The 281,425-nt window shown below is 45.4% G+C and overlaps 13 protein-coding genes, 1 long non-coding RNA gene and 1 other non-coding gene across 25 annotated transcripts in view; 8 read left to right on the top strand and 7 right to left on the bottom strand.

Annotated features, from left to right (window-relative positions):
- MED24 (mediator complex subunit 24) overlaps window positions 1-21,795 on the top strand; it is a 25,228-nt gene extending 3,433 nt beyond the window's left edge. For 4 of the 5 annotated variants that reach the window (XM_049635973.1, XM_049635974.1, XM_049635972.1 and 1 more), the window contains exons 4-26: window positions 7,468-7,506; window positions 7,854-7,927; window positions 8,279-8,511; window positions 10,152-10,263; window positions 10,406-10,556; window positions 10,860-10,973; window positions 11,519-11,566; window positions 11,952-12,034; window positions 12,302-12,388; window positions 12,818-12,929; window positions 13,454-13,596; window positions 14,496-14,533; window positions 14,976-15,058; window positions 15,411-15,589; window positions 15,705-15,804; window positions 16,121-16,296; window positions 18,189-18,453; window positions 18,845-19,026; window positions 19,183-19,273; window positions 19,572-19,671; window positions 20,557-20,637; window positions 20,922-21,070; window positions 21,253-21,795. In XM_049635973.1, coding sequence (XP_049491930.1) covers window positions 7,468-7,506; window positions 7,854-7,927; window positions 8,279-8,511; window positions 10,152-10,263; window positions 10,406-10,556; window positions 10,860-10,973; window positions 11,519-11,566; window positions 11,952-12,034; window positions 12,302-12,388; window positions 12,818-12,929; window positions 13,454-13,596; window positions 14,496-14,533; window positions 14,976-15,058; window positions 15,411-15,589; window positions 15,705-15,804; window positions 16,121-16,296; window positions 18,189-18,453; window positions 18,845-19,026; window positions 19,183-19,273; window positions 19,572-19,671; window positions 20,557-20,637; window positions 20,922-21,070; window positions 21,253-21,369 — 2,757 coding nt within the window. In that variant the 3' untranslated portion in view covers window positions 21,370-21,795. Of the gene's footprint in view, window positions 1-7,467; window positions 7,507-7,853; window positions 7,928-8,278; window positions 8,512-8,655; window positions 8,713-10,151; window positions 10,264-10,405; window positions 10,557-10,859; window positions 10,974-11,518; window positions 11,567-11,951; window positions 12,035-12,301; window positions 12,389-12,817; window positions 12,930-13,453; window positions 13,597-14,495; window positions 14,534-14,975; window positions 15,059-15,410; window positions 15,590-15,704; window positions 15,805-16,120; window positions 16,297-18,188; window positions 18,454-18,844; window positions 19,027-19,182; window positions 19,274-19,571; window positions 19,672-20,556; window positions 20,638-20,921; window positions 21,071-21,252 lie in introns of all 5 variants that reach the window. The other variant, XM_049635976.1, reaches the window with a different exon arrangement.
- On the top strand, window positions 14,794-14,897 carry LOC125927752 (small nucleolar RNA SNORD124). The gene has a single exon (XR_007459438.1). It is a non-coding gene; the product is annotated as a small nucleolar RNA SNORD124 (small nucleolar RNA).
- Window positions 21,796-23,282: 1,487 nt separating the features above from the next.
- CSF3 (colony stimulating factor 3) lies at window positions 23,283-26,316 on the bottom strand. Its single transcript, XM_049635977.1, has 5 exons — window positions 25,948-26,316; window positions 25,671-25,825; window positions 25,134-25,241; window positions 24,847-24,993; window positions 23,283-24,489 (listed from the first exon to the last, which is right to left on the bottom strand). The coding sequence occupies exons 1-5, from the start codon at window positions 25,958-25,960 to the stop codon at window positions 24,325-24,327; spliced, it is 588 nt and encodes a 195-aa protein (XP_049491934.1). The 5' UTR covers window positions 25,961-26,316; the 3' UTR covers window positions 23,283-24,324.
- A 6,421-nt stretch (window positions 26,317-32,737) lies between these two features.
- Window positions 32,738-48,169, bottom strand: PSMD3 (proteasome 26S subunit, non-ATPase 3). Of its 2 annotated transcripts, none has more exons than XM_049635968.1 (12): window positions 47,526-48,169; window positions 45,119-45,309; window positions 43,445-43,582; window positions 41,277-41,413; window positions 40,351-40,541; window positions 40,108-40,211; window positions 35,576-35,690; window positions 35,353-35,472; window positions 35,105-35,208; window positions 34,682-34,837; window positions 33,402-33,452; window positions 32,738-33,225 (listed from the first exon to the last, which is right to left on the bottom strand). In XM_049635968.1, exons 1-12 carry the CDS (start codon window positions 47,737-47,739, stop codon window positions 33,088-33,090), a joined length of 1,659 nt encoding a protein of 552 aa, XP_049491925.1. In that variant the 5' UTR covers window positions 47,740-48,169; the 3' UTR covers window positions 32,738-33,087. The 2 variants fall into 2 exon arrangements, with proteins under 2 accessions (XP_049491925.1, XP_049491926.1); XM_049635969.1 differs by having other exon boundaries at window positions 32,738-33,193; window positions 47,526-48,168.
- An 8-nt stretch (window positions 48,170-48,177) lies between these two features.
- LOC125926492 (uncharacterized) lies at window positions 48,178-57,793 on the top strand. 2 transcript variants are annotated; one of them, XR_007459109.1, is made up of 5 exons: window positions 48,178-48,409; window positions 49,981-50,117; window positions 54,038-54,349; window positions 56,976-57,172; window positions 57,710-57,793. It is a non-coding gene; the product is annotated as an uncharacterized LOC125926492 (long non-coding RNA). The 2 variants fall into 2 exon arrangements; XR_007459108.1 differs by having other exon boundaries at window positions 57,680-57,766.
- GSDMA (gasdermin A) lies at window positions 50,733-61,846 on the bottom strand. The gene is made up of 11 exons (XM_049635970.1): window positions 61,349-61,846; window positions 60,988-61,168; window positions 57,569-57,734; window positions 56,677-56,773; window positions 56,104-56,151; window positions 55,673-55,696; window positions 55,142-55,162; window positions 54,349-54,503; window positions 53,807-53,921; window positions 52,399-52,472; window positions 50,733-51,677 (listed from the first exon to the last, which is right to left on the bottom strand). The coding sequence occupies exons 1-11, from the start codon at window positions 61,617-61,619 to the stop codon at window positions 51,435-51,437; spliced, it is 1,395 nt and encodes a 464-aa protein (XP_049491927.1). The 5' UTR covers window positions 61,620-61,846; the 3' UTR covers window positions 50,733-51,434.
- Window positions 61,847-74,708: 12,862 nt separating this feature from the next.
- On the bottom strand, window positions 74,709-75,782 carry LRRC3C (leucine rich repeat containing 3C). The gene has a single exon (XM_049635967.1). The coding sequence runs from the start codon at window positions 75,752-75,754 to the stop codon at window positions 74,933-74,935; it is 822 nt and encodes a 273-aa protein (XP_049491924.1). The 5' UTR covers window positions 75,755-75,782; the 3' UTR covers window positions 74,709-74,932.
- A 12,443-nt stretch (window positions 75,783-88,225) lies between these two features.
- On the top strand, window positions 88,226-94,848 carry ORMDL3 (ORMDL sphingolipid biosynthesis regulator 3). 3 transcript variants are annotated; one of them, XM_049635964.1, is made up of 5 exons: window positions 88,298-88,387; window positions 88,860-88,936; window positions 91,696-91,895; window positions 92,613-92,764; window positions 93,185-94,848. In XM_049635964.1, the coding sequence occupies exons 3-5, from the start codon at window positions 91,722-91,724 to the stop codon at window positions 93,318-93,320; spliced, it is 462 nt and encodes a 153-aa protein (XP_049491921.1). In that variant the 5' UTR covers window positions 88,298-88,387; window positions 88,860-88,936; window positions 91,696-91,721; the 3' UTR covers window positions 93,321-94,848. The 3 variants fall into 3 exon arrangements, with proteins under 3 accessions (XP_049491923.1, XP_049491921.1, XP_049491922.1); XM_049635966.1 differs by lacking the exon at window positions 88,860-88,936 and having other exon boundaries at window positions 88,226-88,387; XM_049635965.1 differs by lacking the exon at window positions 88,860-88,936 and having other exon boundaries at window positions 88,306-88,387; window positions 91,701-91,895.
- Window positions 94,849-94,964: 116 nt separating this feature from the next.
- GSDMB (gasdermin B) lies at window positions 94,965-107,802 on the top strand. The gene is given in 10 exon segments (XM_049638163.1): window positions 94,965-96,351; window positions 96,582-96,679; window positions 97,927-98,175; window positions 101,023-101,160; window positions 101,163-101,193; window positions 102,825-102,867; window positions 102,869-103,069; window positions 106,305-106,584; window positions 106,971-107,045; window positions 107,484-107,802. Coding segments are annotated over 8 exon segments (1,143 nt in total). The 5' UTR covers window positions 94,965-96,351; window positions 96,582-96,679; window positions 97,927-97,940; the 3' UTR covers window positions 107,624-107,802.
- A 16,464-nt stretch (window positions 107,803-124,266) lies between these two features.
- On the bottom strand, window positions 124,267-132,201 carry ZPBP2 (zona pellucida binding protein 2). Of its 2 annotated transcripts, none has more exons than XM_049635961.1 (8): window positions 131,978-132,201; window positions 131,769-131,834; window positions 130,505-130,630; window positions 129,136-129,297; window positions 128,339-128,557; window positions 127,615-127,697; window positions 125,989-126,169; window positions 124,267-125,445 (listed from the first exon to the last, which is right to left on the bottom strand). In XM_049635961.1, the coding sequence occupies exons 1-8, from the start codon at window positions 132,024-132,026 to the stop codon at window positions 125,351-125,353; spliced, it is 981 nt and encodes a 326-aa protein (XP_049491918.1). In that variant the 5' UTR covers window positions 132,027-132,201; the 3' UTR covers window positions 124,267-125,350. The 2 variants fall into 2 exon arrangements, with proteins under 2 accessions (XP_049491918.1, XP_049491920.1); XM_049635963.1 differs by having other exon boundaries at window positions 131,992-132,200.
- A 3,147-nt stretch (window positions 132,202-135,348) lies between these two features.
- IKZF3 (IKAROS family zinc finger 3) lies at window positions 135,349-228,742 on the top strand. Of its 2 annotated transcripts, XM_049635958.1 has the most exons (8): window positions 135,349-136,232; window positions 161,392-161,445; window positions 163,831-163,932; window positions 199,324-199,584; window positions 200,498-200,665; window positions 202,647-202,763; window positions 212,261-212,377; window positions 224,004-228,742. In XM_049635958.1, the coding sequence occupies exons 1-8, from the start codon at window positions 136,226-136,228 to the stop codon at window positions 224,705-224,707; spliced, it is 1,530 nt and encodes a 509-aa protein (XP_049491915.1). In that variant the 5' UTR covers window positions 135,349-136,225; the 3' UTR covers window positions 224,708-228,742. The 2 variants fall into 2 exon arrangements, with proteins under 2 accessions (XP_049491915.1, XP_049491916.1); XM_049635959.1 differs by lacking the exons at window positions 135,349-136,232; window positions 161,392-161,445; window positions 163,831-163,932; ... (1 more) ...; window positions 200,498-200,665; window positions 202,647-202,763 and adding an exon at window positions 206,515-212,145.
- LOC125926486 (ATP synthase subunit ATP5MJ, mitochondrial-like) lies at window positions 146,018-147,404 on the top strand. Its single transcript, XM_049635960.1, has one exon. The coding sequence runs from the start codon at window positions 146,406-146,408 to the stop codon at window positions 146,586-146,588; it is 183 nt and encodes a 60-aa protein (XP_049491917.1). The 5' UTR covers window positions 146,018-146,405; the 3' UTR covers window positions 146,589-147,404.
- A 10,335-nt stretch (window positions 228,743-239,077) lies between the features above and the next one.
- Window positions 239,078-247,528, bottom strand: GRB7 (growth factor receptor bound protein 7). The gene is given in 16 exon segments (XM_049635957.1): window positions 239,078-239,639; window positions 239,822-239,915; window positions 240,021-240,108; window positions 240,236-240,290; window positions 240,476-240,592; window positions 240,672-240,752; window positions 240,997-241,095; window positions 241,287-241,397; window positions 241,739-241,876; window positions 242,145-242,222; window positions 242,314-242,435; window positions 242,563-242,719; window positions 242,915-242,947; window positions 242,949-243,069; window positions 243,182-243,338; window positions 247,325-247,528. Coding segments are annotated over 15 exon segments (1,593 nt in total). The 5' UTR covers window positions 243,334-243,338; window positions 247,325-247,528; the 3' UTR covers window positions 239,078-239,492.
- A 4,859-nt stretch (window positions 247,529-252,387) lies between these two features.
- On the top strand, window positions 252,388-253,791 carry MIEN1 (migration and invasion enhancer 1). Its single transcript, XM_049635956.1, has 4 exons — window positions 252,388-252,534; window positions 252,638-252,735; window positions 253,178-253,254; window positions 253,340-253,791. The coding sequence occupies exons 1-4, from the start codon at window positions 252,446-252,448 to the stop codon at window positions 253,421-253,423; spliced, it is 348 nt and encodes a 115-aa protein (XP_049491913.1). The 5' UTR covers window positions 252,388-252,445; the 3' UTR covers window positions 253,424-253,791.
- Window positions 253,792-253,981: 190 nt separating this feature from the next.
- ERBB2 (erb-b2 receptor tyrosine kinase 2) lies at window positions 253,982-278,083 on the bottom strand. The gene is made up of 27 exons (XM_049635955.1): window positions 277,860-278,083; window positions 271,278-271,429; window positions 270,191-270,404; window positions 269,244-269,378; window positions 268,880-268,948; window positions 268,586-268,701; window positions 268,292-268,433; window positions 267,110-267,229; window positions 266,692-266,818; window positions 264,831-264,904; window positions 264,652-264,742; window positions 264,257-264,456; window positions 263,768-263,900; window positions 263,592-263,682; window positions 262,732-262,892; window positions 260,222-260,269; window positions 258,759-258,897; window positions 258,553-258,675; window positions 258,195-258,293; window positions 257,743-257,928; window positions 257,453-257,608; window positions 257,264-257,339; window positions 256,804-256,950; window positions 256,289-256,386; window positions 255,907-256,095; window positions 255,369-255,621; window positions 253,982-255,224 (listed from the first exon to the last, which is right to left on the bottom strand). The coding sequence occupies exons 1-27, from the start codon at window positions 277,930-277,932 to the stop codon at window positions 254,854-254,856; spliced, it is 3,783 nt and encodes a 1,260-aa protein (XP_049491912.1). The 5' UTR covers window positions 277,933-278,083; the 3' UTR covers window positions 253,982-254,853.
- Window positions 278,084-281,425: the final 3,342 nt, after the last annotated feature.

Below are 281,425 nucleotides of genomic sequence, written 5' to 3'. Positions count from 1 at the left end.
AATGATTTTATAATATCATGAATTGATCATGTGGAAAATACCCATTACTGAATTACATAATTATTGACACATTTAATTGTATGATTTACATGTCATGGAGCCTCTGGAACATTCCATGTTCAGTTGTGAGAGAATGAGAGTAGAAAAAGCAAATAACATCTTAGCAATATTTAAAAATAGTTTTTTAAAAAATATTTATGTATTTATTTATTTTGAGAGAGAAAGATAGAATCCCAAGCTGGGTCCATGCTGGTCAGTGCAGAGCCCAATGCATGGCTCGATCTCACAAATGGTGAGATCATGACCTGAGCTGACATCAAGAATCAGATGCTTAACTGACTGAGCCACCCAGGTGCCCCTAAAAAATAGTTTTAACCTCACAGATTCCAGGGGTCCCTGGATCATATTTTGAGAACTGCTGGGCTAGCACTTCAAGAAGGAGATAGAGAGGGCACAAAGGACCTGTGAGTGATGCTAAAGAGTTTGGACTTTATCCTAGGATGACAAGTAATCATTTAAAGAGTTTTAAGTGGAGGAATGGTGTGATAGGATATGTATGTATGTGTTTGTATAGACACTTAACATGCAATAAAATGTACAGATCTTAAGATGAATTCAGTGAGTTTTAGCAATTGTAATATACCCATGTCACTAACATTCAAAATAAGATACAGAATGTTTCCATTCTCCCAGAAAGTTGCCTTGTGCCCCTTTCTAGCCCAACCTCTTACTACAACCACTAAATGTTTTTTGTCACTGTAGATTAATCTTGCCTATATTTGGATTCCATAGAAATGGAATCATCCAGCAATACCCTGTACTCTGTCTTCTTTTGTTTAACATAAATGTTTTTGAGATTTATCTATGTGGTTGTGTATGTCAGTAGTTCATTCTCTTTAAATTGCTGAGTAGTAGCCCTCAGTTGGCATGTATTTCTTATTTCTTTTTCCTCTTGGCTTATGTCTGCTTTCCATGTGAGCACGTGTTCATTTACCTTATTCTTTTTAACTGCTGCATAATGTTCCATGTGTACTGTAATTTAGGTTGCTTTTAATTTTTTACTGTTAAAATTGATGTTTCATTAAGCATTCATTCTTATACTTAGCCTGTCTGCACTTCTGGGAGTTTTCCCTAGGATAGATACCTAGAAATAGAATTGCTAGCTTGAAGCATTCCCACATGTTAAATTGCAGTAGATTCTGGGGCGCCTGAGTGGCTCAGTCGGGTAAGCACCTGGCCTTGGTTCAGTTTGTGAGTTCACAGTTTGTGGCCTTCACAGTTTGTGAGTTCATGCCCCGTGTTGGGCTCCATGCTGCTGGTGCAGAACCTGCTTGGGATTCCCTCTCTCTCTCTCTCTCTCTGCCCCTCTCCCACTCGTGCTTTCTTTCATTCTCAAAATAAATAAAAATTAACAAAAAATTGCAGTAGATCTTGCACATTGCCCTCCAAAAAGGATGGTATCAGTTTATACCCCCTCCGTAGTGTTTGACAGTGTTTCTCAACACCTTTCCAATGCTGGATAGAATAAGCAAAAAATTCCTTCACGTTATAATTTGTAATTCCATAATTGTGATGTTGAGCATTTTTTCCATATTTACTGGCTCCCTGTATATCTTCTGGGAATTGCTAATGCATACCATTTGCCTGTTTTCCTAATTTTTTTGTTATTGTAAAAGCTTTATTGAGATCTAAATCACATACTATACAATGTATCCATTTAAAGTATACAATTTATTGGGTTTTAGTATATTCAGAGTTGTACAGCCACTATAACAATCAATGTAGAACATTTTTATCAGCACAAGAATTCTTACTGCTTTTTAAGTGTCTTAATGTAATTGATCTTTTAATCCTGTTATGGTTTTCTATCACTTTTTTTTTTTTTTTTTTTTTATTATTTACTTTTTGGTTTTATTTTCTTAGCATGCAGAAATTTTTAATGTTTTTGTTGTCAGATTTAACCATTTTTTCCTATATGGCTTTTGTCTTGCTTAAGGGCTTCCTTCCCTGCTCCAAGGATCAAAATATATTCTTCTCTAATTTCTGCCAACACTTCACTTTTGTTTTTTGTATTTATTTTGTTGAATCCATTTAGGATTTATTGTGGTGTGAGGAAGAGATCCAAATTTATTTATTTTTTCTAATAGGTGGACAGTTGTTTCAATTGCCTTTATTGACTAGGCCATTCATTGTCATATCCTAAATTCTCTTACAAAGTTCTATTTCTTTTTCTTTTCTTTTCTTTTTTTTTTTTGACAAAGGTCTATTTCTTGGTATTCCAGTTTAATTCATTGATATATTTGTCCTTTCTTGCACTAGTACTTTACTGTTTTAATTAGTATACCTTTATGGTATGTTTGATGTCTGGTTAGACAAGTCTTCCCTTAGTTTAATTTTTCAAAAATTCTTTGGTTGTTTTCAGGCATTTTCTTTTTTTCTTTCTTTTAATGTTTATTTATTTATTTTGAGAAAGAGACAGTGCATGTGTGTGTGCACCCCTGTGTAAGTGGGGGAGGGGCAGAGAGAGAAGGAGAGAGAGAATAGCAAGCGGGCTCTGCACTGCCAGTGAGGAGCCCAACACAGGGGCTCAAACTCAAGAAATATGAGGTCATGACCTGAGCTGAAATCAAGAGTTGGATGCTCAACCGACTAAGCCACCCAGGCTCCCCTAGGCATTTTCTTTTCCAGACATTTTCTATTTTTCATATTTATTTATTTATTTATTGTTAACTTTTTTTGAGAGAGAGAGGGCACAAGTGATCTAAGGGCAGAGAGAGAGAATCTCACGAGGGGCAGAGAGAAAGAGAGGAAAAGAGAGAGAGGGAGAGAGAGAGGTGGGACTCACCCGAAGTGGGGTTCGTGTTTTACCCTAAGTGGGGTACAGTCTCACCCGAAGTGGGACTTGAGCTCACCCAATGTGAGACTCAAACTCATGAACCATGAGATCATGACCTGAGCTGAAGTCAGATGCTTAAACAACTGAGCCACCCAGGTGCTCCTTTTCCAGACATTTAAAAAACATTTTTTTTTAATGTTTATTTATTTTTGGAGGTGAGAGAGATGGAGTGTGAGGGTGGGAGGGGCAGAGAAAGAGGGAGACAGAATCTGAAATGGGCTCCAGGCTCTGAGCTGTCAGCACAGGGCCTGACTTGGGGCTTGAACTCCTGAACTATGAGATCATGACCTGAGCAGAAGTTGGACGCACAACTGACTGAGCCACCCAGGCGCCCTGTCCTTTCCCAGACATTTTAAAATCAGCTTGTTAAATTCTTGTAAAAATCCTATTATATTTTAATGGGGATTTTTTTGACTTTCTGGATTTGGGGAATTTGTGGATTAATCTTAGAAAGATCACACTTGTAAAAAAAAAAGATCACTCCGGTTATAGCTTGAAGAATGAGTTGGAATATACACGTGTGTGTGTGTGTGTGTGTGTGTGTGTGTGGAATATACACACACGTGTATATATGAGCTGAAATACATGTATGTATATATATGAGTTGGAATACATATATGTATGTATATGATTTGGAATATGTACGTGTGTGTGTGTATTTTTAAGTTTATATATGTATGTATTTCTTTAAGTAATGCGTACACCCCGCATGGGGCTTGAACTCACAGCCCTGAAATGAAGAGTTGCATGCTCTTCCACTGAGGTAGCCAGGCGCCCCAGGCTTTTTTTTTTTTTTTTTTTTTTTTTTTTTCCCAAGGACCAAATAGTAATACTTTGCAGGCCATGTGGTCTCTGTCACCATTATCCTGTCATTATAGCTTGAAAGCATATATAGATGGTATATAAGTAAATGAATATGCCTGTGCTTTGATGAAACTTTGTTTTAAAAAAAAAAAGATAATGGGTCCAATTTGGCTTGCGAGTCATAGTTTTGCGACCCCTGATTAACCCTTATTGCAGTAAATTCAGGTAAGAGATGATAGTAGCATAAACATGGGAAGTAGCAGCAGAAAAAAAGATGAATTCAAGAACTGTTCAGGAGGTGGCATTGAGAGGACTTGGTGGTTACCTGGATGAGGCACATGAGAGAGAGGAAGAAATCATGGCTAGTGTCTAGGTTTCTGGTTTGGACGACTCGATGGCTGATGGGATCTTAAGGAGACAGTGGGAAAAGAGTAGGGCTGCTGTTAAGGTTGGGGTACCGCTGAGGGGTGGAGATGACACTGATTTTGGCCTTGTTAAGTAAGGTGCCTGTGTGGGCTAACAAAGAGAAGATACTCAGTAGGTCCTTCAACATATGTGTCCAGAACTTAGAAGAAGAGGCCTAGACTGGCACTGTTGATTTTGGAGTTGTCGACTGTAGATGGTGATGGAAGCTGTGGGCATTGATAGGAGTGCCTAGAGAGGGTGGAGAGTAAGTACAAGAGAGACCCAAGCCAAATCCCTGAGGAAGCAATCACAGATAGAGAATACGGCTAGGAAACAGATGCCTCACAGGAGTCTGAAAAGAAGAGATCAGTGAAGAGGGAAGAAAAGCAAGAGAGCGTGGTATCGAGAGAAGCCAAGAGAGAAGAGGATCAAAGAGTGAAGAAGAGTTTCCTGGTGTTGGGTGCTGCTGAGAGGTCTGTGAGATTGGAACTGAGAAGTATCCATGGGGTTTAACCAGTTTGTTGATGAGCTCAATGAGGAGATTCCTACAGTGGTAAGGACATAAGTGATTGGAGTGGGTGGAATTGTGAACGGAAGGTGGGGAGGTAGAGACAGCGAGTGTGGAGAACTCCCATCTGTGGAGAGAGCAGGATAGAGAGAGTGGTGATTAATTGGAAATGGGGGAGTGGTCTGCGGGAAGTTCTCTTAAAAATGGCAGAATCTCGAGACATGTAAACACTGATGAGGAAGGCAAGAAGGAGAACAAGGCCAAAGTAACAGTGAGAGAGAAATAAATATATATGCAGGAGTTTCACTACAATCAGCATTGTAAAGTGCTGTGCAAAATTAGTAATTGATTGTTCCTTCCAAGTCCAGAGGCTCTTCAGTTCAGTGCTATGCATGGAGAGGGCACTTAGGAGTAGCTGAGGGTGTTGAATATGAAGAGGAGAGGAGAGAGCAGCCGCAGGGTCAGTCTGGGCTAGCCAGGTGTGCAGCGGACACATAGACGGTCCCCAGCCTCAGAGTGTGGTGGTAGCTTAGAGCTTCTACACTGATAGATACAGTAGACTGGAATAGGTTAAAATCCTGCTGTGAAAAACAGTTTGCCATGTGGAAAGTAGTTTTAGGTCTCAAGGGTAGCAGTGCTTTCTCGATACTGTTAGCTAAAATTTACTGGACAGAATTCTGAATTTGGAGACCATAAATACATTAGAACATACTGCATCTCTCAGAACATAGAAAATTGGGGGTTTCTCTTCCGGGAGTTTGGGGTTAGTTTCAGTGGGAACATCCAGCTCCCTCTTCAGGTTGGTATCCAACAAGGTTCATTTCTCTGCCAAGCTCTTGCTATGGGGACATCAGTTATAAATAAACAAATACTCGTCTGGAACGTTATGGTCATTCTGCCCAGGCAGGCTCCCAACTTTCTGATCACCATCAGACACCAGCTATGGCTTCACAGAACATCTTGCTGAGAGTTGTACTAAACACTAATTGTGTATTTAAGTCCTCTGTGTATTTTGCTCTTGTTTATTTAAGAATACTAGTTAAATGTGTCTGAACAGAGAGCACTCTGTTCACATGATGGAGAAATTATACACAGAAGGCATTGCCATGCATGTAAAATTCACCATATTAAGGTCATTGAGGCTGACTTGACTTTCCTCTTGAATCTCTGGAAATTTCTATTCCTCTTGGGAAGACAACCCACGAAGCAGGTGATTATCCTGACAGTTGCTATCATTGTAATCTTTTTTATTACAGTGTATTTTGCCACTGATTTTGAGTATATACTTGTAACTACTTTCTAAAGTATTATTTATATTTTATCAGCATGCAATAAATTTTTTAAATATGACAACTTAATAGACTTTCTCTAGGTTTTAATTTCATGCAGGACACATTGGTTATTTCTTTTCAACTACATCTCCAATCCTATGGATAGGTTTTACTAATAGAGATCCCACATTTTTTTTCAGAATGCTAGTTCCTAGAATTCACCAATCCAAAGTAATAAAAGCTTACTGAGGACCTACTATGTGCTAAGCCTGGGCTACATTCTAGAGAAACAGATATAAATTCACCACTGTTTCTGTTCTCAGCTCACTGTTCAGATAGGCTTTCTCTTAGTCAAATAAGCTTGGAAAGTATTATTTACTGTTTCCATTTATCTTAGAGGTTCTCATTATATACAAGCATATTATGACTCAGCAAAGCTAAGCAAAGAAAGCTATTTAGTCCGTGGTTTCTTAAATTCATATCACACAAAAGCTGTGTGTGTGTGTGTGTGTGTAAAGTTTCTTAACATCTTGGGGACTCTTTGGAAGAACATCATGCAATAAATATTTCTACAGTAACAGAAATGCTGTGTATCTGTGCTAAAATGGTAGCCACTAGCCACATGTGGCTGTTGGGCACTTGAAATGTGACTAGTCTGACTAAGGAACTGAATATTTAATTTTATTTAATTTAAATTTAAACAGCCACTTGTGGCTAGTGGCTTCCCTATTGGATAGTGCAACTTTGGAAGCTACTTTGAGAAATGCTGATCTAAAGGTGTGTTTTTACTTATTCATTCTACCAACATCATAGCAAGTTCATGGTGGTCACTGAGTAAAAGCATCCTTGTCCTCAAGGAGCTCCTAGTTTGGTGGGGGCAACAGGTACCTGCTGTGTAATGATGGGTATAAGGGGATTAATTACTTGGAGCACATGGGAAGGAGGTTGGGGTCGATCAGAGAAGGTGTCCTGGAGGAGTCCTAGAGAGTAAATCCTAGAGAATCAGAGTGTGTATCATGAAATTCACTACAATTTCAGTGTGCAGGTATTACCTGTTCATTGCAGGAAATGTTTCTTCATCTCCAGTTGTTGTAAATAAAAGTACTCTGAGGGCACCTGGGTGGCTCAGTTGGTTAAGCGTCCAACTTTGGCTCAAGTCATGATCTCACAGTTTGTGGGTTTGAACCCTGCACCAGGGTCTGTGCTGACAGAGCCTCTCCTACTCTATAGAAGTTGTAGGAGTAAAGTAACATAACCTCATTCCTATCCTTTCTTCTGCCTACTAGCAATTATTTTAACCTTGTATATAGTGGACAATGAGTGGCATGTGAGCATGAAACACGGCACTTTTGAATGCCCACCCTGATCTTAGTGGGTGTATGCTCATGGTGTCATTTATGGTGATTTTGATAGAAGCAGGGATGGGGACAATGTCTAGTTTTCCTGCCTCTCTTTTCGTGGGTTGAGGAAGGCCTGTTGAAGGGGTTGAACTTTTTGAGCTGCAGAAATTTGAAGTGTCAGTGTTTGATCCTGTCAGCTGTGACGCTAGTTGTCTGAACTTTATCTTTCTTCTTTCCATCCAGATGGTGTCCTACTCCTCTGTCCTCACAGCAATCAGTAAGGTATGACCATAGCCATTTATGAGCTAGGTGGAGGGCATGGGAGCAGAGAGATGATAGTGACAGATGGGACCCCTCTGCTCGCCTGCGCGGTCATGTACACTCTGAGACTGGAGAGGCAGCACGTGATGCCTCTGGATGGCATTGCTGTGTTCCACTGGAGGGAGGGAGATCCTGGGAAGTGGGGGGCTGGCAATTAGGAGCCAACTTCCAATGTTGAAAGAATGCTGAGTCTGAAACCTGAGGTTGGAGGGAAGATGAGTAGGAATTCTGAATATGCCGTCTGCCTCATGTGTGAGACCAGAGGTCGACTGGGATGTTTGTAGTATCATTAACTGTTCTTTCTGCAGTTTGATGACTTTTCCCGGGACTTGTGTGTCCAGGCTTTGCTGGATATCATGGACATGTTTTGTGACCGACTGAGGTAATGGCAGAGCTTGTTAACTTCCGGTATTATCCTAGCGTAAAGGAGAAGCTCCAAGCATGTAGACTGAGGCCAACTCTGTGGATTCCCACACTTCTTTCCCCTCTGCTCTTCTGCACCCACCCACCCCCATCCTTTTCTACTTAGTCCCTTGGGATAAAAGACCTCTTCTCTTTGGAGTAGCTCATATGAAATCTTGTCCAGTGGAAGTTGGGGCTGTCTTCCCTAGGACTTTGCTAGCTTCCCAGCTCTCTTCCCTCATAGGGGCGTGCCAGCCACTCTGGGGAAGATTGGTGTGGGTCATATTTCAGCCTTTGGAGCCAAGACAGATTTTGCATCCTTTCCCGGTAGCTGTCATGGCAAAGCAGAGGAGTGCATTGGGCTGTGCCGGTCCCTTCTCAGCGCCCTCCACTGGCTGCTGCGCTGCACTGCAGCCTCTGCAGAGCGGCTCCGGGAGGGGCTGGAGGCCGGCACTCCAGCGGCTGGCGAGAAGCAGCTTGCCATGTGCCTGCAGCGCCTGGAGAAGACCCTCAGCAGCACCAAGAACCGGGCCCTGCTCCACATCGCCAAACTAGAGGAGGCCTGTATGTCCCCTGGTTCCCCTGAGCCCCACCTGCCACTGTTCCCATAGCTGGTTCTTTAATTGAAAGGGGAGAGGCAGGATGCCATCCCACTTCTTTCCAGGAGGATCTGAAATCATCCCACTTCCTTTTTTTTCTCCCCATAAGCATTGCATACATCCCAGGGACTTGGGCAGGGTGGCACCCGAGCCAATCAACCAACAGGTATTTACTGAGCATTATTGTATGCCCAGCACTGTGCCAGGTGCTGGGGATGGGGGGTGGGGGGCTACCAAAGGAGCATGTGGCAGGGTCCCTGCCCTCAACAAGCATACATGCTAGTGGGGAGCAAGACTAGTATGTGATAAACATGGATGAAGTTAGAGACAAGAGAAGTACACAATCCATCCTTGTGTTTGTCTCCACGCTACTCATCTCCTGAAAGTAAATGACTCTTGTTTTTGAGTGTTGCCTAACATGTCCCTTTGAACATGGTACCTGTCTGCTATCAGGCCTGTTGTATCCTACACCGCTTGACTCAACTGCAGATGTTAACTCTTGGAACCCTCCAGAGCCTGAAGGAGATAGATCACCCGGCAGGAGGGAAGACTGGTTTTCTGGACATGTTGCCCAAAGACCACAGCCTTGTGGCTTGAGACCACCTAAGGATCTCTTGTTCTCCAGTAACAACAATGCTAGAATGGGTTACATCCAGGTCTTCAGGACATGTTTGGAGAACTTGTTATAGGATTAATATATTTGTTAACTTTTCAAAGTATGTTTTATTGCCTGTGAGAAGTCCAGAAAGATGACCTGTCTATAAAAATGGGCCTTGTTGACAGTATCTTACCTATCTTGAACACTTGACCAATGTTTAGTGGCTGAAAAGTGAATGAATATTTAACTTAATTTTAATGGATCTCAGGTCTTATTTTTTTGTTTCTTTTTCCCATGCCACATGGAGGTTAACGGGCTAGTTGGTGCCAGTATTCATCATCATTTAACCCTCTGGAGTTGTAACTAGGATAAGTGACTCATAATTAAGTGCTAAATAATGTAGTAGAGACCATGAGTTCAAGCATTTAGGCGGAGAGGTTAGCGGGTTGGACCAGTTGGGTGTGTTGTCAAAGGATCCAGACATGAACAAAAGCTTGAGAAGAGTGGTTTGAGAGGTGGCGATGAGTTGGGGCACCACAGAGGGGGAGAGCCGTGAGAACAAAGGCCTCGACAGGGTGTGGGTGAACCCAGAAGCCTGGTTAGGAATCTAGCTTGACTGGGGTAGAGAGTGATGGCCACTTGCAAGGCTGGCCAATCCTGATGCAATTTGTGGCCACCTCCCTGTTCTAGCCACTGGACTCCAACCCCCCTGTGCCTCTCTTTGCCACTGTCTGTGTTGAACTGTACCTAGGCTCTAAAGTCAGCCACGTGCATCCCCTAGAAGGCAGGCCTCTGGGAATAGTTTCTAGGGACTTCGGTGTTGGTGCTCACTCCCCTTCTAGAAACAGTGCATGCTGCCCTCAGGCCCCTGGCCTCCATGTCATCCTCAGGGGAAGCCTCTGTGCGTGGTTTTGAGGTCCCAGGGGGGCCAAAGTCGAGGAGCTCAGGGCCATTGTCTTCCTCTCTTCTTTTCCCATTGTGTGTCTGCATTTCCTTTTCTCCACCAGCCTCCTGGACTGCCATTGAGCATTCTCTCTTGAAGCTTGGTGAAATCCTGGCCAGTCTCAGCAACCCCCAGCTCCGGAGCCAGGCTGAGCAGTGTGGCACGCTCATTAGGAGGTACCAGGCTCCCAGGCTGATTGTAGTGGAAGGAGCGAGGAAAGGCCCTGGGTGTGGGTAGGGAGATGTGACCCCTGGCCCCCACCCTTCTGCTCACCTGCCCTCCAACTCTTTCTGTCTCCCATGTATCCGTTCCCTTCAGCATTCCCACAATGCTGGCTGTGCACTCTGAGCAGCTGCACAAGACTGGTTACCCCACAGTCCATGCGGTGGTCCTGCTCGAGGGCACCATGAACCTGACAGGCGAGACGCAGCCCCTGGTGGAACAGCTTATGATGGTGAAGCGCATGCAGGTTGGGGTTCCAGAGTTGTTTCTCTGCCAACATGTTGGGCTGGCCCCTTGGGGGCAGTGGGGAGGATTCTTCTGGTACTTTTTGGGAGAACTGGGTTTCCTCTGATCGTGGTGGAAAGCAGATGGCTGTCATACGTGGCAGTGCCATTTCGCCTGACATCTCTTGTTCTCACACTGGGGTGGGGGAGCACCCTTCGTACACAGTCTCTGAGCTTACCTGATCAGCTCCTGGCCTCCCCGGGGCCTTCAGAATATGAAAGGGGATGGGCACCCTTTTAGGCTTCTCTCTTGGGTCTTCTCACAGCATATCCCCACCCCACTTTTTGTCCTGGAAATCTGGAAAGCTTGCTTCGTGGGGCTTATCGAGTCTCCTGAGGGTACGGAGGAGCTCAAGTGGACAGCTTTCACCTTCCTCAAGGTACCTGGGACAGGGGAGCAACAGAGAGCCGAGTCTAGAAATGGTTCTCAGGAAAAGCAGCGACACCCAGGATCTCTGTCCAGCATTTCTCCCTGCTGGCATTGTCTGCAGCCTGCCGGGTCCCCCAGCGCAAGTTCCCATCGATTCTTTTCTCTGAAAGTCCCAGGGCTATATTTAGCCTACTTGGCAGGCGCCCTCCATCTTTTAGCACACAGGTGCTGTTTAGCTCAGTCATCAACCAGATTGGTGCAGGGCAGTTATGGGAGCCAGGGAAGTGGCCCCGGCCCTTGAATCGAGTTCCCTTTTACTTGTGGCATTTCCTTGTGGAACCAGCAGAAGTGAGGGGTCCCTGTGTCCTGTAGACGGGGGCCACCGGGCACTTGGATGCCTGTCAGCTTTCTCATTTGGCCCTAAGAGTGCTTTTATTTCCAGGGTGGGAGGGTTCCTGTCTCTCTACTCAGGGCAGGGGGATGGAGGGGATGCCTTTATTTCTGGGTGAGAGAAGAAATTCATCTTCCTGTTTTTCCTCTTGTCTCACCCTCTAGATTCCACAGGTTTTGGTTAAGTTGAAGAAATACTGTCACGGGGACAAGGTTGGTTGAAGAAATGAGATGGGGGAGGGGCACGGGAGCTGGTGAATCCTTGTTTCCACCCTGGAGACACAAGGGCAAGGGAAGGGCCAGCCATGTGTTCTGGCCCCTGGGGGAAGGCTGGAAGCGTGTGGGCACCTGAGCGTCACGCCCATCCTCCGCAAGGCGGCCAGGCCGCACCAGGGGCAAGGTTGCCCAAGGTGTCCCGGGGCCGGTGGAGGGCCATGGTGCTCTACACTCCTTCCTGTCATGTCACTGGAAGCCTGTGGTGGGTACAGCCGACTTGTCGGTGTTTATATCCAGTGGGGTGTCCTTTAAAGTCTGCATCACAGGCTGTGGGTGTAGTGGAGGACCTAGAAGCCAGATGGCACCTTCTGGGTCTTTGTAGGACTTCACCGAGGATGTCAATTGTGCTTTTGAGTTCCTGCTGAAGCTCACACCCTTGCTGGACAAAGCCGACCAGCGCTGCAAGTACGAGCTCCCCTGCTCACCCCCACTGCACCGGAACATGTTCTGGGCTCTCCCCCTTGCTCCTCTCAGGAGACTGTCTCCTGGTTTGCTCCCCTGGGCAGGAGGCGGCAGCCCTGTAGCTGCCGAGTGCCTGCGCCCCTCTAACATCCCTCAGGCAGTCAAACATCCTTCATCCTGAAGGAGGGAGGACAGCAGGCAGGGGCCCATTGTTCCCACCCCTCAGTAACCCCTGCCCTGCTCCCCCGTCATCACCTTTTCCCCTCACAGCTGTGACTGTACAAAATTCCTACTCCAAGAATGTAGCAAGCAGGGGCTTCTGTCTGAAGCCAGCGTGACCAACCTCATGGCCAAGCGGTAAGTGTGCGCTCCCTTGGGCTGGCCCATGGGCCGCTTGCCCTCCTCCTCTCATGTCCAGTCCGGACTTCCCGGTGCCTATTTGCCTACTGTCTAGAGTTCAGGTTGCAGGTGCCTGGGGCCAGGCCTAGGGATCCCAGGAACAGCAGATGCTCGTTTCTGCACCCTTAGGTGCTGCGCTTGAACTCCCACCGTCCTTTGCAAGCAAAGTTAAAATCCTAAATCTTCCTTTAATATGAAGTGAGCTTTCAACATTGAAGTAACGATCAGTGATAAGTTGAAGCAATCGTGGTCGTGAATATGCTTTCATAAAGATCACCCCGGCCACAAAGGTTCTCCTGTGCTCCCCACCTTCTCTGGGCCTTTGCTTCTGTAAGTCAGGAACTTACCTCTATTTCTTTTCCCTTCTCCAACTGCTTACGGCTGCAGGGCAGCAGACCGGGAACACGCGCCCCAGCTGAAATCCGGAGAAAATGCCAACATCCAGCCCAATCCTGGGCTGATCCTCCGGGCAGAGCCCACTGTCACAAATATCCTCAAGGTGAGTGTGCCCTTTCCTTGCCTCCAGGGTCACGACTTCCTTTTTTCCACTTTTGCTTCTACTTCCAGATAAATAAACAGAGGTCATAGACTTCTATGTCTTCTGGCTTTTATACGTAGTTACTTTGGAGGTAGAGAAAGGGGGAAGGCGGGGAAGCTGCCATCGAAAATAATCTCTGTTGAGCTTGAGCATTACCTGTAAGCCAGGCATCCTGGTAGATGCTTTCACCTGCTCCTGCAGAAGCAATGGGGAATCTCATAGCAGTGACCTCACCCACCCCACCTCCACCATCACCACCATCACACCACCACCATCATGATCCCAGTTGAGTTGAGAGGGAAGGATTAGAGAGCAAGGATGGATTTGGGGAATGGTTTTCCAGAACAGAGTCAGAAAGATGTAGATCGAATTTCAGGTTGTAGTATCCCATTTAATGGAGACATACAGAGAGGGAGACTGTGGTTAGGCTGTATCTGGGGGGTGTTCAGTATTGTTCAGGACTTGATTTCCTGTCATATCCCCAGACGATGGATGCAGACCACTCCAAGTCCCCAGAGGGGCTGCTAGGAGTTCTGGGCCACATGCTGTCTGGGAAGAGTCTGGATCTGCTGCTGGCTGCTGCTGCTGCCACTGGGAAGCTTAAATCCTTCGCCCGGAAATTCATCAAGTGAGGAAGGCTGAGCCCCTGGCTAGGGTTGGGGAGGCATGTCTGAAGGAGGATGTAGCAGAATAGTGGCAAGGCGCTGGAGTCTGGGTCTCCCTGGAGATGCCCAGGGCAAGGCAGGCCATCCCCACGGGCGACGCTGGGGGAAGGCCTAGGTCTCTGGATGTGAAGTGCTCTTTTCTCTGCAGCTGAGCATGTTGATGAGCTGAGAGGCATAAAATGGCAGACGTGGAGGGATTCAGGTGCACCCAATCATTAAGAAGGAGTTCTCAAACCCTGTTGATTGTTTTGGTTGACCTGGAATTTGATATGTAGAACTTGGCTCCGTCCAGTGAGCCATTAACTGGGTCTTGGAAATCTTTTTTCTTTTTTTTAAGATTTTTATTTTTTATTTTTTTATTTTTTTATTTTTTTATTTTTTAAAATTTTTTTAATGTTTATTTATTTTTGACAGACAGAGCATGAGCGGGTGGGGGCGGGGGGGATTGTGGCACAGAGAGAGAGGGAGACACAGAATGTGAAGCAGGCTCCAGGCTCTGAGCTGTCAGCACAGAGCCCGACACGGGGCTCGAACCCACGAACCGTGAGATCATGACCCGAGCCGAAGTCGGACGCTCAACCGACTGAGCCACCCAGGCGCCCCTAAGATTTTTATTTTTAAGTAATCTCTACACTCAATGTGGGGCTTGACTCACAACAGTTGCATGCTCTTTTGACTGAGCCAGTCAGGTGCCCCGCCTTGGAAATCTTTTAAAAACAGATAGGAAGAGTTCTTTTTTGTGTAGTGATGTTCATTTTAAGTGTAATCCCTAATTCAGACTCTAGTGACTGCCTTTCAGGATAGGTGTAGCCCCCTGACTCTTTGCCCTGCTTGGTGCAGCCTGTCTCCATTCCTCCCACAGTTTGAATGAATTCACGACACATGGCAATGAAGAACTTGGTAAGTCAGCTCTGTGCACCTCCAGACCCTGCACTGCAGGAGGGGTGGTGGAGGCAGAGAATAAGGGAGGGCAGAGGGCCTATTGCTTATCCTGGGGAGGCTGTTTTCTCCCCTGAACAATGACGGACTGAAGCTTTTGGGGAGCCTTGAAAGAGGGGAATGCTGGGAAAAGGATTCTTCCCAAACCACCTGTTTGTCTCTTGCTCTCCCCCTTTATGATTTGGTTGGGTACTGAGGAGAAGGAGGGTATCAGGAGTCTTTGATTCTAAGGAAGGGATGATGTTCCAGTCGACACTCAAGAAAAGGATTCTGAGCCTCAGAGCTTTGAAGAAGCCACTTGATCACTGACCTTCCTTGAGGCAAATCCTGATCCCCTCCCAACCCAGACAAGGGCTTTGGGCCCTGCCCTAGGCAGTGGGGTCAGCCTTCTCATTCTTCATAGCCAAAGCAGCCTCGGTGCGCGCCTTGCTCTTTGACATCTCGTTCCTCATGTTGTGTCACGTGGCCCAGACCTATGGTTCAGAGGTGAGTGAGAGGAAAGCAGCCAGGATTAGGGGCACCAAGTGGGCGGGGAGAAGGGGAAGGAAACGGCCAATAACTAGGGGCCCCTCTCTCCCACTGGTCTCCTAAGCCAGTTGGTTCTGCTGGCTGCAGAACTCTGGTGCCCCCACCCCTGGTGGGTCAACGGATGCCCCCTTGGTCACATCCATAATCCTTCAGTGCGACCTCCACACCCACCACTAGGTGGCAGCATAGCCCCCTCATCTTTCTCCCTTAGACCAATTCATCTTTAGTTCTTCAGGCTGGAAAGTAGAAGCAGTGGGGTAGGAAACGGGGGTGCGGGGCACTGGCTGCTGATGCTCCCTTCCTTTCCCAGGTAATTCTGTCTGAGTCGAGCTCAGGAGCACAGGTGCCCTTCTTTGAGACATGGATGCAGACTTGCATGCCTGAGGAGGGCAAGATCCTAAACCCTGACCACCCCTGCTTCTGGCCCGACTCCACCAAAGTGGAATCCTTGGTGGCCTTGCTCAACAACTCTTCAGAGATGAAGCTGGTGTCAGTGGCCGGGTGCCCGGTCCAAGGGTGGTGGCGGGGGTAGGCCAAGACCCTCTCCCTCAGCCTATCCCACACTCCCCCGTGGTGATTTTCCTCTCATTCCCACCCCTTGCAGGCAGATGAAGTGGCACGAAGCCTGTCTGAGCATCTCAGCAGCCATCTTGGAGATCCTCAATGCCTGGGAGAACGGGGTCCTGGCCTTCGAGTCCATCCAGGTAGCCCCACCTTTCCAGCAGCCTTCTCTCCTCCCTGAGACACAGAGCCAGCCTTTGATAGCTTGTTACATTTTATAAGGACAAGAAGACCCTTAATCCAGGAGCTCATGTTTGGATGTTGATATTCCTTGTAATTATAGGCTTAGCCACTCCCTCCCACCCAGGCAACTTTGGAAAAAGCATATTTGTGGTGAAAAGAGGTGTGGGATGTGGTCCAGGATTCCACCTGCTGCACTTAGCTGCCCACAGAGGCTGGGGAAAGTGATGGTCAGGGAGGGGAAGATAGTGGCCTCAGTCACCCTTTCCCCTCCCCCAGAAAATCACAGATAATATCAAGGGGAAGGTGTGCAGTCTGGCAGTGTGTGCTGTGGCTTGGCTTGTGGCCCACGTGCGGATGCTGGGGCTGGATGAGCGTGAGAAGTCTCTGCAGATGATCCGCCAGCTGGCAGGGCCACTGTATAGTGAGAACACCCTGCAGTTCTACAATGAGAGGTCAGTAACCCGTCCCCTCGCTTCTGGAACTCTGTAGGCCTGTCGTGAGAAGCCAGCACCTCTAATAACCAATATCCCCCTCTTCTCTTACCTTCCCAAAACATGCTGCTCACTCACCCACGTTTTTATTTACGTGTTCACCCACTGACTCAGCAAGATTTAGTGTGTGTCTCTGTGCCTGGAGTGTTTATAATCCAGTACCTGCTGTGTCCCAGAAATACAGACCCCAAATAGCTATGATTCCTGTCTTCAAAGAGCTCAAGATCTGGAGAACTAGCTTACCAGAAGAACAGAGTGGTTATCTTGGCTCTATCACTGTCTAGGAACTATGAGCCCATCTGCAAAACTATAAGCCTTCAGCCTGCCTACCCTCGTCATCCCCCTATCTGGCTATCTTTTGTGACATTGTCCTGCCTTGGCTTTTTAGAGGCTTGGAGGACCTCCCTGGTGACTTCAGACATTGAGTTCAGTGGTGTTTCCCCCTTCCGATAACCTTTTTTTAATATAATTGTGGTAAAAATGTAACCTAAAAAAATTTGTCTTAACTATTTTTAAGTATCTAGTTCAGCAGTGTTAGGTATTCACATTGTGGGGGGTGGGGGGTGGGGGAGGGGGGCGGAACAGATCTGCAGAACCTTTCATCTTGTAAATCTGAGACTTTGTACCCATTATGTAACAACTCACCCTTTTCCCTCCCCCAGTTTCTGGTAACTACCATTCTACTTTGTTTCTATGAATTTGACTACTTGAGGTACCCCATGTAAGTGGGTACAGTGTTTGTCTTCTTGTGCCTGGCTTATTTCATTTAGCACAGTGTTCCCAAGGTTCATCCATGTCGTAGCACATGTCAGAATTTCCTTCAGAATAATATTCCATCATATGTATATGCCACATTTTGTTTATCCATTGGTCGGTTGATGGACGCTTGGGTAGCTTCGCCTCTTGGCTGTTGTGAACAGCGCTGCTATGGAACGGGCATGTACAAGCAGTAAGCTAGGAGAGAGGACTCACCAGGTGGCCCTCAGGATGCTCCTAGAGGGGGGAAGGTGGAAACATTGAACCAAAACACGGTTGGAGAGGGTCTGTGAGATCACATCTCCTTTTTTCCTCACATCATTCTCTATTCCTTTGTCCCTCACATCCATCCTCCCACAAGTAATGGAGGGTGTGCTCTGACGTAATCCACGCTAAGCACCCTGACTCCTATCTGGGTGAAGAATAGTTGGAAATCTGTGGGTGCATCATGCAGGTGGGAAAAAGTGGGCCTGAAAGTCCTAGCAGCTTTCCCAGAGCTGCCCAGCATTCCAGGAATAGTTAGCGCTCAGACTCCGGACTGCATTCACGGTTGAAGACCGTGTATGAGAAAATTCCTGGACATACGCTTCTATTTGCCCAGCTACCAAAGGCCGGGAAGAGTCTTGTGGGACAGTCCTTGGGCCCTTGTCCTGGAAGTAACAGTTTACTTTGGGAGGAGGCCAAGGCTGGGCGGGGACCCCCCTCCACCCCCCCAGCACTCAGCCCAAAGGGAAGTGATATTTATTTATGTCCAGGGATTGGCAGGGCCCCAGCTCTGGGGGATGGGGGAAGTTGGAGACAATGAAAAGAGAAAACAGGAATATATCGTTGGAATAACCTGGGGGAGGAGAGCACCCCCTCCACACACAGGCTTTGGGCCCATCAGGTGAGAGGCCTCCCAGGAGCAGGACTGGTAGGGGCAGGTCTGCTAGGGCTTTGTGACTTCTTGTCTCCTCCCTCAGCATAGAATGGGGTTAGTTCCCCAGGAATATTTCCGTAACTCGAGTCCTGGGAAAAGTCTGGCCTGGATGTTTGCTCCACTCTTGAACCTGATATTGCCCGAACCTGAATCTCAGGTCCTATCCTCCCTCCCCCAGGGTGGTGATCATGAGCTCGATCCTGGAGCACATGTGTGCTGACGTGCTGCAGCAGACAGCCACCCAGATCAAGTTCCCATCCACGGGTGTGGACACGATGCCCTACTGGAACCTGCTGCCCCCCAAGCGACCCATCAAGGAGGTGCTGACAGACATATTTGGCAAGGTGCTGGAGAAAGGATGGGTGGACAGCCGCTCCATCCACATCTTTGACACCCTGCTGCACATGGGAGGCGTCTACTGGTTCTGCAACAACCTGATTAAGGTACCTGGGGTGCAGCGGGTGTGGGCCAGACACCCACCCAGACCTAGGCTGGGGGAGCAGGTATCCTCGAGACTCAGGGAGACCTCTGAGAAAATACCTGGTAGCACCAAAGTCAGTCCTGTCCCCGCATTTCCCTGCACCCAGCCTGGTCAGCCAGGCTTCTCTGGGAGGCCTCTTAAGTGCCGTGAGAAGATTCCTTGGAACACAGAGGCAGGTCCTGGCCTTGGGGCTCCTGGGCTCTGAGGGAAGCCCCCTCTTCAGGGAGCTATGGCCAGAGGCTGACTCGTAGTGAGGGATGGAGCAGTACCCGGGGCTTCCCCTTGTGTGCTCTCCCAGAGAACCCCGTGTTTGGAGCCCTCAGCTGCTAAATCTCCCTCCCCGGCCCCTCCAGGAGCTGTTGAAGGAGACACGGAAGGAGCACACACTGCGGGCGGTGGAGCTGCTCTACTCCATCTTCTGTCTGGACATGCAGCAAGTGACCCTGGTCCTGCTGGGCCACATCCTGCCTGGCCTGCTCACCGATTCCTCTAAGTGGCACAGCCTCATGGACCCTCCTGGCACTGCGCTCGCCAAGTAGGATTCTCTCAGAGCCTCGAGTCCCCACAGCACGGGGCCCAGGGGGGCTGGGCTGTGGGGAAGCCCTGTCAGCTGGGGCCTGATCAGCACCGGCACGGAAACCCTCTCTGGGGCCCTCTGACTTTACCTTCTTTCCCTGGAACCCTTTGCCAGGTTAGCTGTCTGGTGTGCCCTGAGCTCCTATTCTTCCCACAAGGGACAGGCATCCTCGCGCCAGAAGAAGAGACACCGTGAAGACATCGAGGTAGGGCGCATTCATTCATGTGCTCAGAGGACATTTACTGGGCCTTCTGTGGTAAGAGACACCTTCCCTGGGTGGCTGCGTCAGGGCTCAGTTGGCCGAGCGTCTGTAAGGGTGACTGTGTGAGGGGGTCTGTCACTAGGGCTGTGGGAGGGTAAGGGAAGCTGGTCCTACTGGAGATGCCGGCTGAGGCCTATGGGGAGCTGACTCTTCCTCACTCCTATGTGAGCTGCAGCTCTCCTCCCTGATGACAGGGAATTTGGGGACTCAAGGGTGTAAAAGTGACTCTCCCGCCCTCCAGGATTATATCAGTCTCTTCCCCTTGGATGACATGCAGCCCTCGAAGCTGATGCGACTGCTCAGCTCCAATGAGGAAGACGCCAACGTCCTTTCGAGTCCCAGTGAGTCCCAGTGAGCGTGCGGACGGGGCTGGGCGGGCTGCTCCTTTCCTGGGAACTCACCCCTGCCTGGGAAAGTTGCTTGGTGTGGTCCGTGGCTGCCGCATATCTGCGGGTCAGAGAGAGTGTGGGGGAAGTTTGTCTCATCCCGCTCCCCACTGCGCTCTGTTTTCTACCTGCCGAGAGCCCAGGGTTGTTGGGGACCTCTTCCGAAGGACTGATGCTCTTCTGCCCAGACCCCAGCCCAGCCCCGCATGCACCACTGTCCCTTCCCCGTGCCTTACTCACCACAAGTGAGTTCACTGCCTCAGGCACAGTCTGTGCCATTGACTCACCAGCTCTGGCCTTCCTTCCCCTGAAACGGCCCCTGAGGTCTGGGCTGGGACATGGGGCTGCTCCCCACTCTTCCTGCCTGAAGATCACCCCTTCCTCTCCAGGCTCCCTTTTCCAAGGGCTTCTCCTGTGGCACTTAATTTTTCCTGTTTCCAGAGATTTCTCTTGAGTCTAGACATTTCTCTAAGGCCTTTTTGGGATTAAATCACCAACTGTGCACTTGGGCAGAGGAAAGATGTTGAGGCCGCCACCTACAAACCCTGTGACCTTTGGCCACTCAGCAAACCTGAGTCTTGGTTTCTTTGTAAAATGGGATTGCGAGGATTAAGTGGCCTGATCCACGCGCAGGCCGCAGATGGGCGCCTGGCGGTGTTCACCAAATGTACTCTCTCCTCTCCCTGTGGGATGTCTGTATTCGGGGCCCCTCTGTGACTCTGGATCCAGGACCTTCCCCGGGCAGGCCCTCCATGCCTGACGAGTGAGGGCATCCCCTGGGAAGGGGGGTTTTGAACGCAGGAGGCCTTTTCCTCAGGCCCCCTCTGCCTGGCCCCACAGCCGACCGCTCCATGAGCAGCTCCCTGTCAGCCTCCCAGCTCCACACAGTTAACATGAGAGACCCGCTGAACCGAGTCCTGGGTGAGTCCTCCCACTGTGCTGCAGCCGGAGGGGTCCTCCTGGTGTCCCTTCACTCCTGCTATGTTGCCCCATCTCCCCGGTTGCTGGCTCTCCCGTCACCCCCAGACTCCCATTTAGTCCCTCTTCACTCGTTTTCCTTTCACGCTTCCTCTTTTGGACGCCCCCATTTGGGGGGCATTCTGAGCACTTCTTTCCTTTTGCTTTCTGGTGCCACCACCACCTCCCAGCCTAACTCCTCTCAGCCCCTTCTCACGGAGTGCTCCCTCTCCCCCCATCCCGCACAGCCAACCTGTTCCTGCTCATTTCCTCCATCCTGGGCTCGCGGACCGCCGGCCCGCACACCCAGTTTGTGCAGTGGTTCATGGAGGAGTGTGTGGACTGCCTGGAGCAGGGCAGCCGCGGCAGCATCCTGCAGTTCATGCCCTTTACCACCGTGAGTGCTTCGTCTCCAGGCCCGGCCGGTCCCCACCTTCGGGCTCAGATGGGGCAGCGAGTCTTAGTGGAAGCCTGGGGTTCAGTGACAGCCGTCAGAGTAGGAGGGGCCTCCTTCCTCCCAGGACACCGGGGCCACCACCAGGTAGCCCCAGTGAGCGGCCGTTTGTCTGTCTGTGGCAGGTATCAGAACTGGTGAAGGTGTCAGCCATGTCCAGCCCCAAGGTGGTTCTGGCCATCACGGACCTCAGCCTGTCTCTGGGTCGCCAGGTGGCTGCCAAGGCCATTGCTGCGCTCTGAGAGGCTTGGAGTGGCTGCAGGGGTCAGCCGGGGGGGGTCCCACGGCTCCAGGCGCCTCAGAGGGGAACAGTGAGGAAAGATGAGACATCATTGCTCATATCCACGTGATGTAAGAACCCTTTGTCATTTCCAGATCATTCCCCTACTCTTGACATCTGACCTCTAAGACGTCTCCCAGTTTCTTTCTTTCATAATTTCCTCTCCCCCTGCCAGCACCTGAAGAATGTGAGCAGCCTGGCTCTTAGCCCAGGGCCCTCCACACCCCACACCCCTGCCCTGCCCGCCACCCCCCCCCGCTTCCAACAGTAGATGTACCTCTGAGGAATTTTTACAGGTGCAGAGTGTATATATACACATATATTTTTGTAACACATGAGGGAAGTTCACCCCAGCTCATTTGTAAATAAAGATCTTTGTGGGTCCCTGTGTGACTCCAAGTGGTGTCAGTGTTTGTCCCACGGGGGCAGGGAACATCTTCTCCTTGGAATCCCATATACTGTGCCCCAGGCAGAGACTCAGCCCTGTGGCTGAGGAGGTCTGGGCTCAGGTTCCTGTGTTTGTCCACTCAGCAGGGGCAGACCTTCCCTTCCTAAGACATGCACTGGGCGATAAGGAGTCAACACACGCCTGCCGCCTGCCCCCACACCCCAAAGTCAGACTTAACTCTGAAAAGGGAGAGGTTTTGGCTAAAGGCCCCACTGTCCTGTCCTGATGCTCTCCCACTAGGCCCAACCCCACCCAGAGTCTGACTGGCCCGGAGTTTGATCTGTGCTTTCCAAAAGAGGACTGGGGGGTGAGGGCAGGATCTGTTTAACCCTTGCTTGTCTTCTCCACACATCTCAAGCCCCGATTTCTTCAGGACCAAGCAGAGAGGGAGGGCTCTGAGCCACATGGCTGGGGACTCTGGCCCTGCTCAGCCAGACCTTTCTTTTTTTTTTAATTTTTCTTTAGTGTTTATTTTGACAGAGTGGCCCCGCTCAGCCAGACCTTTCTTTTTTTTTCTTTTTCTTTAGTGTTTATTTTGACAGATTGTGTGCACATGTGCACATGAGTGGGGAAGGGGCAGAGAGAGAGCGGGGACAGAGGATCTGAAGCGGGCTCTGCTGACAGCAGAGAGCCCAATGTAGGGCTCGAACTCACAAACTGTGAGATCTTGACCTGAGCTGAAGTCGGACGCTTAACCAACCAACTGAGCCACCCAGGTGCCCCCATCCTTTCTAAGGAGCCAGATGGGGAAGGGAAGTGAAAGATGCTCGAGGAGCCAAGGGGAACCCTTGAGATGGGGGACTGGGGATCGGTTGGCCATCTGAACTTTCCTGGGTCTGGTGGAGGCACCCTGGAACCACGTGCATCTTCAGCTGAGGACACAGGATTGCTTCCAACCTGCGGTGTGAAGCAGCCCCTCCAATCTCTGCATCTCTCTCTCTCTCTCTCTCTCTCTCTCTCTCACACACACACACACACACACACACACACACACCTGCCCACTCACCCTGTGAGCTCAACAGCCCCTGAGGCTGAGACCAGCAGAGAAGTGGCAGCTGACCTGAGTTGCTCCCTGTCAGATCAGAAGCAGAACTTGAGGGAGAGAAGTACAGGGCCGGGAATTTGAGTTCTGACCCAGGTTGTCACCCTGAATTCAGATCCTAATCTGTAAAAGGCACTTACTCTATCGTCGTGGGCAGCTGTGAGTGTGGATGGGCTGGAGTTTATGGAAGATGATAAACTGACCAGCTCTGTGCAGACATTAAATCCTCCCTTGCTTTGGGCCAGTGTCTATGTCTGGACTATTAAGACTCCCCAATCCCACGTTCTCTCCCAGTATGGCTGTCCATCTGCCTTCTGTCTTCCCACTAGGCTGTGGCTCCTTGAGGCCAGGGACCATACGTGCCTTGCCCACTGCTGTGTCCCTAGCACTTAGCTCAGTGCCTGCACAGAGCAGGTACAAGAGAAATCCATGCTAAAGGCGTGAATGTTGATGAGCTAGAGGACGGCCCTCTTCCTCCCTGCACCTCCTCTTTCCCTCCCTCTGGCCTCACCCCCCACTCAGCCCTCCCCCACCCAATCCCTGGCTGGGCACCAGCTGGACTCAAGAAAGAGGAAGAACGTTTACTGGAGACAAACAAAACACTTTATTATCACAGTTTGGCTACAGTGAGAAAGTGGGGGCAGAGGTGGAGGGTTAAGAGTTGAACGTTCCTCTCCATCACACAGGCCCCGCACTCCCAGTCCCCCTCCAGCGAGGCCGGTAAGTGACTCTCTGCCCGGCCCTTGAGGAGTCAGAATCCTGACCCTGGTGAGGGTGGGGCAGGCATTAGGAGCCTGTCATTGTTGCTACGAGGCATCCAGAAAGATGAGAAATGTCAGCCATGCCTGGGCTCCCCATACTGGAAGTCAAAATATTCCCCAAAACATCTTGAAAACTAGATTCCCTAGCGAATTCGTGGGACCCCAGGGTCAAGCTTTCCGGCCCTGGCTGCCTCTGCGGGCTTTACTGTGTAGGGAAGGGGACGTGAGAAGCAAGGCCTAGCCCACCTGGCATGCGCCAGGCACTTCGGTGAGGCCAGAGCGAGGGAGGACCCGGTAGGGGAACACTGCTGTTTAAATATTAAACAGGGTTGTCTTGTCTCCCACTTGGGAGACTTCCTGATGCTTCCGAGGGCCTCAAGGTGGGTACCCTTGGGCTAAGGGGTTCACTGGGGTTCTTCCCAGTGCCCACCACAGAGCCAGGCCAGGGAGCAGTCATAGAAATCAATACGTGGTATTTACCTATCCGCCTCCCAGTCCCGGGGACAGATTTTCTCCCTGCTACAAGCAGGAGAATGAAACTCAGAGGTGGCAGGAAGGACCCAAGAGTCCAGGGCTCCTTTCTGCTCTTTCTTGTCTTTAAATATTAGGTTTAAATAAGCATAAATATTAAATAAAGATAAATACACTCGTGGGGGAGGGTTTTGCTCAGGGCTTGGTGAAGTGGCGCAGAGCACGGTATGCCACCTCCAGGAAGCTCTGCAGGTTGGAGGCAACCAGGGTGCCTCCTGCCCGGCGCTGGAAGGCCGAGGTGAAGGTTGGCATGGTGCCCTGGGTGGGCGGCACTGCAGCGGCCATCCCCACGTCTTCCATCTGTGGGGGGGAAAGATGAGATCAGCAACCAGGCAGGCCCTGCTGCAAACACATTATTAAATGAGGAAACGCAAAAGGCTGATGGGCTGTGGAAGATCACACGGTTAATGGTGGGGCCAGGCCCTGAACCCAGGTCTGTTTCAAGGTCCAGTGATCTGTCTCCTGCCCTCATCTAGAGAGTGGGGAAGGGCCAGCAGCGAGGGGAGCCTGGGATGAAGTGGTAGCTCCTTACACACATGCCTGGGAGTGCTCCCATCCCGTTCCTAAAGAAGTGGGATACCCAAGCTTTCAGCCCAGTCTTTGGGGACCGGCTCAGTCCAGGCCCCGAACACTTGCCATTCCCAGCGAGGCTCTCACCTGCTGCCAGATGTTGATAGCAAAGTCGGTGATGTCCAGCTGCAGCATGTCCAGGGTGGGGGCTAACTCGGGGGATATCCCTGCCAGGGCCTGCAGGAGGCCCTGGTAGAGGAAGAGGCCACTGTGGAGTTGACGCAGGCAGCCCGTCTGCGGGACAGAGTAGGGCGTCAGAGGTTGCTGCCCGGGATGCTCCTTTTGGGGCCCCAGATTGGAGCCTGGAGATCCAGGGAGACTTCCAGACCATCCTTCCCTCCCCTCATCGCCCTCCTCCCCGTCCAGAAACTCACCAGCTGCAGGGCCTGGCTGGAGCAGCTGCTCAGGGGAGCCTGGGGGATGCCCAGAGCGTGCCCAAGCAGCAGCAGCTCCTCAGGGTGGCACAGCTTGTGGGCGGCACACTGGGGACAGGAAGGATGCTGAGTGAGGGGGTCCTGATGGGGCTGGGCTGCTTCTGCTTCCCGAGTCCAAGTCCTCCCCGTTTCTCCAAGATCTTCCCCTCCCTCCTGGTCCTGCCAGGCTGCTCAGCCCCATTCTGCCCTCCACTGTGATCCCAGGCAGCCGCTCCGAGAGCACCGAGAGCACCGTCCCTGCAACGTTCTCTCCCCCCAGTTCCTGGGCAGACTTCCGTGGCTCCACACCTCTCCCTAATTTTCTCCCCGTTCCCCCTGGGTCTCTCCTCTCCCATGTCCCTCCCTGATGATGTCTTCCTAGTATTCCCATCCCCTCCCTCAGCTCTTGCCCCTTCCTCCCTCCATGCAGCCCTCTGGGTCTTCTTTCCTCCACCACCCCTCTCCAGCATCTTTGTCCCCTCCTGGCCTCTCACTCACCAGCCTCTCCTGCAGCGCTGCGCCATCAGCCTGGACCTTCCTCACTTGTTCTAAGCACTTGAGCAGGAAGCTCTGGGGCAGGGAGCTGGGAGGGCCCAAGGGGGTGGCTTCTTGCACCATCCAGAGTGCGCTGTGCCACAGCAGCAGCTGCAGGGCTGAGGGCAGATAGGGGCTCAGGAGACATGCTGTCCACTCCCGCTGGGGTCCCTTTCCAGGGCCCAGGTTCCCCCAGCCCCTCTACTACTCCATCCTCCCTCCCTGGGGCTGGGACACTCACCGGTCAGCTTCATGGGGCTCTGGGCAGCAGGCTTAGCAGGAGGTCTGGGTGGGTCTGCAGACTCTGGGCTCTGGCAGGGATCAGCTCCAGAGGGCCTTTATACATAAGCCCATGGCGGCCTGGAAGGAAATTACCTGGTGCTACGACTAAGGCTTAGTAATAACTTTATGCAAATTTGGCGTTCAGGACAATGCAGGGGGGCTGGGACAAAAAGCTGTTTGCGAAAGTTTTGTGAAATTGTGGAATCTCTGATCCTTCTTTGACGTCCAGTCCCCTTCAAACTCCCTTCCTCCCCTTAGCCCCACCCAGGCCCGAATTGCCCCAGGGTGTTTGATCAGGACCGCTGAACAAAGGCCGAGCCACTGATAAAAGCCCTGGAGGCTGGAGGCTGGAGGCTGGTCAGACTGACTGGGGAAGAGGCCAGCCTCTGGGCAGCCCCTCCCTCCCTCCCCTGGATCTGCTGGAGCAGTCCCCTGGCACTCTCCCTTGGGATTCTCAAGCCACCTGCTCCCTAGGCCCCAAATTCTGGGAGGGAAGAAGCTAGTTTTACCCCCCAAACTCCCAGGAGCCTGCCTTCCTGAGTCCCCTCCTGATGGGCCAGGGGCCTGAGATAGGGACATTGGGGTCTTGCCTCCCATCTCCACCCCACACTTTGATGGGCATCATCCCAGGCTCCTGTCGCAAACTGGTTAGCTGGGAACCCCCCAATCCCCCTCCATGACTCATTCCTTTAAGCCCCCAGAATCCTGGCAGAAACCAGAGGAAACCGGATGTCTGTCCCAAATGAAGCAAGACCTTTGAGGCTCTGAGCCTCTTGGTTCACCTGACCCTGCCCTTCCTCCTCCTCCCGCACTACGCCTCCCTCCAATGGTGTCCACCAGCGCTTTGGAATTGGGGGCATCTGTGACACATGGCTTCCCAGGCCAGGTTCACTGCCAGTCAGAGTGTGTGCTGCCCTGAGCTGGAGAAAGGCTGGGAGTGAGAAAGAAGAAGCTGCCCCAGCCTCAAATCCTAGAACCAGGCAAGTCTTGGAGTCTGTTCTGACCCCAGTGAACCGGCGCCAGAGAGGAAAGTGCCTTGCCCAAGGTCATGGATAGCAGAGTCAGACTCACAGTTAGTCTAGGCCTCTGCCTCAGGCTTGAGGGTTTCCCACAGGACTTGGGGCCTGACCGACCACACCCAAGGCTGTCACTTTCTGTCCCAATTTACCTCACCTCAGGCCAAGGAACAGATTTCTTTGGATGAGGAGTAGGTGTGTCTGCCTGGGTGAGGCCACCTCTGGGGCTGGGGTGCCCCCTGGTGGCCACAGCTGGCAGGGACTTCACGTTCCGATCTGTTCACATCTTGCCTCTGGTCTCCTGTCCACCTCAGGCTAGGCAGTTGGCAACCAAGCACTGACTGAGACCAGGTGTATGGCCAGCTCTGTGGGAGCAGAGGGGTGGGTTTAGAACTGTGGAGGTCAGGAGACTCATTTGCAAAACGTGCCCCTTTACCGTCCCCCAAAGAATCTCCAGAGGGCTCAGCTGGCTTCAGATGTTGTGCCGCACACTCTCCATACATTATTGGGTGTATTCCTTTCAACAAGCCCAGGAGGAAGGTACTAGAACCATTTCCCCTTTTACAGAAGATGAATATGACCTTGAAGAGGTTAAGTAACCTACCCAAGTAGCAGAACCAAGGTCTGCCCTGTGCCACAGTCTTAAACTCTTAACCATGGAATCTTTTTTTTAAAGCTTATTTATACTGAGAGAGAGTGAGAGCGAGAGCGAGAGAGCACGTGCAAGTGTAGGAGTAGAGCAGAGAGAGAGGGAGAGAGAGAGAATCCCAAGCAGTCTCCACACTGTCAGCCTGGAGCCCGATGTGGGTCTTGATCTCACAAACTGAGATCGTGAACTGAGCTGAAGTCAAACACATAACCAACTGAGCCACCCAGTGCTTCAACCATCAAATCTCTTAATCAATGTTTGGACTTCCTCACCTGTGGCCAGGAAGTTCTAGACCCAGACTCCTGTCTTTATCGACAGTCCAAGTGTGTAGGGTGCTTGGTTGGGTGGCCAGAATGGTGAGAGGGCTCAAAGATCACAATTTGAAGAAAACAGGCTGTTTTGATTGGGGAATCAAAGGAGGGGGTTGTTGCCTGGTCTCAAGGGCTGGACGTGGGACAGGGAGTGAAAGCCACAGCCGGCTAGTTTCCAGATCAACAGAAGTGACTAGCGGTCACAAGTGTTAGAAGATGGAGCGGGCGGCTTCCAGGGGAAGTGAGTGGCCCATCCCAGGAAGTGTTCTGGCATCCATTCCACAGGGAGAAAATCCAAATGTTGGCTGGCAATCATTGGGTACCTCTTATCTGTCAGGTACCTTCCATTACACTTTTGTCATTTCATCCTACAAACCAAGTGGAAGGATGTGGATTATTCTCATTATAGACAAGGGACAGCCTCAGACAAGTGAAGGGTCTTGCCCAAGATCACAGAACTGGTCAGGCGGTGGAGCCAGGCAGGAATTGCAGTCAGGCTTCCCAAGCCCCTGTTGTTCCCATTACACTACCTTCCTGTTCAGATAAGCTGTACCTCTTGGATAATGGCTCAATCCAGACTTCGGCCTTACCCATGGGAGAATAAAGACCAGGTAGAGAGCCAGGGCTAGTTACTGGCCATGACGCACAGGCTGAGCTGGACCAAAATGATCTTGGGGCAAAGGGCCTGGCTCTGGAGACCCTTAGCTGTCATTCAGCCTTCCAGCTTCCAAAGGCTTTCCCTGGTGTTTCTTAATGGCCAGAACTGGTCAGCAACTTCCCCTCATGCTTCCTGTTTTCATCTGGTGCTGGACTTGGAGCATCTTTCTAAGGGCTGTGGAGTGACTCATTTGTTGCAGACTCGGCCCGTGAGCCAATTTATGTACACCTCGTGTCAAGAAGGGGTTTTACGTTTTTAAACGGATGGGCAACAAAAGAATATTTCATAACTTGTAAACATCATATGAAATTCAAACTCCAGCGTTCTTGAATAATTTCTTTGCATATTATTTATAGCTGCTCTGAAGGGCAGAAGTGAATAGTTGTGACAGACTGTATGGCTCACGAGCCTAAAAAATGTGCTATCTGGCCCTTTGAGAAAAGGTTGCAAACCATGTGCACAGTGCCTATGTGCTAGGAGACACACAGCGATGTCCTCTGCGGCACTGTTAATACTAAACCAGTGCACACCAGTAGGGGAAGGGCTAAATAAACTGTGGTCCATCCATACCACATATGCTTCCTTCCCCCCGAGCCCCTCACAGAATGAAAACTCAGCGAGGAAAGGAATTTATTGCTCTTAATAAAGCTGAATTGCTTTATTTAGCTGTTTCCCAGTGCCTAGGACAGTGCTGTGCATGGTATCACCACTAGATCTCAAAACCAATGGTGAGTGAAAAGAGCAAGTTACATTCATGTGATACATCATTTAAAAGATTTAAAAACACACAAAAATGCTGCAGCAACTTCTTACTCAACACGTTTCTGGAGGCAAGGGAAACAAAAGCGAAAATGAACTACTGGGACCTCATCAAAATAAAAAGCTTCTTCACAGCAAAGGAAACAATCAGCAAAACTAAAAGGCAACCAACAGAATGGGAGAAGATATTTGCAAACGACATATCAGATAAAGGGTTAGTATCCAAAATCTACAAAGAACTTATCAAACTCAACACCAAAAAACAAATAATCCAGTGAAGAAATGGGCAAAAGACATGAATAGACACTTCTCCAAGGAAGACATCCAGATGGCCAACCGACACATGAAAAAATGCTCAACATCACTCATCATCAGGGACATACAAATCAAAACCACAATGAGATACCACCTCACACCTGTCAGAATGGCTAACACTAACAACTGAGGCAACAACAGGTGTTGGCGAGGATGCCGAGAAAGAGGATCTCTTTCGCATTGTTGGTGGGAATGCAAGCTGGTGCAGCCACTCTGGAAAACAGTAGGGAGGTTCCTCAGAAAACTAAAAATAGAACTACTCTATGACCCAGCAATTGAACTACTAGGTATTTATCCAAGGGATACAGATGTGCTGTTTCGAAGGGACACATGCACCCCAATGTTTATAGCAGCACTGTCAACAATAGTCAAAGTATGGAAAGAGCCCAAATGTCCATCGATGGATGGATGGATAAAGAAGATGTGGTGTGTGTGTGTATACACACACACACACACACACACACACACACACACATACACAATGGAGTATTACTCAGCAATCAAAAAGAATGAAATCTTGCCACTTGCAACTACGTGGATGGAGCTAGAGGGTATTATGCTAAGTGAAATTAGAGAAAGACAAAAAATCATGACTTCACTCATATGAGGACTTTAAGAGACAAAACAGATGAACATAAGGGAAGGGAAACAAAAATAATATAAAAACAGGGAGGGGGACAAAACAGAAGAGACTCATAAATATGGAGAACTGAGGGTTACTGGAGGGGTTGTGGGAGGGGGGATGGGCTAAATGGATAAGGGGCACTAAGGAATCTGCTCCTGAAATCATTGTTGCACTATATGCTAACTAATTTGGATGTAAGTTAAAAAAAATAAAAAATAAAACCACAAAAAATACTGTATTTTGTAGAAGATGAAGTATAAAAACATAAAGCTGGAAGGCTACTTACGGAATTCATCAGAGCGGCTGCCTCTAGGGAAGTAAGGGAAGGGCCTGGGAAAGAAACAAGATGGGCTTCTGACTGAACTGTAATGGTTTTCCTTGGTTGAAAAAATGACATGATAACCAAATGTCACCATTTATTAAACTTGGGTGGAAAACTCCATGGGTATTTGTTAGGTCATTCTTTCTGCTTCTCTGTAGTTTTGTAATTTAAAACAAAACTCAAAAATCAAAACAAAAAGAACAAAAAAAAAAAAAAAAAGAAAAAAACCCACCCAACCATAAAGTGGAGAACACAGTGAACTCTCCAAGCATAAAAAAGACACTAAGCTTCTCCAGGAAGAGAAAACCAAGCCAATGGGAACGAATTAAAAGAAACTTCCAGAAAGTGAGCAGAAAAATAGTCTATCATAGAGTCAAGGTGGGTGAGAACCAGGAAATCACGTCGAATGACCCCAACTCTCTGTAACAGGATGACATACTCTCCAATCTGTTACCAACCAGGAGAGGACCTGAGGCACTCTGGGCCAGGTGCTGACTCTAAAATTTGTTAGCATTGAGGGGCACCTGGCTGGCTCAGTCTTTGGGCATGTGACTCTTCCCCACATTGAGTATGGAGACTACCTTAAAAAAGAAAAAAGAAAAAAAAAAAAAAACAACCTTGGGGTACCTGGCTGGCTCAGTTGAAAGAGTGTGCAACTCTCGATCCTGGGGTTGTGGGTTGGAGCCCTACCTTGGGTGTAGGTTAGTCTTTTTTTTCTGAGAGAGAGTTTCATTACACTTGGGAGGTGGCAGAAGCTTCAGGGCAAGTGGACAATGCCAGATTACTGTGATCAAGGCTGGGACGGGACCAGGACCCAAAACAAGGCCAGTCGAAAACATGCCTTTAATGGAAATTAGGGATACTGCAAGATGAAAATCTTCAGTTGGTAATGAACACACAAACGAGACTTCATCAAACCCAGTGTGTCAGGTACTGGGCAAAGCCCCGGGAGGACACAAATGCCTCTTCATGCTCTCGAAGAACCTACAAGCTAGCTGGGAAGATAAGTCTTTCACACCACCTCCTGAGAGGATCTGATCTCGAGCGAGTGTTCTAGATGCCAGGGGGATAAATCACTGTGAGGCAGGAAGCCTGGGGGAGGTGTAGAAATCCTCGAGGTGGAGAGCCAGAGCGTGGCAGGAGAGGGAATGCAATTAAGCAGAGGCAGAAACCCACGAGGCCGTGTTCAGATAACAGCGCTTGGCAGGAACAGAGAACATGTACAGCAACGTCCCAGGCGCCAACAGAGAACAGCAGTAATTCAATGACCCGAGATGGGGAGCATCCCCGTCAGTGGCTGGGAGATGTCAAGACTGAGGCAGACACATTTCCCCACTATCTGCAGCTGGAGCCACAAGGAGGCCCCTCTGGGCTGACCCAACTCTCACTCTCAGGGAACAACCCGTCTCCCATTCAGTAAGGGCCAGCTGGGCAAAACCTGCTCTCAACCTGCTGCTGCAGCCTCACCAGAGACCCTTCTCTCCTCTTGCAAACCTCCCGAGGGTCAGACCCCTGCCATTTCTTTGATCCTCTAGAGGTCTAGATTTTTTTTTAATTTTTTTTTTTTTAATGTTTACTTCTGAGACAGACAGAGAGAGAGAGAGAGAGAGAGAGCATGAGCGGGAGAGGGACATAGAGAGAGGGAGACACAGAATCAGAAGCAGGCTCCAGGCTCTGAGCTGTCAGCACAGAGCCTGATGCGGGGCTTGAACTCACAGACCGCGAGATCATGACCTGAGCCAAAGTCGGTCGCTCAACCGACTGAGCCACCCAGGCGCCCCTAGAGGTCTAGATTTTTAACTTCAGAGCCAGGTCATGGAATCTAATCCTTTATTGGACAGATGTGGGAAAGGAGATGGAGAGGTTTAGTGACTTGCCCAATACTGGCCAGCCAGGTAGATGGGAGAGAGGCCCTCCTGATGCCAGATCAGCAGCTCTTTACCCTGCCCTTGGCCTCATTCTCATCCACAGTCACATCAGGTCCCCAGATTACACTGGGGCTGGCCCTCCCAAGACCAGGAAGGAAAAATCTGGGTCTGTCAATACTGTAGGTATGAAGAGTGCAGTCTAGTTATTAAATGATGCACAAAGAGCTTTGGAGAACTTTTTATTGTTTAAAAATCATAATTGAGGCTTCAAAAAACATACAACCCAACACATGTCCCGATTCCAGTCCCAGACTTCCGGGAGAGCACAGATTCCCTCCCATCTTGCTGCCCACACCACTAGCCAGGACCCTGCCCTGGGGAGGCTGCCTGCCCACCCTCCTGCCCACCATGTGATATGTCACTGGCTGGGGAGGGGTCCTGGGGTGAGGTGGGGGTGACTGGCTCCCTGCACCCCTCACCCCCTGCACATATGCTGTCTGTGAGACATGTATGGTAAAGGGGCCAGTTCCCTGGGCAGGGGGCCCCAAGGGGAAAAGATAAAGAGCCATTCCCGACTCACCCCACTCCTCCCCAGCCCCCCAGCTCAAGGGAAGCTGTCATCATCATCTTCGGCCATCTCCTTGGCAAACTCCAAGTCCTGCTGCTCTCGCTCGCGCCGTTCCTGGGGCAAGAGGTGGGGTGAGGGCTGGGCTGCTGGGGACCAGTGAGGCTCTCTCACACAGTGCTTCACCGAGCCCAACCCACCCCAAGGTCAGGGACTGCCAGAGCTTCAGAACTACTCCCAGCCCTTCCAGAAACTGCCCCCCACTCTTCCCTCTCTGTAGGGAAGTTTGAGCTTTCAGTCTTATCCAAAGCAGAAAGCACCTTACCTCTGCAGACTCCAAGTCCTTGTTGTACGATTTGGGAGGAAACCTCATGGCCTGAATGAAGCACAGTAGAGACAGGAGCAAGATAAAGACAAGGCATGCACTGAACATATGTTTATTGTGCTCCTTCTGTGTACTGGGCACCACAACATGAATTAGGCTATTCATTCTTTAGTTTAGTCTAGTGAGGAGCTAGACATGGAAGGTAATTACTACTATACCATGTGGCAAACACTGGAAATGAGAATCAAGACATTCTCACTGGCCAGGGAGGGGGACTGGCAGTGAGGAGGAAAACAGAGGAAAGGAACTGACTGCTTGTGGGAATGGAGGAAAGGCATTCTAAGCAGAGGTTTCAATGTGTGAAAAGGCCTGGCCTAAGTTCAGTGGGGCCAGCCGGGAGGTGGGGGTGGGGAGGGAGGAGAGGAAGGAAAAGTGGGTAGAGAGGAAAAGAGCACCTGGGAAGTGAGCCTAGAGACAAGGGGAACCAGGTCACAGAGGGCCTTTCATGTCTCCCCGAGAACAACATTTACCTGATTTTAAGCAAGGTAACAACATCCCTAGTTTCTTGGGGCAAGAAGAGGCCAGGAAATTTGGCAAACAGAGGGCACCTGGGTGGCTCAGTCGGTTAAGCATCTGACTCTTGATTCCGGCTCACGTCATGATTTTGGGGAGCCCTGGGTTGGGCTCTGCACTGACAGCACAGAGCCTGCTTGGGATTCTCTCCCTCTCTCTTTGTCCCTCCCCTCCCTGCTCATGTGTGCTCTCTCTCTCAAAATAAATTAAAAAAAAAAAAAAAAAAAAAAAAAAAAAATTTGGCGAACAGTACCAGCACCCAACTCAGTGCCTGCCACAGGATAAGAGCTTAACGACCTTTTGAGGAACTAGATACCCACCCTACCTTTTCCACAATTCAGACTTCACTAAGTGTCTTAAGACAGTGATTTCATTTAATGTCCTCAACCCTGCAAAACAGACAGGGCAGGTAATCTCCCCATCGGTTTCATAGACGGAGAAACAGAGGTTCAGACAAGGTGAAGGACTCAGATTTGGAAGCAAATCTGGAACCCTGTACTGTGAATCCATCTGGTTCCCTCCCGGGCAACCAGACCCTTAGAAGCAGGCAAAGGTCGTATAGGCCCACATGCCAAGTCCTTCATTCACTCTGGGACCCCCTGCCCTGCCATTCAGGGACTTTACAGAGATGGTCCGGGATCTAGGCCAACCTCCTCTGAGGAATTCGCAGGTGCTGCTAACCCCCCTCTACAGCCCCGGGTTCTCACCTTGACGGACATGTTGTGGATATCTAGACAGAAGGAGATGCGCTGGTGGAAGGCCAGCTGGGGCTCACGGGTAGAGTAGATATCAATCATCTCCTTGGACTGGACGTAGCCCTTCTCGTGGTTGATGCTGGCCTCAATGACACCATCCCGGATGGCCTGCCGGCCCCCAAATAAAGGAAAAGTCACCAGAAAGCCCATCTTCTAAATCTGAGAACATCCTGTCCTGTCCCTCTCCTCCTCACACTTGTACACTCACTCACGTACACACACTCTCTGGCAACCTCCTGGCCTCATTGTAAGGCCAGCACTCCCTGAAAAGACCATGCCACTACTGAACCCATTCCCTTCCTTGGCCAGTGTCCCATTCCCACCCCTTGAAATATGGCAGGAGGGTAGCAACTGCAGTCCCGGAACTGGCCCCACCTTGGCAACAATGAACTCTGCATCCTCTGGGCTATCCAGCTGCAGCTTCTGGGCGATGTCGGCCAGGGAGATTCGGGAATAGGAAAGGCTGATCATGCGCACACCTGGGAGAGGAAGGAGCACTGGGGTGGGCAGGGTGGCCACAGACCCTCTGCCCACCCATGGACACCCACAGGGTTGCCGCCATCCCTTGCAGAAGCTGATCTGGGTCCTGCTCTTCCAGCAGCCTCTCAGACTCAGATCCGCACCTGTCTTAATGACGTTGTGCCGTAGTCGGATGATTAGGGTATAGGTCCCATCTGCTTGAAACTTCTCTCCAAACTGGTCCAGGACCTGGTTGAACTTGGCAAGGTTTCCGGTCCTGACAGCTGGGGCGGGGAGGAGTGGATCAGATGATGCAAACAGGCAAACCCACTGAAAAGGCCACAGCGCTAAGGGTCTGGCAAGCTCTGGGAGCGGGACCACCCTTACCTTGAGTAAGAAGGAAGTAGGGCATGAGCGAGCGCTTGAGAGATGGCTGACGGAACTGTAGCCGGTCTGGGATCTCCCCAAGCAGCAGCTCCACCACAATCAGAAGCTTGTGCACCTGGCAGTGTGTGACACAGGAACACAGTGGGCAGGGAGCGCCAGCAGGAGGGAGAAGGGAGAGAAATGGGGCTTCAGTGCAGTCAGACGCATTGGGAAACAGGGAAAATGGCACTGCGATTAGGCCCATGCAGAGCTGGGCGTGGAATTGAAGATCTGCCTCCAGAGCCAGGTACTGGGAATATCTGCCTTTTTGCCCACACTGAGCCCTAAATTCCAGTTAATCTGGCTAATCCATACACACTGCTCTGCCATGGCAACGATCTGGAAGTACAGGCCAGATGGGTATGTCCTGTGGCTCCGAAATAGTGAGAAAACAGGGCTTAGTGGCCTAGGGAATGGAGTGTGGGTCAGCCAAAGATGCTGGTTAGAGAGGTGGATCGTTCCTGGAGGAGAGGAGGTGAATGTGTAGAACAAGTTATCTGGGTAGAGGCAGAAGCTCAGGAAGGGGACTGGCAGAACCTCAGTGAATGACCCGAGTATGGATGCAGAAGGCTGGCTGGAAAATCTGGCCCTTCCTTCTCCATAAAACTGTGAGTACCTCTGTGCGCCTACCATGGATTCAGTACCATGGGAGGAAAACTGTAAGAGGGGTGACGCCTAGCAATTAAGGAGCTTCCTACCAAGTGGGACGAACAGGAACACAGACAGCTAGATCGTGTGATATCAAGAGTCACAAGAGAAGTAAGGGGTTAAAATGGGTAGTGGGCTGGGGGCACCTGGGTGGCTCAGTTGGTTAAGTGTCCGGCTTTGGCTCAGGTCATGATCTTGCGGCTCGTGAGTTCGAGCCCCACCATCAGGCTCTGTGCTGACAGCACAGAGCCTGGAGCCTGCTTCAGATTCTATGTCTCCTCTCTCTTTGCCCCTCTCCTGCTTGCTCGCTCTCTCTCTCTCTCTCTCTCTCTCTCAAAAACAAACATTAAAAAAAAAAATGGGTGGTGGGTGATCATGCCCACACCCACCCATATAATACCCATGATGTTGCCCAGTTCCCTGGAGTAATCCATGAGTGAGGGGAAATGCAGGAAAAAGGCTAAAGTTAATATATGCCATAGGATTCTGATGAAGCAGAAAAAGGAAGGAGGTTGTTTCAGTCAAGGAAACAGATTAGAAAAGAGGTGGATAAGTGTGAGGACACGCCCCAAGAAAGTCTGGAAGGCGATGAAAGATGATGGGCCAGTCTAAGGACGTGCTGTTTTGAAAACCAGGCTGAGCTCAGAGTTTGGAGACAGTATGCTAGTATATACTCACTAGCTAGGAAATGCTGAGTAACGAAGTCCTTGGTATCCTAGTCCCTAAAATAGGTGGCAGTGGCACCGGACCGTAATGCCCAGCCTGCCTACCTCACAAGACTGTAATGCTCTATTGTGCAGGTAAGGCAGAGCAATGCAAGCTTCCTGGGCAAGGCAGGCACGGGCCTGGAGCTCTTTTTAGTTAGGCAGTTGTGTGGAAGCTGGGTTGGTAAAGGGGAGGATGATGACCAGAAATGCTAGTGGCCTGAACAAGGGCACCAGTGATACCAGAGAGGAGACAAATACAAAAGACATGGGGACAAATCAACAGATAACTTAGTGATGTGGAAGGAGGGGTGGTGGTGGTGGTGGTGGTGAGTCCGGGATGATCCTGAAGCTCCTATCTTGATTGGGAGAGCAGAAGGACTGGTAAGGGGTACTCAGAGGGGTTTGCTTTGGACAAGCTTTGTGTGAGGAGTATCTATACAGAGATGTGTGGTGGGAAGCTGGATTTGTAGATCTGGTGTTCATAAGAGGGGTCAGAATTAGTATCAAGCTGAAGTCTGAACCCCCAAACTCATATGTTGAAGTCTTTAACCCCTTAGGACCTCAGAATGTGACTACACAGGCACCCCTCAGCGATATCACAGGTTCAGTTCCAGATCACCACAACAAAGTGAATATCACAATAAGGCGAGTCAAAGGACTTTTTGGTTTCCCAGTGCACACAAAGTTGTTTACACTGTACCATAATCTATTAAGTATGCAATAACATTATATTAAAAAACAAAAAACACTATATGTACCTTAATCTGAAGATATTTTGTTAAAAAACGCTATCATCTGGTCTTCCAACAAGTGGTAACCACTGATCCCGGATCAGCATAACTGATATCATAATGAAAAGTTTGAGGGGTGCTTGGGTTGCTCAGTCAGTTAAGTGTCTGACTCACGGTTTGTGAGATCAAGCCCTACATGGAGCTCTGCACTGACAGCAAGGAGCCTGCTTGGGATTCTCTTTCTGCCCCTCCCCAGCTCATGCACACACTCTCTCTTAAAATAAACTTAAAACAAACAAACAAACAAACAAACAAACTTTGAAGTATTGTGAGGAAGACCAAAATGTGACACAGAGACATGAAGTGAGCAAATGCTGTTGGAAAAATGGCGCCGAGACACTTGCTCATTGCAGGGTTGCCACTAACCTGCAATTTATAAAAAAGCGTGTATGTGCGAAGTACAATAAAACAAGGTATGCCTGTATTTGGAGACAGAGCTTTTTTTTTTTTTTTTTTTAATTTTTTTTTTTCAACGTTTTTTTATTTATTTTTGGGACAGAGAGAGACAGAGCATGAACAGGGGAGGGGCAGAGAGAGAGAGGGAGACACAGAATCGGAAACAGGCTCCAGGCTCCGAGCCATCAGCCCAGAGCCTGACGCGGGGCTCGAACTCACGGACCGCGAGATCGTGACCTGGCTGAAGTCGGACGCTTAACCGACTGCGCCACCCAGGCGCCCCTGGAGACAGAGCTTTTAAAGAGATAATTAAGGGGCATGAGGTCATATGAGTGGGTCCTAATCCAATATGACTGGTATCCTTACAAGAGATTAGGATACAGTCAGGCAGAGAAGGAAGACCATTTGAAGAGATTAGAAGATGACGGCCATCTATAAGGAAGAGAGGTCCTCAGGAGAAACTAACCATGCAGACACACTGATGTTAGACTTCTGGCTTTCAGAACTATGAGGAAATAGATCTCTGTTGCTTAAGCCACCCAGTCTGTGGTAGCTTGGTGTGACGGCTCGAACAGACTAAGATAGTTAGAAATGGATTCTGGTGAAGCATCATGGAGGTCTGTGTTGAGCCATGCAAGCAAGGAAGCTCACCCAAGGAGAGAATGCGAGTTTCAATATGGGTGAATAAGCTTTCAAAGTGTTGTAGACCCCACTTTAAACCTGAGGCCTCTTTTTACACATTTTCCTTCTCCCTGCTTTACTTCAAGCTAGCTTCTCTTTTTCCATCCCTTCCTAGCTCCTCCAAGGCCTCGGCCCATCACCTGTTTGCTTAAGTCCCTCTGGGTGGAAGTTTCCCTAACTCTGCTTCTTCCTCTCTCAAGCAACCACTCCATCTCTTTCCTGGCCAAAGATCTCTCACTCTAGCCCTTTCTGCTCCTTCCTGCTGCCTGGCTCCACCACAGAAAACTCTGAAACCTTATCCATCTTTACCAGAGTAAAGTCTGGTTTGAGAATCCTACTTTACCCCACAATGTCTCTCTCCAGGACACAACAATTTATATGCTAATTACCTGTGTTTTCAGAAACTTTAGTGTATGTCCTATGTTGTAAGTAATCAACATTCTGCATATGTACTGTGTATGTCTGAAAAGCCATTCCCTTCTGGAAAATTCTACCAATTTGCAAGCACCAGATTAAATTTAACTTTTTAAAGATGTCTTTAATTATTTGACCAAAATCAAACCTGTCTTTCTTTGAACTTCTGAACAGAAACAGACCAAATCTCAACTACACTGACTTAATCATTGTACATTTTCATCCTCTCCTCTTTCAAGCGCACTAGGAGGTAGAGGTCACACTGACGTGGGAACAGAGGTTTGTAGTCGAGAAACCTGGGTCCAAATTCTGGCTACCAGGCTCTGTGACTTTACAAAAGTTCTCAAGCCTTTCTAGGTCAATGTTCTTTACCTATCTCACAGTGCCTAATACCAAGGTCACCACTCAAAAAAAAAAAATACTTGGGTGACTGAGAGCTATTAGGTGGCCAAGGTTTTTCCACCCGAACCAGTCAGCCTTATGGAGATTTTCTGGATTCCCTGGCTACAGAGAACACTGCTCCCAAATGGGCATGTGAGAAACCAGAGAAGAGCCTAGGGATTCTCAACATAATCCGGGCCCGTGCCTGGAATGACTGTAAAGAGCGCTGGGGCAATGGGAATATTCTAAACCTATCTACCAAGGAGAATACTCTCTCTGAACATAACCACCAGAGGTGCAGCTAGTATCTGCTTAATGTGCTTTGACCAATGTTATTACGCACAAATGCACTATGCACAATGATACACCTTTTGGATAATGAAGGTTAGGGACACCTTCCCTGGCCTGTGTAGGGAAAGAGAACCAAAGCCTTATCAGATGAATAAGTAGTGTAGGGATGAGAACTGCTGCTCACCGTCTGTTTGAAGCCGACAGCTGTGTGCTGAGGGGCCTTACGAAGGGCATTGGTCATTGTTCTCCGGGCCTCTGAGTACTCCAACTGAATAGCTTTGATTCGCCCTGGGGGTAGAGAAGGGAGTGGGTCAAGAGAATGGCATCATCCAAAGCCCCTTGCAAACCAGTGTCAAATGGGTGTCTCATGCACCAAGTGAGCTGAGACACCTTCTGATCTGACTCAAGGGTCGGGCCCATCGCTCACCTGTGTAGTAGAGGTACCTGGCCCACTCATTGTTGTTGGCCTGCTCGGGGAACACGGACTTGGACACCAGCTTCTCAGCCTGGTCGTACAAGCTGTAGTGTAGGTAGTTCCGCAGCAGGAGGTTCAGCAGGGTGGCCTGCCCATCCGCATCATGCCGAAGGGTGGCTGTCCGGAGCCGAGCATGCAAGAAGCTTCAAGAAGGGAAGAAAAGAGATATCAAAGGGCTCAAATAAGAACTCTTTGAATTGCTTTGACCTCTCCATTCTCTCTCAATTCCAAAAAAAGTGACACAGACTGCTTTTCTGGTTATTCACTGAATACTCAACTATTGAGTGCCTGCGGTGTGAAGCACTATTCTAGGTGCACCAAAAGGACACAACTCTGCATTCTCGTGGGGGTGACAGACAATGATCATGATAAGTAAGTGTATTACTTAGCATGATAGGAGGAGATCAGGGCTATGGAGAAATGAGGGTGAGTGTAATAGGGAACACAGGAGGTGAGGAGGATGGGGTTGCAATTTTAAATAGCTTGATCAGGGTAGGACTTGCTGAGAAAGGAACAATTAAACAAAGGCTTGAAGGAAGCAGGGAGAAGAGCATTCTCGGTAGAGAGAAGAGCATGCCTGTCATGCCCCAGGAAGAGCAGGGAGGCCAGTGTGGGGAGTCAGGGGAGCAGAGGGTGCTGGAGTCAAGAAGGCAGTAACAAGGGCTGGAGCACATCAGGCTTTATGTGCTATCACGAGGACTTCAACTCTTCCCTGAGGAAAATGGGGAGCCACCACAAGCTCTAAGCAAAGGAGTGAAATGTTTTCTAGCCTGTCCTTCCACCCTTGACCTACCAGTCAGTACTCCCTTGATGTGGAGTAAAGGGAAGAGCCTGGGGGATAGTTCTTAACTTTAGGGTCAGACCTTGGCCACCCGTACCTGCGCACCACATCCAGCTTGTCCAGGAACTCATAGACCCGGGCATGATAGTAGTAACACTTTGCGGCCACAAGGTCCAGGGCCCGGCGGTTCTGAGTGCTGATCTTCTGCATTAGGTCATCAGAGATCTTCTGTGCCTGGGGAGGCAGCCAAAAGAGAATCTAGTGGCAGTTCCTCAAAAGCTTGGACATGGAGCAATCACATGAGCCAGCACTCCCCTTCTACGCATAAATCCAGGAGAATTGGAAACATGTTCACATAAAAGCTTGTATGCAAATGTTCATAGCAGCATTATTATTACCAAAAAGTGAAATGATCCCTCCAAGTGCCCATCACTGGATATATGGATAAACTAAATGCAGCATATCCATACAATGGAATATTATTCACCCACAAAAAGGGCTGGATCACAGATCCACACTACGACATGGACAAACCTACAATACATTATGCTAAGTCAAAGAAACCATACATAAAAGGCCATGTATTATATAATTCTATTTATATGAGATGTCAGAATAGGAAAATCCACGAGCCAGAAAATGGAGATGAGTAGTTGCTGGAGGCTGGGGGGAATGGGGAATGACTATTAACAGCAATGGTGTTTCTTTTGGGGGTGATGAAATTATTCTGGAATTAGACAGTGATGATGGTTGTACAACCTTGTGAGCACACCAAAACCCACTGAACTGTACACTTTATTTTTTTATAACTGTTTTTAAAGTTTATTTATTTTGAGAGAGAAAGAGCCTGAGTGAGGGAGAGGCAGAGAGGGAGAGAGAAGAGAATCCCAAGCAGGCTCTGTATTGTCAGTGCAGAGCCTGACACAGGGCTCAAACTCACAAACTGTGAGATCATGACCTGTGCTGAAATCAAGAGTCAGACGCTTAACTGACTGAGCCACCAGGAGCCCCATAATTGATTTTATTTTAGATCTTCTTTTTTTAAAGTTTATTTATTTTTGAGAGAGAGAGAGAGAGGCAGAGAGAGAGGGAGGAAGAGAGGTGAACTAGCAGGGAAGGGGCAGAGAGAGGAGACAGAATCTGAAGCAGGCTCCAGGCTCTGAGATGTCAGAGCAGAGCCTGACACAGGGCTCAAACCCAAAGGCCGTGACATCATGACCTAAGCTGAAGGAGGATGATTAACTGACTGAGCCACCCAGGCGCCCTTCATTTTATTTTAAGTACTCTCTGTACCCAATGTTGGGCTCGAACTCATGACCTGGAGACCAAGAGTCAGACGCTCTACTGACTGAGCCAGCTAGGTACCCCTGAATTGTACACTTTAAAGGGGATGAATTATGGGGCATCTGGGTGGCTTAGTCAGTTGAGCATCCGACTTTGGCTCAGGTCATGATCTCACAGTTCATGGGTTGGAGCCCTCCCATAGGGCTCTGTGCTGACAGCTCAGAGCCTGAGCCTGCTTCAGATTCTGTGTCTCCCTCTCTCTTTGCCCCTCCTCCACTTGCACACACACTCTCTCTCTCTCTCAAAAATAAATATTAAAAAACTAAAAAAAATAAAATAAAATAAAGGGGTGAATTATATTTAGAAACAAACAAAAACCAACTCAAGGCAAGGTAAGGAAAAAACAAAACAGGAAATTGAGAGGGACCTGTCATTTCTTAAGCATGCTCTTGGGACAGTAGCTGTGATGGCAAAGAAGTTGGCCCCAGTCAGAGGGAGAAGTGGTAGAGCAGTATCCATGGAGTTGTTCAGTCCCATGAAAAGAGCTGCTACTTTGTGAAAGCTTACCATATGCAGATCATTGTGCCAGTATTTTACTTAATGCCAACAATGATCTTGTAAATTGGGCACTATTTTCCCCATTTGACATAAGGCCAGGAGAAATTAATTTGCCTAAGGTATAGCTGGGATTTGAACGTTGGTTTCTATCTCCAAATCTCTATCCTAACAGAATCCACGACACCGGCACTATGCCACAGACAAGCACAGAATGGTGGCCGCCAGCCCCTTCCCATGGTGTCTGAACGGGAGCTGAGGGGGCTTCCCGGATGTGGAGTTAGGTGTGTTCCCACATGGGGTAAGAGTCTGGGGGGCTGTTTAAGAGCCCAGTGATTCTCTCCATTTCTTCACCAGAGACAATCTCTCCCACAAAACCCATGCACTGCTTGGGACATGTTAACCTTGCCCACTGGCCCTGGATACCTCTTTGTAGCGTTTGCTGTTCATCAGGAAGATGACCACGAGGAGCTGTAGATAGGCTTCCACCTCAGGCAGGAGGGGTGCTGATGCAGCTTTTCCTGTTCGGGGACGGAACTGTAAATCAGCTTCGGTGTCCATGGGCTAGGAGAAGACATGAATTACTGTGGAAAAGCTCAGTCAGATCAGTCAACCAAGAATTTACTAAACACCCACGATGAATGCCTACTATGTGCAAGATTTTTCTAGGTATTGGGGATGCAAAAACAAAGATGGCACACAGTCACCTTCTGAAAGAAGTCAAGGAGGCTGGCAATAGAAACAAGAAAAGGGTTACGGGAATGTAACAGACACCTTTACAGAATATAATGGGGACAGAAAGGATGATGTAAGGACCCCCTCAAAAAACCTACAGTCTAAGTACAGATTAAACCACCACACCTGGAACCACTGTAAATTTGATCAGATAGGGTTTAATAAAGTAACATAATTCTAGAGATGAGATCAAGAATAATGAGATACAATTTTTTTTTTTGTAGGAACAAAGGAAATTTGGGGGAAGTGACATATACATAGTACTTATTATCAGATCTAGTCACCAAAACTGGAATAATATGCAACAGCTCAAAAAGCAAACATGTTGGGTGAATTTAGAGATATAGGGTTAAAAAACATTCCAGGTGAGGTTGGGGGGAGGGTGCTTTCTCGTTCCCAGACAATACACTCTTCTTCATCATTCCACCTCAAGGGATTGTTTGAGTTTTCACATCTATGGAACAGCCTGTGAGCGCATAGGATTTTAGGGATGAAGGTGGCTGAAGGGACAACGTGATTTGAGAAGGGTCAGGACCTGTACATAAGGGGGATTTTACAGCCAGAAAGGAAAAGGAGAGGTCTTTCGTGGCATGGAGACCACTGCCTGCACCAAATTTCATCAGCATTCACTATGTGCCAGGGAAGGTTCTAAGACATTCCTTTACTCAGCCTCATCCCCCGAATCTGTTCACTACATTTAACAATGAAAATGAGGCATAAGGAGGTTAGGTCACTTGCTCAAGTCCCACAAGTACCAAATGGTATAGCTGGGGTTCAAATCTGACTCCACCTCCAAAACCTGTATTCTTTTTTTAACATTTTATTTTGTTTTTTTTATTTATTTTTTGAGAGAGAGCACACTCACACAAGATGGGAAGGGGCAGAGAGAGAATCCTAAGCAGACTCCACCTCACAAACCGTGAGATGATGACCTGAGTTGAGATCAAGAGTCAGACGCTTAACTGAGCCACACAGGTGCTCCCAGAACCTGTGCTCTTAACCACTGTTTTATACGTCCTCCTCAGTGAGGATTCAGAGGTGGTGGTACCTTCTCCTAGGACAATGGAGACACCACCTAACTGGAGGAGAGTGCTCGTGCTGAGGAGCAGCGTTAAGTGAGTTTGGTTCAAAGGGTCCTGATTCCCAGTTTTTTTCCCTGACTCAGAAGAATGACACCATAGGGCAGAAAGATGGTTCCCCTGTTAGGGGACAAATGAGTCTTAAAATGGGCTGCTTTGCTTCACTACTCAGCTACAGCAGGTAATCAGACAGATCTTCAGGATGGGAAACATTACATCAAGGGGTGGGGTGGGGGGATGTGGTCTGAGACCAAGCCTGCATCCTTTAAGCACCTGACTCACTCACCTCTTCCAGAAAGGGTAGCAAGAAGTCTCGAGTGGCATTATTTGAGGTGAAGAAGCCATGTACAGCCTTATACAGAACGTAGTGGTTGAGGCGACGTGATGTGGAAGGGAGCATCCGCAGGGCCCTCAGCACAAATCGAGGCTCCTTGCCCGAAACTGCCTTCTCCAGCTGTTTCACATGCTCTTTAATGTCTGTGGAGGACCACAGAAGAAAACAATGTTACTTCCAATTCTTCCTATTCCCTCTCACCCTCCAGGCAAGTAGTTCTAGGGAACCTCTTATAAAAGGGCAAGATGTAGCCAACCACTTCTTTTGCCTAGTAGGGTTAAGCAATACTTACAGATGCCAAATAATGATTTTAAGACATAACCAAGAGACAAAAATTAAAGCTGGGGTAGGGGAAAGGGTAGAGGGTGACAGAAAGAGGAAGGTAAAGAGAACAACAAAAAACAAGACAAATACATGGAGATTTAGCAGATTTCTATACAGGAAAAGACTTTCTAAATGTAAACAATGGTAGAGGGGCACCTGGCTCAGAAGGCTCTTGATTTTGGCTGTCATTATCCCATGGTCTGTATAGGACTTGGCACTAACAACACGGAGCCTGCTTGGGATTTTCTCTCTCCCTCTCTCTGCCCCTCCCCCACCCTCTCTTTTTCTCAAAATAACTTAAAAAAAACACACAATGGGAGAAGTCATACACATACACACACACGTGCGCGCACACGCGTGCTGAACTCCACTCTAAAAAATCCTTCCGAATAACTGAACAAAAAAAATATTTGCAACAAATGTGACCAGAGAGTCATGTTCTTATTTTACAAAGAACTTGCATAAATAACTAGGACAAGTAAAAATGAACACAAATGGGGTGTCTGGGTGGCTCAGTCACTTAAATGTCTGACTTCGACTTGGGTCATGATCTCACAGTTTGTGGGTTGGAGCCCAGCATCGGGCTCTGTGCAGACAGCTCAGAGCCTGGAGCCTGCTCTGGATTCTGTGTCTCCCTCTCTCTGCCGCTCCCCTACTCACTGTGTGTGTGTGTGTGTGTGTGTGTGTGTGTGTGTGTGTCTCAAAAAAAAAACATTAAAAAAACCACAAATAGACAATACAAAAAGAAGAAATATAGCTAACTGACATGAAAATACACTTTACTAGCTTTTGAATAATTGCAAATGGAAATGTTTTCAACTACCAAATTGGTAATATTTAAGAAATCATAACAGAGTTACCAGTGAACAGGATATTTCTGTTGGTATAACATAAATCAGTACAATTTCCCTGGACAATACCTACCCAAAACCTTAAAAACGCCTGCCCTTTCAATTCAGGCATATTTAGAATCTATACTGAAGAAATAATTGTAAAGGTAGACTAAAAACCTGGTCACAAAGATGACTGTTGAAAAATTATTTATAACAGTACAAAACTGGAAACAACTAAAGTGTCTAGGAATAAGGGAATACATTTCATTGGTAGTTTCTTAGTTACCTTTGTACACTTAGCATAGGGTGCCTGGGTCCCATCAATGACACAGTAATGATAACTGCTAACATTACAGAGGGTTTACTATTGTGTCCATCATTAGGGAGAAAACCCAATGAACAATCTGGTTCTACTTGATCCAGAGTTGGGAAAATAGCACAAGGGTCACAGTGGGAAGCTCTCAGTCTACCCACTCCAAATGTGGACAGGATCTCTAAGAAAAATGTGAATTTGGAGGAGCAAGAGGGCTGTAAGAAACTGGAAACAAGCACTTAGGAGAAAAGAAATGGAGGAATTGGTTCATATTTTAGGTCGAAGATATTAGGAACTCAAAGATGACACCTAAAAACTTGCAAGTCTGTAAAATGTTTAAACTCTTTAGAAACAGGAGTAAGGGAGCAGAAGTACATTGGGATTGTTGGGGAACCTTCGTTACAGAAACAAGAAAGCAAGATACTGAGTAGAAAGTCTTCCCTTAGGTGAATTTACTAGACATAGCTAGCAAAAGAAAACTTTTGTAGTCTTAAAATTCAAGGGCCAGCATTCTGCGTCACCCTGACACCCTTTATACACAAATACAAACACTGGTTTCTGGTGGGATCAATCATATGCTGGGGGCGTTAGAATCAGTTCGGTGGATGTAAACAGAGTAGGTCAGAGAAGACCTAGAAGAGGGAGTCTACAGGCCCAGTGAGACCTACTTCTAGATGCAACTCAGGCAGAGGAAGGTGTGTGTGAAGGGAGGAGTCCGGAACCTGGAGAGAAGGTTCAGTTATTGGGACTGGGGTCGGGAGTGTCAGGGGACTGGAGGTGGGCACTGGGGATATTCCTAAAGAACCGGGGATGGTGGAAGCTGCGCTGCGGATCCCGAGGAGCGCTGTCATCCGTGATCACAGCACGTCCCCGGCCCGGGCTCTCGTACCCTCCAAGGTGACGGTGTCCAGCTCTCGCTGGGAGTGCTCAGCCGCCGCCGTTTTGCTGTCAGCTTCTCCCGCTGACGCGCCACCCGCCGCCGCCTCCTCTTTCATCTCCACATCCTGGGGAGTCGGGGGCGGCGGTGGTTCTTGCTCCCCTCCGCCCGGCGGCGGCTTTGCCTTGTCCGCGCCGCGGCGGCGCCCCGAGCCCTCCTGTTTCATGGTGCCCGGGGTCGCGGCCTAGTCCGGGGACAGAGACCGGGGGTTCGCGTGAATCCTCGCACCAGAAATCAGGAACCGAGCCGGGCCTGCACACGAGCGCGGGCTCGCGACGGGCCGCACGATGACTGAGCAGCTGCAAACCCTTTCCCGGCGCTGGGCCTTCTGGGAAACGCCAGGCCCGGCGGGCCGAAAGCCGAGTCCACAAAAGGGAAAGAAATCAACAGCCGAGGTGCAGGATGGAGGCGGATCTTCGAGGAAGGAACGGGGAGGAGTCTGCATGGGTTTGGCCCGCTTTCTTTGGAGTGCTTCAGTGTGTTGATTTTCTGGTGTTCCTCTCGAGTGCATTTCCACGCACGTCCACGAGATGTCCCCTCAGGCTCCAATCTGGGTTACCGCGGACTCTTAAGAGCGCCCGAACCGACGTGGAGTAGGTAGGGCCTATCGCAGAGCAGGGCGTGATGGGCGTCATGAGTTGCCGGGCGGTTTCTTGCCCCCACTCGCTCAGTCTGCCCCCAGCTTAGGATAGCGATCGAGATTCTCGAGGCTCGTACTCAACCGCCGTCCAGCGCGTGGGCAGAAGCTACGAAAGAGATATGTGAGCCCCGAACTGGAGAGTAGGAGGAACTCAATGGGATTCAGACTTCTTGTCAGATTTTAGCTAGTGCCGAAAGTAAGGCATAGAATCTCTGTAGCCTGGGAAGGCGGATGGGGGTGGGGTGGGGAGGAGAGTACCCTTGTGTACAATCACTCCAGTATAAAATATACGGGACCACTCTATGTGTGGCACAGGGCCAGCATGTTCGGGGCGCGAGGTTATAAAAACAGCCCTAGAATGTAGTCTGCTAGAAGCTCTGCTCTGCCGTGTATTGTGAGGCGGGAGGAAAGCCGGTGGAAGCCCCTATTTGGGAGAGGCTTCAGGGAGTCTGCGGGGTGACTGTTTGCCTCCAGACACTGTAGTGAAACGGGGAGCAGAATAATAGTGTACCTAAAGAGAATCTAAGAATCCCCAGGGGGATGAAGTTGAACCAGAAACCCTGTCCACTTATTTTTCAAAAGAATCCTCCAGTGATTCTGCAGGAGGAGGATACAGATTCCAACTTCTTAAGACAAAAAACAAAACAAAAAAACCCCTCCCTCCTTAACTTGGAACTTGTATCTCTTCTCTTGATGGAAGTCCTGAGGTGTTTGTTTGCTTGTTTTTTACAGAGTGGCAGAAGTATATTAATAGTTAATGTTTAACTTTGCACATAAATCTAGTTTGAAAAAGATATATTAGTAAATAAGTACCTATTTTTTCCCAAACTTTAAAAACTTACACGAAACCTGGGATAAATGTACTGAAATTAGATTTCCTAGGCAGCACTAGAAAACTGTGTGGTGGAAGAGTATTTGCAAAGAGGAAAGCAGCTACAAAATGAGAATTTCAGAACTAGAGGATAATCGACTAAGCTGTCTTTCAGATACGATTTGTGTGACGCTCTTTTCCATGTTTTGGTCCCTTCCAAATTGTGTTATTTTCTAGAAAATCAGCATATAAGACATTAAAGATAATGTCTTATATAAAGATGTCTTATATGCTGATTTTCTAGCAAATAATACAATTAAAAATTACTCCCCAGAGCAAAAATCTGCAATAAAATGTGTAATAGCTTGTGTATAGTAGCTAGTTTAATAAAACATTATCCAAATAATCAGTTACTACTGTTGAAAATTTATAGTAAGAAATATTAAAAACAACAAAAGACTATCTCTGTTCCAAATTTAGGCCTATTTAAATGATTTTCAATATAGCCTAACTCAATGTAGGGGTTACATTTAGTAAAATCTTACTGACCAGACTTCTAAGACTGTGATTATGTAGGTGGTCCACTAGGATCAGTTGGTTCCCTTGCTTAGCTGAATTATATTAGATTCCTACCATGTGTTTCTCGAATTGAGGAGAATCATTAGGAAAAGATCCATCATCCACATGCTCACATAAAGCCTCTCTCTCCACCTCGTACCCATGTCCCACTCCCCGTAATAAAAACTGTAAGTTAGTTGTGGGAAGTCCTGAGTTTTAAACCAGGTCAGACTCTACAAAACAATCTAGCTCTGTTCTAAGGTCATAGAGAGCAGAGGAATATGTTTTGATCATATTCTTTATATTCAAATGTAGAAAGGATATTGTCTCCCCCTTGTCATACTATTGCTGCAAATAGCTCCTTGAACTAAATGGAAAAACATGTTGTCTGATTTTAGGGAGCATGCCTTGACCAATTCCTCCCTAACTGTCTCTATGCTGCCTTGGGCTGTGGGATGGATAACAGAACTTTTGAATCATCACTGGAATAAACTCATTAGAGCCTCTTCTTCATAACGCCGTATCTGTCACTCAGGTGGGTGAGAAGGGTAAAGGAGAAAACAGACAAGCTTTGTTGTTCATCCTTATGAAGTTACCTTTCTGAATAGTTAGGGTGTTAGATCATCTCTTTATTAAGTATACATCACAAGAGAAAAACAACCAAGTCAGCAGATAATTACTCAGGATGTCTTTGAGCAATGTAGTGAGGCATTGAAAGATGCCCCAGAATGGGGGAGGATGGCTTAACGCAAAGCTTTTGGCAGTTGATCATGAATTCTTGTTGAGTGAGGGAACCGGTCGGGGGAGGGGGGTGGCTAAGGAGGGGAGAGTCTGACTCCTGGGGCCAAAAACCTTGGAGAAATTATTCCACCTATAAAACTACTTTAAAAGAAATTGGTGAAAGATGTTAAAACCCAGCTTCAGGCAGAGGAGGATGGTATGAACCCAGTAGTTATATAAGATTGCAGTATCTATATTTGCAGGTCCATAGTAAGCCCACATTACTTCCTCCCACAACCACCCTGAATTGAGGGCAGAAGAGAGAAAGGTGAAATAAGATAATATCACAATTTCTTTTTAAAAGTTATGGGTCAGTCTTATTCTTGGGTACTTTTTTTTTTTTTTTTTTTTTTTTTTTTTTTTTTTTTTTTTTTTTTTGAAGACTCCTCTGTATTTTCTATTTGGTACACTTGAAAGTTGTCCTACTCTTGTTTTTGGTTTGTATCATGAACAAGCCCATCCCAGTCTCTCAACCCGAGTCCAGAGGACCCTAAAGCCTCCTCTTTGAAGACAACCTGCTTTGATGATCTTCTCACTTTAGAAGCTAGATTCCACATTCTATACCCTCATAAGTTGTTTTCTGGGCATTTCCCAGAATTATGCTGCAGGCAGTATAATAGTATTCATGTATATATGATCTATATGTAGTGTGATAAGGTCTACTTTTTTTCTTTGGCAGAAGTTAAAAAAAAACACCAGAAGACATTTCACCCAAAGTAAAATAATATTTTCCATTAATGCCAGTAAAACTTGAGTTTTGGAAGCGTAAGCAGGAGAGATTGGGATAAGAAATGAATTCGTTTTGGTTTTGCTGAAATGGTTCATGGTTCATAGTTTTAAAAGTTTGAAAGTTTCTACTTTTAGAGGATTTAAGCACCAGCAGATGGGTTGCAGAACTGCAGGGGGAAGGGGAGAGATAGAGCCGGACGAGTGGAAATTGCTTATCTTAGGTGATCAGCTAGGTTTTCTGTCATCTTCAGCCTGGTGGCTCTGAAATACCCTTGGGTGATAAGGACACAGCACAATGAGGTAGGGAGGCATTCAGGAAGCAGGGAGCAAGCGAAGAGGCAAGTTAGGAGGCCTTGGTCAGGAGCTGCAGGAGGGAGAGGCCAGCATAAAGGGCACATAGGCGGGGCAGGGTGTCTGGGTCCCACATGTACTGGGGGCCCGATCTCTGCACTTCAAGTCCACTCAGCCCCACTAGGGCCTCTGTGAGGGTCAGTTCCTCCTCCCCAAGGGAGGAGAGCAGGTCAGGCTGCAGGGGGAAAACACCCTCTTTATCCTGTAGGAAATTCTGTTCCATTGTGCTCTCCACCTGCAAGGAACCAAAATAGCATGAAAAGAAAGAGAGACACATAGAGAGAGACCTTTCTCCTAACACATAACCACAAAGAGGGCTACCTTTTTCTTATTATAACTCCTTTCGTTACATTACAACTCCATGTGGGCCTTTTTTTTTTTTTTTTTACTGTTTATGTATTTTTGAAAGAGAGACAGAGTGTTAGCTGGGGAGGTGCAGAGAGAGAGGGAGACACAGAATCTGAAATGGGCTCCAGGCTCTGAGCTGTCAGCATAGAGCTCAATGCGGGGCTCTAACTCATGAACCATGAGATCATGACCTGAGCTGAAGTTGGACGCTTAACCAACTAAGCCACTCAGGCGCCCCTCCATGTGGGCCTTTTAAAAGCTCTGTACAGTGGCCAGTGCTTTTCTTTTTAGCCCTATTGTACAGATTCAGAGACATTAAGAGATTTGCCCACATCACTTGGCTGTGAATAAGCAAAACCAGAGTTTTCTGACGTCTCAAGCTGAAAAACTTAGATAATGGCACAAAATTTACTCTTCTACTTCTGGTTATAAAATAGCAAAAAAAAAAAAAAAGGGAGAACACGGAGAAAAATGAGCATGGGCATGAGCCCCTGTGATACGACAGAGGCCCTTCAGGACAGTCTGTCATTAGGCTCAGTCTGTGTCTTTCCACTGGTTCTAGCTGCCTCCCTCCCAAACTCTCTCTAGCACCTGCTGTTTTTTCTCACCAGCTTTAGCTGCACGGGTAGGATCTTTTTCTCCATCGATTTTACCAGCAGCTTCTGTTGGGCTTCACTTAGCTCTGGAGGAAAAAGAAAAGCAGAGAAACAAATGTGTGGTGTGGGTACGAAGGGGACTACAGACTCGAAATGGATGCCCTTCCAGAACGTCAGTGTTAGTTAATCCACACATTTATCCATGGTTGAATGCTTGCTGCTCTATGCTAGGCACCTTTGCTGGGTGTGTCAGCAAAGTCATACCCCTGCATTCAGGGAACTTGCAGTGCAGCGGAGAAGGCAAAGCCACGTGCAGTGACAATACAGGGTATTAAGGGAGCGATGGAACGATAGCCGAGGGGTCTATTTTGGTCTTAGCATTTGAGGGCAGACTTTTTATTTTTATTTTTTTTAATTTTTTTTTCAACGTTTTTTATTTATTTTTGGGACAGAGAGAGACAGAGCATGAACGGGCGAGGGGCAGAGAGAGAGGGAGACACAGAATCATCGGAAACAGGCTCCAGGCTCCGAGCCATCAGCCCAGAGCCTGACGCGGGGCTCGAACTCACGGACCGCGAGATCGTGACCTGGCTGAAGTCGGACGCTTAACCGACTGCGCCACCCAGGCGCCCCGAGGGCAGACTTTTTAAGAGGACAAACATCTCAGCTTACTCCTGAAGGACTAGAGCATTTTTCTAAGGGGCAATGTTTCATGCAGAGGGAAGAAGAGAATTTAGGGCAAGATCAGAAGATGTTACTCTCTGCAATTAGAGCTAACAAATTTCAGAGTGCCTGGATGGCTCAGTCGGTTAAGGGTCCGACTTCAGCTCAGGTCATGATCTCACGGTTCGTGGGTTGGAGCCCCGCGTCAGTGCAGAGCCAGCTCGGGGTTCTCTCTCTCCCTCTCTCTCTCTGCCCCTCCCCCACTCACGCTTTCTCTCTCTCAAAATAAATAATAAAATCAAATAAAGCTAACACATTTTGATACAAAAGTGATGAGCTTAGCCATATGTAGAAATTTTAAATACGTGGCTGGTAAAGCTAGGGTTACTTCCCAACCTCTATTAGCAAGACTAGGCCACCTTCCCAGACTATCCAAGGTGCCCAAGTGATGCCTTAGGAAGGCAAACAATTTTTTAAAATTTTTGTTATTTTATTTTATTAAAACAATCTCTGTGCCCAACATGGGACTTGAGCTCATGACCCCGAGATCAAGAGTCACATGCTGTACCAAATGAGTCATCCAGGCACCCCTATAACCAAATTCCTTAAATGTAGGTATATACTACTTAACTGTGGTATAATTTGCCTGGCATTCATTCATTCATTCATTCATTCATTTGTATATCTGGGGATTCATTCAGTGATTCATTCCTATCGCCGAAAATGTATATAAATGAAGACCTTATTCTCCATTTACCTGTTAGGGCTCCAAGAAAATAGAGGATGGCACCCATAGCCTCCTTTGATAGCAAGACATCTTTTGGGAGTGCCTCCAGGGTCACTTCATGTCCTTTGTCTAGAGCCCCTTCAAGCTGTGGGGAAAGGTGGGCAACTAAGTAAGATAACACAATGAAGGGGCCAAGCATAGTGCCTGGCACATAACAGTCCCTGGAGATGTGCTAACTCATGTCCTTGCTTCTTTATCAAGGTACAAAGTCATAAAAAGTACTGGACACCTTGGATTTCTTGGTCCCTGAGCCTTGGACTCTGGAAAGGAAATGTTCCAGTCCTCTTTCCAAGAAAAGGGCCTGCTGGCCTGCTGCCCACCCTCTGTCGTGCCTTGAGGGAATCTGCATTGTTTGCCCTTTTCCAGAGGAATGAGGGAGCAGTGGCCGCCTGGCAGTCTGGGGGGCACCTGGACATCCACCCACTGGAGGGAGACATCCACCTACTGTTGACTCCCCCTGCCAGTTGTGACACCCACATGTGTCTACCAGCAACCTTTCTCTGCGACCTCACCGTGAGTTCCAGGTCTTGTAGCTCCTTTTTCTTCCCGAGAAGTTTGCTGAGGGAGGTGAGCAGGGAGCTTTGCCCTACTTGGCTCAGCCTTTCCACTTCTTGGATCTCTCTTTGAACTTCTTCTTTTAGTGTCTTGAAGTCCTCATGTTCCTCCCCTATTGGGATAGTAAACATGGTAAACAAACCATCTGCCATCTGGCAGCCTGCCCATTCAGTCAGCATTCTGCCTGCGGGGCTCCTTCACTCAGTCTCCCTTAAGTCCCTGTGCTCTGCTCCCAGCCTGAGCCTCGCCTCTCTTTCTTCCTGACCAAGGAACAGGATTATGAAGTTTCTGCTAGCCTTGACTTGTGGAAGGAGTTGTGGTGATGGTCTGGGCAAGGAGGTGGACCAGGACCCACATTAATATCTAAGGGGGGAGTTGATTGTCCCTGGGCTCTCAAGCCCCATTCTGTAGCGGTAGACAATTGATTCCCCTTTCTTCAAAACTCCAGCTAAAAGTTGAGAAGGAAAGTCTATTTCCCCTTCTTATGAATTAGTTGACAAAGAATGACTTTGGTGACTGAGTGAAGGCTAGCATGGATGGGTCTATATCCATGGACGTGGGTAGATCAAGGTTAGCTTGAATCTTGGCCTGACTCTCCAGGGGCCTCGCATCCTAAGAATATGTCCTGGAGAGTGGCTTCCTGGAAGTAGCTCCAATCACCAGGACCTGGGACTCAGCACTTCCCTTTCCCTCCCTTCACCCCACTGTCTTCATGCCAAAGTCATGGGAGAAACTTACAAAATTCCTTACCAGCATCAGATGCCAGGATAACTGAGGGGGAAAACAAAAAACAAGAATGTACTCCTCCGAAACAGTAGCCATACCCAGGGGATGACACATTAATGGGGGTTAGGAAATGTATCCTGTCTCCTGGGATATCCCAGCCATCTTAAGGCTCCACCTGCTCCATTTGTGGGAGGCAGGAATGGGGCAGGAGAGAAGCTAATGCAACGTGAAAAAGGGCTCCCGGATTGACTGAGTTGGCATCATGGTGACTCAGTGGCTCCCGTCCCGGGTGCTGGGTGTGGGTGGCAGAGTTGCAGATGTGCGTGGGACAGGTTATAGCTAAGAAGGCCCTTTGAGGCATCAGACCACCTGGGTATCCTGCCCAAAGACTTCCCCCTTCCACCACTTTTTCCTAAGCTATTGGAATTTCTGCCACATTTCGGGGACAGTTGTTTGCCGAGACCTGCTCTGCCATGTTCCCCGTTGTCAGAAAAAGACTGGAGTTTTAAAAATCTGTGTCAAGAAAGTTGCAGTGAAATGAGAGGAAACACTTACGGGTGAGCTTCTCCTCTGGCTTTTCTGAAGACAGAAACAATGCACATATGTCAGCATAAAACCTATTTGTGCTTTTTTATCTAGAGCGGATGTCAAGGTGGCTTTATCAGTGATCATTATAAAAACACACAGAGATTATGTTAGCTCGCCCCCCCCCCCCCCAATTTGGGAACACACAATGCCTCCAAGTTTCATTTCTGCTTCCAGTGGTGCCTTCTGGTCTTTCTGGTTCTCTGTCTCTCTAGGGTAGTATTCATGTGCTTCTATCTGTCTTGCCTAAAGTTGGGGATAGATATTTTTGGGGACTTGGGAAACAAAACCAGGGGCTCCTTGGGGGACTATGGTATATGCTGTTAGAGGGTACAGGATTTTAGCAGATGATATCAGGGTTGGGCAGAAGATATGGGAAACCAGGTAGCAATTTCACTTACCTCCAGGAGGGAAGGTTTGCATGTTATCATTGTAGATATGTGGAATGTCTGTAAAGGTGCAAGAGAGGGGAGAACAGGAGGACCTTTAACAGCTACCCACCTTCCCTTCTCCATTCTCAAGTCCATGGGCTCTGCTAAGGGCTAGGTAGGTCCCTGTTCCTAAATGCCTCACCTAACCCCCGATCTACCTCTATTGCTAGAAGAACCCTTTTCTTTCTCTGTAAATCCTTTCCCATGACAACACTATTTTCTGCCTTGCATCCTAGTACTGGTGTCTATGGATGTTTCCTCCACTGGCCACAGACTTCTTGAGAGCAGAGGCTATGCTTGTTCATCTCTGTGTCCCCTTTCCCCAGCTAACGCAGTGCCTAGCACGGAGGAGATGCTCAGAACCCAGGGATTCCTTCACTTCCTCTCCAGAGCAACCTCTGCAGTTCTTTCCCCGGCAGCTGGGCCACATTACAGTACACTCCTGCACTATTCCCTGACTTGCCACAAGACGGGACCGGGATGCCTTAGTACTAATGCGGGTAATTCTTGTCTTGAGGGGAGAATATGCCAGCGTCTGCTCACCCCACTCATCTTTGCCTTTGACCATCAGCTGTCTCACTCGAAAGGCCAGGATGCAGCCCTTGGGGATGGTTACGGCCTCCTTGTGGTTTATGGATCCCTAGGATCAGACAATGAGGATTTATGAACCTGCAGAGATTCTGAGACATGGGGTGGGGGAGGGGGAAATGAGGAGATAAGAAGCTGAAAACCCTTTACTGGTGTCCCAGATTGTCTTTCCACCAGTCTGGACTTCATGGAATGAGCTTCAAAGCTCTTTTGCATCATCCCACTAACAATCTCTATCTCTCTTCCTGGCTCAGACACATGAAGGAAGTGGCCAGACCTGCTCTGTCACCTGCCTGTGCATCTCTGTCCCACCTGAGAGCTTCCACAGGCCCCGGTGCCTTCTTCCTCTTCGCCATCTGTCTTGTGCTCATCTCCTCCGAGAAGCCTTCCATGACTAATCCTACTCTCAGCTCCAACTCATTCCTTGAAGATTTATACAAACTAGATTTAGGTATGTAGACCATTACTTATTTATGTTGAATTTTCTAAGCCTGTGTTCTCTGGGCTTTAACCTGTGTGTCTCCTCCATGAGACTGAGAACTTTCTAAGAGCAAGGGTGTCTCTCCTGTACGTTGGGAGCACCATGAGGGAAAATCCATGACTATGAGTTTCCCCTTCCTTGATAGCTCCCTGTGGCATTTGGCACAGGGATCTGCCCACCCAGGGCACCCTTGCCAGAGAGAGGACTTGTGTCTGGCCGACAGGAGCCTGAATCTTGAAAAGCAGGAAGAACGAGGGGGTCCTTTTTAGTATCCTGGGTGGGCACCGATAAGGTAAAGTTAATGTGTTAACGCAGCCTCTAAGGAGAGGCTAAATGTAAGTGTGTGTGCGCGTGTGTGAACCAAACCTGTAGTCCCAACGGGGCGAAGAATGGGAGGGAGAAGCAACCCTCCGCCTTGCCAGCTCTCTCCAGAGTGACCTCCTGCACGGTCTCCACCACCTCCATCACCACATACAGGTTCTCCCCTCGGTTTCGCATCTCCTTCAGGAATGGGTGCTCAGCTGACAGCTTCCTGTGGCAGAGAAAGCATTAAGGAATCAGCCAGAACCTCTCCGGGCATGGGCCATGAGCTTCTCTTTTCTTCGGTCATTCCCAGGAGCTAGGCATGGTGGCGTCAGGGAAAGGGTGAGGACTCTGGAGTAAGACCGAGGCTGAAGCCCAGATCTCCCACTTACTAGCAGAGCAGTTACTTTTGAGTCTTGGGTGCCTCATCTATAAAATGAGGATAATTATCCTTCCCTGCAGAGTTGCTGAGAGGGAAACTGGGAAATCAGCTGGCACAGCTTCTGGCCCGGAACAGGCCCCTCTGGTTGTTCTTTCCCCCTTTTCCCTCTGCCTTGGGGTACCTTCCCCTCTTCCCCCCCTTCCCTGCCCCGTTCTTAGCCCTGTTCATCTCTCCTGGGGTCCTTTGTCCCCATCTCTCATCCTGTCTCTGCTATTAACCCTAGTTGCTTTGACCCCATTTGCTTGCCTACATAAAAGTGTGCTTTGATCTTTCTGCTCCCTCAAATTACCATTCCGTTTCTTTCCTTCACTTCTTTGGCAAGTATCTGGAAAGCTACGCCCATACACAGTCTTTACTTCCTGTCCACTCCTAAATTCTTTTATAATTTGGCTTCTGGTTCTCCTCCTCCACTGAAAGCCCAACGACCTCCTGCCCACCAAATTCAAAGACCTTCCCTAACTCTGCACAACACTGACCCCTGCTGGCCAAAACCTCCCTGTGACTCTGTCTCCTCGGGGCTTCCAGTCCCACTGTGCCACCCTGCTTCTGCTCCCACCCTTTGGGCTTCTGATTCCTATCCGTTCTGTCTATATCTCCTGTGTTATTTTCTTTGGTTCCCTAAAATTTTACATTCTCTAAGATTCTGTTCTCAGTTCTTTGCTGTCTGAACTCTCTCGAACATCCTCCCCTGCCCCCAACCCCCTTCCTATAGTTTTCATCTTTATATGGCTCACCACCACACAGGGATCTTCACCTGACTTCTCTCCTGAGCTCTAGGCCCTCATTTCTAACTGCCTTAAAATTTTTCTTTTAGGGGCACCTGGGTGGCTTGTCGGTTGAGCATCTGACTCTTGGTATAGGCTCAGGTCATGATCTCATGGTTTCGTGAGTCCGAGCCCTGTGTGGGGTTCCGTGCTGACAGCGTGGAGCCTGCTTGGGATTCTCCGTCTCCCTCTCTCTGCCTATCCCCCACTCACGCTGTATCTGTCTGTCTCAAAATAAATAAATAAACTTAAAAATTTTTTCTTTTAAACTTGAGATATAATTGACATATAGCATCATATTGGTTTTAGATGTCCAACATATGCAGTGCAGTGTCGTTAACTGTGGCCCCTCAGCTAATGTCTCACTGGACCCGCAAACTCAAAACGTCCAAAAGGGACTCACAATCTTTCTCTCCAAATACACTTCTAAAATCAGGCTTCTTGTTTCTGTTAATGTCATCACTTGGGTCAAATCTTAGAGTTATCTTTTTAAAATTCTCATGTATTTAATTAATTAATTTTGATAAAAGTTGTATATGCTTAAGGTATATGACATGGTTTTTTTAAGTTTATTTTTTTAGTAATCTGTACACCTAATGTAGGGCTTGAACCCACAACCCCAAGATCAAGAGCTGCACGCTCTTCCGGCTGAGCCAGCCAGGTGCCCCACAACGTGTTTCGATGGACATATACATAGAGAAATGATTACTACAGTTGAGCTAATTAACATATCCATCTCCTTACATAGTTACCATTTTTTGTGTGTGTGTGTGTGTGTGTGTGTGTGTGTGTGTGTGTGGTGAGAGCACCTGAAATCTACCCTCTTAGCAAATTTCCAGTGTACAGTATAGAGTTATGAACTGTCGTCATCCTGCTGTACATCGGATCTCCATCTTTGATGAAACCTTCTCCCTCACCCTGCAATTGGCTGTCAAGTCGTCTATTCTGTCACCCCAGAGGTCCCCCAGCCCCAATGGTTCCCCCCTCTTTATTCTGACTGCTCTTCCCTCATTTTATATCTCAGATCCTCATTTTGTATCTCAGATGGACAATGGAACAGTGTCCTGCCTAGTCTGCTTCCTTCCAACTCCTGTCCCTCCTCCTCTAGCTTCCTTTCATGTGGCCAGATTAATCATGACACATCAAGGTGTCATTAGGGTCCCCCTGAAGCCTACAGAATAGTTCCACCTCCTTGACCAGACACCTGGGCCCTCCATGGTCTAGGCCTCCCTACCACCTCCCACTTGCTCTACTCTTACCTTTTCTGCTCCTGCCAAACCAGCTCTTCATTCTCCCTAGAGGTTCTGAGGTTTCTCACCCATGTGCCTTTGTAATGTCCTTCTCCCAGACTTGCATGTTCAATTTCTACTCATCCTTCAAAGCCTAGATCATGGGCTGCCTCCTCTGAAGTCCTTCATTTCCCCAGCCAGAAGTCCCTCTGGCCTGCCACAAAACTCAGGCAAAGTCCTCCTATGGCACTTACTACTTCTCACCTTGGATTGATTATAGTCACTGTTGTACATCTCTCCTGCCCCCAACTCCTAGATTGCAAGGTTCTTGGACAAAGATGTCCTAGTGCACCCTGGCACCTAGTAGGGTATTTTGCACTCAGTGAGACTATATAAATATTTACTGGGTGACTTTCTAAGCACCCCAGCCCTTCCTTCCTGCCTCCCCAGTCCTCATCTTTAGTTCCCTGTCAAGCCAAACGTCTGAGATGTCCAGACTACCACATCGACATGGCATCTGCCACACCCCTTGTGTTGCTGGGGCAGCATTCCCGAGGGCACCTGGTGTGTGGATGGGACTGAGCAGATGGCTTGATTTATGGGAGCAGAACGCTGTGCCCAAGCTTCACTAAGGAGCAGTTAAGACCCTTTCCTTTTTTAGTGTATTTTATAGAGTCATAGTTTAGGAAGGAGCCCTAGAGATTTTCGTCGAACCCCATCATTTTTCAGGAAAGAAAACTGAGGTTCTGAGAGGACAAGTGATTTTTCCAAGGTCACACAGCAAGTTAACATGACCATACGCATCCTCATGTGTGTGTATGATAGTAGGGGGGTGGTACTGGAGGTAGCAGAAGGATGGGGGGTAATGGTTAGGGAATGGCCTGGAGGCACTCATGGGCCAGAAGGGTCATCTTCAAGAGCTCTCCTGTGGTGACCACATAGGTGAAGGTCAGTGTGAAGGCCCTGCCCTTTAGCTCAGGGCCCAAAGCACCCTTTCCAGGCACCACCCACCCCATCCTGGTAGCCCTCCAGCCCTTTCACTCTCACCTCTCCTGGTGCAAGGTCTCCAGAGCCTTGGGAGCCACACTGAGTGTCTGGACCTCCAGGGTACTGCTTCTGGACAGCCCTGCAGTCCCCGTCACCTTGACTGTCTTTGGCATGTCCACTTCTCCCTCCACTCGGGCATCCAGCATATTCTTAAAGCTAAAGTTCCCAGAGTCTGTTGGATCTGCAGGAGAGAGAAGATGAAAGGCGCCAGGATGGCCGGCGTTCCTCTTCCCTCGCCTTCTGGGAGAACTTTGGGCTACAGGACACCAAACCACATCTGGGTAGAGGGAGCTTTGGGCTCCTCCTCACAAGCCAGTGCCTGGCCCCACCCCTCTGTCCTCAACCCCGTGTCCAGACTAACCTGAAGGTGAGCGGCCAGGCTCAAGCACATCCAGGAGGGTGTAGTCAGTGCGGACATATCGGGCACCCCAGAAGAGAGTGCTCTTTCTCTTCCTCAGCACCAGGCAGAAGGGATGGAAGCGCTTGAAGTCTATGAGGCTGTCAAGGGGTGTCAGGTCCCCTCTAGGGTTTAGCTGTCTGGCCAGGGCCCGGGTGACATTTTCAAATATGGTCATTTTCCCTGTGGGGGGTGGGGGGAGACAGGAGAGTGACAAGTTGGGAGACCAGGACATGGGAAGGCCCCTGCAGAGAGAGATGGCGCTCAGGGTGTGTGTGGGGGGTGGGGCTTCAAGATGCCTGGATTCTAGGAATGTCAGAGCTGAAAGGAACTAAAGGAGTCTTCTCTTCACGACGAGGAGACACAGCCCCGAGAGCTGAGACAACTTGCCCGAAGTCACAGGGCTGCTTAGAGAAGCCAGGCCTTCCCTCTGTTTGCCAAGGGCTCTTTGCTTACCCTGTATTCATTTTCTTCATGGACTCGGAGCCTGGCTAGAGCATTTCATTAGTGCTGCAAGTAAAGTTCCTCTCATACAGCTGTGCCCACCTCGTCTTCCCCAGAGAACTGTGACAGCGGGTACCTGGGATGCCAGGGAAGGAGGCAGCCACCACTGGTGCCGAGGGCCCGAGGAGGCAGATGCTGTTTACCTGCCCCGGTTGTCCTTTCTTTGGGTGGGGCGTCACTTCCCTGTACCCTGTACTTCCCTTGTGCCCACCTCCTGGTTCTTGGGTGCGAGTAGACCCACTTCCCTCCAGGTGCTACCCAATACACCCAGGCATTTGCCTTTGCTCCCTCTGCTTATAATACGCCCCCTTCCAATCCCTATTCATTAAGATTCATTTTGGGTCACCTCTTTGGTGACTCCCTTCTCACTCCTCTCCAGGCAGCTGGTGACTCTATCCTGTGTCCCCAAAGCACTTTGTACATGCCCTTCCGAAACACCTGCAATGTCATGTTGTTGTGATCTGTGCACCTGACTCTCGCCTACTTGATTGTGGCCTCCCAGAGGGCAGGAAATGGGTCTTAGTCATCCCCGTAGCATCAGCACCAAGCACAGTGCCTGGTGCAGACCTGGAGCTTGGCAAATGTGTGTGGAAACAATGAATGAAGAAATGAATGAATGTGGCCCTGGGAGGCACACACTGGGGTGAGAGGGCCCTGGAGAATGTGGGGTTGGCAAGAGCCTGAGGTTCATAGTCTTAGGTTTCTGTCTTTGAGGTTCAAGTCCAGGTGCTTTGGCTGGGTGGCCAGCTGGCACAGCTGGATTATTCCTGTGTCTGTAAGAGGACACAGCAGCTGGCCTGGAACTGCCTCACAGCCCCCATGGGCACCTCACAGAGTCAGGGAAGCAGGAGGCACACGTACAGGTGCGTGGGACCAGCCTGCCAACCGCATGGGCTCCAATGTGCCTTTTTTACTCCTCATTCCTGGAAGGGCCAGGCCAGGCCAACCTCCTGGGGCCAGCCAGATACCTTTGGGAAGAGATCAGGTGAGTGCTGTCTCCTCCTCACCAGAGAGGAGCTCACAGGACCACTCCTCACTTCTCTCTCCAAGGCCTATGAAGACACCTACCCCCCCGGGGCTCTAGGGGACTTCTAGGCCCTTCTCTTCCCACCCATGTTCTTGTTCATCCCTAGAACACCCCCCACCTCCCCTGCTGTCATCAGGCTCTTACCAGAGAGCAGTTCTAGGTTCTGTCCAGCAGCCGGCTCTCAGTCTGTAGGTTGAGAGAGTGACTATCCCTCACCAGGACAGGCTGCCGCTTTATGCTTCTCTGGAGGCAAGGATGTAGGCTTCCAGGGACCCCGCCTGCCCCAGTGACCCCACCCCTATCCTGCTCTACTTCCAGGAGAACAGCATCAACCTGTTCCACGTGTGCCCTGCCCCGGGCCCTGGGCCCTGGCCTCCTGAGGGCTGAGGGGGTGGGGAGCTGCCAGACAGGTGCCAGCGTGGGTGGAGGGAGCCAGACCAGATAGAGGTGGCCACTGAAGGTTGGCTTCATGGGCTGAGAGGAGAGGAAAGAAGGCACGTTTGGGAGAGGGGCAACAGAGAGGCAGTGGGAGGTGTGCGCGCGCACACGCGTGTGTGTGCGTGTGCGTGCAGGTGTGATGAAGGCGACATCTCTGTTCTGTCATCATTGTGGTCATCAGGAAGTATCTAGGATACGTGGTAAGGCCTTGTGGGCATGATAAAGGGATAAGAAACCCCGTGTGTCCACAGATCCCAGCAGAAAGAGCAGCTTAGAAGCTGTCCCGTGTCTCTCTGCTGGTCTGCCTGCACATCACTCCCTCCCTCCCTTGGTTTTCGCTGCATATACATATCTGTGGCGCTGATAGCTGCCTGTGCTTGTGTAGGCAGGGATGCAGATAGACCAAGGGGTTTCCTGCTGCTCTGTGTTCAGCGTGTCTGCTCCTCATGGAGTATCGTACCCACACTTACACGCACACGCACAGGCAGAGGCAGAGCGGAATTAGTGGCAAGACTACAGAGCATGTCTGCCTCAGGAGTTGTTCTTAAGTCTGTGCCTAGAAGGAATTTCAAAAGGGACTTTACACACTTGGTTGGGTTTCTAGATGACAAATCAAGACATTTCCAAGCAAGACTCCTTTAGTGTTGGGACACGAGTCAACGTCTGCATGCGTATATAACCTGAATACAACTGAGTCTGTTTTCATGCTCTAACTTTGAGGCTCTCCTCAGTACCACTCATCCAATAGGAAATGCAGCCTTGAAAACCACGAAGGGAAGTTATATGTTTATTGAAAGTTTTCTTCTTTTTTAAAAAAACTTTTTTTTAAAAGTTAATATATTTTGAGGGAGAGAGAGAGAGTGTGAGTGTGAGCAAGAGGGGCAGAGAGACAGGGAGAGAGAGAATCTCAAGCAGGCTCCATATGCTCAGCGCAGAGCTCGACATGGGACTCGAACCCATGAACTGTGATGTCATGACCTGAGCTGAAATCAAGAGTTGGATGCTTAACCGATTGAGCCACCCAGGCACCCACCCTGTCTGGAGGTTTTCTTGAGGGGCTGGTGGTTAATGGGGGAGATCAGACCACACCACACTCAGCAAAACTCCCTAAAAACTGAATTACAGCTCTGTCTCCAAAGTCTCATTCAATATGACAAATGCTCCCAAATCTCTCTGTATCATAAAACAAAACCTTCTGGGTCTCTAGTCCCTGCCCCCTATCTTCTGGCTCACCTTCCTTCCTGTACCCCAGACCTCTCTTGTGGGGCCATCTACCACTTCCTCCTTCAACAGCTCCAACCAAGGGCTTGGCTGTGTGGGAAGGCTGTCTTTAGTCATTCAGTCCCTGTCACATGGGCGCATGTGTGCAGAAATACGTGTATGTGCTATATTCTTTCCATCTCTACCTGTTTTCCTGGTTCTTCCTGGATTTCCATCTCTTCCTTTCTGTGGCTCTTAATCACTGCATTGATGTGACTGATGCCACTGCAATCCAGCATATAGTCCTGGGCTGTGCAGTCTCTCAACCTTTATTTATTTTTATTTTTTAAAAGTTTTTTTTAAAATTTATTTTGAGAGAGAGATAGAGAGCAAGTGGGAGAGGGGCAGGGAGAGAGGGAAACAGGATCCCAAGCAGGCTCTGTGCTGTTAGCGCAGAGCCCAGTCTGGGGGCTTGAACTCACAAACCATGAGATCATGACCTAAGCCAAAGTCAAGAGTCGTAGGCTTAACTGATTGAGCCACCCAGTCACCCACCCCTCTCATCCTTTAGATGGCCCCCTCCCCATCTTCTCACTGGCCCACCATTGCCTCAGTGAGACTTGGGAGTTTCTTGTTGGTGTCTACCCTCTTTCCACTGGCTTCAGGCCAAGGTTTCCAGTCCAGGCCATCCTCCAAAGATCCGGAGGGCAGTGATTTCAAGAAGCCACATGTGTATCTGCTCTCTCTGAGGACCTCAAAAGCCCATTTGGCCAGCTTTCTCTCCTCTGACCTGGAAGTCTTGCTCCTTTCATTTCTCTTGCCCTCCTTCATTCATTCTGGACTCTACCAGACTTGCCCTTGTTCTCCTCATGCCACTTCATTCCACCTCTGTCTCATTGAACCATCCCCCAAACTGCCTAATGGCGTTCAGAAAGGGTGGCTTTGAGGGTTCAAGGCAAAGAGAAGAAATAAGGGCTTGTGGGGTCAGCCAGGTTAAAGATCTTGTGCTTTGAGAATAAAAATAACCATGTCAGGCTTGTTCCTGTGCTGCTCCTCACCCTGCCCCCCTCACCTCCACCCCCCACCCCCTCCATCTGGATGCTTTGTAATTTTTGTTATTTTCCCAGTCCCCCTGCCTCATAGTCTTAGGGATCAGGCCTCTTCCAGAGGCTCCTTTTCCTCAGAGTCCTGGTTTACAATCAGAGGAATCTGGGATATAATTTAAATTGTGCTGGAAGAGATTTAATTTAGACTAATTTGTAAGAACTCTTTAGGTGAATTTAAAATGACTTACTGAAAACAGGAGGCTGGGTGGTGCTTGGTGCTGTTTTAGGCGGCAGGCTTTGCTCTCTATCTCCCTCTGGTGGTCACTCAACAGAGGTAATGGCGATAATCACCCTTACAGTGGGCACCAAGCTTGTAATTTGCATGTAGTTGCTAGGAGATGGGGATGAGGGAAGGGAGCTGGCCTAGGGGAGGAAGCCACCTGTTCTTTGGGAACCTGAATGCCTCTCTGACCCATAGAGTGCATTGCAGACACAGACATTGGGACAGGTTGTTATTTCCTTACCCATTTTCCTTTTATTATTGTTGATTTTCTCAAGAAGAGGCCAAAGAGGACAGAGATGAGGTAGGCTGGTGGAGTTCAGAAGGGTGGAAGGTACTGATCCTGGCAAGAATGGGAAGAAGCTGGCACAGACATACTGCCAGATCTTCTCTGAGTAGAAAGAGGTGAAAGGGCTAAGGAGGAAGGCAGGCTGAAATGGAGGTGTAACCCTCTGGTAGAAGGGCAGGAAGAACATGCCTCAGAGGCATTGTATTTTATATTTCCGATGGGAGGTTGGAAGTTTTCGGGTGTAGATTGCAGACTGGGAGCTATACTTCCATAAATCCTCCTTTCTGAACAAAGTAAAAGCCCCATAATTCTTTCTTACGCCCTAAAATACTTTGAGGGTTTTTCCCAAATTCCCAAATCAGCTTTGGAGCCCAAGACACCTCCAAACTCCTGGCTGAGTAGACATTGTTCAGGGTCTTGTGACACTTCCTCAACCCAAAGTTGTACTGAAGAACTACAAAAGTGTGTCAAACTTCAAGGTGTCAGCCCTCGCCGTCCCCAGCCCTCCACTGTCAACCCCTCTATGAGGTTGGTTTGGGCAAGGAGGCCACTGCCAGCACCCAGCCCAAATCCAGGGATGCCTCCTCTGTCAGCTGACCACCCCAGCGCCCCAGCTCTTCCTGAGTCCCTCAAGATGCACCTGGAGTAGGTGTTGGAGCTCCTGTTCATGTCATGGTTGACAGAAGAGAAGCTCTCCTCCTTGGCTGTGATTGCTAGGCCCCTCCTGATAAGACAGAGCCCCCAGATCCTTGTAAAAGATACTGGGTGCCAGATGGAGCCTTTGAAGTTCTGCCTCCAAGAGAACTTGGAGCTGAAGTGCCTGTCCATTTCACCAGCTCCCCTGGGTCTGTGCAGAGCCCCACTCTGCTTTCTCTAGCCCTGGTAGGGGAAAGCGGATGTTCAGGCCTTTCAGCACTTGAAAGACAAGAGGCATACAGGGCACAGAGTGGTGACAAGGCATTGTGGTCTCTGGTATAGAGGGGTCCATCCTTGGTACATCAAGGCTGCAGAGTCCCACCAGGGCCTGGGTCACCTTCAGCTTTGGCCAGGAAATCCCTGAGCAGTTTGAAGTGAGGGCAGAAGAGCCCTACCACCCCCTAGAAGAAATTCTGGTCCAGAGTGTTCTCCATCTGCACAACAGAGAATAAACATCACGGGATGATTTGCATTTGGGGAACCACTAGCTTCAGAGGTGATCTGCAGTAAAATTTTAAGTTCTAGCCCCTGACCCCACCCTTGACCCCCTCTGCCCATTAGTGCTAGAGTTGAGCAGAAGCAGGCACAGATTAAGAGTCTGGAGACCTGAGTTCCATAGACAGCTCTGCTAGGAGCCTGTTGTGTGGCCCCAGAGAAGTACCTTCCTCTCTCTGGGCCAGAGAGGTCATCTGTGATGGAGGGGGTGGAGCTGCATGAACTTCCGGATCTCTTCTAGTGCTCAAACTCCATTTTACCCTAGTTGTCATCCCTCACACCTGTCCTGCAATCCCCAGGCCCCTCACCAGCTCTGTCTGTAGGAAAGGACTTCTTTCTGCACAGACATAGCAGCGGCTGGTGGTCCTCGCTCAACGCTGAAGAGGGAAAATGAGAGGAGGTGGTGTGAGAGACATGAGCATGTTCTCTCTCCCTCTCTTGGTGGGCAGGAGATTGTAAGGCAGCTCTGGGGGCTAACTGTGTGTGTGTGTGTGTGTGTGTGTGTGTGTGTGTGTGTGTGTTGGCTGGGGCAGCAGATTCACTCCCCTCCAGGAGAGAATGAGAAGATCCCTGTAAGAATATGTATTCTCCTTTCTTTGGGGGAAAAATGAGTGGAGGCTAGGTGGGCTTACACCTTTTGCCTTTTCCTTGGGAGAAGGGAATGACAGGGGTTGGACCCTGATTGATCTGCTTGTAGCTTGGTTGCATGGGCATGCAACCTATGAAGTCACACAGGACCCCAGCTTGGTTTAATGCTTTCCTGTTGCCATCTTGAAGAATAACTCTTTTTTTGTTTTAATTAAAGTTTATTTATTTATTTTGAGAGAGAGAGAGAGAGAGAGAGAGCACAAGTAGGGGAGGAGCAGAAAGAGAGGGAGAGAGAGAATCCCAAGCAGGCCCCATGCAGTAAGCGCAAGCCTGCTGGGGGGGCTCAAACTCACGAACCCTGAGATCATGACCTGAGCCGAAATCAAGAATTGGAGGCTTAACCAACTGAGCCACCCAAGCACCTTTTGAATAATAATTCTTAATCATTTTAAGCAAGAACTCCTCTAGGTTTTATTCTTCACTGAGATCTGTAAACTACGTTGCAGGTCTGGCTTGTTACCACTGGGTCTAAGCCAGGAGGCCTGTCAGTCACATGAGGGAGGGACCCCCAACCCCACTCCCGCCCCTCAGCAGAGCCCCTAGCAGGTAGAGGATGTACCCAGCAAGCATGGTGTTGAGTTGACTAGAAGTCTCCAGCAGTCATTCAGAGGACTGAGACCCTGCCCCTGCCCCTTGGACTCCCAGAATCTCTGGGTCACTAAGATCCAGGACCCCATCCATCAGGCAGAGAGTATGGGAAATGATCAGCTAGATACTCCTACAGCTGGAAAGACAGGGAAGTTCCTGAGGAGAGGGAGAGTTCTCCCTGCACAGAGAGCAGACTCCCTCAGGGCAGGGCCCCAGTCTCTCCCTCAACTTAAAGGAGCCTTCCTCCAAGTGCGCTGAGATCTCCCTGGAGAGGCAGGCGGGTCACCCCATCCAGCCCACAAGGGCCCCAGCTCCCTCAGCTCCGCCCAGGCTACCAAGCCACGCCCCTACAATCTTAAGCCCCGCCCCCGCCCCCCACGATGCCCGCCCGGGTCCGGTCCGCGCCCTATGCTCACAGTCTGGCCTCACCACTCCAGCCTCCTCCAGATCTTCCATGTCACCCCTCCCCGGCCTCCTACACTACGCTCGCCCCGCCCAGGCCCCTTCCCAACCCCAGCACTCCAGCCCAGCCCCCGGGTCCCCCTACTCCCGCAGCATCCACTCCTTAGCTGGGCAGCCGCTGTTCCGGGTTTCAATGCCAGCCGCTCCTCCTCCACCTCAGCCCGCAGCGCCAGATACTCCGTGCGTTCCCGGCTGAGGCCTAGGTGAGTGAGGGTGCAGGACAGTGGTGACCAGGACCCTATCCCGCTCCACCAGTCTTCACGTGACTTCACTCAGCGGGTCCCCCGCCCGCAGGCACAGAGACCACCTTCTGAGCCTTGGCGTTCCGTGCCCTCCCGCAGGTACCCCTCCCCAGGGGAAGATGATCGGGGCTGGTCTGGTGTTGGGTGCCCGGGAGCTCAGCCCCTTACGCTAGCTTCCAGTGGGCACTGAAGATCCTGCAGAGGGCAGAGGGACACACCCCGTCACCACGAGTGGCTGCGATAGAGCAGTCCCACGAAGGGTTGGGGGACAGCTGAAGATGGGAACGGGACGGAGGGTGGAGCAGGGAAGGAAAGCCCAGCTGAGACCCGGAAACCTGGGTGCACCACTGGACTTTTCCGAGGTAGTTTCCCAAACACTCCGGGGTGGGGAGTGCAGATGCAATGTGGCCCGCCTTACAGGATTCCAGTGAGACAATAGATGGAAACGTCCTCAGACCTTTAGAAAAGAGAAGAGGGGAGTTGTAAAAGATGAGGGTGCTGTTATTAGGGGAACTAGGTGAGAGGCAGGTATGGAGAAGAGGGTAGGTTGCCCTGATGGTGGGCAGGGATGCAGGGGAGAATGCAGGGCTGTGGGAGGGGAAGAGAGGGGCAAGTGTGAGCAAGGATGGGGGTGGGACAGGGAAAGCATCTTGGAGATTGCCAGCTTGGAACCCCACAGCAGTGGGAAGGGGGATGGAATGCCCCCTCCAGCCTTGCCCTCCTTCTCCAGGGTGGCTTCCTCCAGCTCCTCCCCAGCCTTGGCCACCTCGAACATACAGGTTCTGCGTCATGCTCCCAAAGATTCTTCAGCTCTTGTGGTGGGTGGAGTGGGGCCGGCTCTGAGTGGGCGGGGCCCTCTTCCTAGCCACCTCCGGCTCCCTCACTTGCACCCCTGGATCCACCTTGTTTCTCCCTATCCCTCCCTTGTCCCTTCCCCTTAGAAGGGTGTGTGTGTCAGTCCCAGAGGGATAGGGGCCCTGAGGTTCTAGTCCTGTTAATTTCTTCCCTGACTCCTTGTATGACCTTGGGCAACTCACCACCCCTCTCTGAAGATCACTGCCAGCTCTGACAGCTGGTGCTGCTCTCGTGGGGGCACGCCCCTGGGTGCCAGCCCCTCTCACCTGGCCTAGTTCCTCGACCTGCTTCCCTACGTCACTTCGCAGTGTTTTCTTGGCTCTAGAGGACATACATGCTCTTGTGCTTGTTCCCACACATCCCTTGCAAGAAATTTCCTTGATGGTCTGACTCTGCGTGATAAAATTGTCCCTGACCCCAGAAGTGAATGGGAATTGAGAGCTGACCTCAGACATTCATTTGAGTATGGGACGCAAAGGTTTTTTGTTTGTTTGTTTGTTTGTTTGTTTGTTTGTTTAGCATTCTAGAAGAGGAAGATAGTGATGGCCCGGAGTGCAGAAATGAGTATTGTGACCGGGAGCAGATAAGCTAGATTCCAGGGACTTGGAGATGTGTGGGCGTGTGGTAGCAGTAGACCTGGGATGAGGAGAAAGAGACAAAAACTGAGAAGTACCGTAATGTGCTAACTCGAAGTATTGGAGACACCAGAGCCATCTTCACCCATCCAAAGGGCTGTGGTGTCCAAGAGAGATGGGCTTGAACCTTAGTGTTTGCTTTCAATGCCCGCTGGGCTCACATGACCCCTGTGCCTGCCACTATCACCCGGGCTGCCATCACTAGCCTGTCAGACCCCCAAATGTGGATACCCTGACGTCCTCATCTTTGTATCTGCAGTGCCTGGCATGTAGTAGTAACTCAATAAACGTTTGTCAAATGCATGAATGGGCTTGTCTTGGCATCTGTTTTGGGAGCTCAAGGCCTCGCTCTGCTTTGCTTCCTGCCTTCCTGATTTGGGGGAGCCGTTGCTCATAGGCAGCAAGGTTGCTGGTGACAAAGACCCAGCAAGATGAGGTAAAACTGTTTAGTCGGAACTCCCCTGGGTCTAATGGGGGAGGCACAGCCCTCCCCTTGGAATAAGCTGTTGGGTTGCTTCTGGTTTTGATGCGGATATGCCCTCCCCTCTGTAGGAGAGCTCAGTGTTGCACTCAAAATGTCTGCATGTGAGCCGAAGACAGGAAGGGTGGGGGCTGCGCCCCACCCATTGCTCCTTAACTGCCTCCCTTGGCTCCTGGGTACTCAGGCTGCTCTCTGTTCACTTCCTTTTGTAGATAACGTGGCTTTGTAGATGCTCAAGTCTCTGTGTCTGGGGTAGGTCTTGGTCTCCCCAGCTTCAGAGCTCCCCAGAGAGAAAAGACCCTAGTTCTTCCATAAGCCTGGGAGTTCCCCGAGAGTTAGGTTCCTCTCTCTCCCCCTCAGACCAGGAGCTCCCTCAGGGCCGCCCCAGGCTTCTGCTCTGCAGGGCAGGAAGAAATTGGTTTTGGAAGAGCTGAGCGAGGGACTCCTCTTCTCCCACACCTACATACAGCCTGCTGGCTCCAGGATGCTGCATGTGGGTGCTAAGCTGGGTCCTGCCCCAGACCTCCCGGGTTCTTCTGGACCGGGCGTGTGGCTGGGCTCTCTTGGCACCTGGCAGCTTCGTTCCTGGCTCCCGCATGTCCCGGTAGGAGAGGTTGGTCTTGATGGAGTGCGTCTGTACCAGCCAGAAGTGTGAGAAGCAGACAGCAAAAATGAAACCGGCCAGCTGCCTACTTGGCATCTCAGAACATGGGTCCTATGATCTTTGGTCCCCGGTGGAGATAAGGATGGGGGAGAAACCAGTTATCTTACCCCTTGCTGCCTGCCTGGTGGACAAGCACAACTCAGAGGCCAGAGTGCAGAGGGAAGGGCTGAGGGCTTCAGTGATTGTTGCTCTGGGAGGGAGCATCTCTGAGTCTGTGGAGGCCCCACTCTGTCCAGCGTCCTGTAATGTGCTGAGCTGAAGCTATAGCTTCTGATGCCCCCCTCCCACCAATTTCCAATTCAGGGACCCCAGCTGACGGAGGTAAAGGGGTCTCTCCCTAGGGAGAGGAGCCAATGAAGCATCTCCCCTGCCACCTCCATCTTCTGCCCCACTTGCCCTCCCTCTCCCTCTCCTGCCCTAGAACGCAAGAGGGAAAGGAATTTGAGCCAGAAGGGGCCATGGGGATAACTACCAAGATGACACTATCCAGGGCTCTAGGACCCTTCCTCACCTGGGTTCCAGGCAGTTTGCCTCCCTGGATCCTTTCCCATCTGTGCTCAACTCTGAGAAATGGGGTTAGGTGTCTGGGCAGGGGAACCAACTCTGCAGATCTTAAAGGTGTCGTTTCTGCTGCTTGGGATGACAGGAAGTCAAATGAGGCTCCAGAGATGGACACAGATAATAGAGACTCGGGGCCCCACCTGTCCCCCAGGCTCCCACTCCCATAGGCCTACACAATCTGTTTCCCAGGATCCAGTGAGATGTGTCCCAGCCTGATTCCAGGAGCGGGTGGGTGAGCAGAGTGGGACAGACTGTGGCAGGGGAGAAACTGATGGAGGGTATGATAGGATTTGGGCCAAGATTCCAAGGCCCAGGCCAGGGTGTGGCTGGGGTGGAGGTCAAACTGCAGCCGGAAACTGTCCACACTCTTTCCCTGTCCCTGAGCATCCCTGGAAGTGGGGAGGCCCATATCTCCTGAGAAAAGGGGATGGGGGGTGGGTCTCAGGTTTTTCTGAAATGAGTCAAGTTGAGACTTCCTGAATGATATGAAGTACCTCAGCCTTGGAGTGGTGGAGGGAGCCTCAGAGATGGCAAGAGAAGGGGCTGGGGATGCTGGAAAGAAGACAGGGAAATCAGGGTGGGTCAGAGGGACTGGGGAGGTAGTGGATTCCTCTTTGCTTCTTTAAAAAAAAATTTTTTTTACATTTATTTATTTTTGAGGCAGAGAGAGACAGAGCATGAACAGGGGAGGGTCAGAGAGAGAGACACACAGAATCCAAAACAGGCTCCAGGCTCTGAGCTGTCAGCACAGAGCCTGACGCAGGGCTCGAACTCATGGACTGCAAGATCATGACCTGAGTCAAAGTTGGCCACTTAACCGGCTGAGCCACCCAGGCATCCCTCTTTGCTTCTTCTTGAGCAGCCTCTCCATCTGTCCCAGAATCTGCCCCAAGCTGGGTGGAACCGTGGTTCAGTGGTTCTTATCTTCAGCTTCTGTTGGAGTTTCAATGAGATTCCCCAAAGCAGCAGTTTCCTCCACGGAGGCTGCATGGGTGGATCATGCTACATGAGGGCAAGGGCGGGGGTGTGTTGACCCTTTTGGTCCCTTGAGAAGCCCATTTGGTGATAGGGATATCTCATATGGCCCCCCTTCTTCAGGCAACTTGGTCTCCTCTGCCCCACGAGTTCTTTCATTAACTTTGAGCACATCTAGTTTCTCTGTACCCCCTGCTCAGATTCCCACTGAGAGAAATGAGAGATTGCCAGGAGGGTAACAGCTCCCTTTCCCTTTGCTTTCTATGCCCCGTCTAACAGACTGGAGGCTGCCAGCTGATCACTGATGCCTGGACCTTGCCCTCCTTCCCTCCTCCCTGTTTGTCCTCCCTCTAGCCTCCTCCCATTCTCCATTCTGGTTCCATTATCATTAATTCATAGGCCCTGGCATCCCTAGCTGATAGACTCTGGTGTCAGGAACTGGGAGGTAGGAGGGGAGAGAGGAGTTGGCATCCAACCCAGCGGGAGCACACGCCGCCAAAGTGGTGGCAGAGGCCGTGGTAAAGGGCTCAACACTTTCCCACTCCTCACTGTCAGGCCACGTGCATTCAGTGAAATGAACAATAAGGAAGAGATCAGGAGCCTTAATAAAAGTGACTTTATTGAGTTGTCCAGTGATATTCTGAAGGTGGGAGACCTCCTCGTCCCTATCCCCCTCCGACTCCCGGTGACCCATCTTCAGCTCAGACATAGAGGAGACCACTCTTCCCCCAAGGGAAAGGGTTCAGAAAGCCCCTCAGTGTATAAAAGAGAGAGAAGAGAGATGGAGAGTCTCTGGAAAAGAAGCAGAGGACTCTAAGCCAGGAGGCCCCCAAGAGAAGACACAGGGAGAGGAGCCTGGGGTCAAGAGAGAGGCAGGAAGTAAGGGGGGAGCTTCTCGTAGATGGAGAGAAGAGAGCAAGAGCCCACACAGTCCTTCTCCATCTGTCTACACCCCAGTTTCTGACTTCCCCTCCAGCTTGGCCCACCATCCCCTTGCCCCTCTTTGCATCCTCTATTCCAGCCGCCAGGTAGGTCTTTTTGGTGCCCATGCCTTCTAAGTTGTTTGCATCTTCTTTGACTTTGTTTACTGCTTTTTCGCTAGGGTCCTCCCTCTTCTGCCCAAAGCCCTTTTCATTCTTGAAATGTCAGTTCAGACATCCACACAGCCAGGCAGAGGCTTCCTCCTCCATGTTCTCCCCGCACCCACCTCTGTTCTGTTGCCCCCCCACCCACTGTGGACTCGGGAGCTTTGGGTCTCTGAGTCTAGCACAACCAGGCACAGTAGGCGCCAAAGATGGTGTTGGTTGAGAGAGAGAGAGATCAGGTGTTTAGGGGAGACAGAGGAGGAAGTGGGGAGGAATTTGGGGGATGGGGGGCTGTAGAGGAGGCAGAGGGTTAGAGGAAAAGAGAGGGCACGGCGGTAGGAGTGTGGGGCATGGGGCTGGAGGAGTGGCCCCGGTCCTCAGACCACTGTGCTGAGGGTAGAGGAGTCCTCAGAGCGCACGGGCAGCACGGGGGCCGGCTTGAGGGGACGTCGAGTCTCATCCCGGTTCTGCCACACGTAGTGCGCCAGATAAGCCACCACGAGCACCAGCCAGCCCCCCATGGTGACCAGCAGGGCTACATCAGTGCTCCGCTGGGCCCCACCCCGCCCTGTCCCACACAGCTCTTTCTCCCCTGCCAGCGGCAGGAACTCTTGCCCCACGAGGTCTGGTCGGGCTCCGGGGCCACACACGATGCCTGTTCCAGTGTCCGGTGCCAGCCTCACCTGCCTGAGCACCTCCTGGAGGGCACAGTCACAGCGCCATGGGTTGGCGGATAGATTCACTTGGATCTTCAGGCCCACGAAGGCCTCCACAGGCACCGAGGCCAGCTGGTTGGCAGAGAGGTCAAGGTGGCGCAGACTGCCTGCCAGGCCCTGGAAAGCAGCCCCTGAGAGGTGGACAAGGGCATTATGGGACAGATCCAGCTCCTCCAGGACAGGCAGGTGCTGGAAGGCTCCAGCTGGCACTGATGCCAGCCGGTTGGCATCCAGGTAGAGCTTGCGGGTGTCGTTGGGGATGCCGGTGGGCACAGCACTCAGGCCTGCCTGGCTGCAGCGGAATGTCCTCTCACCAGCTTCTTCTGCCACGTAGCAGCCCTGAGGAGGCACCCAGGGGCTGGGCACCGTGCCACCTGTGCCTAGCACCAGCAGGAGAGAGAGGAGGTGACTGGCTGGTGGGAGCATGGCCAAATATTGGCATAGTCCTGGAGTGCAGTAGGACCTGGGGAAGAAAAGCCCCATAAAGGAAGAATGAGTCAAAAGAATTCCATTCCCCACTGCCAGCTCTCTCTTCTGGAGGTCCCCTGTGGGGTCTCTGTGGGCGGGGGCCTTCCTTTGGGGGTTCTGTCAGGCCTGGGTGACTTTAGCTTCTTCTTTGGGGTTTAGGGCTCCTTTTTCAGGCCCTTTGGGTAAAAGATTCCCCTGGGCCTGAGATTTTTCTAGCGTCTCCTTGATTCTGGAGGGCTAATCTATGAAGTCCCATGGTCCAAGGCCCTGTTGGTCACTCTGGGTCTGGGAGCTCCTAAGGCTTTGCTTCTGCCCGTGTACTAATCTCCCTTATTGGAATAAAGTCTTTTTCTACCAACCTACCTGGGTGGCTGCCAGGTGAGCTCCGTAGGCAGCTGAGGGCCAGATTGGCACTAGGGTGAAGGAGACAAGGAAGACAGATCAGCGAGCGGATGTCAGGGCATTCAGCTAGGCTAGGTGACTACGCCTGCTTTCTGTGCCCATCTCCCCCTTTTCCTGGAGCACCTGCCCCCTGCCTGCCCCAGCTTTGTCCTCTCCACTCTACTCTTCCTCCCCCCCACCCTCCTCCTCTCAACCTCTCACCCCTGATGGTGGGAGAGTCTTCTCCTGTGTTCCCTCTCCCCGGAAGCAGTCTCCCTGCTTGCCCGGCTCTAGAGAACCGCTTCCTTCTCTAGAAGCCCTGTTTGCTCGTAGCTGCTGGAAGTTGGGGGCTGGGCCCCAAGAGTGTTGAGTTTCCTGGCATGTGACTCCGGGCCCCAGGTGTCAGATACCTGAGCCATGGCCTGGCCAGGCGATGCCAAGACAGGGCAGATCCTGGACCCTGATGAACTCTGTCATGGGGAGACCAGGCCCCAATTCCTTTCTCTGCTTCAGGCTCCCCTCCCAAGGCCTTGACATTGTCGTCTTCTGTCCCTCCTCTCCCAGCTGAGACTTCCTCCAGGCTGAGACTCCGCCTCTCAGAACCTCTGCTGCTTGCCCACAGCCTGGCCCAGCAGAAGGATCCCTGCTTGGCAGGCCTGGGGGGCAGAATTGGGGTGGGCCCCATCTCACACCCATTGCCTCCAACAGCCATCTCCCCCAATTCGGTCCCTCCCTCACTCTCCTTTTCTGTCATACTGTGTCCTATGCCACCTTCTTCCACAGTGAACAAACTTCCCTCAGTCTTTTCCTTGGAAATCTTGTCTGTCTGTCTCCAGAGGACCTCATCTCCTGGCTCCTCTCAGAGTGTCCAACGCTCTTGCCTGATTGGCAGGCCTCCCTGTTTTAGTTTGTTCTCTGCACGGTTGGTAGATGGCCCCTCTAGAGTTAGAAGGGGTTCTTCAAGGCATCTGAAGTCATATGGTCACTACAAGTTTTCCTGATGATTTTCTGTGTTGGGTTGGAGCTGACTCCAGTTGTCTCTGTTTGCTAGAGCCCTGGGCCCCCAAGTTAAGTCTCCCTCATGTCTGGGAGGGCTCATTCTCCAGGGTCTCTTGATCCTAACCACCATTTGCAGCCTATGCCATCCCATTACAGCACCTTCTCGCAATGCAGTAAAAGAGGACAGGAGAGCAGCGTGTCACAGAGACTTGCACAAAGGAGACTAAGGTCATATGCTGTGGAGACCCTTCAGAGAAGGAAAACCTCGCTGGATTTTGTAAGAGGCTATATGAATGACCAGAGCTGGACACACAATTTCAGGGCCCAGTGCAAAATGAAAACATAGGGCCCCTTGTTCAAAAACTGAGAACTTCAAGATGGCAACAGCAGATTGTAAAACCAACTGCAGGGCCCTTCTGAGTGTGGGGCATGGGGCCCCGTGGGATTGTACAGGCCACATGTCCGTGAAGCTGGCCCTGGAGGTGACCTTTGAAGAAGCAGTTTCAGAAGTGTGATGGGGGCCAGAATCCGATATTGGATGATATCATCTCTGGAGATAATTCACCACTGACTCATTCTTGTGATGTCAACAGGAGCATTTCTCAGACTCACACTTGTCCAGAAATCAGATAAGACACATTTTCTACACTTGGGCAGGAGAAGCAAGAATTTTGTCTGTGGATTGCTTGTTAGTTGCTTGTTAGGCACTCTGCCACTGAACGCTTGGGTGTCCGTTTTGGGATTGTGGCTGAATGTGGAACAGCAGACATGTGGAATCCTACCTCACACTGTTCTTCTCTCACACTGGCCAGGAGTTTAGCTAAATAAGGCACAAGAGTTGAGCATGGCTGTTGATAGAGCAATCTTCTCAGACTAGGGAAGCTTCCAAGGAAGAGCAGGCCTGGCGTGCCCAGCACAGCAGCTGCGGGAGAAGCGGGCAGTGTGTGTAGATAGGAGAGCCCAACTGGAGCATTCATGTGGTTAGTCGAGGGTGGCTAAGCACAGTGCTCAGCGGAGAAGGAACTGAGAGGGAGGCGGAGGCACACAAGACAGTGCACATTGCAGGCCGGGGGTTGACAAAGTTGGGGCAGAAATTCTTCTCTGCCACTCATTCATCCGTTCGGTGAGGATTTCCTGTGTGCCTCATGTTCCAAGAACTGTGCTCATGGAAGGGGACACAGACCCTGCTCTTAAGGTGCTGGGACTTCAGCGGTGGTTAACCCAGCCTGCACATCAGAACCACTTGGAGGTCTCTTACAAATTAGTTGTGCTTGGGCTTCGCCAGGACCAATTAAATTCAGATTTCTGTGGCTAGGGTCTAGGCACTCAAAAACTCCCGAGGCATTTCTGGGGTGCCTAGGTGGTTCCGTTGGTTAAGCATCTAACTCTTTTTAAAAATTTTTTAATGTTTATTTATTTTTGAAAGAGAGAGAGAGAGAGAGGTAGAGAGAGAGGGAGACATGGAATCTGAAGCAGGCTCCAGGCTTTGAGCTGTCAGCACAGGGCCTGACGCAGGGCTCGCACTGACAGACCAGGAGATCATGACCTGAGCTGAAGTCAGACGTTTAACTGACTGAGCCACCCAGGTGCCCCAAAGCGTCTCACTCTTGATTTCAGCTCAGGTCATCATCTCACCGTTCCTGGGATCAAGCCCCATGTTGGGCGCTGCGCTGACAGCACAGAGCTCGCTCTCTCTCTCTCTCTGCCCCTATCGCCCTCTCGAAACAAGTAAATAAACTTAAAAAAAAAAAAAAAAAAAGCAGCTCCCCAGGCATTTCTAATGTGCAGCCTGAGCTGAGAACTGCCAGTCTGGAAGTAAACATGGGCTTGTTGATACATGCCTCCAAATGTATTAATGTGATGTGTGTCATAACTGACGTGTGTACGAGGAGCTTTAAAGCCCAGAGAGAGAATAAATAACACTGAAAGAATCTGCTGTCTGTCAACTCGGTACTGTAGGGGAGGTGACATTTCCCCTCTTCCCTCTTAGAGCTTTTCAGCTGGGCCTGAGAGTTGAACTCCAACACAGATCAAGAGGAGAAAAACATACACATTTATGTAAGCATTATGAGACACAGGAGCCCTTGACAGGAAATGAAGACCCAAAGAGGTGGCAAATTGCAAATACTTCTCTACTAGGTTGAATAAAGAGAGGGAATTGTGGAAAAGTAACTAAAATATATGGGGAGACTAGAGACAGATAAAAATTATTTTTTAACAAGTTCTGTTTGTACAGAATTGTCTCAGCTTTGACTCCCTATTGAATGTTCCTTTTCTCCCTATACAGGAGGGCATCTTTCACTTGGGAGTTTTGTCTCCTGTTTTCAGGGGAAAAGGGGGGGGAGATTAGAATGTCCTTCTTGCCATCTGTTGTTTTTTTATGTGAATTGAGCTCAAAATAATCCTAATGTCAAGTGGCATATTTGGGGGTGGCATCATTCTGCCACCCTTCAATATCCATGCCTTATTTCCTTCCTTGATAACGCCTGCTGATTTGGGAGTAGTTCCTCCTGATAGAGCCTGACTGGTCCTCTCGGTCTATCAGAAATCCCTTTGCCCATTTTCCCAGCCTCCTTTGTGGCCAGGGGTGGTGGGGGTGGTGCAGTTTTGATCAATGGCATCTAGGGGGAAGTCTGCTGAAGGGGTTTCTGGGACAGTCTTTGATTTGTTTATAAAAGAGGGTGGACTAAACCCTCCCTTTCTCTCTGCGGGTTTCTCCCTGCTTTGAACAGGGAGGATCAACCACAGCTATCCTGTGACCCTGAGGCAACAAAGCAGAAAGGAAAGGTCAAGAGCATCACTGAGAAATAGGCCTGAATATCACTGAGCCACTCAACCAACACTAGCAACCGCCAGCTACTTTCACTCTGTGAGAAAAATAAACCCCCGCTTCAGTGCTTTTCAACTTCGCTTCACATTAGACTATGGGAGGTTTTGAAACCTACTGGTGCCTGTGCCCACCACAGAGATTCTGATTTAATTGGTCTGGCATGTGTCCAGTGGACAGGGACTTTTAAAAGCTCCTTAGATGACTGTACTGGCAACTGAGGGTTAGAATCATTCCTTTGCTTGGGTTTTCCATGCTTTCAGCTGGGAGCATTTTTACCTGATACACTAACTTTTCCAGGCTATCAGGGAAGACTTTACCAAGAAGTGACATCTGTGCTGGGTCTTCAAGGCTGAGTTCATCAGGTGGAGAAGCGGAGTATGTACAAGAGCAAGGGAGCATGAGAAGCTTTGGCTTCTCCTAGGCGATAGAATGGAGGAGTAGTCGCAAAGGCCATGCTTAAAGTGGAAAGTGGAAAGGGACCAGATCCTTTTCGTCTTGGATACCATGTAAGAATTGAGACTTGATTTAGTGACTGGTAGATTAAGGGTTTTAAAATTAGCTTTGAGGGGCTCCTGGGTGGCTCAGTTGGTTAAGCGTCCAACTCTTGATTTCAACTCAGGTCATGAAATCAAAACTTTAAAAATAAATAAATAAATAAACTTTAAAAATAAATAAATAAATACAATTAACTTTGGTAATTGGATCGCTTTCTGGTTGTGTGGAGGATGTATTGGTGGAAGAAAGACTAATTACTGCGACAGTCCACGTGGGACATGGTAAAGGCCTGAATGGAAGCCATGACACAGGACTAAAGAATGTTCCATTCTTTGCCATGTCTTCTGGGGTGTGTGGGAAAACTCTCAGGCCAGGCCCAAGACCATTTGCTCCATTGGGTGCATCCCTCCCCAATCCCCTTGTGCCTTTGGTGCTCTGGATCTCATGTTCTCTGAGATCTCTTCCAGCCTGAAGTTCGGTGTATCTATGATGGTGGGGCAGGGAAGAGGTTGAGGCATGGCAGTGCCTGGCTCCCAAGTTCAGGGCCAAGGAGAGTAGGCCTCCAGGGCCCCATCTTCGGTGGGCTGTGTCAGGGCTCCTCTTTCCAAGGGCAGTAATTCCATTCCCCTAAGATGTGACCTGGGAGGAAAGAAAGTAGGCCTCCTGGTCCCTGTCTCCCTGATATGGGAAGTGCCCACATACAGCCTGGATAGAGGAAGATAATTGAAAGGAAAGGAGGGCTATATAGCTACTTTACCTATCATGTCAGCAAGGGACCCCTCTAATGCCAGTTTACTGGGTAGTTTGGCAGGAGGGGCAACAAACTTTCCTTTGCTGGAAAGTTCCTTGTGGAAAATGGCAAAGGGGGGTGTACAGTTTATGCTCCCATCCATCTGTCATTTGTTCAGTGCACACCTGCTGGGCCTCTTAGTCATCAGGGGATGCAGAGAGAAGTAAAATGCCCCCTAGACAATGGGGGAAGACAGACATGTGCACAAAAACAGCCCCCTGATAGCCTAGGGGTGAGCTGTAGCTGAGGTGTTTACAGAGGTCAGAGGCATCTGGAAGTCAAAGCAGGATACTCTGCCTGGATAGTTGGGGAAGGCTTCACAGAGAAGGTGACAGGTGAGGGAGGCCTTGAGGTGACAGGTGAGGAAAGGAGTCTACCAAATAGAAAAAGATAGGAGTAAAAAGCATTATAGACTGAGATAAGAGCAAGAAAGAGCAAGGTATTTCTGACAATGGTCAGGAGCTCAGAGTGGCTGTATCTGGGATGTGTGGATCGTTATATCCTTCAGCTAACATTCACTGAGAACCCACTGTGTGGAGGAAACGCATATGAGTAAAACACAGAACAAGCAGTCCACCAGGGGAAGCGGGTGTATAGCAGATAACTTAAATATAGCGCCCTCGGTGCCAATAGAAGGCTTTACAAGGCACCTATGGGAACATGAGGGACATGCTGGACAGGGGGTGTGGCCAGGAGTGGATTAGGGGAGAAATATCCCTTCCTTAGCTGTGTGACCTCTGGTAGAATATTTATTTATTTATTTATAACATTTATTTATTTTTGAGAGAGAGAGCCAGACAGAGCACAAGTGAGGGAGGGGCAGAGAGAGAGGGAGACCCAGAATCCGAAGCAGGCTCCAGGCTCTGAGCTGTCAGCCCAGCTTAACCGACTAAGCCACCCAGGCGCCCCTGGAATATTTAAACTCTCTGTACTACAATTTTCCCATTTGTAAAGTGAGGAAAATAAAAAATATCTATTTCACAGGGCCGTTTTAAAGATTAAGAGACAGTTAAGCGTCTGAGTCTTGATTTCGGCTCGGGTGGTGATCCCGGGGATATGGGATCAGGCTCTGCACTCAGTGAACGGCCTGTTTGAGATTCTCTCTCTCCCTCTGCCCCTCTCCTCCACTCATACTCTCTCTTTCTCTTTTTCTTTAAAGTTAAAAAATATATATATATTAACACGTGTTTATGTATTTATAGATGTGAAGCCCTTTGCCCAAAACCTGGAACACAGCCAACACTGAATAACGTTAGCTGTTACTGATGGAGGAGTGGGCATTAGGGGAGGAAGGTGATCTGGGGCAGCTGTCACAGTGGATTTCTAGAGAGGTGGGGCCTGATCCCTCTGGATGGGCACTAGGGGACTTCTTATAGTCACTGTTGATCTGTAATATTTGCAGTTTTCTAGCCTACTTTTTTTTCCCCCCCCAGGGGAGAAAATGTCAATTGTCCATACCAAAGTATGCAGATTAAGGGGTGCCTAAAGAACAGCCCTGCTCTTGGTTCCCAGACAGAGGTTCCGGATCCCAGGCCTTGGTTCTGGGCCCTGGCCTGCTTGGCCCTCTCCCTCAGCAGCCCCAAATTGCCAACCACAGGGCTGGGTGAGGGGTGGAGAGTGAGGGCCTGGCAATGCTCTCTGTTTCTCACCAGCTCAGAGCTCTCACTCAGTGTTTCTTTGTCTGCTTAGCATCACCGCCCCCCACTCCAGCTCTGCTACCCCATGCCTGGGGTGCCCCCCACCGAAACCCAAACTCAACTGCCAATGAAATAAACAGCTTTTTTTTCCCCTTTGTATTTGGTCTGGGTGTGACCTCTACACCTCCCCTTTAGGAAGGAGGGAGGTGAGGTAGGGAGAGCAGTGGGGGAAAGGAATGAATTGGAGGGGAGTGAGAGGTGGTTAAGAGTGGAGGGGTGCCATGATTTCCCCCCAGGGGTCAGGGAAAGGGGCTCTGTTTCTTGACGCCCCACCTCCTCACTTCTCACCACGGCCAGGCCATCGTCTTGGGAATGTGCTCCCAGTTTATTTCTCCGCCCACGTTTGCTATCTCGGCCCACACGGTTGTATCTGTGGCAAGCAGAGGCCACGCCACCCTGCCAGATGGAAACACCAAGGCTGGGGAATATGTCTATCTCAGCAGACTAGGGAGCTCCCAGAGGGCAGGAGAGCCTGTGAAAGTGACTCATTGGGTTTTAAAAACACAAACACATTTCATAAAAAATTTAAAACTAATAATTTCACATTACACAAAGATTGACACTGGAGAGTAAAAAAGATCACTCCCAACCCCTTCATCCTAACACAAGATCTGTTTTTATTTTGTCGAAGTTGCACAGCCTAGGAAAGCAGATGTTCAGATTCCATGGACATGCAGAATGGATTAATAAGAGGTAATGATGCAGAAAAGTTGGGGTTTGGAGCTGATGGCCAAGAAAGAATTCTTGAGACATCTTCGATTTAAAAAGGTGTTTTTATTAAAGCACGGGGACAGGACCCATGGGCAGAGAGAGCTGTACTTGGGGCATGAGGAGTGACTGATTATATAAGATTTTCTATCTTATGGAGGGGAAGGTGATGACAGAGTTCCATGAAATTGAATCTATAGGTTTCTGTAAGTTGGCTATTGATAAAATTGCTTTTTTTCCTTGTAAATCATTAAGATAGTTATAAATTGATGGAGACTCATGTCCTGCCTTACTGTGATTTCTATCGGTTAACCACTTGTTTTTCTCTTTCCTCTGTTCTTGGGCAGCAGGAGAGCCTTGGGAAGGTCACATGCATATTCCACCTCCGGGGGATTGGGTTGGGTGTTAGCCTGTGCTTTGCCCTCAGCTTGCCTTTTGCTCCCTCATCAGTAATACAGAGCACTTACTACGTATCAGCAATTGTGAAGTGCTACACATCTATTGAGCCATTTATTCTTCCCAACGATATGAGGTAGGCATTATCATGATCATCACTATCTCTGTTTAGAAAGAAGGTAACTGACAGGGTACCTGGATGGCTCAGTCGGTTGAGCGTCCGACTTCGGCTCAGGTCATGATCTCGTGGTACATAAGTTCGAGTCGCGCGTCGGGCTCTGTGCTGACAGCTCAGAGCCTGGAGCCTGCTTCAGATTCTGTGTCTCCCTCTCTCTGCCCCTTACCCACTTGCACTCTGTCTCTCTCTCTCAAAAATAATTACACATTTTTAAAAAGAAAAAAGAAATGAGGTAACTAAAACACAGAGAGGTTCAGTGACTTGCCCAAGGCCACACAGCTGGTAAGTACAGGAGCTGGTGTTTAACCCTGGCATTCTGGTGCCAGGATCTTACTGGTGTTGCTCTACTTTTTCTTATCATCATCACTGGGGCATATGCAGGTTTATAGAAGCTTTTATTATGGACAATTTCAAACATAAAAAAGTAGAAAAAATAATATAAGGAGTCCCATGTCCCCATTTCCCAGTTTCAACAATTATCACTTCATAGCTCATCTTGTTTCTTTTTATTCCTCCAAGTCCCTAGCCCAGATTATTATTTTTTTTTTTTACAATTTTATTTATTTATTTTAATATATGAAATTTATTGTCAAATTGGTTTCCATACAACACCCAGTGCTCATCCCAAAAGGTGCCCTCCTCAATACCCATCACCCACCCTCCCCTCCCTCCCACCCCCATCAACCCTCAGTTTGTTCTCAGTTTTTAACAGTCTCTTATGCTTTTAGCCCAGATTATTTTGAAGCAAATCCAGTCATCGTATCATTTCATCCACCTATATTTTAGTATATATTTCTAAAAGATTAGGAGGACTTTTATTTTTAAAAAATTACAATGCCTTAAAAATTATTATTCCTTAGGAGTGCCTGGGTGGCTCCATCTGTTAAGTGTCTGACTCTTGATCTCGGCTCAGGTCATGATCTCACAGGTCGTGGGATTAGCCCTGAGTTGGGCCTTGCGCTGATGGTGTGGAGCCTGTTTGGGATTCTCTCTCTCCCTCTCTCTTTCTGCCCCTCCCTTGCTTGTGCTCTCTCTCTCTCAAGACAAATAAACTTAAAAAAATGAAAAATAAAATAAAATCTTAAGGGCGCCTGGGTAGCACAGTCGGTTAAATGTCTGACTCTTGATTTTGGCTTAGGTTGTGATCTCACTGTTCCTGAGATCAAGCCCCAGTCTCCAAGTTGGGCTCTGTGCTGACAGCAAGGAGCCTGCTTGGGATTCTCTCTCTCCCCCCTCTCTCCCCTCTCCCATGTGTGTGCTTGCTCTCTCTCTCAAAATAAATAAATAAACATTAAAAAAATTATTCCTTAATATCATCAATTTGAAGAGTCAGTACTCAAATTTCCCTGATAATAAACCTTTTTTTTTTTTTTTTTTTGAAGTTGGTTTGCTTCAGTCAGGATCCAGATATGGCTTTTGGATGAAATATTGCTTGATATAAAAATTTTTTTTAATTTTATTTATTTTTAGAGAAAGAAAGAGAACACAAGCGGGAGAGAGGGGCAGAGGGAGAGAGAGAATCTCAAGCAGACTCTGCTCTGCACAGAGCCTGATGGTGGGGGGGGGGGCTCTATCCCAAGATGACACTGGGATCATAACCTGAGCCGAAATCAAGAGTTGGACGCTTAACTGACTGAGCCACCCAGGCACCCCAAATTTGTTTTAATCTGTAAGTCTTTTCCTCTTTTTTTCCCTTTCCAATTTATTTGTTAAGGGAATTGGATGTTTGTTCTAGTTTCCCTTTTCCTAGATTTTGCTGACTGCATCTGGGGGAATACTCATGCTATTTTCTCCCCCTGATCTTTTCATATAACCTAGCAAACATTTTCCTATACTGCCCCATGGTTTTCACAACCGTTAACTCTACAGCCTCATAGTATGCCATCCAGTGGATATACAATAATATTTTTCTCGGGCATTTAGGTTGCTTTCCATTTTCCACTGTTATAAAAAATGCTGGAATGAACATCCTCCCACATAGTACACGGGATGTACTTCCTTAGAATATACTACCAGAAATGTAATCATAGCTCCAAGGCCTGAATGATTTTTCAGCCTCTTGGCACATATTACCAATGGTTTGTCCAAGGGGTTGTGCCTTCCCCAGCACCGCATAAAAGTGCTGTCACTCATTCAGTACTTAGGCCTATTCAGGGCTGAAGGATGTTTGGTAAAGACAGGGTAATTATGAGGGCAGAGAGCTAGAGAAGGAGAAAGATGATGACAGGGACTCAGGCTAAATTAAGCAGAGAGTGATCTACAATTTACCGCAGACCTAGAGTGAGTCAGAACTCTGTTCATTCCCATTGTGAAAAAAGCTTGATAACAGGAGTTATTAATAGGGCATGGCATGTCGGGTAATCTTTCCGTTAGACTACGCATTAGTCAGGCCCTTATTTGAGACGTAGGTCCAGTCTGGGTCACTGAACTTTGCAGAGGTGTGAGGAAACTGGCAAAGATCCGGAGGGTTCGAGCAACTTGAAGGATGATGGAAGAATTCCAGAGGAAAGTCAAAGGAGTCAAGTCGGCTCACTTTGGAAAAAAGTAAAGACATCTTTTTTTTTTGCCTCAGTGCTGGGAGGTTTCTGTAGAAAGGCCAACACTCAGTTGTTGGCTCATGTCTTCAGAAGGCTGATTACACAAAATGGGTGAGGCAGGAGAAACTTCTGTATAAGGTAGAACTTTTTCAGACTCTGGGGTGATTATTTAGGTCTTGGGATGAGTGCTCTTTGGTCATTGGCCCTGGAAATATTTGAGAAGATTCCTGTTCTTCTGCTCCAAGTGGTTCAGATATCCACCTGCTTCCTGCCCACTAGGTGCCTCTGGGGGCCCCCTCCAACTTGTGAAGGCTGTTTCCTGGCAGTCTCCTGGGGAAGGGTAGGTGAGGTCTGAGAGAATTGCTCCCCAGCCTCCCTGTCCTTTCTGTCCCCTCACATTTATTTCAGGTGTGTTTACAGCCCACCAGGCTGGCATGTCATGGTGTCATCTGATCCTGCTATTCCAGCCCTGCCATACGGAGTGGACTTAGAAGCTGGGTGGGGGCAATGAAAACCACTTAAACCAGCCCCTTTTGGTGGCATGAAGAGTGGGACTGACCCAGGAGACCTGGGAAGCCATTTAGTTCAACTTCCTACAGAGTAGCTTCCTACCATGCAACAGGTGCTTTACATACATTCTTTTGAATTTCACAGGTGTAGAATTGGAGATGAAGACAAGTTATTTGCTCGGGGTCACACTGCTGGTAAAGGTGTGCCTATGTTATGCTGGCCTGGAAATAAAATCTGTGCCCTTGCCTTTGGGGCATGCAGCTGTGATACCTGCTGCCCAGAGGTGGAGCCTCCCACCCAAAGCCACACAAGCTGACCTGGGACTGGAATTAAGGCTCCTAACTATTCATCAAGGAGTCTTCCCAAGAGGTCCTCTTCTGAGGCCTCACATGGGGAGGCCAAGGATGTGGCCTGGCCCATGCAGCCTGGCTCAAGTTAAATGAAGAGTAACCAGTCTCTGGACAAATGCTGCCCATTGGCTACATTATCTGCCCTCTGGACTCTGATCTTAACCAACATAGTGAGAAGCCAGCTTCCAGGAAGGCCTGGCAGGGCAACGGGCCTGCTAGTCTGTTTCCCCTGAAGCTAATCTGCGGCCAGGGCTGAGCCAGTTAGGTGTTAAGTGGAAAAACACTGACGTCGGGTCAGAATCTCTGGGCTCTGGTCTATGCTGGGACCCAGCAGGGACCTATGGCAACTTAAAACTCTGAATTTCCTGATCTCAAAACCAAGCAAGAGTAAACCGCACTTGGAGTGCGCTGACGCAAAAGCGGTAATTGTTACACCCCAAAGCAATACCACCATCTGATGTTAGTTTCCTGGGCTACTGAAACGTCTGGCCCAGCAGCCCCAGCGAGGCCAAGAATGCAGCAGAGGCAGAAAACTACAACTCCCAGGAGGCACCGGTCTCCCACCCCGCACGCAGGCAGGCTGAGAAACTACAACTCCCAGGAAGCACTGGGTGGGACGGCGCTGGGCGGTGACGTCGCGGGGGCCGGCGCGGGGCGCTGATTCGGCCCGAGCTGCCAGCGGGGTGTCTGCCGCCGCGGGTTGTTACAGCTGCTGGAGCAGCAGCGGCCCCCGCCCCTGGGCACCCCTCCTGGGCCCTCGACCGCCGGCCCTGTGCGGTGAGTCCCGGCGAGTGGCTTCGCGGTGGCCGAACCAGAAGCCTCCTCTTGGGGCTAGAGGCAGGGTGGGAAAGAAAGTGGGGGCTGCTGGGGAGGCGCCCGGGGCTGAAGGGGACCCGGGCAGGGTGAGCGGAGGTGGAGGGGGTGCATCAGCCGAGGGGGTGCATTAATCGAAGGGATGCCCACAGGGGAAAGTGGGGGCAGGAGACCGGGTCTGGGCCGTCGTGGGGGAGTGCTTCGGCTGGAGGAGGGGGGCGGGGAGAGGCTGGGCTTCGGGGATAAATTGGCCGCCTCCAGGGCTGGGTGAACGCGTGGAGGTGGGGGTGGGGCTCCGGACCGGGCTGGGCTTGAAGTGCGAGGTCCTAGGCTAGGGAGCGGAGCGGGAGGCCCCTCTTCGGCTTGAGTCCCGCTCGGATAATCCCAACAATAGCGAAGACTCCACCTCCTCTTTTTCACCCTCTTCCCCTGCTAGTGGGGGTTCGCCCCGGTACTTGCCGTCTTTCCATTTCCACCGTCCTCCCCAGTCCGGGAGGCTGGGCCAGAGCTGAGGTGAGCGACTGTGGCCCCGCGGGTTGGGAGGTGGGGAGAATGAAAATGGCATTGTGGAGTGATGCCAGGGACCCCATTGTTGGGGTCCGGGTTGTGGGCTTGGATGTTTTGTGCTCTTCATCTAGAAGGCAAAAGATTTGCTGCTTAAGGGGCTGCCCTTACTTGGGGGAAAGAGTGGGAAGCGCGCACCTGGCAGCTGTGCTGGGGCGCACTGTGGCCTGGGCTTAGGTGCCAGACTGGGACAGGGATATTTGTGTGTGGAGCCAAGGGGGGAAGGGAGGGAAGGAGTAGAAAACAGCTACCAGCAAGAGAGTAGTTAACAGAACAGAGTTGCTGCAGGCTTTGGTTTGAGACGGGTTATGAAACCACATCAGGCACTGCCACGGCAGCCACCTGCCAGCTACCGCGGCCAGAACTTTTCAGCCTCAGCTGCTGTAGACTTACTTTACTGGGTTCTTCTCCCTATTTTTCCCCTTCTGGGTGAGGGGCAATTGTTTTTTGTTTTTTGTTTTTGTTTTTTTACTCATGGAAGTGATATGTACCCTTAGTCACACAAACCTCTTAAGAGTGTTTCCTGGCTGCCAACCTTTTTCTTAGTTTCTTGATTTCTCCTGTCTTTTTGAGGGTCTTCTGGGATTTCTGCTGTCAGGGGAGCTAGTGTTCAGTCTTCAGGAAGACACTTCCAAGGGTATCAGTTTAGGTCCTAGGTCTCGGCCCCTCCTGGACTCATCAGGCTTCATTGGATGCCCTAGTTCAGCCAGAAAGGAGTGTAGGATGATCTGGAATTCAGCAAGGCCTGTGGTATTGCTGGATAAAATACGGGGGGACAGCTACAGGTCTCTGTACTACCACACCTTTATAGGCCTAGGTTAGGGAGAAGGGGGAGGGGCAAGCAGTTTCTGGTCTGACTTGGGGGACTCTGCCTCTCTCCTTACTAGTAAGTCCTTCAGAGGCCTCACTTCCTAGCCAGCTCCCCACCGTCCCAGGCTTTTGCGTAGTAGTAGGTGTAGTAGGTGTCCCAAGAGCCATGTTAGGGTAACTGAAGCTCCAAGTCCCTGGGAACGTAAACAACTGATTTAGTCTTGGTTTTCTAGTTCCTTGGGTTTCTGTTAGGCCCAATTATCCAGCCTAATGGGCTGAGCTGATGGGCCTCAGGAGCATTACTTCCAGGATGCACCCTGGGACATCTCACGCATGTTTGCATGTTGGGAGAGAGTGTTGTGGGTCACATTTCCCTTGAGGTCTCTTAGCTTGGGGCTCTCTGAGAAGAGGAAACTTGTTCTCATTATTCTGGAAGTAAGGAACTGATCCTTGAGAATCCTGGCTCCCACACGGCTTGGCTGTGATCCTTGCCAGAGATAGATAGCAACCGACTCTGAGGGGATTTGTTGCAGCAGGGTGAAGGAGGCGGCCTTCTGGGCACTTCCAGGATACCTCCATCTGGGAGCCCTTTCTGCATCCCCAGGGAAGATGGGGTTGTTACCATGGTGATGACCTTAGGGTCTTTACCAGGCAGGACCTCCCCTCACCTAGGGAGGTGAGCCAGTAGAAAGGCACAGTCTGTTCCCACCTCTTGCTGGTTACAGGGCCCTTAAGGATTTGGAACAGCTGAGCTCTAGACAAGGGGGCTGCTCATTCCCCTCTTTATGTGCATCCAGGAATGCAGCTGGCTTGCATTGTTTCTTGGGCATCAAGGGCAGCCCTCCTGGTTCCTCCTGCTGCAGGGCTGTGCCATTGGAACTGGGCAAAGGGGAGCATGGTGGTAACTTACACCTGGAAACAGGGGCTTGGAAAAGAGGCTGAGGTGAGGATGGGTGGGGCGGAGAGGAAAGGGGCAGGAGAGAGGCCCCAGGTGTAGTTTTGTGTCCTTGGGCAGGGTGTGTTGATGTGGGTTTCAGCTGCCCGTTGGAACTGTAGATGTTGGCCACGTTCTCTATCTTCACCTCTCCTGTGTTGGGGAAAAGGGCCCTGGTGGTTTGGCAGCAGAGTGGGCGGCATCACAAGGGTTAGCTTGAGTGGCTGCCAAATGGACAAAACATCTTGCATGGGTTGTTTTGTGTCACCAAGAAGGAGGCCTCCAAGTCTGGGCAGAGGTTGTCCCTAGTCTGTTGTTTTCTCTTTCCTTCCTCCCACCCCCGCAACTTACCTGTCTTCCTGGATCAGGGTTGGGAGAGACCCAGGATTGGATAATTAGGGGAGATGGGTAGAAGCAGTGACCCCCAAATATTTCATTCACTGCTGCCTGTTCTCACCCCACCGCTTTTTGTTAATTTTAATGGTGGTGGGAACACGGGTAGAAGATGCCCCTTATCAGGCCCTCAGCAAGACGGTCCAGCAGGGGTTATATTGAGTGATTCTGAGGGGACAGTCCTCTTCTCCCCTCCCCTGAGCTTGGTGGGAAGAGGGTCCTCATCAGAATGCTCTGGAGGATGAGATTGGGGAACAGGCAATGGTTTCTTTGCTCTGGGCTGGATGGCTCTTGATGACCTATCCACTGAGGCAGTCCTGGTGCCTTGAGGGGCTCTGTCCCGATTGGACAATGTGTAGGGCAGCCTGGTGTTTATCCCAGCCCGGCAGTGGGAAACCAATGGAGCTAAGTCCACACGGACTTTCTTTGTCCTCTTTGCTTGAGAATCAAAGCAGCAGAACTGCGTTGGAGTTCTTGGGGAAAGCAGTGCCTCCCTCCCTGTGGGATTTGGATGGGGCGAGGGGGCAGGGAAAGTGGTGTGACCTGTCTCACCTGTGCTGCTTGTTTGCAGAGCAGCGGCAGGAGAGGGGCAGCAGGATGAATGTGGGCACGGCACACAGTGAGGTGAACCCCAACACGCGGGTGATGAACAGCCGCGGCATCTGGCTGTCCTACGTGCTGGCCATCGGGCTTCTCCATGTCGTGCTGCTCAGCATCCCCTTTGTGAGCGTCCCTGTTGTCTGGACCCTCACCAACCTCATCCATAATATGGTGAGGGCCTGCCTGCTGCCCGTCCCGACCATGTGGGCTGCTCTTTGGTGGGGCGGAGGAGTAGAAGGAGCCCCCCAAACATGGGCCAGATGTCGGTGACACGCTGACAACATTTGTCACCCAAGCCCGGACCCAGCTCTCATCTCTGCTTTGTCCCCACTTCTGGGTGCCAGCCACGTGCACTCTGATAAGAGGACTAAAATTTGCAGATTTGTCCACACCTTCAGGATGTGGACCTGGAGGGAGGCCCGCTGGGAACTGAGCTAAGGCCTCCAGAGAGTCCCCAGGACCCAGGCGCCCATCCTGGCACAGAAATGCCCCTCTCCCAAGTCTGGATCCCCAGCCATCTTCCAGTCTGGTCCCTCTGCTCCCTCAGCTCCTGCCTGCTAGCTTGTACTCTTTGGTAGGCAAGCAGGGGCCGTCATCTCATCCCCGCCCAGCTGGCACAGGGAAGCTACCACTGGGCCAGACGGGCACTTCTGCAGCTGAGTTCTCTCCATGCCTTATCCTCATGCCAGGCTGTCCTCTCACCCGGTGGGCTCCCTTCTTCTCCTGCCAGGCTCCCAGCTGCCCCATCCTGACCTCCAGCCCACATCCCTCTGCCCCTCAGAGGGAGGCTCCACATAACCCAGAACACAGTTCTTTGACTGGGGTGGTGGAGCTGAGCTGGAGGGCCTTTTGCCTTTTGTGTCCTCTAATGAAGTCCCCTTTCTCCAGGGCATGTACATCTTCCTGCACACGGTGAAGGGGACACCCTTCGAGACTCCGGACCAGGGCAAGGCGAGGTTGCTAACCCACTGGGAGCAGATGGACTATGGGGTCCAGTTCACAGCGTCTCGGAAATTCTTAACCATCACGCCCATCGTGCTGTGAGTGCCTTGGGTGGAGGAGGACGCCAGCAGGCAGGCCAAGGCCTGGGGAACCCTGGGCCCTGCCAGGCTTAAACCCGTTCCCAGCTCTGGCTTTTGGCATGGGCATGAGCAGAGGCAGGGAAGTTGGAGCATCCCCGGCTCTTCTGCTGGGCTTAGGCCTTGTGCCTCTCTGGCCCTGTGTTTCACCAAATGGGCCTTCCTTCCTGCCAGTGACGTAAGCCCACAGACCTGGGATAAAGCAAGGGGACTGGGTCGGGAGGGACCTCTAGCTGGGGAGATCTTGCCACCCTACTTCTGTTCTGGGGGTCTTTCCCATAACTCCACACCTGTTGGGGATCTGCCACTCCCCACCCAGGAGTGAGGGAGGAAGGGTCCTCCAAACAGAGTCTTATGCTTCTTCCCAACCTTCCCACCCAGGTACTTCCTCACCAGCTTCTACACCAAGTACGACCAGATCCATTTCATCCTCAACACTGTGTCCTTGATGAGTGTGCTCATCCCCAAGCTGCCCCAGCTCCATGGAGTCCGGATTTTTGGAATCAATAAGTACTGAGGGTGCCGCCCCTTCCCCTGCCTGGGATGGTAGGGGAGGGGTAGAGGCCTACGCTGTGAAGCTGAAGACAGAAGGAGCCTCTGGATCCTGTTAGAGATGGGGGTCGAGCCTCTGGGCCCTAGTTTCCCCTTCCAATTTCCCTGGTAGCCGACTTGACGTAGCTTGTAGTGGGGTTCAGGTGGGCCCCCCAGGTCTCTGACCCTTTCTGATTTTTTTTGATCTTTTCCTTTTGCCTTTTGGATAGAGACTCCGTGGGGGCAGTCATGGGACGGGCTGGGCTCCCAACCTGTGAGGCTGGGACAGGAGAAACCCCCTGCTCACTTGCTCATCCTCAGACTGCTAAAGCACTTTAACCCCTGCAAGAGGAGCAGGGGGGACGGTACAGCTTCTAGATTGGTTCACTTTTATTCTTAAGTTTTTAGGATGACACTCAGTGTGTGCTCGTATGTGTAAAAGCAAGTGCACGACGATGCCTCATCCCTCTGGGTAGAGAACTGCCTATTGCAAGTCTCATGCTTTTGGCAGCTCCCCTACAGCCCACCCGGGGCACTGGATGGGAGCGGGGAGGGTAAGGAGAGGGATGGTGGGGCTGGGTGTGGATGGCCTGGTCTCAGAGGCGAGGGGGCCATGGCCACTCTCATCTTGGGCCTGGTGGAGGTGGGGAGGATGGTTTGGGGGGCGGGGATGGGGACAGTGAATTGAGACTTGGAGGAAGGGGCCGTGTAGCCACAGAGATTGGTATAAGGGAGGAGTGTGGGGATAGAAGCCAGACTCAGCCTCCTCCTTTGGGAAGTGGTCAGGCTTGGAGAGTTAATTTCCCCAGGCATGGTGGTGATAATCGGAAGGGAGGCTGCGGGGTCGGAGGTGGGGGTTACAGCTCCGGGGTTAGTGTGAGGAGTGGAGAGGGGTGGAAGAGGCCCATGAGTCATCGTTAGCACGTTAGCACATGTCCGCTTTGACACTGCCCTGTGCAGGGGTGTGAGGGGTGTGGGGAAACCGGGACAAATGATGAATGGTGGGGCCCTTCTGCAACCTTCACCTCGTAGCCTCCTCATGCATACTGGAGCTGGACGGGGCCTCTTGTGTGTACATGTGGGGCTATGGGGCCACCCCCAAATGGGGTGGGTGGGCCAATGGGGTGGGTGGGCCACAGAATGGTCCCTGCTCGAGCAGGGTAGTAGAAGGAGCCAGGAGTGACCTTCGGGCACTGTCTCCTCAGCCTGAGGGTGGGAGATGGGCAGGAGCCTGAGTGTGGGCTGGAGAGGAGCCGCCTTTTTCCCCTCCCCAATCTGACCAGGGTCTGGGTTACTTTTGAAAAGGTGTGGGTGCCTGTGCCCCCTTCCAGGGCCCTGAGGGAGGAGGGGAGGACATTGGTCCTGTTTCCTGCCTCCTGGCCCCCCTACCCCCCACCCCATGTATCATAGGGAACTTTCACCTCGAAATCTTTCTAAGCAACGTGTGAATAGGATTTTTACTCCCTTTGTACAGTATTCTGAGAAACGCAAATAAAGGACAATGTGTTCCTGTTTCCCCTGAGTCTGGCCTCTGCTTCCTGGAGGGCCCTGGGGGAGGGGACAGGGGTTTGGGCAGCAGTTCCTGCTGAGGGCAGTGTGAGGGGCTCTGGGGCTGCTGGTCTTCCTGCTGCTCCCAGGGGAGAGAGCGGGAGAGAGCCTGAGGGGCTGATGGGAACTGGCAGAGGCAGCAGCAGAATCCTGCTCTGTGACCTGGCCTGGCGGTTCATCTGTCAGAACTTCTACCTCTGGTCTCCGTGGGCTGGCTGAGTGATGGCTTGTGCGTGGCCTGGAAGGGGGTCAGTTGGGCAATGACTTCATAAATGAAGGCGGAGTCCCGAGGGGTGCCCAGCCCTTTCCTCAGAATGCCTTTCCCAGCTCTCACTTCTCTCCCCCTAGTGCTCTTTCCCTGGGAGGGCTGCATTTCCTCCTGGCCTCTCTGTCTTTGGAGGAATCTTCATGCTTCCTCCCTTCTGCCGTGAGCATGAGTGGGAGAGGAAGAGGTAGCCCCCCAGGGCTTATTTAGGCTCCTGGGGCCAGGAAAGGGGAGGAGTCCTTTAGTGGAGGAACTCTGATCTTTGAGGTTCTGACCGCTCAGTGTGAGCTGTGGCAGTGTTATGTGCTATTCCTAGGACAGGTGCAAAGTCCCAGGTAGATGGGAGGAGCTGCCTCAGGCAGGCTGGGCTTCTCTCTGGCTCTGGGCCAGCGTCACAGTGTGTTTGGAGTGGGTGTTGGGAAGAGTGCAGGGTCTTTGCCCACGTCTGCTGAGTGAGGCCCACACAGTGCTGGGAGGAGCAGTACACCTCCCTGGGCCCAGTCCTGGGGGTGGGGGTGCCCTGGGAGCTTCCATGGACCTGCAGGAGTATAGTCAGGGTGAGGGGCTGGGGCACATCAACAACAACCAGCGTTCAAATCCTGCTCTGCCACTTACTAGACTTGTGGCCTTGCCAAGTTACTTCTCTGAGCTTCAGTTTCTTCCTCTGTTGCAGAAGGATAATAGGCATTAGGGCTGTTGTCGGATTAGCACAACACCTGGTATAGTAAATACTGAACACGTGATAGCCACATTAGTATCATTACTGTCGTTAACTACCACCATAATTTCTTTAATGTTGTTTTGGAACTGAGGGATAAGGGGGCCAGGAGACGGGCAGGCTCGCTCCGGTGGTTTATCTCTGAGGACTGAGGGGTGGGGGCCAGAGGCCTCTCTCTGGAGAAGGAGGTGGGTGGAGAGGACAGGTGGAGGTGTCTCCCTGAGAGGGCTATGTGGGAGCATGTGTGGGGAGGAAGGCTGAGTCCTCCTTGCTGGCCAGCCTGTTCCCCACGGATGTTGGCTGCTGTAGCTCTGTCTTCAGCCTTGCCCACCGCAGCATGGCAGCATGGTAGCTGTTTCCAGCTCTATCTCTCTCTTCATACCCCTGACACGACCATAGCCGTTGCCTGCTGGCACTTGGATTGCATGGTCCAGTATGCCTCCTGCACCATTCTCTGGCCCCAAACTCACCTAGAATACATACCAGGTAAAGATTATCTATCTATCTTTCTATATCTATCTATCTATCTATCTATCTATCTATCTATCTATCTATCTATCTTATCTATCTTACCTATCCTACCTATCTTACCTATCCTACCTATCTTACCTATCTTACCTCTGGCCTTATCTGCCTCCAGCCCAGCCATAATGTGGCTTATCTAAAGGCCTGAGAGATGGGGCACCTAGCCCTACCCAGCTTTCCAGTTCTTTCAGTTCCCTTCTTAGGGCTTCCTGAGACACGGTGGCCAGGACCTGTGCAGAGCTCTTACAGAGGGGATTCTCACAACCTCCATTCCTTGTGAGCAGCTGAGGTGAGTGGCCCCCAAGATAGGCCTGTGGGCCCTGGGCACTGCCTTTCCAGGCAGCCAGAAGAATTCCCAGGCTGAGACTGAGCTGAGAGCTGGCCACCATGATGGGGGCAGGGAAGGAGAAGGGAGCATGGGTGAGCAGATGCCTGGGCCAGCCAGAAGGGACTTAGGGGAAGGTAGCCAGATGCAGGATAGGGAAGTGGAGACCAGAAGGCTTGTGAGGGGAGTCCTGGCCCCAGGAGGAAAACAGAGGAGCCTGAAGAAAGGGAAACATCTCAAGAGGAAGGAGTTGCAGAGTGATTGATGGAAGGGGAGAGGGAGAAGGATTTGGAGGTAAGAGTGCGGGAAGGGTCTGGTGTGGTGGGGACAAAGAGCTGCTGCTCAGTAGGAAAAGGGAAGGACCGGCTGTATCAGGTTGGATTTGGTAATGAGCCTATGGAGGGTCCTGCAGGGGAGCTGCGGGGGGGGGGTGGTACAGGGGCCAACTGTAGACCTGGAGAGGGTGAAGGGGAAAGTGGGTGGAGGAGAGGCCCCAGGTAGAGTTTTGGGATTCATTTTATTTTTCCAAGAGTAAGGGGACCTTTCAGATGGTGACCAGTAACTGAGGAGACAGGACCTGGGGGTGGAGGGCTATCCAGGACACCTACCCCCAAGCCACTCTTGCATTCCATCCTTTCTCTTTCGTTTTCTTCTGAGGCAGAGTTATCACTATCTCACTGGGAAATGGTTGGTAGGAGTACCCATCCCACTACCTTGCAGAACACAGCAAGGGAGGGAGGCCCAGGAGTCAGAGCCAAGGGAAGAAGTAATCATGGGGGTTGGTAATGTGAGGTCTGGCAGCCATGCCTCTTATCTTTTCCTGGGTCCTCTGTTCATCAACACTGTGGGGGTCTGGCTGGAAGATGGTGGGCCTGCCTTCCTACCCCTCAGGCCCTTCTGAGCAAAGGGGCAACTCTGCTGTGGGAGAAAACAGACCTCACTCTTACTTTCCTTTTGGGATAAACACTGTTCCATCTTTCCTCCAGAAGGGTTCTATGAAGGGCAGAGGAGAATCTAGCATTCGTGATGGTTACCCTCCTTGGTGTATAGTGACCACCTCACATTCTAGAAACAGGGAAGTCAAATAATTCCAAGTCCTGATTGTTCTAGAACCTTTGGATCTTCATTGACCCCAGGCTGCCAAAGGGAGATTTAAAAACCTGAACCAATATCTCCCTTCCCCAAACTGAAACTGGCTTCTTTGTCTCCAGTTGGTCCAGGCTCAATGTCCAGCCTATTTGAGGAAATCACGAGTTGTGGTCCAAGAGACGGAGCTGGAGGGGATATGATTGCTGTCAGAAGCATCCTTGACTCTGACAGATTTCACTGCTTCTCTCCGGTGAGTGGGAGGAGAAATTTCCGGAGATGCCAGTACCACAGGACAGACCTCACCCTAGAGGACATAGTGGAGAGAGAGGAGGGTGAAGTGCTGTTTGATAAGCTGGATTCTGGGCTCCAAGGTCAGTACGAGGGGGTAAGAGATGGCCAGCCAGGAGACTTCACCCACTCCTGCTCTACCACTGTCAACTCCCCATTGCCATCAACCACGTCAGCCAGTCAACAAAGAACTTGTATGTACTAGAATTTGTTTGCATATGTCCACACACCTCAGTTTAAGAAATGCACAAAAGATGTTAACTGGAATTTAAATGAAAACTTGAAAAAAAAATGCACAGAAGAGCTGCATGGGGAGAAAGAACAGGGTAAGTGAAAATTTATTTTTATTGAAAATTATTCCTAAATTGTCTTCCTTTCCCATGTTTTCTTTTTGTAAATAATTCACTTTTAAGTTAGCTAAGGTCTTTTGATGTGTTTGTATGTTTATCATTTAGATGGATAAATAAACGGAGGCAGTTTGCTTAGTGGTTAGGAAAGGACACAGGCCTAAGAGCTGAGGGCACCTCGTTTCTAAGCCTGGCTCTGCCACTCACCAGCTGGGCGGCCTCTGGACAAGTTGCCTTCTCTCTCTCTAAGTCTGTTTCCTCAGCTGTCAACTTGACAAGAATGTTACAAGACTCAAATGATATAAATTAGGTCATTTATGACGGTGGTTGTGCAGAAGGAGCATTCAGTCAAAGTTCAGCCCCATCATTCTGCTGGCGGCTGTTATCCCTCGTGTCCCTTGGAGATCAGACTGGATGGGTGAGCAGAACTCCCTAAAGGCTTGAGGGATTTCTAGAGGAGTCTATTCCATTCCCCTGCCTCCAAACTCAGACTTTTGGGTTGCAGAAGCACTAGGGTAAATGTTGCTGAACCCTCACCTGGAGACTTATTTCAGTGTCTCAGACCTCAGGGTAAGGGCTTTTACAGCTCAGACATCTTTGCTACAGCCCATCTGGATCTCATTAAGAAAAGAATGCAAACAGTACCACTGTATAGTTTTAGAGCACCTGCTATGTGCCAGGCATAGCCGTTATGTGACCAAGAGCAGCGTCCAGATTACTTGGGCCTTTCCACAAGTGGTTTCATTAAGTGAGCAAGGGGCTTCAGGAAAATTTCAGATGATCATTTTTCAAAGACTGAGTCAATTCTCTGAAAAGTAAATTGCTAAGAGCCAATTTACTAAAAGCTAGTCTCCAAAAACCAGTTTGCCAGATGACCAGTTCACTGAAAACAGAAAAAAACTTTAGACTAGGACTAGGGTGTTTTGCCATGATATTACTCCCCAGGGACAGGGGGAAAAGCGTTAAGTACAGAAAAAAAATTGACAAGTTAACTTCCTTTAAGGGAAAGTCTGTCTGTTTGCATAAACAAATCAGGGACAGAGGTGAAACCAAACTTTGAAAAAAATCCTTAAGAATGAAGTGGATGGGTGATTTGAATTGATTTTTAGCAACTTGGCCTGCTTCCTTCTCAAATAGATTATTTTTTAATTATATGGTGCTGATGGTGTGGTTAAGGTGGCATAGGTTTTTGTTTTGTTTTGTTTTGTTTTCCATTAACTAAAGTCCATATACTTTATTCTGATTATCTTGGTTCTTACCTAATATCCTTTCTCTGTTCCAAGATCTCATTCAGGATACCACATTACCTTTAGTTGTTGTATCTCCTGAGGCTTCTCTTGGCTCTGACAGTTTCTCAGACTTTCCTTATTTTTGATGATCTTGACAGTTTTGACGAGTACTGGTCAGGCATATTATAGGATGCTTGTCTATTGGCATTTGCTTGACTTTTTTTCCTCATGGTTAGACTGAAGTAATGGGTTTTGGAGAGGAAGACCATCGAGGTAAAGTACTATTCTCACTGCATCATATCAAGGGTATGTGCTATCAACATGACTTATCACTGTTAATGTTGACCTTGGTCACCTGGCTGAGGTGGTGTTTGTCAAGTTTCTCTACTGTAAAGTTAGCACGCCCCCCCCCCCCCCATATATTACATTGTTTTTGTGCTTAAGGCTTGATTTTTCTTTTGTCCTGGATAAAGTACATGTACACTTTTACATTGCTCAAGAAACAAATGGATCCTAGAATGTTAGTGTAACCCATACAGGACTGATTTGAGGCACCATTTCCGGTTCTGTCACGTTTCCGTCAGTTACAAAATGTGTTTGTCTCTGGAGATCCAGCCCTGCCCGACCCCCTAAACCTGGCTGTATGAGTTCCTCCTCGTCTGTAGGTTCACATTTGGGAGGTCTGAGAGAAAGGCAGTCAGCTGGCAGCATCTCCACACATGCTCCGCCAACCCCAGCACAGCAGCTGACTCGGAATCAAGGCCCTTATGAAAGTGGCTGATCAGTCTGGGCAGAGTCCACACGGATAGGCGGTGTTCCAGGATTGCTTCACTTTATACCTGCGTGGTTCATACAAACACTGGAGACTGAAGTCTGCTTAATTTTTATTTCTCAATTGGCAAGAGCTCCTAATTCTTTAGCTTTACTTTTCCTTGGCTCATTTCAGCCTCTCAGATAGTTAAATAGGACTAGCTCACATTTATTGAGCATTTAGTATGTGTGCAAGGCATTTTGCTAAGTGCCTAACTGCATTTTTTACTTAATTTCTCCAAGCACAGGAAGTAGGTACTATTAATATTCTCCTTCCATGAATAAAGAAACAGATTCAAAGAGGTCAAGTGACTTATCTAAGGTCATTTGGTAAGAAGGTGGCAGAATAGGTGCAAACCTGGGATTATGTGACCCTTGTGGTGACTCCTGATGAGCACAGCATTTCCTGGGAGCCACAGCTGGAGGATCTCTGCAGAAGGGAAGGGGATTGTAGAGGGGGAGCCCAGGATGGGGCTGCTCCGGGGAGAATTTTCTGCAGAGAGATCTTTTGGGTCAGCCTCAGTATGACCTTTACCCTTTCCAGGCCAAAAGGCTGAGTTCCAAGTTCTGGATGTGGTAGACTCAAAAGGAATGTTGACAGTGAAATTATCGAAAGAAATAATAATTGCAGCGACCTTCCACAGATCCCACAAGCAGAGAATCAAGACATTGGAGACCTGGATACCCAGCAGTATCTGGATTCCCTTGAGAACAGGTAAGGCTGGAGATGGGCAGCAGTGGGGAGTGAGAGGGGGAGATGCCCCTTTTGAGCACCAAGAGCATCTGAGATGGAGGTGCCCCGGCCAGTGCAGTCCCTCACGCCCAATTCCCGGCACTTCCCAAGCCCGTTCCTTACTCAAGCGTGGCCTCCTCTTCCCCCTTCGGAAAGCCTTCTCATTCTTCATGCATCAGCCTCCAGGAAACCCTCCAACACCCCCAGCTCACTTGCTTCCCTGCTACCCTCCAGGGTGATTGATTCTTCTGGCTTGGACCCAAACCTGCTGGTTTCAAGAGGCCACTTTCTGCTCTCCTATGAGTTGCCGAGATCTGTGTTTTGTGCTGTTTTGCTCTGCCTTGTGGCAAGCCATGCCCCTGTTCCTCAATGGACTGGGAATAGCTTGTGACCGCAACAGCTTTTACTAACCTCTCTGTGTTTATCCACAGCACACAGTAGGCACTCACTAAGAGAGTCAAAGTGAAGCACAATGAAATCACAGCACCCCTGTAGAACATTTCCTGCACAGAAAGTGCCACAACTCCACCCCATCAGGGGGGCACTAACCAACTACCACAGAGTTTCTGATGGTTGAGGGCATGGTGCTTCCAAGGGACTTACAGGGACATCACCAGCCTTCTCCCTCAGCGGGCATTTTATTGTTGGTGTGGGTGTTTTCTCCCCTAGCTGAAATTGTTGGAGAGTGTGGAGCAGCTTAGTGGAGGGGACTCAAACTTTCTCCTGGCCTAGCCCTCCTTGAGTGAAATGCCTTTTGTTTTTCCTTTTTAGTTAAAAAGTGAAAGGCTTCCACTGAAATTTTACTGGTCCTTTGAACTACCCCTCCCTACCATAGTGTTGCTGGGGAGGGGTCTTTGGAGTTTTTCAAAGGGAGCTCAATTTTTTCTAGAATGCCTGTTGTTTCTAGTATGAGGCCCTGTGGTGTGTGCATATAGAGTGGGGTTGGGGAGGGTATTAGATAGGTAGAGGGAGGTCAGCAGAGGCAAGGATGTAGGTCTTCCTTGAGGGTTGTTTGCAAATACCAGAAGTTCCATCAGGCTATTTTTAGTCACAAAATACATTTCCTCATGGAATCAGAGATGCCTTCTGGAGCCCAAGGCTGTGGACAATGTGGCCAGGTCCCAGGGACCAGTATGAGGAACTGGAACCCCAACTCCTGAGAACTGGGTGTGATGATCTGGGAAGATGCCTGTCTCAGTGCCATGGGAAGGGCTCATGCTTTGGACTCCTACCGACTAGGATTTGAATTTCAACTCTACACTCATTAGCTGTGTGACCTTGGACCATTCACAACCTGTCTCTAGGCCTTAGTTTCCTCATGAAAATGGGTGCAATTCTGCCTACACCATAAGTTTGTGGTGAGGGGTGAAATGAAATGCCATGTGAAGTATCTCATGGTGCTGGCACATTGTAGCCTTCCACAGATGCTAGTGAGTTCTCTTCCCACTTCCCACTTCCTTGCTCCCACAGTGGGTAAAGTGACTACGATGGGGTGCCATGTTCTTTGGTTTTCCAGCCCCAGAGACCCATCATCTCAAATAGGAACTAGCTGATGGAGAGGGAGAAATGTCACTCCTGGGAGCCTGAGCTCTATTCCCCTCTATTCCCTCCAGTGAGTTGAAGAGAAAACTACCTACTTTGTTGCAATCAATCTGGAGAAATGAGAGCAGACCTCTATCTGGTGACAGAGACTCTGGAGACAGCAAGGAAGGAAACCCTGAAAACTGAATGGCAGTGTATGTTGTGGAGTTGGATGGGAGGCAGGGTCTGTGAGAGAACCAGCCTTGGCCCACCCATGGTAAGTCAGGTGGATACCAGCCCAGATGTCAGGCTCTTCAGCTCTCCTTCCAGACCTCCCTGAGCAGTCTCAACTGCTTCCTGGCCTTCTTATGACTTCTCATGTTGCCCCAAGAAAGTGCCTGTGGCATTGCTAAGTCCTTCCCGTCACTCTCTAGTAATGCCCTGTTTTTATTTGCTTCTTAGCATTTCTCGTGGTTCATAATTACATGGGGATTTTTTGCTTATTCACTGTCTGCCTCCCTTTCCAAGATACAGGAGGGCAGGAGCCACAGTGCTTGGAATAAAAAGGTCCTCAATAAACATTTATTGACTCAACAGTGAAAGCAACATGAGTTTGGGGGTCAGATGTGGGTTCTTATTTCAGCTCTGCTACTGGTTTAGCTGTGAAACTGGCTTACCTACTGATCCTCTTTGAGCCTCAGTTCTCTCATCTGTAAAATGGGGATTGTTTGGGAGATCAAGCAAGGTAACTATGTAAAGCACCTAGGGATTAACCAACGTGAACTCCTTTTCCTAGCACCAAAGGTCAGTAACCAACCCCCTAAAGCAGGTCCTGAGCTATTGAGTAAAGCAGCTCATCTTTCCCAACATGGAGAGAATGAGTAAGCAAGGCCTGATGGGGGCAGACTGAGTGCAGGTAGGTTCAGCTAGACTCTGTGTCAGCCTGGAGGGGCCCTGGTGAGCTCGAAGGTGGGGGGAAATTCCAAGGAAGGGGTGGAGGGTTCAGGGCTGGGAAGAAGGACTGAAGCTCCTTGTGCAGACACCCAGGTTTTGCCCCATCATAACGCTAATCCTTCCCTAGCTAGAGGTGTTAAGTCCTATCTCTTTCTGAGCTTGTTTTTTTTTTTTTTTGTTTTGTTTTGTTTTGGTGAGGGGCAGGGTATGAGAATGAGGAGAGATATGAAAGAGGAACTTATAGAGAAAGAACTTGTCTTTCTGATAACTGGTTTTCTCACTCTCTCTGGCACTAGCTATTTGTTTCTTGGGTAACACAAAATCCTTTCCAGAAAGAGAATGGCTTTTAGGCCTTCTGTTCATCATTCCAAAAAGGGCAAGGATAGTATTTTTTAAAAGAAGGTAACAAATGGCCCAGAATTATAGGGTTATCAGGGTTCAGAATGGAATAGGATGCACCCAGGGGTAGGGACCATGGTGTGAGCAGGAAAAAAATCCTGCCTATTGGAGAAGCAGATTGGATTGCATATTGGCCTAGGGTTTCCAGACTCTGACAACTTTGGCCTGCTTTGTGCAGGTTGGTGTGCTGGATCCTGGGGTCCCAGCCCTTACTGAAACCTGGGAGGCATAATTGCATTGCATGTCCAGTTCTCACATGGTAGCACTGGCTGTGAAAGGAGCACTGGAACTAGGAGTAGGAGGGTCTCAGGGTCTAGTGGCTCTGCCACTCACTGGCTCTGTAGCCTCTGGAGCCATGGTTATCCTGATGTTAGCATGACTAGAAGATCCCTGTGATTCTGAACATTGCTTCCTCTGGAATTTCATAGTCTTCCTCTGGGTCCCAGAAAGGTTGTACCGCCTAAGAAGACTTGGGAAGGGATAGAAAGAGGTCTAGATGTGGTAGAAAATCCAGAAACTCCCAGAAGTTGTAGAAGTGAGTTTTTCAACCCTGGCAAGGTCTTGCTAGCTCAAGGGTGAATCTCTGTCATGTAAAGTGCTACACCTGGGTGGCTCAGTTGGCTAAGCGTCCAACTTTGGCTCAGGTCACAATCTCACAGCCATGGGTTTGAGCCCTGCATTGGGTTCTGTGCTGAGAGCTCAGAGCCTGGAGCCTGCTTCGAATTCTGTGTCTCCCTCTCTCTCTCTGCCCCTCCCCTGCTTGCGCTCTGTCTCTTTCTCTCAAAAATAAGCATTAAAAAAACAATAAAGTGCCATAACAGGGCCATCTGGGTGGCTCAGTTGGTTAAACATCTGACTCTTAATTTTGGTTCAGGTCATGATTTCATGGTTTGTGAGACTGAGCTCTGTGTTGGGCTCTGTGCTGAGTGTGTGGCATGCTTGGGATTCTCTTTCTCCCTCTCTCCGCCTCTCCCCCTGCTCACACGTGCTCTCTCTCTTAAATAATTAATTAATTAATTAAACAAACAAATAAACTGCCATAACAGAGGAGGCAGAAGGTAGATTCCAGTCTCTGCTCTGACCCACATTTGCTGAGTGACTGAGGACCTGTTGTACCCTCTCTGGGGTTCCGTTTCTTCTTCACTTATCTAGGCGTAATCCTATGGTTGTCTGTATCTGAGGATGTAGGAAGGTGTTTGCGTATATAGTGCTTTGTCATTTACATGAAATGATAAGGATACAGTCTCCCTGGCATGAGCAGTGAGGGCTCAGAGTCCAGGAATGAAAACTCCCACCATTGGGAAGAGAATGTCCAGAGAGGGCTGGAGGTGACCTGAAGACTTTCTGAAATTATTCTTCCCTTCTTTCCAGAGGAAGATGGTTCATCTTGCTTAAGTAAGGATTGGAGCTAGCTGTGTTCAGTGTAGCTGCACACTCACCCTTGAGCCTCCTGGCTTCAAGGACTTCAGCTCAGGTGGGAGAGCCTAGTATATGTGTATGGTGGAGGAGTTGGGGAGAGAAGGGTAGGGCAGTGCCCAAAGCAGTCTTCAACTTTAGTCTGGAGGTTGCATCTGTCTCCTTAAACACAGTGGTTCTCATTGATTATATGTAGACATCACCTGGCGGAACTTTAAAACTAGTGATGCCTGAGTCCCACCTCCAGAAATTCTGATTTAAGTTATCTGGGGATATGGCCTGGGCATCAGGATTTTTAATCATTCCCCAGGTAATTCTCATGCACGAAGTTGAGAACCACTGCTCTAACTTTGTCTAAATCCTCACTACTACTAGCGTGGTCCAGAGACTGCACTTTGAATGGCAAGGACTAAGTAAGTTTTGATTTATTGGAGGTGGAAAAGAATTTGGGATTGGTACTCAACTGGGGTTGAGCTGGGAAGGTGAAGGTGAGGTTGGCAGGAGGCAATGATGATGGGTGTCTGGGAAGAAGGGTGCTTTACTTTAACTGGAAAAGATTAGAAGGGAACCAATAGAGAAGTGGTCTCATGAAGAATGGGGTCGACAGAGGCCTTGGTAATAATGGAGCTTGTTGGCTGGGTAGGTCGGGTTCTTAACTGCTGCCTCTACAGGGAAATCCTTGAGTTTGGAGGACTTCAGAAACATGAAGGAGAAGGTGCAGGACATGCTGAGAGGCCTCTAGGATCTGACTGACTGTGCTAAGCTGCCTCACTAAGCACCTCAACAAGGAGGGGCAGCAATAGAATCTAGAACAAAGAGTAAGGGACCCAGGAAAGAATTGGAGCAGAGAGAGGGAGGAACCAGCAGGAGGGGCAGTTACCGTACTGAAGACAGTCTGCTATAGTGGGACTGGCACTCATCTCCCCCATCTCCTGGCCTCGGTGTCTGAGGCCCTGATCTCTGGTGACCTGGAGGGTCCAGCAGATCCTCTTGTAAGTAGCCTTTTTAATGCTTTTTAATGCTGCTTGGATCTTGGTAAAAACACATACAGAATCATTCTGAATGTCCTGGATGCCTTGATTGGTGAGGAGGGATTTGGAAGTATGCTGGTGTGGAGGAAATGTGGAGCAAAGGGGTCTGTGGGGGTTCAAATCCTGGGAGGAAGGTGACATACATTGCCTTTTACATTTCATGAAGGATAGACTTTCACACTTTAGGAACTAGTCATTTTCCCCAGGCCAGGGGTTGGGGGATGCCTCCTCTACCCGCCTGGCAAGTCTGACCTCCTGCAAGCTAAGAGGGAAGAAAGATTCACCACAAGAGCCCATTTGGAATAACTCTCATCTATCACCAGGGGCTCTGTGGAACCTCCTTCTGATGTTTGTCCCAGGTCTGATGAAATACTGAAGCCCTGTCCCACTCTGTGCTTCTCTGCCAGCAACCCTCTTGACCCTCTTTTTTGCCCCCAGAGATATCTTAGGAGCAGCATCTTGTGGCTGAGGCCCTGGAAAAGGGGATTCTGTCCCTGTTGAAAGACCAGATAAGACACCCTGGACTGAGGGCTAGGGTCATAGTAGAAGTGAATGCCTGTGTTCTCAAGGGACTCAGAAGTCCCAGGGTACAGTCCTTCCTACTTCGTAGTTCTCTGTCAGTTCACATCCATTCAGCTGGTTTGTGGCAATTCCCTGGAACACATGGTTTCCAGGACAACTCAGGCTTAATAGGCTCTGTTGCTAGCCTATGGGTAAGAGAGGGGGGTGGAAAACTGTTAGTCTCAGGATGGCAGTGCCAACACTGATTAGCAGTGCCTGTCACTGTGTTGAGAAAGAATGAGGCTCTCCAGGCCCTGCAGGAAAAAGTGCCATTATGGATTATTACATCTGCCATGGCCCAGGATTAAGAAGTGTGGTGAAATATTTGCCATTTCTGGTATGTTTCCTTGTTCCTAGCTTTTATAGTCTGGTGTGTTTCCTTCTAGGTGGAGTCTGTCCTGGAGCAGAACTGGGGTGAGCAGCCCCACGATGTGGGCTGTGACCCTGATGCAAGATTTCTCTGTGCCCTCCGTGTTGCTGTCTCCGTCCTGCTGCAGCTGGGTGAGAAGCCTATCTTAGTGTCTTCCTAACTATGTTAGCTCTTGAACCATCTGGATGCTCCCCTCCCAGACCATCCTCTCCCCCTGCACCCCCAATCACTAGAACAATGTCTTTATAACAAACAGCTGACTTTTCTTTGATAGATCCCATTCCCTTCATGATAATGCCCCCAAATCAGCCTACATTATATGCATGGACTTTTCTAAGAGTGGCAGATTGATCATATTAATTTTCTCTCCTTGAAATCTCACTAAATAAAGTACTAGAAAAGATGTAAACCCACAATGATAAAGAGAACAAGGCAGCAGATAAGAGATTCTGACACATCTTTGGAAACTAGCAGGTTACTAAAGGAGTTTAAGCCGGGAGGTGTGGGCCTGAGATGTGCTGGAAGTGTAGGAGGAGACTGCTCTTCTCTCATCTTGAGGCTTTTCTCTTTAATATTTTTAAGACAAGGTAATAAAAAGTAAAAGAAGTATATGCTTGTAAAGCATTTCAAATATTTCTCAAAGTTGAAGGCGATCTCCCCTACTTTCTCTAATATAACCACTGTTAACATTTTGGGGTATGTTAACAGTCTTCCTATGAAACAGTGTTTAAAATGGTAATTTAGGAGCTTATGGGTGGCTTATTCAGTTAAGTGTCCAACTCTTGATTTTGGTTCAGGTTGTGATCTCATGGTTTGTGGGTTCGAGCCCTACATCGGGCTCTGCACTGACAGTGTGGAGCCTGCTTGGGATTCTCTCTCTCCCTCTCTCTCTGCCCCTACCCCACTCATGGGCATGCTCCCTCTCTTAAAATAAATAAATAAACCTCAAAATATGGTAATTTAAACATGAAACTAGGATGATATAACAAATTTGTTTTCTATTTTTTGCACTAGAGTTGTTTTTTCTTTTAAATTTGTAAAAATATCATATGCAACAAGAATTCTTGTAGATGCTGTTGGGAGCGTAGATTGGTCAACCACTTTAGAAAACTGACATATCTACTAAACACAAGCCTATGAGCTGGCGACTCCACTTTCTAGGCACGTACCCAAGAGAAATGAGTGCATGTCTTCACCAAAAGACATACATTTACAAAAACATTAGCATAAGAGCCCCAAGCTGAAAACTACTCAAATGTCCAATAACTTTAGGATGGATATGTATACTGTGCCATATTTATGCAATAAGAGAGAACAAATTACTGCTATACATAACAGTATGCATGACTTTCACAGACAATGCTGAGCAAATGAAGTCAGACACAAAAGAACATATTTATATTTGGGTCCTCTGAGAAACAGGTGCCAAACTAGAATTAGACATGCCAAAGTCTTTTTAAGGGAAGAGCCTGTGAAGAATAAAGGGAGAGGAATGACAAGTCTTCAGTGCAGGTTTAAAACCTGTGAAGGGAGAGAAGGAGGGAAGAATCGAGTAGGAAGAGTCTCAGAATGCAGGGCAGGTTTGAGAGTCTCAGTCAAGTTGACTTCATCAAAGGTTGTCTACTGGAGGAGCCCCCATCAGGCAGAAATGGCCAGGCTCTAGTATCCCTACCATGCTCAGCCTTTGGCTGGAAGCAGCCCAGGGGAACTTGATCTCAGGAGGTAGATCTATAGGGCAGCAGCTAGAGGTTGTTAGTCAACTCTGCTTCTTGAAGCAGGTTCTCCTAAAGAAAAATCTGAGTGGCATCCTCCATGGCCACCACAATACTGTATGATTCCATTTATATGAGGCTCAAGAGCAGGGAATGCTTAATCAATGGTTGTTGAACTCAAAATAGTGGTTATCTTAGTGGGAATAGTCTTAACTGGAAAGAGGCATGAGGGAATCTCCTGGGGTGCTGGAAATATATAAAGATTCATTGAGCTAACATTTAAGATCAGTATATTTCACTGTATTATACATCAAAAAAAAAAAAGTTGGGGCATCTGGGTGGCTCAGTCGGTTAAGCGGCCAACTTCGGCTCAGATCCTGATTTCACGGTCCTTGAGTTCGAGCCCCACATCGGGCTCTGTGCTGACAGCTCAGAGCCTGGAGCCTGTTTCAGATTCTGTGTCTCCCTCTCTCTGACCCTCCCCTGTTCATGCTCTGCCTCTCTCTGTCTCAAAAATAAATAAACATTAAAAAAAAAATTAAAAGAAAAAAGTTTTTTTTTTTTTTTTTAAGTACATAGTGTATAATTCCATGTAAATGAAGTGAAAACTGGATGATGGTGGTAGAAGTCCAAATAGTGGGAGCAGTATTGGATAGGAAGGGGCATGAAGGAATCTTCTGAGGCATTGGAAATATTTTATATCTTGATTGGGATAGTGTTTATGTGGATGTTTACCTGTGTAGACATTATTAAGCTATACATTTAAGATCTGGGCACTTTAAGTTTGTTTGTTTGTTTTTTTTTAACTCCACTTTAGGTATTTTTTTTAACTACAATAAAAATTTTTATTTTAAAAACATAATATATACACATGAACATACTTGAACAAACAGAAGAATACAAAAAAGTTAAATAAAAATTTCTTCTCAAATTCTTTTACCTTATAAACCTAGTCCCACTTTCTTGAGACAGCCACTGTTTTAGTTTTTGTTTGTTACTATTACAACTAAAAATGATATTCTTATACTTGTTCTTGATTTATTAACTTTAGATAGTATTTATTGACTTCCCAGTACTACGGATGAATATTGAACAAGAAATACAAAGTAGGAAGAATATTATAAAAAAATTAAAGATACCTATTAAAGTGTTTAATAAAAGGTGACAGGGTGGTCCCCTCTTACCTCCAACATTTTCCCCTTTCCTCTTCCTTAAATTCTGATTCCAGCCACACTAAACTATTGGCCTTTTATTTAAATGTGCCATCTACTTGTACAATCACATGCTATTTTTTAATTTTTTAAAGATTTTTTAGGGGTGCCTGGGTGGCTTGGTCAGTTAAGCATCCGACTTCAGCTCAGGTCATGATCTCACGGTCTGTGAGTTCGAGCCCCGTGTCGGGCTCTGTGCTGACAGCTCAGAGCCTGGAGCCTGTTTCGGATTCTGTGTCTCCCTCTCTCTCTGCCCCTCCGCTGTTCATGCTCTGTCTCTCTCTGTCTCAAAAATAAAACGTTAAAAAAAAATTTAAAGATTTTTTAAAAAGTTTTTATTTGAGTAGTTTCTATGCCCAATGTGGGGCTTAACTCATGACCCCTAGATCAAGAGTCACATGCTCTTCTGACTGCACCAGCCAAGCGCCCCTACGATGATAAGTTTTTTAAAATACAGGTTTCCTGGGGCGCGTGGGTGGCTCAGTCAGTTAAGCATCCAACTCTTGATTTCGGCTCAGGTCTTGATCTCACCCTCATGAGATCAAGCCCCAAATCAGGCTCTGCACAGAGTGTGGAGCCTGCTTGGGATTCTCTTTCTTTCTCTGCCCCTCTGCCCCCTTTTTTTCTCTCTCAAAATAAATAAACATTTTAAAATACAGGTTTCACTCTCCCTCTGTGTAGATTACCTTTCTGCACCTTATCTACCCTTTACACTACAGTTCAAATATTCCTTCCTTAGTAGTCATCCTACTTACCCAAAGAATTTGGATAGTTCTGTATGACCCATAACACATTGAATGTATTTCTATTATGGCATTCATCATTTTATACTGAAATTATTAGTACACTCTTTCACTAATGTAAAAGTTTCTGGAAAACAGAGTTTAAATCTAACTTTAAGTCTTTAAATTTTTGCTAGGGCTCAGTAAACAATTGTTTTTTTCAGAAGTGCCTTTGAGTTGGAAGAAGTTTGGGAGACATACCCAAATTTTATAAGGCTGGCTCAACCTCAGAATTACCAGTTGTCAGTAATAATTTTTTTTGTTTTTTAAAATGTATATTTATTTTTGAGAGAGAGAGGGGAGAACATGAGTTGGGGAGGAGCAGAGAGAGAGGGAGACATAGAATCCAAAGCAGACTCCAGGCTCTGACCTGTCAGCACAGAGCCTGATGTGGGGCTCGAACTCACGAACCATGAGATCACAACTTGAGCCAAAGTTGGACTCAACTCACTGAGCCACCCAGGTGCCCCAAGAATTTTTTTCTGTCCTCTCACAGTCTCAGCAAGGGGGTACGTGTCTACTGGGTCAGATTGAACTAACCCAGAAGCTTGAGGTTCATATTTCATCTGCTGATTTCCTTCAACTCACATTTCTGATTCCCATATGAAGTTCAATACATCAACTGCATATGTCTGCAAAAGGAATTTCCTATTCTAGCAGTTAAAACTGGTGATAGAGATGACTTTGAAATGGGGGCAGTTGCAATAGTCGTTATTTGAGCTTGGAGAGATGTGGGAGACTCCACTAACTCTTACTTATTCTTCGTAACTCTTCGCTTCAGTACTACTCCCTTCTGATACTTCCTGTATCTCTCCAGGCTGAGTTAGAGACTTCCAAACATAGTGCACCTACCCTTGTAGGGAAGGAAACCCTTTTGGAGAAATGTTAGTTAAGCCACCTGGGTACAAATACGATCCTATGGAGTTGGATGTCTTGGGTAAAGGGGAAAACTACTTTGTAGGAAACAAAATGAGGAATTTATTGATTTTGCTCCTGAGATGTTAGAGAGGGACATTGAAAGGAGAGAGAATGGAGAGACAGGGAAGCACAGGCAAGACAGAGAGAGGCTGAAATTGGGCAAGGTAGTAAAAACTTGTAGATATTACATATGAAAAACATTTAAGAATGGTGATACCAAACGTGTTTCTGGTAAATAGTAAGCTAGATTGTTTGCTCCAGCTCTCCCACAGAAAACAATTTAAAATGTTGGATAAGACAATTTAAAAACATTCATAAAAAGCATCTAATTGTTGACAAGAAACTGATAAGAAACTCAAGCCAAAATAATTAAAAAGGAGACCCAGGGAGATAAGTGAAGTATTAGAACACTAATGTAATTTTTCCTCATATGAAGGGGATTTACAAATCCAGGCAAGCTAGGGCTTTGCTTTGGCCAGCCTTGTAGACTGATGAGTCTAGAAATCAAGGCCAAGGACCCACCCAAGGTAGGGAATCTAATTAAAGGAGATCTTTCCCATATTAACTGGAATCTCAAAGGGCTACATCATTGAGGTAAGACTGAATCATCAGGAAACCCATAATTCTTGCCTCACCTGCAGGGAAGACTCTTGGTATTGGGTTAAGGGGTTAAAGAAAAAAAGAAAGGAAAAAAGTTCTGAAATGTGGCATAGGTTTGTGTTTTCAGATAACTTAGCCTAGATTTACATCATCTGGGTGTTTCAGAGAATCTCAAATTGCAAAGTTAGTTTGTGAGTGTCCAGGATTGGTTGTGTGTCTAGATGCTAGTCAGAATTAAACACACATCTTTCAGGAAGACATCATCTTCATTTCTACAAATAATTTTTTAAGGACAATGAGTTATTCACAACAAACAATATCAAAGCACACAAGGAAATGACACAAGAATAAGCAGAAACAAAAGCAAAAAGAGGCACAGAAATATATCCTTATTGGAATTACTAGGCTAGTTTATAAACATACTTATTACATTTAAAGAAATTTTAAAATGAGCTTGAAAAATCAATAGCAAGAAGAAACTATAAAAATTCACCTGTCATATTTGTAAAAGGACCAAATATAACTTTTAGAAATGAAAAATTTGATCCTTTGGTAAAGATTTAATGAACAGGTAAAAGAATATATTGGACATACCTGAGGAGACAGTGAAATTGAAACCAGAGAAAAATGCTCAAAATATAGAGAGACAAAAGATGGAAAATATGGAGTGAGGTCAATAGCCATGGAGGATAGCATGAAAGGTATTAAATATGTTCAATCAGAGTTCCAAAAGAAGGGGAAAATGAGATTAAGAAGACGACAATATTTGAAGAGATGATGGTTGAGAATTTTGCAGAGCTAATGAAAGATACTAAGCCACAGATTCAAGAAGCTCAATGCATAACAGCAAGATCCATAAAAAGAACTCCACATCTAGACAAGTCATAGTAAAATTGCAGAACAACAGCAAAATGTTAAGAGCAACCAGAGAAAAAGATAGCTTACCTTCAAAGGAGTTACAGTTTAACTAAAACTTACTTTAAGGGAAGTCATTTGATGATGAAATTATATCCTCTGCATGTTGAAATAATTGGCAACCTAAAATTTTATACTTAGCAAAACTATCATTTAAGAACAAAGGTAAATAAAGTTATTTTTTTGACAAAAATTGGGAGAGTTTTCCACCAGTAAGTTCTCATTAAAGTAAATTCTTGCCAAAGAGAAGAGGATCCCAGAAGAAAAGTCTGAGATAAAAGAAGTAATGAAGCACAATAATAACAAAAACTAGTAAATATATTGTTAAATCTAAATGAGCAATAATTGTATATAAAAATAATAAAACAATATTAATAGTGTCTTTTGGGGTTAAGTAACAATAAATTAATATAATAATATATTGAATTTAAAGTGTTCTAAGGGTTATATTTTATCTGGGAAGAAAGAAAAGGTATTGCCTCATTTGGACTTTGATCATTCAGTATACATGCTATAATTTTTAAGGTAATCATTAACAAAATAGAAACAAACCAGTTTGGGAAAAAAATACAAAAAATGAGTGAAAGAGAAACCTAGAACAGATGAAACAAATAAAAAACCCAAAGGAAAATATGGAATGAAATCCAAATGTATTAGAAACTACATTGAATATACATGGGCTAAGTGAACCAGTAAAAATGCAAATATTGTCAGAATGGATAAGTTTATCTATTCACTGCTTATGAGACATATCTAAGACATAAGGACATAAAATATTGAAAATAAAAGGATAGAAATATATTGGATATGTAAATACTAACCAAAAGGAAACTGGTGTGGCTATATTAACATTAGACAACATAAATTTAAGGCATAAAGAATTATTGGTGGCAAAGAATGTCACTTAAGAATGATAAAAGTTTCAATTTACCAGGAAGATATAACAATTTTGAATTGTTATGTAATAATAATATAGCCTCAAAATACAGACGACAAGTATTGACAGATCAGAAGACAAAATAGTCAAATATACAACCATAGTGAAAATAACACAGTCCCCTTAGTAATTAACAGAATAAGCAGCTAAAAGTATCAGTCAGAATATAGACGTTTTGAACCCAATCAGCAAACTTAACGTAATGGACATATTTAGAAAGCTGTACTTAACAGCTGTAGAATATATGCCTGAAATATTTATCAACATTGTCCATATGTCGAGCCATAAAATAAGTTTCAACATATTTCAAAAGATTGACATCATACATAGCATCTTCCCTGCCCCCTATACAATCAACCTGGAAATCTAAGAAAACATTACCAAATATCACCAAATTTTAGGGAAGTAAAGCACATATGTGTAAATAACCCATGAGTCAAGCAAAGGAGATATCCTAGTGAAAACTAGAATTTTTTTTTTTTTGTTTAACAATAAGAAAAATATACATATCAAACTTGTGTGATTAAGCTAAAGCCAGTTTTTAGAGGAACAATAATGTATCATCTTAATTATTCATGTTAGAAAAGAAGAAAGACCAAAAGAAAAAAATTCAGAGTTAAGTATCTATATCAAGAAGCTAGGGAAAAAAGCTGGCAAAATAAGTCCAAACAAATAAAAGGAAAGAAAATAAAGACAGGGCACAAGTTGATAAAATAGGAAACAAATAATAAAAAGGTTCAATAAAGACAGACATCAGATCTTTGAAATGACTAATAAAGTAGACATTCCCCTGACAAGAATGAAAAAAGAAAAAAAGTGAGCACATAAAGTGGACAGTCCTACAGATGTTATTATAGGCATTAAAAAGAGAATATAAGGAACAATGTTATACCAATAAATTTGAGATTTTAGATGAAATGGGCACTATCCTAGAAAAATATAATTCGCTAATACTAAACCAAGAAGAAACAGAAAATATGAAAAATCCTATAATCACAAAGCATATTATAGTAGTAAAATATCTTCCCACAAAGAAAATTCCAAGCCTAATGGTTTCTCCAGTAAATTCAATTAAGCATTCTAGAATAAATATTTCCAATCTTATACAAACTCTTCCAGGAAACAGAAAAAGAGGAAGCACTTTCTAACTCATTTATAATGCTAGTAAAATCTAACAAGAACAGGAGAAAGAAAAATGCCAGTTTTACCCATGAACTTACATGAAAAAATAAGAAAATATATTAGCAAACCAAATCCAGCAATGAAGAAAAGATAATACATTAGGACAAAGTTAGATTTATCTAGGATTTCAAGGTTGGTTTAACATTGAAAAATTAATTTATGTAATTCATGACATTAACAGTTTAAGAAAAAAAATAACATGATCATCATAATAGATACAGAAAATGTACTTGATAAAATTCAATTTCCATTCATGATAAAAATTCCTAGAAAACTAGGAATAGAAGGGAATTTCTTTAATCTGATAACCATATTATAAAACATCAGCAGTAAATATCATACTTAACGGTGAAATGTTATAAGCTTTCTTTCTGAGATGAGAAACAAAATAAGGATGCCTACTATCATTGTGTCTGACACTGTATAGAAGGTGTAGGTAAAAAAACAAAAACAAAAACAAACAAATATATATAAGGATTAAAAAAAGAAAATAACATTACTTGCAGGTGATCTAATGTGTTTATAGAAAATCCAAAAGAGTCTACAGATAAATTGTTAAAGTGAATAAGATAATTTAGCAATTTGCTAAAATCAATATACATTTAAACCAATCATATTCTTATATACATCAACAGAAAATGAAATTTGGAAAATACTCATTGTAATAGCACCCAAAATATGAAATACCTAAGAATCTATCTAACAAAAGGTCTGGAAACGTTCTAACACATTAAGTTATACAATCTTATTGAGAGACCTGAGAAGACTTAATTAAAAGAAGAGATACTATGTTGAAGAATGATTACAAGAAACAGTACTGTGAAAATGTCAATTCTTCCCAAATTAATTTCTGGATACAATAAAATTCTAACAAAATTTCAACAGTTTTGTGTGTGTGTATAACTTAAGCTGATTCTGAAATTTATACAGAAGTGCAAAAGGGCAAAAATAGCTATGATACTCTTGAAGAATGAGGTGAAAAAATCTGCTCTACCAGATTGTCAAGATGGATTATAAAAACTATAATATTTTAGTGCAGCATTAGAGCAGGGATAGACAAATAGAAAAACAAAAGAGACTGCTCAGATATAGATTCTCATGTGTAAATGGACACTTCATATATGAGAGAAGTATCACTGCAGATTAGTGGGGAAAGGCTAGACTTTTCAATAAATTGTGCCAGGACAATTGAGTAACCACATGGATAAAAAATGAAATTTGATCCCTACCACACAGCATATGTAAGAATTAATTCCAGGTGGATTTTAGATCTAAATGTGAAAGGTAAAATTATACTTATATTAACATTAAAAACTTGCATTCATCAAAAGGTATCATAAAGAGGCGAAAACACAAACAGTAGAGTGGGAGAAGATATTTAAAACATATGTAACTTACAAAGCAAAGTATCCAGTATAGGGAGCTTGTATAAATCAATTAAAAAAGATGACCCAACAGAAAAATAGATAAAAGTCTTCTATAGAACTTTTTAAAAGAGAAAATCCTAATGGATATGTTTGGTACTATCTACAATGTATCCCTCACAGGAATGTATCCTTCACAGATAAGCGGGGGAGGGATTACTGTATACCTATGTAATGGAATACTATACAGCAATGGATATAAATGAACTAATGATACATGAAATTAACCTTTAGAAAGAATCAAGGCATAAAAGAATATATTTAATATGATTCTCTCTACATAATGTTCAAAAATTGGGAAACTATATTGTTTAGGAGTCTACACTTTGGTGGTAAAACTCCAAGAAAAGGAAGAGAATTATTATTACAGAGCATCCTCTTTATTTATTTATTTTTTTAAAAGTAAGCTCCACACCCAGCATGGAGCCCAGTGTGGGGTCTGAACTCATGATCCTGAGATAGAGACCTCAGCCAAGATCCAGAGTCAGACACTTAACCAACTGAGCCACGCAGGCACCCTTTGGGAGACATATTTTGGGAGATGCTTTAAAGACCATTGAATTTTGGGCTGAGCACTGGGTGTTGTATGGAAACCCATTTGACAATTACTTTCATATATTAAAAAAAAAATAAAGACCATTGAATATTAGACTCTAAGAGAGCTGGGTCAGAAGGAAACAAGAGAGAGGCACACGCACGCATCTTTATCCTCAATTTAGTCGTCTTCTGCATTTTAAAATTTGGCTGACTTCCTTCTATGTGAGCCGCATTCTAGAAAACTTCCACAGAAATGATGGAGGGCCCAGGAGCCTGTTCAGTCAAAAGCTGTGTGATCTATGTCTGCAAGAAATGGACTTCAAGCTAAAATTTGGACTGAAGTGTACTTCCTCTACCCTCTGAGTTGTTGTGCAACCTTTTCTAATCAGTGGTTGGTGGTTTAAACCACTTCTTTCTCTTTTTTGCTTCCTGTTTCCTTATCTTTTTTGTTTTCCAAACACCTTCATTGCTCTCTATTTGTTTCTGGATTCAGATACCAGATGATCAATGTGTTACCCTGGGATGATCCAAAGTGATAGCATAGTATCTGTTTATCCAAACACTGCCTCAAATTTCTAGCAGTCTTCATAATAAACGCTGACACTCTGGAACGATACTTTGGCACCAATCATGTTTCTGCAACCTCAGGAGCTTCAGACCTACATAAATCATTATTGTGCCATAGCTGTCTGAATTTATATTACTTCCTAACAGCTACAATTTGTTCTTTCTTGGCTACTTAATTTTCAATTCTGAGAAATGGGTTACTGGTGAAATGATAAGCCTGCTATGGTAAGAAAATAATTTCTACTCTAGGTCACTGACACCTGCACAAACCTGGCAATCTTGTGTTTTTACCCATTATTGTAACTTAAAAATTATTTTTCTTGAGATCAAGTTTTGTTTTTGACTAAAACTATTCTATTCATAGAGCTAAAGGTAATCATACTAATCTGTCAATTTATCTACTGACATTCTTCCTTCCGAGGGACTGACAAGCTTATGAAACTGAACGTGGAAGGCAAGAAGGGCCCTGAGAAACATTTATCACATGCACGGGCTGTGGGGTAAGGAAAGCTTGCCAAAGGTGAACACAGTTAAGATGCAATATGTCAACAATCTAAAGTGTAAAAGGACACTGGAGGATGAAAAACAATATGTAAAAGGAGAAAATAGTTTCTGGGCTTAGGAAAAAAATTCACAAATTTAAGAGCAGGGCCTACATTCTGTGAGATTATCTAAAGAGCAGGGGAAGGAAAGTGAAGTCACGACTCACATCATCAGAAAGCAGCAGGTGGCAATCTTATGTACTCAGCACCATTGCTAGTTATCCCTTTAACCTGTACTGTTAGTTTTCCCTCACTGGGGTTGGTTAAAATTTGTATTTTGTTTATATCTTATTTACGTAATGGGCACTTTTATTAAACTTTTATATGAAGAGCTCATATAAAATGTTAGGAATAGTTATTACCTGTTAAGCTAAAACTTCCTATGAAAAATGGAACAGCTAATTATTAAGAGCCTAGATGCTGGAGACTTCCAATGCCAACTCTACCACTTACTAGCTGTGTGACTTTGGGCAAATTACTTAACAATTATGTCCCTCTGTTTGCTCTCTATAAAATGTGAATAATGAGTATGTACCTACTATTATGAGCATGAGGACTACTGAATAAATACATCAAAAACATTTAGAATAGTACCTGGTACACAGTGCTATACATGTGTCAGCTATCATTTGGGAGCAGATGGAGCTTTTCCCTTTGAATTCCCTAGGCATCTATCTCTCTAGGATGGTCCCGGTGATAGTTCTGTTTTCAAGGAGACATTTAATTCTTGAGGGGGCAGAAGTTTCCCCTTAGAATTCAATCATTAAAATGTTCATATTCTGTTTCTCACTTTTATAAAATTCTGTTTAAAAATGGGACAATGCTATTGTAAATAAAAAAGAATAATGCAGTAGTCTATCTCAGGGCAACATTATATTCATTAATATGTGTTCATGCTGACAGAGTAAAGCTGTCCAAACGGCAGAGATTTGACCTTACTGGAATAGACACAAATTCTGGGTGTGGATTTGCCTTCTGTGCTCATAATGCTTCTGCCAGCACCAGTGGACTCATAGGATGCCTTATCTACCATCATGACATTCCACACAGCATTGTGTCTGATCTCTCAGTTACAGTGTCCTTTGGGAGACAATACCCTGAAATGAAGGGGTTCTGTTTCACAGGATGCAGTATATGCTTTGAATCAGAGACCAATATATAGTGCTGTCTCCCTCATAGCCAGAATAGTTCAGAAATCAGAGGTGCAAATAGGAGTGGGAAATTATACATAATAACCCACTTGCAGAATTTTTGCTTCCTATACTGGCAACTTTGAGCTCTACTGGTTTGGAGATCTTTGCCCTCAAATGTGGGATGCTTCCACCAGGAAACAATGGCTCTTGCCTGAATTGGAAGATTAGACTGCCACCTGGACATTTAAGCTCCATATGCTATGGCCAGAAAAAAGGGAGGTGGGGTATTAACCTACTGGATGGAGTGACGATCCTGATTACTAAGGGATAACTGTGTTGCTACAAAATGTTGGCAAGAAGGAGTGTTTCTGGAACTCAGGAGATTTTCTGGGGTGTCTCTTAGTTCATCCTTGCCTAATAATAAAAGTTAATGGAAAACTACATAGCAACAACAACAATAAAAAAGGGCAGAATATGAGGACCCATACCCCTTGGGAATGAAGGTTTTGGTTATTCTACCAGATAAAGAACCAGAGCAACTGTCTGGCTGAGGGCAAAAAAAATAAGGAATGAGTAGTTGAAGAAGGAATACATGGGTATCAATTACAACCTCAGGACCAATTATAGAAACCAAGTAGCTTTGCATATTTTCTATTTGCTTGCTATATTCATATGTTTATTTTGTTTTATTTTATTTTATTTTATTTTATTTATTTATTTATTTATTTATTTATTGCATGCACAAGTGGGGGAGGGGCAGAAGGAAAGAGAGAATCTAAAGCAGGCTTCATGCCCAGCTCCATGAACTTGGGATCATGACCTGCTAAAATCAAGAATCTGATGCTCAACTGACTGAGCCACCCAGTGCCCCCATATGTTTATTTATTCATTTAAAAAATTTTAAGTTTATTTTGAGAGAGAGAGAGAGAAAGAGAGAGAGAATGAGTGGGTGATGGGCAGAGAGAGAGAATCCTAAGCAGCTCCCACACCCAGCATGAAGCCTGAAGCCTGATGTGGGGCTTGATCCGATGACCCTGAGATCATGACCTAAGCTGAAATCAAGAGTTGGATGCCTAACTGACTGAGCCACCCAGGTGCCCCCCCCCCAATATATTTATTTTAATTTGCTATCCATTTTCTCACTTTTTATGATTTTTAGTTTATATTCAAGTTGTTGGAAGTTAATTTTACAATTTAGTTCTTAGGAAACTGAATGGTTCTGTGAATGAATTTGAGGAATAATTAATATAGCTAGGAATAAAAACAATGACTACTGGGACTATGTGTCTCTGTTTTTAGGAAATGGTGGATACTTGTAGGATGGATAGCTGTATCTCCTCAGGTAGAAATATAAATTGTCAATGCACAAGAGTTCAAACATGTGTACAAAGGTGCATATGGAGGGGTGCCTGGGTGGCTCAGTCGGTTGAGCGTCTGACTTCGGCTCAGGTCGTGATCTCACGGCTCATGAGTTCGAGCCCTGTGTTAGGCTCTGTGCTGACAGCTCAGAGCCTGATGCCTGCTTCATATTCTGGGTCTCCCTCTCTCTCTCTGCCCTCTCCCACTCATGCTGTCTCTCTCTGTCTCTCAAAAATAAATAAACATTAAAAAAATTAATCAAAGGTACATATGGAAGCTGACTAGCTAAAGGGTTGCATCATGCCAGTTATTATTTATTGCCTCTCAGCTCCAAATATATCCTTTTTGTCTGCTTTGTGAAAATGGATCTGGGCCTTGTAAATGTTTTCCTTCACCAGCTGGCACAGTGTTAAATTTTGTCAGAAGATGATGTTGGAGTGACACTGCAGGAGGAAAGGGACTTTCTTTCTGGTTCTGGATTATTGCCTTGTCAGGCTCCTGTAGTATGTGTAATATTTCCAGTGTCCATATGCCACAGTGCATGGTGGCCAGCAGCTTTGCCAACAACCTCTCCTCCTTGTGTGATTTTGTAGACTGAGAAATTTCCCCATGAACAGTTTTTCCTTGGCACCCTAGAGGGTGGATCTCTGGAAAGTTACAGAGAGTGAATTTCCAGCATCGGTGACATCTGCTATTCGGTGACCCATGGTTGTGCCCTCTTCAATAAGGTCTGGATGTCTGCTCTGGGAGATGGTAGCTCTTTCTTGGAGACTCCATCTCAGTCCTAGTGGCAGTAGCTGCTCTTTATATCTGCTATTCCTATATTCTTAGTGTTATTTTTATATCTTACTAGCCAATTCCTTGCTATTCTAATCTTCTGTTATAGTAGTACTTCTTTATATTAAACTTTTCCTGTTCAAATTACTTTGTGTTTTTTGACTCCTAAGAGGATCCTGACTGGCTCACATGTCTACAATGTTAATACTGATACTAAACAATACTATTATTAAAATCATATAATGATATTACAAGAAAGGAAAACTACAGACCAACATCTCATAAAAATAAAAGAATCCTCAACAGGATATTAGCAAATCAAACCCAACAACGTATAAAAATGGTTATACACCATGGCCCAAAGGGATTTATTCTAAATATACTAGGATGGTTCAACATTTGAAAATCAATTAATGTAATCCATCTCATTAACAAGCTAAAGAAGAAAAAATCATATTATCACATCAGTAAATACAGAAAAAGCATTTGGTAAAATCTAATACCCATTCATGATAAAAAAAAAAACTCTCAGGAAACTAGGAATGGAGTAGAAATTCCTCAACTTCATAAAGAACATCTACTAAAAAAAACTATAGCTAACATCATACTTACTGGTGAGAAACTGGATGCTTTCTCTCTAAGATCTGGAACAAGGCAAGGATGTCCCCTCTTAACACTCCTATTCAATATCATACTGGAAGTTCTAGTTAATGCAATAAGACAAGAAATGAAAGATATACTGATTGGTAATGAAGAAACCAAACTGTCTTTGTTCACAGATAACATGAATGTTTATGTAGAAAATCCCAAAGAATCAACAAAAAACGTCTTGGAATTTATAAGTAATTACAGTAAGATCACAGGATATAAAGTTAATATACAAAAGCCAATTGCCTTCCTAAATACCAGCAATGAACATCTGGAATTTGAAATAAAAAAGTTTTGCACCAAAAACTTTAAATATTTAGACATAGAAATCTAAGAAAGTATGTACAGGATCTATGTGAGGAGAACTACAAAACTCTGATTAAATAAATCAAAGAAGACCTAACTAAATAGAGAGCTATCACATGATCCTGGATAGGAAGACTCAGTATTTTTAAGATGTCAATTTCCCCCTAGTCAGCCTATGGATTTAATGCAATTCCAACCAAACGCCCAGCAAGTCATCTGGGGGTTTTCAACAAACTCATTCTAAAGTTTATATGGAAAGCCAAAGATCCAGAATAACACAATACTAAAGAAGAACAAAGTCAGAGGACTGATACTAACCAAATTTAAGATGTACTATACAGCAATCAAGAAACATGGTATTGATGAAAGGATAGGCAAATCGAAAAATGGAGCAGAATAGAGAACCCAGACACAGACCCACACAAATGTAGTCAAGCGATCATGGGCAAAGGAGCAAAGGTAATTCAATGGAGGAAGGATAGTGTTTTCAACCAATGATGCTGGAACTGGACATCCATATGCAAATAAATAAAAATAATAAATAAATCTGGACACAAAACTTATCCTCTTCACAAAATTAATTAATTTTAGACCTAAATGCAAAACATGAAACTATATACTTTCTAGAATATAACAGAAAAAATCTAGATGACTTTGGGTTTGGTGAAGAGTTTTGGGGTATGATGCTAAAAGCATGATCCATGAAAGAAAACTGCTAAAGTTGGACTTTACTAAAATTAAAAACTTCTGCTTAATGAAAGACACTGTTAAAAGAATGAAGGGAAAGAATGGGAGAAAATATGTTCAAAACATGTAAGGAACTTGTAGCTAAAATATACAAAGAACTCTTAGAACTCAGCAATAAGAGAATAAAACGATCCAACAAAAAAAATGAACAAAGATCTGGACAAAGAAGATCTAATCAAAGAAGATACACAAATAATTATATGAAAAGATGCTCAGCATCAGATGTCATTAGAAAATTTCAAATTAAAACAACAATGAAATACCACTATATACTTCAGAATGTCCAAAATCCAAAAAACTGAAAATACCAAAAGCTGGTGAGGATGAGAAGCAAGAAGAACACATTAATTGCTGGTGAGAACACAAAAATGGTAAACCAATTTGGGAGATTATTTGTCAGTTTCTTACAAAACTAAACATATTCTTACCATACAACACAGCAATCACACTTCTAGGTATTTATGCAATTGAGTTGAAAACTTATGTCCACACAAAACATGCACACAAATGTTTACAGCAGCTTTATTCATAATCACCCAAAACTAGAAGCAACCAAGATGTCCTTTATAAATCCATACAATGGGATATTACTCAGCAATAAAAAATGATCTATCAAGTCACAAAGAGACATGGAGGAATCTTAAATGCATATTACTAAGTGAAAGAAGCAAGCCTGAAAAGTCTGAACACTATATAATTCCAAGTACATGACATTTGGGCAAAGGCAAAATTATAGAGATAATAAAAAAATCAGTGGTGTCAAGGGTTGTGGAGCAAGAGGGAGAGATGAATAGGTAAAGCACACAGGATTTTTAGGGTGGTGAAAACTATTCTGTATGAAACTGTAATGGTAAACACAAGGCATTATGCATTCATCAAACCCCACAGAACTGTATAATACAAAGAATGAACCTTAATGTAAACTATGAACTATAGTTAATAATAATGTATCAACATTAGTTCATTAATGTAACAAATGTATCACACTAACGCAGGAGGTTAATAATAGAGGAAACCGGAAAGGGGTGATGGCATGAGCTGGAGTGGGTATGTGGAACTCTAATATCTCAGTTATTCTATAAATCTAAAACTGTATTTTTAAAAAGTCTTAATTATTTTAAAAACTAAAAGCAAAGGGACCAAAATAAATAACTTTTTTGGTTCTAATTACAACGGTAAAATATAGGCCTTTATATCATATCAGAGTGATTTCAAACAAATTAATATATGGGAGGTATAAAGTTTTTTATTATATTATACTTTGCTACTCTTTTTGATCTTAATATAGCCTTAAGTACAGAGCAACAAATTCAGTTTGTAAACAGCAAAACATATTTCATTGAAAATCATCCACTAAAACACTTTCCTTTGTACACTGGAGATATTAAATTCCTTCTTGCAAATGCCATGTCAACTATCTTTTTAAAGTTCCTAAAATGTATGTTTTCCAATGCTCTGGTCTTACTGATCTTACTTAATGGATCTATGATGCTCTGGGATGTGAACAAATTATCTTATGTTCCCCACCTCCACAAGCAAGTAACAATACTTTCACCTCTAGTCTTCATATTACGATTTTTTGTTTGAAGTTTATGTGCAAGATTTAGCTCCATAAATACGGACAGAAACGCAGTTTTGACAAGTAACATCAACATCAGGACTAAAAGTCCCAGGACTACAAGCCACTGTAGAGGAAAAAAAACATGGAGTAGATTATTATAATTTCAGTTAGAGGTATTTTATACTAGTAATATAAATCTGCCCTCAATATCACACTGTTTCTATACCCATGTTATACTGAGTAATGTTCAGCCAATTAAGTTGTGAAAGATTATGAGTTTGAAACATTGTAATTTGAGGAAAGGTAGGAGAAAGTCAGAATCCTATTTTTTCCTTTAAAATCAGCATTTTATAGTATCTTTTGCAGTGCCCCATTTACAAGCTCCTATTTCTAATGCTGTTTTCTAGGTAGGACCATTCTGTCATTTTCCTTCATAGCCTAGGAGCTTAACTCAGAATACTATAGAGATGTATCATAATACAAAAGAATGAATTAGGAAAAATTAATATACATGAAGATAATTAGAAATCTGGGCTTTGAATTTTACTTCCCTTTAAATATAACTTTTTGTGAAAGAATCACTATATTCAATTATCCTAAGGGAATTATTCATCTATTCTTCTGACTATATAATCTAAATATTTAGATATTTATATTTTATAATTACCGCAACAGCTAGCACAATTACTGTGTAGACCTTCATTTTTTCCAAAGCCTGGACGACAGCTATCCATACGTACTACTTGAAAACTGTGGTCCACAAAATGCATAGCTGGTATAGTTTTATTAAAGTCGTGGTAGTAAATATATGCTTGGCTCCGGAAAAATTCTTCTATCCGATCTCTTGCCTAAGATTTTAAAATACCAGAGAGAAGTACAATTACTAAACTGTGAACCAAATTTATCCTCCTGTATCAGAGGCAATGAAACATAGTACAAACATGTCATGCTTTATGCAACAGATGAATTCCTAAAAAGTTGTGTGTAAATACGAAAATTAGTCTAGCCTTGACCTTATCAATTATTGTCAATTCATATGTGCAATGGTTAAGAAAAATTAAATTGAGGTTTAAATTATTTGCAGCATGTCTATTCCATGTGTAGACAACTGAGAGTTCATTATTTCTTATTCCAAAGAGCCAAGCAAAATGGAAACCAAAACTGTTCTCTAATCAGCATTAAAACTAATAATGTACATTTTATTTTTTGAGCACAGAATTTAATAATAATTAATATTAACTGAGTGCTTTCCATAAGCCATGCACAATATTAAGGGCTCAAGGAACTAAATCAGGAGAGTAAAGGGATTTTTTTAGACTATGTCCTTAGCTTCTGAGAATGGCAGAGGGAAAGCAACTATAATGACCAGCATAGATACAATTTTGGAAGAACTACTGGTTTAACCTAGGATTACATGATTGTGGGGTTGTTCTTCAAGATGCTACTTAGTTGCCATTTGGGAAACAAAAACCAGGGGTCCATTCTTCTATCATAGAAGAAATACATAATATTAACCTGGAGAGCTACATATTATTCTAGATGTATTATTCCAAAACAAAACATCTTGAGATGGCCCAGACTCTCACAATCTCTGCTTTAAAAACTGAAACCAGTGGTTGGTGGTGGCGGGGTGGGGGGAGAAGCGCCTTGGTGGCTCAGCCAGTCAAGTGTCCGACTTCCGCTCAGGTCATGATCTCACCCTTTGTGAGTTCAAGCCCTGCTTTGGGCTCTGTGCTGACAGCTTAGAGCCTGAAGCCTGCTTCCTATTCTGTGTCTCCCTCTCTCGGCCCCTCCCCTGCTCACACTCTGTCTTTCTCTCTCAAAAATAAACAAACAAACAAATAAATAAATAGTAAGTAAAAACTGAAACTAGGGGCACTTGGGTGGCTCAGCGGGTTAGGCATCTGACTTACGCTCAGGTCATGATCTCTCAGTTTGTGAGTTTGAGCCCCGCATTGGGCTCTGTGCTGACAGCTCAGAGCCTAGAGCCTGCTTCAGATTCTGTGTCTCCCTCTCTCTCTGTCCCTGCCCTTGTGTTCTCTTTCTCTCTCTCAAAAATAATAAATAAACATTAAAAAAATTTTAAAAAACTAAAGCCAAAAATCAATATACTTTATATTTTTAAAAAGAATAATTTAAATCTACCTGCTTAGAATGTCTATTATTGATAAATATTCACAACATGGAGGAATAGATTTTTGAAGAAACTTTTAAATTAATAAAATATTCACAACAATTTTTACACAGCTTTGTTAACTATTCAAATACTTTCCCCCTACATTGAAATTCTTACCTGGAGGATATTATGATTAGTGATATCTTCACAGTCAGCAGAATCATTGCATGCACCTTTCCACCCTGGTGCAAAAGGATTAACTGGAGAGAAATAAAACACCTTCACAAAAGAATTCTAAAAAGTTCCAAACATTCCAACAAAGCCTCCAGTGCTGAATTTAGTATGCATGTGTACATGTGTTTACCTAATCTTAGTGATAAAGTAAAATACACAAGTTGAATAATTTATACATTATTATTTCACTCCATCTGGGGGCTAATCAAAGTAACTACAAGGGTTTAAAATGAATGGAAATAAATTTGGTTTGGTTCTTCTCTTTTATTAAGTTCTTCTCAAAAATACAATTTAAAATTTTATAAGAATTTATAAATTAAATATTAGCTGCATAGTTAAAGGCCATATTTATAAAGTGATATTGACTTCTAAAAGATAAGCAGCCTGGCTGCTCAGGGGTGCCTGGCTGGCTCAGTCAGTAGAGCATGCAACTCTTGATCTTGGGGTTGTGAGTTCAAGCCCCATGTTGGGCATGGAGCCTATTTAAAAAAATTTAAAAAGAGGTAAGCAAAAATATATTGTCGTTTAAGGTAAATAATTAAAACATTGATTTTTAAAACCATAACCAGGCTAGGACCAACAATATGCTTTAGTGCATAACAAACATTTAGGGCCTACTATTTGTAAGATATCTCACATTAAAGAAATGTTAAAAAATTTTTTTTACCTTGAAAGGCTATAAATAGCTCATGTATGAGGCCGTGTTTTGGAATTTTAACAAAATGGCATTTATATGATGGTTCTATGACATGGCACGACAAATCAGAGATTAAATTATCCAAGATTTTCTTCAGCACTCTAAAAAGCAGGTCATTATATCTTCCTTCACAAGACTTTGTGGTAAAACGTACAGCCATCTGATATGAGTAATCAGGTTCCCGATAGGCTTTAAAAAATTATGAGAATAAAAACAATTGTGCTTACCATTAATTTCTTCTACCAAAGAACTTGCAAATAACATGTAATATGAAATCCCATTAATCTTGCAAATCAGCATAGAAATTTATCTAATAAAAACGTTTTATCAGTTTGTTCTAAAAAATATATAAAACTAATAACTTTAATGAAAAAAGGTTGTTTTCATCTGATGTGTTATCTAATCAGTACAAGAGAAGAAATGGCTGGATAGATAGATATGTTAACAGTATAAAAAAATAAAATGGTGGAATAGCTTAAAATGCAGAAAGTGTCACTGCTCTCAGCACAGTCCAGTGAAAAGGATCATCAATTTACTTTTATAGAATTAACATCAGTTTTTAAATTACTTGGCAAAATTGTGATATGGTAGATTATACTTGCATACCTAGAGGGTGGGAAGTGGGAGGCTGAAAGAGGATTGTTAAGGACATACTATCTAGATGTCAATTTAAGAGTTTGTGTGGTCATTCTCACTAAATGAAGAGACCATACACTTAATTCTTATCCAAACTAAATGTATAAGTTAAAATGTGCCCATAGTCTTACCAAAGATCATAAAGTCATATCTCTGCTTTACTATTGTTTCTTCTTGGGTTTCTGCTTTGACAGTCTTATAAGAAAGAGTACATGTGTAAAGTCCAGACAAAGCCTCCAGAAAATCTTTCACCATCAGCTTTCCTGTTTTAGTTATATTTATTTGATTATTTCCTAAACAGAAATAGTAAATTATTTGGTTGTTTAACATATAACAATTCAGACACTATTTAGTAAACTTGGGGTTACAAATAAATACAAAAATTTAAAAATTAATGGACTATTTAAACATTTAACTTCAAGAATTAAAAGAAATCTTAATTCTGTTATACTCTTGTGGAAAGCCACATGAGGTAAGCACACTTTTGAAATATATTATGGTTTTCTTTAACTTGGTTCTTGGCCTCTAATTTCAATTGGTTTATGCTGGTAACTTAGTAAATGAAATTATTCTGCTCTGTAGTACTACACAATTTCCTCATGTAAAACAGAAATTAATGCTAATATTCTCCAAAACTCTTCTAACATCATGAAAAAGTATATATTGGATATTCATCTCCAATACAGATACTACAAAGATAACTTTTAGGTTTTATAAAAACTTTTGAACTAATACCGCTCTGAGAAGTAAGGTACAAAAGGTTTGCATGCTGGTTTTTACATACAGAGAAAATAAGGCACAGAGCAAGATACATAACATGATTTGTCTAAGTATGGAGCAAGTGAAACCCCAGTTAAAATTAAATTTCAGGAGTGCCTGCATGGCCCAGGCATCCAGCTTTCGGTTTTGGCTCAGGTTGGCCTCACGGTTTTGTGAGTTCGAGCCTTGCGTCAGGCTCTGTACTAACAGTGCAGAGGCTGCTTGGGATTCTCTTTCTCTTCCTCTCTCTCTCCTCCTCCCCTGCTCACGCTGTCTCTGTCTTCTTGAAATAAATAAATAAAACTTAAAAAAAATAATTTAAAAAATAAATAAATTTCAGGGCACCTAGGTGGCTCAGTCGGTTGGGCCACTGACTTGATTTTGGCTCTCAAAAATAAATAAACACTAGGGGTGCCTGGGTGGCTCAGTCGGTTGAGTGACCGACTTCAGCTCAGGTCATTATCTCACGGTTTGTGAGTTTGAGTCACGAGTTGGGCTCTGTGCTGACAGCTCAGAGCCTGGAGACTGCTTCGGATTCTGTGTCTCCCTCTCTCTTTGCCCCTCCCCCACTCATGCTCTGTCTCTGTCTCAGAAATAAATAAACATTAAAAATAATAATAAAAATAAATAAACACTAAAAAAATTAAATTTCAATTTGTTCATTCCAATAAGTGACAGTGCTTTTCTTTTTAAAAAAGTCCATATCATTTTAAAAGAAGATACTGATATCAAACAAATTACCTGTTAATGGCTTTTCATTAGGCCCAATCCATATGTAGGTGGGGTCCACTGTTTCTTTTTTAGCACGTCTAAAATCCATACAGACAAGGACTGGGCTATGATGATGTAATTTTACATATAATTTCACTGTGACAAAATAAAATAACATATAGCCATATTATTAGCAAAATTAAGAAATACACGTCCTACCATTTTGTCTCAAGGACACACTAATTCTTTTTGGATTTCCCTATTTGAAAAAATAGCCTATCATTATAACATTTAGAATACAAATATAAATTCCTTCTTGCTTCTTACAAGTTTTTAAAACTCTAGATTGATAGTAAATATTTTTTTTCTGTGATATAGTTTTGTTTATAAAAATGTACATGATGCATTTAGTTCATTTTAATGTACAGATTCAGAACTCACTTGAATCAATTTTTTGAAGGGTTAGTGGAATCAATTTAAAGATCAGAAAAGGGGGGCCCTTGGGTGGCTCAGTGGGCTGAGCCTCAGATGCTTACTTGGTTTCTGCCTAGGTCATGATCCCAGAGTCCTGGGATCCAGCTCTGTCTGGGTCTGGCTCCCCGCAGGTAGAGCCTGCTTGGGATTCTCTCCCTCCCATGTTTGCACTCCCCTCCCCTGCTGGCACTCACTCTCTCTCAAAATAAATAAATTAAAAAAAAAAAAAAACACCTTTAAAATTAAAAAAAAAAAAAAAAAGTCTACTGAATGCCAGCCCCTGAACATACAAAGAAGGTACCGTCCCACGGTTTGGCAGGTGGTGAAAAGGGGAGGGACTCCAAACATGGAGAGCTTCCAAACATGACAAATGCCCAAAGTTATCCCAAAGTTATCTCAAGTTAGCCTGTGCGACCAATTTTTCCTTGGGGAGTGTGGGGAAGTGTTATCATAGTGATAAACAACATTTGAGCTGAGCCTTAAAGGATGTGTAGGAACTCCAAACAGAGGACTTGCAGCCCCGGAAATCACTCTGAGTGGGCCTTGCATGTTGCAAAGCAGTAGAGATGCCTGGAAGAAAGGTGGCATCAGAGAAAGATCTGGATTGAATCCTAGCTCCTGACGAGCTGTGCGACTTTAGGCCAGGTGATACACTAAGGTGTAGCAGGGTCTCTGTAAGGATGAAAGGACGAGAGTGCCAAGCACCAGGTGGATGGTCAATGAACTTTCTCTCCCTTTCCCTCTGCTGGAAGAACCTTAAGCAGGTCCACTGCTCCCCCCGCTCTTCTGACAGACTCTGCGGGTGAAGAGTCCTTAGTACCTGGGTGTCCGGGCTTGCCATAAATGAAACCTTTGCTTGTGCGTTCCGAAGAACGCCGACCTCCAGCTGCGGAAGAAAGAAACCACTGACTTTTTCGGTAGAAGAGGAGCCGGGGCTCACAGTGGGGTTAGGGCGGGGAGAAGCGGAGGGGACAGGACTGGGAAGAGGGACAAGGCTGTGGGGGGAGGACCGAGCGGGAGGAGCCCCACCTCCAGTGAGGTACCAGAGCACCGCAGAGAGTAGGACCCACGCTCGCATCACGGCTCAGGGGCTAGCGTCGAGGGAGGCGTCGAGGGGCGGGCTCCTTCCTACCTCAGCCCCAGCCCAACGCCTCCCCATCTCTCCTCCACAGAGCGGAGCAAACCGCCGGGATCACCTCCCCTACCCGTCCGTAGCTACCGCGGAGCGGACGCCTAGGAGAGCGCGCGTGCGCGCTCCGGGAGCTCGCGCGCGGGGGCGGGGCCGGCGCGCGCTGGGCCTGAGCGCCGGAGGCGAGCGCCCCGCCCTCTCGCGCACACTCGGCCGCCCTCGTGCGAGTGCCTCGCGCCACACGCCTGGCGACTGGTGGTGTCATTTTCCCGCGCTCTCCGCGACTTAATTCTGTGAACGGCTCCTGGGAGAAGGAAGGAGTAAAGTTAAAGAAGTCAAGGCTGCACGTTTCGGTTACTTAACCTTTCTGGAGGCTGAAGAGATCTACGTACGAGAGGAACACTGCGGGCTCCCAGTGGGACGATGGGGTAAGGCAAGTGAGAGATGCAATTACATTAGGACCGGAGAGAGGGAGAAGCGTCGGAGAAATTTCACCCCACAGGACACAAAGAGCTTGTGGAAATTTCCTGTGCCTTGGTTCTCATGAATTCTGCCTGAAGTTGTGTGCACAATCTTTTCCAAACTCTTCCACCCGATTTTTACCTAACTGCATTTCCTACCCCCCAAACGAAGAACCTGAGGAACCACTAGTGCGCCAACAAGGCATCTCCAGCCCTTCCCACTCGAGAGGAACATTTAACCTTTATTTTCCACATCCCAGTATCAGAGGGTGTGGGGAGACCCCCATGCAAATTTATCTAGGGTTGTGAAGTAATCTTTTGAAAACGGACCCATTTGAAAGGGCAAGATCCCCAGCTCTGCTTTCCCTGTGGGGATCGATGACAAATGAGTCGAGATCACAGAGCTCTCTCTGAAAGAGACCGTGCCCCGTCATTCACGGTTCCTTCTTGGCCACCAGTTTGGTGGCCTGTTTGTTGTCTATTTCTTAGCGGTGGGACACCCTGGGTGGTGGTTTTGAGTAAGCTGGTGGGTAAAGAGACCAAGGTTCAGACAGGGTGCAGAATGATTATTTGGGGTGAGATCAAGAGTTTTCAGTTTTATTTCCTTTGAGCCAAGTCAGTACTTGGACTATCTCAGATGGTCCAGGAGCAACCTTTGTCAGTGATTTCATTTTGAGTCACTGTTAATTATACCTACATAGCTGAAGCCATGAAATGTGACTCAGTGAGTCAGATCCACCCATGTCAGTTACTGTGTCTAGATTCATGGTTTAGTCTCAACTGTTCCTTTCTTAAGGTGGTGATAGTGGAGACAGATTTAGGCATTATCTTTAATTCCCTAGTAGTTTGACTTTCCAGTGTTAGTCAAAGTACCTTTGGTAGCTTCCCAGTTATTATAAGTAAATCGATCCTTATAAATCCTGTGTGATAAACTTTGACTACTGTGAGGAGAGACTAAACTAAACGAGTCATGGTTGTTTGCTGCAAGTACGTGTCCATTCTTCTAAAATAAACTTTTAATTTTAAAACAGTTTTAGATTTATGGGAAAATGGGGAGTATAGTACAGAGTTCTCACATGCTCCCACCTAGTTTTCCCTCCTATTGCCATCTTACATTAGTACAGTACATTTCATACAGTTAATGAACCAGTGCTGATGCATTACTATTAAATAAAGCATGTACTTTATTTAGTTTCCTTCGTTTTTACCTCATGCCCTTTTTTTCTGCTCCAGAATCCCATAGTACATTAAGTCATCGTGTCTCCTTAGGTTCTTCTTGGCTGTGACAGTTTTTCAGACATTTCTTATTTTTGATAACTTTGACAGTTAATGACAATTTTGATGACATTGACCTGACCTTCACTGGTTAGGTACTTTGCAGAATGCCTCTCTATTGGAATTTGTCTGATGTTTCTCATTATTATACTAAGGTTATAGATACTGGGGTGGAAGACAATAGAGGTAAAGTGCCATTCCCATCACATCATATTAAGGATACATACTGCCAACATGCTTTATCACTCTTTTTTTTTAATTTTTTTTTTCAACGTTTTTTATTTATTTTTGGGACAGAGAGAGACAGAGCATGAACGGGGGAGGGGCAGAGAGAGAGGGAGACACAGAATCGGAAACAGGCTCCAGGCTCCGAGCCATCAGCCCAGAGCCTGACGCGGGGCTCAAACTCACGGACCGCGAGATCGTGACCTGGCTGAAGTCGGACGCTTAACCGACTGCGCCACCCAGGCGCCCCAATCACTCTTGATGTTATCTTGCTCATCTGGCTAAGGTAGTGTTTGTCAGGTTTCTCTACTCGAAAGTTACTCTTTTTCCTCTCTTTCATACTGTGCACTTTGGAAGGAAGTCACTATGTGCAGCCCACACTTAAAGATTGGGGATTTATGATCCACCTCCTTGAGGATGGAGTAGCTAGGTAAATTATTTCATGCATCTACTTTTTATCTATTCCCTTAAGTACCATTCTCTGAGTCTGAAATACTCCATTTTGAACTAATAATTTACAGAGTAGTAACATGTTCCACTGCTAAGTGTAATAAAAGTTTTTACATCCTTTTAATAACCAAACAACTATTCATCCTTAAACCATCCCTGTGAAAATTTACAGTTCCTCTTCTGCTACTTTTGATGTGCTATTTTTGCTTTTAGAAACTAACAAACAACAAATTTCCCCTTTCAATACTATAATTAGACTTGTGTTTAGAGTATTTCTCCAAAATTGACACTATCCTGTAGAACTCCAACCCCTACAAGCTACAGAGATACCACACTGGTGTCATGATATTAAAGCCAATGCAACTTATTTACTCATTAAAGAAAAATTGCCCACCACACATGTATGTGTATGTATATAGATACACATGCCTATATGTATGTGTGTGTATGCCTCCTATACCAAGGCATATTTAAAATAAACTAAAATTCATAAAATTACAACATGTATATTTTAACTTGTAAGTGTGGGTTTCTTTTGATATGGTCTGCTGATGCGCAAACTCCCAACCTTAAGTCTGAAATATACACTAACAATGTAATTTTCTAGCAAGGGTGGAAGTGGCCTTTTTGAGAATCATTCACATGTCCAATTCAAAACAATGGATATCTTTATAAGGATTCACCAAAACAATGTCCCTTAGACTTCAATGTGAAGAAAAGTTCTGCTTTTGAAATATTGTTATGTGGTCACTTCCCCTTTCCTTTTCCTATAGTCAAATTTGTGCTTTACCTCTATAAAGAGGGAGGGATGTTGGGGAAAGATGTTGATTGGTACATTTTTGTGCAGTAACATCTTTGAGTTAATTTTACTATCTTATCACCCCCCCCTCCTTAGCTCTATTTACTTTACTTACTTTTCTGATACAGCGTGTGTGTGTGTGTGTGTGTGTGTGTGTGTGTGTGCATTTTTTGGTAAGCTGTCTTAGATCCTCCTTTGAAGAAGTCAGAGTAATAGAAAATAAACACACGTAAATAGAGTGCATAGTATTTTGTGAGTGGTGGCAACAGTTTTCAGACAGGAAAATAAAAGTGAGAGAATTTTTGCTTCGCGAAATGAAAAAGTTGAGTTGATAAAAGTGCCTAAATCCTTTTGAACTTAGAGTTTTCTGAAAACTTGGACGAAGAATTATCACGTGAAAAGCAAAACTGAAGAAGAAAAACATAATACTTCAAATGAAGTGTGTTCTCTTTGGTAGTATTCATGGCTATCATCCCCCAATCTAGACCAAAAGTTCCAGATCTTGTTACACTTAAGACAAACCTCTTTGAACTTAAACTTGTAAGAAACAATCCAGAGCCCCTCTTCCCCCATATATTACGCTCCCATCCGTTATCCTTCTTAGACACTTTGGGACAATTTACTGATGGGCCATTTCCATCCCATCTGGGTTCTCGGGTTTGACATTCAAAAAGGGGCTGGAGGTGAGGAACCTCGGGCGCTCCGCGGTGAACGTGCTTTAAAGCCGCCGCCAGCCAGCGCCGCTGTAACCCTGTGCACCGGCGGGTCGCCCGCTCCTGCCCCTTTCAATCTGCGCCGACGCGGCGGCGTGATCCCGGGGACTCCCCGCGCCGGGAATCTCCCGCCAGCTGCGCGCTGCGTCCCGGCGACGGCAGGAGCACGTGGAGCGGCCGGGTAGCCAGAGCGGCAGCTCCAGCCCAACCCAGCCCGGCAGCGAGATGGAAGGTGAGCCTCCAGCCCGCTTCTTTTCTAAGGGTCTTTGAAAAGCTCGACCGGTGCACGCAGCAGAGAGAGTACCTTCTGAATCTCGGTTTTGCTTCTATTTATTTCTTTTGTCAAAAGTATGAGGCATTTCAGAGGGCAAAGCGTGTAGTTCTTATACATCTCTCATTTTGCCCCCCCCCCCAACCCCCACCTAACTTTGGGAAGTGATAATTTCTCCGCAATTTTATGTCTTAAGGGTTGTCAGACATGAGGGCTCAACTCGAAGTCTGCAGAGGAATAGTACTTATGGGGCGTCCCTGAAATGGCAGCAAACCTGGGTTGGAATAATTGATTCTTTTGGATGTTTTTTTTCTTCCATGGCCTCAGTGTCCATTGGATTCAGGCTAACCTTAGTGACTTATTTAGAATTAAACTTAACAGTTTTTCTTCTTCTAAGAGTAAATGCTGTCATATGGGGAAGGTAAATTTTAAACTGGTTGGCACTTGTGGTTCCCTTGGAACTCGATCTTCTAATGGTCCTTTATCCAAAGCAAAAACCAGGCTCAATTAAAAAGTTTCATTTGAATTAATTTTGAGAGTCGTGAAACTATCCTCACTTCTCAAAAATTTTCAGTATATACTTACTTGGGATAACTAAAATTTCACACCATTGTTGTAAACTTTTCAACAAGGGTTTGTTACACTCTGAAAATGGAAGATTTTCAAGTTGGGGAATGCATTTCAAGTTGGGGAAGGTGCTGATATTTGGAAAACTAGAATTTGTGAGAAATGGATTCATTCTCTTAATAAATGAGATACTGACACCTAATTAAAATGTTAATTTGATAAATATTATGAATAACATGTTTTTTTCATATTAATGAATTGATCTTTGGCAACTCTAGATCTAGAGTATATAAAGTTATTTAAATTTAATTAACTACTTTGAGACACCAGATACATGTGGCAGAACTTTTTTTTTTTCCTTCAAAATATAATTAAGTGCAATATTGTGGTCCTGAATCTTCAGTTTGTACCTGGGTATGCTTACAATTTTTCTAACTGCTGTGGCCCATATAAAAATTTTTTTTTCTTTAAGTAGAATGTCAAACAATAAGTCAATAAACAGTATGTGTTTAGTATGGATATGACAACTTTTAAATAGCCATTATGAATAATGCTTCAAGTGTTTTATGAAAAACTATGCTTTTAAAATTTTAAATTATTAGGGTTTAAAAAAATAACTCTTAAAATTGACACTGTGAATATTTTAAAAATGGTCTATGAAGTATAATTGTTAACATGTAAAGGCTTTGTTGACCAAGAACAGGAAAAAAAATTAGGTCACTGTACACTATGAAAAAATAATTTTAAAAATTCTCATGCTTTAATTATTATAAATGAATTGCTGAATTTATTTTGTGAAGTCATAAATCAATATTCAACACTATTTTTTCTTATTCCTAATCATTTCACTTCTCCAGACTAACATGCAGAATAGTGTAAATCCATGGAAACTAGAGTGTTTCCCTGTAAATGTTAATACTCTTGGATTCATTTATTTAATGTGAAATAAAGAAATTATTAAATAAATAGCATAATTTGGGATAGTAATGCCCTTAACAAAGACTTTTAGATAAGCCTGAATAAAGGCTCTCTGAAAAAGAAAGGAATGAAAACTTGTATAGAATTTGGTTTAGAATGCACAAACTATAAATGGAAAGAGATGGAATCTGGAATATAGGCAGTGATCAACTGTGAGTTTATATGTCTAGATTAAATTCATAGGTCCGTAGAGATGGATGGTATATAGTATGCTTAATGCAAAAACTTGAAAGAAAAGAAAAGGTTAATGATATGAATTTGGCTGTGCTCACATCAGGTCCCTGAGGACAGAGTATTTGATGCAGTAAAATATCTAGTTCTTTACTGCCACCCGAGATTGACTAATCTGGTCCATGTGTTTGATATTTAAAATATTTTTATATTATCTTGACATTTTGTTCTCAATAAAAAGAAATTTGACCTGGAATGTATACCTCTCATTTCTTGGTAGTATAAGAAAGTAGAATACTTTATGGAATACCTTTATTTTCTGCCTAATTTGGTGGTAAAATTTACATGCTATAGTTTATTGCAAAATGTGAAGCTGTTTAGTCATTCCTTCAACATATAAAATCTTTTTCAAATTCATTCATCAATAGATGTTTATTGAGACTTTCTATTATGATTTCAGATGAAATAAGCTTTGAAATTGAAATTTTGTCATGTAAAAATGAAAAGTTAATGCATATAATAAATCAAAAGCTGTAACTTTTTTCTTTTCTCACAATCTTTGATCCTAAGTATTTTCTATCCAAAGACTCTTGATGTTGCTAAGTTTTGTAATTTGTGTTATAATAACAGTATCTTCTTTTTGTTATGGTTGAGAAATGAGGTGGTTCACAAAAATGGATTTCATAGGTATTGGCATGTTTCTCATTTAATATAAAACCTTTCTATTTAAATGATATTGGGTAGAGATCTTTCTAAGTGCATTTATTACACAGCCTCCTCCCTGTCTTATAAACAAAGTACATGAGAGATCACTTTATCTTGGTAACCTTGAGTCACTATTCTGACCATCAGGTAATGTTCTATAGTATATTCTTATGGGGGATTTGAACTGTGCAGAGCTGAATGCCCCTACACTAAATATTCCAGGGTTATTGAACAAATTTTGTTTCCTTGATGTCAGCTTCTGCTTCTTATCACATGGCTTTTGTGGAAGCCATTTTTCACTTCTAGGTCCCTTTCTATGCTTTGGATGGTTGAGTTTTACAGAGATATAGCCTCCAAATGGTGGAGTTTACTAGCCCTCCATTATGAGCATATGAAGGATGAAATGGTAAAGTTCAAAGGAACAAAAATGACAGAAAGGTCACAGGATCCTGACAGAATATAATTTTAGAAAACTCCTGTGTGTACTTCCTATGATCCAATATGCTATTTCACACTTCCATGTCTTCACTAAGATTTTCAGCCCATTTTCTACCTGGTTATGCTTACTCATCCTTCGCTCTGCAGGTGCCCTCCTTCTGATGACCTTCTCTGATGCCTTCTGGTGGTCTCCCTACTGGTCCCTCACCTCCCTTCACCTAGGCCAAGGTCCTTTCCTTTCTGTACACACTTCTGCCAGTTGTATTTATTGCTTTAAATGTTTCTAACCCCACTGGTCTTTAAGCTCTTAGAGGGCAGAGAGTATGTTTTATTTTTGTGTGCTCGGTGTCAGAAATAGTTTCTGTTCATAAAAGACCCTCACAGTTTGTTGCATTCAATTAAGAAAATAGTGCTGAAAAGTAATTTTCATTATGTTTATATGACACCTTTTATTTAATTAATTTCTATGAGTAGGAGATTGGTGCTAGCAATTCTTTGATAGAACTCAGAAAAATTTTAAAGTATTTAATTAAATGGTATAATAGAAAAAACAGAGAAAACAAAAATGTTATTATTTTTTTTTTTTGGCTAAACTAGCCTTAAGGCAAAATCTTATCTATTAGCTATACATCAGCAGATTTCAGGATTACATGTAAGTCTATTAAAATATGGATCAAATATGAACAGAAATTTGCTTTCTCAGTCAGTAAGATAGAAATGACACTGTAAAATTAGCATACAACTTTCCAGTAATACCTTTTTAATACATTATTATAAACTTGTCAATATATTAACTGTATATACTCACTTATTTAGTACTAAAATGTTAGTCATAGATCTTTTATCAGTCATTCAATGTAGACCATGTATGAGAAGAACTGAGTGATTAATACAGAAACTTGCCTGTAGTAGGTGCTTAATAAATGATGTTTTCATGCTAAGGGTTCATTAATTATTGTGAAAAGAGATTCTAAACATCACAAGGACATAGAGTGCATTCTGCTATCTAGCTTTTTAAAAATATAACTCTTCATTAGCTGGTAAATTTATAATAATTAAAAAGCATAAGGATGACTCTAAGGCCTTTTGAATCACTAAAAAAAGATGAAATAATGAAACAATTATATTTCTATTATATGTAGATTATTTGAAATGTAATCTATGTATAACAGTTATTATTACTATATAGCCTATCAAAATACTTTAATCCCCAGTGATTATGAATAATTTTTTCAGTCTTAATTGAAATCTGCTTTCTGCATCCAAAATTAAAGTTCTTAGAGTCCAAAGTGTTGTAGAGTAAATCAAAATAATGTGGAGTTGATACCATATTATATTAGATATGTGTTTCCTCTAAGAGACATAAAAAGTAAGTGTTTAATAAAAGATATGAAACAGAATAAAATGTATTAATGGAACACTTACCTCCTGACTTTTTGTATCAATAGAATTGGCAGCATATTACAAATTGTATTTGTTAATGTATGTTCTTAGAGATGAAATTTTTGGTACCTCAGATTATTTGTGGGTTTATAAAGGAAACTTTTTAAAATAAGAGAAATTGAAAACATTTCAGTAGCATCACTGATGAAACAATACAAAGCTACATTTTTTAGTTATAACTCCTAATTATCTAAAAGATTACTTAACTAGATTTCTTGCTTATTTTGGTTGTTAACATACCTGTAGCCCTTCCTAGACTGTCAGGTTCCAAAGCATAGGCATATTTTTTATCATCAGCCCATTCCTCAGCACATAGTACAACAACAGTCATATTTATTGAACAAATTAATGAATGAGTTGCCTGTGTGTTTCGTCATTTGATTATTTATTTGTTCAGCTTTTAGGGCAAAGAGAGTAAAGAAAATAATGACATTGAAACTAGATAATTATGCTGGTTAATTTGTCAGAGGTACTGTAAAAGGTTTGGTAGAAGAGTCTGGAATGTTGACTAAATCTAACAATATGAATAGTACCATCTTTTTCTAATCCAATATTGACTCTACTCTGGGAAAAATAATATAGTGCCCTCTAACTTATGGATTTGTTTAAAATTTTTGCAGCATTCTTTATGTCGATGAAGCACTGCACTTTCCACAATAAACCATTTTTCACAACAAATGTTTTGATTCTTAAAGTTGACAATAATATACTTAATTTGAGTTCTCTAACACAGCATATCAGTTCACTTGCAAAGTGATATCTATTTGAGAGACTATTAACTTATCAGAATATTTGGCACATCAGAAGAGTTTCCTGTAATAGTAGTCATGTAGGCTGTGGGTATGAAAAAAGATCATGCTCACAAACCTACAAAAATTTTTTATAGATGTGGAATTACATCATAGTTAATATATAATAATAGCTCCAGTCTGAAAACTAAGTAACTAATTTTTATAATATTTAACAACTAATCATTTTTGCTATCATCTATCTTTATCTCTGTAATTAGGAAAGGACTTGCTAATACTCATTAATAGTTGATTTTATGCTTGCATGCAGTATAGACAGTACCATGTATGTGCATCAGAGGCTAACTTGATTTAAATTTCATTTGACTTTCATGAGTTATCATTTACCAAATTTTAATGTGTTGAAGATTATCAATGTATAAATTTATACTCTGACCTCAAAGTGAAACTTTTTTAAATCAACTCTTTGAAACTCTTTGAAATATTAGCATTTTATAAATGTGATGAGTAAGATTACGGTTCTGCCCTCTTGGTTTTTTTCCTGTGCATATTTGCTCATGTAAAATTATTGAATTAAGAACATCATTAACTCTTCTATTCCCTGTGTTTAATTAAGTACCTATAAAGGCTCAGGCTAAGGTGGTTGGGACATGCTTTTGTTACAGTGTAGTAACCAACTGCTCAATAACAAAAAAACACATCATGATTATATATTATAAATTTTTAAAATACTTATTGTAAGTGTTGGGGGTACTTCTTGTCTTATTTTTATGTTCAGAGTTAAAGAATGTGAAGAATTGTTAAATATTTTGAGTGATTCAACTTTGAAACAAAGATAGTTTAAAAACTATTCTGAAATACAGGTGCCTGGGTGGCTCAGTCACTTAATCATCTGACTCTTGATCTCAGCTCTAGTCTTGATCTCAGGGTCATAAATTCAAGCCCTGTGCTGGGCTCTGTGCTGCGTGTGAAGCCTACTAGGCAAACAAACAAACAAACTCTCCTGAAATAATAAGGTGAAACTCTTGCAAGTGGTAACAGTTTTTATATATATGCATCTTCATTTTTTTCATATTGACAAGACAAAATATAGAATAATGTATGTGTTGATGCTGATATAAAGCTGTAAGTTTCATCCATATCTATAGATTTTTAGTTTTTATTAAAAGGCATATTGTTCTCATTGTTTGACCTTTTGGTAATTATTACATATTTGAACTTACTATACTGTATACTAAGATACTCCTCTATGTATTTTATGTATGGCAATCTCTGTAAGATTTCATTTGAAAAATGAAGTCTCTCTTCAAAAACAATTTTAAAAACTCCTGGGATAGAAATAGATGCTTTTTAACTAAGTAGTCTCTGGAAGCCAGTATTGTCTAAGATTCAGCAAGTTCTGTAAGTTGTGATTGTTAGAAATTAAACTCCTTTTCCCTTGGTTCTACAACTTCCTTTGTTAAGGCTAAGCTTCCTAACTTCATTTTGGTACTGTGGATGTTATGTTGTACCATTCAAACCTTGAGAAATAGTTGGCCCATTGGGCTGCATGAGATATTTGTCTAAAGTAGTTGTGTGCCAGTGGATTCAAGGGGACCAAATGAGAGAAGTTATTCGTAACTGGTGTAAACCACCGATTTGCTACCTGTCTTGGTTTGAGAATTATTTCAGCAGGACAAAAGACTTTATGGACCATCCTAACCAACACACTTCTGCTTACTACCATAAAAACAAAATTCAGTGGGTGAACGATTTAGGATGAGTCATTATTTTAACATTTTTCATGCATGGTAGAAATAAGATTGTGAGCTTGTTTGATAAACAATAATTCAGTATAAGATAGACGCTTGGCATTTGTGAATATAACCTGTTGTTTTGACTCTTTGTGAGTGATCCTGAAGGAATACAATAATATGTGGAAATTTGTAAATGTTAGGGCTTTTGTAAAGGTTTAAATAGGATAATGTATATAAAAGTCCTATCTCACCTTTTTTTGCACATTTTTTAATTGGGTTTTCTTTTTTCTTACTGATTTGAAGAAGTTATTTATATATCCTACTTGGTTTTTTAAAATTTAATTTATTTTTTTAATTTACATCCAAGTTAGTTAGCATATAGTGCAACAATGATTTCAGGAGTAGATTCCTTAATGCCCCTTACCCATTTAGCCCATCCCCCCTCCCACAACCCCTCCAGTAACACTCTGTGTGTTCTCCATATTTAAGAGTCTCTTATGTTTTGTCCCCTCCCTGTTTTTATATTATTTTTGCTTCCCTTATGTTCATCTGTTTTGCATCTTAAAGTCCTCATATGAGTGAAGTCATAGGATATTTGTCTTTCTCTGACTAATTTCACTTAGCATAATACCCTCCAGTTCCATCCACATAGTTGCAAATGGCAAGATTTCATTCTTTTTCATCCTGAGTAATACCCCATTGTATATATAAACCAAATCTTCTTTAACCATTCACCAGTTGATGGACATTTGGGCTCTTTCCATACTTCAGCTATTGTTGATAGTGATGCTGTAAACATTGGGGTGCACGTGCCCCTTCGAAACAGCACATCTGTATCCCTTGGATAAATACCTAGTAGTGCAATTGCTGGGTCGTAGGGTAGTTCTATTTTTAATTTTTTGAGGAAACTCCATACTGTTTTCCAGAGTGGCTGCACCAGTTTGCATTCCCACCAGCAGTGCGAAAGAGATCCTCTTTCTCCGCATCCTCACCAACATCTGTTGTTGCCTGAGTTGTTAGTGTTAGCCATTCTGACAGGTGTGCGGTGGTATCTCATGGTGGTTTCAATTTGTATTTCCCTGATGATGAGTGATGTTGAGCATTTTTCATGTGTCGGTTGGCCATCTGGATGTCTTCCTTGGAGAAGTGTCTATTCATGTCTTTTGCCCATTTCTTCACTGGATTATTTATTTTTTGGGTGTTGAGTTTGATAAGTTCTTTATAGATTTTGGATACTAACCCTTTATCTGATATGTCGTTTGCAAATATCTTCTCCCATTCTGTAGGTTGCCTTTTAGCTTTGCTGATTATTTCCTTTGCTGTGCAGAAGCTTTTTATTTTGATGAGGTCCCAGTAGTTCATTTTTGCTTTTGTTTCCCTTGCCTCCCTTCTTACTCTTGCTTCCAGAGTAAGAAGTTGCTGCAGCCAAGGTCAAAGAGGTTTATGCCTGCTTTTTCCAAGAGGATTTTGATGGCTTCCTGTCTTACATTTAGGTCTTTCATCCATTTTGAGTTTATTTTTGTGTATGGTGTAAGAAAGTGGTCCAGGTTCATTTTTCTGCATGTCACTGTCCAGTTTTTCCAGCACCAGTTGCTGAAGAGACTGTCTTTATTCCATTGGGTATTCTTTCCTGCTTTGTCAAAGATTGGTTGGCCATACATTTGTGGGTCCATTTCTGGGTTCTCTATTCTGTTCCATTGATCTGAGTGTCTGTTCTTGTGCCATCTACCTCAAATTTAAATTAGTAGGACTGAGAGACCAGAGTACACAAGTATAGAGTTTATGTGTTATCCTAGCCAACAGCCTCAATGCACATCTCAATAAAAGAAATTTGGAGATTCTCAAAGGACTCCACAGTTTTCCATTGCAGACATCAATGACCTAATATAGTCCTGTTTGCCCCAAACCTAAGAAAACCTGGAGAATTTTTACAGGTAATCTAATTTAGGGATGGAGACATACTCTGTATAATGGGACACATAATGATTTTAAAAAGTTGATATTAAGAATTAATGTAATGGCTCTTAGATCTTGTAGCTAGTACTCTATACAATGACACTGATGATTATATGATGGCTCCTTGGGATATTCCATGGTCATGCTCACAGTTAAATAAGAATTTGGATAAGACACAAAAACAGGAAAAAAAATTGTTTTTATCAACAGAATGCCCTTGTGTCCAAAAATCTTATGTGGGACAGATGCAAGTGTGATGTTCCAGTTAAGAGGAGGGAGAAGGCAAGAGACTACTGCTAGGCCTACCTAGCTGCTGGCCCTTTCCTTCTCCTGACACAGATGAGCACCTGTGGCAGCCCTCTGGAACCCTGGAGTTCCATAGAACACATTTTGAAAACTATCCATTCAGACTGTTAACATGTTTTTTTTCTGCTGGTAATCCTGTATATAGACTTGCCTCCTTCAATCCATCCATTTTGAGGATTGCTGCCAGAATGATCTTCCTAAAATATCAAGTCACTCCCCTACTGAAAAAACCATTTTAAGGATTTCTTAGTAAGACATTTAAGATAATCCACAATGTAGCTTCAATATGCCTTGTCAGAGATAACGTCTGTCCTCTAATGTTATGCTGGACTGCTTAGTATTCCCTGAACATGCATTACTTTTCCTAACTCCCCATTTTTCTAATGTTGTTCAAACCCAACAAGTCCAAAAATTAACTCATTGTCTGTCTCTCCAATCCAAACCAACTTCTCCTGATTTCTCAACACTGTTAATAGCACCACAATCCCATTGAAATCCTCATTCATCCATTATGTTCCATCACAAATGCCATTCCTTTTAGGAAGCCATTCTTCATTCCAGGTTGGAATTTATCCCTTTTTCTGAAACTTAGTAACATTTTATGTCTAATGACTGCCAGAACCTAACTCCATTTTATGTATAAACATGAAGTATTTTTGGATGGTTTTAATACAGCCTAAGTTGTCTAGCAATGCAACTACTATATAAATGAAGAGGAGATGATTCTTTGTTATGTTGAGAGCCAAGACTCTTTTGCCATTATTGATGCAACCTGTATCCTTCTGCATTTTTAGCCCTTACATTCATGGTGACTCTACAAATATATCTGACTACAATAATATTATGTTTTCTAGAATGATTGTGCTGGGATATTTACATATTGAAAGACAAATTATTTTGTTATTTTTTTATCTTTATATGACAGTTGGGGCTTTATTAAAAAACTCACATGTGTGGATAGGTTATATTTAATTCATGATGATAAAAGAGGTATTACAAAATATTTTTTCTAAAAGGGGGACACTTCTTTCTGAGTCATCGACTGTGTGCATCAGAGTGGTCTGAGCTGGGGGTCTTTCACCAAGATGCTTCAAAGCCTTTTTAAAAATGTTTGGGTCCCCATGAAGCCCTACTATACTCAAGTGTACCAGGAGATTTGGGTAGGAATGGAGTTGATGGGCTTCATTGTTTATAAAATCGGGAATGATTATAAAAGAAATAAAGCTTTGAAAACTTTGAGTCCTGCACTTGCTTGTGGTCATCATTAACCAGGTTTACTTGGAATACACATCAGCTGGAACGTCAGTCTGTCTATAAATCTCAGTAAGTTAGTTCTGTGCTCTGTTGGATAGAAACGTGAAACATCGCTGTACACTTGTAGACATGTTGTTTCCTTTGTGGCATGAATAGATGTAACTGTGAGATGCAAAAAATAAATAAATAAAAAATAAAAATAAAAGGAAGACACTTGGCCTTGATAGATTAGGTTGAGAATCTTTCTAAGTTTACTGTACTACAAGAGAACAGCCACAGCCTAAATAAGATAATGTTTATGAAAATCATCTTGTATAGTACTAGACACAAAGTTGAGGTCTAGCAAATGTTTATTTTAGTTCATAAATCATTTACAGGTATCCTTTAGACCCTTGCCAATCTAAATATAATCTGTGGACCAGCATCAGCAACATCTGGCAGTTGTTACAAATGCAGAATCTTAGGCCAGACTTGCTGAATTAAAATCTGCATTTTAACAAGGTTCCTAGGGAATTCTTGTGCATATTGAAATCTTATCAGCCTTGGGGCGCCTGGGTGGCTCAGTCGGTTAAGCGGCCAACTTCGGCTCGGGTCATGATCACACGGTCCGTGGGTTCGAGCCCCGCGTCGGGCTCTGTGCTGACAGCTCAGAGCCTGGAGCCTGTTTCGGATTCTGTGTCTCCCTCTCTCTGACCCTCCCCCATTCATGCTCTGTCTCTCTCCGTCTCAAAAATAAATAAACGTTAAAAAAAAAAAATTTGAAATCTTATCAGCCTTGCCCACAGTTTGAAAAGTGTCAGTGTAGCTTATCATCACTCTCATAGCACATGTTTGATTAGTAGTGGATCATCTTTATATATGTATTTGGAATATATATTTTATTTAATTGCTGATTTTATTTTTTTAAAACATTTTTTACTGTTTATTTTTGAGAGAGAGAGAGAGAGAGAGAGCAAGTGGAGGAGGGGCAGAGAGAGGAAGAGAGAGAATCTGAAGCAGGCTGTGTGCTGACAGCAGTGAGCCTGATGTGGGGCTCAAACTCACAGACCGCGAGATCATGACCTGGGCCGAAGTCAGATGCTCAACTGACTGAGCCACCCAGGCACCCCTAAATGCTGATTTTAAAAGATAGTTGAACAATGAAAGCTTTAGAGCATTTATTTTTTTACTTATATTGTCATACATTTGTGACACAACCTAATCCAAAAATCAGAAATCTTCATTCATTCTTCATTTAAAAAATATTTATTGAATGCCTATTATGTGCCACATATGCAAAATATTGGCATTACAGTAGTAAACAAGACAGGCAATGCTTTTGCTGACACTGAATTTAGAGTCAGGTAAGGAAGACAGGCCCCCAACAAGTAAATAACAAATGAAATAATTAAAATACTAAGTGCTGTGAAGGAAATAAAAAGAGTGCTAATATGGAGATTAATGGTGAGGGACAGAGTTGGTAAACTCTTTTTTGGTTAGAGATAGAGATTTGGTCATCTTCAGCACATAGATGATATTTAATGCCATTAGAATGGATGGGATCACCTAAAGAGAGAATGTATTGTATGAAGGGGGCCCAGGATTGAGCCTTGAGAAACATCTAACTTAAGTGGTCAGATAGAGGAGGAAGAGCCAGCAAAAGAGAAAGAGCAGCTAGCAAGACAGGAGGAAAACCAGCAGAGCATGGTGTAATGGAATTCAAGAGTTGGGAGTGTTTCATGAAGGAGTAGGTGGTCAGCTATGTTCAATGTTGCAGAAAAATCAAGTAAAGTGAGGACAAAAAGTGTGAGTTGGTTTTGGCAACATAAAACTTGCTAAGTGACCTTAACAAAAGTGGTTTTTGTGGAGTGGTGGGGATGGAGGGAACAGAGGAAGTAGAAACATTAATACAGACTATTTTCCCCAGAAATTAGCTAGGAGGTGAGGCAGAGAAATAAGTGGGCATGTTGCTGGAGAGAAATGTGGATCAAGAGATTTTGTTTGTTTTGTTTTCCAAAGACTAATAACACTTAAACCATCTGTAATATATATATATATATATATATATATCAAGCACCAAAATTAAAACAAATCTTGAAATCTCAATTCTCAGGGAAGTTTGGTTGGAGTATTAGCTATCACTGAAAATATCTTTATATATACTTGACACATAACATTTATTTTTTTTTTTTTTAATTTTTTTTTTTTCAACATTTTTTTAATTTATTTTTGGGACAGAGAGAGACAGAGCATGAATGGGGGAGGGGCAGAGAGAGAGGGAAACACAGAATCGGAAACAGGCTCCAGGCTCCGAGCCATCAGCCCAGAGCCTGACGCGGGGCTCGAACTCACGGACCGCAAGATCGTGACCTGGCTGAAGTCGGACGCTTAACCGACTGCGCCACCCAGGCGCCCCGACACATAACATTTAAATACATTTCCTCACCATGAGAATTTTTAAGATATATGCTGCCCTTTTTAGTGGATGGTTGGTATAGATATAATCTGTATTCTGTAGAAGAATCATGAGAAACCCTTGAAAGTCACTTTTTTCAAAAGCGGGAAGATAGTATTATAATTGCATTGCTAAGGTTTGTGATTTTAGATATTTGAAAATGTTTGAGTGTTCAATAGATTTTTTTAAATTAAGGAATAAAAAGAAGAATAAAAAATAAGGAATAACTTATGCAGTGAAGTGCACATCTTATGTTATATAGCTTGATTAATTTTTACCTATATACACACCTTCCTGATCGAGATATGGAACATTTGCATCACCCTGAAGGTTCCCTTGCTCTCATTTAAAATTGGTATCAGCACTTTTCCCCATTTAAACATTATTCATACTTCTATCATCATAGTTCAGTTTTCCTATTCTTGATTTCCATATAAGTGGAATCATATAGTACATGATTTTTTGGTATCTGGCTTCTTTTGCTCAACATACTTTTTGAGATCCACTCATATTGTTACATTTATTAGTAGTTTATTTTATTTTATTATTAAAAGGTGTAAATATACCACAATTTGCTCATTCTACTCTTAATGGACATTTGATTGTTTCCAGTATTTGTCTATATTATGAACATTCATATGCATGTCTTTTTGGTGGACATAAACATTTATTTCTCTTGGATATAGATCTAGGGCTAGCATTTCTGGGTCATAGGTTAGGTGTATACTTAGCTTTGATACATACTGACAAATAGTTTCCAAAGTGGTTGGACCAGTTTACCATCTCTCTAGCAATATTGGAGAGTTCTAGTTGTTTCACATTTTACCAACGCTTGTTATTATCAGTTGTTTTTTTTAATTTTAGCCATTCTTGTGGGTGTGTAATGGTATTAAATTGTGTTTTAATTTGCATTTTTCTGATGAATAATGATGTTGAATACCTTTTCATATGTTTATTGGCCATTTAGATATCCTCATTCCTGAAGTTTTGTAAGCCTTCTGTATATTTTTTTAAGTTGGGTTGTTTATATTTTTTCTTATTGATTTTGTAGGCATTTAAAACATATTTTAGGGGCACCTGGGTGGCTCAGTCAGTTAGGCGGCCAGCTCTTGATTTCGGCTCAGGTCATCATCTCACAGTTCGTGAAATCCATCCCTGCATCAAGCTCTGTGCTGATAGTACAGAGCCTGCTTGGGATTTTCTGTCTCCCTCTCTGTATCCCTCTCTCTCTCAAAAATAAATAAATAAACATTAAAAAAATATTTTAGATGGGGTGCCTGGGTGGCTCAGTTGGTTAAGCATCTGATTTTGGCTCAGGTCATGATCTCACTGCTTGTGAGTTTGAGCCCCGCATCAGGCTCTGTGCTAACAGCTCAGAGCCTGGAGCCTGCTTCAGATTCTGTGTCTCCCTCTCTCTCTGTCCCTCCCCTGCTTGTGCTCTGTCTCTCTCTCTTTCTCTTTCTCAAAAATAAACATTAAAAAATTTAATAAAAAATAAAATAAAATAATATTTTAGAAACATGTATTTTGTCAGATGTGTATTGCAAATTTTTTCTTCCAGTTTGTAACTTGCTTATTTTCTTAATCTATTTGATAAATAGATTTTTTTTAACTTTAAGACTAATATATTAAATTTTTGGGGGGAGGATTGAGTGCCTCTCACATCCTGTTTAGAAATACTTGCCTACTCTAAGACCATAAAAATATTCTCCTGAGTTTTCCTCTAGAAATTTGATTGCTTTAGCTTTCACATTTAGGTTTATTACCCACTTTAATGATTCTGGTTTTTCAAATTTTTATTTGAATTCCAGTTAGTTAGTGTATAGTGTAATATTGGTTTCAGGAGTAGAATTTAGTGATTCATCACTTACATATAACACCCAGTGCTCATCATAACAAGTGCTGTCCTTAATACCCATCACCCATCTAGCCCATCCCCACCTCCCTCCATCAACCCTTAGTTTGTTCTCTATCATTAGGAGTCTCTTATGGTTTGCTTCCCTCTCTCTGTCTTTTTCCTCCTTTCCCATATGTTCATCTGTTTTGTTGATTCTGTTTTTGACCCCAATTATTTTATAACAGAAACTAGACATTTTGCAATTAAAATGAAAATCTTACTTGGAGAATGTTGGATTCAATCATTTTAACACAAACATGTAAAAAAAATTTTAATGTTTATTTTTGAGAGAGAGACAGAGACAGAACTTGAGCAGGAAGGGGCAGAAAGAGATGGAGACACAGAATCCAAAGCAGGCTCCAGGTTCTGAGCTGTCAGCACAGAGCCTGATGAGGGGCTTGAACCCACAAGCTGTGAGATCATGAACTGAGCCGAAGTCGGACACTTAACTGACTGAGCCACCCAGGTACCCCTAACATATTTTTTTAAGTAGCAATGACATGAAATACCATTCTTCCTTTTCTCTCTATATATTCATTTGGTGGCATGTGATATCTGTGGCAAAATGAATATGTATTTATTTTTCTACAACTTTAGAGTAATTGACCTTCCAAGGAAAATAACACTAGATATTGAATTTGCTGTTTTAGACCTGTAACCAACAGTCTATAATTTCCTCATTAGACATTTAATCTAGTTGGGAAATAGGATATTTTATTAAAAAAGAATAAGGTAGGAAAAACTGGAATGGTGATGTGGGCTGTATTTGATCTGGTGTCCTTAGAGAAGTAATCTTGATATTTATTTATTTTTTATTTTTTTTTAATGTTTATTTATTTGGGGGAGACAGAGAGACAGAGTGCAAGCAGGGGAGGGGCAGAAAGAGAGGGAAACACAGAATCCGAAGCAGGCTCCAGGCTCTGAGCTGTTTGCATAGAGCCCCATGCGGGGGTCGAACCTACAAAGCGCAGGATCATGAACCTGGGCTGAAGTCAGATGCTTAACCAACTGAGCCACCCAGGCACCCAGTAATCTTGATATTTCTTAACCTTTACCTTAGTCCAAGGTAGAAGAAGGAAAGGAAGTATTTCATGACATGAAAGGAAGTATTCCTCATGAGAGTAGAGGAATTACTCTCATTTTATATCTTCCTTTCCCCTCAATCATAGTCAACTGAAGTGTTTGAAATTATTAGGTCTGAAATCTTTTCTAGTTTTGGCCTTCTTCTAAAATCTGTAATCTATATAGGAAATCACTTTAAACATTATTTAAATTTTTTGAAACAAAAGGGAAATTCAAGACATGAATCCTGCTTCTTAATGTGTCACTGACATTGTACCCTTAGACAATTACGTGACTTTATATTTTTTGTCTTTCTTTGTGTCTTGAATTTTGTCTGTATAATGGGGAGATAATAAATGCCATTGCACCTGTTTATCTTCCAGAGATGCTATGAGATAATATGAAATCTTCATTTGTACTACTGGGCTAAGTGGTTGATGTCACATTTTTGGAGAACCACAAGCAAACAAAACCAGGTTCAGAAGAAAGCTCTAACCATGAGTGAGAGTGTTAGCATCTGAGTGATAACTCATCCTGTATGTTTCCAGAGAGCTGAACTTGGACCTGAAATGTACATTTCAGGAAATTTGAGTTTTAAGGAGGAACTTTTTTTTAACCATTAGAGCTTTTCTGAAATGGCAAGGAATAACATTCTATATTATTGGAAGTGTGTAAGCAGAGGCTGTGCAACCCAAATAGGGGGGTATTGGAGGAAATTCAGGTAGCAGAGGAAGAAGAGGTAAGATAGCTAAGATATCCACTCCAATTCTTATATTTTAATTTCCTTAGGTTATAAGGATCATTTTTCATTAAACAGAACTATTCTTGGGGAGCCTGGGTCAGTTAGGCATCCAACTCTGATTTCAGCTCAGGTCATGAACTCACATGGTTTGTGAGATCAATCCCCCTATTGGGCTTCATGCTGACAGCACATGGGCCTTCTTGGGATTCTCTCTCCCTCTTTCTTTGCCTCTCCCCCGCTCACCCACGTGCTTGTGCTGCCTCTCTCTTTCTCTCAAAAATAAATAAATAAACTAAAAAGCATAACTAATCCTGTGTGGTAAGATTCCAGGAATGATTATACCTGGTAGTATTAAGAGAATTAGAGAAAGACCTTTCAGAAATAGTAGCTCACCCTTCTGTTGCCGCATTTATAGTACTAAGTGTTAATTTTGTTATTGTCGAACACATTTTTGTAGTCAATGACTCAGTTTCCTAAGCTTTTAGTTAAAAAAATTAAAAGTGGACCTTTTAGAGAAGAGAAAGCTTTTTTGTTTTTTTTTTAAGAGGCATGAGGATAGGGGAGTCAGTTTACCGTTATGAAGATAAAAAGGAGTGTCCACACTCAGAGACAGTTTTCTGGCAGCTGTCAGGGACCAATGCTACAGGCAGCTGTCGCACTTGGTACAGGATTCTTTCTAAAATTTGACATTTTGCTCTCCTTTAGCACCTACACTTCCTACCAGGAAAACAGAATAGTGAATAAAATCTGATCTCTGAAACTAAGAATAGAATTTTGTTAGCTGATATTCTTCATTGAATGTCAGTTACTTAATAGTATCAAAATAAAGGCAAGTTTACAACCACTTGAGTTAAAAATATGGTTACAAATTCTGTTGCTAATGAAAATATTTGGTTTTGTTCATAGATAATTTATTTTAGAGTTAAGAAGTAAAAACCTTCACACGTGAACTTTGATGAAATCTCTATTAACCAGACTGCTGCCATTTCCAAGTTTAAATTTTATTTGTTATCTACCCCCTTTCATTTAGCAGTGCGTAAAATGCTAGAATCTCTGAGAAAAATCTTAGTATCTTTTTTTATTTTTGAATGTTTATTTATTTTTGAAGGAGAGAGAGAGAGACAGAGCATGAGCAGGGAAGGAGAAGAGAGAAAGGGAAACAAGAACCCAAAGTGGGCTCCAGGCTCTGCGCTGTCAGCACAGAGCCCAATGCGTGTCTCAAACTCACAAATCATGAGATCATGACCTGAGCCAAAGTCAGACACTTAACCAACTGAGCCACCCAGGTGCCCCCAAAAATCTTAGTATCTTAACAAAAATTCTAACTAGTGAAATTGTTTTAAATGGCATCTTCGCCAATGAAAAGAGAATCTGAAGGAATAAAAACAAATTGGAAACTGTCATTTCTCAGCAAACATATGATGAAGGCTTGTTTTCAATACTGGTAGAAAACAATTTGAGATTGCTAGTAAAGCTTTGAGACTCTGGAGTACTTGGAAAGCTACAGAAGAAATAACCTTTAATTTTCCAGTCAAATTAGTTTGTCAGCCATCTCAGTAATAGAATAGATATAATTTTTATAACGTTTGTTATTTAAAGGTCAATGGAAAACACTAACGATTTAATTAAAACATATGAGGAGATTGGTTATTTAGTTGTAGGAAGGGCAGGAGGACAAATGATATGAAAAGAGTGTTTGCTAGGGTTTTCTGCTAGATTATAATTTTGGCTTTTAAATGAGATAAGAAAATTGGTTTTATCAAACGATACCAAAAAAAATCCTAATGGAAATATGATGCTAAGTATATTTGTGCACATACATGTGAGTATGCTTTAAAATATTTTATCTGGATGTTTGGCATCATGTGGTGTTTTATTTTATTTTATTTTATTTTACCCTCCAAAAAAGTCACATTAATGTTTCAGTCAGTATGGAAGGTGTTGTCTAGATGCTTTATATCGTTGATTACTACATTAATGAAAACTACAACTTTTACCTGAAATTCCAACTATAGGAATTTTGGAAATATTGATAGAAGATTGCCATTGTTAAATTGTTTCCTGGTATAATATCTTTGATTTTTTCTTGGTATTTAATTTTTATATGTGGTTTGATTTATTTTTTCCTGATCCAGAGTTTTAATGTTTGTTTTAAAGAAATAGCTTTGCAGTGATATCCCAAGCAACAGCAGGATATTCTAAAATCTAGAGCAGTGCCATTCAGTAGAACTTTCTGTGATGATGGAAAGGTTCCTTGTCTATGCTGTCCAGTATAGTAACGACTAGCCGCATGTTCTGTTGAGTACTTGAAATGTGGGTGGTGGAACTGAGAAACTAAATTTTTAATTTTAATTAATTTACGTTTAAAGTTAAATCGCCACATGTGGCTGGTGGCTACTGTATTGGATGATACAGTATTAGTGTTAGTAATAGATCTAGAGCATGGCTTGGTAAACTTTTCTGTAAATGACAAGATAGTGACTTTTATAGGCTTTGTGAGTCATATAGTCCCTGTTGCAACTTTTCAGCTATGTACTCCATTGGAGTACAGAAGCAGCCATAGACAACACGTAAATGAATGAGTTTGGCTGTGTGCCAATAAAACTTTATTTTTGGATACTGAAATTTGAATTTCATATAATTTTCCAGGGGCATGAAACAGTATTCTGATTGTTTTATCCATTTAAAAATGTAAAAACCACTCTTATTTCCCATGCTATACAAAAACAGGTGGTAAGCTGTAGTTTGCAGAACTTTGATCTAGAGTGTCTATAAGGATCAATAATAGAGGTATAAAAATTCATGTGTTCATTCAATAAATATTTATTGAGTGCCCATCATGGTTGGGCACTATTTTGGGACCTGAAGATACAGCAAAATAGTAATAAAAAATACAGACAACATTCCTGTTGTCATGAACTTACATTCTGTTAGAGGGAGATAGGTTAAAAAAATAACAAATATATGTGTATATATGTCAGGTGGTGACAATGAAGAAATTTTATGAAGAAAAATAAGGCAGGGTAAGAGAAAAGAAAGTGACAATGGAGGATGACATTTTATTTTTTTTAATTTTTAATTAAGTTAAAATTTTTAATTTTAGTAGAGTTAACACAGTGTTATATTACTTTCAGATGTACAATATGGTGACTCAACAATTCTATACATTACTTAATGTTCATCATGATAAGTGTACTCTTAATCCCCATCACCTGTTTCACCCTCCCCCCTCCCCCAACAGAGGATGATGTTTTTGTATAGGATAGTTAGGTAAAGCTTGTTTGGTAAGGTGGTTTTTGAGCACACATCTGAATGAAGAGAGGAAACTGGCCACATGGTGATCTGGGGGAAGAGCATTCTGGTCAGAAGGAAAGGTAAATGAAAAGGTCTTGAGGCAGGAGTATGATTTACCTATTCAAGTAACAAGAGAGGTGTAGAAAATGAGGAGACTTATATTTAAACAAAATTAACACACTCTGGGATTCTTCTATCATCTGCACCAGTTATGATAAACATTGGTACAGGAAACTATATTTCAAAAGCAATACAGGGACCCTTCATTCTTAACTTTCTAGAGCATTCTTTTGGAAAATATTGTAAAGCTATGTTGACTGCCAACATATTAAAAAGATGGCAGTAATTTAACATTAAAAATATTTATATTTCAAATAGAAAAATTTTGAAGCGTTTTTTTTTGTACTGAAGTGTAAAGAAATTACAAAATGACCCATTAAAAACTGGAAAGTTTTACTGTACTTAGAAATATTTAACAGGTTTCTGGTCTTCAGTTGGAATTCCTTTCACTGTCTGTCTACTACTGGGCTCCATCATTTTATAAGGACCTTTGATTTCAGGTGCAAAAAATGTACTTCAATTTCTTTTGTCCTGTGTTTTAAATATTTTTTACTACCCAAGAAGAATATCCATGTAGCCTGATAATAGATGGTTTTAATGTTTCCTTCAAGTTCTGAATGCTAAGGTAGTCAGAATCTCCTTTTTCTCTTAGAAACTGTACTCATTTGTTTCTGGTGTTATTTGTAGCACACAAAGGCCACTTGAAAAAATATTGAGAGCTATTTAAATGTCATTGTCAGGGGGTTTAAAAGGTTCAGGGGCTGGGATCTTTTTCCTTTAGGTCACCAAATTAAAAGCCATCTTGCTCTGTAGTAAGTAAAGAATATTTTCACATGAAGGTTGTTTATGTGAAACCTTTGAGCTAGTTTTTTTTTCTTTTCTTTTTTTTTTTCCTGTTAAGAATCCCTTTAGTGTGCAGGTTAAAAGTTTCACATTTAGCTTTTTTTTAAACTTAAAAAAATACTATCAAACTTACAGAGAAGTTGCGATATAGTACAAAATTTTTTTTTCAGAAGCTTTGAGAATAGGTTGCTGACACAGTGCCCTATAATCCTTGAATACTTTAACGTACTAAAGTATACTTCTTCTATATAACCACAAAACAACGTCCAAATCGGGAAATTAACACTGATACATTACTACCATTTAATCCTCAGACCCATTCAGATTTGTCCATTTGTTTCTGCAGTGTTATTTATTGCAGGAGGATTCAGCTCACAATCACACATTGTATTTAGTTGTCAAGTCTCTTCACTCTCCTCAGTCTGGAACAGTTTCTTAGTTCCTCAGTCTTTCATGACTTGACACTTTTGAGGATTACAAGCCAGTTATTTTGTAAACTATTCCTCAGTTAGAGTTCATTTTCTCATGGTTAGATTCATGTTATGTGTTTTGGCAGCAATATCATAGAAGTGATGCTGTGTTCGGATGGCACATAATTTTCATTTGTCGTGTTACTGATGATGATCACTTTGTTCAATTACCATGGTGTCTACCAAGTTGTTTACTATGTGGTTGCTCTTTTCATCTTTGTAATAATAGGTATTTTGGAAGAAACACTTTGAAACTGTATAAATACTCCATTCATCATCTGACTTTCATTTTATTTACTTATTAATGTCAATTTGGACTCATGAATTTGTTTTTTTTTTTTCAATGAGTTATAATCCAATACCATCATTTTTATTTTGATACTTCCCTGTCTCAGATTTGGCCAGTGGAAACCCCTTCAAGATAATGTCTATATCCTCTAATATATCCTCTTCATTCTGTAGGCACTTCCATGCTTTGTGACACAACAAAATGTTCCAGACCCATTATGTACTTTTCCCTGCCCAAACCCTAGAATAAGCCATTTCTCCAAGAAGCCTGGATCCTTTAAATGGAGAATGATATTTAGAAATTAATATCTGGGGGCACCTGGGTGGCTCAGTCAGTGGAGTGTCCAACTCTCGGTTTTGGCTCAAGTCATGATCTCGCAGTTCATGAAATTGAGCCCCGCATCAGGTTCTGCACACTGACAGTGTGGAGCTTGCTTGGGATTCTCTCTCCCTCTCTCTGTCCCTCCCCACACATGCTTGCATGCTCTCTCTTTCTCAAAAAAAAAAAAAAAATTAAAAAAATTTAGAAGTTAATATCTGGATGCTAGAAGTTGGTGTAGTGTTACCACTCCCAGGTGCTCTCAGTGGACAGGGCTAGGGATTATATGTATGTATATCCATACATACACATAGACATCTATATTTTATATTTATTTATGTAGAGTAGAAGCCATGCATTCACACCAGTACCTTCATTTCCAGTACAGTACCACAGGCTTCCATATTTGTAACTCCCTTCTCTGACAGAGAAAAACCCGGCTCTTATTACCTTATTGTAGTCACTTATTTGATCAATCCTCCTTTATATAACCAATCATCCATTGCCACTACCATCCCTTCATCAGCACAGATGCTTTCCTTGCCTCGTTTGGGTTCTTACATCCTGTACCATAGCCACTATGCTATTGGACACCCTTTTCAACTGCTCAGGCTCTGACACCTCCATGTAAAACTATACCTAGTAAGTGGATCCCTTCTTCACCCCTCTCAAGTTCTGAACTTTGCGCTGGAGTGCTCCTGTGCATAGAAGCTCTCCCCACTGTCCCCACGTGGGTACCTTGCTCACACCCATTTAGGCTCTGAAAACCCACACCAGACCACCTCTATGTACAAATGTCCTATTCACTATGCTCAGGCTCTGATTCATACTAGGCTATCCCTTATCTTGGATACCCTTTTTATCCCTCTTGGACTCCAGCACTGCACATGAGGCAGTTCTCCAGCCTGAATGCCCTCTTTAGCCTACTCATGCTCTGATTTACATGCTGTCTGCCATGTAGAATCCCTCCTTACTTCATTCAGACTTCCCACTCCATATAGTCATACTCTCACACAGCCTGCCTTGGGCTGCTTCCATTCCTTACATGGACATTCTTCTTCCACATCTTGGGTTTTGACACCCCATACTAGGGTGCCCCTTTGCTTATTTAAAAAATATGTGTATTGGGGCACCTGGGGGGCTCGGTCGGTTAAGCGTCCGACTTCGGCTCAGGTCATGATCTCACGGTCCGTGAGTTCAAGCCCCACGTCGGGCTCTGTGCTGACAGCTCAGAGCCTGGAGCCTGTTTCAGATTCTGTGTCTCCCTCTCTCTCTGCCCCTCCCCTGTTCATGCTCTGTCTCTCTGTCTCAAAAATAAATAAACGTTAAAAAAAAAATTTTAAAAATGTGTATTTTCCCTGCCTTTATGCTTTGGCACTATCATCTAATGGATAATATGTCAAAAATTTAAAATTAGAATGTAAGCAGAGTAACTATATTTTTCAAGACAAAAATTGAAATAAGACTAGATAATAGTATAGAATATTTGAAATTAATACTATCCTGAACAGTTTTGGGTATATGATCATTATTAAAATAAGGAACAAAGAAGATTTTCTAGCAATGGAGTGATAGATTCTGAACAAAATATGAAAAAATCTATTACCTGAAGGCATAGGAAAATGACAAAAACAACCTGCTTTTATGGTTCTTTGTTTTAACTCAAGGGTTGGCATCAATTTTAGTCTTGGGGTGACCAAAACTTGAGTAGATAATCCATAGTTATACTGACTTAAAAAGTCATAGCAGCCACAGCAGCTGGGAAGGAAGGAGGGAAATCCTGGTGTGAAAAAGGCAGAGAGGGATTTTTTATCTATAAATTTTCTGGCTAATCCAGATCTCTAGCTGATTCTTGAACCACACATATATGGGTCATGCTCTGAGCAGCCCATCTGAGGCTAAAATATTGAACAGAGATTTATGCCTCTCCAAGACCAACCAATTTCCCTGAGACTGTGAAAGTTCTCTGTTCTGGAAAAACCCTCAATCCCAGGCATTCTGGGACATTTGGTTACCTTCAGTGCTGCTCACTATAATGAAACAAAATTCAAGTTTGAACCTATGTAAGTTAACTGCATGCTTTAAAAAGCAAAGTGAACAAAGAAAAAAAACTTCCTATACTATTCAGAGGAACATAACAGAACCCACAAATTCTGTAACATATCATTTATAATGTCCAGGGTACAATCCAAAATTATTAAGTCATATGAAGAAGCAGGAAAATGTAACCCATACTCAAGATAAAAGGAAGTCAATGGTAACTGACTCCAAGATGACATAGGTATTGGAATTGGAAGGCAAGAATCTTAAATAGTTATGCTAATTATGCTCAAAGATGTAAAGGAAAATATGCTTGTAATGAATTAACAAATAGGAAATCTTGGCAGAGAAACTATGACAAAAGAACAAAATGGAAATCTGAGAACTAAAAATTATAATATCTGAAATAGAAAACTCATTGGACAGACTTAACAACAAATCAAGATGACAGAAGAAAGAGTAAGTGCATTTGAAGGTATATCAATGAAAGTATTCAATCTGAACAACAGAGAAAATAAAACATTGGGGTTGGGGAAGAACAGAGCCTCAGGGGAAGTGGGGAAATATTAAAAAGTCTAACATATATGCAGTTGAAGTCCTAGAAGGAAAGGAGCAAGAGGATGGAGAAGAAAAACTATTTGAAGAAATAATAACTGAAAATTTCTCAAGTTTAGTGAAAAACATAATTTTACAGAAGCTCAGTGAGAGAGAGGGCCAAGTGGGATAAATTCAAATAAAATCATATGTAGGCATATCATAGTCAAACTGCAGAAAACCAAAGGTAAAGGGAAAATCTGGAAAGCATTCAGAGAAAAAGAATACATTGTATATAGGAAAGCAATAATACAACTATCACTGACTTCTCATCAGAAACAATAAAGCCTAGAAGGTAGTAGAATGTCACCTTTAAAGTGCTGGAAGAAAACTGTCAACCCAGAATTCTGTATCAAGTAAAAATATCCTTTAAAATTGAAGGCAAAATAAAGATATTTCCAAATAAATGTAAACTAAGAAAAGTTGTCACTCACATAGTTGCATTACTAGAAATGCTAAGGGAAGCTCTTTTGACTGAAGAGAGATAATACCAGATGGGAACTCAAGTCTTCAGGAAAAAAAAGAAAAGTACTAGAAATGTTAAGTATAAAGTTCTAATTTTTTTCCTCTTAATCTCTTTACAATACAATTGCTGTGTAAATAATTCCTTTTATTCTCCTTGAGGTACTTTTTAGGGAGGGTAGAGGAAAAGAACAGTCCTGCTCTGAAGGGGAAATCTGCTAAAGCTTCCAAAATAATATCCTTATTAAATTTAGAATCCTCAAATCTGAAAAAAAATTAAGTAGCTAATATTTATAATCCTTTTCTTTTCAGATATAAAACCAAATGTGGAACTGAAAAGCACTCAGGAACAGCCTGTGCCCACAGGTAACATCAGGTCTTTCCTTTCTAGAAATATACCTTTACTGAAATTACCAAAGAAAGATAAATATTCTGATTATAGTAAAAATGCTATAGAAATGTGTTGGGAAAAAACATAGTTGTCTCTTTCTGATACAAAAATAACTCATCCATTTACATTATATAAATTATTTGGCATCATAGGGCCAAACCTAATGTTGATCACTGTTTTTTTTTTTTCTTTTAATTATTTTTAACTGACTAGTTTAAATAAAAGCAGTTTTTGTTGACCAATGTAGTGGCTTATGTTTCATCAGCTTGTGCTTTTCACTCTAGATAGTGGTCAGCAAAATTTTTGTGAATGGCAAGATAGTAAATATTTTAGACTTTGTGGGCAATATAGGATCTCTGTCACATATTCCTCTTTATGTTTTTTGCAACCTTTTAAAAATGTACAAACCATTCCTACTTCCTGGGCCCATATAAAAACAAGCCATTGCTTGTGGCTCTCAGGCCATAGTTTGCTGACTCCTGCTCCAGAATAAACTAGAGACATTTAAAATAATCTATTTCCTAAAAATAACTTCCATGTTTCCTAGATTGATTAACCCACATTGTTTGGATCATAATTTGTGCTACATTACAAAATTAACCACTGGAGTACCTTTTTGTTATTATCAATTATAACCTTATATTTTAATTGAACCAGGACCTCATGTTAGTTGTTCAGGTGTGCACTTTATGTTAATCATTTTAAGCTTGAGAAAAGTGAACTACTATTTAGAACAGTGTCTTATTGTTCATAGAGTACATGTTACAATATGCAGAAGTTAGGAGCTTAATGTGTTTATAAATCAAAACATGAGTCCATGATAACCATATTTTCAGCATCTGTTAGTCATGGATTTTATGAAATATGTTTCTATTTTACTCCTGTATTCCAGCACAAGTCCTGCTCCATCTGTTCGGTCACTGGTGAGCTGGAAGGAATACCACTGCAGAGTTTCTAGTCACTTCCCCTATTTCACCTAGCGTAAATGCCACAGGATTCAGTTTCTTTGACTATTTGTTGTATGTAGTAGGTACTCAATAAATATTTTATAAACATTAGAAAGGAGTTTGATAGAGGGACACCTGGGTCTCTCAGTCAGTTAAGCATCCAATTTTGGCTCAGGTCATGATCTCACGGTTCGTAGGTTCAAGCCCCATGTTGGGCTCTGTGCTGATGGCTCGTAGCCTGGAGCCTGCTTTGGATTCCAAGTCTCCCTCTCTCTCTGCCCCTCCACTGCTCATGCTCTGTCTCTCTTTCTCTCAAAATAATAAATTAACGTTAAAAAAAAGAAAAGAGGGGCGCCTGGGTGGCTCAGTCGGTTAAGCGTCCGACTTCGGCTCAGGTCATGATCTTGCGGTCCGTGGGTTCGAGCCCCGCGTCGGGCTCTGTGCTGACAGCTCAGAGCTTGGAGCCTGTTTCAGCTTCTGTGTCTCCGTCTTTCTCTGACCCTCCCCTGTTCATGCTCTCTCTCTATCTCAAAAATAAATAAATGTTAAAAAAAAATTTAAAAAAGAAAAGAGTTTGAAAATGAATAAGTTTTTAGTTTATTTCTTTTGTTAATATCTTTTTAAGCTACTATGCTTGTACATGAAATAATACACCACATTGTTCCTTTTTTCTAATGTCTAATAATATCAATATTTATTGTACAAAAGTATATTTCTGTTAAACTTGATTTTTAACAAGTTTGCTATTTATTTAAGCATGCTTTTATTATGTCTGCTCCCTTTCACTTGTGAACTCACATAATACTTTGTATTTCCCTTACTCTCTTGTCTGAGTCTGCATTATACTTATGATCTTGTCTTAATCTATATCTGCCAATTATAAGCTCCTTGAGGATAGGAATTATTACTTATTCATATCTATAGCCTTGTCAGCATTTAGTAAATGTTCAAAGAAATAAAGGAACTTGAGGGCCAATATGTTTTCCACAGAATCACATTTATAATGTGAACAGAAAAGGAAAATAGGATTTGATATACAGTTGCATATGGGTTTCCTTTTAGGAAAGCATCTTCCCAAATCAGATTATGCCAGTATTTTTGAGCTCAGTATTTCCCATCACTACACAAATACTTCTTGGTCATAAATAACAACAGCATCCTACTGAATATTGTGAGACATATCAAAAGAGAGAGAATTTCTGTCAGGAAGGACTATGAATACATTTTAACTCAGGTGCACCCTGGGCATATTTCTAAACCTCAAGAGTTATCACATATATTCCACTTGGTGTATATATGAAAGAATTCTGTCTATCATTGAGATATTGTGCTGAAATGGGAGTCTACTTAATACATGTTTATAAAAACTCTTTAAAATTTGACTGAATAGTTAAAATTCTTTTTATCTCCTAGAAGGTCCAGTGATTTTGAATGACTACGATTTAACCAAACCTCATGAAACAGAAAATGCAGACAGTGTGGAAGGCCCAACCAATGAAGATGAAGATATAGGAGGTGAGCCATTGAGTACAGACTAAAAATGGTTATAGATATGGTTGAGGCTAAATATGTGGAAGAAATCAGAAACTTGCATTTGTGGGTTGAGTTGAAAGTAATTTTTGTTCATTTTACGAATATTAATATTTAATAATTTGCTAAAGGGTATCAGCAAACTTTGAGAATTTAAGGTGCTTATTCAGTATTCAAGTTATACTAACTTCATTTCTAAAACGTTTATTTGACTCTTTTCTGTTGTAAAAATAATACATGTTCATTATAGAAATTGTGGGGTATTTCCCAACACCAACAACCAATTCTCCAATTCTTCAGAGAATAACTGGGTGTCCCACAATTCCATTAAATTCTCATACTAACTCCTGGAATTAGCAAAGAACCCACATGTTAAAGGCTCAGTCCCACAAGACTGTCCTCACTTTAGACACCAGTTGAAACTACCAGGTCTCCATGTTACCTACATTTCTGTCCAGGTTGGCTACAAATGCAGGATTTTCCACACCCACCCTCCTCAGGTTTGATAAGTTGCTAGAATGACTCAGAGAATTTAGGAAAGTGCTTTACCATTACTAGTTTATCATAACGGATACAATTCAAGAACAGCCAAATGGAAGAAATGCATAAGGCAAAGTATGTTTAAGACTTTTTATAGAGCTCAATCTTCAGAACCTACCCAGTGCCCCCCTATCACTTTGTCTTTCTGGTGATGAACCCATCCTGACTAGGGCCCTTACCCTAAGTCGCCTCATTAGCAGAAACTTAGGTGTGATTGAAAAGAGATTATTATAAATAACAAAAGATACTCCTATCGCTCAGGAAGATTCCAAGGTTTGGGAGGACTCTTGTGCCAGGAACCTGGGACAAAGACCAAATATATTTTTGTATTTTACCATAGGCCACCCACTGGTCTTTGAGCACGAATCTCTTGTAACAAAGGATCATAGGGGCGCCTGGGTGGCTTAGTCCATTAAACATCCAACTTCGGCTCAGGTCATGATCTCGTGGTTTGTGAGTTCAAGCCCCACACCGGGCTCTGTGCTGACAGCTCAGAGCCTGGTGCTTGCTTCAGATTCTGTGTCTCCCTCTCCCTCTGCCCCTCGCCTGCTCACTTTCAAAAATAAATAAAACACTAAAAATTTTTTTACAAAATGATCGTAAAAGTCAAGATCCTGGCACATTACTACAGTCACATTCAGTCATTAATAATTATTCTGGTTGAAAATGTCTCCCAGGGTGAGGTCACTCAGGTTTACAGCCTTCCATTTGATTTTGTCAGGTTCCAAAAACAGGAATGGTCTCAGCAATGTATGGCTTCACCTTTTCAGCATCTGGTATAATTGAACTGAGAGACAATATTTACAAGTTTCTTGTTCTGAGCCTCTCTTGGCATTTTAATATAATACTGCATTTCCTTCATTATATAATCCATTGATTGATTCCTTTACCCTCAGCTACTATTCCTTCTTCTCTTCATCTACCTGAACTTTTCCACTTTTGGAAGGAACATGAGGTTTAGCTGCTGTGCTGGTCTAGATTGCAGGCAGCAATACTAGTGTAGCAAGTGCCTCCCCCTCAATCCACTCCTGTTCATATAGGGTAGAGTTACTTAGGTACAGAACTAGCAGGCTATTTTTGCCACTAGCAGTATAGCTGCAGTCACTGTTAACCTCAGTTTTGCCAAATGGAGTGAAGGCACAACCTACCCTATCAGGCCTTTAGGAATTCTGACATAAAGGTTTAACACTGTAGCTACTTGGGACGTGTGGGTGGCCCAGTCGGTTAAGTGTCCAACTTCGGCTCAGGTCATGATCTCACGGTTCATGAGTTTGAGCCCCGCATCAGGCGATGTGCTGATAGCTCAGAGCCTGGAGCCTGCTTCGGATTCTGTATCTCCGTCTCTGTCTCTCTGCCCCTCCCCTGCTCACTCTCTCTCAAAAATAAATAAACGTTAAAAATTAAATAAACAACAAACCTGTAGCTACAGTTTCTTGCTTAGGAATCATCTCTGTTTCTGTCATTTGTTGCAGCGCTGGTCCTATGACTACTGCATCAGGTAGGAAAGAGAAAGCTGAGGTGATGTGAGGAAGAAAAAAAAGTATGGTCATGAAACCAGTGTCCTCTCCTCTTAGGAAGAATTATAGTCATACCAATATTTCTCCCCCCCGCCCATGGAAAAAATTGCATAGTCACACTAGCATCCTCTTCCATCTCTCTTCCCCAGATTCACCAGAAAAACAGGAATATATCAACAGGGACATTCCCTTAATCCTGCTCATGTTAAGTGTGAGCACATATTCTTGAAGACACTAAACCAGCCAGCCCTTCATGTCTACACGTTCCCGTTTCAAACAACCAGTGTTTCAGTTGCCTGTTCCAATTCTCTATGAAACTATTCTTCTGAGGACAGTATCTCTCTGCCCATCATTTGACATTATGGACTGTAAAGTGTGTTCTTGTCCCAAAGAAATGTGATTTGGTGGCCCAAATTGATGCAGTATCTTCTGATCCGGGTTGTGGGGTTTTTTTATTTGTTTGTTTTTGGGGTTTTTTTGGTTTTGTTTTGTTTTTTAGTACCCTGACCATTTGCATCTACAACCAGGTAAGCAATACACAGTCCAGAGTCAGTGTCTATTCTGTCAAAAACCATTTGTAAGCCCCCTCGGGCTACTGGCATTGGTTCAGTGTAATCCACTTGCCAGCTATGTATAGCGCCTTGCCTCTGAGGAATCTTCCCCATAGCCATCGGAAGCCTCTGTCTCTCTTGTTGGCAGATAGAACAGTTATTGTTGGCATTTTGAGCCTCAGAGAGTGCAAAAGGAATATGTCCAGATTCAGCCCTCTGTATTTCTGTGGTCCCCAAATGTCTATGCCTTTCATAGACACCATTTGGCCACTTCAAGTAAGTACACTGTGATATCCACTTGGTTCCAATCCCCTTCCAAACCTGGAAGGGGATTCTTCTGATGGGCATTGACATGTCCTACTTTAATGCACTCCTCAGATTCCTGTAGTGATTTCCATACGGTCATGCCCTATATGGGCATCGCTTTAAAAGACCAGTTTTCAAGGCACCTGGCTGGCTCAGTCAGTAGAGCGTGTGACTCTTGATCTCAGGGTTGTGAGTTAGAGCCCCACACTGGGTGTAGAGATTACCTAAATAAATAATCCTTATAAATAAATAAATAAATAAATAAATAGCCAGTTTTCCTTCTACCTATCCATATGGCCTGGCCACTGGCCATCACTCATGAATCAGGTAAAAACCAAAATGTGGAGGCTTTTGTCATTGTTAAAATTCTTCCATCACTGCTAGGAAAACAGCATGTAATTCATCCCACTGAACTGATGTTTTTACATCTTCAATCAGAGTGGTGGTCTTCCAAACAGGATATTGTTCATTTACCTTGGAACAGCTATCCAGCAGCTCTTTGCTGGTCAGTCAGTAGCTGTTTATCGGGCACTTCTAAGCAATGATAGAATCTGGCAGCCTCATACAGTTCCAAAGTCAGTCCTAGGAGAGAAGAGGCTCACTGCTTGTCAGTACCTCCTGCTTGCATTCCTCAGGTAGCATAATCCTGTATAAGCCATTTCCATTTTATTGTGGAACTGTCTTGGGTATTGCCCTCCCAGAAGCATTAGAGCATTTCTGTGACATCACCTAAGATATCATGGGTATGCCAGATGTTAAGATTGTTTTTTCTGCAGTCATAGGGCAGTTTCAATTGCCTCTACTAATTGCCTCTAAAATGGAATTCTTGATTCCACCATCCCAACAGTCATCACTGGGAAACACTTGCAGACTTTTGCCATAAAGCCCAGTCTATGCTCCATATGGACCCATCATCTGTCCCCACCAGCGCTGCAGCTTCTCTTCTACACTGTGGGCTTGGGCAAGCTTATCCATCCCCATTTAGAATGTCCGATTAATAGGACAGATTTACATGACTTCTGTCTTATGGAAACAATCCCCCAGTCAGATACAATGTCCATGCCCATAATACATTCAGGTGAAAGAGATGCAGCCGCTTCAAACATACCAGCTTTCCTCCAGACTTTCACATTAGTCTTTCAACCCTTCCATTCTTAACTGTAGCCTCCATCAGGACTTTATGAACAGGTTTTAGTTTTATAAAATGAAGTAAGGGAGATGTTTCCCAGTCAGACATAATATCCATTCCCATAACACTTTCAGGTAAAAGAGGCACAATTTCTTTAAATACAGCCTATTTCTGGGGTGCCTCGGTGGCTCAGTCAGTTAAGCATCTGATTCTTGATTTTGGCTCAGGTCATGATCTCACAGTTCATGAGATAGAGCCCTACATGGGTCCGCACTGAGGTCTGTGCTAATAGCCAGAGCCTGCTTGGGACTCTCTCTCCCTTCTCTCTCTGCCGTTGCCCCCCTTGCATGCTCTTGCTGTCTCTCAAAATAAATAAATAAATTTTTGGGGTGCCTGGGTGGCTCAGTCGGTTAAGTGTACGACTTTGGCTCAGGTCATGATCTCACAGTTTGTGAGTTCGATCCCCACGTTGTGCTCTGTGCTGACAGCTTGGAGCCTGGAGCCTGCTTCAGATTGTGTCTCCCTCTCTGCCCCTAAACTGCTTGCTCACTCTCTCTCTCTCTCTCTCTCTCTCTCTCAAAAGTAAATAAAATATTTTTAAAAATTAAAAATAAATAAATAAATAAACTTAAAAATAATAAACAGTCCAATTTCCACCAAGCCTCCCCTTTAATCCTATCAACCCTTACATTTTTATATTCTCTCAAATTGAAGACCCCTATAAGGCTTCACATAACAAGCCACAGTGAATGAGGTTTCCATGTCAGGGAGTCCCAGAAACTTTTCTTCTCCACCCTCCTAACCATTTTACCCCTTCACATGCTGAAGACTTTAGGTCCCTAGTTAGAAGTTGAGCCCATCCCTTTTGTCATGACAAAGATTAATCTGTCCGACTATTGCCCTAGCTGATTTCAGATCAGATTTCTGTTTGTAATCTTTGCTTTCTGGCTTTGTAAGTTCCTGTACACTGAAGAGAAGAGTGGACTTGTTTGGGGCCCTTTAAGGAAGGCGGTCCCTTTGGTCTACCCAACCTTGCACACTGCTGTCTTAAGACCTTAAGACATTTGTTTCAACCCCATCAATATGTTTCCTTTATCCTGTTTCTTAATAACAATCTGAAGATTTTCACCCTGCTGAGATAAGTCCTTTGACTATCCCCTTTATTTTTCTTCTTTGCTTTGGACTTACCAATGTTTGCTTTATTCTTCTTATTTCTTAATAACCATTTACAATTTTCCACCTTGCTGGGACAGGTCCCTTGACTTTCCCTTCTGCCTTTTCTCATTTTCTTGTTAATTAACCTAATGTTTTTATTAGCATCTGTAAAACCCAAGAGGGGAAGCTAAGGCAGCAGATTCACTCAGGTTTCTTGGACTGTTACTTGATTTTGCAGCAGGAAGGTTACACGGGGTGCCTGTGCAAAAAGGCAGAAAACTGTGTTTTCTTAGATTCTGTATTTGTCTCTTTGGCATCCATTCACCTCAGGACCAGTTTTATTAACTGTATTGTCTTATATTCGTATTTTGGATGCTTTGACATTTGGGGTCCTTACAGACCTGAGGAAAGGCTGCTTTTCCCAGGGATAGCCAATTCTTACAGATAGCAGAGGCGTTAGCCAGGATCATGCTTTTCATATACAAATCAACCAATCTGGAGTCTGTATGTCTCGCCCATCTTCTTACCTAACTCTCATACACCAAGTTAATGTTTCCTCTGCCCAAAATCATCTTACAATGAAGTATATCAGATAACTGGAGACCATTCTATGTCCCAAAGTCTTCCAGAATTATTCAAACCAGCCAATCCTAAACTATTTACTCTGCCTACCTTGCCTTTTCTCATAAACTCCAATAAAAACGCTAGCCTAGGATTTCCTTCACTGCTCTTTTCTGCCTCCTGACTGGCACTGGTGCTTTCCCCTGTGACCCTGTGTGGCATGTGGCAGTACCCCTCTATGAGTCCTGTGAGTATAATAAACTTCTTCCTTCAAATCTTTGTTCTCATCTCCTCTTATAGCTCTACCAGCGTCACCATACCATATCCAATATGCATGCTCTTAGAATACCCCTTTAAACCACAGCATTTACCATGACCAGGGTAACAGGCACATTCCATGAATGAATATGTCTGTTATCATAAAGCCAATCTTATATGGCTTACATACAAAGTATATCAGCTGTTACACTTCGGTGTTCCACTCAGCATTTATAAATGGAGGCAGACAGTCCTCTTCTCAGGGTAAACAGACCCTAGAGTGGTTTTATCTAGTCCACCAGACTGCTGTGTGTCTGGATCATGTATAGCCATCTGTGATTATTCCATAGTGAGTTGTGGGTTGGGTATCAACTCAAACATGTTCTTCTTCTCTGTAGAATTCAAAACCAAATATACTTGCTCTAAATTAGTCACTCTTACTGTCCATTTTAGTAATGGTTCTTCAAGAAGCTGATGATACTGATTCACAAAATGAGATGCCTTCACACTATACCCCCTGATTTCAATAGTTTCTCGGTTTTTCCCTCCCTCAATGTGAACTCTCTTTTTGGTGACCAGAGGTCTTAGAGGTCCTCTCTGTTGTTACCTCAAAATTTTACCTTTTGGGGAAGCTTTTAGCCTAATATCTGAAGCTTAAACCAGCCAAAGTCTGAGCTTGGTCTAACATCAAGGTTTGAGCCAAAACTCTCTTTTCATTTCATTTTCATAGTAACCAATTTCACCTTTTCCCGATTAGTTTGCATTTCTTTATGAATCCAGTGAACCACTCCCCAGGAATTGGATCCATTTCTGAAAACCCTTGGTAATTTTACCTTTAGTAACTGATCATAACATAGCTCCTTAACCATAACATGAGTCACCACATGGCCAGGACTCAGAAGTCCCTAATTTCTTGCTCTTTCTTCCTTTCTCTTCCCAAACCACATGTTTCCACGAGCCAGACTGCTCTAGCAAATCCCACTCCTGACACCAATTCTGGGATTTTTTTTTTTTTTTTCTTTTCCAACACCAACAACCAATTCTTCAGACTCCAATTGGGCAACTAAAAATTCAATTCAGTTATCATACTAACTCCTGGAGCATAGAACCCACAGGTTAAAGGCTCAGTCCCACAGAACCCACAGGTTAAGGGCTCAGTCCCACAAGACTGCCCTCACTTTAGATACCAGTTGGAACTACCAGGTCTCCATGTTACCTGCACTTCTCTCCAGCTTGGCTACAAATGAAGGATTTTCCGTACCCACCCCCCTCAGGTTTGATAAGTTGCTAGAATGACTCAAAGAATTTAGGAGAAATTTTTACTTAATGTTTCTAGTTTAGTATAAAGGACCAACTCAGGAACAGCCAAATGGAAGAGATGCATAGAGAAAGGTATGGAGTGGTGGGGCATAGACCATCCATGCCCTCTCTGGGCACACCACCCGCCCATCATCTTGATGTGTTTACCAACCCAGAAACTCTCTGAATCTCATTATTCAAGAGTACTTATAGAGCTCAATCTCCAGTCCCTACTCCCCTTCCCAGAGCTTGGTGGTTGTGACTGAAACCCTTAACCCTTAACCACTTGGTCTTCCTGGTGACTATCCCATCCTGAGGTTAACTAAGGACCCCATCCTAAGTTCATTAGTATAAACTCAGGTATGATTGAAAGGAGGTTGTTATGAATAACAAAAGACACTCCTGTCACATAGGAAATTCCAAGGGTTTTAGGAACTCTGTCAGGAACTGGGGACAAAGACTAAATATATTTTTATATTTTACCACAGTTTGGAAAGTTCATAGAAAGAAAAAAGAAAAATTCACCTCTATCCTTGCCACCCAAATATAGTCTGTATTAGCAGTATGGAAAACTTCTAGGCTTTTTGTGAATTTGGAACACTATATTTATATTAACATTGCACACATTTTATGCTAATATTTATGTTGATAAATCCGATCACTATTCCTTTATGAATGTCACTCAGATCTCATCTTAGATGTCATTTCTTCAGAGAGATTTTCCCTAACAACCCAGTGACTGTTCTTTTTTTATCCAGTCGTTATTTTAACACACTACCCTATTTTAATTCTCTGCATGGCACTTACCATGGATAATTTTGGAGTTTTATTTATTTCTTTATCCTTCTACCTTTTATGAGCCAGGATCTTGGGCTGTCTTTTTCACTGCTAGATATTTGTAGCACCTAGAATAGTACTTGGCTCATAGTAGGGTGTACAATAAATATTTGTCAAATAAGTAACTAAATGAGTACGTTAGGTTAATTATACATGTGTATCTATGTGTTTCATAAAGGAAGAAAAGAAAAAAAAAAAGAATGTTTGAGATCTTTTCCTTTTGTCTTAGATTCTTAAGGGACCAAGAAATACAATTCTGTGTCTAAAACTTCTGAGATTCAAATCACAGCTTCAACTAACATTCCAGCTCTGCCTAGCTGTACATTAATTTGTACCAGTTCTTAACCACAGAGACTGAAAAAATGCTGCCTGGCACAGGATGTGGTCATTTGTGCTGAGGAAAGGCATACAATGTTCTATCAGTTTTATGCAACCTCTTGAAGATGCCATCCATGGAGTCACACTCAGAATAAGGCAAACAATAACTGTGCCTTTGGCTTGCATTTTTCTGAATTAGTGTTTCCGAGTTCTGGTAGGTGATGCCATTTAAGTTTAAGTTTGAACTTTTGATCAGGAAATTTATAATTTATGTTAGAATTTGCTCTGGATTCAGAAGTAGCCTGTGAGTTTTATGTTTTTCAGGTGATCAGAAAAAAAAAAAAACAACCCAACAGGTTAAATACTCAAACATAAACAAAACACCAAAGAATTTCATTCAACAATAGGAATTTAAAACAAATATTGTAAAAACTCATGTGATACAGCACTTCTCTGGGAATCCATACAATAGATTCCAGTCCTCTACATTTTGACCCTGCTCCAGAAGTGCTTCCAAGGAGAAAAGAGAGAGATTCAGTCTCTGTGGTCCACTCAATCAATTTGGGTCATCTTCAACTGCTGTAGCTTCTGGTGCCATTTCTATTGCCTTACCTTCAATTCGATGTCAGTGATGATTGGGATATTGGTGTATTTTTCTCAGTTGTTAGGGGTCTGGGAGTGTCATAATGGTTCTTGGTAGAGACTAGAAGATATAATCAATCATTCTAAATGATTTGGGAAAGAGAGAAGAAATGGCTGTTTCCTTTAAGCCTGATTTAAAAAGAAAAGAACAGGGGTGCCTGGGTGGCTCAGTTGGTTAGGCGTCTGACTTGGGCTCAAGTCATGACCTCAGGGTTTGTGAGCCTGAGCCCCGCGTCAGGCTCTGTGTTGACATCTCAGAGCCTGGAGCCTGCTTTGGATTCTGTGTCTCCTTCTCTCTCTGCCCCTCCCCAACTTGTGCTCTGTCTCTCTATGTCTCTCAAAGAATAAGTAAATGTAAAGAAAAAAAAAAGAAATGAACAGGCTAACTTTAGCATTATTTTATTATTTCATTATTAAACTCCAAACTGATTATTGTACTGTTAATGCTAGCACTTAATCTGAATCATATACCTTTGGAAAAAGGATGTTACAAGGTCTCTGCTTTTTAAAAAGATAAAATATGATCAGTACATACAAATTATACATGCTAAATTGAAAAATAATAGAACTGAAAAGTAGCATTGCCTGATAGAAGATATGCCTATTGCATAATAAGGTACTTCTGTCATATGTAGCATAGAGATGCATTAAGACTAGTTAGGATTATACTTTTAAAGGTAGTTAGAATTAATTTTTTAAAGAAAATTTAGCTATAATGTAATAATGATAAACAAATTTAAAAGCATACTTTAGAGGATCCGATTTTATTTAAGTTTAATGGAAGCATTTTTTCTAATGTTCTTTAAAAAGTTTTAGAACCAAGATCTGTCTTGGAATATTTTAAATTCAGAATAAATGTAATCATGTCTGATTTATATGTTAAAGAAAGTGAAATGTCATGTGCATCTAAGTTTCCAGCTCTTAGAAAATTGTTTTATACCAAAGAGACTCATAAATATGGAGAACAAACTGAGGGTTGCTGGAGGGGTTGTGGGAGGGGGGATGGGCTAAATGGGTAAGGGGCATTAAGGAATCTACTGAAATCATTGCTTCACTATATGCTAACTAATTTGGATGTAAATTTTAAAAAATAAAAAATAAAGTTAAATCAAAAAAGAAAAAGAAAATTGTTTTATAGAAGATTAGAATGCTAACTTTATTTTTCTCTTATGGAATGATAGACTAAATTTTTTAGGGGGAAAGAGTGTTTACCAATTGGAATTATTGTGTGAGAAACAAAATAAAATATTTGGAAAAAAACTTTTAAAAGATAGTAACATTTAACATAAATTCACTTATTTCCTACCCTCCAGATATTTTGATAATTTTTAGTTTTTGTTTTGTTTTTTAAGTAATCTCTATGCCCAGCGTGGGGCTTGAACTCACAACCCAGAGATGATCTTTTTTTTTTTTTTTTTTTTTTTTACTATATATTCCTAGGAGCCTAGTGCAGGAGTTAACAATTTTTTTCTGTAAAGGACCAGATAGTAAATATCTTGGGCTTTGTGGCCAAATGATCTCTGTTGCCAACTTCTCAACTCTGCTGTTGTAGTGTAAAGCAGCTATAGAACATACATAAATGATGTGCATGGCTGCATACTAGTAACTTTATTTACAAACACAGGCTGTGAGACAGATTTGGCCTGCAGACCATAGCTTACTGACTCCTGGTCTAATGTATACATTTATCGTATGATGAGTTAAGAAAGCTTTTGCTCCTTGAAGGGAACAATGTTCATGTAAATATTTCAAAAAGACATTAATGGGGAGTCTAACACTATTATTTTCTAAATTAGAAAAATATAGGAGCATCTGGATGGCTCAGTCAGTTAAGCGTCCCACTCTCAATCTCAGCTCAGGTCATTGTCTCATGGTTGGTGAGTTCCAACCCTGTGTTGGGCTCTTTGTGTGCAAGTGGTGCGCTCTCTCCTTCTCAAAATAAATAAATAAACTTTTTTTTAAAAAAAGAAAAGAGGGGGGCGCCTGGGTGGCTCAGTCGGTTGAGCGTCCGACTTCGGCTCAGGTCATGATCTCGCGGTCCGTGAGTTCGAGCCCCACATCAGGCTCTGGGCTGATGGCTCAGAGCCTGGAGCCTGCTTCCAATTCTGTGTCTCCCTCTCTCTCTGCCCCTCCCCCGTTCATGCTCTGTCTCTCTCTGTCTCAAAAATAAATAAATGTTAAAAAAAAATTTTTTTTTTTAAATAAAATAAAAAAAGAAAAGAGGGGAGGCACTGGGGTGGCTCAGTTGGTTAAGTGTCTGACTTTGGCTCAGGTCATGATCTCAGGGTTCATGAGTTCATCATCGGGCTCTGTGCTGACAGCTTAGAGTCTAGAGTCCGCTTCAGATTCTGTGTCTCCCTCTCTCTTTGCCCCTCCCCCACTCACACTCTGTTGCTCTTTGTCTCAAAAATAAACATTAAAAAATTAAAATTAAAATTAACAACTACATGGATGGAACTACAGGGTATTATGCTCAGTGAAATTAGCCAGTCAAAGAAAGACAAATACCATATGACTTCACTCATAGAAGAATTTAAGATACCAAACAGATGAACATAAGGGAAGGAAAGCAAAAATACTATTAAAACAAGGAGGGGGACAAAACATAAGAGACTCTTAAATAAAGAGAACAAACTGAGGGTTGCTGGAAGGGTTGTGGGGGAGGGGATGGGCTAAATGGGTAAGGGACATTAGGGAGGATACTTGTTTGGATGAGCACTGGGTATTATACATAGGGGATGAATCACTGGAATCTACTGAAATCATTATAGCACTATATGCTAACTAACTTGGATGTAAATTTAAATAAGTAAATAAATCAATTTAAATTTTAAAAAAATAAGAAAAAAAGAAAAGAGGGGCACCAGGGTGGCTCAGTTGGTTAAGCGTCTGACTTCAGCTCAGGTCATGATCTCACGGTTTGTGAGTTCAAGCCCTGCGTTGGACTCTGTGCTGACAGCTTGGAGCCCGGAGCCTGCTTTGGATTCTGTGTCTCCCTCTCTCTCTGCCTCTCCCCTGCTCACAAGCTCTCTCTCTCAAAAATAAATAAACATTAAAATATTTTTTTTTAATTTTTAAAAAATTTGAGAAGAGGAAAGAAAAATATATATCATTACTAGCTTTGTCTATCTCACACATATATAGTGATTATGGCTCTGTACATAAACTAATTGGTCACAAATAAAATATGTGGATTAAACGTTGTGTTACCACTTAGTTGGCTCCTCCTTTCTTCTTGAAAATTTAAATCTAATAGACTAATGCTCTGGAAATATTTACATCAATTCAAGTTAATTTCCTCCATGAGGCCTCCTTGTACTATCCTACCTCCCTCAAGTGTAGTCTTAGGGCTGAGTTTTTGGAGTGTGTTTAATTAATACTTGTTTAAGCACCTAATTATACTGTATCTGGAATTGTTTGTGCATGACAAACTTTCATCCAATTCCATTATAAACTTTTTTTAAAAAGAGCCCTAATAGCTTACATTTATATCTTTGTAAAAATACCTACCTATGAGGTGATATAATCCAAGTTAATTGAAAAAAAAAGACCTGAAGATGTTCAGACTTCTTTTTCAAGCCTGGTCATTGACTCCTATGAATAATTATTATTTCTATTCTTCTCAGTGGTGACCAGACTGATCTTGAGCAGTAGGAAATAACCAAAGATCCCTAAGTCTTTATTTTTGTTTAGCATTTGATGAGTGCAGGGGTATTGTAAACACTTCACTGAATATGAAGGACATTGGGACCTTCCTGTCAGACCTAAGGTGTCATTGAGAAACCATAATGTCAAAAGCAGAAGTTAAAGAAATATTTACAACATTTCAAAAAAAAAAAAAAAAGAATATCCCTATTTCTTGTGTTCACTGAGGAACACAATAAAATAAAAGCCTCTGGACATCAGGGCCAGAGATCAGGTGTGGTTCATAGTAGTGTACCCAGGGATATACTAGGTAGAAATGAGACAGTTGGTGGAATGTCATCCCAGCAAGGCCCTGTAAAAAAAAGTAATGCAGTCGAGTGCAAAATGACTGAGGTAGAACCTTACAGCTTTTTGTTTCAGTCCTCCTTTTGAAATTGGATCCCCATCTTTGTCATTTCCCACTTTGAATATGGAAGGAAAGATTCTGTCATGAGCAAGTAAGTTTTGAGATTGTGATTTGACATGCATGTGCTGTTGGCTTTACTTTTCCTCTTTGAATAATTAGGAAAAATTATTGTGGCCCCCAATTCTCTACATTTAACACACTACTAGCCCCCAATTTTCAGCAGCCCCTCACAACCACCATCTCTTTCTGCCTACACAAGCAGTTTGTTCTGGAGCTGCAATGGGGCCCAAAATTACACAACACACCTCAGTATCCATCAACACCACTGTTTGTCCTGCCTAAATTGCACATTTACCCTTTGAATCAGCTACCTAGGGCTTCTGTAACAAACTACCACAAACTGGAGGGCTTAAAGCAACAGTAATTTATTCTCTCACACTTCTGGAGGCCTGAAGTCTCGCTCAAATCAGGGTGTCAGCACGGCCATGCTCCCTCTGAAGGAACTTCCTTTGCTTCTGTCTAGTTTCTGCCGGCTCTAAGCAACCCTCAGCATTCCTTGGCTCATGGTAGTGTGACTCCAACCTCTGCCTCCTTCACATGGCCTTCCCCCTGTATATGTCTCTGTATGTCTTCTATTCTTATATAGACACCAGTCATTGGATTAAGGGCCCATCCTAATCCAGTGTGACCTCATCTTAACTAATAACATCTACAAAAGTCATTCTTAGATTTCTGGCAAACATGAATTTTGGGGAGATACTTCAGTGCACTACATTATTTCTGTCTCTAATCTTCACAACTATCAAATACCCCTTAAATAAAATAGATGAAATCGATTGCTTTTTAATTATTTGTATAGTGGTGATCAATTAGTATTTATTTAATTATTTCTGTAAGATATAAGATTGTACCTGCTTCCATGAGAAAAGTTGAATTTGATAATTTTTGATAGACCTTAAATTTTCTCTATTGTGATATCTTGTGTGATGCTTAGATGAAATATAAAAAATTTAATTAAAAAGTCTGTTGAGAGGCGCCTGGGTGGATCAGTCAGTTGAGGATCCGACTTCGGCTCAGGTCATGATCTCATGGTCTGAGTTTGAGCCCCGCGTTGGGCTCTGTGCTGACAGCTCAGAGCCTGGAGCTTGTTTGGGATTCTGTGTCTCCCTCTCTCTGCCCCTCCTCCACTCATGGTCTCTCTCTCTCTGTCAAAAATAAATAAACATTAAAAAAAATTAAAAAAAAAAAAAAAGAAAGTCTGTTGAAAGGGGCACCTCGGTGGCTCAGTTGGTTGAGTGTCCAACTTCAGCTCAGGTCATGATCCCATGGTTCGGGGGTTCTAGCCCTGCATCAGGCTCTGCACTGACAATGTGGAGCCTGCTTGGGATTCTCTCTCTCTCCCTCCCTCTCTCTCTGCCCCCCTCCTCCAACACTCACTCTCTCTCAGAATAAATAAACTTAAAAAATATATTAAAAAAAAAAAAGAAAGTCTGCTGAAAAAAAAATTCTTCCCACCTTAGGACCTAAGAAGATACAATGTCTGTCTTCAGTAGCTTTCCATATCAGAGTCTCAGTCTCTTTTGAGGTGTACAACATTTTTGCGCTCATGAGAAATACAAACTACTTTGATGCTTCTGAAAGGGGGGGAAAAAACCCAAGCCACATTTGTGGTTTATGGATGCTAATTACTGCTACATTTAGATGTGTGAAGGAGGGGTCTATGGCTGGAGCGAGCTGGGAGAGACCAAGTCAGCCTCGCCTAGGTGCTCACTGAGGTTCCAGTGGTACTGCTCAGCACACGCAAATATATGCTTCAAAAGGAAGTGCCGTTTTTATCAAAATATTACATCTCTCAAGCCCAGATCAAGACCTGTGGCTCATGGGATGCAGGGGTTATCTTACAAAATCAGCAGTGCTTTGCTGCAGAAGTTCACTCACAGGGGATTTCTGTAAGCGCTCACAATGGGCAGAGGCTTTACCGCTTCTACTGTGTCAAACGGGTAAGTTCTGTTGGTGACAGAACACCTCTCCTTGAATCTTTTTAACAGAAAACATCTCTGGACTTTTTTTTTTTCCAACCAAGCTGTGTAGCACAGTGAACTAAAAGGAACTTAATAGGAAAATATTTGGCATCTGCAAAAGAGGAATGGACAGTTGTGATGGTTGACAAAAATGGATCTGCTCACTGTCCTTGGTGGGTCCTCAAAGACTCTTCCCCCCTTCCTTTTGTGTTTCTTTAACTGTGGAGCAGGTGTACATGTGCCTCCTTGGAGTGGAAACAAGATGCATGTGAAATAAATTGTAGATTCCAATCCAGTTGGTTATCTGTATTCGTGAAACACCCATGTGTGCCTGATAACTAACTCTCATAGGATCTGATCTTGCCAAGCGAGTTCAGCTGCTCAAACTAAATTTGGCACCAGGCATAGTGACCTGGGCCATTGTGTACCCTGGTGCAGTTTGGTAACCACATGAAGGCACCCTGCTGAGGAATAAGTGAGGAATCCCAGTGGTGTGCCAGAGTCAGCTTATAATCTCTTATTAAACTTTCAGGAATTTTGTCAGCCGGTTGACTTCACACTGGTAGCTTGAATTGGGCCATGGTATTTATACCACTGACATCAGCAAGTGCTACAAATAAGCTCTTCCCCCGCTCTGCATTGGTTTTTAAGCACTTACCAGCATACCACTAGACTGAGGACTGAATGAAATCCTGTTCTGGCTCGCCAGGTCATCATTTTTCATAATCTGTCAGAGGGGCCTTTTTTTCTTTTTCTTTTTCCTTGTAATTTGCATGGGGGAAAATAGTGTTGGAGATGAGAAGAGTATGAGACATTTCCACAACATGGTAGGTAGGATCCACAAATTTTATCTTTACAGTATGGGGATCACATGATTGTAAAGTTAATGAAATAATAGGAGGTACTGTTACAAAAAGCACAAAGCAATGACAGTGAGGTTTAGACTAGACACAACTGACCATACCTTAAACTTAAAATGTCCCAAAAATTCATGAGTCGGTTACTTCCTTCTGAATCCCATAACAATTTTAGCTTGCTTCTGTCAGTGAATGGAGGATGAGTGGACAGCTGGAGGCAATTACCAATCTTGTTATATCCAATTTTATACATACTGCATTGTGGCAGGTCTTACTGTACTTTACTGTCTTCCAAAGAGTTGACAACATGGCAAGGGCAGAGTCTCTTTTTTAGTATTATTCTTCTTTTAGGCCAGAGGTGGGGTATGTAGTAAATACTCAGTATTTACCCATTTTTCTTTCTGCCTTTCCATCCAACCATCCATTTATCCATTCATCCCTGCATTGTTCCAAGTGCTCACTAAATAACTGTCATTCGGTTAAGTAAAGTGAAGAAGAGCATGTGAATACAGTTTGGCAATGGGGCTTTTTTGGCTGTGTTCTTCAAACTGGGATATGGGAAGACTTTTCAAAGATGACATAGGGGTGGGTAATTTTCAGAGGATCTACTTCAGTATGTTCTCTTTTCTAAATCTGATCTGCTCTACAAGGCTGTTGTAGTTGAGGTTCTTCTTCTGTGTCTCCCCTTTCACAGTGATCCTTTCCACTTTATAAAAGAAAGACACATCTCTTGCCCATCCCAAATCTTACTCTTTGCCCTAAGGTGTAAATACTTCCAGGATGCCAAATAAGGGGTCATTTAGATAATTTATTTTTTAAGATGATTTTTTAAAAATGTTTATTTATTTTCGAGAGAGAGAGAGAGAGTGGCTGGGGGACAGAGAGAGAGAGGGGGACAAAGGATCTGAAGCAGGCTCTACTGTTATAGCAGTGAGCCCAATGTGGAGCTTGAACTCACAAACAGTGAGATCATGTCCTGAGCCAAAGTCAGACACTCAACCAACTAAGCCACCCAGGCACTCTGATAATTTCTTTAATCAAACTTTTATAAAATGCATACCCCTCCACCCATATCATTAAAAGATACATTTCCAACAAATTTTAGTTTTTATATTTAACAATTATTGATCAAGGTTTGCATTATACCTATTTTGTTTTAATCAATTGTGTGCTGATAATTGTAATAACTCAATCCAGAAGAAATTTTTTAACACTTAGCACTGCATGGTAACAAAAACATTTTTATTTATACATATATTGTTGTTGTAGAGACATATGATAGGATGAGCAATAGAGATTCAAGCATAAGAGAATAGTACATAAGGATGAAGTTCTATAGGAAAAGTGAAATGGAAATAGAAGTTCAGGGAGAAATTTTCTGATTTTTTTAAAAAGCTTATTTATGAATTTTTAAATTTATGATGGAGTAAATCAAATCACTAATATATACATTCCATTGGATATATCTGGAAGAGTGTAATAACAGTTTAAACCATTATAATTTAGTATAAACAAAATGTGTGCTTGTAAAATGTTTAAATTATGAGGGGTGCCTGGGTGGCTCAGTAGGTTAAGCGTCTGACTCTTGATTTCAGCTCAGGTCATGGTCTCGAGGTCATGAGATTAAGCCCCACATCAGACTGAGTGTGGAACCTGCCTGAGATTCTCTCTCCCTCTCTCTCTGTCTCTCCCACTCTCTCTTGGGCATGCTCCCTTTCTCTCTCTCTCAAAATAAATAAACATCAAATAAATAAGTAAATAAATAGATAGAGATGAAAAATTGTAGATGTCAACTTAATTTCCACTTAATGCCCACTGGGTACAGGGGAGAAATATATAACTTTCAAAATTCTTTTGAGAATACTTGAGCAAGTAATTTGAAGGCCAGCCACTATCATATAAATTATATACAGTACACTGTATATAAAGGAGCCTTCAATTTAATCCTGACCCTATTTAAAAGCCTGATACAAAGATTCTCAATCCAAAATCTTAAGGTTTGGGAAACCTCTCATGTGAAATTTTGAGTTTATAGGCACGTATGCCTTTTATCTGGGTCAAGAGTACAGTTCTCATAGAAGTCCACAACCCAAAAGATTAAAAAGCTCTGACCAAAGTGTATGAGGTCTTAAGCCTTCTTAACTTTGCTGTTTTTGTAATAGTTTCATATGTAATGGTCTATAGAATGGCTCCCAACATAAATAATTTTGAGTCAGCTGTGTATGTATATAAAATAACATATACTAATAAAAAAAATCATGAAATAGGCATAATCCCCCTTGGGGCACCTGGGTGGCTCAGTCAGTTGAGCGTCTGACGTCCACTCAGGTCCTGATCTCACAGTTCGTGAGTTCAAGCCCCACGTCAGTCTCTGCTGTCAGCACGGAGCCCACTTAAGATCCTCTGCCCTCCTGAAAACATGAATAGACACTTCTCTAAAGAAGACATCCGGATGGCCAACAGGCACATGAAAAGATGCTCAACGTCGCTCCTTATCAGGGAAATACAAATCAAAACCACACTCAGATACCACCTCACGCCAGTCAGAGTGGCCAAAATGAAGAAATCAGGAGACTATAGATGCTGGAGAGGATGTGGAGAAACGGGAACCCTCTTGCACTGTTGGTGGGAATGCAAATTGGTGCAGCTGCTCTGGAAAACAGTGTGGAGGTTCCTCAAAAAAACTAAAAATAGATCTACCCTATGACCCAGCAGTAACACTGCTAGGAATTTACCCAAGGGATACAGGAGTACTGATGCATAGGGGCACTTGTACCCCAATGTTTATAGCAGCACTCTCAACAATAGCCAAATTATGGAAAGAGCCTAAATGTCCATCAACTGATGAATGGATAAAGAAATTGTGGTTTATATACACAATGGAATACTACGTGGCAATGAGAAAAAATGAAATATGGCCTTTTGTAGCAACATGGATGGAACTGGAGAGTGTGATGCTAAGTGAAATAAGCCATACAGAGAAAGACAGATACCATATGGTTTCACTCTTATGTGGATCCTGAGAAACATAACAGAAACCCATGGGGGAGGGGAAGGAAAGAAAAGGAAAAAAAAAAAGAGGTTAGAGTGGGAGAGAGCCAAAGCATAAGAAACTGTTAAAAACTGAGAACAAACTGAGGGTTGATGGGGGGTGGGAGGGAGGGCAGGGTGGGTGATGGGTATTGAGGAGGGCACCTTTTGGGATGAGCACTGGGTGTTGTATGGAAACCAATTTGACAGTAAATTTCATATATTAAAAAATAAATAAATAAATAAATAAATAAATAAATAAATAAAAAGATCCTCTGCCCTCCTTTGTTTCTGCCCCTCCCCAATTTGCACTATCTCTCTCTCTCTCTCTCTCAAAAATAAACATTAAAATTTTTTTTAAAGAAATAGGCATAATCCTCCTTTTTGTCACAGACCTGAAACCTATTGTAGGGCAATCTTTTAATTTTATTCCTTGCCAATTCAAAGATCTTTCCTTTTTCTTAATTTTAATAAAGAAAGTTACAGATGTTTCATCCACAGAAAAATGCCAGATGGAAATTTTTTAAACAGTTTTTTAAAAAGAATAGATAGATATCATTTGCCCCTGACAATTCTGTTGTGTGGTATCTAATTTAGCATCTAATACTCAGTGGTCTAGTAATAGGTTGATATAGTTTTCAGGCTTAGAATTAGGAAGATTACATTTGGAAGTGACTGATAGCACAGCAGTTTGAAAGCTTTGGATTTTAAAGTGTCACACACACAGCAGAAGAGTGAAGATGTCAGAGCCAAGCCTAAAGGAGGACCCTCGTAATCCAGCCCTTGGTGTATAACCTTCAAACACCAATAAACAAGATTATCTGGATTTAACATGTGACCTTTTTCATTCTGACTGGTAGGTCCAGATGTTTTCTCATTCAGTTGCCTGGTTGAAATCTGCTTTTTAACCGACTGCAATTGGATCTAGATTGGAGGTTGTAGAATGACAGTCTTGAAAACTCTATTCTGCAGGGGGTGATGCTGTCTAAACAGTAACATATGGAGACTGATGGTTTAATAATTAAAAATAATTTGTGACCTTACCCTTAATAGATTTGTTAATTATGTCAGCTGAATAAGTAAAAATGGGATTGTGGTAGATATTTCACTATATTAGTCAGTCTGGTGGCATTAAAAACATTGACAAGATTTGTTAGAACGAGGCTTTCTTGCACCTGTGTCTACAGAAGCAGAAATCCCAGTCATGCCTTTGTTACCCTTTGTTACCCCTCAAGGAAGTTCATGGCAGCCCTAGAGACAATAGGAAAGCCTCTTTATTAGGTTCTTTTAAGGCAGTCTAAGCTTATGGCTATACTTCTCATCCACCCAAACTTGGACACAACTTACTGTACGCTTATTACCTCTTTTCATTGTTTGGAGCCCAGGACTATTTCTGGAATTTTGTTATGAACTGTTCATTACAATCATCTTGGTTTTCTGGTTCTAGCCCTTTAGGTTGTACTGGTTCTGTCTCTGAGACTATATGGAAAAAATATTTATTTTCTTCTTTTCTTATGGGAGAATTAAACTCTCACATCACTGGGTAAACCCTCAGAGAGCTTCCCCATGGGCTTTTATACCACTGCTGACTTGTAGGTCAGGGATAGTCCTCATTAATTAATTAATAATCATAGCCTAGTAAGGCACACTAAATTACTAACAGAATAGAAAGTAAGACATGAAAGCAAAAAAAGACATAAAAGCACAAAATGTGACAAGGAAGTAATATAATTAGAAAATCTGGATATTTATGGATTTTAGCACAACTTAGCAAAAATCGGTGTTACTTAGGTATTCTCTGAAGTTAATAATAAAATATTATCAACCTGGTTGGTTATAAAATAATTAAGTATGGGAAATGTCTTATGAAACCAACTCTTACAGTTACTTTAGTTTTCTTTCCTACTGCCAAGTAATAGATGCACCTGGTGTTTTTTTAACACAATACTTATTAATTTCTTTGAGAAGGTCATGACATTAGTTACACAGGAACAAAAGGAGTTAAAGTTAGTTTCATAAGGATTTGTCATATGGGATTAATCGTAGGTCAAAAGCTACACTTGTCACAATGCTTCCTGTAATAGTTGGTAAATAAGTAGCTAAACTCTACCTTCTTGAGACAGAATCAGTATCCGTGTAGCTAGATATTAGTTGTCAGGTTAGTTTTTTTTTTTAATTCTTATAGAGTTTTTTTAAATAGCTTTTTTAAAAATGTTTATTTACGTTTGAGAGAGAGAGAGAGAAAGTGCAAGAGGAGGGAGGGACAAAGAGAGAGGGAGACAGAAAATCCAAAGAAAGCTCTAACCTGTCAGCACAGAGCCTGACATGGGGCTTGAACTCACGAACCATGAGATCATAACCTGAGCTGAAGTCAGACTCTCAGCAGAATGAGCCACCCAGGTGCCCCTAACAGCTTTTAATTTACATGCATTTAAGTGTTCAAGTCAATGATTTTTAGTAAATTTATAGAGTTGTGCAACTAGCACCATGTTTTGGAATATTTCTATCATCCTAAAAAAATCCCTGGTACCTGTTTGCAGTGAATCCCCATTCCCAGCCCAAGACAAGTAATAATCTGATTTCTGTCTCTATATAGATTTACCATTTCTGGACATCTCATATAAAAGGAATAATACAATATGTAGTCTTTTGCTTCTGGCTTCTTTCACTTAGCATAATGTGTTTTTTTTTAATGTTTATTTATTTTGAGAGAGAGAAAGAGAAAGGCAGAAAGAGAGAGAGAGAGAGAGAGAGAGAGAGAATCCCAAGCAGACTTCGCGCTGTCAGGGCAGAGCCTGATGCGGGGCTCAACTCACAAAGAGTGAGACATTGACCTGAGCCAAATGTGTTTCTTTTTTTTTTTTTTAACTTTATCTGTATTATTGCATGTTTTAGTACTTTGTTTCTTTTTATTTCTGAATAATATTCTATTTTATTGATGAAATACATTTTGTTTATTAATTCACCAATTGGTAGACCTTCTGACTGTTTCCATTTTTTGGCTCATGAATAATCCTGCTATGAATGTTTGTGTACAAGTCTTTGTGCAGACTTATGTTTTCATTTCTTTTGGGTAGATACCTAGGAGTCAAATTGCTGGGTTGTATGATAAATTTATGTTTAATTTTATAAGAAATGTCTGTATTAGTTATCTATTGCTATGTAACAAATTACCCCAAACCTTAGCAGCCTAAAGCAATACAAATTTATTATCTCAGAAATACAGGCACAGTTTATTTGGATTCTCTGTTTCTTTCAAAGCTGCAATCAAGGTATTGACCTAGACTGTGGTTTCATCTGCAGGCTTGACTAGGGAAGGATCAAATTCCAAACTCATTCGTGTAATTGTCAGGATTCAGTTCCTTGAGGGTTCTTGGACTGGGCCTTGTTTCCTCACTGTAGGTTGGCTAGAAATAGCCTTCAGTTCTTCACCACATAGGCTCTCTAGCTTACTTCATCAGAGAAGCACATGAGAAGCACCTGAGAGAGAGTGAGAACAGGATGGAAATCATAGGTTTTTATAATCTAACAACAGAAGTGATTTCCCATCGCTTTTGCCATGTTCTTTTAACTAGAAGCAAATCACCTAGGTCCAATCCACATTCAAGGGGAGGAGATTATAAAAGGATATGAATACTAGGAGTCAGAGATTATTTGGAACCATTTCAGAAGGCTATCTATTACACAGCCAAATTTTTCCCAAATGGCTGTGCCATTTTACATTCCCACCAGCAGCATATTATGAGTGCATATTCTCCATATCCTTACCAACACTCATAGCTGTCTTTTTGATCACAGCCATTGTAGTGGGTATGAAGTGGCATTTCATTGTGCTTTTAATTTGCATGCCTCTAATTACTAATGATGCTGAACATCATTTCATTTGCTGATTGTTCATTTGTATAATTTCTTTGGTGAAATGTTAATTCAAATATTTTTCACATTTTTAATTGGATTATTTGGCTTACTATTGAATTATAAGATGTTTTCATTTATGAATCATGCTTTTAGGAGGGCGCCTGGGTGGCTCAGTGGGTTATGCATCTGACTTCAGCTCAGGTCATGATCTCACAGTTCATGGGTTTGAGCCTCACGTCAGGCTTAATGCTGACAGGTCAGAGCCTGGAGCCTGCTTTGGATTCTGTCTCCCTCTCTCTGCCTCTTTTCCCACTCACACTCTGTCTCTGTCTCTCAAAAATAAATAAATGTTAAAAAATTTTTTTTTAATGAATCATGCTTTTGGTATCATATCTAAGAAATCTTTGCCTAACTCAAGGTCACAAAGATATTATGTGTCAGCTACTATGCTAGGCCTTTATATACATTATTTTGCCTAATGTAATTACAGTAACAGCCCTGTTAGGTGTAGATAATATCATCATTGTACAAGTGAGAAAATTTACAGAAATCAAGCGACTTGCTGAGATCACACAAGTAGAGTACAGCTTGAACCTAGATTTTGTCTACTCCAAAGCCTTTTCTCTTTCATCAGAACTTTAAAAAAAAATACATTCAAATCATTTTTAGTGGGCAACATAAGAGGGAAATACCCTATTGTCTTTTCCTTATAATTATCCGTACCCACTCCGGTGCTATTTGAATACTGTTAATAAAAACCTCTCTATTCATTATCATTGGAGGTTGTCTTTTGAAGTAGAAAAAGACTTGTACTCCAGTTTACAGCTAGATTCCATCCTGGTTTTATTCTGCCAGACATTATACCCTCCACTGTTTCTGGTAGAGCAACAATAGATCTTTGCTTGCAGTCTTGAAGTGTGTTACTGGGCAGCTGTTAAGCAGTTGTTATACTTTACCCCCAGGGACAAGCATGTTCCAGTGACAAGATAGCTTATTCCCTTATGTGCTTTTAGCATTGTACATTCACCTAGGACAAGTCAGTGCTGAGTTTTTCCTTGTATCTTAGTGCTCTAATTCCATTATTTGAAAACCAGAGAGAATGGAGGAAGCAGAGAGGAAGAAAAGTCCAAATAATATGTAGCAGATAGTAAATTTTATTTTATATGTATTTTGTTTTAATCAATATAATGTTAAAAAGAGCAAGAATCCTCTAATTCTTAATCCATATATTCATTTTCTTCTCTTTCAAGAATGCTTTAAATCCTTTGGGTCTGGTTGGTATACCATAAGTTAGAAATACAATTTGTTGTTTTCCTCTGCTGTGGCCTAACATGCTAACCTTAGGCAAAATTACAATCTGCGCAATTTTTAAAAAACATCTCCAACCTTAGTTTTGTACTTGAAGCAAAGAACAGAATAATTGTTCACCCCTTCCTTCCTTCTTGCCTTCTTTCCTTCCTTTCTTCTGTTCATTTGGTAAGCAGTAACTAAGCTAAACTGTGTTCCTGGCACAGTGCTACATGTTAAGTTTGTTAGTGGAATAATATACAGACATTGACAATAAGCAGCCACTAGGTAAAGGGGAAAACAGGGACTAGTATAGCGGGAGCAGATTTGGAAGGAAAGTCAAAAAGAGAGAAATAATGAGCTAGGTTGCAACTTGTTGAGTGTGGAACAAGTAGAAGAAATCTAAGAAGTAATTGGAAGTACCTGTTGGGCTGAGCAGGGAAAACTGGGCTAGAAATAGAGATGTGGGGGTCATCCGCAACAGAAGGTTGGATTAGGAGAATATGTAAAGTGAAAAAACAAAAGGTTAAAGAAACAGGCCCCAGGAGACCACTGACACCTAGGAGACCAAGAAAAAGGAGTAGACTGAAGAAACAAATAAGTGAGGTAGAATAGAATCAGGCAGGAATAGAGCTCAGGGAAGAGGTTTAAGAAGCAGGGACTGGGCGGGGGGCAGTGCCTGGGTGACTCAGTGAGTTAAGTATTTCTTGATTTCAGCTCAGGTCATGATCTCTCAGTTCATGAGTTTGAACCCCGCATAGCGTTCCATGCTGACAGTACAGAGCCTGCTTGGGATTCAATCTCTCTCCCTCTCTCTCTGCCCCTCCCCTACTGCCACATTCACTTTCTCTCTCCCTCTCAAAATAAATAAATAAACTTAAAAAAAAAAAAAAAAAGCAGGGACTGGTCATACTATTCCAAAGGATGACATCCTGTTCCAAAGTGAGGGAATAGGGGAGACAAAAGGCTGACCACCGTGAGCAAAGAAGTCAACTGGAGAACTGGTTATCTATCACTGTGGGGCTTGGGTGTTTTTCTAATGTATCATGAGGAGAAATTCTGCTTACCACGTCTCAGCTTCAGAGTGTTGTAGACAAATTAGGGAGTGGTACAGCAAAGTGGCTTATTCCTTCTTCCCTTCCTGGCCGCCTTCTTCTTCGTCATCTTGTTTAAGTTTATTTATTTTGAGAGAGACAGAGAGAGTACAAACAGGGGAGGGGCAGAGAGAGAGGGAGAATCCCAAGCAGGCCTGTGTGGTCCTTGCACAGAACCTGATGGGGAGCTCAAACTCATGAACCTGGAGATCATGACCTGAGGCAAAATCAAGAGATGGACGCTTAACCGACTGAGCCACCCAGGTGCCCCCCTTCCTCTTAAATTGGTTCAGGCTGCCCAAAGAGTTCATTCATCCATTCATTTATTCATTCAATACCTAGAGTAAGTGAGCCCTCTGACAGCTTCTGGGGACACAAATATTATTAAATATTAAAACCTGACCCCTGCCTTGAAGATACTCCTAATCTACATGGGAAATAAACATGTTAACTGTCATGTAACACAACACATACTATGCATACCAGGAACTTCTGTAGTGAATGTGGAGGCATTTTCATTCCTTTCTTTACCTGTGATCCTCAGTTTAGTGTTGTGTCAGTCAGGATATTTTTAGCCAATTTAACTGTATTTGGACGATAATTTTTTAATTTTTCTAAGTATTCTATTTTAATATGCTTTAAATGTTTTAATTGCACTCAAAAAAGAGAGTGAATATTCTATACAAAGGAATTATAAATGAAAAGAAAGATTTTTCTTCTGTATTTATTAATGAAATGTCTACTAGGTAAACAATCTCTGATTGGGCAACATCTTAAACCTCAACCTCTTTATTTTTTAAATATATTTTTTAAACTTATTTATTTATTTTGAGAGAGAGAGTGAGAGAGAGAAAGCAAGCACATGAGACGGGGAGAGGCAGAGAGTGAGGGAGAGAAAATCCCAAGCAGGCTCCCAAACTATGAGATCATGACCTGAGCTGAAATCAAAAGTTGGCTGCTCAACTGATTGAGCCACCCAAGTGCTTCAAACCTCAATCTTTTTAGATATATTTCCATTCTTTATTTTTCAATGGATAGTAGTTACTTCTCAGAAATAGAAATATAAAATAATACATAGGTTAAATGATCAATAGAAAAGTTCATAGTTATAATAGAGAGAAATGAAAAAGCCACTATATTTGTATACTGCTTTATAGTTTAGAAGGAACTTTCACACACCATGTTCTTCAATCCTCACAACTGTAGATGAAGACATCTGAAGAGTAAATTTAGCCCACTGAGCAGCTGGAACCTCACCTACCACTGATATGTAGTATATTCCTGTTAAAAGTAATAAATCTCTTGTTCTGATAGGGAAGCAAAGCATCACATTGAAATTATTAAACAAAATTAGTTTTATTATGGCAATGAATGAGCTATTTGATAGTCAGATAATAAGACAAAGATTAACATCATTAGTTAAGTGGAGAATGGTTCCTTTGCAACAGAAACCTCCTTCATGTTTTCATGCTAAAGTTTTTGAATATGAAGCGACAGGATTTAGCAATTACCAGTTTCGATTTTTTTAAATGTTCATTAATTTATTTTTGAGAGAGAGAGGGAGAGGAAGAGAAAGAGAGAGAGAGAGAACGAGCAGGGGAGGGACAGAGAGAGAATTCCAAGTAGGCTTCACACTCACCACAGAGCCTGACTCAGAGCTCGATCATGACCTGAGCTGAAATCAAGAGTCAGACGTTTAACTGACTGAGCCATCCAGGTGCCCCTACAGTTGAGATTTTTTTTAAGGGCAGATTTAAGTCTGATAAGAATATGGTTTAATGAAAACTTTAACCAAACCAAATATTAGCCAAACTGCTTATCTCTTATTTTGCTGCTATTAAGATATAATATTTCATCTCTTAGCCATCTGGTTCACCTTTTCCAGTTTTTTCCTAATTTTAAAATAGGTGTTTTAAAAATTAGTAGATGTCTATCATTTTAAATTTTAAAAGAAGAAAAAAAGGAAAACATAATAGATCCTATAAATCAATGACCAAAACTTTTGCTTTCATTGAAGCTTTATAATTTTACTGGTTAGCAAATACTAGAACTTAGTATTCTTTAGTTGGCAAAATAACATTGGTTTTCCTCCCTCCTCACTTTACAAATAAAAATGTAAATTAGAAAATGAAAATGACCCATGATTTCAGTGTTCTTGTTTCTGATACAAAGAGACCATTGTAGGAAAGGAGTAGAGATATTAATTTTATAAGGAAAACTGTTTTAGTTGATCTATTTCTGTTGTCTTGGATGGTTGCAACAAATTCTGTAGGCTAAATACCTACAATACATATATCTCCCGTTTTTCTCTTTAGTGCTTCAAGCTTCTAAATCCTATTAACAGCTGTCAAAACCTGGTAAACTATTTAGATGCTTTCACAATTTGTTTAATTGGATAGTTAGAAAATGGCATGCTAGAAAAGCCCACCCCCCCTTTCTTTTAGCCTGGCTGAACATCTGTAGCATTAGGGCCTCATTATCTCTGAATTGGCATAGCAAATCAGTGGCATCATTAAAATGCCACATTAAGATGATTAAGCTTCTTTGTTATCCAGTTGACTTTTGCATGTGCTGAGGATTTCATGGTTATGACCCCTAATCCTTGTAAAACACTTAAACAACATCACCCTTTTGTGTCTTCCCTGTTCAAGAGCCTCTATCTTGTTTTGCCCCTTCCCACAATATCTCTGGCAAACTTAAGGCTATTACTCCAAGCTTTGTCCTTCTTTGAGTTGGATTCTGAGATCCATAATTCAGAGTGGAAACTCAGAACCCCCTTTCTGCACTGGGAAATTCCTACTAACGTGCTATCTAAGACATCCAAGTTGCCTGTTCCATTTGCCATCTTTGATAGGTTCTTCTCTCCAACTGAGCATTTTATGTGCTTGTAAAAACAAACTGAGGCACAGTTGGCTGAGAGTGCTATTGCCCCTGAAGGATTTAGATGTTGGATCCTTTCCAAGACCCATTGTTTTTGCAGTGTCTCAGGTGAAACCAAAAATGTCTACTCTGGAGTGCAAGCCTTTCATGTGATAACCATCACCCCAGGAAATGAAACCATGTGCATCAGCCCCAGTGAGCCAAGCCTTTGTTCTCTTCAGCCTACAAAATTCTCTCTGGGGTGTGTGTGTGTGTGCGTGTGTGTGTGTGTGTGTGTTAGTGTATGTCATCTTCCTAAGAGGCCTCCATAACATAGACAAAGATGGGAGCAATTGTACCCCAGAGTATCTCCTTTAGGAAGAAGTTCAGTTTAATCTAATTTTCTATGGGTTAGATTCAATTTAGACATATTTTTCCCCCCTCTGGGAATGTTAAGCAATTACCTTTATCAGCAATTTGTGGTTTGGTATGTTCTCTTCTCCACAAGTTCACATATAAAAAATTTACTCAGGAAGCCTTTAACATTTTTTACTATGAAATATATCATACACACAGAAAGGCAAATATAATTACATGTATAGTTGAAAGAATAACTACAAAACAAGAATACATGGACCCACCACCTGAATTAAGAAATAAAATATTGCTAGTGCCTGTGAAGATTCTTGATAGTATTTTTTTTTCATTTTTTTAAATGTTTATTTATTTTTGAGAGAGACAGAGACAGAATGCAAGTGGGTTAGGGGCAGAGAGAAGGAGACACAGAATCTGAAGCAGGCTCCAGGCCCTGAGCTGTCCGCACAGAGCCCGATGTGGGGCTCGAACCCACAGAGCTGTGAGATCATGACCTGAGCCAAAGTCAGGCGCTCAACCGACTGAGCCACCCAGGCGCCCCTTGATAGTATTTTAAGTGGCAATTTAAGTTGTGTGTCTAAGAAACCTGATACATATGATAGGAAACTGGAATTTACAAAAGTAAGATATGAAATTATTCACATTACAAAAGGTTTATTCACTTTACAAAACCTTTCGGATATTGTTGGACAGTTCTTCACTGTATTTAAGTATTTCTTGCCAGATATTTAATATTTTCTACTTTTAGGGGCCCCTGGGTGGCTCAGTTGGTTAAGCATCCAACTTTGGCTCAGGTCATGATCTCGCAGTTCATAGATTCAGAACCCGCATCGGGTTCTGTGCTGACAGCTTAGAGCCTGTACCCTGCTTTGAATTCTGTGTCTCCCTCTCTCTCTGCCCCTCCCCACTCACTCTCTCTCTCTCTCTCTCAAAAATAAATAAACATTAAAAAAAATTTTTTTAAAGATTTTCTGCTTTCACTAACAGTTCACATGTTGCCAGTTACTGACAACTGAAAATCATAGAAAAATGAAGAGAAACATCTCTGGATGTATAATTTAAATCAGTGGAACAATATTATTGGTTTTACATGCAACACTTTATGAACATATCACCTATATTAAGGTGAATCTGTACAGGCTTAGTGATATGCTAAATATAAGGGAGAGTGAGGTAGGTATATGAGAAAGCACAGAAACAAGAGAATTTTTTTCTACTTTAGAGTGTCAAGGAAGACTGCATGGAAGAAATGGCATTTAAATAGCATCTGGAAGTTTGAATAGAACGTTGATGTCAGAGAAGGGCATGTTAGGTATGGAAAAGACTAGAGAAGAGGCTTGGAAAACTGCAATTAGATTGCTGCTATACTTCTCAAACTTTAATGTGCATAGGAATCCTTGAGGATTTTGTTAAAATGCAAATTTTGATCCAGTAAGTCTGGGGTGAGACCTGAGAGTCTGCATTTCTAATAAGCTCCCTGGGGATGCTGGAACTGCTGATCCAAGGACTTCATTTTGAGTAGCAAGGCTCTAGTCTAGAAAAAGTGTTGATTCAAGAGGACTAGTGAGAAATGAGATGATTGGGAAGGCTCAGGGCAGGTTCTGGATAGGCCCTTGATGGTCTTGCTAAGGAGTTTAGACTTTGTTCTAGAAATAGAATGAAATCATAGAAAGTTTTTGAAAAAGATTTTTAGTGCTACAGGTTGATTAATCTGGAAATAAGATATAGTATAAAATAGAGGTCACATATACTGTGGGCCATTTAGGAGGCTAATGCAGTGGTATATTCATGTACTAAGTATTTATTATGTATGTACTTTATGCAGAATACTGTGTCAAACTAGAGAGTGGCAGTTCTCAAACTCCATTGTATACAAGATCTACTACCCAAAGAGCTAGGGGCGCCTGGGTGATTCAGTCGGTTAAGCGTTAGACTCAATTTCAGCTCAGGTCATGATCCCAGGGTTGTGGGATCAAACCCTGCATCAGGCTCCAAGATGAGTGTGGAGCCTGCTTCAGATTCTCTCTCTTTCCCTCTGCCCCTCTCCCCATCTTGTGGGTGCTCTCTCTCTCTCAAATAATAATCATAATAATGATGATGATGATGATATTTACTGGGGCACCTGGGTGGCTCAGTCGGTTGGGCGTCAGACTTTTGATTTTGGCTCAGGTCATGATCTGACCTGTTCATGAGATGGAACCCCATGTTGGGCTGCACATGCACTCTCTCTCTCTCAAAATAAAAAATAAATTAACTTTTAAAAAAAGATTTACCTACGGAGCATATTTTTAATGCATATTTCCAGTCTCCACATCAAATTAGTAGACCCCCAAAATTTCTATGTTAAAACCACACAGTCTTGTATCAGCAGATACAAGTTAAGCAGTGTCACAGGGGATACTGAGTTAAAAAAAACAAACCTGTGTAACTTCTGACCTCAGATAGCTTACATGACCACATGGGAGATGAAGTAAATTTATAAATAATTCAGAGAAAGAAGGAACAGATTATTTTGCAGCTGGGAGTGGGGTGAGGATCAGTGTGTGAGTGTGTGTGTGTGTGTGTGTGTGTGTGTGTGTGTGTGTGTGTCAGGGGGGAGATGGCATACTAGTTTTGGCTTTAAAGGATCTGTAGGATTTGGACCCACCCATGACAACATTAGGGAAAGATCTTGTATGTAAGCAGTGGAAATAATAAAAGCAAGAATACTTAGAAGTTGTTTAGTTTGGTTAAAGATATCTGAGTATTCAAAATCAACATTACAAAGACGGGGTGGAGCCAGATACTGAAAGCCCCTTTAGATTCTTTCTGAGTTTGGATTTTATTTTGTTGGCAGTATAGTATTGAAGAATTTTCACGTGGCCATGATATGACCAGAGCTATAGTTGAGGAAGAATAATGTGGTGGTAGTGTATAGGATGAACTGGAAAGAAGAGAGAAAGGAGGCAAGGAGAACAAAGTGGAGAGCATTAAGTTCCTGAGATTCAGGATACTAGGAATGCACAATAGTGGGGAGGAGAAACAGAACTGGAGAGAGGATACAAAAATAGAACCAAGGGATGATTAAATGTGGGGTACAAACAAGAGGAAGGAAAGATGTCTGTAAGGAGTCTAGCCTAAGTAACTGGAAGGATACTTAGGAGGCCTTATAGATTAGAGGACTGAAAGGGGGGAGAAAGATTACACCTGGAGATATATATATTTGGGAGTTAATCACAGAAAGTACTAGTTGAAGCCTGAATAGTAGGTGAAATTGCCACAGGGGAGGGGATGTAAAGGGAAGAAAAAACAACATTATGGGCGGTATTTATGAGGCAGAGGGAGGGAAAAGAGCTAGAAAAAAAAAACAGCAGAAAGGTAAGGAAAGAAGTTACGGTTTCACTGAACAAATAGTATAGAAGAATGAATGGTGGTCAATAGTGTCAAGGGCTACAGAAAAGCTGGGGAGAATGGCACACAAAAGGCCAGTGGATTTAGGAATCAGGACATTATTGATGATCTTCAGGGGAGTAGAATCAGTGAATTATGGAAGCGGAAACCCAGTTAGAGGCAATTTTACATCAATTTTGAGAATATACAGGCAGAAAGCATAGCATACTTTGTAGTAAATTTGTCTAAAAAGGAGTATTGAGAGAGGATGAGAGGCTAAACTAAATTGCACTGCGAATGGAAAAGAGGAATTAGCATCCAGAGAGCCTGAGGACATAGAATCTATAGGTCTTGCAGACTGAATTGATGTGGAGACTGAAAGAAAAAGGATTCCATTTTTAAGACTTGGAAGCTGGAAGAAGGAAGATGCCATTTGGAAATATAACAAAGTCATAAATTAGAAGCAAGCTTGGGTTCAAAGATGATTTTAAACATGATTGATTTTAGACAAGTTTGATTTTAGACATGATTTTAATATTTTCAAAGGATACTAAGTAGCAGAATGCTCCCCTTTCTTCTGCAATAAATCTTCCTCCCAAGAGATGGAATGAATCTCTTCATTAGAGCAGACAAGTGTCTGTGCCAGTCGTTTTGGTGGACTGTATTTGGAGGCTGGGTTCTAAATCCAATAATGTCTCAGAAATCCCATTCATATCTTAGATACTAATGTTTTCTAGTGTTCAATTCTGTGTATCTTTACATGGTAAATCATGATGAATTGTTGATCCCAGTAACCATGCAGAGAGGCCATTCAGGTCTTTCATCTAAAAGTAGTAACTCTCCTGGGCTGCCCGGGTGGCTCAAAGTGGTTGAGCATCTGACTCTTGATTTTGGCTCAGGTTCATGAGACTGAGCCCTGTGTCGGGCTCTGCACTGACAGTGTGGAACCTGCTTGGGATTCTCTCTCTCATCCTGTCTCTCTGCCCCTACCCAGCTTGTTCTCTCTCTCTCGAAAGAAAGAAAGAAAGAAAGAAAGAAAGAAAGAAAGAAAAGGAAAAGAAAGGAAAAGAAAAGAAAAGAAAGGAAAAGAAAAGAAAAGAAAAGAAAAGAAAGAAGTACGAGTTCCAAGGCAAACCAACAACTGTACCAGGAACTCTTGGTCCATTAAGTCCAACGGACTTTCCTAATACTCTGTCCATGAGTCTCTTATGCTTTCCCTTAGGGCTCTGGGTCTCAAATACCATCTTCCTTGTTCTACAGCTAAATCCTAAGGGACCAAAGCCAAGATTTTTCCCTTGGGCCAGGTTGGTGTGGTATTGAGTTCTAGATCAAGCCCATTAAAGCCAAAGTCCTGAGGGAAGTAGCAACTCTCTTTTGTCCTGCCATTTTCAGAAAGACCCAACACATTTATCTTCCTAGTTTTTAATTGTCACTGACCATGGAATGGCTCAAATTTGCTCATATTAACATTTTATAACCAAAATGAAAAGGATCTTTTTCTGCGGGCCCCTATCTGCTGTTTTTGGTTTTCAGTAGCTGAAGTTTTCCGTTGAGGTTCTTTTAAACGCCTACATGCAAACTGAAGAGCACTCAAGCTTTGGTGGGATATCACCCACAGCTGGAGTGATGGAGGAAGGGAGGAGGGTACAAGCCTCAGGTGCATCCTTCTCTTAAAAAAATTTTTTTTTAAAAAGCAAAACCACTTGAGCAAACCAATTCCATCTGAAAGCAGGTGAGACCTATCCAGAGAAAGAAGGGAATGAACCTCTTTCCATGTGGAAATGGATATGGATTCATGTATGACCCAGATGTACAGAATGGACAAATTTGAAAAATGTTTGACTGATCCTATAGCCTTGCATCTCTTCTAACCAAAGAGTGAAAGGCTATGAACCATGAACTGTGGTGAGAAGCAGAGGAACAGTGTTGCAGCAATGGCTCCTCGGTTGGTGGTTAGGCCCTGTCTTGCTCTATTAAGCAAACACAGTTAATATAGATAAAAGGTAACCTTGATAGAAGTGAAAATTGAAACTCGAGTTGAAGGTAGCAAGCCAGGCACAGCTGCAGTTGTACTTCCTCCTGTGTGGCAACAGGAGCTCTGCACTCACTGGTGTTTTTTTGGAAGGGATGCAGTTTTTTTAAAATATCTTTTCTTCAGAGTGTTTTGGTTTTTAATGTCTTCACCATTGATGAGAGAGTGGAATATGTTAGTAAGAAGCCACTTAGACTTTCTACATCTAGTGTGTGAGGTCAAATCCACGTTCAGCATTCTAATCACACCTCTGCTATTAAGTGGCTGTGTAACCTTGGACAAATCACTGAAAATATCTCTGGTGTCAGATTTCCTTATCTGAAGAACAAAAGGGGGTTGGATTAGATGATCCCTAAATTCCCTTCCAGCCCTAAAATTCCATTGACTTATAATTCCTCATGAGGAAGCATAACTTCCAATTTCTAAGAACAAATGTTGGGAAAAGTAAGCAGTTTATCTTATATATGAAAAGTCCCTTGCAAATGTTTATTAAGATTAATATCAGGCAAATATTTAGGTGTTATCAGTGTCACTACATATATTTGCCTTCTTCACTTCTTATGCTCTTCAACTCAAGAGTGTGGCAACTCTTTTTAAGAGACTGCCTGGTTAGCAAATTCTTTTGGGCCAGTCCCTCCTCTCCTCTCCAGTTCTATATAGTTCCAGGATCTTGAGTTTCATCCTCCCTAACATGGGTACAGGTGCCTTTTCCCTTGTTTAGGTTGAGCTCTATTTACCTGTGTCAATGAAAGTGACTCCTTAGAAGATTATGTTAAAGAATTACTTCTCCTTTTATCTTTCTCAACAGTATTTCACTAGTACTGCCAGCTTCCTCTATATTCAATGTTGTTTCTTTATCAGTTCCAAGAGAAACAGAGAGATAAGACTCTTTTTAGCAGTGCATATACATGGAAGGGGAAGAGGCAAAGCATGGCTTAAAATCAGAAAAACCATAACAACTATTCAACTCTCACTCTTAGTGGCTTAAATTGAATGCATTTGAAGGACTGAAACAGTATTTTCTTTTTGAAACCAAAGAGCTCCATCACCTTACCTTTTAACTGCGGCCACCAAAAAAGGTACTAAATCTGAGAACCTTTCTTCTCCCCCGGTACTGGAGAAGAGTTGCTCAAAATGTTTTTTTCATGGCCGCTTTGAGCAGTGACAGCTAAATCTATTCTGTCTCATTTTCTGGATGGTGCAAGTCATTGTCACGTGTGTGTGTGTGTGTGTGTGTGTTTCCCCCTGACTGTGGTTCTGAATTCAGATAATGAGTGATCATCCTAATGGTGCTTTCTTATTTTGTAGATGTACAATATTATGTTAACTTCATTTGGTATTTGATTGTCAGTTGTGGGTCTCTCTCTTTGAGCTGCTTTGATAGCTCCAAATACAATCATTGTTCATTCCTTGCATTTTCCTGCCTGCAGATGATTCAATGAAAGTGAAAGATGAATACAGTGAAAGGGATGAGAATATTTTAAAGCCAGAGCCCATGGGAAATGCAGAAGAGCCTGAAATTCCATACAGCTTTTCGAGAGAATATAATGAATATGAAAACATTAAGTTGGAAAGACATGTTGTCTCGTATGATAGTAGCAGGCCAACCAGTGGCAAGATGAACTGCGATGTGTGTGGACTCTCCTGCATTAGCTTCAATGTCTTAATGGTTCATAAGCGGAGCCATACTGGTAAATAAGTTTCCTTCATCCATTCTTCTGAAAACTGTCCTAATGCAGCCATGTGAGAAATGAAATGGTGGAATTTGGGACTTTTGATTACTTTCATTGATTTTTGCTATAATACTGATGTACCTCCCCCTCTCTGCATTTTCATTTACCCAGTGATTTTCATTCCTGCTTTACTATGCATTTGGCAAACATTGCATATGCCATGAATAAAAACACTATAGTAAGCACAGTGTTCTAGGTCAGCCAAATATTTTTCTTCAGCTAATAAGTAGGAGTTGAATTTTGTGATATGCTTCTTAAGCATCTTTCATACATTTTTGCATAACTTTTTGAAAAGCAGACCTCCTTATTATATCGGGTTCAAATTTGATAGATGAAAGGATATAGTTTTTATTATCAGTTTAAAATTTTTATCTTCAGACAAATAAACAGCCAGTCTATAGAACTGCATACAAACACAACAGTCCCATTGAGCCCAATAGATTCCATCTGACATTTGATATGAAATTTTAAAAAAGAGGTATTTATGGCCCTCAATACCTTATTAGAGTTTGAGTATGTGATTCTTTTTTTCAGATTGAGATTATATTCAAATAGAATGCTAAGTAATGTTACAAATTTACATCTAGAAAGCACTTCTAGAGCTATCTTTCTCCCCCCCCAACCCCCCTACTCTGATCCAAGACAAGATGATACCTAAAATAGCCTTACTAGATGAATGCTTTTTCTCTTCTACAGAGAAAATTCTAGAAGTAAGTTGTATGCTTGCCTTGAAATATAGTTCCCAGCTGATCCCAATATGATATGAACAGATATTGTCTAAAAGATGAGCTTTTGCCATAGGCGTCTAATCTGTGCATATGCTTTGCCACTTGCTGGGTGATCAGAAGTCTCCTTTTTGTCCTTTTTAAAGGTGAACGCCCATTCCAGTGTAATCAGTGTGGGGCATCTTTTACTCAGAAAGGTAACCTCCTCCGCCACATTAAACTGCACACAGGGGAAAAACCTTTTAAGTGTCACCTCTGCAACTACGCATGCCAGAGAAGAGACGCACTCACAGGTCACCTTAGGACACATTCTGGTAAGTGAGAGCAATGAGCATTCCATATCTAGTAAATTTGTGTTTCTCAGTGCCCATTGAGGAAACTAGAAAGAGTTAAGTATGGAGGTTTTAATCCGTCATTCCTGTTCTGAAGGGTTACAACAGCAGAGACCTCTAGGGCTAATTACACTTCCATTAAGGCATTAATTGCTCTCCGTCTGGCTCAATGGAGACGATCATCTCCTCACCATCCTTGTTCCCTTAGAGAACAACACAGTCAGACAGGAAGAGCCTGCCCTATAAAAATGCCTTTTAAAATTTTGTGAAAAAATTATAGTCATTGGTATTTTCTTATGGTAAACTTTATTAAGAGATTATTTTCCTAAGAAACACATGCACACACTTTTCATTCAGAAGTCTGGACAAGCAAATGATGTACAGTTTGCAAACTGAGTGTAATTAATTGTCAGATGGTTTCTTTTGGCCATTCTGGGCTAAAACATTTTTAATTGGGATATAACTGACAATGTGACATTGTATTAGTTTTAGGTGTACATGGGGTAAATTTCTTAAACCTGACTTTTTTCTTGATCAGCCTATTTATTTTTAATCTCTAGAAGATGAGCAGAATTAAAAAAAAACAAATAACTATGTTCTATCTTAATGTTTTCACATTTTATTTTAACCAAGCAAGATAATAAATTTTTTTTCAACATTTAGAATTTCCCTCCTAGAAAACTAAAACTGAGTTTATTTTCAAATTTGGGACCTCATGTTCTTGATGTTATCTGGCAAACTTTTAATTGAAAAAAAAAAAAAAAAAAGGTTTGTTTTTATGTCAATCCACGTACTGCTTTGACTAAAACCCAGCCCCAAACCCACAACTGGTCACAATTCAGAGACTAAGGATTAAACAAATCAGCCCCAGCGAAACCCACCATGAGAGATATTAAGTGGCAAAAGAAAGGTTTCATTTACAGCTCATCATTCAAAGTAATGAATTAAAGATGAGTTTAATCCAAAAAATTAGAACAGTCTTGTCTATTGCTTTTTTCAAGTAAGATCCAAATACAGTGGTCATTTTTGAGATAGATTCTAGACGACCCCAATTCATGCAGAACACTTAAAACAATTTTAGCCCTAGCAAACCTGCGTTCATTTTAATTTGGGATTCCAGAGGGATTGTTTAGTGCTTTATGTCCCAAAGACTCTGTTTTAAACAGAGCAAGAGGATTAAAAAATAAAAGTCTCAGTTCCTAAAACTCTGACAAATTCTTAGGGTACGCTTTATCCACAAATCAGAAAAACCAGCCCTGCACAGTTGAAATTATTACTTACATATTTTAAGCAATAAAGCACTTGGAGGAGTTGGGAGGACAAAGGTGGCTTGAATTTTACGGATGAACTGTTGAGGAAAGTTTGCTTTATCTCAGAAATTAAGATAAAGTCATTTTTGTAATTCATTCTTATTTCTATTATTCAAAAATATCTTCAGTTAGCTCAGTTTTTATTGATTTAGCCCAGATTTCACTATAGCCACTTGGCAAGGATAAGCTAAATTTATCCAAATATGTCAATGCTCTGAAAAGGCCATCAACTGGCTGAATGGCTAACTCCCAGCATTCTTTACTTACAAGCCAGATGGATGTCACAAAATAAGGAATCTCTTTCTGTTTCATTTTTAAGCCACACAAACCTCCTTGAAGAATAAAAAGGCCCTATATATTTTCCTAAAGAAACAAGATTGGATCTGGAGCCAAAACACCATGCTCAGCGATAGTCATTATATCCAAATCCTTTCATTTGTGAAAGGAGGCTGTCCTTCCGAAGAAAACTCTAATGTGACCATAACCTGATTTTACTTTATTAAATTTAAAAGTAGTATAGATGCAAAAATATCCAAATACCCTGGCTTCTCTCAGCAGTCTCATTCCTAAAGGATAGTTTGCACAGTACCCCAAGACATCATTTATTCCGTAACCGTGAGGGTCACTGAGTGCCCCTTGTGCTCTCCTTATAGTTGAGAAACCCTATAAATGTGAGTTTTGTGGAAGGAGCTACAAGCAGAGAAGTTCCCTTGAGGAGCACAAGGAGCGCTGCCGTACATTTCTTCAGAGCACGGACCTGGGTGAGACTGGTGAGTTCATGCAACACTCGTTCTATCTGCATGTAGTGAGCATCTGCTCTTCTAGGTGGTGGGATATAGTAGTAAGTAAAACAAGCAAACAAACAAACAAACACCTGCCCTCACAGTTTATACTTCAGTGGAGAAAGGCAGACCATAAGCAAAGTAAATAAGTAACATATACCGTTTCTTAGAAGATAGTTAAGTATTATTAAGAAAAATGAAGCAAGGAGGTACCTAGGTGGCTCAGTAGACTAGGCATCCAACTCTTGACTTCAGCTCAGGTCATGGTCTCATGGTTCTTGGGAATGAGCCCCACAGCACAGAGCCTGCTTGGGATTCTCTCTCCCCCCGTCTCTCTGCCCCTCCTCTGCTCACACTCCCTCTCCCAAAATAAATAAATAAACTTTAAAAAAGAAAGGATGGAAGAAAAGGAAAGGAAAGGAAAGGGAAAGAAGAAAAAAGAAAAGAAGAAGAAAAATGAAGCAGCTACTGGGGGCAGAACCTGAGTCAGGGAGCTGACATTTTAACAGGCTTAAAGGGACAAAGAGAAAGCCCTGCAGATAAGGAGGAAATAGCAAGTGCAAAGGCCCTGGGGCTTGAGTTTGACAAAGTATAAATAGTCCTGTGTCTCTGGAGCAGAGTGGGTAATAGAACATGTGGCCAGAAAGGAAATGGGAAACCAGATCTTATCAAGCTTTGTGGGCTACTATAAAGGCTGACTTTTACTCTGAATGAAATTCAAGATCTTCAAAACATTTTGAACTGAAAGGTAACACTTTTCTCATTAAAAAAAAAACACTCTACTTGCTATTGAGAATAGATTGTATTTGCAGCAAAATTGGGAATTGTTTGAGAGTCCAGCTAGGAAGCCATCGTAATAATTCAAGCAGGAGAAAATTGTGTCTTGGTAGCGGTAGAGGTGGTGAGAAATGTTCTAATTCTATATATACTTTAAAGGTGGAGCCAACAGGATTTCCTAACAGATTGATGTGGGATGTGATGAAGAATGCAGTTGCATGGGGCACCTGGGTGGCTCAGCTGGTTAAGTGCCCAACTTCAGCTCAGGTCATGGTCTCACAGTTCATAGGTTCAAGTCCTGTGTCAGGCTCTGTGCTGACAGCTCAGAGCCTGGAGCCTGCCCTTACCCCACTCATGTTCTGCCTCTCTCTCTCTCTCTCAAAAATAAATAAACATTAAAAAAAAAAGAATGCAGTTGCCATTAACTGAAAAAGCAATTGAGAGTAGAGTGGGTTGAGGAATGGCTAGGGCAGAGTCAGTTAAAACTACAAGGATTTTCTTTGTCCAAGGCCCCAAAATCATACATTTGTCTACTCCTATGATTTACTGTGATGCTTATCTTTGCCTTTGGGAGTTTCACATTTTATTTAGTGTTTTGAATTATATGCCTAGGAGAAATTGGTTGAAATACTAGATGCCTTTCCATATATCAATTATGGTTTTATTTCCTTTTCATTCTTCAGTTGAAATAGCATGAAACTTCTTTGTGTCACATCTCTGCAGTTGTCCTTTGTCCCATCCAGTTGACCATCATCCTGGTTCTGCAGCTTGGGTTGTCTGACATTTTCATTCGATTACTTGAACCAGTTGCATATTCAGAGTATCAAACCCTGAGGGGATTTGCTGTTTGACAGCAGTAGGTGCAGTTGAGTGGTTTGAAGGTTCTAAAGCAGAAAGATTACAAAAGTATGACAGAAATAATGGGAAATGGAGTGGAAATCATAAGTAGCTTAGCTGTACCTATTTTGAGTGAGAGGAAACTTTTGTTTTAGATAAAGCCTATTTTACAGTGTTAGGAACTGGCCAACTGAATTCCGTTGGTTTGCACGCTTCTGCTTTTTATCCTGATGGCATCTTTGGTTTTATCAAGGAGTTGGATTTCCTCCTTATTTCTAAAGAGAAATGTTTGCAACAGACAGTACTCTTAACTGTGAGACATTCCCAAGTTATCAACACCAATTGTATTCCAAATAGAATTATTGTATTTAAAGCTAGAAGGTTAAAGAGAGCATCTAGTCCTACCATCTCATTTTAGACATGAGGATATTGAAACTCATCAAAAATTCAGTGACTTGCTTAAAAATCACTAGGACTTCTCATGTTCCCATGGTTAAATATATTTTTTATTTTCAAAAATTCATTGCAATATAATTCACTTACCATAAAAGTCACCTTTTAAAGTGTACAGTTCAGGGGCGCCCGGGTGGCTCAGTCAGGTAAGCATCTGACTTCAGCTCAGGTCATGATCTCACAGCTTGTGAGTTCAAGCCCCATATCAGGCTCTGAGCCTGGAGCCTGCTTTGGATTCTGTCTCCGTCTCTCTGCCCCTCCTACCCCCTGCGCGTGCGCACACACACACACACACACACACACACTCACTCTCTCTCTCTTTCTCTTTCTCTTAAATATAAATAAACATTAAAAAATTAAAGTGTGCAATTCAGTAGTTTTTAACATATTCACAAAGTTATACAACCATCACCACTAATTCCATAACATTTTCATCACTCTCAAAAGAAACCTTGTACCCATTAGCAGTCATTCCCTCTTCCCCCTCTCTTTAGCCCCTGGCACCCACTGATCTACTTTCTGTCTTTATGGGTTTGCCTATTCTGAATATTTCACATAATTAGAATCATATAATACACGGCCTTTTATGTCTAGCTTCTTTCACTTAGCATAATGTTTTCAGGGCTCATCCATGTTTAGCATGTATCAGCACTTCGTTCCTTTTTTATGGCCAAATAATATTCCGTTATATGGATTTACTGCATTTAAAATACAAATCTATTGATCAGTTAATAGACATTTGTTTTTTTTCCACTTTGGGAAAATATGGCTTGATTAGCTATTTTTAAGGTTATACATTATCTGGTTAGTGAAAGAAATATGGTAACACACATATGAGTAGACACACACATATGCATGTATGTATGTCTTGATTCTCTTGAAAGTAGGGGAAAAGTCAGTACACTGTCCCCTATGAGTAGCAAGTTCAAAATTATGGATTTTAAAGTAAGGTTACCATCTTATTTCCCATATCCACAATCATTTTTAGGAATTTCAAATTAGGAAAGTATCAAAGAAATATTTTAGCTGTCTTCAGTGGCTTAAGGTGATTCAGGAAATGCTGAAATACAGAAGTTGAGTTAATTTGCATTTCATAGGGTGGTTTGATGGATGCATGCAACATACTTTAAGTTTCAGTAAAAATAAACAAATAAATAAAGGGTTAACTGAGTCAGCAAGTTTTAATTTTTGTTGTTGTTGTTTAAAACAAGTATGTTGTAATGGTGGTTTCATGTTACAAAATGTTTAAAGTCAGTTTAATCAAGTATAATAAATACTGCATGTCAGTCAATATATTATTCTCTTTTATATTTCAAATAGTTCCCATGATTTTTCCTGAATTCCAAAATGTAAACATTAAAAAAAATTTATTTTTTTAAGTTTATTTATTTATTTATTTTTTTAGTAATCTCTACACCCAACATGGGCCTCAAATCCATGACCCTAAGACCAAGGGTCATTGGCTCTTCTGAGTGAGCCAGCCAGGTACCCCCAAAAACATAAAGAATGTTTATCCATACAAGCCAATCTTTGTTTTTGGGGGGGGGGTGTTGAGAGAGAGAGTACAAGGGGGGAAGGGACAGACAGAGAGAGAGAATCTTTAAAAAAATTTTTTTTATGTTTATTTATTTTTGAGAGAGAGAGAGAGAGAGAGAGAAAGAGCATGAGCAGGGGAGGGGCGGAGAGAGGGAGACACAGAATCTGAAGCAGGCTCCAGGCTCTGAGCTGTCAGCACAAGAGCCTGACGTGGGGCTTGAATTCACAGACTACAAGATCATGATCTGAGCCAAAGTCAGACGCTTAACCTACTAAACCACCCAGGCACCCTGAGAGAGTGTGAGAGAGAGAGAGAGAGAGAGAGAGAGAGGGAGAGGGAGAGAGAATCTTAAGCAGGCTCTATGCTGGGCATCCCATGACCATGAGATCATGACCTGAGCTGAAATCAAGAGTTGGATGCTTAACTGACTGAGCCACCCAGGTGCCATACCAAACTTTAATTACTGCCACTGCTCCCTATATGGTTTCCATTTTTGTTTCCTTCTTAAAATTGGGAGTCCCAGTCTGGATATCATGTTCCATTCTGAGCCTAACCAACATACTATCACCAGTGGTATATCTTATCCCTTCATCCCTAGTTTTTAAAGTAATGATAGTAATGTGCTACTGTGGGTATAGCATTTATTCATCAAGTACTTATTTTTTTTAAGTTTATTTATTTATTTTGAGAGCAAAAGAGAGTGTGAGTGGGGGAGGAACAGAGAGAGAGGTAGAGAATCCTAAGCAGGCTCCACACTATCAGCACAGAGCCCAATGCAGGGCTTGATCTCATGAACCGTGAGATCATGACCTGAGCCAAAATCAAGAGTTGGATGCTTAACCTATTGAACCACCCAGGTGCCCCCATTAAGTGCTTAGTGTAAATTGAAGTGCAGCCTAGTCTAAGACCCAAGCTTTGAGACAGACCTGCTCCCATCAGGAAGCAGGTCTTTATGGAAGCAGAACAGATAAAAAGACCTTGGACTGGAGACCAGTTTGCAAAAGAATGTTGTGTTGGGAAATAGGACTTCTGGCCTCACTAATCAGTTCTTTTTATTATTATTATTATTATTATTATTATTATTACTCAGATAGCATTTGTTAGATTCTCTAGGTGCCAGAACTGTGGCAGAGTTGTTTGTAAAAATGAATGAAAGTTTAGCCCCTATCCTTGGAGAAATCACAATCCAACAAGGCAATGGGCATTTGATCTATTAATATAATACAAAGGTCTAAGAGAGGTACATGTGATACAGCTACTTCAGGCCAAGTTTTTACTCCAGACCTCATGAGTGACATCATCAAGATAATCCAATTCTGCTGTCTTAATGGAATGTATATGAAAAAAATAGAGAAGAACACGGATTTCATTTTCTCATTAGCTTGATTCTTATCCCAGAAAGGGACTAACAGCTGGCATAGAGATTCATTTAGCCTCATTTCACACAGATTATGAGTACTTGGAGCAGGACATATTTTTGTATGACAATGAGTTCTAGCAATAACAAGATTTTTAAAGTAATTGAATAATTATATTTATTTATGAATCTGGGAGTCACAACCTTTTATCTTCACTCTCATTGTTTCAGCTGAGCCAATACAAGCATGAGAATTTTAGAATAAACTTATATTTTTCCCAAGGAGCAGACCAAAGAAAAAGTTTAAATGTTTTAAAAGTTGATTTTCCCAACTGATTTTTCTTCTTAAAAAGTGATACTATCTCACAGGTAGTATTCATTCTACTTGCTCAAAAAGGCAACAATTTTATGTAGCTTTTTTTGTTAGAACCTGCCTCAGTCTTTGATAGCAATCTTTTGTTAGACAATTCTCGTTACACAATAACACCCCTTTGTTCCACTGTCCATTAGCTACTTACTGACCACACCAGAGAAGAGACAGGAAGCAATGCCTCTTATTTGAGTTCCATTTAACACTTCAAGATCAAATGACAGATTTGGAACAAACACAAAAACACAACCAATTACACAGTTAAATCTGCAATCACTTTGAGATAGAAATTGCATCATGGAAATAGTTAACTGAAAGACAGACAATTAAGACTTGTGTGGCGATTAAAGGTAGAAACCTGTTCTGTAATTATGACTTCATATTAGTTTTAATATTTTTTTCAACATGTCTTTAAAATCATTTAGCTAATGAAAATTGGTATAGCCACTATGTAGTAGGCAAGTGACATGAAGGGGAATTGATCCAGAATTACAGCCCTACCCCTATGCTCACTCATGAACCAAGTGTGTAAATTGCTTTTTGCCACTATCCCGTATTCCCCGCACCCACCCCTTGCAACATTAAACTGCCAAACACCACCCAGGAACGGATTTCCTATTTCATCATTTAAACCCATTATCTTGTCCCCTTACTATCTTGCCAAACTGGTTTCCCTCCACTTACATTTTTGAGACATGATGTGGCAAGATAACAAGTCTAGACTCTATAAGTAGACAGTTGGGTCTTCAAGTTGAAGCAGAGGACCAAAAGCCAGTGGTCCTCTTTGTTTGCTTTTCAGTGTACTGCCTAAACTCCTCGTAATCCCAAAGAGATCCTCTAACTGCAGAGCATTTCTTTGTGTATTAAAGAGCAGACAGCAGCTGACCGGTAACTGCAAGGCAAAAGACCTGCAGTTTGGGAAGAAAGAGTGCAGCACGTTGAATTGAAGCGTTAGCCTTTGCCTAACTTGCCGATTTGACAATGGTTAACTCAGTAAAGATGAACATAATCTCTAGAGCGTGTTCACATGTCCGGTGACGGTTGGGATCTTGGAGTTGCTATTTTGAGTGAACAAACCAGAGAGGGGCTTAGGGGGACAGAAGCCCTCTCGATTCGCTTCAGAGGATTTCTTTCACTCTATTGTGGGAATGGGAAAGTCTCCACCCATGTCCCCAATTATCTGTCCATCCACACACTTCAGAATGTTATCTTTTTAAATGTCAGGCATTTGGCCACTGGTTTACAGAGTAAGAGTTATCTAGAAATGACTGTCAAGAGGAGCTTGGTGAGTAACCAGGGATAAAAGATGATGTTATCTCGGAAGGTTGCCATTTAGTGACATGCCCTCATTACATTATTTAGGTCATGTATCCCCGCTCTAGCATCCTCCCAAATATAGAAGATATTGAGTATGTGTCCTCAGAAAGTTGCTTGTGGTAATTGATAGTGACTTGGTAAAATGTAGACAGTGATTACTGAGAGCTCAATGGGAAAACTAGGCTGGCAACATAATGCTTGGGGTGAGTCCTGGGGCTGAAGGCACAAGATCTCTGTGAGATGATTGGCCCATTAGAAGAGTGACTGAAGATACCAATACAAATAGGGGTAAAATGGGGTGGAATTAAAAATTCCCACAGGACTGTTTTTCATTCTCCTTTCGCTTTAAATCTTTCTGATAATAATACACAGTTGGGGGTAGGGAGAGGGCAGGGTGTGGATTTAATCCTCCCAAAGTTGCTCAAACCACAATGAATGTTCCCAAAGCACCCTTAGCTGTTTCTAAGAAAAAGCCTCCTTATAACAGCCTCAGGAACTGATTTCAAATCCCGGGCCTTTGTCTTTCATCTCTTTGCTCTTGGGGCTCGGGGTAGTGCCACATCTGGTGGTGGTTTGTGTGAAAGGAAATAATATATATAATAGTTTCCTGTTTGGTCATTTAAACCTGTCCCTGTGCTGGACAGAATTTGACCCACTTCACTCAATAGCAACGTGTCCTGTTGCTGAAGTACCCATTATTTACAATGGCCAGCCAGCCAAAGTGACAGTGCTTTACCACCAGCCCCAAAGCTGCCCAGGCCCCTTATTCTGACCCTTACTGTTTTCATTGACACATAGAGTGTTGTTAATAGCTTAAACCAGAGACTGGGACTTATTTCTTTGGAGCATATAATTATATTTGACAAGAAACTCACAAAGTCTAGTAAGTATGGTTATCATCCTCTTCTCTTAATCCTTTTTGGAGCCAGATTCCATTTTATTCCTGAATTTTAAAAACTGTGAGCTTTATAATTTATTGTGTAACGACTGGCAACCAAAAACTAAGACATGCTAATAATACAATGAAACATATTTGGTATTTTGAATTCTCTTTTTCTAATTTGACTTTAGTTTTCTTGCCCTGACCATAATTGACAGTCCTGCCCTGGAGGTTTTTCTCTTTTGTTTACTTGCAGAGGTGGCCAATTTTCTTCTCTCTGGGCATACCAATTTGTGGTACTGAATGTCTGAGAGACCATGGAATATGTGACATTATTTCTGTATATTAGAATCTGTTCACACAGCAAACTCTTCAACTACGGAATGAGCACTGACCCTAAATCTGTGCATATATTTGAGAAGAAAAAAATCCATTCTGCAGCCATCACTTGCTTTTTACTCTAGTCTCTTAAACTAATTTCAATTTCTTCTTTCTTAGAGACATTAGAAATGTATGGATACATCATTTTAGTTTGGACCTCCTGAAATGCTTATGATAAAACAGAGAGGAATGTTTGTAGTAACACAATATGATTATGGAGGACAGGAGTGAACAAACTGTGACCCATGAGCCAAATGTAGCCAGCAGACTGTTTGTGTACGAGGTTTTTACATTTTTAAAGGGTGATGGGTTGGAGGAAAAATCAAAGAATATGGAACAGAGACTAGATGTGTCCCACAAAGTTGAAAATATTTACTATCTGGCCCTTTACAGAAAAGTTTTCTGATCTGTAGCTTGGGCTAGCATCGTTTGCTAAAGTGTAAAGCCTTACATCTAGATCAGCTGGTATCTCTTTGAACTTTAGATACAGACTGTTATTGAGTACTACCTGCTATACCAGGGCAAATTATACTATACTTATTCCAATTTACTATTTAATCGATTAGATGTTAGTACTATCTATATATTCTAATGGTTTTCAATTCTGGCTGAATTTTAAAATCATCTGAAGAGCTTTAAAAATACTGTTGCCTAGGTGCCTACACCAGAGATCCTGATTTTAGGATCTGAAGGGGAAGCTGGACATAGGTGTGTCCTACATTCTCTTCAGCTGATTCTAATGTTCAGGCAGGTCTGAGAACCACAGGCCTGCACCATTTAGGGGTCTATTCGTGGATTAACAACTAGACCATATTCTTAGGCAGTTTTTATTTACATTGTTCATTAGAAATATAATAAAGATGCATTATACAAATTGCTCTTTAATTTCAAGACAGAAGTGTTGCTCAGGGAAATTCTGAGACAATTTTGAAATGTGAGGAGCATATGAAACAGATAATGCAGAGCCCAGAGAAATAGAATTTAAGAGATAGGAACTGAAAGGAACATGCTGGAAAAAAAGAAAAGGAAAGGAAAGAAAAAAGAAAACCACTCAGAATTACAATACACAAATCACTGAGTAGATTTCTTGCTGTCTGGGTAAGTGTATCTATTTTCAAAAGTGCTATTAACATAAACAGAACAGTAAATCTGGGGCACCATACTTTTTTTTTTTTTAAGTTGTTTAGAAGAATTATATCAGTCTGCAGGTGTCACACGCAGTTACTCAGAATCAGAAAGAAGGCTGATCGGGGGTTAGAAGATCTCCATCTATCTATCTTTTTGCAACCAACCACGTCCAGGCTGTTTATTTAATACTTCCTCTTGCTAATGAAGATACTGGTTGGGGATGGGTCGGGCTTTCCCATCTCAGCATAAGACTGCAAGATTTGAACGTGCCCTGGTGCTGGCTTCACTGACCACAGCAGGTACCCCGGGCAAGAATCTGAGCAGTAATAACAGGTAACAACAGAGTGTGCATCAGATGTCTGATACTTTTCCTTCCAGTTTATTTCCTTTTCTCCCTCATTTACCACCGTGTTCTTTTCCCTCTTCTTTTTACATTTTTCCAAACCAGCAAGTGCGGAGGCAAGACACATCAAAGCAGAGATGGGAAGTGAAAGAGCTCTCGTTCTGGACAGATTAGCAAGCAATGTGGCAAAACGAAAAAGCTCAATGCCTCAGAAATTCATTGGTAAGAATACAACCCTTTTTTTCCTGCTGTTGTTAGCAGATAGTTTAAATGAGATAACGTAGGATGCTTATATATTACACAGGCCCTTCCTAGCTTAATCTCTGTTAAAATAAGGTAATTCGTTTTCCATTGTACACTTTTATTCTTCATGCTTCATTCTGATACCTCGGGCAAATAGAATAAGATATTTTAACTGAATAATCTTAACTCCTGAAGATGGAAGTATTTGATATCCAATTTCCTAAATGGAGTTGGTGTTAAAAATGCTGTTCCTTCCTCTTTATTCCGAATGACATATGTTGCATGACAAAGTTTGTGCAATTGACACCAGTAAGATGTTTGAAATAGCATTTCTGTAACCTTTTGTAGTTATATTTTACAAGTTGGTTCTGTAATCGTGCCCAAACTTTTTTTCATGCTCTAAAACTTACTGCCATTCTTTCTTGAATTTGATTGAGGACTGGCTTTAAGAGAATGTGGTTGGGAGAACATGGATTTAAATAACTAGGCTGGATTCAATCATTTGTCTTACAGGAGTTAATTTTTATGCCATTGGTTTTCACATTGTCAAACAATGGAGCAGAATGAGATGGCTAAAAAATAATTATGTTCATTAAAGTGTTAGGACTGCTGAACAGCAGAGATGTTTTGCCCAACTCTCCCAGATGTTTACATAAATGTGACCATGGTATTTAAAATAGATTTGTATTTGTGAAGAGGGCAGCTGAATTGAATGTATCAGTTTTGCTATAAATTGAAATTCAGTGATACTGAACAAAAATAGTTGTCACACGAAAATAGACCTCCCTCAACACCAGTAAAATTTTAGAGGACTGTCATTCTGTTTTTCCAAAGCTACTTGCTGCTATTGATTTCTCACTACAGTTCTTTTGTGCTTAATCTTCCCAATAGCTTTTACAGATATTACGTACCTACCTGGTTTTTAAATCTGGTTAAATTTTATTATGGTCTAGGTCATTTTTTTACAGGCAGATATTTTATGTGAATTATAGAGATTTATTGAAAGAACTAATGTGTTTCAAAATTACCTAGCTTTGTATTTATGCTTATTTAGGTACTTACGCCTTCTTTATTTTATTTTGATTAGCTGAGAAGTTTTTGTATCCTCTTTTAATCACTTTAAGAATGTGTCAGACTAAAGTTGGTGCATTTCAGTTTAGAAAGACACATCCCCCCCCCCCAACCCCCATTACCATTTCCCCCCTCCCTGGTGAGAAATGTCAAGGGGCATGCAGTGACATCCATGTGGAGTTTAGGAGCAGTGGATCAATTGTGATTCCACGGCGCAATCTTAAGACATTGCTCATATATCTTTTGAGCTTGACTCCTGTGAAGAAGTTCTGACTGGAGTCAGAACAAAGGGAGAGTATAGTTGTTATTCTATGAGTGTAATTTACCTTGTAATTTATTTTGGGGAAAGTTTTGACTCTAGAAATGGCCGTACTTGATGTGGAGAGGGACATGGAGAGAAATGGGCAAGGAAAAAAATGTGAAGTGATGCAATTTCAATCCAATTATAGTCAATGCGTTTTGGTCTAAGACAACTAAAATATGAGAGAAGGTGCTTAGTATAGCTGCCGTATAGCAATAGTTGAGCCAAAACCCTACTTAATATAATAAAAAATATAATAAAAGTTGCTTTGTTATCTTCATGGGTTTAAGAAAACACATTTCCTGTGTTCACTTCCATGCCACTCTACTCATTACATCAGGGATCTGTTCCATTTGTTACCCTTGTGACCAGAGGATTTCCACTCCTTCATTTCCAGACTCATGAGAGATGCTTGTAGGTGCTGATTTCTCTCATCTTCTGAACCATCATGTTCTCTCTATGCTGGCATCAGGAAACCCAGTAGAGTTAGCTCTTGATTTGAGCTGAGGCAGCAACTTCAAGGCCCTGAATAACTGGGGGAAATTTTGTTTGGTAAATTGTGGTATGTTGTGCAGTAGGAAGAACACTGGATTTGAAGCCAAATCACCCAGGTTCCGATTCTAGCTCAGTCATTTCTTAACTCTGTGTGTTCAGACAAATCACATAACCTTTCTGGGCCTCTGTTTATTCATCTGTGAAATGAGGAGACTGAATAGGTGATGAAGTGATCGGGAAGGTCCCTCCCAGCTCTATCATTCTACAAGTCAGTGAGATGAATTAGCAAAGGCTGCAATTATGAATACCACTTTGTGTTTATAAACCCGTATGTGTAACTTCAGGTAACTGTTTTCTCAAGGCTGTACAGACAAGGTATTTATGTTATAAACCATATCAGATATTTTAGTTGTTTTTTTTTTTTTTTTAGGAAGGTGTGGTTAAATCTGAGAATCTATCAAACAGCTGCATTTGGCCAACATTCATATATCTTACTGAGGGCATTGCTACTTCTTTGGCTCTTTCATCAGGAAATGGGGATAGTGCTCCTGCCATATCCATGATGTTCTTGTTCCTAAGCCCTGTTCTAATCTTCTAGCATTAGCTTGTATCTCTTCCTTTTAGAGATTATTTTTAAATAAAGGGTTTCCTTTATTTATTGAATCATTTAATGGAATCGACCTTTTTGATAGAAAACAGTAATATCGGGGAGAGAAAAGGAACATTTGACACTGCAGTGTATGAGATGAAGAGCTACAAAACATCGGGGCTAATATTTTCTCTCCTCTTCTGTCTCCTGTATTTCCTCTCCAAGGCACCATTTTCTGAAAAGATTCAGCTGCCAGGGAAATGGCAAAGGGTAAAGTGTGAAGGAAGAATGAGTCACTCCCTTTAATCCTTGCTGACAGTTGCACAGCACTCAGACCAACCTTTGCTTCCTTGACCTCTTGAACTGTGAGGGTTAAGGTGAAGTTATACCATCAGGTCAGCCTGTTACTTTCCCAACAGGCTAGAGATAATCACCAGTAGGTAGCATCTTCCATCAATTAGAGATTAACTGAGGAAGAGGGACAGATTGGGTTAAGCTCAGGTGCATTTAGAAACACAAAGGAGGTACTTGGGTAGTTCAGTTGGTTAAGCGTCCGACTTCCGCTCAGGTCACGATCTCGCTGTCCGTGAGCTTGAGCCCCACATGAGGCTCTGTGCTGACAGCTCGGAGCCTGGAGCCTGCTTCAGATTCTGTGTCTCCCTCTCTCTCTGCCCCTCCCTTGCTCATGCTCTGTCTCTCTCTCTCTCTCTCTCTCTCTCTCTCTCAAAAATAGATAAACATTAAAAAAAAATTTTTAAAGGAAACACAAAGCATGCCTGTATTGAAGCATAGGAGTAAAATTAAATTGCCTACATAGGAGAAAAATAAAATAATTTCTTTCCTAATTCTCTAAGATGTTTTATTTCACTTTCCGTAAGATAGGACATAAATCAACACACATTCATTAGAAATCAGCATCTTTACATCATCAAAATAATTTTTAGTTGCTCTTTTCGAAGGACACGAAGGCCTCACTTTTAGCACCTAACCCTTTTAAGAGTTGTCCTTTCTCTGCATCTTATTCTCCTGTTATAAACTTGTTTGAATAGACTTCTAACTAGGCCATCTTCAAATACTTGGCTCAAAATAGAGGCCAGATTTCTCTCCTGGAGGGAGGAGGAAAATGACTACATTTCTGCATATTTCTTTTTCTGATTTTCATTCTTTCTCCAAAAACAGATGTGTTATTCCGACCAAAGTGGTTACCATAGCATCTCCTTATTATTTTTAATTTTATGTATTACTTTATTAAAGGAAGTTTTCATGTTGAAAAGAACATGAAAACAGATCTCACTCAGCCGCGGTAAACATTCTGGTGAGGTTTTGACACTTCAACAAACACCATCGATTCTCCTTGTGAAGTAACTAATGAGAAATTGTCTGCTTTGGTTAACAGAGCGACAGGAAGCAGTTTGAAAACTCGTTTCTAACAGCAAAAAGTATCTTCTCCCACCCCTTCCCAAAGGGCTGAAATCTATAATCCTGTAAACATTATAAAATCGTAGCATTTTAGGGCTTGAAGGGATATCAGGAACACGTAGCGAGTTCTTTCACCAGAGGAGGAAAAATTGGAGAGATGGCGAGATGCAACTAGCAGGTGACAGAGCAGGGTCAGGGCAAGGCCTAAGACATGCTGCAGTCCAAGGCCTTCCTTCCTTGGGAGGTTAACCGGAGCAGTGCATGTCATGTGTGCTACACCAGGGCTTTGGACAGTGGGGAGTGTAGTCATTGAAAGCTGGTGGAAGAAAAAGTCCCTGAAGAAGGGCAATCATTCTCCCTCGAGGGTGTGTTTTCTTGAGAAAAGAAGTCTTCCCCTGGTGACTCCATCAGGACTGATGACATCCAGTAGTACCTCTCACAGAGGACAAGGCTTCTGCAACAACAAAACAGTCTCCAGCTGTCACCCCCATGGGGGGTGCCACCCCCATCACTCTCTCTCTCTGTTTGCTCCCCTTCTTGCCTGTTCTGTGGCTCCCCACTGCTTTCCTCCTCCTGGAAGAAATGTTAGTCACTTTGGTCTCATTTAGATTGAGATCAGAGCCATCATCTCATCAGATATTCCATTTACCCTACTTACCTGCCCCCCTCCCTTTTTTTGACATGTACTTGCAGTAAGAGTAAGCGATAATACGCATGGGATATGGTATGAAGGTAGTGGCAAATACATTTCAGTGACTTGAAGAAACTTCAAAAGAAAACCTGAATATTTCACATCACCCCTCATGATGACTATAATAGTAGAAATGTGTTATTTTTCTAAAGTTCAAATCATCCCCCCCATCTTCAAAAAAACCTTTCAGTGGCTTCCCAATGGAATAAAATCTGAACCACCCAGGTGTTCTGAGCCTAGCACAATCTGTCTCCAAGTTACCTTTTCTCATTTTATCATTTCAGCCAAGTAATCTTTTAATTCAGCCACAGTGAACTACTTCCACTTCTGTGTAATACTTTCCCTCTTATATGTAATGGTTCTGTCCATGCTGTCTGTCTGGAATACCATCACTCACATCTGCCTTTAGAAGTACACATGGTCAGAGGGCGCCTGGGTGGCTCAGTTGGTTAAGCATCTGATTTTGGCCCAGGTCATGATCTCACAGTTTATGAGTTCAAGCCCCACATCAGGCTCTGTGCTGACAGCTCAGAGCCTGGAGCCTGCTTCGGATTCTGTGTCTCCCTCTCTCTCTACCCCTCCCCTGCTCACGCTCTGTGTCTCTCTGTCTCTCAATAATAAATAAATGTTAAAAATAAATAAATAAATAAATAAATAAAAGAAGTACACATGGTCAGGAGGTGCCTGGGTGGTTCAGTCAGTTAAGTTTCTGATTTTGGCTCAGGTCATGCATGATCTCTTGGTTCTTGAGATCAAGCCCCTCATTGGGCTTACTGTTGTCAGTGCTGAGTCTGCTTGGGATTTTCCCTCTGTCTGTCCCCCACTCTTGTACTCTCACTTGCGTGGTGCTCTCTCTCTCAAAATAAATAAATAAACAACAACAACAAAAAAGCACACACATCGTCTACATTCGCATAGTCTCCTGAGTCCTCTCTTTACTCTCTTCTCCCCCTGCACTCAAGGCAAGCTTAAACAGTTTGGTGATATATAGAACTGTCTTCACCACAATCACTGCCACCACCTCAGATAACAAGGAGACTTTAAAGAACAGAGGCGCCTGAGTGGCTCAATCAGTTAAGCATCTGACTTTGGCTCAGGTCATGATCTCTCAGTCCTTGAGTTTGAGCCTCACATCAGACTCTGTGCTGATAGCTCAGAGCCTGGAGCCTGCTTCAGATTCTGTGTCACCCTCTCTCTCTGCCCTTTCCCCACTTGTGCTCTGTCTCTGTCTCTGTCTCTCTCTCTCTCTCAAAAATAAATAAACATTTAAAAAAAATTTTTAAATAAAGAATAGATTAATATTTGTCTCACATTACATGACATATTTGAGAAGCTGTCCATATTATTCTCTTTACTCTCTTGACTACTGTATGCTTTGTATTAGGGGTACTGATTTGTAATGAAATTGCATAAATGCTACATTTCCTATTGGATTGCAATTATGTTTATATTCCTCAAAGCACGTAACATGGTGTGAGGCTAATAATAATAATAATAATAATAATAAATGATCTACCACTTATTAAGTGTTTACATTTGCCAGGCACTCTTTTAAGCACTTACAGATATCACAACAATTCTGTGCATCATAGATATTTCTTGAATGCACGTTGCTGGTCCATTTGGAATAAAGCACAGTTGCTGGTCCACTGCTTCTGGGAACCACCCCAGCAGAGAATCTGAAGTCACTGTCCATGGTGGGATTGTGCAGCCATGGGCAAGGTAGCATCCAGGAAACAGCAGTTAATGCTCATGGACAGATATATTTAGGCCCTTAGATTGCATCCTAGTTCTCCATTTACTGACTAACCGACCTTAGCAAATTAACCTGTTTGTAGGTTAGGTTCTTCATCTGACTAAGAGACGCTAATTCACCTTAGGCAAATGAGACAATATACAAAAAGTACCTAGGACAGCACTGGGTATATAGTAAGGGCTCAATAAATAGTAGCTATTCCTTTTAGTATTATATATAAGGCACAGTGCTAGGTAGTGTGAAGTATAAAACCCAGAAGTAGGGGTGCCTGGGTGGATCAGTCGGTTAAGCGTCCGACTTCGGCTCAGGTCATGATCTCACGGTTCATGGATTCAAGCCCCGCGTCGGGCTCTGTGCTGACAGCTCGGAGCCTGGAGCCTGCTTCAGATTCTGTGTCTTCCTCTCTCTCTGCCCCTCCCCTGCTCATACTCTGTCTCTCTCTGTCTCAAAAATAAATAAAAATATTTTTAAAAAAATAAAAAAAAAACCCAGAAGTAAACAGATTAGGGTGGTGGGTATTGCTTGGCCCCAAAGGCAGAGGTCTCAGCCGTGTGCTCAGCTAAGGTCCCTTTTAGCTCTAGGCTGTGATTCTGTCTGTACTTTCAAGTTGGCACTTAGAAGCCAACAACATATGCCCTCACCACATCGCAGCAATTCAGGTCAGGCAGTTGCTCAGTTTAGAGTTACCAAAGCCTAGATGGTAGGGATTGAGGGATTGACACCTTTAAAAGGAAACACGGGTAAGTAATGGCCCAACCAGGCAGCCTTGGTTCCTAAACTCAGAACTTGTTGCTGCCATTTGTACTTTCATCAGAAGGAAACCTCTAATTCAGCCTGAAGCTGCTATCATTAATCATTCAAAGGTGTGGTACGATTTTGACTACAAGCTGGACTAGAGGCTCCGTGCAGGTTTGGGAGAAGTTACACTCTTGTGGTTTGACTAACCTTTTTTATGAGTATGTTACTAAAGAAACGTGAGCTGTTGGCTTTTCAATTACTGTAGCTTACCCCTTCTGAGTTTCATACACATTGAGTCATCGTGTCTACAGGTGACTGATAATCATCTGCACTACTCAAGTTACCGTAACTCAGAGATGAGGGGATCTGATGATTGTAGGTTGCGTGCACGTGAAGATCTGAGGCTCTCCCATCTTCACAATGAACAATGGTCTGTGTTAACCACAGAACTCAGTCACATATTTCCACTCATCCAAGGGTTTATTTCCCTCTTACTGTTTTGCCTCTTACAACTTTAGCACTCAGCTGTTTTCTGACATGTGCTGCAGGTGGTATAGACTCTGAAACCGTAGGCCTAGTTCAGTAAAGCAAACTCTTGGGAGAAAGGATAAAAGCAGAGTTTATGATGTGCCTACCCCACCCCGGAAACTTTCTGGAACCTCTCTGTTAGGTGAAAAGATAAAAAGGTTCTCACAGACCCCTGGTATCTGGGGAGTTGAGTAGAACCAGCCACACTGGAAAATCATCGATGACCTTGAAAAGGCCAGGAAACCAAAGTTCATCATTTCTGTGTCACGTTCAGGAGAATGAATATTTGTGACCTTAGCTGGCTTTCATGTTCTCAGCCTCATTCTTTCAAACAGCTTTGATCAAAGATATATTCAATCTGGAAGCTGAAAATAAGAACCGCTGATGACTTTGGCAAAGGTCTACTTTTCTGTTGCTTTTTATTGAGTTGCCAAAGCAGGGTGTTTTTCTTTGCATATTTTTTCTCTCAGGTATTTGTCTAGAAACTATCATGTTGGCCTTAAGGTAGTGGGGATGCAGGACAAATCCATCTGATTCCATTAGATCTTCTAGCTGCTCTTTCTGGCTCCCATTTCTCACTGTTCTGGTCTATCTTACACTTTGCTGTTCCATTAATATCCTGAAAATAAAATTTTGACCCAAGCCTCCCTTGCTCAAGGGCATGTGGCAGTTTGTTCTTTGTTCAAATCCAAATCCAATTTCAGAATGCCCATCGTTTGGTTTCACCATGTGTTATCTTTTTTGAGTATCTCCCCAAATGTGGAATGCAAAATGCCAGGAGGCCCATGGGGCAAGAAAATTATTTTGTTTTTTAGTTCTCTCTCAATCTTCTTGATTATACCAAAGGAAAAAGGTTTAGACTTAATTTGATGTTAGATTTCATTAATACTAATCTCACACTTGGCAATCTCTGTTTTTAGCAGAGAGAGGGGATCTTTGTTTCCAAGTAGTCACAGTATCTGATCAAAACTTAAGTAAATTGCTCTATTTCATTGTCTTTATTTTTCATAACTACCTTCTATTTGCGGTAAGTGATTCTGGTTTTCCATTTGTGTTAGTAATATAAAGTTTACTTAAAAAGCAAACTTGCGGGGTGCCTGGGTGGCTCCATCAGTTAAGTGTCAGACTTAGGCTCAGGCCATGATCTCACGGTTTGTGTTTTTGAGCCCTGCGTTGCGTTCTGTACTGATAGCTCAGATAGCTGGAGCCTGCTTTGGATTCTGTGTCTCTGTCTCTCTGCCCCTCGCCTGCTTCTCTCTCTTTCTCTCTCTTTCTCTCTCTCTCTCTCTCTCTCTCAAAAGGTAAATAAACATAGGGGCGCCTGGGTGGCTCAGTCAGTTGAGTGTCCAACTTCGGCTCAGGTCATGATCTCGCGGTTCGTGGGTTCAAGCCCTGCGTCAGGCTCTGTGCTGACAGCTCGGAGCCTGGAGCCTACTTAGGATTCTGTGTCCCCCTCTCTCTCCACCCCACCCCACCCCTGCTTGTGCTCTGTCTCTGTCTTTCAAAAATGAATAAACATTAAAAAAAAAAGGTAAATAAACATTAAAAAAAGAAAGAAAGAAGAAGCAAACTCAGGGCACCCAGGTGACTTGGTCAGTTAGACATTCAACTCTTGATTTCGGCTTGGGTCATTATCTCAGGTTCATGAGATAGAACCCCACATCAGGCTCCATGCTTCTAGAGCAGAGCCTGCTTGGGATTCTCTCTCTCTCTCTCTCTCTCTCTCTGCCCCTCCCCCACTGGCACACGGGCACACACACTCTCCCTTTCAAAATAAATAAACATTTTTTAAAAGAAAATTCATTTTAGCAAAAAAAAAAAACACAAAAAACAAAAAAACAGAGAAAGAAAAGGCAAGCTGATTCCAACAAAACAAAAAATCCTAACATTTACCAAGTGCTTTCTATGTACTAGGCATTTTTCTAAGCACTTCCCAGTGACCCTGGGTGGCAGATACAATTAGTATCCCCATTATACATGAGGACATGGAGCCATAGACATGTTAAGTAACTTGCCCAAGGTCACACAATGGGTAACTGATGAGCCAGCATCAGATCCAGTCTCATCTGGCCCTATTGCCCAGGCACTCAACCACCACACCACCCTGAGGTGCCAGTATTGCAGAACGTGAGGGAATAAGTGAAGTTTCAGAAATGCTGTATTTCATTCTTCCTGAAGGAGAGCTACAGCCATACTCTCTTACTCTTCCCTGCTTGTGTCCTGTGTAGTCCCACGTCTCTGCCTTCTGTCATGCTCCTCCCTCAATTAGGATGTCTCATCAACCTCTCTGAAAAGCTACGTCATACCAGTTCATCAAGACTCTTCTCAAAATCTGGGTTTTCCAAGAAAGCTTTCGCTGCCCCAGGTACTCTTGAATGTTTTTCATTCCCTTAACACTTAAATATACAATTTCTACCAGACTGCCTTACCCTTGCCTTATAATTCTTTTTACAGAAGACATGTACTCCCCTACTTAACTGCCTTAAGCATGGCATTTAGAATAAAATCAAAGACCTCCATAGAGCAGAGCTGTCCTTTCATGACTTCTAACATTTATTTTTCTCTGCTTCCATGCATACAGGTCTTGTTTCTCTCCCACTAGTTTGGAGACAGCTCAAAAACAGAAACCAGTTCTTCCAATTCTTATGTTTTCTTGAATTCTTTCACTATTGGACCCTTTACTGTATGGCAGGGACAAGCTTTGGAACCATAACATGCCTAGGGAATGTTACGGAAGAGAGGATCTGGTTCAGCATATCCCCCCAGAATCTAGTGTCTACAAAATAAAAAAGCAGCAGCAATACCTTAGCCTCACTTTCAGTGCTTGACACATCCACCCGTTCTCTCTTCCCTCTACCAGCCACTCACCACTGAGCACATCTGCCATCACTGCAGACCCTGCTCCTGCCTTCCCTGTGGCCAGAGAGCCTCTATTTTCTAACACACAACACCCACACCCCAAAGGTGGCTAAACTCTGTTTTCAGAATTTCTCAGCAGTTTGACAGGAGCAGTAGGACAGGGTGACCACAAATACATTTTTCAGTTAAGTGTGAGATAGGTCCTAATGATCACCTGTGTATCAATGATACATTTTTTTTTTCAAACAAAAGCATGACATACTTTATGAAAGGAATAAAGACTGTGATCTTTCATCAAGAAAGCTTTTCTAAAACTTTCTACATTTGAAGTTCATTTACTTAAATCTCAGTCTGGTGACAATTTGTTTGGGGAGTGGTAAGTTGGAGGTTTGGGGGCTACTTTTTCTGCCCCTGTAGCTATTTAAAAAGCTGCAGAGGCTAGTTGCTGAGCATCCCCGCTGTTTGCAGCACTTCCGTTCCCCTGGCTCTCTAGTATTACAAGCAAAATAAGAGTTTGGGAATTGATTGGGTTGAGAGTCCAGGAACAGTAGAAGTGCCATGCTCCTGCACAGTGGTAGCTCCCCAGCCTCCTGTGAACCCTGCCCCAGTGTCCTCTTGCTTCTTTTTCTCTCCTTTTCTCCAGTGTCCCCTCTGATGTGAGCAGTGGAAACAGTTCACGTTGTAGCCTCAACTTAATGACATCTCTGACACTCCCTTTTGTCTGCCTGCTTAATTTATTTTGACTGTCCAAACATGTACTGTCAGCCACTGTCCCTTGAGACTTCAGCACCCATTGGAGCCATTCTGCCTGGGCTGGGTGTTCTTTTTTTTTTTTAATGTTTATTTATTTTTGAGAGAGAGAGACGAGCATGAGTGGGGGAGGAGCAGAGAGAGAAGGAGACACAGTATCTAAAGTAAGGTCCAGGCTCTGAGCTGTGATCACAGAGCCTGATGCAGGGCTCGAACCCACAAATCGTGAGATCATGACCTGCCAAAGTCAGACGCTTAACTAACTGAGCCGCCCAGGCGCCCCAGGGCTGGGTGTTCTTGAGCAGGTGGCACATCCTTCCTCCCTTTTCAAGGACTCTGGAGAATCATTTTACAAACTCTCTGCCCGTGTGTTCTTCCTCTTGTAATTATTTCTTTCACTTGTTCTAGGTGAGAAGCGCCACTGTTTTGATGTCAACTATAATCCCGGCTATATGTACGAGAAAGAGAGTGAGATGATACAGACCCGGATGATGGACCAAGCCATCAATAATGCCATCAGCTATCTCGGTGCAGAAGCCCTGCGCCCCTTAGTCCAGACACCACCTGCTCCCACCTCTGAGATGGTTCCAGTTATCAGCAGCATGTATCCCATAGCGCTCACCCGTGCGGAGATGCCAAATGGTGCCCCCCAGGACCTGGAAAAGAAGAATATACACCTGCCAGAGAAGAGCCTGCCTTCTGAAAGAGGCCTCTCCCCCAACAATAGTGGCCATGACTCCACAGACACTGATAGCAACCATGAAGAACGCCAGAATCACATCTACCAGCAAAATCACATGGTCCCTCCCCGGGTCCGCAATGGGATGCCACTTCTGAAGGAAATCCCCCGCTCTTATGAACTCCTCAAGCCCCCACCCATCTGTCCAAGAGACTCCATCAAAGTGATCAACAAAGAAGGGGAGGTGATGGATGTGTATCGATGTGACCACTGTCGAGTCCTCTTCCTGGATTATGTGATGTTCACTATTCACATGGGTTGCCATGGCTTTCGTGACCCTTTTGAGTGTAACATGTGTGGATATCGAAGCCATGATCGGTATGAGTTCTCATCTCACATAGCCAGAGGAGAGCACAGAGCCATGCTGAAGTGAACATCTGGTCTCCAAGATGATTTACGCCTGAGCATTCAACATAATTTGTAAAAACCGATACCCCACCTAACGAATTATTCTCCAAACTCATTTCCAAACTCCCTTCCATACCATTTTTAGTGTCCAAAGAGTCATGTTCACATGGGCAACAGGGAAATGCTGTCTTCGTTCAGAAATTGTTTGCAGATAATATCGTGTTATCATTTTTGTTAAACCTTTGTTTTCTCATTAGGGACTTGAATTTTTATGATATTTAAAAGCCAGTGAAGTATTTGGTCATTATCTTTTGCAGCAATGGAACAAGCAGTCCTTGGAGTTTGTTGCCATTCAAAAGAATCCCCCAGTTGTGCTGCAAGAGACATTCTTTCGGAGATACATAGATACATCAGCCATATGTGGAAAAGCATTTTGGTCATCTGCCTAGGTCCACGAAGAAGAAGAGCTCACCAGCTAACCTGGCTCGGAAGCCATGCCCTTCTGTACTTAACACAGGCTGAAAGTCTAGGATATAGTCTCCTCATCCCAAATTATACTATAATGGTAAGGAAAAGAACAGTCATAAAACAAGTATCTGTTACCAGTAACTGAAGACTGAAGTCTCTAGGCAGCAGACCCATTTCTTAGCACACAAGGGGAAAAAAATCAAGTCATCCAATGATACTTCTGCTTCTACCCTTTAACCTTCCCATCATCAATTAAAAGTTGCTTTGGTTTAAACCAGTCATGAATAGGAGAAATTCTATATCAGAAGAACGGATGGCTTTAAACATAGACCATCTTTGAAACTCCAGGAAGTTGTCGGCTTTGGACGATGGCATCCATTTCCTATGATCAAGACTGGCAGAACTGGGCTCTGAGGGGGAAATGGTTCAGAAGCACCATGGGGCAGTGAGGGGGATGGGTAGTTACCTAAAAGTTCTTGGTCTCCTTCATGGAGCATTAGTGTACAGACACTTACCAATGATTTCTTTTTTTGACAAAAAACCACCAAAGAATCCAAAATGAGTGACTTAGTCTCCCCCTCCCCACAGGAGAGGAATCAGGGACAGATGTCATGTGTGTTGTTTGGGTCTTTGACGAGCTTCCTGATGGGGTGAGGAGGGGGCAACTCTGCTGACAGGTTCTCCTTGATCAAGTAGGGTGGGTTTCTCTCTCCATTTTAAGTGGAGCTGCTGTATGCCACGAAAACTCCTGAAAGATCTTGATTCTGCACATGTATCGGTCAGCTTTGTCATCTGTTATGGGAAATATGCTATCAAGGGAAAGTTCAGGGATAATTGTAAAATTAGTATTGCAATAGGGGTCACGAAATCTGTTTGTGAATTCCATATTGGCTGCTAATTAGCTGTATGACTTTGGGCAAATCACTTAACTCTTAAAACTAAGTTTCTTCAACCATAAAGTAACGGTTGGGTTTATACATTCTCTAAGGTCCCTTCCAGCTTTAAATGTATGCGATTATGCTGTAACCACAGTTACTTTTTAGACCTCTTAATGCATGGGTATTAAGCAAAAGAGTATGTATATGAATATCTGTTTCACATTGCTTTGGTGTGAAAATGGTAGTGTTGTTAAATTTTTCCTTTAACCACTGAGTTGTGAATGTGAAGAGGATGGTGGGGAGGAACAAAAAACAGGAAGGTATTTTGATCTTGCCCCAAAGTATATATACACAAAGTGGCACCTGCATCTGCTTGCCAAAGCCTTTTTTTTCTCTCTCTCTCTCCTTTTTAAGAACTGGTGTTAGCGAAAATAAATTCTGCTTCCAGGGACAACTTCATGGAGCCTAGTTACACATTAAGAGTCAGCTTTGTGCACCTTTCTACCAGAGCCAGGAGTCCCCAATTCCTGGTAGATTAGTGTTTTATGTATCTGCCTTGATATTTCGAAAGGGCTTAGGCATTAGACTTCAACTCAACTAATTTATGTGCTGCCAGTAATTAAAATGTTCCACCTCAGACTGCACAAATGGCTTATCCTTCTTTGTAGCATGGCGTCTGTCTCAGGAAAAAAAAAAAGACTTTGTGAAATTCCATGGTAACAGTCCCAACATGTCTGAGATTTCAGCTAAAAGACTAGACGTATTTCAGTGCGTAGTCTTCACTATGTTTCCGTAATCCTAGACCCCAAGCTACACCAGGTTGCTTACACCCGTTGTGGCCGAGGAGCTGCTTATTATACTCTTGAAATGCCGCACATCCTGTTGGCTCTTCAGGGGACAAAAGAAAGAATATTTGGAAGCAAGAATTAGTAGGAGAGAAAGCTTGGGAAAGCGGGCATTTCCACCAGATTAGTGGGAAAGTCCTTCTGCAGAAGCCAACTCTTGCACCTTAAGAGTGAAAGAGGCCCATCCCACTAACCTAGGGACTTTTGTGTAGATATGACCCTCATTTTCCCTGTGACTAATAGATTTTCTAAATGATTTCTATTCTTCTGAGGTCAGTCTTCTGAGTGGGGTGGCCACTCAGAAATGCTACTTTCACTGTAGCATTCTGGGCCTAGATTGGGACACACCGAGTCCAGAGAAAATTTGCATGTACAAACTGCATATTCTTAAATCTTAAAGTCGAACTAGTTAATATGTAGTAGTGGTTGTCACCACACAGGTGAATATTTCCTTCTGTAGGCACTCCTTATACCAATTAATGTCTCTGCCCACCACTTGCTGGTAAAGAGGGTAAAGGAGAATCTTAGCAAGATTGCTTAGTGAGAAGGGCAGAATCAGGATTCACGTTCAACCATGTTGGACAGTGAGATCTCCTTTCCCAGCCAGAGTCCCTCTGAACATGAACGTTGTGGGTCTTCGCTCATCTTCATTTCCCACCACACACCCAGGAGGCCACAATCTGAGGAAGAGCCAACCCCATGGAAAGTTCCCTTGCAGCCAAGGTGACAGAATTGGGGTGAGGCGGAAAAGGAAGAGAACTGGCTCTCCAGATGTTCCTTACCACCACTTGAATCATTGCACAGGTATTTCCTAAGGACATAGAACTAAACAGAAGTATCTCCCCCATTACCCTCCACCACCATCACCAAGGACAAAAAGACATTAATAAATCTATCAGTCTTGGGGCACCTGAGTGGCTCAGTCAATTGAGCATCCAACCCTCGGTTTCGGCTCAGGTCATGGTCTTGCAGTTTGTGAGTTCAAGCCCCGCATCAGGCTCCACACTGACAGCCTGCTTGGGATCTTTCTCTCCCTCTCTCTGCCCCTCCCATGCTCATTCTCTCCGTCTCTCTTGAAATAAATAAATAAACTTAAATTTTTTTTTAAATAAATAAATCTACCAGTCTTTAGATTCTTTAAGTCATTCTCCCCAAAAGATATTTGCCTTGACACAGATAAGCTAACTAATCTCATGCCTTGTTACCTATTTTGAGCTGTTCCTGACTCAGCTTCTGATTTTGTCAGTGACAAAATTTCTCACCTTTCAAATGCAGTGCTTAACATTTGCTAGGCCCATACTCATAGTGGTGGCCCAGATATAATATGACCTCAGATTTCTTTTGCAAAGAAAAAGGTCTGAAAACACAGAATTTTGCTTAGTTGAAACACTGTGTTACGAACAAATCTCACACTGACGTGAAGTTTTTCCTAGTAGTCTCTGTATCACTATTCTTATTCTCCTCCTCTGCTTTTTCCCCTCTGATAAATGTGAGGTTTAATGTGTTTTAAGGGAAAAAGCAATACTGCTGATAAATATCCCAGCACAGGCACAGTAAGACCGTAATGGAAATGTTAAATGCTTAGAGTCCTAACTTTAAAATGTACCCCACAGAGAACAGGTCTGTTGGTCTCCAGTGGAGATTTGGAAACTCCAGGCCCCTCAACATTTGAATCCTCAGAGATAGCCAACCTCTTTCACAAGGGCTTGGAATTGAGATTTATGAGCTCAAGAAGAGAAAGAAAGGGGAGTGATAAAAATTTTGCCCTAGGAAGTAGAATCCAGTTGTGCAGAAGAGATATACGGCGACACTTCTCCTTTAAAGAATTGGGAGCTAATTTTTTAGGTTCAGACAGTACAGTTCAGAGAACTCTCTATAAGCAGAGTTCAGAAAAGCAGAATGGATTTGAGACTTCAGTGCCTGTGAAGAAGACAATTTTGGCCTGAAACCAAAGGCTAGAACTGGGCCACTCTAGGAAAAGGATGCTGTTCTCTAAAGATAAAGGACTGACTGGTTCTGCAAATAATCAGTGAACCCAGGGCTGGGCACTGCCTCTAAAGACCGTGGACTCAGAAGAGCCTGGAAAAGAAGTGTAGGCTTTAGACTTGTGTGAGCTCAGAATACAAGACTGTAGCTCCATTCACCCCAACTGTAGATAGTGTGTACCCCACCATGCCATCAACATGATAAACAGGTCTTTGCACTTTGAAAAAGTTGAATGCAAGTTTCCTCCAAATATTACAAGAGTGGACTGCTGAATATTCATATTGATTGAGCTGTTCTTTGAAAACGGAATGTTAATGTTTTGATTAAAAAATGTAAGGACAGAATATCTACCTCCCAAGGATGTTATGAAGTTTTATGTAATTTTGTTTATGGGGTGATGTTACTGTTTTTTTTTTGGGGGGGGGATTATGTTGGATGCTTACAAATTTTCCACTACGTGTACTGTATGTGGATTTAAAGACATGGAGATATTCCAAGGCCATACTAGGACCACAGTTCAGTCATTCAGTAGTCAGTGGAGGCATGTGATCTCTAGCACAGTCTCCTTCATGTTATTTTAATTCATAAGAGTAAAGAATATGCTGAATATTAAAACCAATATGAGTTAACCACATGCTACAGACACTTCACGGCACTGCAGCCAGGAAAGTAGAATGGCTTTGCTCCCTCCCTGTCTCATGAGCTCTTGACTATTAACTCCCCAAGTAACTTAGAGTTTCCTCAAATGCTCCTCACTATCCATCTCCCTATTGACCCTACTCTAGAAAGCCTGGAGAGCAGTCCCATAATGTAACCCCCCTTCTCCCAAGCCTGTGCCACACCTCTGTGGAGCCTAGCTTCAGATTCTGAAGCTGCTTTTCTTCTTCCTCTCATAAAAAGACTGAGAACAAACATTTTAACATAGTAAGAAAATGGAGCAGCCTTGAAAATGATCCCATTGTCAGTGACTCATTTATACAAGGACTTTTCCAGGTTAGCAGACAAAAACCCTTGTTGGTGGGCCTGCTTCTGTGGGTTCACAGAAACCAAATTACTGTGGGTTGCAAAGAATTAGCAGGTCATTTGAAAAGCAGACATCCCTTCACCCAGACTGTGGTTTTGCATGCTCAGGTTCTCAGTCTATGAGCTTTGGTGAGGGATCATTTTGGCTACTGGAAAAACCATAGGTTATTTTTAATTTCTGGTTGCCAAAGCCACCACACGTGTGGTCTGTGGATGACCCTTGTCTGCAGAATGACAGGGGAAGAAGGGAACCTGGTTTGGGGGTTCAAAGTGGCCTTCCCCCCAGGAGGAAGGGAGGGAGCCCTTGCTGAGTGGTTTCGACACGGCCTGTGCTCATAGCATTCTCTCTGGGTTTCTCAGAAATGCCCTCCCTGCCCAGCAGTGACCTTCTCTCTTAACTTCTCTCAAGTTTTACCCAGAGTCCAACTATTTTAGAGCATCGTAAGGTGCCCTATTCCTCTGTAACGACTGTTTAAAGAAAGTCAGCTTCTGAAATGTAGCAATGCTAACCTTGCCAGAACCATAATGAGTGCATCACATAAAAAAAACAAAAAAAAACAAAAAAAACACAAAAAAACACACAAAAAAACGAACAAAAAAAAAAAAAAACCTGCTGATAGTTTTCAAGATTTCTATATCATGTTTGATTTTTACACTGAAAAATAAAAAAATATATACTGGTGTGTTTAAAATTAGTCATTGTGCATGCCTATCATTTATAGCTGTCAGAAAATGGAAGGACTTAATTCTGCCTCTAGGACTGTTTTCTTAATTTAGTCCCTGTGGCTATTTCTTAAGTCTAAGTACCAAGGTGAATGAAATTATCACTGAAATAAGACATCTACTCTGATGCCTTCCTGAGCCTGCCATTGGCATCCTGTTGCTGGCCCCCATACCCCTATACTGGGGTTCTCATTCCACCAGCCCTTAGTTCACTAAGGGGACCCAAGGAAGTTGGGGCCTGGATTTGGCTGGCTCAACACTGCAGTGTCTCCCAGTGCCAAGACACTGCTCTGCCCTTGTTCCCAGCATGGGTTCTTTCTAGAAGATAGGCAAGCCCTGGCTTTTTCACTGCTAGGGTCTCAGAAACATCCACCTCAGGAAGTTCAAGTGAAGTCACTAACTCAGCCACACTTACTTTTTTTAAGGTTTTATTTATTTTTTTAAGTCTTATTTATTATTTTCAGAGAGAGAGAGAGAGAGAGAGAGAATCCCAAGCAGGCTCCACACTGTCAGCACAGAGCCTGACTCAGGGCTTGAACCCACGAACCATGAGCTCATGACCTGAGCCCAAATCAAGAGTCCAATTCTTAACCAACTAAGCCACCCAGGTGCCCTAAGATTTTATTTTTAAGTAATCCCTACACCCAACATGGGGCTCAAACTTACAACCCCAAGATCAAGAGTCTCATGTTCCCCCGACTGAGTCAGCCAGGCGCCCCAGCTGCATTTAAAAATAGTCTTAAGAGGGGCGCCTGGGTGGCTCAGTCGGTTAAGTGTCCGACTTCAGCTCAGGTCGTGATCTCACGGTCCGTGGGTTCAAGCCCCACGTCGGGCTCTGTGCTGACAGCTCAGAACCTGGAGCCTGCTTCTGATTCTGTGTCTCCCTCTCTCTCTGACCCTCCCCCCATTCATGCTCTCTCTCTGTCTCAAAAATAAATTTTAAAAAATTAAAAAAAAAAATAGTCTTAAGATACTTGGAGGCCCAAACCTAAGGTGCTGGGGAGAAAGTCCTAGGAGAATGGCACAGACATTTTTCAGCTTTCGCCTGGTCTTGATATCTTCTGGTCTCTCTCAGAAAATATCAGAAAAGAGACTGGGAGGTCATCTGGTGTTCTGCTCAACCTCTTCCAAAACGCCTTCCTTTTCCCCTCCTCTGTGAGAGAGGCAGAAAGAAGCCATTTCTGAAATTTAGGATCAGCAAAGGTGGGGCCAGGTTGGGGGCAGCTTCCTCTGTCTCTACGCTCAGCACCATCTCCTTCCCTACAGCACCAGACTGCTGGAAGATCTCCAGCAGGTTTTGCACTCTCAGCACTAAGGGAAGGGAGAGAGGAATTGTGTCACAGCCCGCCTTTGTATTATTACATTAAGTACTTTGAAAAGTGGCCTCTGGGTAACTGAGTGGTATGTGGCCTTTTCCTCCCCACTGCCTTCCCAAAGCGAGCAGCTCAGAGAGAAAGGGAGACCAGGAGACCCCATCCCATTTGCCAGTGAGCAATGGAGAGAGCTGTGAGGCTGGCTGGTGCTGGGCTTGGGGCTGGATTGGCTTCCAGCCTAAGGACAGTGTCCTTTCCTAATTCTTGGAACTGATGTGACACTTTAGAGGGTGGTAGGCCTGGCAGAGGAGGCCACCCCACACCTGCACCTGCCTCCTTCCCCTCCCCCATCCCTCAACACAACCAGGCCATTCACACTGCCTGCGGTGCCCAAACTTCCACCTGCAGGCAACTGCCATCCAAGGGCAGGCAAGGGCACAAGGACCTGTGTCTCTCCCCTCGCCTCTCATTCCCTAGCACCCAAAGTTTGAGCAAAAGTGGAGATGAGATCTCTGGGAAGGCCAGGAATGGTGAGGGATGGTGGAGGAGCACATTGGGCCCAGGACACAAATTCTGGCTGCAGAGCATTCCCGGTCAGACAGTTTGCATAAAAGCCAAAAGCCACTGCACCTGGGGTGGGAGGCCCTCTGGGGAGGTACTCCCTGGCTTGGGGGAGAGGGGGAAGGAAGGTGTCATGGAAAGTCCCTGAAGGACACGGGGCGTTGAATTTGCTGCGGTTTTGTTTTTAACTCTGTCTTGACCTGTGAAGTAGGCAGCTGCCTCCCTTCCCCCCAAATAACAGACCTTCCCCCAGAATAACACGAACATACCCAAGGAAAGAGCACTGCAGTGGAAAGTATGGAGGTTAGAGGGCCTGTGGGTGATGTAAACTGCCCCCCTTCCCCAGGACTGGTGGGGCAGGAAGCCCAGAGCAGTCTTTTCCCATCACCTCGCCTCCCCCCCCCCCCCCCCCCAGGCCCCCTGGCCCAGAAGAGCTGCCTAGTCAAATAAACCACAGCCCTGGGGGTGGCTGGTGGGAACTAGGGGCGGGCAGATGCCACCTCTTCCCCAGCCTTGTCCTTCCACCAGGTCACTCCCCATCCCACCCCCACTGGAATTTGTCTCTCTGCCTCCCTGTCACTCACAGAGCCTACCACCCTCCCTAGACTCCTGGATGAGGGGGGTGAAGGGGGAAACAGAGTCAATGAATAGAGCAAAGCTCTGAAATGTCAGTAAAGCAAATGGCAGCCTGGTGCAGACTCCAGCTGAGTACTTGGACTCCTGCGGTCCAACCCCAGCTCTGCCACTCTCTGGGTGAACCTGGGCATTTTGCTTTCCCTCTCTGGGCCTTCATTTTTCCCTGGAACTGAATCTCTGAAGTTCCTTCCAGCTGAGACCGAGTCTGGCCTCAGCCCCATTGTTCTGGCCAGGCCCTTCCTCTAACTCGAGAAACAAGAGGAAAGAAAGGGGGTACCGTGCCCTCTTCCTTTTCTCCCCACCACACCTCAGGTATTCACAGGGAGGTTCGGCGCTGGAGCTAGGGTTATGGCGGCCTATGATTTTCCCAAACGATCACTTTCTAAACCATTCTATGAAATTCCAATCCTGGCCCACAGGAGTGTGGGGGACGAGGAGGTGACAGTGGAGTTGTAGCCTCTGAATATGGGCACCGAGGCTGGGTCTGAACTCCCGGTCCCGTCCTCTCTCAGTTTCTCTTAATTCTGTGTGGACTCCACACCAGATTCCCGGGTTGGGGGTGCCCAGGTGAGGAAAGCGAAGGCCAGGCGGAGGGGGAAGAGGTGCCGTGCGGCTCGAGGTGGGAGCTGAGGGGGGTGTGAGGGGAGGGGCAGCTGCACTTCTGAGAAACAGCTCCGGCGTCTCAGCAGCCCGCAGCCTAACCCCCTGCCTGCGGCTTCACAGCTCGCTCCTCCTGCCGCCCACGCCGCTCGGGGCCTCTCCGGGGGTCGGCAGCCCCCGCGGAGGCGGCGGCTGCTGGGGAGGAGCCGCAGCTCCGGAGACAGCGGAGTGGAACCCATGGCGTGGGGGTGGAAAATGCAGGGAGGCACGGGGCGCGTGACACCCCGGGAGTAAAAAGTCATCCCTCCCCCGGGGTCCCGAGCGCCAGCCCTCGGCACGCCTGTGTGTCCCCCCTCCACCCCCACCCCAGATGCTCTTCCATCACACCGGGGTAGGATCCAGAAGTGAAACTGCTCGGGGTCACAGCCCAGCGCCGCCGCTGCGCCCCGCCCCGCCCTTCCGGGCACTGCAGCCCGGCAGGATCTCCCAGCTCTCGGGCGACTGCCGCGGAGGAAACTGGGGGAGGGGGAGGGGAAGTGCCCCGCGGGGCAGTCTGCAGAGCGCGGCCTTCTCTCCCGGGGGTGCCCGAGCGTAACCACGAGTAGGAACCTCGAGAGGCGCGGACTTGAACAGCGCGAGCGGAGCGGCGGCGCCTGCACTCCCCGCCACGGCCGCTGGGTGTCACTGCCGCCGCGCGGCTGAGCGGCTCGGGCGCCGTCGGAAGGCGGGGGCGCGGGTCCCAGGGAGCGGGAGCACTGGCCCGCCGCGCCCCGGAGGTCCTGCCAGGCCTTGGCCGCGGAGGCCCCGCGAGGCTTGGCTGCGACGCTCAGACCTCCCTCCACGCCTGGCATCCTGAGGCCCCCACGCAGCCCACCAACTCGCAGCGAAGAACAAACTAACCCCGGGCCCCGCGACGGATGGGCCCACTGCTGTGGCGCCACGCGAGCCTCCTCCAGGGGTTCCAGAGACCGAGGAGCGTACTCAGCGGCCCCGAAGCGCGCCCCCTGGCGAAGCGGGCCGGCCTTTCCCCGCGACCGCAGCTCCCCGACTGCTCGACGCCCTCCAGCCCAGCAACCACGCGCAGGCCGCGTCGTTGGGGGCGGGGGTGGGGAGGGGGGGCGAGGAGAAGGGAGCCAAAGGGCAGGCGGCGGGTCCAGATCACCTTCCTCCTGTGCTGCGGTGCCAGAGCGACTGCTGGATTCTCACTCTGACTCCTGCCTCGTCCGACTCAGGCCTCGCCTTACTCGTGCAGCGGCCCCTCCGCACCCCCCAGCTCATCCCTTAGAAGTGTGGGACGCGGTGGCTCAGCTTGGAAGTAGAGAACCAAAAGGTGGGAACCCGTATCGGGACTGATGGGTGTTAAGAGGGCTGGGAGAAAGGAGATCCCCTGGAATCTTTTGGAAAATGGAGTAGTGTCTGCTAGGAATACCCACTGCTGTCACGTCCTGAATCTAACTCACGGCTCGGGGTGCGCAGGTAGATGCAGAGGAATACGTCCTTGGGACAGGTCAACCCACATGGGACTGAATTTCAGACCTCAGTAATGCCCGGTAAAACACAACCCTTCTCAGCCCAGACAGCACCCACGCTTCCTAACACTCCTTCCTGTATGGAGATCATGGAGAACCCCTCCGTCCCCAGGATCACCCATCCTGTGGCTGTAGACTCCAGCCTCCAGTTGCAACATCCACCTTCCCCAAGATCCCAATGTCTTTTCCCTCCTCTCTCAACTCCCTACCCCTGCTGGAAGCTCAGAATCCTCTGTCCTAAAAGGCCACACTGCACACCTCACTCCCCAGCCCCAAAGCTAGGGTTCCGTCCAACAGTGCAGGACAGGAAAGCAGACTCTGCCGCAGACCTTACCTCCGTGCAAGTTGGATCCACCAACCCCTGACCTCTCTGCTAGACCAAGTCAGTCACACAGTAATGGAAGCCTTTTATCCAAATACACCATGAAGCGGAATTCCCAGATATAAAGGCAATCAATGCTCTCCCCAACCCCACCCCAACCTGCCCCCCAATTCCTGCTGCAACCCTTGGAAGCAGGAAGCCAGTAGTAAACTGCTTATGTAGACAGTTTGGAAGAAAGGATCCTCTGAATGGCCATGGTCTCCCCTGCCTGTCTCCTTTTATTCTTCCCTCCCTCCCTCCTCAGGGTGCCTGGCATGGGCACAAGGAAGGAGCCAGGCAGGATCACTGACCCAATGTTGAACCCTCTACTGGCACCAGGAGGGCCTCCACCCATGAACTTGGAGGCAGTGCAGGTTTCATTGAACAGGATGTCTGGGGAGCAGGGAGAGCATAAATTGCCCAGAACGTTGTTTGGATGTCCCACGTAGGGCAGCCTATGGGAGGTGGACTTTCCTAGACTCATGCCCACCTGTTCCCAAGTCCAGAAAGTTGGCAGTAGCCCTCCCTGCCCTCCACGCTTGACCAAGCAGGGAGGTCAACCCTGTGGCCACACCCTCCTCCAGGCCCATGGTGCTGCCAAAGACAGCTATACCCTGGCACCAGGCCCACACCAGCCATACTAGCCCCAGGAGCTGGTGTCTATGATGTACTATAGGCCATTTAGAGCCAGCCCCCTGGATGTGGGCCCTCCATTGCCCTCTCTCAATGCCTGAGTCCTCCTCAGCATAGGGAGATTACAGGGAATTTCCTTTTCTTTTACAGAGGCTCTTTGTAATTTCTGAAATGTTTTTTCATAGGCACATATACTTTTTATAATCAAACCCAATAACTCGATGTGGAAAAGACCGTATCTGAGGTGCCAGCCTCTACCTTCTCCACGGTGCCCCTGCCTCCCTCCCACCAGCCCAGTCTTCCTCATAGCCACAAGCCTCCTCTAACCGCACTGCAGCTATCCTTGGAATTCCCTTGTGCTGTCTGGCCTCTGTGGCTCATGCTTCAGCCTCTTTTGGCAGGAGAACAGCATTCTTCCCATGTCTTCAGAGCTGGGGAATCTTGCCCTGGGTCCCTCTGCAAGCTGATCTTGAGGGGCCCTTGTCCCCCACACTCTCAGCTGCTGCCTTTCCTCCAAGAAGCCAGAGAGCTCAGCCACCCAGCAAGGATGTTCCGCTGCTGATTTCCAGTATCCAGCTCAGGGTCAAGCCAGCTGCCACCTCGAAAGGTCCCCGATGGCCCAGATCCTTCCTAGTGGCCAGCACCGACAACGGAGGGGACAGAGAACAAAGGGCAGAGAAGGGCTATGTTCTACCACTTGCAAGCTGGGCTGAGTCTGACCTCTGTCTCTAACTCCATGTAGGACCTCAGGTGGGTCCTCGCTTTGAGCCTCAGTTTCCCATTTGTAAAGTGAGAATGATATCTGTCGCACATACTCCGATTAGCTGACTGACAGAGAAGGGCATTGGCCGCTGCCTGGTGCCTCAGACTATGAGGAGACACTGGGTCCTGTTTTTATATAGCCTAAATCCCTGGACATGCTTAAGAAGTGACTTATTCTCGTCCCTTTACTCCCACCCCAGCACGGACCCCTAGCACCCACACCTTAGAAGTGGCCCTGGGCATTCCTGGCCAGTCACACGTCCAGCACCAGTCAGCTCAGGACCAAGGGGCAGCGAGTGCTGGGATGGTTCTGGAAGCCATCCATGGCAGGCAGCACACAGCAGGTTGCTCTGGTTCCCGCTAAAAAGAAACAAAACCTGCACCCCTCTCATGCCTTGACTGCAGTAATTTCTTCGGGGTAGATCCCCAGAAGGTTCCAGGCCACAGGGTGGATGAGGACTTTCTACCCACCTCTGTCTGACAGGCCTGGCTCCCCAGCCTGGGATTAGCCAAGGTGCCTCGGTCACAAGTGGCTGCTGGGGCTGCCAAACCTGGCCCAAGGGCTGGCTATGGTGGCTGGTCCTTCTCAAGGTCACTTCAGGACAACCTGCTCACCAGAGACCAGGGCTGCAGAGAAGGAAAGGGCTCTTCAGGAGAGGACATTCCCACCCCCCACTGGCCATTTGGGAATCCCACCTGGAAGTCAGCCATGCAGGGCTAGCAGAACAGCCCAGACCTGTATTCAGACCTGAGGTGATCTCCTGGCTCTCTCCCTGTGACTTGGGGCAGGTCTCCTCACTGAACCGTCAATTTCCTCACCAGCAAAACAGGATCCCACCATCTCGTGCCCCATCTCAAAGATTTGAGGAGAGGTTCTCCGTTTAACGTTTATTTTTGAGACAGAGAGAGACAGAGCATGAACGGGGGAGGGTCAGAGAGAGAGGGAGACACAGAATCTGAAACAGGCTCCAGGCTCTGAGCTGTCAGCACAGAGCCCGACGTGGGGCTTGAACTCACGGACTGCAAGATCATGACCTGAGCCGAAGTTGGATGCTTAACCGACTGAGCCACCCAGGCGCCCCGAGACTGCGGTTTTATTTTTTGGCAAAAATAATGTCTAGTCGGAGTTCATGTGTCTGAAAAGAGGGTCTCTTTGTGATTTAAAAATCAAGTGGCAGATTCGGGTGTTGCCAGTTTGACAGAGTTATAAAGCTTTCCTGTCACATAAGAGCTAAGACTATAAAATTCCCTCTTAGACAAAACTCTTTAGACAAAAACAGACCAGCATGGGCAGTGGGGAGAGGCCAGACCCTGCAGGATCCATCTGGACTTGTATTTTGGAAAGATCACTCTGGATGTTGGAGGATGGGTTAGAGGGGGAAGACAGACTCAGAGGGCTGAGTGTTGTAGTGTACCCATTATATGACTTTCTGGAAGGAACAGAACTGTAAGGACAGAAAGCAGGAGGGAGAGGGGTTGACCATGGGGGCATGGGGACTTGGGAGAGATGATGGGCCACGTGTCCAAGTAGGGGTTGTAGACTCATTAACTGTCAGGACTCATCCCAGCAGTGGGCCCAGGACTTGCAGAGGATACATGCTATGAGAGTCCACTCCAGCTCCCAGGCCTGTTTGAGTTACCCCCACAGCTTTAGGTCCTGTCAGGAGATCTCACCTGGATGACATTCCCTTATACATTCATTTATTAAACAAGAAGTTACTAGGCACCCACTATGGACCAGGCTCCGTGCTGGACACTGGAGATCCTCAGATGACCAAGACCACCCTGCCCTCAAGAAACATCCAGGCTGGGGGTGCCTGGGTGGCTCAGTCGGTTGAGCATCGGACTTCAGCTCAGGTCATAGTCTTGCAGTTCATGAGTTCAAGCCCCACATGGAGCCCTCTTCGGATCTTCTGTCCCCCTCTCTCTCCCTCTCTGCAAGGAAGAGAGAGAGAGGAAGAAAGAAAGAAAGAAAAGAAACATCCAGGCTGGAGGGTACCTGGCCAGGATCCATCGGACACATTTGCCAAGGCCTGGTGCCCTCTTCTCCCACTCCCCTTCTCTACTCCAGCTAGCCAGGTCTTACCAGACAGAACTCATAGATGTATCAAAAAATAATCTTTATTGTCACTAGTATAAAACATAGCAGATCAACTGGCCTCTCAGTCTGTACAAAGTGTGGGGCATAAGACCACCTGGGCTACCCCATTTCTCCCAAAATGCCCTGCCCAGGGCAGTGCCCAGGAGTTCCGTGAAGGGGAGGGCCACCCCAAGTGCCTTCTCTTGAGGAGACAGGTCGGGGGTGGAGTGGGTGAGGAGCACTTTCTGCCTGAGGGAGGCAGAGGGGCCGAGGAGAAGACCCTCTGGAGTAGGGGAGCCCTCCAGTTCATGAGCCTGTCCCCACCTTCTGCCCCCTCCAAGTCCACCCTGTGAGCATCGGGGGCAGTGGCCAGCCTGGAACAGGCTGAGACCCATGCCTGCTTCTGGGGCCGTCAGAGGGCCACGCGGGTACAGCAGTGGCGCAGCAAGCATGGCAGGATGCCACGGTTCAGCTGGTGGAACTGCACAAGCTGCAGCAGGTCCGTGAAGCGAGTCTGGCCGTCATCCATGCTGAAGTAGAGGCGGCCCTCCTCCTCGCTCTGGGGGACGGCCACAGGGGGCGGGGCGGAAGGTCAGGGAGGGATTCGAGGGGATCCCTCCTGGTCAGGGCCGAGGTCCCCAGTGCTTGTGCAGGGCCAAAGGAGAGAGCGGGAGGCCCCAGACACACCGCGGGCCAGGGAGCTTCTCGAGGGGGCCTGGTGAGGAGACAGGGATTACTCACCGGGAGGATGAGATAATGTTTGACCTTCTGCAGGTGGCACAGAGAGAGGACAAAGCCTTGTGGGTTCCGTTGACTCTCTCGAACAAGGAACAGGCTGCCAGGAGACAGGGCAACATTACCCGAGGATACACAGCTGCCGCCTGGACACGGGGCCTCTCCTGTCCCTGGGTCTGTTGGCCTGCTCAGCCCTGCCCCTTACCCGTCCACCAGGCCCTGCTGCCCGATGAGCCGCTGGCTCTCCTCTCGGGAGATGCGTCCATGGAACCAGGGTTGGGTGCGGTGGATGGCTGGAGTTGGGGGAGGCAGATGGGCCGTCACTCTGGGGAGGAGGTCCCCACACTAACCTCCCCCACCGGGAATGCTCAGAGAAGCCACGGCAGCCCCCACCCCTGGGGACGCCGGGTGCTCACCCACCTGCACTGAGGCTCGTGCCTGAGCCTGGGGTGGGCAGGCTGAGACGATGGTTCTTCTGCAGAGCAGTGGGGGACACAGGGGATCAGGGCGTGACTGAGGTATCACCCGGCACCTCGAGAACATAGAGACCCTTTCCGCACCTGGCGGCCCGCCTTACCCCACTCTTCCTCCCACACCATGGAAACCCACGTGGAGAGAAGGTTCCCAGTATAAACATGCAAATGGGTACAGGCCCCTCACCCTCCAGGCCTGGGCCTCCTCCAGGGCTGCACTCAGAGCTTCCCGGGGGTTCTCGATGACACGCCCAGCATGGCCAGAGAAGTCCATGGCCACCAGGGTGTTATCAGAGACACTCCTCTGTAGATGGGATAGGACGGAGAGGGGTCAGACGGGGTCAGGGCACCCACCCCCAGCTAACCCCCCTGTGTACACTCACCAAAGGTGGGGAGCCCACACAGGATGGACGCAGGTGGCGAGACTGTGCCTGCTGATAATTCTTATACAGCTGCACCCCATACTGCGGGTTGGAGAGAGAAAGGTCAAGCAGGTGCTGGCAGCTGGGCTGTGAAACCCACACACACCAGAACTCTCCAAGGGCAAGACTGCATCTCTGCCCTGGATAAGGAGCTTTCTGAAGCCGGAGTGAGGACTCCAGCCTTGGACCCAACATACTAACAGAGCAAGGCTATGATGCCCCCTCATTCCTGGGGGCAGAGTTATAATTCCTCACTCATGCCCCCATGCCACTCCCAGGGTCTCACCTTGAAGAGGCGGAAAGCTGCTAACCAGCAGGTGCGGCTCTGCTCATCCTCGCTGCAGAAGACCCGAAGCCCCTTGTGGCCATTTCGAAGCTTATTTGGCTGTAGAGAGAGGAAACCAGCTGGTCCCATATCTGCCATTAGGGCCAGATATCTGTCTCCGTAGTGCAGGACACAGGGCAGAGGGCAGGGGGAGGAGTCTGGGTGTCCCAGATGGGAGCTCAAAAGCCCTAGGTAAGATCCCAGGGCCTGAGCAGCTCCCGTTGCCTCCCAGGCCAGGCCAGGGTCTTTACCTTGATACAGAAGCCGAAGTCCGTGGGCATCCCATAGAGCTTGCGGCCCTGGGTCACCACGTACACGTTGGACTCGTTCACATCTGCTACATACTGCAGGTGCCTTGGATCCTGTGCAGCACGGGTAGACAGGACTTGTAACAGGCAGACCCTGTCCCCCTATTATTGTCCCAGTAAGCCAGCTGGGGAGATGTCAGGACCAGAGAGGAGCAGAGAAGTGCCTCAGGTCACACAGCAAACAGAAGCAGAGCCAGGGCTCGAACTTAGTTTCACCTGCCTTTCCCACCACTACTTCCTGGGGTAGGTAAGCTAGGAGGGAAAGAGGAGCAGCTGAGGGTCTCAGGGTCCAGGGGAAGAAAGGTCCAGGAGTTCCAACAGGGAAGGGACAACTCCTAGAAGGACCAGGAATGGGATACCCTAGGGGCTGGGGCTGTCAACCTTCAAGACCTCACCTTGGAGGTGCCCTTGGTGGAGTAATAGAGGCCAGACCGGCGCAGGAAGCAGAAGAAACGTTTCCAAAGCTTCCGTCCTGACCCTCGAAGCTGCAGGAAGCCCTGGATCTCTGGGAAGCTGCCTGCATTCAGGAAGTTCTGAGGCCAGAAGAGAGCAGGAAGAGCGTGAGACGCCAAGAGGGAGACAGGGAGATACACACACACATACACAAAGGCCTTCATAAGAGAAGGTGATCCACATAGATTTACCGTCCCATTTACCAGATGCAGAAACCTGACGCTCAGCCGGGAACAGTAACTTGTCCGGTCGTTTAGGACCGTGCTAAGCCCTCCACCACACACAGGGAAGGCACAATGCTTAAGGGTCAAAAAGCGACAGGAATCATGACTGGGAATATCCCTTTACCTGGATGAGGTCTTCATGGGATATGCCTGTGTGTGCATCCAGACAGCTGGAGACCATCTTTTCCGGGAACAGGGAGTGCTGGGGGGAAACGAGTCAGGAGCCAGGGATTGAGGGCCCAGGTTGGGGATCACGGTATCCCAGTGCCCTGACCCCCTTCACCCACACTCACTGGGGAGCTCTTGAACAGTTCATACTTGGCGAAGTTCTTCCGGAAGACAAAGCGGCTGTCTCCACCAATGGGCCAGGCAGCCTGCACTTCCACCACTGACTCGTGGTCCTCCAAGCCCCGCTCTGGCGTCAAGGGCAAAAAGCAGGGCTCAGCGGAGACCTGCCAGGCCTCCCAGATGAGCCACCTGCCCAGCCCAACGTGTGAAGCATTTGCCTCCCTACCCAGGCAGCCCCCTCCACCCCAACTCACCCAGCGCCAGATGGGGATGGCACTCCACCAGCCCCCAGTTTTCATCGCTCAGGGCGTGAGCCCGCTGCACCAGCATTTCACACACGTAGCGAGCCGTGGCACCTGCCGCCACCTCCACAGACCGGCAAGCCCCATCTTCACTGTACACCTTTACTACCTGTGCCCCGGGAATTGCAGATGACTTGAGGAAGGGCAAAGGGTGGTTATTTCCCTTCTGCTGCTGCTACACCTGCAGGGATTCCTGATCAAATTCCCCAGCCTCCACGGAAGTGGCACCATATCCACCTTCATATCCACCCTCATATCCACAGCATCCCCATATCCCTGCCTTCTCTCTCCCAAGACAACTCACATGGGGGCGGCTGGCGTCTCGAGGGAGCAGCCCCCCTTGCAGTGGAGGGCCCCCCAAGAATGGGGGTCTGTGAAGGAGGACTGCAGAGCTCAGGGAAGGGGTTGGGGATGGAGGGTAGAGAGCTTGTCCGCAGCTCCTCCTCTCGAAGAAGATTCCTGTGGCCCAAGGTAAGGGGCGGAGAAGAGTTGACTGCAAGCTTCTGTCTCACCCCAGCGCTGACCGCCTCCCCACCACCAGCCCCTCCTCAGCTCCATCACCCCATCGTACCTGCTGGTTGGAATGGGCAGAGGCTGGGACCTCTTCACCTCCCCAGGCAGAGGGGCATCGGGAGGCGGGGGAGTCCCAGGAGGGGTCCCAGGGGTCAGGTACAGATCTTCTGGGGAGCTGCTGAGATGAGGTGGAGACAGACCCAGCTCCATAACATCTGAGGGAGAAGAGGGGGCTGGAAGTGGCTGATCTTGACCCCTTGTCCTGGGAAGAGGGGCCAAGAGGACCCAGACCTCCTGACTTCACACAGCTGCCAAGGGGCCCCTCAGAGTTTGCACAGCACCTCATTGCTCTCCCTCTAACTGGAGTTTCTCTGGAGCCTCTGGGGAAGGGTAGAGTGAATCCATTTACAAAAAGGGACTTCAGGTCCCTGAGAAGGAAGCATTCTTGCTCCCATCGCAGGTGAGTCAGGGAGTAAAACCTGGTGTTTGGACTCCAAGTCCAGTGCCCTTCTTTTAGCCCCAGGTTGCCCAGGGGAAGAGCTAAGAGGGTCCCACTCCGCCACCATGGGGCAACAGACTCCATAACCCACAGACTGTTCGAGGCTCAGACTTTCAGTCTCTGAGCATGCTCTGAGCACAGGGCACTCAGCTCCTCCGGGCTCTGCCCCAGGTTTTTCCAGTGCTTTGTTGCCAGACCTGGTTGCCAGAGCCTGTTGTGGCAACGCCTGCCCAAGTGCTGAGTGATGCACAGAAGGGGAGAAGGAGGTGGGCCAGGATAGGAACCAGGAGGGCAGGAGGCAGGCTCAGCTGCAGTGAGGACAGGACTAACCTGGGGGCCCTGGCCCCAGCAGCCCCCAAACCTTGTGTGCCCTCCCCAGATTCCTCCTCCCGCCCAACTTTCTTGAAGCCCCAATGCCAGAGCTCCCTCCTCTGAGCAGCCTTCCTGGATTTTCCACCTTCAGACTGAAGGTCTCCCTCTCTGCACTGTGCTGGGGACTCTGTGCCAATTACGTGCACCTGTCTTACCCACCCACTGGTCTGAAGACGCCTGGCACTGCTAGACAAGGCCAGGGTCTTACCCATGTCTTATCACCCACAGGTGCTGCACAGGTACCTGAGACAAGTAAGGACAGGAGAGCTGGGGCAAAAATGCCCACCGGGGGCAGAGGCAGCACGGGCTCCTCCTCCACAGGAAGAAAGACCCCTTTGGCTGGGTGAGGACCTGGGAGCACCTGAGACCTAGGCCAGCGCTGTTGGGCTGCTTGGGGCACCTGGCATTGACCCTCCAGGATGGGGTAGGTCCCAGACTCTTAAGTGAGGGGATGTGGGGGACAGGTGAGTCAGGGTGGGGCGGGACAGCACTGCCTGGGGCTCTCTATTCAACCTTGACTCATCTGCACAACTTCCTGGCTTAGGAGAAACACAAACAACCCTGCCTCTGCCCACCTCCCTCCACTCCCGCCCCCAACCTACCAGCCTAGGAGGAATGGGGGAGGCACAGGGCAGGGACAGGATGGGGGAGAAAGAAGCTGCCTGGCCTGCAGCTCCTCTGACATCATTTTCTCCTCCCCACCCTTGGCCCACCTCCAGTCCAGGTGGGACTCAAAGTCAGCCCCCAATCTGGTAGCCACCACCCAGCCCAGGAGCCCCCTCCCCCAAGGAGAGAAAAAAGGCCCGGCCTGGATTTCAAAGGCCCATCTGGAGTGGAGCTGACCTCCACTGATGCCCTCACTCACCACAAAGAAACCACGAAGTGCTCTCTATCCTGGCTGGGGCCTACCAGGCTTTCATTCTGATGCTGCTGCCCACCCCTGGAACCCAGGACTCAGTGGCTCAGAGGACTCCTCTACATCAACCCTGGGGGATGAGGGTCCTCCTGACACACTCTTCAGGGTGTCCTGGCTGGAAGGGTACTACAGGAGCCGAAGTAGAAAGTCAAGACACCCAAGAGGACAGACACAGACAGGCAGAAAAAGCAAGGTTGGAGGGAGAGACAGGGAGGGGGCTCAGGGTCCTGCAGGGAAGGGTAAAACACACCCACCAGTGAACATCAACAGACACCAGAACATCAACAACAAAACGCAGTGTCCCCACTCCCATCCCGTTTATCCTCTGGCAACCAGCCCTGGTGACTTCACTCCAGGGAGAGGGAGACTGGGGGAGGGGGGTGTGCAGGGAAGCCAGACAGGATATCAGAGACCAAAACTGGGGTCCTCCTCCACCCCAGGGAAGAGGAATCAGGGCAGTGTTTGGACCGGGAAAGGGGAGAAGATCTAAATCAGAATCAGATTAGATAGAGTCTGGCCTCAGAGGGCTGGAGGCCGACTGAAGACTTGGGTTTGGCCTTTCCATCCTTCACCCTGCCCTTCAGACCCTTCCAAGACAAGAGAAGAGTGGGGCAGTTAGGACCAAATAGATGAAACTGGGAGAAGAATGGGGGTCCTAGCTGTGGGGCCCTGGCAGCCCCCTCCCAAGAAACCTGAACTCTCAAACTGGGGCCCTCAGAAAGCTTCTGTTGAAGAAACAGACCCCCATAATCTATCAGTCCCCGAAACACAGCAACTCCATGCCGAAGCTTCCCCTATGGCCTCTCCTGCCCCGCGGCTCCGGCCCCACCCTTCTTCCCGCCGTCCCAGCCTCCTGCCTCCTTGTTTACTTCCTGAATCTCGCCCCACCTGGCTGGCCCCAAGGGCGGGTGGCAGGGCAAGAAAACAACGCCACCTCCGCTGCTAACCAGGGGAGGGGGAGGGGCCGGCAGGGCCGAGGCCCGGGCTGGGGACCAGCAGGTGACGGGAAGGCCCCCGTCTGGCCCAGCACTCCCCTCCCCGCCCCCATCGGGATTTATTGTAAGGGGAGGAAGGCTCAACCTTCGGGGGAGTTCTGGGGGTACAGGGCCCAGGTGAGGAGGCGGGAAACCCCTAGGTGACCCAGAGTTGGGGGGAGGGTCCAGGACCCTGAGGCCCCGCCCACTCCCTCACTCGAAAAAAATGACCAATGCGAAAAGGGAGGGTAAGCTCTCTTAAAGTTTAATTTGGGAAGAATGCTGGAGTGTCTGTGGAGTTAATCATTACACGCTGCTTGCCTTCGTGGAGGGCTCCCCCAGCAGGATCAGGGGGACAAGGGAGACCAGAGTCCAGGGCAGGCCGACCAAGAGGGGCGGTGGGGTTGGGAGACTTTCCAACGGCAAACAGGTGCATTCTCCATCCCCGTAGTGCCAGGGAGACCCAGATTCGGGTCTTTGTGCAAACACTACCCCCCCACCCCAAACATGTACACACACTTTCCCTTGGCCCCACTGCACTGCTGACCCCCGGCACCAGTCCCCCAGCCTTCGAGCCTTCCTTCTGAAGCCGGGAAGGACCCTCTTGCCTGCCCCGCCCCCACCTTCCCTTCCGAGGGTAGGACCCTGTGTTCTGAGCAGGCAAACAATAGGAGAAGGAGTTGTAGCAACTTCAGGGAACCCTCTCCTCTACTGCCCTCCAAACTGGAGGGTACCCCTTCCCCAGGGGAGACGTCAATCTTTAGTAGAGCCTTGGGGAAACCTCAAACCGGTAACCTCAGGCTGAGCAAGCAATGATCTGGGGCAGCTCTCGGTATTCGGCCCCCCTCCCAGCCCTCTTTCTGGGGAGGTGGGGAGGGGCTTCAGCGGGAAAGCAGCGTCTCTGGAAGGAGAGGATCAGAGATCATCAGCAGCTTTGTCCGGGGGCCAGAGGGAGGCGGGGTACAGGGAGGGAAATAAGGAATAAGGAAGACAGGAAATGAGAATAGGGAAAGACTGAGAGCAGATGGTGAGGAAGGGGCGGGATATGGGAGACTGGAGAAAAAAGAGAAAGTGAGGCCGCCAGAGTAACGCAGAAGGAGGCTGGATCTTTCCAAATTGGCCCCAGACCTGCTGCTCCTCCCCACCCTCACGATGAAGGGCCCGTTTTGGTCCTTACCTGCACCCTGGCGTTGGAACACTTGGCTGGGGCCACCGGTTTAGGGAGAGAGACACCTGGCCCTTAACTACCTGTCCCCTCCTGCCCCCGCCCTTGTCCTGACATCACTGAAGGGGAGAGGGAAGGGGGGAGCCAGGCGGCTGTCCGTCTGCCCATCAGGGCAGCCTGCCAGCTCCTGGCCCTGAGACCCGCACGGCCTGGGGCCCTGGTGGGGCTGGGGGTGGGAGCAGATTATCGTCTGGGACCCATCCTGGCAACCTTACCTAGAGAAGCCCCAGCAGGAGTAGCAGGACACGGGGTCCGAGGTCCGGTTCTGTCTAGGGACCCCAGATACCTGGACTTGATTTCAAATCCACTCCCTCTTCCCTAGAGGTGGTAGGAGGGCGTCCTGACTTTGGAGGTAGAAGTGAGGGTTGGGGGAGGGACAGCCCTATGTGTCCAGGCTTCTGGACGAAGGAAACTAAAATTATCTTGGGCAGGTGGGGGCGGGGCCGGGGGGGGGGGAAGCTTGGGAGGAGGAACCACAGGAGGAGGGGCGGGGACTCTGACACTCTACTCTGGCTGGGATTGTTTTTGCCCTTCTTAGCCAGCCAGCAGGTGCCAGGGGAGAGGCGGGGAAGACAGTCGAACTGAACAGCCTCCAGAGCGAAGATCTGGAGTCCTCGTGACCTGGGAGGGAGGGGCTGGGGGCTGGAAGGTAAGGGGAAAGGACCGGGGCACCCTTCCCCAGGCTCCTCACCAAATCGGGTCTGCTCATTGGCCAAGCTAGGGGGCCTGTCTGCGGCTCTGAGTCCCACTTGATGTGGCAAAGAGCACTCAGCGAAAGAGGGAAGCCAGCCAGAGGGGTGTCCAGCAATAAGGCCTGCCCCTTGACCTCCAGCCACAGTCTGGCCACCCAGCCTGCACCCTGGCCCTCAGAGGCACCCAGAGTATGTTCTCCCTTCTTTGCAAAGTCCAGGGTCTCAGCTTCTTCTGAAATTGGAAGAGTTAGGCAGGGTCTCATGGTGAGAGGAGTGATCTGGGGGAAGCTCTGGCCAGGTGCCAGGGGACACGCCCTCCCCCCCCCCCCCCCCCCCCCACTCAGAGCCATCACTTTAGCTCACTCTTTCAGCATTAGGCACACACAGGGGTCAGGGAGAAGGCCTGGATCAAAGGCAGTGGTCACCTCCCAACCAGGAGTTGGTGACAGTTGGGTAAACAAACAGTCCATAGAGTGATAAGAGGTCTGCCCTGGGGGACCATCAAGGAGTGGCTCTAGCCTCAACTTTCTCCAAATGGGTTTTCCTTGGAAAAACCAGTATAAGTGGACCAAGCAAAGAAGTGGGGGAGGGGACAAGGTCACCTGGGCCATGGAGCAGCTTGTGCAAAGCACAGTAGGCAATTCACTCAATCATTCCTTCATTCGTTCAGTTAATATTTGTTAAGTACCGGGGCGCCTGGGTGGCTCAGTGGGCTAAGCATCCGACTTCAGCTCAGGTCATGATCTCACAGTCTGTGAGTTTGAGCCCCTCGTCCGGCTCTGTGCTGACAGCTCAGAGCCTGGAGCCTGCTTCAGATTCTGCGTCTCCCTCTCTCTCTGCCCCTCCCCTGTTCATGCTCTGTCTCTCTCTGTCTCAAAAATAAATAAAAAAAACATTTAAAAAAAGATATTTGTTAAGTACCTACTAAATGCCAACCGCAAGCTTGGTACTGGGGAAAAAGTGGGGAGAAACAAAAACAGATCCTGCCCTTATCCTCATGCAGCCCAGTTGGAGAGACTGATGTTAACCAAAGAATCACACACGGGCGCCTGGGTGGCTCCAGTCGGTTGAGCATCTGACTTCGGCTCAGTCATGATCCCATGTTTCATGAGTTCAAGCCCATACTGGGCACACTGCTGTCAGTGCAGAGCCCACTTTGGATCCTCTGTCCCCCTCTCTTCCCCTCCCCTGCTCATTCTCTCTCTCTCTCAAAAATAAATAAACATTAGGAAGAAAATCACACAAAAAATAAGGGGCACCTGGGTGGCTCAGTCAGTTAAGTGTCCAACTCTTGATTTTGACTCAGGTCGCAATCTCACAGTTCATGAGGTTGAGCCATGTGTCGGGCTCTGCGCTGACAGCTAGGAGCCTTCTTAGGATTCTCTTTCTTCCTCTCTCCCTCCCCCCCAGCTGCTCGCTCACTCTCTGAAAAAAAACTAAAAAAAAAAAAAAAAAAAAAAAAGAATCCCACAAAAATAATAAGAAATGACAGGTGACAAATATGCTGGGAAAATGACTCACCCAGGGAGTTGGGGAAGCCTTCTCCGCGGAAGTGACAATTGAGCAGAGGGGAAGCTAGGTCTGGAGCAGGGAGAAGGTTGAGATTGGTGGGTGGGAATGGGGGGGGGGCACCTTTCATGATGGGGAAACAAGTGCCAAAGCCCTTGGCAGGAGGGGACACAGCACACAGAGGCAGAGTGGGGTTGAGAAGAAGGAAGGAGAGGAGGCCACACAGGTAAGCTTGAGCAGGTGTGGAGAAAAGCAAGTGTTTCGGACTGAGCTGTGTTTCTCCAAGTGTAGCCTGTGACCACCTGCCTCCACATCTCCCTAGGCTTGTATAAAAAAACAGATCCCTGGGCCCCTCCCCACCACTGAATCTCAGTCTCTGGGGCCAAGACCCAGGAATGTGTGGTATTGACAAGCCCTCAGGTGGTTAAACCAGGTTTAAGAGCCATCCATCCTGTCTGTCCAGACAGGCAGGAACTATGGGCAGAGGCCAGACCCTGCAGTGTCTCTCTGGGCTTGAGCAGAGGCGAAGAGAAGTGGGCAGATTTATATTTTGGAAAGATCGCTCTGGATGTTGAAGGATGGGGTAGAGAAGGAAGCCAGAGTCGGAAGGCTGAGTGCTGTAGGATTCCATGTATAGGCTTTCTGGAGGGGGTGGAACCATAAGGACAGAAAGCAGATCTGGGGTTGGGGAAGAGGGATCGGGGTTGACTGCAAAGAGCACAGGGACCTGTGAAGAGGTAATGGAGCTGTTCTGTATCTTGGTCATGGTGGTGGATATACAACTATATGTTAGGACTCGCAGAAAGGTACACTCAAGAGGGCAAATTTTACTCTGTATAAGTTATATCTGAGTTTTTTTAATAAAAAAAAAGAAACGACAACAAAAAAAGAATAGTTTTATAAGTTAATGGAATAGAATCAAAAGTCCAAATATAAACCCTTACATTTCTGGCCAAATGATTTTTGACAAAGGTGCAAAGACAATTTGGAGGGGCGGGGGGAAGATTAGTTTTTTCAATAAATGGTTCTAGGACAATCAACATGCCAAAAGATGAATTTAGATCGTTACCTCACACAATCTACAAAAATTAACTCAAAATAGATCCTAGACCTAAATGTGAGAGCTAAAATGAAACCTCTGAAGAAACCATGGGGAAAAAAATCTTCATGACCTTGAGTGAGGCAGAGATCTTAGATGCAACAGCAAAAGCACAAGTAACAAATGAAAAAATCAGTAAATTATACGTCATCAAAATAAAATTCTTTTTGCACTTCAAAAGACACCATTAAGAAAATTTAAAAAACAAAACACCTGTTAAAGACTGGGGGAAAATGTTTGCAAATCATATATCTGCTTAGGGACTTCGTATCCAGAATATATAAAGTACTCTTATGAATCAATAATAAAGAAACAAACAACCCAATTAAAAACGGGCAAAAGATTTGAAGAGATGTTTTTCCACATAAGATAGAAGGATGGCTAATAAACACATGAAAAGGTGCTCAACATCATTAGTCATTAGAGAAATGCAAATTAAAACCACAATGAGATACCACCCCACGCCCACCAGGATGGCTATAATCAGAGACAGACAATAAGCGTTGACAGGGATATGGGTAAACAAATCCTCATATAGCTGATGGGAATGTAAAATGGTACAGGCACTTTGGAATAACAGTCTGGCAGTTTCTCAAAAAGTTAAACATACCATGCAACCCAGCAATTCTACTAAAGAAATGAAACATATATACCTACAAAGACACTTGGGTGTTCATAGCAGCATTTTTCAAAATAGCTAAAAACTGGAAACTGGAAACTCAAATGGCCATCAACCGGTGTTGAATAGATAAACAGAAGGTGGTATATCTATACGATGGGATACTGCACACCAACAAAAAGGAAAAAACTACTGTACGTGATATAGCACGGATGAACCTCAAAAACTTTACACTGAACAGGGGTGCCTGGGTGGCTCAGTCTGTCCAGTGACCCATTCTTGGTTTAGGCTCAGGTCATGATCTCTTGGGGTTCATGGGTTCAAGCCCCGTGTTGGGGCTTGTCCCAAGCCTGCTTGGGATTCTTTCTCTCTCCATTTCTTTCTGCCTCCCCCACCCCCTCTCAAAACTAAATAAACATTAAAACACACACACACACACACACACACACACACACACAACTTTATACGGAATGAAAAAAAGCCAGAAGCAAAAAAATGGATATTATACCATTCCATTTATATTAAATGTCCAGAAAAGGCAAGTTTATAGACAGAAAGCAGATCAATGGATGCCTAGGGCTGGAGCCAGGAGCTGGACTGACTGCATACACGCAGGAGTGACCTTTCTAGGTTGATGGAAAGGTTCTGTAGCTGGATTGTAGTGGTGGTGGCGGCACAATTCTATAAACCACTGAATCTGTTTTTAAAATGCATGGTTTGAAGAGATGCTGATGTAGGTAACCTGTTAGGATACTACGGTGGGACTCCGGGGAGGAAAAAGGCAGCGAGACAGCCTCCATATTTGGAGTTGGAAAATGGGAATGATGCCGGGTGAGAGCAGGATGAGATAGGGGAGGTGCAGGAACAGGACAGGAGTGATGGGAGCATGGAGCTTGAGGAGTGGGAACCCCGAAGCCTAAGGGTCCCAAATGCAGGGGAGAGGCCGTCACTGCCCCGCTTTTGCTTACAGTTTTGGAGCTTAAGAATCAGAAGTACTTGAGTGCTTAACCATGAGGTGGTTTAAAAAGTCATCAGCATGTTTGCAAGAAATGGCAACTATTCCACACCATTGGCCAACCCCAGGCCCTGAGTCCGCTTGCCCCATCACTTTCGCTCCCTTTTGTAACCTGGGAAGCGCTTTACAGTCTAAGATATTTCAGAAGGTTATATAAGACTGTGACGTCCAGCAGATACGAGGTGCGGGGCAAGCCTGGAGCTCTGAAAAGGTGGTCTGGACGGGTCCACCCAGCCCAGAGTCCTCAAACCGAGGATACGGTCAAAACGCAGCAGTAACTGCGGCCTGCAGGAGGCGCCCGGACGTAGCGCGCGGCCCGCCCCGCCCAGCGGCCCCGCCCCGTCACGTGCCCGCGGCGTCGCGTCACACCCGGAAGCAGCGGCTGGAGCGGAGTCGGGAGCAATGAGCGGGGAGCCGGGGCCGACGTGTGAAGCGCCCCCTCCCGGGGAGATTGAACCGGGTAGTGGGGTCCGCATCGTAGTGGAGTACTGGTGAGCGTCTCCAGCCTGTGGGGTGTCCGGGCCGGACGGGGGTGGGTCCACGGGAGGCCCCTCCCCCGAAAACCCAAGCGGACCCCAAGCGTCTTGTCCCTAGTGAACCCTGCGGATTTGAAGCGACCTACCTGGAGCTGGCGAGTGCCGTGAAGGAGCAGTATCCTGGCATTGAAATCGAGTCGCGCCTTGGAGGCACAGGTGAGGCCCACAGAACACCTGCTGAGTCAGTGTTCTAAATCTCAACTCTACCACTTTCTAGTTCTGGAATTGGCTGTTTTATATAGTGTCCAACAGTGTCCGGCAAATGTCCAGCCAATTCGAGTACCCTTGCAAAGGTGAGGGGGTTACAGATGAAGCCTGTAGGGAAAAACGGGGGAGACCGCAGAAGTGTGGGGTTGGAGGGGAGGGATTCTTTCATTGAGTTATGAAGCCTGAGTTCAAAGGAAGGACACACAGGTGATGCCTCCCTCAGGTTCCTTTGGCTTGAGTCAGGGTTGGGAAATGGCTTAAACAACAAGAGTCTTTAGTGGGGCTGGTGGGGACATGAAGGAGCCTGTGTGAAGTCTAAGAAGTGTGGAGAGTCTCTCCAGACTTGTCTGTTCTCAGCATACAGTTCATTCATTGATTTGTTTTATACCAGGGGCCTTTGAGATTGAAATCAATGGACAGCTGGTGTTCTCCAAGCTGGAGAATGGTGGCTTTCCTTATGAAAAAGATGTGAGTATTTACAATGTTGGGAGGCCTCTGTTCACCCTGCCCATGCAGTGCATCATCGCATTCCACGTGTCTGCCCTCTCTCTAGCTCATTGAGGCCATCCGAAGAGCCAGTAACGGAGAACCCCTAGAAAAGATCACCAACAGCCGTCCTCCCTGTGTCATCCTGTAACTACACATGATTCCGGGTTCCTGCTCTGTTCTGAGACCCACGCCTTGGTCTCCCCTTTGGTCCTGCTGAGGGCTCCCCACTGCCCTCACTTAGCTCCTGGTAAGCTAGGAGACTCTGGCCTCCACTTTGTCCCTTTGGGTACCAGGAGGGAATAGAAGCTGTTGTGGTCTTAGGGGTGGGAGAGAGACCCTCTCCGTGGACCTTTCCATAGCCACCTTCTACCCCCTTTCTAGGATCAGTGCCCAAGAAAAGTCTGCTCCCCGCCTCCAGCTTAGCCATACTGGTCAAATGCCACCACAGTTATAACTTATTTTCCACTAGCCCTGGGCAATGTCAGCTATTGGCAATAAAGTGGCACTACAAATACCTGTGCCCAACTAGTGTGTTTTTGTTCAGCGGATGTGGGGGATAGTAGCAGAGGCCAGCCCAGCCTTTATACCACCAGAGTGGCTATGCTGGGTGGGTGGGCTTTCTGGATAGCTACTTCTATTTCATTTCCTCTCTCATAGCCGAAGCAAGGAAAATGAGTCACACAGTAGGTACTGCCTCCTCCTGCCTCTGTCCCTCCCCCCACTGCCCCTATCCATAGGGAATAACCCCATTCTGGTGGGTGGCCTTAGGAATTCATTTTTTCTCAGCAAGAATGATCTGGTTGTCAAAGGGCTCTTGAACCTGGAAAAGAGCCTCCTCATTCAAGCTTTCTCGAGATTTCTAGCCACTCCCTCCAGGAAAAGATGACTTGAGTGTAAGGAGGTGAGCTTAGGGTGGGCACAGAGCCACCCCAGACATAGGCTGGTGCCCAGTTATTTTCCAAAATATATTTGCAAATGGAGAAAGTGGGTGTGGAGAAAGGACATCCTTCCCCCAACTCCAGGGACCCACCCCTCTCCACAATACCCGCTCTCCCCGAGTCCTTATTTCATTAAAAAAAAAAATAGGTAAAAACAAAACAAAACAAAAAAAGCATAAGGACTGGATCTGTACAAGGACTGGATCTGGGTGGCATTGCTGCTCCCTTGTTCCTGGGCGCAGAGCTAGGTCTCAGAGACAGTCTCTGAATGGGTTGCTCTTATTCCTAGACACTCCCTGGAGCCTCCTCCTCTTCCAGGCCCAGCTTTCCTAAGTCCTTCTGTGTCAAAGGTCTGGAACAGGACAGCCAAGCTGGGCTGTTCCCTCGGGTGAGGAGACTGGCTGTGGCATCCACGGACCCTAGAGTTGTCTGGGGCAGGGCTCCAAAGTCAGTCAAGGCTCCCCAGTGCTGCCCCCTCTTCCAACCAGGCTGGGCCCCTCTTGGCCACCTGGGAACTGGAGGAGGAAGGAGGGTGTCTAGCGTGGCAGGATTCCCTGCTTCATCGCAATGAAGGCCAGAAGTCAGGCTTTCCCCACTCCCTGAGGGTTCAGCAGGGTCTCGGCAGATTTGGCCTTTTGGCTCACACTGGCACATCCAGGCCCAGGTATTCGGGGTTCTCTGCTGTAGGGGTCCCTTCAAAGGTGCTGGGTGGAGAGCCCCGCTCAGATGTGTCCTGGTCCCAGTAATAGAGGTTGTCAAAGGCTGGGCTGAAGGCTGGAGGAGGGTGGGGCTGAGGGGCAGCCCTGCCCCGGGGTGCCAAGTACTCGGGGTTCTCCACAGCACCCCCAAAGGCAAAAACGTCTTTGACAACCCCATTCTTGCCGGGGGAAAGAGTCTTGGGGGACAGAGTCTTGGGCCTTTCCAGAGTGGCACCGGCAGGTCGAGAAGGAGGCAGAGGGCCTTCTAAGGGCGATGGGGGCTTTGGCCAAACCTCTGGCTGGTTCACGTATTCTGAAAGGGCGAGGAGGGGGCTCGTTAGAGGAAGAAACCCATTTGTCCCAGCTACTACCAGTGTCCCCACTGTGGGCCCTGGGCTGGGCACCCCAAGCTCCCCCCTCCCCTCCCAATCTCTCATCTTGGGCCTGGATTCCATACCAGGCTGGGGACTGCAGGTCAGGGGGGCAACGTAGCCATCAGTCTCAGGGGGTAGGGGTACGGTAGGATCCTCACTGTACCGCTGTAGAGGGCTGGGGTCCTGTGGGGAAAGGCTCTGCAGCCCCTTGGCTGCCCCCATTCCCAGGTCGCCATCAAACACATCAGAGCCAGCCCCTTCTGAGGGTGCCAGTGGAGACTTGGGAGGCTCTTCCTCGGAGGGCTCCAGCCCCAGTGTCAGCTCACCACCGCCACTCTGGAGATGAGAGAAAGTTATAATGGGGTCATTCATGGACCTGGGATAGAGACTCCATGGGAGGTGATAGGGTCACAGGGGATAAATTGGGACACCATTGGGATTTGACATAGTCACCATGAAGAGGAAGGGGTCAAGGCTTGGAAGGCAGTAGGAGTCGTCAGGGATAATGGGGTCTCCATGAGAGGTGACTGTTGGGGTGGGAGGGGACATAGAAGAAAAGGACCCTAGTCCACGGAGGAGGTAACTACACCCACCCACCACAGTGTGACCGAGGGCACTGACCCTGGTGGATGAGCTGCGGTGTCTGCGGTGGGCTGTGCCCCCGGCGCCTGGGGCAGGGTCTGGGCAGAAGAAACCCTGCTGGGGTACCAGGTACTCCTCAGCGTCCACCAGGTCTCCCATGTCCTCATCCTCCAGCAGTGAACGGTAGAAAGTGCTGTCCAAGGGACTGGCTGGGCCCAAGTCCTCATTCTGGGGAGGAAGGAGACGGTGACAGCCTCTCCCCAGCCCAGTGCACAGCCTTCCGAGAAAGGCTCAGGGCGGACAAAAGGTATAAGGAATGAGGCAGGAGCTGGGCTTGGAAGCCTGGGATCCTCTCCCTTCCCACCCTCTGTGGGAGAGTGCTCTTAGACATAGGCAGGGATGGGGTAGAAAGGCCCAGTACCTGGATGACCACAAAGCGCTGGGGGTCCCTGGCCATCCGGGAGAATTCAGCCACCAACTCCCGGAAACGTGGCCGACATTCAGAGTCTATCATCCAACCTGGGGGCGGGAGGGAGCTCAGCATCTCAGTTCTGGCTGCAGCCTGTGCGCGGGCCCCAACCCCTCTCCAGTCTGGTCTAGACAACCCCAGTGACTACAGTCCAAAGTCCTCGGGTGGTAGAAAAGAGGCATCAGACTCAGATCCTGAGTTAGACCCTTTGAGAATCTCTACTAGTTTTCCCTTTTTATTTTGCATATAAGTCTCTTCCTAGTTGGTCTTCTAGAGTTCCTCTGGCCTGGTACTGTAAAAGGGAAGCGAGACCCTTCTGAGGCTCCTTCAACCATACTTGGAACCCTGGGCCCACATACAACCTACTCTTGGCCTCCTCCCATGCCCCTTATAGGCCCCCCCCCGCCCCCCCCCCCCCAGCACTTTCCATCCCTCCTCCAAGTAGCTGGCATAACTCAGCCACACACATTTGACCATGATCATGTAGACATCAATGGTGCAGATGGGGGGCTGGGGCAGCCGTTCCCCCTTCTCCAGCAGGTCAGGAATCTCCCGGGCTGGGATCCCATCATAAGGTTTGGCCCCAAAAGTCATCAGTTCCCATACAGTCACACCTGGGGCAAAGACAGGGTTAAGAGGTGGGGGGACAAGAGGGAGCTTTAGTGCACCGAATCCCAGAGGCTCTGCCCAAGAGTCTGGCACCATGGGAAGAAGGGAGGGGTGTGATGCCAAGGGGCAGGAGATAGCCAGTCTTTCCTTAGTCCCAGGGAAGTACACAGACCCCGGCAGCCCCTTCCTTCCCTCCCACATTCATGCTAAGGTGTCTCCATTAATTCTTCTATCCCTGTTCTCCTCCTTCCACCAACATGGCCCCCCAGGCCCGTGGCTCCTTGTCTACCCCTCCTCCCAACCTTCCCTGCCACACACCGTAGCTCCACACGTCACTCTGATGGGTGAACCGCCGGCGGAGAATGGACTCCAGCGCCATCCACTTGATGGGCACCTGAGAGAGCAAAGAAGTCCTCAAACTAGGTGTGGTGGGGAGGTGGCGGTTCGTAGAATTCTCCCAGGGTCCAGACCCACTCCACCTTGCTTCCCTCCACTTCCTCCTCTAACCTTGCCCCCATCGGCATGGTACTCTGTCTCGTCAATGTCCAGCAGCCGAGCCAGCCCAAAATCTGTAATCTTGACGTGGTTGGGACTCTTGACCAGCACGTTCCGGGCAGCCAGGTCCCTGTGCACGAGCCGAACATCCTCCAAGTAGCTCATCCCCTGGGATCAGATGTGTCCATATGGACTCCGCTCTGGCCATATTCTCCCAGGAAACCTCCCCATCCCAGCCCTGTGTGAAGTCAGAGGCTTGCCCCCAAGGACACCTGCAGAGCTCAGGCCCCCTAAGTGCATACCTTGGCAATCTGCACACACCAGTTCAGCAGGTCCTGGGAGCCTAGGCGCCCACGGTGTTCTCGGACATGGTCTAAGAGGCAGCCATAAGGCATAAGCTGTGTCACCAACTGCACGGTGGATGTCAGACAGATGCCCAGAAGGCGAGACACATATGGGGAGCCCACGCCAGCCATCACATACGCTTCCTGGGGGGCAAGAGTGCACCCTGAGAAGGTGTGGGAGACCACAAACCTGCCACCACCACATACCCCTTGAGGGTCGAGGCGTGATGGGAGACCTTCACCCAATCCATCCCCATCCTGCACAAACCAGAACCATGGCCCACGGGAGGTTGAGAGTCAAGGCTTGGGGAATCACAGAGTGCCTCCCGAACCTCAGTGAAGAGAGAGCCCAGACATACAGCTAGGAGGTTCCTCCTGTACTCCTGGCTAGGGAGAGTGGAGGGGCTTACGTCCAAGATTTCTTTGTTGGCTTTGGGAGATGTATTTTCCCTCAACACTTTGATGGCCACTGGGATTTTCACATTTTCCCCATCAGGGATCCAGATGCCCTGCGCAGAGAGAGGAGGATGTGAGCAGGAAAAGGGAACCCCAGATCCCACCTACAGTCGCCTCCGAATACCCTCCCCACTCTGGGGCCAAACCTGCTATATCATCAGCCTCACTATGTAGCCCAGCTCTCCACTCCCCTTCCCCTTGTTCCAGCCTCCCACCAAACTGCCCAACCAAACAGCACCACCCCAGCTCTTGGCTGTCTTCCCCACAGAACGCTTGGCCACACCCGCTGCATCCTCTGGGACCGCCCCTGACCTTGTAGACAGTGCCAAAAGCTCCGGATCCAAGCACCTTCACCTTCCTCAGCTCTGTTTCTTTCAGGATTCGCATCTGAGCCTGGTTGGGCATGGCTCCACTAGGCGTCAGGGGCTCCACCAGCTGGGGCGAGGGGGGTGGGGCGTCAGTGAAGGAGGCTGGGCTGTAGACCCCAAGCCAACAGGGAGGCCCTCAGACCGCCTCACCTCCGTCTCCTGCAGCAGCCTCCGCATCGTGTACTTCCGGATCTTCTGCCGCCTTCGCTTGATTAGGATGCCAAGGACCAGCCCCACAACCACGACCAGCAGAATGCCCACCACAGCAGCAATGATGGACGTCACAGGGCTGGGGGCGGGAGCCAGGGTTAGGGACTGGGGACCAGGCTGGGGCATGAAAAGATGAAGGAGCCCCAGGGAGGGGCATGCAGGTAACTGGCCTTTGGAAAGGGAAGTCAGAAGGGTGACCCACGGACTCCCATCCTCTCTTTCCTACTCAGAAATCTCCCTTGGCTCCCTCCTACCTCCAGGAGAGTCCAGCCTCCTCGCTGGATTCAGAGCCCTTTTTACCCCCATCTCCAAATTGTCTATGTGACTGCCCATGGCTGTAGCCCAGGATTCTCAAACTTCCTGACAAAAATCACCAGGGAGCTGGTTAATGTGCATGAGTCTAGAGCCCCACTCCTAGCAACTCTGATTGTGGTATGAGGTGGGGCCCCAGGAATGTGCATCCAGTGATTCTGATGTTCCAGCCAAATTTTTCACCCATAGGTCATGATTTTCCACACCTCCCAGCCTTTGCACATTCTGTTACTTCTGTCTGGACCACCATTTCTCCATGGGATCATCGTTTAAGACTCAGCTCATCCTAGGATAGATGCAGCTCTTGGGTGTTGACCCTACATCATTACCATCCTTGCCCTCCTCCCTTGCTTGGCTAAAGCCTGGCACATCACAGACCTCTCGTGAATGCTTGCTTTATGGACAAATGATTGCTTAGATACTCCAATCTGGTTTTGTCCGCAGAGTCTTTCCCAAAGAAAGACTTTGCCCACTGCCCAGAAATCAAGTCCAACCCTGTGGCCTGGTAGTGAGGGTGGGCCTATGCCCTAACATGACCTAGACTTCACCCCTTACTCCCTTCTCTGGGCTCACTTAATGGCCCACCATGCCAGAACCTTCGAACAAACACATCCTAGGTTTTCCTGACCCTTCCCCCGCAATGCCACCTGGTTGCTTCTCCCTAATGCATGTGAGCTACCTGCTCCTGTTTCAAGGCCTAGCTCAAATGCCACCTCCTCCTTGAAGCCTCCTGCCACCCCATTAAGACTTCATCTTTTCCTCCAGGGCATCTGCACTCCCTTCTCAAGCTGCCTTCTGTCCCAGTGAGTTGAATGTTGCCTGTGCCCCTTATGAGGTATCTAGCTACTCGAGGGTGGGGAGGTACTAGGGGGTCTTTGCCATCTTTTCCTGTTCCCCACTCTCTAAGCATCCTGAGGAGGTCCTCCTTCCACTTGCTGAAGCAAATTGAAAGGTGAATCAACAGGGGAAGACTGGGCTAGAAAGGGACATGTGTCATGTCAGGAGATGCCCCTTTCCTGCAGCAGTGACCACCCAGGGGCTGATAGGGGATTGAGGAGCAGCATAGGGTGTGTCCTGAGGATCAGGCTGACCTGGCTCTCTGCTCGGCGGGGCAGCCCTTCTCGTCCAGGTCCGCACAGCTGCAGGAGAGAGAGTCCCATCAACCAGGCTGGGAAACACCTCCTGGTCTCACTCCAGCCTCACAACCACCCTAAGGTGGGTGTGGCTGGGTTATTATCCCCATTTGACAAAGATAGAAACTGGGCTCAAAGTCACCAATACCCTTCCTACCACCCCACAAGGGGATTCCTTCTCTGGCCTTGAACCTGAATTTCCTGCTCCCCTCTGTCTATGGTAGGTAGGAATTGGGGAGCACCCAAAGAAGCATCAAGTCCAAAAACACAGCTACGTTCCTCTGTAAAAGAATGCCAGGGCAGTAAACTGGCCCAACTTCTGCAGAGGACAGTTTGGCAATACCTATTAGATAATGTCCGTGACCTGGCAGCTCCACCTCACAGGATATACTGTGAAAATGCCAACACCTGGGGGCACCTAGGTGGCTCAGTCGGTTAAGCGTCCGACTTCGGCTCAGGTCATGATCTCACAGTCCGTGAGTTCGCGCCCTGCGTCGGGCTCTGTGCTGACGGCTCGGAGCCTGGAGCCTGTTTCAGATTCTGTGTCTCCCTCTCTCTCTGCCCTTCCCCTGTTCATGCTCTGTCTCTCTCTGTCTCAAAAATAAATAAACATTAAAAAAAAAATTAAAAAAAGAAAATGCCAACACCTGTATGCCAGGGGTCATGTATAAGATGCTAACTTGTACATGGGGCTCAAGTGCAATAAACAGGAAAGAAAGAAAGAAAAGAAAAGAGAAAAAGAAAGGGAGAAAGAGAAACGGAAAAGAAAAAGGGAGAGAGAAAAAGGGGAGAACGAAAAGAAAAAAAATCACTATCCCTCAAACAAGGACATGGTTAAATAATACTATATCCGGGCTGCAGATTGAGTAGTTAAAAAAAAGAGGAGGTATGGGGAGCCTGGGTGGCTCAGTTGGCTAAGGGACTGACTTTGGCTCAGATTATGATCTCATGGTTTGTGAGTTCGAGCTCCGTGTCAGGCTCTCTGCTGTCAGTGCAGAGTCCACTTCAGATACTCTCTCCCCCTCTCTCTCTCTCTCAAAAATAAACACTAAAAAAATTTCTTTTAATAAAAAAAAAAAAGAGGAGGTAGGTCCATGTGCATTCATCACGAGAAAGGACCTCCAAGATACATAAAGTCAGGGGTTGGGGGAGAAGCAAAGTTCAGAACAATATGTAGAACACAGTCCCATTTGCATTAAAAAATGCATATACACGTGGGGTGCTTGGGTGGCTCAGTCAGTTGAGCATCTGACTTCAGCTCAGGTCATGATCTTGCAGTTTGTGAGTTTGAGCCCTGCGTCGGGCTCTGTGCTGACAGCTCGGAGCCTGGAGCCTGCTTCAGATTCTGTGTCTCCTCTCTCTGCCCCTCCCCTGCTCATGCTCTGTCTCCCTGTCTCTCAATAATAAACGTTAAAAAAAAATTTTTTTTTAATGCATATACACGAAAACCAAACCTGACTATGTATGAGATGAACTATATGAAATTGCTATTTCTTGGCCATTTTTGACCTACAAAAACAGCAATCTTACAGGATTCAATCTAATATAAATGTAATATGTGTGTATGCAGATGTGTAGAGAAAAGCCTGGAAGGCTGCACGTAGCAGACTGAATCTGATGGTTTTCCCTAGGGGACTGGAATGAAAGGGCACATTTGCTTTGCAATGTTTATACTTTTTGTTGCTGAAAGTGTTTATCATAAGGATGTATCCATGTGTCTCATGTGTAAATAAAGAAAACTGAATGAAAAAAAAATAAAATAGGGTATATCACCATGTCAGGAGATGGAAAAACATTGCAAGGTTCTGTTAAGTGAGGAAAAGGCAATTTGCAAACAATATGTATGGTCTGTGATCCCATTTTAGTATAAGGAAATATATGTTAGAATGTGCACACATAAAAACAGTTGGAGAATAATAATATATATTAACTATAGTTTATATGTTATAATAATATGTTAGAATGTGCACAGATAAAAACTAAGAATAATTATATATATAAACACATATTTCACGTGTTATAATAATAATTATATGTTAGCATGTACACAGGTAAGACCTGGAGGAAAAATATTACAAATTATTAACAGTGGGGATAGAACTGTTAATGATGTTCATTTATATTTCATGTTTTCATTTAAATTTTTTTTGTAATTTAGAGAGCATGCGGGTAGGGGAGAGGAGCAGAGGAAAAGAGAGAGAATCCCAAGCAGGCTCTATGCTCAGCATGGAGCCCAATGCAGGGCTTGATCCCACAACCCTGGGATCACAACCTGAGTGGAGATTGAGTCTTAATGCTTAACTGATGGAGCCACCCAGGTGCCTCTAAGGACTAATAATTAAAAACAAAACAAAACAAAAACTAAGCAGTGTAAGCAAAGGCAGAGTTATCCCCCTTTTACAATAAGAGCCCCAGAAAGTCTCCTGGGACAAAGCCCTCCTTTCTGTAGAGAAGGCCCCCAGACTCACGAGTGGGTGCAGTTGATGGGGCATGGCTGGCACGTGCCCTCCTCATCTGCAAACTTCCAGATGGGCATGAAGGAGAGGTCAGGTTTCACCCCACTGGGGCAGCGAGCCACACAGAAAGGAGGGTCCTTGTAGTGGGCACAGGCCACACACTGGTCAGCTTCCTGGGAAGGGAAGAAGGATTGGAAGGGGGCTAGCACAACACCTCCAGGGCAGCAGGACATGCCCTTGTGTCCCCTTCGTGCTTCCCATGGCCACTCCACAGCACTTTCGCCTTGCTCCTGGAACAGCCCAGACCAGCCATGTCTGCCACCCCTGCTCTTCACCCAGCTCCCCCCTCCCCTGCTCAAAGCTCAATCCTCAGGCAGGAGGCTTCAGATGAGGAACTGGAAGTCTAGCAGGGGAGTGTATTACTTAAGATATAACAGCAAGTAACAATAGTTAACTAACACACAGCAAATCGCTTGGGCATGGTGCCAAACCCTATTTTAAGTTCATTCTTCCCACATTCCAATGTACAATATTCACTTTATAAATGAGCGAACCAAGGATGGAAGCAGGGCCTGGATCCGAATCCAGAGAGTCTGATGCCTAAGCCCATAGGTCTAACCGCCTTGGCACAGCCACAGCCAAGGACACAGGCCTCCCCGGGACCTTTGCATAGTCTTAAGGGTCACGGGGTCCACTACACAACTTGCAGTCCCCAGCATTCCAGCCTCCTAACACCCTCCTGCCATCCAGGGCTGAGCTCCGAGCCCTCTCCTGGGACATTCTACTGGACATGGCCAGGTGCCCAGCCACCCCACCCCGCCCCTGCCCTTGCTTCCCTCCACCCACCTCGATCAAACCCACCAGCAACTCACCGAGCCCAAGCAGGTCACTGAGCCATTCTGGGGCTGACACTCTGGGTGGCATGGCAGACAGAACCTATCCTTCACATACTCCCGGGGAAGCCTGACAGAAGGGATGGCTGAGGAGGGGGTCTGGAAGGAGCCCGCGTGCCCCACTCCGGCCGCCCCTCCTGCCCTGCCCCGCGTACCCCTGCAGTACTCGGCATTCCTCCACACACTCCTGGCCTCGAAGGAACTGGCTGCAGTTGACACACTGGGTGGGTCCCGGACCCCAGCAGTGCCCGTGGGCACACAGCGGGTAGCAGGCCAGGCCCTCACCCGCTGCAGTGAAGAGGAAGGGGGTTAGAGGAGACACTCAAGGAAGGTTCCAGGTCCACATGAACCAGGGGAGGAGGCTGTGGGCTGGACAGGGTGGGAATAGGTGCCGGGCAATGCGGGGAAAGAAAGAGCTGAGGTTCCAGGGACAGAGAGGAAAAGGAAGGCACAGATGCCAAGGCAGTGTGGCCAGGCCCAGCCAGAAGCCATGCCAAGAAGTCAAGCCAGCCACAGCCGTGTCAAGAATGGTGCACCAGGGATGGGCAGTCTGCACAAGTCCAAGATTGCTGCTGCTAGGGGCCCACAGGCACTCCTGTGTGCCGGCAGACGGGGAGCGTGTGGCGCTGGGCTCCCTGTCTTACCGCACTCGTCCTCTGGCCGGTTGGCGCTGTGGAGCAGGGCCTGGTGGGGGTTCCGGAAGAGCTGGTCCCAGGGCACCGTGTGTACGAAGCAGAGGCGAGAGTTGCGGTGGATGAGGGCCAGCCCACTGCCCAGCTCCCGCAGCGAACGCAGCCCCAGCCAGCTGATGCCCAGCCCTTGAAGGGTCAGCGAGTAAGCACCGCTGTGGGAAGAGTGTTTGGCTGTCGGCAAGAGCTGCCCTCACCTCCTCCTGTCCCCAGCACACTCTGAAAACTCCCATGGAAATGTTACTGCTGGAGTCCCTGGGGAACAGGAGTGCCCACCATGCCCAGAGCTTCTCAATGGGCTCCCTGGGAAGCTCCTCAGGAACCCCCCCCCTCCCTTCCCCGGTGCTCACTCATGCAGAACTCGGCCCCGGATCACTCTGAGGTTCTGGAAGACACTGAGGTTAGGCAAGCTGTCTGGCCACGCTGAGATGTACAGGTAACCTGCGGGCACAGGGTGAGGCTAGGGGGGTGGGGACAGGAAGAGGACCCCCGACCCCATCAGAGCAGGATGCAGGGAAGCAAAGCCCACCTGTAATCTCCTCCAGAGCCTCAAACACTCTGAGCTGCTCAGGCTGCAGGGGGGCAGTGTTGGAGGCTGGGTCCCTAGAAGGATTAGGAGAGGAGTCAGCAGGGCCAGGAAGTAGGTGGGCATGACCCCCAGAGCTGACCCGGCCACCCTCCCCCACCGCCCTCCATTAATGACTTCATTTAAACCCTTTGCCCATCAAGCCCGGCTGTTTTCATCCTGAGTTTCAAAGCCCAAGCCCTAGTTTGGCAGGGTCTGTCAAAACAGTATTTATATCCTTTGATCTAGAAATCCTACTTCTAGGAATGTGGCCTAGAGAGACATTGGCTCCTGTTCCCAGAGACATGTACAGGGCAGAACTGTTTGTAAGAGCAAAATTAAAAACGACCAAAAGACCCATCAGTAAATAGAGGAGTTGTTAAATATAATCCCTGTCTATCCTGACTATAGATGAAAACTAACATTTGACAGCACTTAAAAAAGAAAAAAAAAAGAAAAAAAGAGCACTTAGTATCGGCCAGGCACTGTTTTATGAGCATATGAATATTAACTCATTCAAACATTATAACCACCTTATGAGGTTGGGGCTATTTTTGCCCCCATTTTACAGATGAGAAAATTAAGGTACAGTAAGCAGGTCACATGACTAGAAAATGGTAGAGCCCGGTTTCGAACCCAGGCAGCCTGGCTCCTGAGCCTGAGCTCTTAGCTCCTACTCTGCTCCACCTGCTCTTAGCTGTTGAAAGACCGCGGCAGCTCGACACGAAGTGCCTTGACCAGCTCTCCAGGGCGAGGGGCAGACAATATTCATGACAAGCTCCCATTTTAAGTCAACCTTCTCAATAAAATTACTAAAACTATGTTTCTCTGTGTGTGTCTAAGTATGTACAAATGGTCTAGGAGAACCCACACAAACTATTAGCAGTGGATTCCTCTGGAAAGGGGAACAGAGTTGCGGGAAGTGTTGAAAGGAACGTCCTCTTTTTAAATATATATTTTTATTGAAGTATAATTCACATCCAATAAAATGCAGAGAGTTCTGATGTACAGTTTGAGGAGTTTTGACAAATGCATTCACTCATGTATCCACTACCCCAGCTGATACACAGAACACTGTCATTGCCCCCAGAAACTTCCATTGTGTCCCCTCTTGGTCCACCCATCCTGGGGCAACCACTGTTCTGATTTCTACCACCACAGAGCGGTTTTGCCTATTCTAGAGGTTCACGTAAAGAGAATAGCACAGTGTGGACTCTCTCTTGTTTGACTTATTTTGCTGACCATAATGGGTTTTGTTTGTTTTTTTAAATAGGTTCCATGCCCAGCGTGAAGCCCAACATCGGGGCTCGAACCCTGAGATCAAGACCTTAGCTGAGATCAAGAGTCGGACACTTAACCACCTGAGCCACACAGGTGCCCCTGAACATGTTTTTGAGGCTCATCATGTTGTTGTATAGATCAGTGAGTCGTTTGTTTCTTTTTATTGCTGAGAATTCCATTGTATAGATAAGGCACCATTTATTTATTCATTCACCTATTGGTATACATTTGCCTTATCTCCAGCTGGGGGCCATTATGAATAAAGCCACTGCAAACTCAAGGAGAACTTTGCTTTCTCTGGATGGCTTGGCCTCCACACAAGTGCATATTTGTGGATAGCATGTCATTTATGCAAACAACCCACCACCACGTCCCCACACCCTCTGGTCCCCCCGCCCGTCCTGCCTCTTTTGCATTTCTGGCCTCCCACCTCTGTCTCCCACCATCCCCCAGAGATACTGCCACTTCTGGGTCCTCAGGATTCATTGACTGCCCTGATGCTGCTCAGGCCGCTGTGCCCACCCTTAAGTTCGTGTATCCTTACCCCTCAAAGCTCTCTGGCAGAAACGCCAGGCTCCCAAAGATCTTCTTGCAGCCGACAAATTCTTGGATGTTGGCACTGGTGACTGCCCTCGCCTCCCGCAGGTGCTCCATGCCTAGGCCGTAGCACACTGTGGGGAGGGGCAGGTGGTGAAGGGGCTGTCTCGGCCCCCACATGGAGCACCAGGAACTCAAACTCGGGGGTCCTGTCCACAGTCCCCCCCTGGGGCCACGTGCCCCCCTTGCACAGACAGGAAATACAGGGGAACGTGTCAGACTGATCCAGGGAGGGCCAGGACAGAGACATTGGAAGAAAAGGACTGGGTCCCAGGAGGGTCTGAAGAAGAATGGGACTGTGGGCCAAGCTGGGTGTGCAGAGGGGCAGGAACTGTAGCCTGGCTCCGGGGGTGGCCAGCAGTTACCTCGGGCACAGGGCTTGCTGCATTTCTCACACCGCTGTGTTCCATCCTCAGCTGTCACCTCTTGGTTGTTCAGGGGACAGACCAGGGTGCAGGATCCCACGTCCGTAGACAGGTAGTTGTCTGAGGAGATGGGACTGTGTGTCCATCTGCCCTGGCCCTTCACGCCCCACCACGCCCACATAGTGCAGTAAGAATATCAACCAATACTGAAATCCCCTTACTGCGTGTCTGCACACTCAACAGTCATGTACTCCTCACAACCCTACGTGACGGGCACTGTTAGATTCCCATTTTGCCAAGAGGCAATCATCGTAGTTTTACGTAAGTTACTCAAGGTCATGTGCTATCAAGTGGAGAAGCCAGGACTGGACACAAAAAGTCTGGCTCTACATTTTGTACTCTAACCCACCACGGGGAGGATACAACCAGGAGCTGAGAGCCCACTCCTGCCTCTCATGACACGAAGAAAGACAGCCCCAGGTCTGAGGTCAGTCCCCCAATGCACATCGATAAATACAGGAACTGTTAAATAAAACTCTGATCAATCTAGACTATACAACAAAAATTAGCATTTAGGAGTGCTTAGTATGTGCCAGGCACTATTCTAAGAGCTTTACCAATATATTTTTTTAAGGCTTATTTATTTATTTTTGGGAGAGAGAGCTCGAGCAGGAGAGGGGCAGAGAGAGAGGGAGTGAGAGAGAATCCCAAGCAGGATTCATGCTGTCAGCACAGAGCTCGACTCAGGGTTCGAACTCATCAGCTGTGAGATGGCCTGAGCCAAAATCAAGAGTCGGACGCTTAACCAACTGAGTCACCCAGGCGCCCCTAAGAGCTTTACAAAAGTTAACTCATCCAAATCTTATAACCACCTTATGAGGTTGGGGCTATGTTGCCCCCATCCTCAAATGAGAAAACAGGTACAGGAAGCAGGTCACATGACTAGAAAATGGTAGAGCCCGGTTTCGAACCCAGGCAGCCTGGCTCCTGAGCCTGGGCTCTTAGCTCCTACTCTGCTCCACCTGCTCTTAGCTGTTGCAAGACCGAGGCAGCTCGACACAAAGTGCCGTGACCAGCTCGCCAGAGCGAGGGTCAGACGATACTCACCATATGCTCCCATTTACTTAAACCAATCCCCCTCCCAGCAAAATTACTAAAACGACATTTGTCCCTGGCACTCACAGGGACAAGCAGTCACACAGCTGGCACCGAAGGTATAACGGCCCTCAGGGTTGGGCATGGATTCGAAGGTGTCCGTGTTGTAGGTGACCAGGGCTGGGCAGTGCAGCTCACAGATGCCACTGTGGTTGAAGTGGAGGCAGGCCTGGAGGTGGGGGGTGGGGGGTGGGGGTGGTGGGGGTGGAGACAGGCAGCTGGTGGTCACTGGGCTGTTTTTCCCTGGCGTGCAATGGGCAACAGGGCAGGAGCAGGCAGGGTGCCCCTCCCCTTGCACCCCGGGGTCCCGTGGGCACATACCAGGCAGTCAGAATGCTTGGGGCCCGTGCAGCCAGCAGCACACTGCTCGTGGCAGCAGTCGGTGGGCTGCGGGCCCTTGCAGCGGGCACAGCCACCAGCACAGACAGTTCGAGTCACTGTGAGACAAAGGGCAGGATGAGGGCTGGGCAGTAGCCCAGGCACCAGACCCTCACCTGCATCACTTTCTGTGATGACTTCCTGCCCCACCCCCTGGGAAGACACCGAGGTCTGGTAACCCTCCCAGCCCGGCCCCCTGCCCTCCCCCCGCCAGATTCTGGGCCTCCTAGCACTCACAGCTCTGACAGTCCCCGGAACTTGCTCCCCAGCAGTGGGAGTCTTTACAAGCTGGAGAACAGGGTTGGCCTGGGGAGAGAAATAGACAGAGACCAGGAGGCAGAATGCAGTGAGGGAGAGTCGGCAGGAAAAGAAGACTCAGAAAACAGAGGCACGATCTAGAAGCAGAGGGAGGCAGGACAGAGGACCACGGAGATGAAGAGACACAGAGAAATGGCAGGAGGGAAATGGGACAGAAAGAGGGAATGGGTAGTGTTAGTACAGGGGTGGGGAGTGGAGGGGGTGTGAGTGAGCGGGGAGTTTGGGGATCGCTGGGTTGCCTGGGAAAGAGAGGAAGCTACAGGCAGGGAGAAGCATGGCTTACAGGCCCGAGAGCGGTTGGTGTCTATCAGCATGAGGGCCAGCTGGTTGTTCTTGTGGAAGATGTCCTTCCACAGAATCGTGTCCTGGTGGCAGAGCTGCGGGTTCCGCTGAATGAGGACCCCTCCCTTCAGGATCTCTGTGAGGCAGGCAATAATCAGCACTTTCCTTTCCTGTCTGTCACTTTCTGCCCTCCCATGGGACTCTCCTGACCTCTTTAGAGGGGAGCAGGCCTCTTAAACACACCCGTTTCCCCAGGGATTAGAGAAGACACCTTCAGCATCTTCTAGCCGTACCAGAACCCCCCCCCCCCCCACCCTGCCCCACACACATGAACAACCTGAGATCCAGGGAGGAGTGAGTTGTCCATGACAGGGTCCAGATGTCCATGCCACCCTCTCCTGTCCTCCCACCTCTATACTCTGTGCACACTGCTTACTGGTTAAAAGAGACTCTGGAGTCTGAAAACCAGCCTCACCACTAACTAGCTATGTCATAGCTATGTAACCTTGAGCAAGTCACTTATCCTCTGTAAACCTGTTTTCTCATCTGTAAAATGAGAATAGCACTGGTGCTTCCCTTGCAAGATTACAGCACAACCAAAATGGGATCGTGTATGCCAAGTGACTGGCCACAGAGTCTGGGATACTGTCAGCTCCAAGGCTGCCACATACAGTTATGCAGGTTGTTCACTGCACATGTGTACTCAGCCAAGAAGTGGTCTAACCCCAGCCTGTATCCTAATTATCAAACTGTGCAGGCTCGTGCAAGCTGTGACTTCCTGGGAAGAAGGGAGATCTTCTCATCTTCACAAAGGCACCTTCCCAAGCTCCACCTGCATCCGTCCAGAAGGGATGCCAGTTCTAATTCACACAAAGTTTCCCACGCATAGCAGTGGCCCTGATCAGCTCCCGATAACAAGGAGAAGGTTTCAATGATAATGATGATCACCTGTGAGGCTTCGGAGCTGCAGCTCCCGCAGCCCTCCTAGGGCAGCCCCTGTAGCAGGGGTGCCACTGTCCAGTGGGTCTCCGTTGTCCAGCACGGCCAGGGCGTAGTTGTCCTCAAAGAGCTGGGTGCCTCGCACGATTCGTAGCCTCTGCAGTGGGACCTGTCTCACTTGGTTGTGGGCAATGAGCACATAGCCTTGCACCTCCTGGATATCCTGGGAGAGAACAGGACCAGGTGGGGCTGAAGCAGGCCCAGGCCCTGGAACACAACCACCCCCCACCCCCCCCCGCCCCAGGCCTCCTCTAAGTCACCAAGTGCAAAGCCCCCATCCGCTGAGAAGTCCAGCTCTGTCACGCATAGAGATCAAGGCCACTCCCCACCTCCCCAAACCAGAGTCGTGTATGATCAAGACAGATAAATGGTGGGGGGAGCACTGTATGAACTATGAGCAAGCGCCACACCCTCTCTGCATCTCAGTTCCCTCATCCATAAAAGGAAACACCTAGATGACATGACGTCTGTGATTTGACCAAGCCTCACACACGTGGCCCCACTCCAGGGCACTGTGGACACAGCCCAGCAGGCTGGTTCCCACTCTCTCCCCTGCTCGTGACCCTTTCACATACATTTTCCATTTGGTTTTCCCAGAGGGGAGTCAAAGCATGCTCCCTGCTTCCAAAACACAGACAGAGAAGCCAGGGGCCGAGACCATATTCACGTGGCTTGTCGGTAGAACTGGACCTAGAACCCACAACCTCCCAGCAGCCCTTTCACCACGCCAGGCAGGACAGGGACAGCGGCCGGGGCAGATGGACAGGGGGAGGCGGTTGCTGGCAAGGGAGCCAAAAATTTAGCAGAGGCACACGTGCATTCTACCCAGGGATGTCCAGGGCCAGCCACATGACTGAGAGGGAGTCAACTGGCCTTGCAGTAGAACAGATAGGGCGCGGGCATCAGAAAGGACTTCCCAGTTGAGGAGCCGCAACAAGAGAAGAACTATAGGGCGCCTTCTTCTACCACCCATTTATAAGCATAGGGCTCAGCTCAGCTGGAGGCAGGACCTGGCTGGGTCCCCCATGGGCCTCACCTGCAGGAAGGAGAGGCTGGCATTGGCATGCAGGTAGGTGAGCTCCAGGTTACCCTGTACCACTTGACAGCCCTGGTAGAGGTGGCGGAGCATGTCCAGGTGGGTCTCGGGACTGGCTGGGAGCCGCAGCTTCATGTCTGTGCCGGTGCACACTGGGAGGAGAGAGGAGATGGGTCAGAGGCCGCTGCCCCGTCAGCTTCTCCAGCCTGGCACCTCCTCCACACTCACTCCGCAGGGTCATGCCATCTCGGACGGCGAGAAAGCACAAGTGAAGGACCCCGCTTCCCATGTCCCGCGCACCTGCAGAAGGCACAACAGCAAAAGAAAGTCCGCAAGTTTGGGAAGAGGAGGGAAATCAGAGGAAACGCTCCTTCTAACTCGGCCCATCCTGAGTATCCAGAGGGGCCCCCATTGTGCCAGCCCTGGGGAGTTTGCCCGCCTGATCCGGGGTGGTGGCTGGCAAAGAAAGCCTCCCTTTGTCCCCAAGGCACCACTCGTGGCCAAGGGGTAAAAATCCCCCAAGAGAGGCCATGATGAATCATGAAGCTTCTGGATACCCCCTGCCCCTATCCCAAGCAAACAAACTCAGGGCATTCTCCCCACCCCATTCCAATACCACCCACATGCCAGCCTCTTGGCAAGGGGTGTCCACCCCCACAATGCCACCCAGAAAGGAAGGAAGGAGGGTCAGCTAGAGTCATAGCTGGGGCATGGGGACCACTAGGGGCCTGGTCAGTGCAGGGACCTCTGGAATTCCCCCAGGCAGAAAAAAAAAGGAGCATCAGACCCCAACAACGGGCATCCGGACCCAGGCTGCAGATCTTGGGCCAGAGCAATGCCCTACTCTGACGGCTCCTATGCTGGCACTTCACCCTTGCCACCTCCTCAGGGCAAGACTCCAGAACCAGCTGGCAGAATCTATGCCACGAAACTCCTGCCACAAGGGCACTACGTCAGCCCTGTGTACCTTCTTCCCAGGGCCAACCCTCAGCCAAGGGGCATCAAGATGACTTGCCTCCCCAGCCCACCTGGACCCCAGCAGCGTGTCCCTGAGACCGGAAGTACCTACAAAGCCCAGGGATACAGAAGGGGTAAACTACTCCTGGTGAGGGGGTGCTCTGGACAACAGCTGGCACCATGCCTGCCAGTAGGGGGGAGATTAAAGTGCCCAGTTGAACCCGTTTTTCTGCTCTGGTGAGGAGATGAATCACCTGGCGCGTCTTGCCCAGGAGGGTGCGCCGGGGGGAGGTGGGTGGAGGGCACCCCCAGATACACAGGCCCACAGGTGCCTGAGCTGCTTGGATTTCCTGTTGGTTGCCACTGCACCTCCCACGGACTGTGTGCAGATTCAGGGGGACAGCAGTGGCTGACTTCAAGGTCTGACACCAGGATTCCTGCTCTCCCAGCAACTTGGAGCCTGAAGTCAAATCCTGGGGGATAAGAGAGATCCCCTGCCTCCAGAAAGCTGGGGAAAGGCTGGTAGGGCCAGTGCCTCGGGTTCATGCTGAGGCCAATGGCCATGAGCTGACAGCCTCCCGGTAAAAGCCAGAGTGGTCTCTGTTCCCACCCCTTTGGACAGACAGGGAAGGAAGCAAAGAGGGAGGAAGGGGAGGGCCCAGAAATAGAACTCAAGGGTCCCTCCCCCCAGACTCCCAAGAGAAACAGGAGCTGGGGGTGGCAGGCCAGGCCCAAAATAACGCCCGCTGCCAGGACCTCCTGCGGCCTCAGCAGCCTCAGCTGCTTTGTAGGCACAGCTGTCTTTAGGCCCAGACCCCAAAGCTCTGGCCCAAACCCGGGACAGGGACAAGCAGAGCTGGAGCAGAGGCTGTCTCCACCGGCTGTGGTCCTCTGCCGCCTCTAAAGGACACCAGCTGTGGCAGCCAGGCAATAGGAAAACAACAACAATGGGAACACCAAGGGCAGCCACGTTAGCTGAGCACCTACTGTGTACTGTCAGGCACTCTGGGTGGAGCCTCATTATGTCCTCCCGAGGCTGGGACAGCAACTTCTCTCTTGCAAAGAAGAAAACTGAGGCCGACAGGGGTTCGTCTTCCAAGATCTTAATAAAGCTTATGAGCGATAGAGGCAGGATTTGAACTGGAGTCTGTCTGACTTTAGATCCTACGTTCTTAACTGGACATATACAAATTCACCCCACATCAGGTGCAAAGGGAAATACATACCAACTCTACTGATACCACTGATAAACATCACAGACTCTGGGCAGGGCAGGGGGGCTGGGCTGAGCTGAGGGCCAGAAAGAGTGGTAGCCCCACCCCACTAGTGAGTTTGTGGCTGATTTGAGTCTAAGATTCTTTAAGCGTTTGCAGCGGGTGGTGAAGTCAGGTACTGAGACCTGCTCTCCCAGAGAGCTGGAGGCTTGCGGGCAAATTTCCCCACCAAGCTGACATGAAGCCAAGAAGGGCCTCTTGACACCTCCCCTACTTCCACCTCTGTCCCCTTCACCATGGAGCTCAGCACTTCCCACCCCCTCCCCCATCTGCTCACCAGACTCCTTCTCCCCAGTCCTCACCACAGTCCCCATATCCACTCAGCCCCCTTGATTTTCAGGGGGTAGGGTGTGAGAAGTCCTGTTCTACACAGGGAGAGCTCTGTGTCTTCAGGACACCTGACCCTCAGAAGCCCCAACCTCTCCAGCTCTCTGACGCAGTCACTATGAGGCAGGACCAGCCCAACACCAGATAAGAGTTTGCTGGATGGATGGATGGATGGATGGATGAAATCCAATCAAGAACTTGCAAACCACAAGGTAGTAGTTGAGGTCCTGGTGTTCATCCCTCTGCTGAAAGGCTATTCAGAGTCCTTCATATCCCTCTGGCTGGACTTCAGTGGTCAGGGTTTGGTCCCAGCTCTGGGGGGTGCTCTCCAGAAGGTTCTGCCCTCCCTGCCACACTTCAGCCCCAGCTGCTTCTCTTGCTCACCAGCAAGAGATACTTCCTTTGGTTTCCATGAACACTACCTGCATCCCTAAAACTCAACTCCCCCAGACCTACAAGTTAAGAGCTCATTCTAGTGATGCCCAGAACTCACCCACCATACATACCTGGTGTATCAGGTCCCATATCAAACCAGGGCCTGGGCTCAGGATCATTAAACCAGAACCCTAACTGGCCTGCTCATGTGTGACCTTGAGCAAGTCAAAGGACCTCTGGGGGCAGAGGCCATATCAGATTCATCTCTATGCCCAGCAGTGCCTGTGACTTCGTAGGCACTCAATGACTATTTAGTGACCTGAACTTGGCTGTGAGGATGGGATAATAAAACACTAACAACTCTTACTTTCTGCAGAGAAGTTAAATGAGAGTTAAATGAGATAATGAATCAAAAAAGCAGCCTGTAAACATGAAAAGGCTTTGTAAATAGAACTGAGGCAACACAAACATTGGCTATAATAATTCTCCCACTCCTAGAGAGCACACACCCGTCGCCCTACACGGGCTGTCTTCCCAAGGGTGAGAAGGAAAGGTAGCCTAGCAAGAGATGGAGATGTCACCCCATAAGGGCTTCCCACAGGCAGAGGCAGAGAGGGGGATCTCTTTCCAGATCATTTCAGCTCCCAGGGGCAGGCACAACTACTGGGGCCTTACTCTAGCCCCCCACTGATGGTTCCTCCATACTGGTTCCTCTTCTTCCATTCCAGCCGTCTCCCCCATTCCAACCCTGCAGGGCCCCCTGACTTCCACCCTGTCCCTGCCCTCAGTCCCTTGCCATGCTTGGAGGGCCCAAGAGGAAGGCAGGCATGGGCTGGACAGGGAGGGAGAGGACCTCAGTGGGCCCCAGCTCACTCCACTTTCTATAGGCTAGATAAGGGAACTCACTTACCTGAATAACAGAGTAGCACCTCTACCCCAGTCTGGCCACCTGGCTGCCCCTGAGGCTTTGCTCACCCCATTCCTGTTGAATAGGATATGACTTTGACCAACTCTTAATGCCTCCTCATTAGACATTATTATTGGGTCTACTAGACATATTTGGGTCACTAGGAAGCCTTGGATAAATCACTTCACTTCTTTGAACTGTGTGTACCCACTTCCTTGGATTGTTGCAGAGATGAAATGAAACCGTCGATGGAAAAGAACCTGGCACACAGGAAGCACACTGGACATTTTTCAAAAGTTCAGGCAAGGTGTGGGAGGTGATGGGCTAAATGGGTAAGGGCATTAAGGAATCTACTCTTGAAATCATTGTTGCACCATATGCTAACTTAGATGTAAATTTAAAAAATAAAGTAAATAAAGAAAGTTTTTCAAAAGTTCAGGCAAGGGAAGTTCATATAGCTGGAGTGTGGGTAATTCCAAACCAAGAGAAAATGAAAGATGACTTTGTATTTGGAATGAGATGTATTTTCCCTTTTCACACTTCATCCTATCGTTTCATTTGTTGCTTTTTTCCCCCTTGAGTATTAGAATGAAGTTACTTTCCTCAAGTAAGGTAAAAAGGAAGGAGGTTGTTAGAAGAATCGCTTGGGAATTAAAATAGGACCTCTGCAAGATAAGGATGTGTTTGCTACACTTGACAAAAGTTTGACCTCTAAGAATGGATCCTAGCAAAATCCTGACCCTCTGGATCCTCCCTGTCTCCCCTTTCCCCCAAATTCCTGCCCTAGCCCTCAGCCCTGGGATATAATGGGGGTGCTAGAGGCAGCCGGGCGGTGCCCTGCCATTGCAACCATTCTCTGCCCGACACACCCAACATCTGTCTTTGCACCCAGCAGTGCAGATCGAGGGGTGAGATAGGCCTGAGGAGGCCCCAGTCATCGCTGAGAGAACTGACCCCTCCGTATCCCAGCACCGCAGCAACCCAGGCCACCCCCACCTGCTCAACTTACAGGCCCAGCTGAGGGGGGCAGCAGCTCGGCCTGACAGCGCAGCCTGGCCTCACCCATCGCAGCAGAAGGTCAGGGCTGCAGACAGACGCCCGCCTGGGAAACAGGGAGACGTATGGGCTCCCAGGAAAGTGGAACCTCCTTTGTCAGAGAGAAGGCGTGGGGCCACCTCCCGCTGTTTACAGCAGATCTGACCCAGCACCTTGAGGGAGTTCCTTGAGAGGGCAGAGTTCAGCCAAGTCCCTAAGCCAGCAGGGAGACTGCTGTTTGGCAACACAAAGCCCAGACACGCAAACACAGACCACACAACGCAGGAACACCCTAGCATAGACGCCCCTCAGAGAATACTGCAACGCTCTGACAGAGAGGCCCTCGGGCAACACACAGACGGGATGACCCCCACCCCTTCTCCAGACTCCCTGACCGATGGAGACCACCCACTACTCCCCAGAACACTCCCATTTTGTCTTCCCTACAGCACAGTGATGCCAGCAGCAGTGTCGCCCATTGTTCAAGGTGGATTAATACAGTGATTTCGAATGTGTGGCTGGGGGTCGCACCGTCTGGGGGTCCCATCTTGGACCCACTACTTCCTTGATGCGATGTAACCTCTTTAAGCCCAGGTGTTTACCTGGAAATGGGAACTAGTAGGATCTCTCTTGTGGGGTTGGTCTGAGGATTTAGAGGGCGTGCATGCAAACCACCGCGCACCATGCCTAGCTCAAAGTGTATCTCCAGCACACGGTGGCTTTAATTGTTAGTGCCTAGATGGGCCAATGGGGCAGAACCGGCACTACCCCCACCACCATGCCTCCCCACACACAGCATGAAGGAAAAGGCAGGACAACCCAGCCCTCTGCAAACCCACATCTGGCCCTCTGTCTTTACCTTTCCTTCCCACCCCCCACCCACCCCGCAGGACTGCCCAGGAATCCCCCGCTGGGAAATCTCCCACTCTATGCCCCAGACCAGGAAACCTACCACCGCCCCTCGGTGGCCCGTGCTCTCCAGAAGTCACAAAGCACACAGTCCCCGGGCTGGCCCTGAAGAAACTTGCTCAAAACAAACGTCTCCCCCTCCCCCCACCCCAGACTCCAGCATGAGGCAACTCGGCAGTCCGACCGGCCACCCTCTCCAGCCCGGCTCTGGCCGGACAGGTTACTTTCCCCACCACCCCCCTCCACACCGCGATCCTGCCTGAAGCTGGAGGAACTAAACCCAATCGCTGCGGGGAGAGGGGGGTGGGGAGATGGGACAGGGGGAGGGGCAACAGAAGGGACCCCCGAGGAATCCAGCTCAGTCCAGTCTGGAGGCGGAGGCTGCCAACTGGAAAGTCTTTGAGAAAGCTTGAAGGGGCTCAAGAAAGGGGAACACACACACACACACACACACACACACACACACACCATGCAGTACACCCTTTGATGGCAAACTTTCCGAACAATTTCAGAGAACTTTTTTGACAAGTTCCCATTGCCGTCGCCGAGTCTGGAAAGCGCCAGTCTCTTGCCTGGGACATCTAGAACGGCTTGGGCGTCATCGCCCCCCTGCCCCACCTTCCTTTGCCCCCTCCTCGGCGAGGCCGGCTGCTCGGGAGCGCCGACACCGTCCGAAACTTCGGACCGGGAAGTTCGTGTGGCCCCCCCCTCTGCCCCCGCCAGCCCGGGGACCTTCGGCGGGGGTCCCAGGCTGCAGGGTCGCGTCGCTGCTTCGTGCCCTCCCCACACCAGACCTACCTTGGGTGCCCGTGGCTCCGGAGGGCAGGAGGGCGAGGAGGAGCCCCCAGCGGCACCAGGCCGCCAGCTCCATGGTGCTCACTGCGGCTCCGGCCCCATGGCTCGGGCTGGACCGGGCTGCGAAGGGCCGGGCGGCTGCCTGGGAGCTCTGCTCGGCTCTCGGGGCACGACGCAGGGGACTCTTCAGCTCCACAACTTCATTCTTGTACTTCCTCAAGGCAGCCCTCCTCCTCCACCTCCTCCTCCTCCCGTGATTGGGAGCGAGCGTGCTCACGGCTCGCCCCCCCCACCCCCTCCACCGCATTCCAGCGAGTCCCTGGGAGTGGCAACTCCCAGCTTCACTTTCTCCCTCGGCGCGCAGGCCTGGGGTGCGCCCCTCCCGGCGCCCGGACGCCGGGGTTGCCTGCGCACTTCTGGCGCGTTCCCATGGAGAACCCCTAAAGCAGGGGACGGCGATCGGCACCCCCTCCTCCACCACCGGGCGGAGTCTGGGGCAAATGCTTTAGGCTGCCATCCTTAACTTTCCTTGAAGTCGCAGGTTTTATCTTAGACATTCCTGGCGAGTTTGCACCCCTACTCCATCACATGCCTATTTTTAAAAATATCAAATGATGGTTCTCCCACCACATCCTCAAATCAAATTGATAGTAAAGGAGGTGGATGTGTTGTGTTTTTAACTTGTGGCTTCCAGGACTCCCTGGCATACCTTCTGGAATCTTTTAAGTATCTTTTTCCAGTCTGAAAAGCACAGTTTTAATCGGAAGAACCTACAAGTTTGGGGAGAGAGTCAAATTAGAGGGACTTCCATCTCAGTCTTTCCAAGAACATCCATTCGTCTGTTTCTTCACAGGGCCGGCCACTCAGCACTCAATTCATCCAAAGTTCCTTTTCTGTCCCTTGCTTACTAGCCTGTTCGATTCTGCCTCCCCACCCTGCATTCCTTCTGGAGCCCCTGGCCCTGTTCTTAAGGCCCAGTGGGGGATGGAAGTGGGGATGATGGAAGGAAGGTGTGTCTTTGTTGGAAATTCCACCAAAAATGCATGGGACATACTTAACTAACAACTTATTCGTTGTTTATCTGAAATTCAAATTTAACCGGGCATCCTTATTTTTATTTGCTAAGTCTGGCAACTCTAGTTGGAATGTCTCAGCCAAGAGCAGAGCATGCCTGTGCTGGTCAAGAGGGGATCAGAGGCATCTACTGAGCACTGAAGAATGAAGGACACTAGCATTTCTTAAACTGCTTTCATATTCCTAGCATGGTTGTTGGTAGGCATTTTCACAGTAGAGGGGTTGGAATCAGAATGACCTGGGTTCAAAGTTCCAGTCTGCCATGTGTTAGCTGTGCAACCTTAGGCAAGTGAGCAAGCCTCTCTGAGTCTCAGTTTGCTCACTACTGAAATAGGATCTGGCATGCTCTACCAGGGATTAAAGAAGATAATGTTCCTGAAGCACTCAGAACAGTGTGTAGCACATAGTAATTGCTCAATAAGTGGTCTCAGGTTTATGGATACTGCGATAGATCCAGGTTTGGTGGTACCTGAGCTTATGAAATTGGGGAGGAGGGGGACTCTCTTCAAGATAAGGAATACAAAGTTATGAGCACGAAATTAGACACATATATGCAAATGAAGGGCCTGAAGCTTACCCTTCTTTAACAGCATGGTGAGTCCACCTCTGGCTCTAACCAGCAATGTGCAAACTACAGGTTAAGTTCATTTGGAAGTTTGGTCATCGAGTCAATTTAGATGCTCAAGACAAGTCTTTTTTTTTTTTTTTTTTTTTTTTTTTTTAAGAAATAGAATGCAATACGGGGTGCCTGGGTGGCTCAGTAAGTTAAGCAGTTGACTCTTAGTTTCATGATCTCACGGTTTGTGACTTTGAACCCAGACTCGGGCTTCGTGCCATCAGTGCAGAACCTGCTTGGGATTCTCTCTCTCCCTCTCTCTGCCCCTCCCCCACTTGTGCTCTAAACAAATGAATAAATAAATAAAACTTTAAGAAAAAAGAAATAGAATGCAATGGAAATGATCTGTGTACATCGCATGTTAATGTGGGTAAGGGTATGTGTGTGTGATGGGTGATGATATACAATGGATTTATCCCTTGGATAATAGTCACAAATGTTCAAGAAATACTGCTGAGTATGGGGACACAGCGGCCCTTTGGGATGGGCATTAATATCTCTATTTTCTCTAGTGTTAGAGTTGGAATTGATTAAGGTGAGGGCAAGATCAAGGAAAAGAGGCTCAGATGAGTTAACCAATCTGCCCAGGAGCATCTGTCTCAGATGGGAAAAGGTGAACACCCAGCCAAAACCAGTCCCTCACCCTCACTCATCACAAACCCAAATCCAGGGACCTGGTCAAGGTGCCTCTCGGCCCTCAGGGAAAGGAGACACTAGACCTAGTCCCAAGAGTCACTTGTGGGTCATGCACTGGAGAACTTGCTCTTCAAGAGACCATCAGGGTGTTAGGGTCAGCATCAGAGATGTCCCTTCCCACCCTCCCCTGCCCTGGTGTTAAGAGGGTTTGTCCAGCCAAGAAAGCTGCTGTGCAACCGTCCTTTACTGGACCCTTCCTCCATGTCCCTGTCTGTCCTAGAGCCACATCCCTCATCTCGCAGAGTCCTGGGTTGTCAGAAGGCAGATGTTATCTTTCCCCATTTTGCAGAAGAGGAACACTGAAACTCCAAGGGAATGAAGGGAAACTGAGCCAGAAGTCTTTGGCTTCATGTGCTCTGCTCCAGGACCGGGAATCAAGGGTACCATGAACTCTCCCTCCCCCAGGGTGTAGTGGAGCCAGAAAGGCTCTTCAAGATATCTGAGTAACTACCAGTCATTCTCCTACAAAGATCCCATGTCCCCCCACTGCCTCACTCTCACCCAGTCAACAAGTGCACCCTCTCGGCATCCCAGATTCCAGGGGAAAAAAAATCCCAGACTGGAGACAATGCTCAGTCCCAGTGGGCTGCCCAGAGAAGGCGGGGCCAGAGGGAGTGGACCGGGAGTAGGGTTGGGGGAGGAGCGGGGTCAGAACTCACGCCCGGGGAGGAGGCTCGAGAGGGGCCAGTCTTCCAAAGAGAATGAGCCCATTCAGAGCTGGGAAGGAAGGGGAAAAAACCTTGTCTGGTGTTTGACAAGAGGAGAGGAAGGGGGGCAGGGGTGGGCGCTGCTGATTCGCTTCTCCCCTCAATTGCCTCTCCAGCAGGGCCTGGCAGGAGAGCCAAGGAAAGAGGATGTCTAAGGGACAGAGGTTGAAGGGGGGCCTGGGGTTGGTGGGGGGGGGAGGGGGGCTGCTGGAGGAGCCTGAGAGTTTGCCAGCAGGGTCCAGTGAGGGGCCTGGGGAGAGGGAGACAGCTTCAGGGAAGAGGGGTGACTGCAGGGCAGAGGAGAGCCAAGAGAAGGGCAGAGGGCAGATATATGAGATCTGCCAGAGGAGGTGCTGGCCTGCGGGCAGTGGAGGTATCCACTGGCACTGAGGTGGCACGATGGGGCTCTGGCTTAGAGAGGTGACCTCTAAGGATCAACAGGCTGGGGTCTGGACCCAGCAGCCTGTGAAATGCCA

This window comes from Panthera uncia, chromosome E1 (assembly GCF_023721935.1).
Source record: "Panthera uncia isolate 11264 chromosome E1, Puncia_PCG_1.0, whole genome shotgun sequence".
NCBI classification, from domain to species: Eukaryota; Metazoa; Chordata; class Mammalia; order Carnivora; family Felidae; genus Panthera; species Panthera uncia.
This window is presented reverse-complemented; position numbering and strand designations above follow the sequence as displayed.

Excerpts from the sequence above, each read along its gene's own strand:
- ERBB2 (XM_049635955.1), bottom strand. The coding sequence starts at position 277,932 with ATGGAGCTGGCGGCCTGGTGCCGCTGGGGGCTCCTCCTCGCCCTCCTG. Across the intron at positions 271,430-277,859 it reads CGGAGCCACGGGCACCCAAG|TGTGCACCGGCACAGACATG; the intron begins GTAGGTCTGGTG and ends CTCTCCTCCCAG. Across the intron at positions 258,294-258,552 it reads CTTTTGGCACTGTCTACAAG|GGCATCTGGATCCCTGATGG; the intron begins GTCAGGGGCGGT and ends CTCTCTGCGCAG.
- PSMD3 (XM_049635968.1), bottom strand. The coding sequence starts at position 47,739 with ATGAAACAGGAGGGCTCGGGGCGCCGCCGCGGCGCGGACAAGGCAAAG. Across the intron at positions 41,414-43,444 it reads ACAGCAAACGCTACAAAGAG|GCACAGAAGATCTCTGATGA; the intron begins GTATCCAGGGCC and ends CTGCCTCCCCAG. Across the intron at positions 33,226-33,401 it reads AGGACTTGGAGTCTGCAGAG|CAGCCCAGCCCTCACCCCAC; the intron begins GTAAGGTGCTTT and ends ACTGGTCCCCAG.
- IKZF3 (XM_049635958.1), top strand. Across the intron at positions 200,666-202,646 it reads TCACCTTAGGACACATTCTG|TTGAGAAACCCTATAAATGT; the intron begins GTAAGTGAGAGC and ends CTCTCCTTATAG. Across the intron at positions 212,378-224,003 it reads AATGCCTCAGAAATTCATTG|GTGAGAAGCGCCACTGTTTT; the intron begins GTAAGAATACAA and ends CACTTGTTCTAG.
- GSDMA (XM_049635970.1), bottom strand. The coding sequence starts at position 61,619 with ATGTCCTGGTCTCCCAACTTGTCACTCTCCTGTCTCCCCCCACCCCCC. Across the intron at positions 57,735-60,987 it reads GAGACCTTGCACCAGGAGAG|GAAGCTGTCAGCTGAGCACC; the intron begins GTGAGAGTGAAA and ends TCTCTGCCACAG. Across the intron at positions 54,504-55,141 it reads TATCCTGGCATCTGATGCTG|GGGAGGAACATGAGGACTTC; the intron begins GTAAGGAATTTT and ends CTATCCCAATAG.
- ZPBP2 (XM_049635961.1), bottom strand. The coding sequence starts at position 132,026 with ATGCGAGCGTGGGTCCTACTCTCTGCGGTGCTCTGGTACCTCACTGGA. Across the intron at positions 131,835-131,977 it reads GCTCTGGTACCTCACTGGAG|CTGGAGGTCGGCGTTCTTCG; the intron begins GTGGGGCTCCTC and ends TTTCTTCCGCAG. Across the intron at positions 130,631-131,768 it reads TGGCAAGCCCGGACACCCAG|TGAAATTATATGTAAAATTA; the intron begins GTACTAAGGACT and ends ATTTTGTCACAG.
- CSF3 (XM_049635977.1), bottom strand. Across the intron at positions 25,242-25,670 it reads CAGCGCTGCAGGAGAGGCTG|TGTGCCGCCCACAAGCTGTG; the intron begins GTGAGTGAGAGG and ends TCCTGTCCCCAG. Across the intron at positions 24,994-25,133 it reads CCAGCCAGGCCCTGCAGCTG|ACGGGCTGCCTGCGTCAACT; the intron begins GTGAGTTTCTGG and ends TCTGTCCCGCAG.
- ORMDL3 (XM_049635966.1), top strand. The coding sequence starts at position 91,722 with ATGAATGTGGGCACGGCACACAGTGAGGTGAACCCCAACACGCGGGTG. Across the intron at positions 91,896-92,612 it reads CCAACCTCATCCATAATATG|GGCATGTACATCTTCCTGCA; the intron begins GTGAGGGCCTGC and ends CCCTTTCTCCAG. Across the intron at positions 92,765-93,184 it reads ACCATCACGCCCATCGTGCT|GTACTTCCTCACCAGCTTCT; the intron begins GTGAGTGCCTTG and ends CTTCCCACCCAG.
- LOC125926486 (XM_049635960.1), top strand. The coding sequence starts at position 146,406 with ATGCTTCAAAGCCTTTTTAAAAATGTTTGGGTCCCCATGAAGCCCTAC.
- LRRC3C (XM_049635967.1), bottom strand. The coding sequence starts at position 75,754 with ATGGGGCTTTTCTTCCCCAGGTCCTACTGCACTCCAGGACTATGCCAA.
- MIEN1 (XM_049635956.1), top strand. The coding sequence starts at position 252,446 with ATGAGCGGGGAGCCGGGGCCGACGTGTGAAGCGCCCCCTCCCGGGGAG. Across the intron at positions 252,736-253,177 it reads GTCGCGCCTTGGAGGCACAG|GGGCCTTTGAGATTGAAATC; the intron begins GTGAGGCCCACA and ends GTTTTATACCAG. Across the intron at positions 253,255-253,339 it reads GCTTTCCTTATGAAAAAGAT|CTCATTGAGGCCATCCGAAG; the intron begins GTGAGTATTTAC and ends CCCTCTCTCTAG.